This window comes from Tripterygium wilfordii, chromosome 5 (genome assembly GCF_013401445.1).
Source record: "Tripterygium wilfordii isolate XIE 37 chromosome 5, ASM1340144v1, whole genome shotgun sequence".
Lineage (NCBI taxonomy): Eukaryota > Viridiplantae > Streptophyta > Magnoliopsida > Celastrales > Celastraceae > Tripterygium > Tripterygium wilfordii.
In genome coordinates, this window is record NC_052236.1 from 11,420,975 (window position 1) to 11,696,529 (window position 275,555).

General features: G+C 37.8%; 40 protein-coding genes, 1 long non-coding RNA gene, 2 other non-coding genes and 4 pseudogenes across 56 annotated transcripts; 23 read left to right on the top strand and 24 right to left on the bottom strand.

Annotated features, from left to right (window-relative positions):
• The first annotated feature begins 5,727 nt into the window (after positions 1-5,727).
• LOC119998388 lies at positions 5,728-6,345 on the top strand. The gene is made up of 2 exons (XR_005468230.1): positions 5,728-5,791; positions 5,984-6,345. It is a non-coding gene; the product is annotated as an uncharacterized LOC119998388 (long non-coding RNA).
• A 509-nt stretch (positions 6,346-6,854) lies between these two features.
• On the top strand, positions 6,855-9,346 carry LOC119998387 (annotated as a pseudogene).
• Positions 9,347-9,831: 485 nt separating this feature from the next.
• LOC119999123 lies at positions 9,832-13,883 on the bottom strand. The gene is made up of 7 exons (XM_038846642.1): positions 12,723-13,883; positions 12,308-12,452; positions 12,142-12,195; positions 11,954-12,045; positions 10,978-11,213; positions 10,563-10,733; positions 9,832-10,164 (listed from the first exon to the last, which is right to left on the bottom strand). The coding sequence occupies exons 1-7, from the start codon at positions 13,535-13,537 to the stop codon at positions 10,067-10,069; spliced, it is 1,611 nt and encodes a 536-aa protein (XP_038702570.1). The 5' UTR covers positions 13,538-13,883; the 3' UTR covers positions 9,832-10,066.
• Positions 13,884-15,039: 1,156 nt separating this feature from the next.
• LOC119999009 (pyruvate kinase 1, cytosolic-like) lies at positions 15,040-23,207 on the top strand. Of its 3 annotated transcripts, none has more exons than XM_038846498.1 (16): positions 15,040-15,321; positions 15,458-15,554; positions 15,757-15,854; positions 16,220-16,375; positions 16,805-16,882; positions 17,600-17,731; positions 17,837-17,917; positions 18,038-18,109; positions 18,251-18,340; positions 19,113-19,257; positions 19,454-19,542; positions 20,614-20,709; positions 20,850-20,917; positions 21,069-21,168; positions 21,940-22,029; positions 22,841-23,207. In XM_038846498.1, the coding sequence occupies exons 1-16, from the start codon at positions 15,253-15,255 to the stop codon at positions 22,991-22,993; spliced, it is 1,614 nt and encodes a 537-aa protein (XP_038702426.1). In that variant the 5' UTR covers positions 15,040-15,252; the 3' UTR covers positions 22,994-23,207. The 3 variants fall into 3 exon arrangements, with proteins under 3 accessions (XP_038702426.1, XP_038702427.1, XP_038702428.1); XM_038846499.1 differs by having other exon boundaries at positions 21,943-22,029; XM_038846500.1 differs by having other exon boundaries at positions 15,042-15,321; positions 21,970-22,029.
• A 170-nt stretch (positions 23,208-23,377) lies between these two features.
• TRNAR-UCU lies at positions 23,378-23,450 on the top strand. The gene has a single exon. It is a non-coding gene; the product is annotated as a tRNA-Arg (tRNA).
• An 864-nt stretch (positions 23,451-24,314) lies between these two features.
• LOC119999191 lies at positions 24,315-24,443 on the top strand. Its single transcript, XR_005468365.1, has one exon. It is a non-coding gene; the product is annotated as a U6atac minor spliceosomal RNA (small nuclear RNA).
• A 372-nt stretch (positions 24,444-24,815) lies between these two features.
• On the bottom strand, positions 24,816-27,159 carry LOC119999010 (60S ribosomal protein L24-like). The gene is made up of 5 exons (XM_038846502.1): positions 27,064-27,159; positions 26,087-26,162; positions 25,828-25,929; positions 25,447-25,595; positions 24,816-25,184 (listed from the first exon to the last, which is right to left on the bottom strand). The coding sequence occupies exons 1-5, from the start codon at positions 27,072-27,074 to the stop codon at positions 25,031-25,033; spliced, it is 492 nt and encodes a 163-aa protein (XP_038702430.1). The 5' UTR covers positions 27,075-27,159; the 3' UTR covers positions 24,816-25,030.
• Positions 27,160-28,073: 914 nt separating this feature from the next.
• On the top strand, positions 28,074-32,403 carry LOC119999008 (SRSF protein kinase 3-like). The gene is made up of 4 exons (XM_038846497.1): positions 28,074-28,478; positions 29,337-30,293; positions 31,306-31,353; positions 31,471-32,403. Exons 1-4 carry the CDS (start codon positions 28,245-28,247, stop codon positions 31,876-31,878), a joined length of 1,647 nt encoding a protein of 548 aa, XP_038702425.1. The 5' UTR covers positions 28,074-28,244; the 3' UTR covers positions 31,879-32,403.
• Positions 32,404-34,329: 1,926 nt separating this feature from the next.
• LOC119998333 (sulfite exporter TauE/SafE family protein 4-like) lies at positions 34,330-37,680 on the bottom strand. The gene is made up of 12 exons (XM_038845636.1): positions 37,386-37,680; positions 37,117-37,276; positions 36,621-36,821; positions 36,458-36,519; positions 36,288-36,336; positions 36,117-36,172; positions 35,914-36,000; positions 35,766-35,816; positions 35,407-35,646; positions 35,169-35,262; positions 34,904-35,044; positions 34,330-34,726 (listed from the first exon to the last, which is right to left on the bottom strand). The coding sequence occupies exons 1-12, from the start codon at positions 37,527-37,529 to the stop codon at positions 34,644-34,646; spliced, it is 1,368 nt and encodes a 455-aa protein (XP_038701564.1). The 5' UTR covers positions 37,530-37,680; the 3' UTR covers positions 34,330-34,643.
• A 7,029-nt stretch (positions 37,681-44,709) lies between these two features.
• LOC119998406 (probable glycosyltransferase At5g03795) lies at positions 44,710-47,800 on the bottom strand. 3 transcript variants are annotated; one of them, XM_038845735.1, is made up of 4 exons: positions 47,162-47,800; positions 46,168-46,379; positions 45,730-46,078; positions 44,710-45,612 (listed from the first exon to the last, which is right to left on the bottom strand). In XM_038845735.1, the coding sequence occupies exons 1-4, from the start codon at positions 47,555-47,557 to the stop codon at positions 44,947-44,949; spliced, it is 1,623 nt and encodes a 540-aa protein (XP_038701663.1). In that variant the 5' UTR covers positions 47,558-47,800; the 3' UTR covers positions 44,710-44,946. The 3 variants fall into 3 exon arrangements, with proteins under 3 accessions (XP_038701663.1, XP_038701662.1, XP_038701660.1); XM_038845734.1 differs by having other exon boundaries at positions 46,168-46,424; XM_038845732.1 differs by having other exon boundaries at positions 46,168-46,427.
• Positions 47,801-50,952: 3,152 nt separating this feature from the next.
• On the top strand, positions 50,953-55,058 carry LOC119998627 (beta-galactosidase 15-like). Its single transcript, XM_038845964.1, has 16 exons — positions 50,953-51,117; positions 51,239-51,334; positions 51,430-51,542; positions 51,650-51,716; positions 51,809-51,901; positions 52,027-52,170; positions 52,338-52,423; positions 52,506-52,611; positions 52,706-52,793; positions 52,903-53,021; positions 53,110-53,268; positions 53,420-53,625; positions 53,730-53,833; positions 53,918-54,027; positions 54,120-54,347; positions 54,456-55,058. The coding sequence occupies exons 1-16, from the start codon at positions 50,953-50,955 to the stop codon at positions 55,056-55,058; spliced, it is 2,487 nt and encodes an 828-aa protein (XP_038701892.1).
• Positions 55,059-55,581: 523 nt separating this feature from the next.
• On the bottom strand, positions 55,582-58,509 carry LOC119999065 (pentatricopeptide repeat-containing protein At5g03800). The gene has a single exon (XM_038846573.1). The coding sequence runs from the start codon at positions 58,419-58,421 to the stop codon at positions 55,725-55,727; it is 2,697 nt and encodes an 898-aa protein (XP_038702501.1). The 5' UTR covers positions 58,422-58,509; the 3' UTR covers positions 55,582-55,724.
• A 6,243-nt stretch (positions 58,510-64,752) lies between these two features.
• On the bottom strand, positions 64,753-71,037 carry LOC119998381 (threonine dehydratase biosynthetic, chloroplastic-like). The gene is made up of 9 exons (XM_038845700.1): positions 70,483-71,037; positions 69,780-69,959; positions 69,390-69,659; positions 68,307-68,513; positions 67,006-67,254; positions 66,844-66,914; positions 65,994-66,111; positions 65,391-65,525; positions 64,753-65,272 (listed from the first exon to the last, which is right to left on the bottom strand). The coding sequence occupies exons 1-9, from the start codon at positions 70,945-70,947 to the stop codon at positions 65,114-65,116; spliced, it is 1,854 nt and encodes a 617-aa protein (XP_038701628.1). The 5' UTR covers positions 70,948-71,037; the 3' UTR covers positions 64,753-65,113.
• A 4,565-nt stretch (positions 71,038-75,602) lies between these two features.
• Positions 75,603-80,497, top strand: LOC119998862 (peptidyl-prolyl cis-trans isomerase FKBP16-4, chloroplastic-like). The gene is made up of 10 exons (XM_038846329.1): positions 75,603-75,799; positions 75,910-76,050; positions 76,157-76,212; positions 76,322-76,377; positions 77,167-77,224; positions 78,041-78,115; positions 78,649-78,738; positions 78,956-79,033; positions 80,140-80,180; positions 80,277-80,497. The coding sequence occupies exons 1-10, from the start codon at positions 75,721-75,723 to the stop codon at positions 80,302-80,304; spliced, it is 702 nt and encodes a 233-aa protein (XP_038702257.1). The 5' UTR covers positions 75,603-75,720; the 3' UTR covers positions 80,305-80,497.
• A 329-nt stretch (positions 80,498-80,826) lies between these two features.
• On the bottom strand, positions 80,827-87,324 carry LOC119998861 (cactin-like). 6 transcript variants are annotated; one of them, XR_005468302.1, is made up of 15 exons: positions 86,943-87,324; positions 86,751-86,842; positions 85,917-86,016; positions 85,534-85,605; positions 85,329-85,391; positions 85,059-85,199; positions 84,180-84,275; positions 83,422-83,706; positions 83,182-83,320; positions 82,941-83,083; positions 82,599-82,775; positions 82,203-82,469; positions 81,988-82,110; positions 81,748-81,822; positions 80,827-81,631 (listed from the first exon to the last, which is right to left on the bottom strand). XR_005468302.1 is itself a non-coding variant. In XM_038846326.1 (13 exons), the coding sequence occupies exons 1-13, from the start codon at positions 87,282-87,284 to the stop codon at positions 81,991-81,993; spliced, it is 2,037 nt and encodes a 678-aa protein (XP_038702254.1). In that variant the 5' UTR covers positions 87,285-87,323; the 3' UTR covers positions 81,864-81,990. The 6 variants fall into 6 exon arrangements, 3 of the variants coding, with proteins under 3 accessions (XP_038702254.1, XP_038702255.1, XP_038702256.1); XR_005468301.1 differs by having other exon boundaries at positions 81,748-81,825; XR_005468300.1 differs by having other exon boundaries at positions 81,748-81,857.
• Positions 87,325-88,897: 1,573 nt separating this feature from the next.
• LOC119998490 lies at positions 88,898-94,427 on the bottom strand (annotated as a pseudogene).
• A 2,413-nt stretch (positions 94,428-96,840) lies between these two features.
• LOC119998853 (aspartic proteinase 39-like) lies at positions 96,841-102,427 on the bottom strand. 2 transcript variants are annotated; one of them, XM_038846318.1, is made up of 10 exons: positions 101,749-102,427; positions 100,974-101,103; positions 100,623-100,873; positions 99,820-100,047; positions 98,870-99,032; positions 98,180-98,253; positions 97,785-97,881; positions 97,616-97,679; positions 97,328-97,399; positions 96,841-97,245 (listed from the first exon to the last, which is right to left on the bottom strand). In XM_038846318.1, the coding sequence occupies exons 1-10, from the start codon at positions 101,979-101,981 to the stop codon at positions 97,004-97,006; spliced, it is 1,554 nt and encodes a 517-aa protein (XP_038702246.1). In that variant the 5' UTR covers positions 101,982-102,427; the 3' UTR covers positions 96,841-97,003. The 2 variants fall into 2 exon arrangements, with proteins under 2 accessions (XP_038702246.1, XP_038702247.1); XM_038846319.1 differs by having other exon boundaries at positions 100,974-101,147; positions 101,749-101,884.
• Positions 102,428-103,220: 793 nt separating this feature from the next.
• Positions 103,221-104,539, top strand: LOC119998855 (pistil-specific extensin-like protein). Its single transcript, XM_038846321.1, has 2 exons — positions 103,221-103,412; positions 103,886-104,539. The coding sequence occupies exons 1-2, from the start codon at positions 103,244-103,246 to the stop codon at positions 104,227-104,229; spliced, it is 513 nt and encodes a 170-aa protein (XP_038702249.1). The 5' UTR covers positions 103,221-103,243; the 3' UTR covers positions 104,230-104,539.
• Positions 104,540-104,729: 190 nt separating this feature from the next.
• On the bottom strand, positions 104,730-108,795 carry LOC119998854 (vacuolar protein-sorting-associated protein 37 homolog 1-like). Its single transcript, XM_038846320.1, has 7 exons — positions 108,529-108,795; positions 107,678-107,893; positions 107,310-107,397; positions 105,525-105,564; positions 105,357-105,403; positions 105,142-105,262; positions 104,730-105,054 (listed from the first exon to the last, which is right to left on the bottom strand). The coding sequence occupies exons 1-7, from the start codon at positions 108,540-108,542 to the stop codon at positions 104,891-104,893; spliced, it is 690 nt and encodes a 229-aa protein (XP_038702248.1). The 5' UTR covers positions 108,543-108,795; the 3' UTR covers positions 104,730-104,890.
• A 3,434-nt stretch (positions 108,796-112,229) lies between these two features.
• LOC119998628 (polyubiquitin 12-like) lies at positions 112,230-112,709 on the bottom strand. The gene has a single exon (XM_038845966.1). The coding sequence runs from the start codon at positions 112,707-112,709 to the stop codon at positions 112,230-112,232; it is 480 nt and encodes a 159-aa protein (XP_038701894.1).
• Positions 112,710-114,268: 1,559 nt separating this feature from the next.
• LOC119998629 lies at positions 114,269-114,784 on the bottom strand. The gene has a single exon (XM_038845967.1). It carries the CDS (start codon positions 114,782-114,784, stop codon positions 114,269-114,271), a length of 516 nt encoding a protein of 171 aa, XP_038701895.1.
• Positions 114,785-115,644: 860 nt separating this feature from the next.
• Positions 115,645-124,428, bottom strand: LOC119998709. Its single transcript, XM_038846084.1, has 22 exons — positions 124,097-124,428; positions 122,808-123,960; positions 122,626-122,697; positions 122,297-122,501; positions 122,057-122,168; positions 121,196-121,291; positions 121,014-121,106; positions 120,675-120,767; positions 120,346-120,438; positions 120,130-120,214; positions 119,993-120,052; positions 119,862-119,914; positions 119,602-119,768; positions 119,270-119,480; positions 119,043-119,100; positions 118,820-118,876; positions 118,452-118,697; positions 117,366-117,430; positions 117,171-117,227; positions 116,992-117,085; positions 116,127-116,267; positions 115,645-116,044 (listed from the first exon to the last, which is right to left on the bottom strand). The coding sequence occupies exons 2-22, from the start codon at positions 123,939-123,941 to the stop codon at positions 115,907-115,909; spliced, it is 3,330 nt and encodes a 1,109-aa protein (XP_038702012.1). The 5' UTR covers positions 123,942-123,960; positions 124,097-124,428; the 3' UTR covers positions 115,645-115,906.
• A 588-nt stretch (positions 124,429-125,016) lies between these two features.
• LOC119998850 (WD repeat-containing protein 3) lies at positions 125,017-132,930 on the bottom strand. The gene is made up of 12 exons (XM_038846311.1): positions 132,603-132,930; positions 131,749-131,964; positions 130,532-131,620; positions 129,923-130,045; positions 129,252-129,433; positions 128,926-129,157; positions 128,556-128,765; positions 128,238-128,366; positions 127,382-127,450; positions 126,663-126,785; positions 125,633-125,683; positions 125,017-125,544 (listed from the first exon to the last, which is right to left on the bottom strand). Exons 1-12 carry the CDS (start codon positions 132,834-132,836, stop codon positions 125,377-125,379), a joined length of 2,826 nt encoding a protein of 941 aa, XP_038702239.1. The 5' UTR covers positions 132,837-132,930; the 3' UTR covers positions 125,017-125,376.
• A 4,669-nt stretch (positions 132,931-137,599) lies between these two features.
• LOC119998751 (phosphatidylinositol 4-phosphate 5-kinase 9-like) lies at positions 137,600-144,354 on the top strand. Of its 2 annotated transcripts, XM_038846153.1 has the most exons (9): positions 137,600-137,756; positions 138,366-139,729; positions 140,255-140,422; positions 141,108-141,273; positions 141,744-141,854; positions 142,099-142,286; positions 142,665-142,822; positions 143,380-143,545; positions 143,850-144,354. In XM_038846153.1, the coding sequence occupies exons 2-9, from the start codon at positions 138,462-138,464 to the stop codon at positions 144,118-144,120; spliced, it is 2,496 nt and encodes an 831-aa protein (XP_038702081.1). In that variant the 5' UTR covers positions 137,600-137,756; positions 138,366-138,461; the 3' UTR covers positions 144,121-144,354. The 2 variants fall into 2 exon arrangements, with proteins under 2 accessions (XP_038702081.1, XP_038702082.1); XM_038846154.1 differs by lacking the exon at positions 143,850-144,354 and having other exon boundaries at positions 142,665-142,857; positions 143,380-143,522.
• Positions 144,355-146,158: 1,804 nt separating this feature from the next.
• On the bottom strand, positions 146,159-147,179 carry LOC119998752 (zinc finger protein ZAT5-like). The gene has a single exon (XM_038846155.1). It carries the CDS (start codon positions 147,054-147,056, stop codon positions 146,265-146,267), a length of 792 nt encoding a protein of 263 aa, XP_038702083.1. The 5' UTR covers positions 147,057-147,179; the 3' UTR covers positions 146,159-146,264.
• A 15,251-nt stretch (positions 147,180-162,430) lies between these two features.
• LOC119999040 (probable aquaporin TIP1-1) lies at positions 162,431-164,053 on the top strand. Its single transcript, XM_038846534.1, has 2 exons — positions 162,431-162,898; positions 163,421-164,053. Exons 1-2 carry the CDS (start codon positions 162,515-162,517, stop codon positions 163,790-163,792), a joined length of 756 nt encoding a protein of 251 aa, XP_038702462.1. The 5' UTR covers positions 162,431-162,514; the 3' UTR covers positions 163,793-164,053.
• A 4,913-nt stretch (positions 164,054-168,966) lies between these two features.
• On the bottom strand, positions 168,967-171,427 carry LOC119998943 (alpha carbonic anhydrase 7-like). Its single transcript, XM_038846424.1, has 7 exons — positions 171,119-171,427; positions 170,802-171,019; positions 170,602-170,711; positions 170,330-170,432; positions 169,553-169,717; positions 169,405-169,458; positions 168,967-169,160 (listed from the first exon to the last, which is right to left on the bottom strand). The coding sequence occupies exons 1-7, from the start codon at positions 171,195-171,197 to the stop codon at positions 169,086-169,088; spliced, it is 804 nt and encodes a 267-aa protein (XP_038702352.1). The 5' UTR covers positions 171,198-171,427; the 3' UTR covers positions 168,967-169,085.
• Positions 171,428-172,399: 972 nt separating this feature from the next.
• Positions 172,400-176,590, bottom strand: LOC119998911 (serine/threonine protein phosphatase 2A 57 kDa regulatory subunit B' beta isoform-like). Its single transcript, XM_038846385.1, has 2 exons — positions 175,006-176,590; positions 172,400-173,071 (listed from the first exon to the last, which is right to left on the bottom strand). The coding sequence occupies exons 1-2, from the start codon at positions 176,152-176,154 to the stop codon at positions 172,748-172,750; spliced, it is 1,473 nt and encodes a 490-aa protein (XP_038702313.1). The 5' UTR covers positions 176,155-176,590; the 3' UTR covers positions 172,400-172,747.
• A 3,329-nt stretch (positions 176,591-179,919) lies between these two features.
• Positions 179,920-180,014, top strand: LOC119999165 (annotated as a pseudogene).
• An 896-nt stretch (positions 180,015-180,910) lies between these two features.
• LOC119999162 (ACT domain-containing protein ACR10-like) lies at positions 180,911-185,213 on the bottom strand. 2 transcript variants are annotated; one of them, XR_005468344.1, is made up of 7 exons: positions 184,778-185,213; positions 184,249-184,467; positions 183,659-183,764; positions 182,766-183,099; positions 182,059-182,343; positions 181,350-181,739; positions 180,911-181,226 (listed from the first exon to the last, which is right to left on the bottom strand). XR_005468344.1 is itself a non-coding variant. In XM_038846681.1 (6 exons), the coding sequence occupies exons 1-6, from the start codon at positions 184,929-184,931 to the stop codon at positions 181,599-181,601; spliced, it is 1,239 nt and encodes a 412-aa protein (XP_038702609.1). In that variant the 5' UTR covers positions 184,932-185,213; the 3' UTR covers positions 180,911-181,598. The 2 variants fall into 2 exon arrangements, 1 of the variants encoding a protein (XP_038702609.1); XM_038846681.1 differs by having other exon boundaries at positions 180,911-181,739.
• An 8,577-nt stretch (positions 185,214-193,790) lies between these two features.
• Positions 193,791-196,145, top strand: LOC119998379 (pentatricopeptide repeat-containing protein At2g22410, mitochondrial-like). The gene has a single exon (XM_038845699.1). The coding sequence runs from the start codon at positions 193,935-193,937 to the stop codon at positions 195,828-195,830; it is 1,896 nt and encodes a 631-aa protein (XP_038701627.1). The 5' UTR covers positions 193,791-193,934; the 3' UTR covers positions 195,831-196,145.
• A 622-nt stretch (positions 196,146-196,767) lies between these two features.
• LOC119998373 lies at positions 196,768-203,787 on the top strand. Of its 2 annotated transcripts, none has more exons than XM_038845693.1 (17): positions 196,768-196,958; positions 197,204-197,327; positions 199,248-199,293; positions 199,376-199,533; positions 199,693-199,810; positions 199,947-200,029; positions 200,328-200,387; positions 200,523-200,774; positions 201,187-201,283; positions 201,463-201,513; positions 201,632-201,712; positions 201,918-201,989; positions 202,338-202,400; positions 202,573-202,725; positions 203,067-203,124; positions 203,217-203,269; positions 203,370-203,787. In XM_038845693.1, exons 2-17 carry the CDS (start codon positions 197,227-197,229, stop codon positions 203,445-203,447), a joined length of 1,524 nt encoding a protein of 507 aa, XP_038701621.1. In that variant the 5' UTR covers positions 196,768-196,958; positions 197,204-197,226; the 3' UTR covers positions 203,448-203,787. The 2 variants fall into 2 exon arrangements, with proteins under 2 accessions (XP_038701621.1, XP_038701622.1); XM_038845694.1 differs by having other exon boundaries at positions 203,373-203,787.
• Positions 203,788-207,783: 3,996 nt separating this feature from the next.
• On the top strand, positions 207,784-209,256 carry LOC119999125 (transcription factor RAX2-like). The gene is made up of 3 exons (XM_038846644.1): positions 207,784-207,993; positions 208,073-208,202; positions 208,388-209,256. Exons 1-3 carry the CDS (start codon positions 207,858-207,860, stop codon positions 209,052-209,054), a joined length of 933 nt encoding a protein of 310 aa, XP_038702572.1. The 5' UTR covers positions 207,784-207,857; the 3' UTR covers positions 209,055-209,256.
• Positions 209,257-210,548: 1,292 nt separating this feature from the next.
• LOC119999126 lies at positions 210,549-213,214 on the bottom strand. Its single transcript, XM_038846645.1, has 5 exons — positions 212,738-213,214; positions 212,337-212,434; positions 211,931-212,047; positions 211,739-211,840; positions 210,549-210,858 (listed from the first exon to the last, which is right to left on the bottom strand). Exons 1-5 carry the CDS (start codon positions 212,958-212,960, stop codon positions 210,688-210,690), a joined length of 711 nt encoding a protein of 236 aa, XP_038702573.1. The 5' UTR covers positions 212,961-213,214; the 3' UTR covers positions 210,549-210,687.
• Positions 213,215-213,325: 111 nt separating this feature from the next.
• Positions 213,326-215,423, bottom strand: LOC119999127 (zinc finger protein 593-like). Its single transcript, XM_038846646.1, has 4 exons — positions 215,232-215,423; positions 215,004-215,112; positions 214,741-214,803; positions 213,326-213,727 (listed from the first exon to the last, which is right to left on the bottom strand). Exons 1-4 carry the CDS (start codon positions 215,311-215,313, stop codon positions 213,625-213,627), a joined length of 357 nt encoding a protein of 118 aa, XP_038702574.1. The 5' UTR covers positions 215,314-215,423; the 3' UTR covers positions 213,326-213,624.
• Positions 215,424-219,336: 3,913 nt separating this feature from the next.
• Positions 219,337-221,369, top strand: LOC119999130 (heavy metal-associated isoprenylated plant protein 5-like). The gene is made up of 5 exons (XM_038846648.1): positions 219,337-219,459; positions 219,607-219,754; positions 219,881-220,107; positions 220,191-220,269; positions 220,594-221,369. Exons 1-5 carry the CDS (start codon positions 219,451-219,453, stop codon positions 221,094-221,096), a joined length of 966 nt encoding a protein of 321 aa, XP_038702576.1. The 5' UTR covers positions 219,337-219,450; the 3' UTR covers positions 221,097-221,369.
• Positions 221,370-225,903: 4,534 nt separating this feature from the next.
• Positions 225,904-226,977, top strand: LOC119998153. Its single transcript, XM_038845388.1, has 2 exons — positions 225,904-226,370; positions 226,485-226,977. The coding sequence occupies exons 1-2, from the start codon at positions 226,035-226,037 to the stop codon at positions 226,749-226,751; spliced, it is 603 nt and encodes a 200-aa protein (XP_038701316.1). The 5' UTR covers positions 225,904-226,034; the 3' UTR covers positions 226,752-226,977.
• Positions 226,978-228,966: 1,989 nt separating this feature from the next.
• Positions 228,967-230,736, top strand: LOC119998152 (transcription initiation factor TFIID subunit 8-like). Its single transcript, XM_038845387.1, has one exon. It carries the CDS (start codon positions 229,575-229,577, stop codon positions 230,667-230,669), a length of 1,095 nt encoding a protein of 364 aa, XP_038701315.1. The 5' UTR covers positions 228,967-229,574; the 3' UTR covers positions 230,670-230,736.
• A 506-nt stretch (positions 230,737-231,242) lies between these two features.
• LOC119998155 (membrane magnesium transporter-like) lies at positions 231,243-233,541 on the bottom strand. Its single transcript, XM_038845389.1, has 4 exons — positions 233,227-233,541; positions 233,026-233,078; positions 232,827-232,927; positions 231,243-231,485 (listed from the first exon to the last, which is right to left on the bottom strand). The coding sequence occupies exons 1-4, from the start codon at positions 233,528-233,530 to the stop codon at positions 231,395-231,397; spliced, it is 549 nt and encodes a 182-aa protein (XP_038701317.1). The 5' UTR covers positions 233,531-233,541; the 3' UTR covers positions 231,243-231,394.
• A 437-nt stretch (positions 233,542-233,978) lies between these two features.
• Positions 233,979-238,787, top strand: LOC119998151 (cell division cycle protein 48 homolog). The gene is made up of 9 exons (XM_038845386.1): positions 233,979-234,133; positions 234,275-234,440; positions 235,069-235,297; positions 235,786-236,552; positions 236,663-236,884; positions 236,977-237,048; positions 237,154-237,435; positions 237,892-238,251; positions 238,353-238,787. The coding sequence occupies exons 1-9, from the start codon at positions 234,105-234,107 to the stop codon at positions 238,644-238,646; spliced, it is 2,421 nt and encodes an 806-aa protein (XP_038701314.1). The 5' UTR covers positions 233,979-234,104; the 3' UTR covers positions 238,647-238,787.
• A 1,272-nt stretch (positions 238,788-240,059) lies between these two features.
• On the top strand, positions 240,060-240,569 carry LOC119998630 (polyubiquitin 12-like). The gene has a single exon (XM_038845968.1). It carries the CDS (start codon positions 240,060-240,062, stop codon positions 240,567-240,569), a length of 510 nt encoding a protein of 169 aa, XP_038701896.1.
• A 1,599-nt stretch (positions 240,570-242,168) lies between these two features.
• On the bottom strand, positions 242,169-245,357 carry LOC119998706 (phenylalanine ammonia-lyase-like). Its single transcript, XM_038846080.1, has 2 exons — positions 244,838-245,357; positions 242,169-244,081 (listed from the first exon to the last, which is right to left on the bottom strand). The coding sequence occupies exons 1-2, from the start codon at positions 245,239-245,241 to the stop codon at positions 242,332-242,334; spliced, it is 2,154 nt and encodes a 717-aa protein (XP_038702008.1). The 5' UTR covers positions 245,242-245,357; the 3' UTR covers positions 242,169-242,331.
• Positions 245,358-253,117: 7,760 nt separating this feature from the next.
• On the top strand, positions 253,118-257,518 carry LOC119999015 (adenosine kinase 1). The gene is made up of 12 exons (XM_038846505.1): positions 253,118-253,362; positions 253,980-254,033; positions 254,467-254,513; positions 254,611-254,642; positions 254,721-254,822; positions 255,706-255,773; positions 255,902-255,978; positions 256,068-256,165; positions 256,250-256,320; positions 256,406-256,472; positions 256,558-256,741; positions 257,092-257,518. The coding sequence occupies exons 1-12, from the start codon at positions 253,280-253,282 to the stop codon at positions 257,232-257,234; spliced, it is 1,026 nt and encodes a 341-aa protein (XP_038702433.1). The 5' UTR covers positions 253,118-253,279; the 3' UTR covers positions 257,235-257,518.
• A 522-nt stretch (positions 257,519-258,040) lies between these two features.
• Positions 258,041-260,042, top strand: LOC119998786. The gene has a single exon (XM_038846216.1). The coding sequence runs from the start codon at positions 258,181-258,183 to the stop codon at positions 259,612-259,614; it is 1,434 nt and encodes a 477-aa protein (XP_038702144.1). The 5' UTR covers positions 258,041-258,180; the 3' UTR covers positions 259,615-260,042.
• Positions 260,043-261,577: 1,535 nt separating this feature from the next.
• On the bottom strand, positions 261,578-263,132 carry LOC119998631 (auxin-responsive protein SAUR36). The gene has a single exon (XM_038845969.1). It carries the CDS (start codon positions 262,001-262,003, stop codon positions 261,578-261,580), a length of 426 nt encoding a protein of 141 aa, XP_038701897.1. The 5' UTR covers positions 262,004-263,132.
• A 3,820-nt stretch (positions 263,133-266,952) lies between these two features.
• Positions 266,953-270,044, bottom strand: LOC119998111 (annotated as a pseudogene).
• Positions 270,045-271,046: 1,002 nt separating this feature from the next.
• LOC119998405 (RNA-binding protein CP29B, chloroplastic-like) lies at positions 271,047-273,517 on the top strand. The gene is made up of 5 exons (XM_038845731.1): positions 271,047-271,487; positions 271,594-271,695; positions 272,176-272,502; positions 272,709-272,812; positions 273,149-273,517. Exons 1-4 carry the CDS (start codon positions 271,122-271,124, stop codon positions 272,769-272,771), a joined length of 858 nt encoding a protein of 285 aa, XP_038701659.1. The 5' UTR covers positions 271,047-271,121; the 3' UTR covers positions 272,772-272,812; positions 273,149-273,517.
• The last annotated feature ends 2,038 nt before the right edge of the window (positions 273,518-275,555 follow it).

Genomic DNA, 275,555 nt, shown 5'->3' on the forward strand with positions numbered 1-275,555 from the left:
GAGTACCTTCACTACGTCAGGCAAATTGCTGACGAACTTGCACTAGTCAAAAATGCGGTCGATGATGATGATCTTGTACTCTACATCCTTGATGGTTTGGGTGGCGAGTACAAAGGTATTGTAGAAGCGATTCGAGGTCGTGAAAATCCCATATCTTTTGAGGATCTCCATGATCGTCTTGTCAGTCAAGAGGCTTATCTAAAGAAATTGGAGGAGAACCAGTCCATTAATGTGGCCACTGCTCACTACTCTCAAAAACAACATACACATAGATCTCAGAATTCTGGGCACTCCTTTAACAACTCACAACCGAGGTCCTTCCCTCCTCGTCAACACAATGGAGGGGGAAATGGTAGCCTAAAATCACATCAGCAAACCCATGGTGGATCTGGTTCTCATCACTTCAATAACAATGGTTTTCGACAACGGCCTCGTGTCATGTGCCAGATCTGTGAAAAACCTGGGCATTCAGCCAGAGTTTGTAGGAAACTCAAATCGTTTGTCACTGAGTATGCACCTAGTGCTAATTATGCTTCCAGTTCAGTTGAATCTGCTCCCTCTACTGTGCAACCGTGGCTGGTGGATTCAGGTGCAAGCCACCACATGACACATGATCTTGGAAATCTTTCAATTCACTCTGAATACGATGGGACAGATGAAGTAAAAATCGGTGATGGATCAGGTTTGCATGTCACTCATGAAGGGTCTTGTAATATTCACACACGACTTCACAAATTTACACTTGCACACACTCTATGTGTTCCTGCCATTAAGAAGAATTTGATTTCAGTACACCAGTTTACTAAATCCAATAATGTGTTTATTGAGTTTCACCCTAACTATTTTGTTGTGAAGTCTCAGAATTCAGGGCTCCCTCTGGCTCGGGGCAGATGCATTGATGGCATATACCAATTCACTCCTTCTCTACCTATCTCAGCTCATTTTGCTCAAAAGACAAGTCTCAATATCTGGCATCAACGCCTTGGTCATCCCAATCACACTGCCTTACAATCTCTGTTGAATTCAATTCCAATTTCCTATTCTAAGCATGAAAGATTTTCTGATTGTAACTCTTGCAGTATCAATAAAAGTCATCAGTTGCCTTTTAAGTCTTCAACTCTGTCTTCATCTGCTCCTCTTGAAATTGTGTTCTCTGACGTTTGGGGACCAGCTGCTACACCTTCAATCTTTGGTCACAAATACTATTTGCTTTTTGTGGACCAGTTTACTCGTTATACTTGGATTTTTCCCCTGGTTCAAAAATCTGATACAATGTCTGTTTTTTTGCAATTCAAGAACATTGTTGAAAATCGCTTTACTACCAAAATCAAAACCCTCTATACCGATAATGGAGGTGAATTTCTCAAGCTAAAATCTACACTCTCCCAACTTGGAATCTCATGGATGCAATCCCCTCCTTACACTCCTCAACACGTAGGACTAGTGGAGCGAAAACATCGCCACATTGTAGAGACCGGAAAAACTCTCATATCTCAGGCCAACCTTCCATTCTCCTTTTGGTCTCTTGCTTTTGAAACAGCTACTTATCTGATTAATCGTCAACCTTTAACCCCTCTCAAACACCATTCTTCTTACCAGCTACTTTTTCAACAACTACCGAATTACCATAAGTTAAAAATTTTTGGGTGTTTATGCTACCCCTGGCTTCGGCGTTATACCAAAAGCAAGCTTGACCCTCGCTCCACTCCTTGCATTTTTGTTGGCTACTGTACTTCACAAAGCTCATTCAAGTGTTATGATCCTCAGACCAAGCGTCTTTATCTTTCTCGTCACGTTGTGTTCAAAGAACACCTTTTTCCTGGCATCTCAACCTCTTGTCCTCCTCCATGTGATTCCTCCGATGTTATCTATCAAGGACAATTGCCCAACCCCAACCATCTTACCTCCCTCCCTGCCTCTTCCTCCTTAGATTTATCCTCTCCACCTTCCCCATTATCAGCCTCTCATGATCCTCTTCGTCCTACTGGTTCCCCATCTAACTCATCTTCTTCTAGTCCCCTTATTGTTGCTGAACCCATCTCCTCTACACCTCTTCCTGCATCTCTTCCTCCCACTCCTCCTCGTACTCACTCCATGGTCACACGATCTATGAATAATATTCATAAACCCAAAGTTTTGCACCACTCCACCGTTCATCCTTCTCCTGAATCTCCTGAACCACATTCAGTCCGTGAAGCACTTAAAAGCCCCCATTGGACAGCAGCAATGACAGAGGAAATCCAAGCCTTACAAAACCACCACACATGGACCTTAATTCCTCCTGATTCCACTCATCGCCCTATTGGATCCAAATGGGTATTTCGCCTCAAACGAAATCCCGATGGCACTATAAATCGCTACAAAGCTCGGTTAGTTGCTCAGGGTTTTCTTCAACGCCCTGGGTTTGATTACTCTCAAACCTTTAGTCCGGTGGTTAAGCCAACCACTATTCGTCTTATTTTCTCTATTGCTATTATGAAAAACTGGCCTCTTAAACAACTCGATGTCAATAATGCCTTCCTAAATGGCATATTGACTGAAACTGTTCTCATGAAACAACCCCCCGGATTTGTCGATCAGCAATTTCCTCATCACTTATGCCTTTTACGCAAGTCTTTATACGGTCTCAAACAAGCTCCCAGAGCTTGGTTCACCGCTCTCCGCACCACGCTGCTTCACTTGGGTTTTGTTAACTCTAGAGCTGACTGCTCACTCTTTATTTACACATCTACTTCCGCTGTTCTTTATTTATTGGTTTATGTTGATGATATTATTCTAACTGGCTCTAGTTTATCTTTAATTCACAGAATTACTGCAGCTCTCGCCGATAAATTCTCTCTCAAAGAGCTTGGTGATCTCTCTTATTTTCTTGGTATTGAAGTTGTTCGCACTACTGCTGGTCTCTTTCTCTGTCAGCAGAAGTATATTCATGATATTCTCCACCGTTCTACTATGCTGGATTCTAAACCTGTTGCGACACCCTTACCCTCAAACTTCAGTCTCTCACAATTCTCTGGCTCTGCCATATCTGATGCATCCCTCTATCGTCAGCTCGTTGGCGCTCTTCAGTACCTGTCTCTCACACGCCCCGATATAAGCTTCGCCATTAACAGACTCGCTCAATATCTCTCTCGTCCTACCACTTCTCATTGGCTCACTCTCAAACGCTTGCTGCGATATCTCAAAGGCACTTGTCATCATGGAATTTTTCTCCCATCGGATTGCTCTCTGAAACTCAGAGCATTCTCTGACTCTGATTGGGCCGGTAACCCTGACGATCGCTCATCTGTCTCCTCTTATATAATTTTTCTCGGTCACAGTCCCATCTCTTGGCGCTCTCGCAAACAACGTGCAATTGCTCGCTCATCTACTGAAGCGGAATACCGCTCCCTTGCTTCTACAGCTTCTGAAGTTCTTTGGATTTCCAGTCTTCTCCATGAATTGCACCTTCCTATCCTTGCTCGGCCTGCTCTTTACTGTGACAACCTTGGTGCCACGCATCTCAGTCTCAATCCTGTCATGCACTCCCGAATGAAACATATAGCCATTGATCTACATTTCCTACGTGATCTCGTCAACAAGAAAGCTATTTCTGTGCAGCACATTGACACTCACAATCAACTCGCAGATATTCTCACGAAATCCCTTCCGCGATCACGCTTCTCTGCTATCAGGTTCAAGATCAGCATCCGTGATGGATCCTTGATCTTGCGGGGGCGTAAAGAGAATACTCATTCTCAGTCCAAGTCAAACACAATGGAGCCCATTCACAACAGCTAGCTATCATTTGTAATCATTTATCAATGGAGCCGCTAGCTATCATTTGTAATCATTTGTTATTTGTAATCATTTGTTTATTTGTTACCGTTGTAGTTCTTTTCTGTACATATACTCAAACCTTGCTCTATTGTAAAGTAGCAAAAGCAATCAATTCTAAACTCTTTTAGTTTCAAAGTAATTGTAGCTGATGCTGTTTGCTTAAGACACCAGCGCCATGCATTACTGTTTTCCGAGCCCCCTCCATTTAATGGTTGCTCTCCTGTTCAAATATGTTTGATCTCAAAATCACTTTTGCCTGCAGAAATTAGTGGGGCACAATTGGAAGAGTATGGATGTTGCAGGAGGTAATTGGATAGGTGGTCTTGAAACTCTAGCCCATTTTGGATTGTATCTTTTACTTTTTTACTTTGAGTTAACGGAATTGTTTTAACTTTTTTGGCAGATTCTTCCTTATATGTTGGTTTGGGTTCTTGGATTACTCTCTATCTGAGTTTTTTTTGGTTCTCCTACCCACCCATTGATGGAAAATCATGGATAATGCAAGAATGTCAGCTGGTTGTTCTGTTTGTACAGAGTTTGCCAGTTATTAGTTTGTACATTTTATTGTTAAGAAGGGTATCAGGAGACAGTTTCTTCTCACCTCCATATAGCTAGTGCCATATATTGACTATTTTCTGCTTCAAACTCTTGGCCTATGTTGCATGTGTAATGCTCTATCCAGTAACCATGAAGTGGAATTTCAGGTACTAATAATGTCAAGCGTTTGGGTATGAAGACTTGGAGTGGATTCGGTCGGAATTATAATCAAGGTAATCCTCTCTTGTCACTTCCCATTGAGACTTGTGAATTTAATATCCCTATGACCTACTAATGGTTTGGAATTTTAATTCAGTTACTTACAAATTAGAATGAACATCACTAGTTTTTACAAGTTATGTCGACTCTTTCAAAATGTAACCATGTGGATAATGTTCTGCCAATTTACTCGGGTCTTAAGCGGATAGTTGTTATTTTTTATAAGCTAAACGGACAGTTTGTCAGCTTGGCAGTGTTTTATGTGCTTAGATACGGTTAGTTCCTAGTGCTTGGCAGTTACTCTTGGTTTTTCATGGTGAAAAAATAACAGTCATATTATTTTGTTGGGATGCATTGTCTTCTCTTCATGTGGCTAACATGTTATTGCTCTGTCTTCCAGGATTTAACACATGTTGGAAATTCGTGACGATCAGCCTTTATCTGGCATATTTTGAATGGTAATTTCTCTGGTATTATTTAGTTTATACCATAAACTGGTTGGTTCTCAGAAATAACTGGAACTGCTGTTGACTCTGTTGGGTAGGCATATTGATTGAATTTCTGTGTATTACTTGCTATGGAAATAATATGCTAAATACTAATCCTCGGGATGATTCCACGAATCCTTTGGTATTCTTCAGCAGCAATGCTGTAATTAAACTTTTTTTTTAAAAAAAAAAACACAGTAGACTCATATTTCGGATTACCACCTTGATGACGGAATTTGTTTACTAAAGGGGTGTGTAAGTGAGGTTATGCACATGTTTGTCTTCATTCCTTATGAAAAGCAATAAGAACGTTGAAAGTAAAATTACCTGAACTATGCATGATAAGTTAATCCCTTGTAGCAAGTGCCTTGGTTGATGCTTTTTGTAGGAGATTCCATTTACTAAAATGAAAGGGATTCAGTTTAATTTGGACATTTAGAGAAGGGTGTATTATTAAAGGATGAAGACATTGCCATCGTGAGTTTTTAGCTGGGGAGTTATGAACAAGGATTAGCTCTCTCTGGCTAATGAAGGCCACAGTTGGGCAAACTTTCTTTAGAGAAGAGAAAACTTGAAAATTACAGGATTAGACGTTTGCCTAGAAATGCAGTGGGACAATTATGAATGCATGACCTAAATGTAAGATTTTGCAGATTGTTTGCACAGATTATAGCGATGATAGAAGTCAGAACCATTGTAAGAGGAAGAGCAGTCCACCGAGATGAAAGGTTTGACCTAATTACCTCTACTAAAATCACATGCTAATGCTAATGCTGTTGTTAGTCACTGCTCATATATATATAGACTAGCATGCTCGCTGCACCGATGGTGCAGCTTAATGCTCTTAGCCTCTCAGAACATGAATTTCACCTCAAACTTTAGCTGATTCTCTCACCCCCAACTCTTGAGTCGTGAAACAGATGAGAAAGCAAAGGGGAGGCTTCCGGAGAAGAGAGGCGTGAATATATATCAGACCCTCCTCTTATCCTTTCCAATATTCTTTATTATTTCCTTTTTACCCCTGAAAGAAGCTTCCTTTCCAATAACATGGCCACGTGTTGACAAGCTGGGAAGCCACGTATCAGCAAGCCAATGCGCCTCACGCAGTTTATATATAGTATAGAGTATATAGATAGATGGATAGATATAGATGGTACACCAACTTTGTTCTCTTGTTACTTAAAGATGTGAACTTTTTCCCATCCACGATAATGGAGATGATCATGAGAAGGGACCAGCAGAAAAATGAAATGATGATCTCTCTCTTTTATGGAAAAAAAAAGCCTTTTAAAGTTGCAAAATAAGAATGATCATGTGTTCGTGAAAGTTCATGCATTTATACTGGCAAAGATTTTGCGTTCTACATACACATGAGATTCTAGTTCTAGGCATGAAAAACACCACTGTACATGCAAAATCGAAAGGCTACCAAAATACCAAAAACCTAGAGAAAAGCAAAAAGAATAATGCACAACTTTTTCTTACATTCCATCTGCACTCATTCAATTCCCATACTAATCATAATAAGACCTTTAATCATATTCGATTCCCTCTCATATGCACCCAATATAATAATTAACAAACCACCCCCACCCCACCACCACCTCCTCTCCTTAAATCATATCTCTCTTACTGTGGTAATTGGTAAGTGCCTCTGGAATAAAAGTCGCTATAATTTTCCTGCAGTTTTAATCATAAACATTCAGGAATAAAAGTTGTTGCAATTTTTTTATAATTTTAAATTTTAATCATAAACGTCTAGTTTGTTTATCAATATGGAGTCTTAACAATTTTTTGAATTTGGTAATAAATTGAATGTCTGTGATAAAAAATATAATAACTTCTACTGCAGTATCCTCGTCGGCTTCACCTTCTTGCTTCCATCAAATATTTAAATTAAAACCAAAAAAAGGTCAAGAGTGAAAAGACTCTTATGTCCTCCAATTATTTACCCATTTTTAAAACCAGTTGCTTCACTCTTCCCGCTCAAGCCAAACCGCACGAGAAATGAACGGAACTCACTTCGTGTTGTCGCTTCTCCTTCTACTTTTCTCACCGACTCTGGCTGTCTCTCCAAATGATACAAATGCCCTTACTCTCTTCCGTCTCCAGACTGACGCACATGGAAACCTCCTCGCCAACTGGACCGGTCGCGACGCTTGCTCCGCCTCCTGGAGCGGAATCAAGTGCTCTGACACTGGACGCATTGAAGCAGTTTTTCTTCCTTCTCTCGACCTCCGAGGCCCGATTGACTCCCTTGCTCTTCTCGACCAACTGCGGGTACTTGACCTCCACAACAACCGCCTCAACAGCACGATTTCGCCAATCACTAACTGTACTAATATCAAGCTCCTCTATCTCTCCGGAAATGACTTCTCCGGCGCAATCCCGTTGGAAATTTCATCCCTCAAGCGCCTCCGTCGGCTCGATTTGTCGAATAACAACATAAAAGGCGAGATTCCCCAGGGTTTGTTAAACCTAAGCAGACTACTCACTCTCAGGTTACAGAACAACGAAATCTCTGGTCGGATTCCGGATCTTTCTGCAGCACTCCCTAATCTTAAAGAGCTTAATGTATCAAACAACGAAATGTACGGGCGTTTACCTGAAGGAATGTTGAAGAAATTCGGCGATCGAACTTTTTCAGGGAACGGAGGGCTTTGTGGATCAGGCCTTGCCTCTGTGTTCCTTCACGGAGACGCCACATGTAAACGGTTCTTCTGAAACCGTGCCGTCTAACCCTAGCTCGATGCCTCAATCATCATTTCTCGGAGAAGAAAAGAATCGAACAAGAAAAGGACTAAGACCTGGTGCTATTGCGGCAATTGTGGTTACGAATTGTGTGGTAATTTTGGTGGTGATATCCTTTGTCGTCGCCTATTTCTGCGGCAGACATGGAAGGAGTGAATCGAAAGTAACAAGTGAAAAGAAGAGTAGTAGCTATGGGATTGAAAAGAAGGTGTATGCCAACGGTGGTGGAGATAGTGACGGTACAAATGCCACGGATCGGAGCAAGCTTGTGTTCTACGACAAGAGAGAGCCATTTGAGCTGGAGGATTTGTTGCGGGCATCTGCGGAGATGCTCGGAAAAGGAAGCCTAGGTACTGTGTATAAAGCAGTCCTCGAGGACGGGTCTGCGGTGGCCGTGAAGAGGCTCAAGGACGCTAACCCCTGTGCGAGGAAGGAATTTGAGCAATACATGGATGTAATTGGGAAAATTAAGCATCCAAACATCGTGAGGCTGAGGGCTTATTGTTATGCCAAGGAAGAAAAGCTTCTTGTCTATGATTATCTTCCCAATGGAAGCTCGCATTCACTTCTTCATGGTTGGTACTGGTTATGTTGATTGAACTGGTGTGATTATGTGTTCATTGTTTTCTTTATTTTGAATAGGGAACAGAGGTCCAGGGAGAATCCCATTGGATTGGACGACGAGGATAAGCTTGGTGTTAGGTGCAGCACGGGGACTTGCTCGAATCCATGAAGAGTATGGTGGAAGAATTCCCCATGGAAATGTGAAATCCTTAAATGTGTTGCTTGACAAGAATGGCGTGGCTTGCATTTCTGATTTCGGGTTGTCGCTCTTGTTAAATCCAGCCCATGCCATAGCAAGATTGGGAGGGTACAAGGCTCCTGAGCAGGAAGAAACCAACAGGCTCTCGCACAAGGCTGATGTGTATAGCTTTGGGGTCTTATTGCTGGAAGTGCTTACAGGAAGGGCACCGGAACAGCACCCTTTCCCGACATGTCGACATGTGGATGAAGAGGAACAGGGTGTTGATCTCCCAAAATGGGTGCGATCGGTGGTGAAGGAAGAGTGGACTGCAGAGGTGTTTGATCAGGAACTTCTGAGGTATAAGAACATTGAGGAGGAGCTTGTGTCCATGCTTCATGTGGGATTGGCTTGTGTAGTGCCGCTACCTGAAAAGAGGCCAACAATGAGTGAAGTGGTAAAGCTGATTGAGGACACCAGGGTGGATCAGTCTCCTTTAGGAGAAGATTATGACGAATCGGGCAATTCGCTCTCCCCTTCCCTGGCCACCACCGATGATGGACTGGCTGGATATTGATTAATCTTAGCCTGCCAATAACTTATGGGTTGTTTTATTCTTGATTTTGCATTATTATCTCGCTACCAGTTACCAGCATTGCAGGCTTCTCCAAGCCCTTTTGTGTTCTGTACTGCTCTTGTAGTTATACAAGCATCTCTCATGCCTCTTTGTGTTTCATTTATGGACAAGTTATTTCTTGTTTCAGAATCACACCTACCTTTTTGACACCAACGACGGTGTGAATACGTTTGCCCTAACCGTTTGAGTGATAGTGTAGTGATAAATCACTCTGAGCCAAATTGTACATACTCAGAAGGTCGTGAGTTTGATTTTCACTGTGAATAATATCTTGTATAGAGTGGCATTCTCAATTACCAAAGAAAAAGGATTTTCCCTACTGGATATTATAGGTTGCTTTAAAACATATCCTATAGACCCTCAGTTTCTGTTTTCAGTGTTTCACCAAAGTAGTTATTGCCATGGGCTATTTGATGAAACAAACATAGTGGATGGTAGCTAAAGTCCCAGACAGAAAATAATCCTGGCTCAGTATAAGCCCTGTCAAGTTAACTCTACACCTTACAGCACTCAATTGTATATATAAAGAACATTTTGCTAAAATAATTGCCAAAAATTGACTCAGTTGTATCTACAACAAATATTTAGTTGACAGAATTGCCAGGACTTGTAAAGCAGTAAGTGAAAACAACACAATGTCCATACATACTTCTACGATCAGTTACCAGAATTGGAAAGGAAAAGGAAATGTTAGGGTGGGACTCTTGCCTTCTCATATACATCAATGAACCCATACGAATGTCATCAGTGTCAGCAAACAGCGTAAGCTTGAGCGACTATAATTAATCATTCATGGTGAGTGTACACAAGTTAATACAAATGACATCTTAAATTACAACACCTGTTAATGCACATAAACACGTACTCTGTAACTCAGCTAATCCTCCCATTTTGATCAATCAGTGTACCAACTTGTTCTCCACATAAAGCTTTTGAGATGTTCCCAGGCTGAAGAAGGTTAAACACCACAACTGCACAACACAAGAATCAAAGGATCCAACAAGTGAAAAAAAAAAAGAGAATTGTAGTCCCCACCCGTCTTCCTTCGGTAATTTTTTTTTTACAATTTACTTAAGACATCAAGACACAGGGACCTGTCCCGGCACAAATGTCGAAATTTCAATTTTTTTTACATAGATACAGCCCACAATAAAATCAAATGCAAAACCTCAACCTCCACACCATTTTATGTGAAAGGAAATATGACTTCATGCCAAAAGGCCATTCGGTCAGACCAAGTCAATATTCAAACAAATAGTAAAAGCATAACACTCGTGCAATACAAATATAAATGACTCAATGAACAATGTGCATTATTTATATTGGCATACACTGCTGACTAGGAGGAAATGATAGGAAAAATACGAACCAGGTATTCCATTCTCTTCACAGAAGGTCAGTGCCATCATGTCCATAGTTGTAGCACCTCTAGACACTAAGTCCCTGAAAGATATGTGCTCAAAGGTAACATTGTTGTCCCGAGAGTGGCAGTCATAGACACCATCAACATTTGTACCCTTGAGGACTGCCTCAGCGTGAACTGACAGAAAAAGAATGTCAAGTTGCATTCGAAATCAAAGATGTTTCTTTGAGTATTCAAGCAAGAGTGAGTGTGAGTGGATGAGTGGGTGTGTGGGAGAGAGAGAGAAAGAGAGATCCCAAAAGTGTGAGCGGATGAGCAAGAGGAAGAAATAATGTAGCAATGGGAAAAAGTGGGAGGAAGAAAAGAAGACACAAATATAAGATATCGTCATGCAAAAAGTGTTAAGGGAGAAGAAATATACTCTCTGAAGCTCGAAGAGCAGCGGCAGTGTCCGTGGAAAAGAGTGGATTTCCAGTGCCAGCGCCAACACCACCGAATATTACTACTCTGCCTTTTTCGAGATGCCTAATTGCACGCTGCCTACTGTATAGCTCCGCCACCTCCTGGATTGCAAAAGCAGTTTGCACACGTGCCTGAATACCAGTCTTTTCTATTGCCGACTGTAGCAATACAGAATTCATCACACTTGCCATCATCCTAGATAAAATGATAGTTTGTTTAGCTCATGGAGAATCAAGAATAAACAACATATCACGCTGAAACAGAAGTTACACAGCATAATTTACTTAATAATCAATCAACAATAGCAATAGAAAAGGCAGATATTGGTTTCAGGTTACATGAAAAACTACCATGGCACGCTATGGCCTTAAAATCCAAGTGCAATGAAATCAATTTCAACCCTGGGATGTAGGAATCTCCCTAAGCATTGACCACTCAAAGGCCCACCTCCAAAAAAAAGGGAAGAAAAAAGGAAAGAAAAACAAAAAGGGGACACCTAGATTAACATAATCTAATCAAGGTCTTCCGCACTTAACACTTCACACCACACTTTTTGATTACTTTCGCTCACTAGAAATGCTTAGCATTGGACTATTGACTACTGCAGCACATTCTGACTAACAAGTGAACCAAAGATGGTGTACAAGACAGAGATCATGTTATTCATCGCAGAATCTAGCATTGGTCTAGATCCATAAAATGAAAGGCAACAGCAAATGGACATCAAATCCCACAAAGCCAAGTGCATAAACTTCAAATAAGCTCAACTGAGAATAGAAAATGTGATACAGACAAAACGTTGCATCAGTAAAAAAATGAATAGGCCTAAGCTTAATTTACATTCTCAACTATTGGCATGCCCAAACTAAAAGTTAAAGACAATGTCTCCCGAGGAAAATAAGTACAAATATCCTAAGCCTAAGTTAAAAATTTACCCAATTTGGTATGCGGTGCTTCTTTCTAAACCTGTTGCAGTCACCCAAGAGTCTCCACAGAAGAAATTACGACCTCCAACAACGATCGCAACCTGTACATCTCATTAGAACAGGGGAGTCATCACATATCAAATCAAAAGCCACAGCAGAAAACCCAAATCATGCAACTAGCAAGAGCAAATTAATACCTGTACACCAAGCCGGCAAACAACTGAAACTTCTCTAGCAATCAGCATTGCCACCTGACAATGAAAAGAACTAATTCAAGTAATGCCAAACCCTAGTATGGTTTAATATTTGACTCAATCTTTCACTTGCAGAGCTAATGAGACATATAAATGCATCATGGTATACCTTTGGATCGATGCTGTTTCGACCTGAACCAGCAAGAGCAACACCACTGATTTTAAAGACAACTCTCCTCCATCTAACATTTGATGTTGGCTTGGACTTCAAGTTACTTATCTGACCCACTGGACTTGACGTTGCCGTTGCATACCTGCCAACATTCAGTACCATTAGCATCGAAGTTTTGGCAATAACAAAATACAAGAGCACATCGACTCGGTACAAAATTCTAATAATCAACAAACTGAACGGGTATGGTAGACGACTTGTTCTCTCTTCATCATCGAGTCAATGGCTAAATAAGGAAATGTCTACGCAGGGACCTTCAAACACTATCAAAGTCACATACTTTTATAGAACAGTAAAAGTATAGAATATTGCTTCTATCCCCAAATATTCTACCAATATTTAGACAGTATACCTCTTCGATTGCCTTGCTGCACTCACAGAAGAAGAACCGACACTCTTGTCATCATCGGCAGCCGTCTTCGTGGGAAGGGAATTCCCGACGATCTCCTCCATCTTCTTGAACCAAGGCCAGTGGCTCACCGAAATGCCGCTATTTTGCATTCTGTGGCGTTCCAGCTTGTACCGCTTTTTGAGATTATCGACCTTATTCTTGCACTGCTCCACACTCTTGCTCTGATTCTCGCACTGCTCGCTCACCGTCGCTGCCACCTCCTCCCAGTCCCTACCTCTCAAATTTCCCCTGTTCAGCTGCGTAAACTTGTCACTGTACGCATCCAGCAAGCAAGCAATCGCCTCGTCGCTCCACTCCTCCCGATCCTTCCGATACTCCGCGCTGCCCGCCGCGCAGGGACTGGGAGACAGCCTCGGCTTCTTGTATGGAGTATAGATGGCACCTGTGGTGGCGCCAGCTCCATCGCTGCGTTCATCTCTGTCTCTTCGATTATCATTTCTTACATCAACAACTCTATTCGATTCGTTGTTGTTATTGAATGTATTACCATCCGGAACGAAAGGATTCACGTCATGGAATGCCGGATCGGCCCCGTCTTCGTCATCATCTTCCTCTTCGTCGCCGGCTCCGATGTTCTTGGGGCTATGAGCTGATGAATAAGGAGGTTGAGGTGGCGGCGCATGAATCGGAGTCGATTTGGGGGCAAATCGATGGGGAGGCGCGTACGATGGAGGGAGGAGATGTGAGTGATGGTGGTTGTTAGGGCTTGTTTGGTCTTCCCCGAGGAGAGAGAAATCGTCGTCACAGGAGGCCATGGACGGGAAGGGGCGTTACTGTTAAGGGATTGCAGTTGGGGGAAAGACGACGGCGTTAGAGGAGGAGGATGGGACGTTGTCGGAAGAAGGAGACGGATATATTAACGGGAGATGAAATGCGTGACTTATGGTGGATCATACCGTGACGGACCGTGACGGTCCCGTTATGGGATTTAACTGAACGAGACATTTAATTTCTGGGCCTTCTATTTTTCTTTTGGGCTTCGAGGATATAGTGGGCGTCGAAGTTCTAGCCCACCTGGACTGCAAATCTTAAAGAAAACTTTAAGGCCCATGGCAAGTCTTATTGCTGCTAGTGAAGCACTACGATTTGTTTCCTCATGTATGTTGGATTATTTGGACAATATTTCCTTGTACAATTGAAAGTTTGTCTTATTATTTCCTTCGGTATGAATCTATAAATAAATAAATATATATATATATATATATATATATATATATATATAAATATTGATAAATGGGTTACTCTTTTTTTTTTTTTTTTTTGTATGTTGGATGATTTGGACAATATTTCCTTGATCCAATTGAAAGTTTGTGTTATAAATCGAATACTAGTGAGAATGCTATATATATCCAATCCAAACTACTTGAAGTTACATTGTTCACTTTAGGCCTAGGCCCATGCAATTTTGTTCTTAAAAGGGTCCTTTTGAATAAGAGAGATTGAATATTTACTTATAAATCACATCGTTGACTTACCTTTTATTGATGTGTGATATAAGTCTTAACATTCCCGACACTTGTGAGTTCGGTTATGCGAGACCAAATAAGCGGACACAAATAGAGTTCTTTTAGGATCGAGTCTTGGCTATGATACCATGTTATAAATCGGATACTAGTATCGAATAAATTCAACCAAACAATTCGAAGAGATATTATCTACTATAGGATTAAGGCCCGCATAAATTCAACCTAAATATGAGTGGGTTTACACGTGGGCCGAGTGCCGATGCTCAAACCCCAAATTCTACACTAGCCCAGTATCTAACTAATTGCATGTCCAGCAGCCAACAGTCCAACACTGTGTTGATCGCCGAAGGGCAGTTACTTTTAAAAAAGCTATGGGCCCACTTCAAAAGACAGCCCATAGGATCTGACCTTTAAAACGTGCTGCGGAAGGGCCGTTTTACTTTTAAAGAAGCCTATGGGCCCACATCAAAACGACAGCCCATAGGATCTGATCTTTAAACCATGCTCAGCTCACAGTCTCGCTACCTGACATGTCACATCTCTCGCCTTAGCACGTGTACAGGTGTACTTCGATCCCCATCCTCATACCCCACCGCAAACATTTGACGCTCGTATCGACTGCTTGACTTCCACGAGCACTTGAGTGGCCAATCACAACCATTCCCGCCTTCCACGTGTCCAACGCCTCGTGAGCTTGACAATACGTCGGCGGTACATGAAACTCCGTAAGGATCCTTCTATCGCTGCCAATAAAAGGTCAATCGGACAATCCTGAGTTGACACGTGTGATGTTTCACTGAACTGTCGATTCTGCCTCTTGGTGGAACCAGGTTTCTAAGGTCTAAGGTCAAAAGCTTCAACAGAGCTTTCTAAAACACTGTCCTTCCGTCGCTTCACGCTAAGAAAATTCTATTATATTTCTCTTTGCGTTCTTGTTGTCTGCAATCTTTGTTCTGTTCCAGATTTTTATTTTGGGCCGTTTAGAATTTTATTTATCAGCGAAGATGCATTCGAATCACTTGCTTCTCGAGGAGCCGATCAGGATGGCTTCGATCCTGGAACCGTCAAAGCCTGTGAGTATTAGCCTTTTTTATTTGTCGAGCGTTTCGGTGTAGAATTTCATGGAATTGTTACAGTTTTAGAGAGTCTTTTGAAGTGAACTGGCATGCTGTAGTTTTTTTGATTCGCTGTTATGTGATTGATGCGCAGAATTTTTTTCCTGCAATGACGAAGATTGTTGGTACTTTGGGTCCAAAATCTCGATCTGTTGAGGTTATTTCCGGCTGCCTCAACGCCGGAATGTCAGGTGCAACGCTTAGCTCCAATGTATTTGTTTTTTAGAAAATTTATGTAATTTATTGTTTCATGTGTTTGAACTTTAAATTGAATGTGGGTTTGTAGGGTTTGAAAGTTGGTGCGTTGAAATAGTATACTGAATAGGGTTTGTTGTGCAGATAGCTAGGGGCCTGGATGAATCTGATGAATTTGAATGTGTTTCTTTTTGGCAGTGGCTCGGTTTGATTTTTCCTTGGGTGACCCAGAGCACCACCAGGAGACCTTAGAGAACTTGAAGGCCGCTGTGAAGAGCACCAAGAAGCTTTGTGCTGTAAGTTACTTTGGGTTCTCTAGATGATTGTTTATACCGGAGAATTTCTATTTATAGGTTTTGTTTGTTTGGTTGATAAGGGAACAGAGCAGAGGGAAATAATACTTGATTTTTTTTTATCACGTTTGTATGCATTGATCTTCACTTTTCAGCCGTAATTAAGTTGTTACTTACAAGTATCCCTAAGTTGGTGATAATATTAATTTTGGGATGAAAGAGACTATATAGTGCTTCTTTTGTCATTGAGTATACAAGCTTCTTTTTTGTTGGCACTTGGCAACTTATTCTTTGCTCCATGCCATCCCTGTTGCTCTGGATAAATGTAGTATAAGGGTTACAAAGTGCTTTACTACTTGGTTTTTCAGATTATGCTGGACACGGTGGGTCCCGAGTTGCGGGTTGTCAACAAGAGTGAAAGCTCCATTTCACTTGTGGCTGACGGGTTTGTTGTTCTGACACCAAACCAAGAACGGGAAGCTTCTTCAGAAGTTTTACCCATCAACTTTGATGGAATATCGAAGGTTCTCCACTCTACTTTGAAGCTTACGGTCAATCAATTTTCTCATGTTTGATTCTATTAGACATTAGGGGATTTTAAATATCATTATACGACCAATTGAAACTCCTAGCGATATTCGAGAATGGTGCCATTATGAATCGGATTCTGTATGTGTATAATTGAAATTCTCATCTTTTTGGTCTTTCTAGGGAAGGAATGTCTAACAACTAGATTAAGACATTCCTACTTATTGTACTCCCCGTGTCATGTTGGTATAGTTATATACGTCTAGTTTGTAAGGTTTCTGTAACTTGTAGAGTAAAACTGATGTATGAACAGCTGGCGTTGACAATTTTATATTTGTGTTCCCTCTTACTGATTGTTGCATGCGTCCATTTTACTTTTTCTTGGTGCATGTCATGAAATTGAAACTTTTCACATGGTTTTGCAGGCGGTCAAGACAGGAGATACCATTTTTATAGGTCAATATCTGTTCACTGGTAGTGAGACGACTTCTGTGTGGCTGGAGGTAGGATGAAGATAAGCCAGAGGCTATAGTCATATAAATAATTCATTTTTTAACTGTAGCATTTTTGAAGTGGTTCTTGTCAAATCATGGATGAACATTAAATTTAATCCGGATAGATAAAATCATGTAAAAGAAGCCTGAACAAGAACATTGAAAGTAACTCGGTGGGGAGAAATAAGGTTGAAATGTATGAAGATGACAAGGCAATGGCAACAACCAGCTAAATGAAAGTAAACAAGGCAACTAGACAAGAAATTTCGGAAATTGGTAGATACTTCCCGGGAAGGTAAAACAACACTTTCCACCTGGGAAGACTTGAAGATGGTTAATACCATCAAGGTTGAGCATGAGACTAGCATCCATTAGAAGATCTATATCTTTTCTTTTTTGGGATCGATATTTTTTTTTCCTTTCATAGAAAAAGAAAGGTTGACAGCGTTTGGTTACGCCTATTAGCTTGGTAAAATTAAACAGCGGAGGTGTTTGATGGTCAAGGGGTTGTTTAATTGTGGGTTATGTTACATCCTATGTATCTAAAAAGTCTTTAAAAGAAAGGAGGTGGGGGGATGGATTGCCAAGTTGAGTTTTGTTACTTTTATAACAGCATTTTATTATTATTATTTTTTGATAGGCAGCATTTTATGTTGTGAGCATGCTATGAAAGTACATTGTTTACATACATGACCTGGAATCTCTTTTTTCCTTGGAGTTGATCAGGTTTCTGAGGTGAAAGGAGATGATGTGGTTTGTGTGATAAAGAACTCTGCAACACTTGCGGGGTCATTATTCACCTTGCATGTCTCTCAAGTTCATATTAATCTGCCTACCTTCAATGATAAAGATAAGGAGGTAGTCCTGCTGTTAACTTGTACACCTTCATGTTTGACTGATTGCCTCTACTTCTTCTTCTTTTTTTTAAAGTTTGCTTTTGTGATGTTTTTATGCTCCTTGCAGGTCATAAGTACTTGGGGAGTTCAAAACAAAATTGACTTCCTCTCGTTGTCATGTACACGGCATGCTGAAGATGTTCGCCAGGTAATGTTCCCGAAACACTTCCTTATACTGATGCATCTTTCTTGAGCTGATAATCTTTCTGCTGTATGCATTTATTTTATAATAAATGCCAGTAATAATCATCCGCAAAATTTAATGCAGACTCGTGCATTGCTTTCTAAGCTTGGTGACCTCAGCCAGACACAAATTTTTGCGAAGATTGAGAATATAGAAGTACGTTAAGTATATTAATCCATTTTCAAAGTCACTTGGTTTGTTAATCATTTTTTTGAATGGGTTTGTTAATTTTTTTTTTAATATTTTGTTTGTGGCCCTGCCTGCTGAAATATTTGTAACTTGTTTCTATCTTTTAAGGGATTAACCCATTTTGATGAGATATTACAAGAGGCAGATGGCATTATCCTTTCTCGAGGGAATTTGGGCATAGATCTTCCACCTGAAAAGGTAAGGTTTCTTTGTTTGACCGTAGCAGTCATGTGGCTTTAATTTATTTTAGTTTGAAATTGGTTGGTTGAAGAAGATATATAGATCAACTTCCACTTACTTGTGTCCCACCTCCATAGCCCTTGTGGCCACCCACTCCATTTTCCATCTCCTTCCCAACTCACCTTTTGGAAAAGGAAGAAAAGAAGATGGTAAAACAACGTGATATGCTCACCAACTTAGTATATGCATATAATTCCCCATTCATGGAGATAGGAAATACATGTATGCTTTCCTGTATTTTCCTCATCTATGAGCTTCTCTAGAGATATAGTTCACTGAAGAAGTTATGTGGAGCTTGCAGTAGTTTCCAATTATAGATTCAAGCTGAAAGGCTGTAAACTTGTGCTCAATATCGTGTCATAAAATGTTATTGCATATTGAATAAACGAATCCTAATTAATTTCCATTTGTCTAGAGAATAATTGAATTGATTGGTGGATGTAATCCTTGGAGAAGAAGTTATGTATTTCTTTATAGTATAAAAGCAGAAGAAATTTGAGAATTGTAATATTAAATTATAGTAAGATTACTTCATTATTTTCTCGAGACTTTAGACTGTTCAAAATTTAATTCCTTTCATTGCAAAACTTAAAACATGTTTGTATATTGATAGAAAATATTTTCTGCATATATCTTTGAATCTCATTTTGTCACTGCAAAGTTGTATTGCCATGGAAGGCTATGGATAGAGCCGGCTAGTAGTGAGTAGTCCATCTTGTGTATTATGCAGGTGTTCTTATTCCAAAAAGCTGCCCTTTACAAATGTAATATGGCTGGAAAGCCTGCTGTGGTTACTCGTGTTGTGGACAGCATGACTGACAACTTAAGGCCAACTCGTGCAGAAGCCACTGATGTTGCTAATGCTGTTTTGGATGGTTTGTCTCTATTTATATCATAAATATTGTTGCTTGCGGCTCAGGGATTTTTCTTTTTTTTTGGGCCCACACATGTGCTTGGTTTAGTTCCTTTTAACATTTTTTATTGCAGATTTATCTTTTTTTGTTTGTATTTATGAGATCATGCATGCGTAGCCAAGATCTTGTATGGTATGTCATTATTTTCTGTGGGCAGGAAGCGATGCAATTCTTCTTGGCGCTGAGACTCTACGTGGATTGTACCCTGTTGAAACAATTTCTACGGTTGGAAAAATTTGTGCCGAGGTCAGCCTTTATTTTGAGATCCATGCACCTGATCACTAAGCAACTGCATATTTGACTTAAGCTTTTTTTTTTTTTTTTTGATAAAATATTTGACTTAAGCTTGCTACATAAATTTTTTTTAATTTGTTGTGCGTCGTGATAAGTAGATAGCTCAACCTAGGCACTGCAAGACTTCCCTGACCTTGTGATTTTGAAAGTGAAAATGTACTCAGCGGTGCCTAGATTTTCAATGATTACGCAACTTTTCTGTTTGACACAAGCTCTGACTTGACTAATTGTTGACCTTGTGATTGAACTTGGTTCAAGAAAGCCCAATGATTGAACTAGTAGGACCCTAATGGGTTTAGATGTTATGTTGGATATAAGCAAGTGGTAATACTGATGTATATCTTGTCAGCTGAGTCTCCTTTTCATGTATCCAAGGATTAGAGTCATTATTAGGGGTTTTTGATCTCTTGTGTCATAATTCTTTTTGTTGGAGTTTGTTTATGTGTTTAACTTTCTTCCTCCATTTTTAACCTTGTTTGGTTCCTTATCATTTTCCAATTAATCACGGCACTTGAAGTTCCAAAGAGTCGCATTTTCTAACATCTGGCATATTTTTCTCTTGTATTGTACTTTTGCATTTTTGTGTTTATGCTTCCAGCTCACTTACCAAAAAAAAAGTTTATGCTTCCAGCTTCTTGCTTTAGGATGGGACTAGGACTGCAACTGTGCTCGACTCTTTATTGGCCTCAGTCTTTATTGATATTTATCATTACAAATTTATTTAAATTGGAAATATTGTATAAATTTGATCATGCTTTTATTGGAATTTGTTCAAGGTACTTGATTGGGATTATTTTATTCTGCCAGAATCTTAGGCTAGGTGAAAATTATTTTCCCCATTATTTTGTTTTGCGAGAAGCAAGTAGTTGTTGAGGATGTGCATGCAAGATTATTTCCATTCATCTAGTAAATATATGGATTTAAACTATTCATTCTCAATTTCTCATGCATGATTATTTTGGTAAAGTTCTGTATGTTACATGCAAGATTTGTCTCATTTTATTTTCCTCACGAACCATGTAGGCAGAGAAGGTTTTCAATCAGGACTCATATTTCAAGAAGACTGTCAAATATGTTGGAGAGCCAATGACCCACTTGGAATCTATTGCTTCATCTGCGGTACCTAGTTTGGTGTTTTAATTTTTATATTGCCACAACATTATTTTTCACTCTAGCTTTGCTTGGTACTGGTCTAATTTTAAAGAGATGCCTTTTTTTTTTTAAGGAAATGCCATATAGGCTGATGTTTTTCTTTCTAGGTACGAGCGGCGATTAAGGTGAAGGCATCTGTCATTATATGCTTCACTTCGTCTGGAAGGGCTGCAAGGTATGTGTATTTTTTGTGTTCCCTTTGCCGGGTGTGCTTAAGGGATTCGTGGGCCTTATTCTTTAAATGACCTTTTATTTTTAGTCTCTCGGGTATCTTTTTCATTTTGTCATGTTTCTCCAATGCTTTTCTAATATCCATATACACTCAGGTTGATTGCAAAGTACAGGCCAACAATGCCAGTTCTATCCGTTGTCATTCCGCGCCTCAAGACGAATCAACTAAAATGGAGCTTTAGTGGCGCGTTTGAGGTACATTTTGTTAATTTGGACGGTGTACATTCACACATTGGATAACGTTTTATTGATTTGATACTCCATTCTCTACGTCAAATGAATGCTCTTTAACTGGACATTGAACTTATTATCATCCCATTCATGCAAGAGTAACACTTTCCAAAATGATCTGTAAGAAAATACTATGTGTTACCTTATTCGGGGAGAAAAAATGACCAGAGTTTGGTATCTGGAATTGCAAAAATATCCATTGTGAGGAGAGGAATTCAAATTTTAGAGCCGCCAGCCTCTATTTATATGAAAAACCCTCATATTTTTTTGTACTAGGTTATCTCGTTTCCTGTTCTATATTGAAATTTTCCCTTCTCTCGTGATAAAGGGACATTAGAGCAAAAACCTTGTAATTGTTAATAAATCGCACATCATTAAATTTCCCTTATCTTATCCTCTAGCAAAGAATTTTTGAACAAAGATTGGGGCTGTATATACTTAGTCGTAGAGATTCTATAAAACCCTAGAACTGGTTATGATCTTATTTCCGAATATCTATGTTATTGAATTTGAAAAGAAGGCTATTTGTTTGTTCTCTTCTGAAGGAGAAGCCTCTCTCTTCTTACATAAACTGCATTAAAGTCTGGATTTCTTGGCACGTAATTCATAAGTAGTTTCATTATTACCAACTCTTATTTTTGTCGATTTTAATTTTACCATTTAAAAGGTTTTTTTTTCTTCTGAAACTAAATTGGATTTGTTTCTTCTGCTTTGTGCAATTCGTTGATATTAAAGCAGATGGAATTAATTTTGTTCAATGTTCAGGCAAGGCAATCCCTCATAGTCAGAGGCCTTTTCCCCATGCTTGCTGATCCACGGCATCCTGTAAGTTTCATCATTCATTCTCCATGCATTGTAATTCTTTATTTGGAGGATGAAAACATACACTTCTGGTTGGCTTCCTCGATGAGGCATTGATTGCACCTCTTCCTGTCAACTGTGGTTAGTTCCTTAGGGTTTATTTGTCAAACAACTGGCTTGGGGCCTGGCTACTCATGATCACTTGGCCACTTAATTACTGTTAAAGGAGAAACAAGCCATGAATTAAGCCAGATGATTGTTTGCATATTTTGGTCACTTAATAGCAGGTTAGAATAATTGTGATAAATTGGCTTGATTGTCAACCACCAAAATTGTTTTAGGTTTGACTTGTGCGAAGCAATGCCAGGCCTTTGTAGGATCAGCCACCTCTCTAGTATTGTAAATATTATCTTTTAGGTCTTGGTGTGTAGATGCTATTTGAATTCTGTTTTCTTACCAACCTCTCGTATCACCGTGATCAGTTCCTACTTAAATGCCATATCTGGTGCTGGGCTTGGTTCTTAATATTGAAAAGACATGTAGTCATACTAGTCTCGAATTTGATGTAACCCTGGTGGCTGGGGCTATTCCTAGGCGCACTATATTGCTTGTCATGGGTTTAATGGATATTGTCGTTCATATCCTTTCTTGACTGTTCAACGGCGATGAGGAGCCTACCACCTAACTAGTGGTGCTCCTAACGTCTTAAGTAATCGTAGCCTGATGGTCGAGCATCAGGCAGTATGACATTGATTAGGTAGATTGGTTTCCTATCTATCTTGCGGCTTGTTAATTTGCTTATGTCTGGAATTTTGCATCTTACTCTACTTTGCAGGCGGATTCCACAAGTGCAACAAATGAGTCAGTTCTAAAGCTTGCCCTTGATCATGGAAAGGCCTCTGGAGTTATAAAGTCGCATGACCGAGTAGTTGTTTGCCAGAAAGTTGGAGATGCATCTGTGGTTAAGATTATTGAGCTTGAAGATTGAGACATCTTAGCCACCCTACTTGTTTGCGGTCTTTTCTCCCGGGTATTGTTAGGAGTGTAGATTCTATTACGGGTGCTGGTGAGGTTATCACACGTTTTGATACCTGGCATTTGGTTTGAAATGTACTAAGACCATACACTTACAACCACTAAAGTATTTTATCAAAAATGAATATCATGGGTTAAGGTCCATGACTTCCATTTCTAGCCTCAAATTTGAAGCTTATATTGAACAGGGGATAAAACAAAATCTGTTGTGAATACAAGCTAGGAATCTATAGAAACAACAGATTAGGAGGAATAATTCCGTTGCTATCTTGATTTCCTAGGATGGAAGTGCCGTTTGCATTGCCGTTTACATATATTTAGATTATTAAACCAACAAGCACCTGTGGCCTAATGGATAAGGCGTCTGACTTCTAATCAGACGATTGTGGGTTCGAGTCCCACCAGGTGTGCCATTTTTTTGTTTTAAAAAAAAAATTTGTTTCCTTTTTAGCCCACTCCTTTTGTCTTTTTCTTTCACAATACAAACACACATGCACTACATGTATCCCTCCAACTCATACACACATGCAATCCACACACTCACATAATTTACACAAATGCTACTCATAAGGATTGAACCCTTAATCACCGGGTAGAAATACAAGAATGAAAACCAATTAGACTGACACCAGGTTCGTAACAATGGAGAATGCCACAAGAAGCATCATTCTCTCATTCTTGCAGCTAAACTTCAACCACTTCAGTCTTTGCTTCTCGATCTCAAAGGCTTGAAATTGATGGTTCACTTGTTGCTCTTCCAAATGCAGAAGCCTTAACTTGAGCCATTGTGATTTCTCCCATGGTGTCTTCGATGCATCTTGCATCATACTCATAACTTCACCATTCAATTGTTGAATGGAAGCAGAGGTCCCTTCCCTTCTTAGCCTCTCAAGCGGCCTCCTCACACTATCTTCTTCATCTCCATGCCCATTTAGGGCCCTTGCATTGTCCTCTTCATTATCCTCATCATCTTCTTCATCCTCATTGCTATACGCCTAGCAATTTCGTATTTTGGAGTAATCTGATTGAGTAGAGAGATGCCCGTCATCGTTCCCAACATCCAGTTTAGAGGCATTGAGGAATTAAAAGTGATTTTTCATTGGCATATTGACAACGGTCTGCCTCACTCTGCACACAAAAGATTATGTTTGGGGGAGCTATCCATCCAAGGCATTGTATGGTGGTGTAATGGGTCATTGAATGCTTCTGTACCACATCGAAATGTTACGAGTATATGTATGGGTTTATAACACATATTTCCCTCCTAGGCTCTTGTGTTCGTATGAAGGAGAGATGGTTGGCATCTCCCCTGACAGGGACGGGAATGAGCTTCGGCTCTTCTTGTTAGTACACACGTGTACCTTTAAGGCCTTCTGCTTCGGCAGATCTCCTCCAATTTTTTTATTTTTTTTTTGTTTTTCACTCCAAAAAAATCAAAACCTATGTTCTAATCAGCACTCCAGAATTGATATCCATATGGGCCAATAAACCCAGCCAAGGGCCCATAACAAGAAGAAAACGGTGTAATAATACCACACGAATAAGCAATGCTCAAAAGGCGTTTGTTGCCACGTGTGAGCTCTTCATCACACGTGGCAACAGTTCATGGGGCCATGTTGGAGGAGTAGCTTAGGTGTAACATACGTTGACACTTTGACCAGTCTATCATTCGCCACGGGTTGATCGACATGAACAGTGAATAACAGTGAACTAAAACAAGAGGCTATAAGTAGAAGGCAAAAAGTTAAGAGATAGAGAGATGCCATCCATGGCCATTTGCAGAAACCCTGGTCAGATAACGTAGATCGTTCGGTTCCATCAATACGATAACTAACAAGACATAAAATAAACAAAAAATTCAGAAAACAAATTGGCCAACAAGGCCAATCAATCCATACACAACAAAGCCAATAAATCCTCGGAAAATCATCAATTGAACAACCGTTTCTATCTATTACCCAACTTGGGAAGGAAATAATAAAATTTAAGCTCAGCGCTTTCCACCTCCACCACCAAGCTTAGGACCCTTTGGGGCGGCACCTCTGGGAGCATTACCCTTGCCCTGCGTTTTCTGTGACTTGGTAACCTCTGCCTTCTTAGCCTTCTTCTCATCTTTAGTTTTCTTGATCCTCTCCTTGATTTCACTGCAAAACACAGGCACTAATGAGCGGAACTTCCAAAGATCCCGTAAATGGCAAGCAGATCTAATTTATACAGACGCAATAAAAAGTTTTAGAAAGTGACAACCAACGAATGCATGTGTCTAGATCAATGTTGCAAGAAACATTGGATAATAATTCCATAACATGCTACACATCTGCAAATACTCTATGACGATGCATAACAGCTGCAAAGTTTTTAACAAAAGCAAGGCAAACAGTAACTTGCTACAGAAGAAAAACACACCGGAGAGCAGCTTCCCTCGCAGCATCACGAACTTCAGGCTTTTCTGCTCTTTTCTTTTGGATAACTTCCAAGGTAGCTCCTACAATGGACCTAGAGTAAGGCTTCTTGGTGGCACGTCTCCTCTTCTTTACAGCTTCTTGAGCAATATCCTGTGCTTGTCAAGATAAAAGGCTCAATTAGTCACAAACAACATAAATAAAGATACATCAAATCAATAGTAAGTGAAAAGTATATTCTAACTGCAATTTAAGCGAAAATGTATTCAAAAGGTAGAGTTAACAAATGATATCAAACAAATCCCAGGCAGTCTTGAACACAGAATCTTAACATATGTTTCAATCTGCAATCCATTAAAAACATACAAAATCAAAGCAAACTCACCTTCTTATGTTGTTTCCTGTACATGGCTGTCCATGTAAGCTTCGAAGGCTTCAACCGATTGTGAAAGTACCTCTTGCACTTTGAGTTGGCAAACAGGAACACCTATATAAATCAAGAAACATCACATCCTAAGAATCAGCACAACACTAGATAGAAACTTAAAATTGAGGTGCAACAGGGAAACAAAAAGGGTAATTAAAAAATTGTGCGCAAGCAAGTGCTTGTAAGGCTATTTAAATTAGATCCCTAAGAAGTTTACCTGTGAATCAGAACGAATAAATCTGATGCCTCTCCCCGGGTATATCTTGGCTCCACTGAAGCGACAGAGTTCAGTCCTAAGTTCAAAAATTAAATATAAATTTCATATTGAAAATTTTACTTCATGCAGGTTCTCTATGTTTCAATTACGAACTAAAAATACAGATTTCTTGTAGCAAGCTGAAAGACCAAGGAAAATTTGAGTGTCAGGGCTTCACAGGAGCAAAATGGAAAACATTCTTTCCCATTATTGCTCAAAAAACTTCTAGACTAGCATCTAAGCCATAAATTCAAGAGCTAGTTTGGCAGTTTAATTCTCCTCGACCAATTTAATAATTGTCAACAAGGTTGTACCAACACAATCAATCATCCTCATTTCCCCCAAATGATAGAATAAAATCGAAGAGTCAATTCAACGCATCATTTCATAATTCGATGATCTAACAGTGCCCAGTTTCAATCATAATCTTTTGACACTCGTTATTTGAAGCCCCATTTAAATTGCTGAATATCAGTTCCTACAAACGTACTCTAAACTGTTGCTAAGGAATTATAAATAATCCAAGCTGTATTGCCATTATTCCTTTCAACCGAAAGTTCTAAGGTAAAATGGAAGTCCATTTAACAACTCAAAACCCTAATCCTTACCACAAACACACCCTTCAACTTCGAACTCGTTGTTTATCCTCTCACAATCATTCATAAGACAAAACCAAAATTTCTTTAATCATAACATAACATCGATGACCAGCTTCAGTAATCATCATAGAACCATTCAAAAAGTGCGTAAAATCAACAAATAACATATATCAGACATCTATAGATACAAATAACATATATCAGATCTATATGCGGACAAAAATCTCCTGAATCCACTCGATATAAAGGGAAGTCACGTACGCAAATCAGAAGCAAATAGATATATTCCTGTGATTAGTTAGCAAATATGAGCATAAATGGAGAGAAGAGGAGCCATACTTGAGAACCATGGCTGCTCCTGTTGTGCCGCTGTCTAGCTCTTACCTCGCAACAAACCCTAGAAGTCAAATATCCTTTTAATATGGCTGTGTGTGTTATAGTTTAGGCAAATGCCCTTCTAATGGGCTATAAATACGAAAACGCCACTCCCAAAGACATTGGGCTTTCCAATCTGCCCAATTAAAACCCGCAGCAGCCCAAAATGTTTGGTCTCTGGACTGGCAAATGAACACATTAAAGGTACCCAAATTGAATAAAAACTGACCCATTTGGGGCGGTCTTAGATGTAACCGTTTAATTCTCCTATGCTGATCATATCTAACGGTTGAGATTTGAGATTATATAAACTTAAAAACAGAGACGAAGTTTGATTCATTCAGGGTTGTACACGAAACGTCGGATTCCGATGACTATTTTGTCAGAAACTGGTTGAGAAATGTGTGTCTCATCGAATGGTATCGTCGATGGTCGAAGGAGACGTTAGAGTCCGGATCGACGATGAAAAGAGTCTTTGGTGTTGCGATTTCAAGCTCAATTTGTGGTGTGATTAAGGCTGTCAAGGTTCAATAAAAGTTTGTAAAGGTCGAGAGCCGTTTAGCCTTTAAGGAGGTTGGTCCAACGACAATTTGTGGTGTAAGGATGCCGACAATGATTCAGGCTATGATTCAATTTTTTTAATCATTTTTAATCTGTTGGTAAATTTACATGTTCCTATATCGAATAAGCCCCGATCGTTTATGTACCCTATCAAACTAATTACTTAATTTTTTAAAACAGAAAAGGAAAATTCGAACCTTGATCATCGAGGTGATACAGATAATCTTTACTACTCTAACTAATAGTTTGGGTGGAATTAAGACAATAGTGGAAAATAATCGGTTTCATCGTGTCCCACTTATTACATTTATTGCATTGATGATGACGGCTGCACTTACCGAACCATTTCAAACGGGTAACTGGGTAAGCTCCGAATCCGTTTTACATGGAGAGAAGAACACAGTTCAAACTTCAAAGTGGAAGAATTTCTCCGACGCAAACACAAAAAAGTAAAAATGAAAATGAAAATTTCTTGACACATTTAAGCAAAGCGAGATCCATACTCCACCGGAACCCTAATTTCGAACAAAGAGGAGTATATATATAGATGAGCCTGAGCTGGATCGAGAATCTCGATTGCTCCAATGAATCAATCAGTGGATGAGGAGAGGAAGAAGGGGGAGGATGAGGAAAATGAGAGCAGCGACGGTGGCGGGGACTACACGTCGGAGGACGAGGGGACCGAGGATTACAGGCGTGGAGGTTACCACGCCGTCCGAATCGGCGATTTCTTTAAGAATGGACGCTACGTTGTTCAAAGCAAGCTCGGTTGGGGCCACTTCTCCACTGTCTGGCTCGCCTGGGATACAGTTCATTCGGTACGAATTTTTCTTGTTCTCTCACTTCCCATACATGCTCTCATTTGGTTGATCTAATGGTTCGTTGTAGCTTTAGTTGAGGAAATCTTTTGTTTTATAGTTCTCTTTGGCATTTGGTTGCTGAGATAATGGAGGAAGGGGGAAGAAACGTATGTATTTCCTTCTGTCGTAGACATTTTTTTCTGAACCTTTTTACTCAATGAAGTCGTTGTCTTTTGATCCAGGTTGTTGAGTTGGTCATTTATTGTTGAACCTTTGTTTCTACTTTCTACCTTGATTACTCAGCCTAAGGGGCTGAACTACCTCATGTTTGGTATCGGATATTTGATTTATTTGCTTTTCTATGTTGATCCGGCTCTTAACAATAACCTGTTCCATAGTGTGTGATTTTGGCGATATGCAGTGTATATGTCTTTGTTGTATTTAGATTCTGCTAAATCTTGCTGCTGAGAGAGTATAGGGAAAGCCAGAAACTAAAGCATTCATTTTAACTTTTCTATAATTGGGGCTTGGGATCATCATATAAGAACCTCCATAGTTAAGCCTCATACACCTACTTGGCTTGCTTGGTTTTAAATCTTTTTAAGAACCTTTAAACCCGTGACCTTCTAAAGCTCCAGATGAGGGTTGGAGAAAACTCTTCATTTGAGAGTTTCCATGAACTGTCATCTTTCCTTCCATCCGTCTCCCCACAAAACCTCACCTCATCCCCAACACCTCCTCTAAACTTTCTTTACTAGCAAGGCCTAAGAGCAGAAATTCTCAGTGTACGTCTACTTTTTGATTCTTATATTTTCTTCCTAATTTGCTCATTCCCCCACCCTATTTTTTCTTCCTTATAATTTGTGGATTTTGCAGCGATATGTAGCTCTAAAAGTGCAAAAGAGCGCTCAGCACTATACCGAGGCGGCCATGGATGAGATAACGATCTTGCAACAGATTGCGGAGGGAGACCCAGATGATAAGAAATGTGTAGTGAAGCTTCTAGATCATTTTAAGCATTCAGGCCCTAATGGACAGCATGTTTGTATGGTTTTTGAGTACTTGGGTGATAATCTTTTGACACTTATCAAGTATACTGATTATCATGGAATGCCTCTCCATTTGGTTAAGGAGATTTGCATCCGCATTTTGCTGGGTTTGGATTATTTACACAGACAACTTTCTATCATACACACAGATTTGAAGCCAGAGAATATATTGTTATTGTCTACGATAGACCCGTCTAAGGATCCCAGAAAGTCAGGCGTTCCTCTCATTCTTCCAGATAGCAAGAATAAGACCGTGTTGGAGTCAAAGGCACTGAATGGGGATTTGACTCGGAATCACAAGAAAAAAATCCGAAGAAAGGCAAAACAGGCAGCTCAGGGACGTGTGGAGAAAGATGTTTCTGGGGACGCTGAGGAAGGCCCTGAATCATCTGGTGCTGCTGGGTCAGCTCCGAATGTGAAACCAAATTTAGCCTCTGTTGAAGATGAGCCCACTGGTTCTGTGAACAGAAATAGAAAATCCCATGCTGATGAGACTAAGGATAGTGGGCCAGATCGCAGCAAGGGTAGCCGCTCAAGAAGGAAGAAGCTTTTAGCATCAGTTGATCTTAAGTGCAAATTGGTTGACTTTGGGAATGCTTGCTGGACGTACAAGCAGTTCACAAATGATATTCAGACGAGACAATACAGATGTCCGGAGGTGATACTTGGATCAAAATACTCGACATCAGCTGACATGTGGTCCTTCGCTTCTATTTGTTTTGAGCTTGCGACTGGTGATGTTCTCTTTGATCCACATAGTGGTGACAACTTTGATAGGGATGAGGTAAGTGTGTTATCTAGGATTTGCTATTTTTGTGCTTCTTCTATATTCCATGTTCTCTCTATTTGTCAACACGCCCATGCTCAAATAATGAAGAACTTATATGATTTTGAAGGCCAATATAGCATAGTACTCAATCATTTGGTTTTGTACTTTTACCCATAAAAGAAAAAGTTTGATGCTCCCACCTATAAAGAAAATGTCACTTTTATGCTTCTACATTTGTATCAAGTCATTTGCCTTCTCTTCTTCTTTTTTTTAAAGCCTTCCACTCAGAGATAGTGTTTATATCACGTGGCACATAATTGTGCTTAGTCATAAGTTGATGCAAATGTTGTACTAATTATATGATGATGATGTTCTCATCAAGGATCAAATCTGTTTAACTGCAACAGTTCCTCTTGCTTTTAATTTTTATACTTTACGTGCTGAAAGAGAGCCTGTGGCCAAGTATCAAAGTTGCTTTCCCTCAGTCTAGGGGTTACAGGTTTTGTCTTTGCCATGAAAATGGAAACGGAAACGGAAAACAGCCATACAAACCCTTCAAAGCATTTTTAATTTCCTGGTTCCTAGAATAGCTTTGAGTTGTATCTTTCAAAGCCCCTATTCTAGAATAAAAATATTGTGTTTGGCTTTGTTTTCTAAAATTAGTGTTTGGAAATAGTTTTCAAGAGTTGTCTACCTGATGGTTGGGCTGCTAATTTGAATCCTATGTCTATTTAATCTTATCAGAGCTATACTGTGTATACTTTCTGCATCAGAAAATTTCAAAGTGTTGAGCTACTGGTTTGCTTTTGTTGAGTGTTTTTATAAGGTGTGGATGTTTTGAGGGAATGTTGATTGTACTTATTTAACTGCTAAACATTTTGTTGTTACCCAGTAAGATGAATTTTCTTTGTTATTTTTGCTTGAGCTTTACACTTTTGGCACTGGAATGGTTGATTTGGCTCTAAAACTGTTGTGCTTACTCTTGTGGGCAATAAACAAGCTTGACGTTCTTGTCAATTTGTTTCAGGATCACTTAGCGTTGATGATGGAGCTTCTTGGAATCATGCCACGTAAGGTGAGAAAAATAGCTCTCGGCCTTAAAAGAAATTCACCTCATAAGAAAAGTTTGCTAAGACATTCACCTCATAAGAAACTTGCATCTAACGTACAAATTGGCTGAACTCATTCTCAGATTGCTTTAGGTGGTCGCTACTCCCGGGAACTTTTTGATAGATATGGTGATTTGAGACATATCCGTCGGTTGCGTTTCTGGCCCTTGAATAAGGTTCTTGTAGAGAAGTATGAATTCAGTGAGAAGGATGCAAATGACATGACAGACTTCCTTCTTCCCATTCTTGATTTTGTCCCAGAGAAGCGGCCAACAGCAGCTCAATGCCTTCTTCATCCGTGGATCAATGCAGGCCCTCGTCTTTTAGAGCCATCTACAACTCCTAAAGAGAACCAAACTTTGGACTCTGTGAAAAAGAAAAGAGAGAAGGATGAGAGGGAGGCAATGGAGGTTGGAATGGGAAATATTGCTATCAATGCAGATTCTGAGACAATCAAAGATCACCCTTCCAGTAGTAAATTCTCCAAGTAGTTCATTGAGGTTGGACATCAGCCTACATGACTTTAACCCGCTCTCTATTCTTCACAGCGATGTTTTCCTCCAGCAGCTGAGATTCTTTCAAAGCATGACATGATTTTGATTCAATGCTCATTTTGTGGATGTGAATGGGATTGGATGTCTAAGATTTGGTGATGGTGCTGGTTTAGTTTGGGTGGAACATTGGCTCAAACTGTATATTGGTTAAATTCCCAGTGTGGCTGACCTCTCACACCAGCTACTGGTCATCGCTTGGTAAGCTATTGCCTCGCCAACTAGCTAATCAGACGTGAGCCTCTCCTCGGGCAGATTCCTCCTTTTTCTGTGACAGAATAACAACTGCACACAATATTGGTTCTATACACATCATCCCATCAATATCTTATATCTGCTAACTTTTTCTTGTGGATTTTGTTCCTTTTATGTAAGTTCTATACTTTATTGCTCTTGGATCTATGATCCATGATAGAAATGAATGGAAGAAATAAATACATGTGATGGATTCTCGATGATGTTTCATAGACTCGTGTGGCCGGCCTTAAACTTTTGAGATGAAGGCTCGACTGATGATGATGATGATTGCTCTTGGATTAAAAAACTATTACTGATACAATACCGGAATCACATAATTGAGTCTTTAGGTTTATGTTCGTATCAAATGCAACATCAGTTAGAAGCCCATGGTTGGGCTTTTGGGCTAAAGAATGAGTTAATTGAGTCTTGAGACAATGATGACTGCCATTAGTTGGACCAGACCATGGGCTCTTATGCTCAGCCATTTGAATATTTGATAAGCCAGAAGCCCAAGTAGACGTACTGTGTCTGTCAGTTCCCCTGTAAGAAAATTGTGACAGCTAATTTTTATAATAAAAAACCACAAATACTATAAGCTAATATTGTCTGTTTTGGAATTAAATTGTTGGGTTGTCGCCTATGTTAATTAGGGTCAAAAAAGATGTGTAGAGGGCTCCAATTTTTTACTCCAATTCTTCTCAAAAATCATGTTAAATCATTATTTTTGTTTTTGAAAATGCAATATTAGAGTTTAGGAGTTAGGAATTAGTGTATAAGATTTAGAGTTTAGGTTTTAGTGTTTATTGTTTGGGTTTAGCGTTTAGAATTTAGGATTTAGGAAAAAAATTCAAAATAAACTATATTCTAACATTATAAATACTAAAAATCCCTAATAACACATTTTAATTCATATTAACATACATTTGGGGAAGAATTGGAGCCAAAATTAGAGCCGGGAATTGAAGCCCCCCATCCCAAAAAAGCCCTTGGTTGTGTGATGTTTGTTGGCTCTGTTTGTTAGAGTTTATTTGCTGTTAAAATAAGTTAGCTTATAAACTGTGAAATAAATTATTAGATGTTTGGTGAAACTGATGAATACCCACTACATAGGATGAGGGACCAAGTCTAGTATCATAAGTTTGGACCTAACTCTCTATTGAAAATGCAGGTTGACAATAAGAGGTTTGTCATCCCTTATAAGTTAGACTTCAAATCCACACTCTCATGCATGACCCGGGTTGGACCATTTCGATCATCGAGTTACTTTTCGTTTCAGACCTGTGCACACTCTCAGGGGAGGATTGATGAGAATCCCACATCAAAAAATGATGGGTTTAAAGTCTAACTTGTAAAGGAGTGCAAACCTCTTATTGGCCCCCATTATTTGTGACGGGTATTCATCATAAACCTATAGCTCTCGTTAGTTTATAACAACAAAAAAAATCTATAAAATCCATCATCCAGTCTCAGGATAACAACAAAAACGTTTTCTATAAAATCCAGACAATAATTAATAACTGTAGTCGCTAGAAACATTCTTGTCCATTCATCCAGATCATGATCTAGTCAAGTGTGGATCCCACATGATCCCCATCCATGTGAGGTACCAAAGAATCTTTCATGCAAAACTACCAGCTTTTCCAGTTCATCATGTTGTACAACTCTTCTTTCACAGACATGAACAGTTTTTTTAAAAAATAAACCATGAACAGCTGTTGTAACAACATGATTCTCCCTTGGCCTAATAAGATATTGTCCGTTTTGGATGTGGGGTAGTAGTATTCACGCATACAACCCCGTACTGATTTGCTTCTCAAGACCGATCTTTTAGCCCTGAAAATCAATCCTACTAGGTTGAAAATTTATCCTATTATATTTTGCACTACACTTCTACAATAAGTCTTTTCGCCACTAGATAGCTCATTCAATACCTAACAAACTTGAGTGCAAAATATAATAGATCAAACTTCTCAACCTAGTAAGACCAGCTTTCAGGCTCAAATATAGGTCTTGAAAAGCAAATCCGTGCATGATAGTATGGACTAACCGAAAACGGACAATATCTTTCTAGGCAAAGGAAGGGCGGGCTATTACGGCTGTTTTGGTGAAACAAGTTTACAGGATGCATTCAATCCAAAACACATTATATCAAAACAAAGTGCCTCCACAAGACATGTTACTTTTCAATATTTCTGACTATTTTCTTCAGATATGTTCGTTCTTTCTTTCTTTCAGCAAACATAAAAGAAATGCAGAAAGAAAACAATCAACTACAGGTGATGGTGTTAGCCAGGAACTAACACTCATGATTATTCCACATTAACTAAAACAAACATCTTTTTTTTTTTTTTTTTTTTTGGGTTGGATTGGTCAATTGTTCATGGACCAACAAACCCATTTCAATCCCAATCTCAACTAAGAATTTCCCTCTTCAATCTCCTTTTTTGGGTTTTGCTTGCCAACGATCATTGGCTACTGCAAAACCCTAAGAATCCCATAAACTCATGTTTATGTATCATGTCAATGCTCTTCTCAACGCCAATGACTCCTGTGAAATAAGGTTTTTAGTTAAGAACTCATGAATTAACAACTAACAAGTTAACAAGCAATGCATAAGAGCGAACAACCCTCAACCGAGGTGGTTAAGGCACATATTCGACTTGGTGGTACCCAAGTTCGAAACTCCCACCCCGCCAAAAAAAAAGCAATGTATAAGCATATTTACCCATAGTGATAGCACCGACAAAGATGACACCGGAGAGGATGAATACAATGAGTGAAGCTCTTCTTAGGATTGTGATGAGCTTTCTTACAAAAAACTGTCCCCAGAAGCCAGCCACAACAGACACTGTCATTAGGTACAAAGCTGAAAATTCAGGGAAACAAAAACATGGTTTTGGTTAGAATACACTGCATTGCCTTACATCTTGTATATACTTATTATTCAAGGAGATTATAAATCACAAAAACAACAACGCAGGGAATTGTACCAAAAGGCACAGGGAACCTCTTGAGGAGGTAAAACTCGACCACGGACAAGGATGATGAGTACAACATCACAAATGTTGCTGTGGCACTCGCAACCTGTCCACAAAAGCACAAAATTTTAAAGGAAAGTTTGAATTCTCATGGCAGATATTCCTTAAAATCTCATCATTATGTGCTGAGATTACAAAAGAGGGAATGACAGTCATTGAGGAAATAATGGGATCCTGATCAATTTCTTACCTGGGGAATGACACCAATCTCAAGGAGTAATGGTCCCAAGATAAATCCCCCACCGGAACCAAGTAGGCCTCCGACAGTGCCACCTAAGAGTCCACATAGTGCGCAGAAGGCGAGGTGCAGTGGAGTCCAGGCAATGGAAGCCTCACAAATGGATTCTGTATTGCCAGTGCTAATCCTCTTGTTGTGGTCTTTATACAATTTGATTGCCTCATATCCAAATACTCCAAGGGTTATAGGGAACTGACATACAAGTAACAACACAAAAACATAACGTTGAGACATACACCAAAACTAATATTCAGAGAGTATAAATACGTCCTATAGATCACGTTCAGGTTATTATACATAAATGACGTTACCTGCAAGCAAAAGAGTACCCAATACCATGTACTGCAAACTGCCACATAATTCTGCAGTAAAAAATGGTATAATCATGAGCATAAACATAGACATATGTAGGTCCAGATAAATTCTGAAAGCATGTGACTTGGGTTCAAATCTTCCTACCTTAATGATCTGGAGAAGCAAAAAAGAGAGCCATACAACAAGAAGAACCAAAAGTCTTTTCCACCTGAGATTGAAACATAATATTTGCTGGCAGAAAAAAAAAAAGTATCTTCAGTTTTCTTGTCAGGGTTTCTTTCTCTTATGAATGCTCTTAATCTCCCAAAAAATGTTCTATACAATATCGAAAAGGGAGATTTACTTACCAATTTTGATCTCTCTTCTCTAGGTACCAATGGTTCATATTCAGTGTCTATCAAAACTGGAAGTCATAAGAGAAACACTATGAACAAGTCTGTTCACAAATTTATACATATAGATATGTAAATATTGAGGACTATTTGTGTTTATAATTAACTATATTCAGTAATTCTTACGCTCGCCACGGGAGTTAACTGTAGTTACTTGTTGATTGGCCAGTTCCTTCTGCAATATTTGAACAACAATTTGGAATACAAAACTGGTTAATTAGCATTAAATTATTATATATAAGCACGTTGCTAATCAACTTGCCATTAAACTAGTGAATTGATACAGTAATACAGACCTTCATTATTGTCTCATCTTTCCACATTTCAACAGCCTTAAAGAACGATCTTGATGAGGTACCTAGTCACAATCAAATCAAACCAAGAATTAGTTTCATATTTTATCTTAATAATTGAGCAATGAGTAAAAAAATAACAGTTTGACCAATTCTTTTAACCAACCTAAAAAGAGTATGATAATAAGAACGGTAATAAGCCAGTAAGGAAAGACAACACTCAAGGAAACACCAACACTGATGCCGAGCATTAGCACGGGCTGGAACAGAAGAGCCAGGTCATAGTCTAAGATGGGAACATTCCTTGATGGATGAGGCACTCTCAGATTATACCACACTGATGATGCTGATGCTCCCATAATCATACCTGCAACCACATGTTATCAGTTACAACCTTGTACCAATTTTCAGGAAAAAAAAAACACAAACCCAAATGAAAAAGAAACAGAGGAAACGACCAAAAAACACACAACTAGTCAGTTAAAAAGATTAAAAGAAAAAGGAAGATAGAGGAAACAAAATTTTGGTTTTTAACACTTTTATCATCCATTTGGAGTACTTTTCTGTTTAAAAAGCAAATCATTGAAAATTTATCATCTATTTTATCACAGAATCAATGAAGAGCACAAAATACAACAAAAGGGGTGAATTTGATTGATTACATTTAGAAAGAGCAGCAGCAGATTTGGTATCAAACCCAACAATCAAAGTTAGCATGGGAACAAAAATGGCTCCACCACCAACACCACCAACCGTCCCACATGCCGATCCAAGAAATCCAATCACCGTCGCCGCCACGAGTCTCCCATTGAACTCCAATTTCTGCAAAGAAAGAAGGAAAAAAAACCCAGTTCGGAAAAAAAAAATCAAAATCTTCTCATACACCCACAGACATACTGACATACATATAACATGTCACATAGAGACATACGGGCCAATCTTTGCCGCTGCGAGATCCATTTGAGGAAAGAAAAACCTTCTGGTTTGAATACGATTTATCAGTGACGAATAGCACGGAAAGAACAGCCACGGAGAACCCAGAGAGCAAATAAAGCACGAATCCTCTTGTCGACATATCTACTCTGCTTACAAAAAAAAAAACACGGCAGCAGAGAAACAAAAGAGAAGTGGAGAGCAATGAAATGGTGAATCCTCTCTGTGCTCTCTCAAACACAGAGAACAAATGACAGGCTTGTGAGAGGAGGAGGGAGAGATTGCTTTGTTTAAGGCGGAAGAGAATACGAAAACAAAATGTTTTACCTTATAAGACAAATAGTGTACACGTGGCGACACCACGACATTAGACTGGTTACTAGATTGTGACAATGAATGGACTCCATTTTGACGAGTAATGTACATCCACCCAAAATACAATCTCAAAAGTCGAAAATCTGTTCAGATGACACTCATGTGTGTCTCATATTCACTTTTCCTGTAATAAAAAAAATATAGGGTGCACTTAACGCTTCACATTAATTGAGGGTTTGGGGTCATATTTTGGGACTCTCAAACATTATCTAATTTCAAAATTCTTACACATCCCAGCACTTATCATCCAAAAGTATCTTAGTGTGTGACACTCATTAATTCGGTGTGGTGACAATGTCAAAGTAAGGATCCCATTGAAAATCACATGCGATAAATGAGTGTCACACGATACATTAGATGATATTTTTAGAATATTTATCACTTTTATCCAATTTTGACCCTAATTTTTTTAATTAGGATTCTCCTAATTTAAACCCTAAAAATGTTTCAATTAAATTGTCAAATGTGCAATAAACACGATATTAAAGGTAATTTCCAATCATTTTTTTTGGGGGGCATGGTTCCTTACTTTTTTGACAGGAATGTGAGTATGACTCGACTCAATTTGACCCCAATTTTTCTATTCGGATTCTCCCAATTTAAACCCTAAAAATGTGCCAATTAATTTGTCAAATGTGCAATATAGCCGATATTAACATTTTACTATTTTCATTTTTTGTCCCTTTTTTTTTGTCACTTTCCTTTTGTCGTCCCTCCATTCTCTGATTTTTTTTAACATTTCTAACTCTAATGCTTTCATTGTTGAGTTAAAGCTCGGGCTTTTCTTGGGCCTCTTTTTATATCGAAAATGACATATAGTCCATCAGTTTGATAGCCCATGAGAGCTCAAAATATTTATTCAATTAATTTAATCAATGAAATAGTTTTATTTCCACTCTTTTATCTCATAATTCATTATCCAAAATTTATTGTTTTAATATAGATTCTATTGTTTTTTAAAGTACAGGGTAGAATCTATTGTTTTAGTTATGAATTAATTTGTTATTGAATTCCATTGAAAAAAACAATGAAATTAAAAAATTTCATTAAAAAAATAATGGAATTAAGATTTACAAGATAAAACTCATTGATAATGAATCTTGTTATAAAGAGTTTTATGTGTTGTTTCTGAATATGTAATTTTTTAAAAAATTTAACATGTATTTTGAGAATTAAAACGTTTTAAAATTGCGTTTAAGAGACTTGGGCTCTCATGGACTACCACTATATGAGCTACCTAACATTACTGTTTTTATATACGCACGTGGATAATGAGGAAGTGGGAAACACAAGACATACACGGTTGAAATTTTGTGTCCACATACATTGAAAATATTGTCCATTATGGGTCATCGTCATTGTTACTTAGACTCACAAAACGCATGTTCAATGTGAGAAGAGTCGAGTTTTGCTTATAAATTTGAAAAACAGATTGGACGGTGAGATAACAAACTGCTGCAGTCTACACTACAGCTTCCCGTTTGTATTATATATTCATTCATTGGGGTTTGGGGAGCACATGACTTGTGAATAGTGAATACAATTCAAAAGTGTACGTAAGACTAATTCAATAATCTTTACTTTAGTGTTACTTATATGTATTTGCATGTGATATATGATAAGTTCGTGACAATATGTAATTCTTAATTCCTAATATTGACAAAAATACGCATGATGTAACAACTGACAATGTCGGATTTTAAATTATTTGCTATAAAATAAAATAAAAGATCACATGTCCAATTCACGACAATAAATTGTATCCGGTAAAGGCGAAGGCCTCTTGTTAGTGAGGGAGTCACCTAACCTTCCTCAAAAAATTTTAGATAAATCATAAATATATAGTAAATTACAAAAAAAAAAGACCCCTTGAATTTGTCCTACCACACTCTATCGCCTTTGGATTTGTCTTCCAAACGTCAGGTTAATTCACCAAAAATCATCTGTCTTGTTACACAGTCTCACATTCACATATGAATATCTCGAGTTTCGAATCATATACAATTTATTGTTGGAGTTTGATTTTCACTTCTTGAAATTTGATTTCTCTAAGAGTCTGAGCTGACCCTCCGTTGAATCTGAGTCAAGCTCAAAGATATTGTTGACATAAAATTTTGTGTTCACTCCTGACGACTCCATCATATTATGAGTCCGTTTGGTGCACCATATATTGTATTTTGACAATAGATTGTGTTTGTCAACCAAACAGCAACATTCAGACCCAAAAACTGAGACCATTTATTAACAACATATTGTCATTTTCTCAATTGTCCCATTTTGAACAATTTTGAGGCAATTTTGACTTTTCTCCCCAAAATACCCTCCCATTATTAATGAAGTTCCATACCTACCTTTCACCTCTCTCTTCCCGACCCACTCTCCAGCAACAACATTCAGCAATCCTCTCCACCTTGGCCCTCAACGTCACCAGATCTTGTATGTATAAGACAGTGCAATCTTACCAACGAAGGGGATAATAGAGCTCTCAAAATGGAAAAATCTCCATGTAGAAGTCACGCATCCTTCGTAGCACCGCAATCACACGAGGAAGGCGGCGGCGCCACTTGGCCCAGGCGGAGAGGTGATTGAGCCGGAGGAGATCTACAAGTCAAAAACGATTTTTTGTTAATCGAATTGTTAGAATTATTGATATCATTATTAATATTAATTATAAAGTTAACTTATATAAAAAAAAATAAATTATATTCACTATTTTTATAATAAATAAATTTATTATATTCAATATACTCACTAAATGCATAATATCCCACACGTAATTTACATAATAATTTTAACATATTATATGCTACTAACAAAAATACAACTAAACAACTACTAAAATTTCAATCACCATATCTACTATCATTTATTATAACCATTTATTATTTATAATATATGCTACGGCCAAAATTATGAGCTAAACGAACCCTATGTCGTGACTTCGCCCTTGATATCCGGAGTGTGGTTGAGTTGGTCATGCACATCAAAAATTAAAGAGATTAAGAGAATTGTCAACAAAAAGATAAATATACGTTTTAGTTAATATTATTTAAATAAGCTACTATATATTGATATGTCTTATGTAATTTCATCAATAAATAATAATAATAATAAAAATAACCAACTAAAGGTGACTCGTTTGACAATCGATTGGATTAGATATATGTGTGTCGAAAGTTCGATTCGAACGAGAATCATATTTCTTAACGATATTTAAAAAAATAATAATAAAAGAATACATGGCTGATATTATATAATATATCTCAAATCATAGTGTCCACACAAACCTCATCTTAATTAATTTGCATATATAAATGCAATAAAATGAAATATACCTATCAGTCGGGCTATACGGATCAGCATTGAATGAATTGACAACACACGAGACATTTAATAGTTAATACCCAATCTCGGAATCATTGGTGGTTCTTAGTTAGTCATTCAAAGAGGAGCATTCAACCTACCCCATGATTTTGAGAGGTAGTTGAATAAATTTGCATTTGGTCCACTTGATGATCATTTATATATTTCCACAAAAAATAGTACATGTCTCAAATGATGATAAAAAAAAAAGGGACTTTTGGATGCCGGTACACCAGATTATACTTAATTGTAAAAAAGTGCAGTCACTAAAACATCCTTTTAAAAAAGTACACTGGGATCATCTTTTACCAAAATAACCTCAAATTTGATTTTCTCTCTCCACGAATTGTGATACAATAGTGATACTTTTAAATAGAAGATCCAATTTAGTGTTCAATTTATATCTTTTGCTTATAAAATGATGATATAAATGTTAGAATGTAAATTTGATTGCATTACATGTCTTTCTAGTTCAATTATGTCATTTTAGTGGATTTTTGGTGTTGGTGATACTATAGTGATACATCTCTGCAGCTGTAAATGTTTATCCAAAACGAGCAAGATATGTACAAACCAAGAAAAGAAAACCAAGAAAGGAAAAGTGATTAGGAAGAAGAAGTATGCATATTGGTTCAATTACATCATTTTAATGAATTTTTGGTGTTGGTGATACTATAGTGATACATCTCTGCACTTGTAAATGTTTTTCCAAAACAAATAAAAGAGGTAACCAAGAAAAGAAAATCAAGAAAGGAAAAGTAATTAGGAAGATGAAGTATGCATACTAGTTTCATTGTATCATTTTAGTGATTTTTTGGTGTTGGTGATACTATGGTGATACTATAGTGATACTATAGTGATACATCTCTGCAAAAAACGAACCAGAGTTCAGATCTGCAAAAAAACAAAGCACAGCCCAGATTGAACAACGAAACATCGTCCAGATCTGTCAAAAACAAGGCAGAGCAACTCGACGCAGTCCAGATTGAGCAACGACGAAGAAGGCAATGAAGAGAGGAGAAACTCGACCAAAAACGGAGAAGAAGGCAATGAAGAACAAATTCAGATCGAGAACAAGAAGAAGAAGAAGAAGAAGAAGAAGAAGAAGAAGAAGAGAAAGAAGGAGACAACTTTTAGTAGAGAAGAAGGAGAGAAAGAGAGGAAGTTGGATAGTTGGAGGGAGGAGAAGAAGAAGAAGGAGAAAGAGGAGGAGGGTATTGTAGGTATAAACTAAAAAATATCTTAAGTCAGATGACCAAATTACCCTTAAATTGTACTTTTTTACAATTTTAAAAATGTCCATGACCTTTTTACAATTAAGTTGTCTAAAGTGTTCTTATTGCCAATTGTCCGAAAAAAAAAAGGCTCAAGATGGACTAATTTTATCCTCTTTCACTATCAAATTGGGCTCAAGAGACACGGTCCAACAATCAATCTCCTACAGGCCCAACCTCCAGAAAACCGGTTACTATTAGGTAACCGGTTACTATTAGGTAATGAGCTTGGCATCGATCATTTATATTATGCGCGCACTTTCTTTCTATCTAAGAGACGTGGGATCGTAACATTTTTCTCATAATCATCAATCACAAGGAAGAGATAAGTGTTGGAATTAATCATCTTCGCAATCATTAACCGATTAAAACGCATGGTAGGTGAGTACGTAAGTCAGTCCAAAAAAATTGAACTTTTTAAAGAAAGTTCCTTGAAGCCTGCAATGAAGGTGTAGAATTGTAGATGCACATAACAGTAGCCCTAAACCTAAGGATTTTTGTGGGGGTTTTTTTTTCCTGTACTTGTGGGGTCCACACCACACTCCAAAGAATTGTTTGTTACGGCGGCTTATGCATCGGTTAATCAAATTACTTATGGGGTTGGCCGGCCAACAAACACATCAATTTTACGGATTTATTTTAAGATATCTCGTCTGCTTCACAGTTAGTACCGTTGCGAGAACCATTGCACGGGCCATGAGTTTACCCAATACACAACCCGAAAATATTTGGAGATTTGACTCAAGCTTATAAAGCACCACCAAATCTGAGACATTTTATGATCTAAAAAGAGGATGGTGAGAGGGATTTGAACCTATCATCATCATGAATAATTGAATGGTTTCGTCATGAATTTGAAAAAATAAAAAGAAAATTATTCCCAAGATTTTTTAAAATTAAGGCATTATTAATATAAATTAATAAACATGTTTTATGCTTAAATATCACGTGGGGCAGTACTGTTTACAATCATTCTATAAATAATACAATTGACGTCACATTAGACAGAAATGTTGGATCTAATCATGTAATGGATTGTTAATTGAATGCTTAGTTAAATAATTGTTAGTAGTGGCAATCATTAATTTAAGTTTAATTTCTCAATACATATCTTCGTGCATGATGGAGATAGTCGAATCATTATCATTGGTAAATCAGTAATTATGTGGATCCCTACAGTTATCTCACAGAATTGTATGTGTATCACGGGGGACATGTGAAGCTCATGAATTCATTTGAATTATGTGCGTCCCATATGTCACGAATTCAGTTGAATATTGTGCGTCCAACTCTGTTAATATATATAGATAATTTCAGTTCCTAACCATTAACAATGCTTTTCCTAGAAGAGAACATTCCGTAGTAACTTTGTAGTTAAGCGTGTTTCTACGAAAGCACTATTAGGATGAGTGGCCTTCCGAGAAGGCAAAGCCGTGCGGGTCCGATATATTCATGGGAATTGAACAACCAAAAGCGAACAATATTGTTAATGCGTATTAGGCTGGAAATTCTAATAAACTCAACTGTTGAGATAACTGAGATACCTAACTGTTGAGATCTCTATCATTTTCGTTAATAGTTTATCATTGAATTGTTGGGAACCTCCTGAAAAGGCACAGTCGTGCAAGCCCGATATATCTACGGAAAACGGACAACCCAAAACGGATAATATTGTTGATGTGTATTGGGTAGAAAATTCTAATAAACTCAACTGTTAAGATAACTAGGATACCTAACTCAATAGTTAAGGCCGGTATGTAATTACATGGGCTTTGCATTTACAAACTCGGACCCCCAATGATCTTTGGACTGGAGGCTATCAATGTTCCGTGACACAAGTCATTGGGCCTTCCATAAACTTCACTTACATTAATAAACACAACCCAAAATCAAATATTATGGGGTGTACTGCGTTTGGTACAACTTCTCGTCCATTTGGTAGAACTTATTTTTTTCAATTTTACGCAGTTACGCTACACTTACAAACTAATTTATAAGTTTTTTTTTTTAACTAATTTATAAGTTGGTAGAACTTATTTTTTTCAATTTAACACAGTTACGCTACGCTTATAAACTAATTTATAAGTTAACTAATCTGGAGTGTTTGGCACAGCTTCTAAACTATCTTATAAGCTATTACGCTACGCTTATAAACTGTAAAAAATTAACTAATTTATAAGTTAACTTCTAAACTATCTTATAAGCTATTAAATTGTAAAAAATAAATTAATTTATAAATTAACTGTTCTTACAGCTTCTGACGAGCTTAAAAACTATCTTATAAGCTTCAAAATAAACTGCGTCAAACATATACAACAGTCTTAACTTACGGAGATGATATTTTATTAGCCAGCTGCTTAATAAACAACACATCAGACAGACTACAATTAGCTAGAAAATTGGGCTAAAACTAACAACTTTAGGAGGCCATATACAACCACAGACTCTACAGACTTCACACCTACACAAACACCACATAAATGCAAATTATATTCAATGGAGGACATTTATTTTCAGACAACAAGCAGCTATCTATCCACTTTGTATTCACATATCCTGAATTCTTACATTCAATCTTCTGAGCCAAACTGAATGAAGAATCATGTGAAACACATCTAATCGCTTCGGCGGATAATTCAGCTCGAAATGTTTTCTCACCTGCACAACTCGCCGCTGCATTCTTATGTACTGCCTCGAAGAAATCCTCATTAGTATTCTCTTCAAGTTAGGTATATCGCTTACCGATACCTCGACAGAGAATGACTTCCAGTTCAGAACATCACTGAATGGAGGCGTGTAGTGGTCCGAGATCAGCACCGGCACACAACCGGTATAAATTGCCTCCACGATTCTCGGGCTTGCAACCTCGTAACCGCTCGGACAAAGGCAGAACTTGGTCTTCCTCATCATGGCATAGTAAGATATGCCCTTTGGAAGGTACTTGAACACCTGGATGTCTTCATCTTTGCCTTCCCAATGCTCCAAGAGTACTGGTCTAATAGGGCCATGTACCCCACCTGCAAAGAATGCCAAAATCGATCGCTGCGATGGCGATGGACCGCCTATCATGTCCTTTATTGTACCAGTTTGGAGATTGATTTCTGGGAAGGAGACATCTTTTATGGGATTGAATCTTTCAGAGGTGTTGGCGTTGCATAGCGCACGGATTGAGTTTTTCTGTAGATTAGGTACTGACAATGAAGCTTCCGGCCCCTACAATAAGACATCACACAATCAAAATTTTGCACATTTTGTTTGTAGTTTGATTTCCAGAACATACATTAAGAAACCTCAACATTATATGTTGCCTATCAATCAAGAAGTACTTACCCAATCATGGCAAGAAAGCATGAAATGATCGGCACCGAGGCTTCGGTTCCAATATGGGTATCTACCAGCAACAAGATTGACATAGTCTATGACAGTTCTTCTAATGGGACCGAAATCGTGAGTATCGCGTATGTAGACAAAGCGGACCATCATTGTGACACTAAATGGAAGGAAAAAAACGTGTGCTTTCTCAGGATCTTCGGTCCTGAATTGCTTATCAACTTCCATTCTATTTATAAAGAACCCCTCCGTGGAGTAAATGCTCTTGCAAGGACCGTTGTGGAACACCGGAGGCTCTCCTTCCTTGTAGACATAAACCTTGAACTGCTTTTCCATCTCCGAGTAGCTCCTGCAATGGAAAATAGGTATTAATAGCAATCAAGAGTTTGATATCGTATAAGCAGCAGAGTAGTTTTTCGGAGAAATTAACGAAGATACCTGTGAAACACATTTGCATTCCGATACATTGGACCTTGTGGGACATAATCATGGTCTGGTGTTGTCTGGTTTCCATTTCTAGCATCTCGTATTGCAGCACGAGCCTTCTGGAGACCGGATTCAAGCCTCTCTAAATTCGTATACACTTTTGGCTCTCTAGCTTTCATGGGAGGATCAACAGATTCATTCATGGAATGTGAACTCTGGGGTTCCTTCAATAGTGAAATGTTGAGGCCAAATTCCACATCATTTTCATTCTGCTGAATTAAAGCATCTGATTAAAATAATTACTTGCTTTACCTAAATGCATATAACTTCAATGCAATGCTTATAGAACTACTTGGCTATGGCCTAGCAGGTTAGGGAATAAAGAATCTCGCCCGAGGTGATGGTTCGATTCTAAGCTAGCGGTGCTATTTTCAAGTGATTTGCATTGAGCCTTTGCCCAACTAACCCGTCGGGTGGGTTTGTAAGTGCCTAGACCTGCCCAAGTTTAGACTTAATGGGTTGTCCAAAATGCACGTCTGCTAACCCAAAAAAAACAGCTTATAGAATTTGGAACTCATGAGTTTTAGCCAGGAAAGTCTCCGTCAACTAGCTAAGTAGATAAGATTTGCTAGATAAGGTAGCCTAAGAAAATAAAATGTTACATTTACTCAAATAAATATAGATGTGACCCATTGATTCTCTGTTTTATGTGCATTTCCTTCTACATTAAAATCCAGTTAGACCAGGATTAGATAAGTGGATTAACTTATAATCAATGCATTTGTGCTTGAAAAGGCAGCGCTTTCGGTTCCTCCTAAACCTTAATCCTTAATTAAACAAAAAGAACGTCACATTACCGTTCAGTACAGAACACATGCAACCATGAACGACTGAACAATCTTCGACTAAAATCAATGACCAGCAAGAACAAAAACAAATTACATCAATTAAAAAAAAAAAGAAGCTTAAAAAGAATATATCTTGCCTGATATAAATGATTACTTACAGGTTCTTGAGCATGAACAGCTTCTACAGGAAGAGATGGAGAAACAGAGCTGTTAAGGACAGAGTCATTAGAGAGAGATTCTTCCTTATCTTGAACACCCATTACGACATTTGAATCCGCCATAGTTTTCCTCTCATCGGCATGCTTAGTACTCAATAATTTCACATCAAGATGATCATTAGAAGATGAAGAAGAAGAAGAAGAATTAGAAGAAACAGAGTATCCCCATAGCCATGGACGAGTACTCTGCAAACCAGACAAAGAAACCCAGTTGGAGTTTCTTGGACCAAAAAACCCAGAAATTACAATCAGTGGAACTATGAACAACAAAAGTTTCTTAGACGATGATGAACAAAACCGCCATGCAAAACAATTTCCGTACACAAAATCTGCCATTAATTAATAAATGATTACAGAGTACTATGATACACTCTCAATCTTCTTTTTTTGTCTCTGAAGAGGTGTGATTTATTTGTGTATAACCGACTCTTCTTTTATCCTTTTTTTGGCTTTTACTGGGTCTTTTTGTAGAAAGCAGGAGAAACTATGGGTGGTTTCCTCTTTTGACGACTAGTGCAGGGAAGAAGGGTTAAGAGTGAGGGAGGGGGGAGTTGGGTCTGTGGAAGGGCTACAGTTGGTCGTAAATGGTTGAGACTTCACGCCAAGCGTCCTCTTACTAACTCCTCAATATCTGCGTTTTTCATGCAGGGTTGTTGAATTTCCTTTCCTACCCTCCACCCCTTCGCCAGCGGTATATGGATTAAAGGGTGTGCGTTTCATGGTGTGTTTGTAGCTATCAAATGGGCTGTTTTCGGACAAAAGAAGTGTTTGGTCGAAGTTAAATCTACAGATGGGGGTGTTCAAGTTGATTTTTTTGACATAATTTAACCGATTAAATGGTCGATTTTGTCCCTTTTTTTGGTTTTCGATTCGATTTTTAGTGAAAAAATGTGTAACTTTTTTTTAAAAAAATCAACCAACAGATTCGATTTTAGTTTTGACGATTTTTTTGAACAACCCTAACTATAGAGATGCTTTCACTCCAGATACAACGTTGTTAAACGTATTTTCGATGTCAAAACACAAGAAGTTTTTCTCAATTTGCCCTCAATCAATTTTATTATTGCCAATTAAAAATATTTAATTTTACCCTCACATCGTCACAGTATTTTTAGTAACGTGTCAACCACTTTTTGTCACTGAAACTCACCTCAACTCGCTATAGTTTCGTACTTGCCCCACATCACCGCAGGATGTGATCAAAACACATCACACTCTCAAATGGACCATATAACGAAACTAATGTCTATGGGTTTAATAGTAATTTCAATCCGTATTTATTTATCTATTTATATTACTAGGCTTCAAATTTGTATTTATCTTGGAAATTGATCCATATGGGTCTATTTATTGACACACATGAATTAGGATTTGTTTCAACTTGTGTTGTGTGTGATGGGTGGGGATCTGTCTTGCATGCCACCTCTCATTTATTTCGTCATTGCATGGGTGATTGAATCAGTCAAAGACTCTTTGTTTTTTTTAAAATATCTTTTTTTAATATGAGTCTCTTTCTTAAGAGTAGAGATTGATGGATAAATTCAAGTGTAGCCGCTAGTGTTCAATGTTTCAAACTAAATGATGTGGATGTCATTTGACACACACATATATAAATACATACATATATGTGTGTGTGTGATGTATTGAACCTTATATTTAGAAGTTACGTGTATGTATTTGTTCATATCACATCACATGCAAATAAGAGTCCACTTTTCCTACCTCTAATGTTGGGCTAGTTGCATGTTTATTAGGATATCCGAAGTTGTCATGTGACATTTCTTTATCATATTTGGAATAATAGTAATGTTTATTAGAACTTAGAAGGGTAGTGTTAACGGATTCCCTTAACATGTTTATTAGGATATCCCAAATTCTGATTACCTTATTTATTACAACTTAGAATAATAGTATGTAATGCGTGATGAACGTTTTCTCACCTATTTTTTAAAATTTAAATTACATGTGTTTTTTTTAAGTTCTAATACATTTTTTTTATCCTTATCTAGTGGCCTAATTAGCGCACTTATGAACATTTCTCTTACTGAAATTGTGTGTTTTGATTACCACCTTTCTAGCTATAAGGCTAATGTTACCAACACTCTTGTGATTTATGTTATTTTAGGTTTATTCTTTGTAGTTGTTGAAGTTTGAGAAACACCCAGATAGGGCCTTCAATTCCTCTCAAAAATCATGTTAAATCATGATTTTTTTTGAAAATTCTATATTATATTCGAGATTAGGAGTTAGGAATTAGTGTTTATGGTTTAGAGTTTAAGTTTTAGGGTTTTGAAGTTAAAACTTAAAAAAAATTCAAAATCGACTATGTTCTAACATTATGAATACCAAAATACTCAATAATACATTTTAATTCATGATTTAACATATTTTTTGGGGAAGAATTGGAGCTAAAATTGATGCAAGGAATTTGAGCCCCATCCCCATTGTACCTACCTTTATCTCTCTCCAACCACCTTCCTCAAACAATGCAAAAACATTACATTAATTAGCTTAACAAGAAATAGACAAAATAATCTCACAAGAACTAAGTTTAAGTATAAGGGGAGGATGTCTGTCAAAAATTTTAAACTACAAAAAATATACATCTAAAAATTGCCTAAACCATAAGGGGGTGTCTGTAAGATTTAGTTTTCTTTTTTAAAAAAAAAAAATACCTGAATCATGATGTGGCCCAAGTAATGGCCCAATTATAGTCTTTTGTATTCGGCCCATTAGATGGATTCTGGATGCGAACTGGATATGTTGATTGTTGACAGGGCGTTTTACCTGAATCATAGATTGGCCCAAGTAATTGCCCAATTCTTCTTAACAAATGACTAGGCCCAGTTTCATAGTTTGGTGACTTTAGTCTGTTGTTTTTCATTCTCATTTTTTAACCGTATATTATGCATCTCTTTGTGATTTAATTTTTTTGAAACGGGGAATGAGGATTCAAACAATGATCACTAAAGTGATACACATCATCCTTACTAGAGGTGTAAATGGTCATTGTTTTTTTGGGTTTTTAACAAAAATTTAACTGACCAATCAGTCGGTTAATTGTAGTTATTTCAGTTATTCGATCGGTTAATCGTTCGGTGCTTACTAAATAGAGCTTGAAAATAATTGACCATTCGGTTGGTTAACCGAACATTTCATTTTTGTCAGTAAATTTTTACAGCTCTAATTCTTACCACTTTAGTTAGTGGTTTGAGTGTTACATCTCTTTGTGATAATTAAACATAGTCAAGGATTTAGAGAGATTAAAAAAAAAACATAGTCCAACTAATGCTAAGAAGCAGAATTCCTTTTCTCCTCTAATTCTCTCTCTCTAGAAGAATGTTGTACACTTGGAATAAAGCTCTACTACCCCCGATCGATCCACTAATCCATTTGCCTATTCCTATCCTGTCAGAAAGAATAATAGTATTATCACTAATTAGATTAACTAATTATTAAGTATGATTATCATTTTGATTTCATTGATTATGAGATCAAAGAAAACACTTATCACTCACTTCCTCGATCGATAATCATCACCATAACTTAGATTAATCAGTAATCAAAATAGATTTATAAATGTTAATATATTGACGAATATATCTCTGTAAAACGTTGAGCATTATCATTTCAACATTTCATTCACTATAAATACCCACCAATACTTTGCTTCACAAATCACATTTTCTCTTCTCTTCTCTCCGCTCCGTCTCTCCATTTGCAAGTGAAAAATGGCAAGAATTGGAGTTACTCTGTGTAGTCTCTTTGCGTTGGTTTTCTTGGTGGCGGCTTCATATGCGACTCATGTATCGTACGATGAACGAGCATTGACGATCGATGGACAAAGGAGGCTTATCGTCTCCGGCTCTATTCACTACCCTCGTAGTACTGCTGAAGTAATTGAGTCCATTTTAATTTATTTTTTTAAATTTTTTTTTGTGTTTAATAAATATGTTTATATGTTATTAACTAATTAAATTATTATGTTTGCTTGCTTGATTTTGAAAATAAAAATAGATGTGGCCGGACTTGATTAAGAAAGCCAAAGATGGTGGTCTCAACACCATTGAGACTTACGTGTTTTGGAATGCACACGAGCCCCTACGTCGTCAGGTTAATTATTTATTATCTATTACTCCTTTTTTCTTTTAATTAATAGTGGCTAAAAATGTGATATTAATTTTTATTTTTATTTTTGCGGTGTTTAGTATGATTTCTCAGGAAATCTGGATTTGGTTAGATTCATTAAGACTGTCCACGATGCTGGCATGTATGCTATTGTTCGAATTGGACCATATGTTTGTGCTGAATGGAATTTCGGGTAATTCAAAATACACATTATTTTTAAAAAAAATTCCTATTTTATTAATAATAAGTTTGTATGGAAATATTTATATTGATGTGAAAATTTTATTTTTTGTTTTGCAGAGGACTGCCTGTTTGGTTAACTAACATTCCAAATATGCATCTAAGGACAAACAATGATGCCTTTAAGGTCTAATTATTGAGATTTTACATACATATACATATACATATACATATATATGTGTGTGTGTGTGACTCTTTATTTTTAATTTCAAAAATTAGAACGAAATGCAAAATTTCACAACACTTATTGTGGACAAGTTGAAACACGAGAAGCTCTTTGCCTCACAAGGAGGACCTATTATCGTAGCTCAGGTATTTTTTTTTTGAATTTTTTTAAAAATTACAATAATTTAATTGTTTTAAGCATTGTTTTTTATTAATTATTTTCTGGCTCTAACAATGCAATTATTTTTTTTTCTTTTTGGAATTTAAAAAAGATTGAAAATGAATATGGAAATGTCCAAGGTTCTTATGGAGATGATGGAAAGAAATATATAGAATGGTGTGCTAATTTGGCTCAAAGCTACAATGCGGATGTGCCATGGATCATGTGCCAACAGGGTGATGCTCCAGAGTCAATGGTATTGGTTATGTTTAATTATATCATAATTTTATAAAATGTATATTTATAGCTTACTACCCGAGTAGCACGGGGCACGTGGAATCCTTGTGGCCAAATAAAATACTTCTGGGTGATCAATAGTGAAGTAGTACTGTTAACTCATTTGATTTAATTTTTGACTTGCAGATTAACACATGTAATGGTTATTACTGTGATCAATTTCAACCCAACAGAAATGTTCCCAAGATGTGGACAGAGAACTGGACCGGCTGGTTTGTCTACTATTATTGTTTTCTTCTTTTATTTTATCTTATCATATATAATTAATAATTTTATGGAAAAACAAATTTACAGGTTTAAGAGTTGGGGCATGAAAGACCCACACAGGACCGCAGAAGATGTTGCCTTTGCAGTTGCTAGATTCTACCAACTCGGTGGCACCCTTCAAAACTACTACATGGTTAGTGTACTAATTAGTAAATTATACTTCAAATTAATCAAAGTAGCAATTAATTAGAATTCTAACATTAATTTTATGTCTCGTTCTTTTTTAGTACCATGGTGGGACTAATTTTGGAAGGGATGCTGGTGGTCCATACATTTCCACAACATATGACTATGATGCCCCACTTGATGAATATGGTAATCATAATAATATCAATGTCTTTTCTTTTCTTTTCTTTTCTTTTCTTTTTTTTGAAAATTTAATTTTGCATAATATTTGGAAATTTATTTGATTTGTGAATTTTAGGTAATTTGAATCAACCTAAATGGGGGCATCTTAAGAAGCTTCATGAAGTCCTTTATGCTATGGAGAAGACCATTACTTATGGGGAAAGAGAAGATACTGATTATGGAAATCTGTTGTCTGTAAGTCTTAAAAAAGAACTTATAAATGATTATATGTATATATATAAGATATGTGACTGACTATATACATATATGGTTTCACTTGCAGGCAACTGTTTACAGTTATGAAGGAAAATCAAGTTGTTTCTTTTCAAATGTTGCTACTGAAGAACAAAAACTCACCTATGACAACACTGAATACACTGTTCCTGGTTGGTCTGTTAGCATTCTCCCTGATTGCTTCAAAGAAATTTATAATACGGCCAAGGTAATATATCATTAGTTTCAGGACTTTATGTGTGTGTATGGCTTGGGGGGCTTCGGCCCACTTACTCGCACAGGTTTCAACCTGGTCTAAAGAGTCTGTCATCGTGGTGCGGGCTGTGTTATGAGCATGTTTTTTCTCTGGGTATTGGCAGGTTAACACCCAAACATCAGTAATGGTGAAGAAAGGCAATGAAGCTGATGATGAAGAGGAACCTTATTCATTGAAATGGACATGGAGACCTGAGAGCTTTATGAATCTTGACACTGCTCTTGCTCTTGGAAATCCATTGACTACAACAGAACTATTGGACCAGAAATTCTTCAATGACACTTCTGACTACTTGTGGTACTTGACCAGGTAAAATATTCCTTTCCTTCCATTCCTAATCAGTCCAATATCCATGCTTTAAAGGAGATTTTTGTTTTTGTTTTACTGATTTGTACTCTGTTGGCTTCTTTTAGTGTTGAAATGCAAGAAACTGATCCTCTTTGGGGTCTTGACACAATGCTTCATGTACACACTGATGGACATATAGTTCATGCTTTTCTAAATGGAAAACACATTGGTAAGAAAATGCAGTTTTGTTGTTTATCTGTGTCCGAAAATCTTCTGTCGCGGCTTAACTGACAGGATCTGAATGCAATGTCAGGATCAAAATATAGTCAAGATGGTAAAAATCATTTCATCTTTGATACAAAGGCAAACTTGAAGCGTGGAACCAATGAAATAGTCTTGCTCAGTGTCACTGCTGGCTTGGCTGTAAGTGAAATTACATTCTCTTCTGAGTATGATCTTCTGTTTGAACATATATAACCCTAAACAGCTCATGTGTTTTTGACATGGTTTTCTAGAACTATGGTGCGAAATTCGAAGAGACGAGGACTGGAATTCATGGACCAGTTAGATTGTTTGCTATTAAGAATGATGAGGAGATAACCAAGGTGTTAGATAACAGTAAATGGGTTTATCACGTTGGCTTGCATGGTGAAGATGAGGGATTATACCTACCTGGTGCTAATCCAAAACGCCATTGGGAATCTGAAAATTTGCCATCAAACAAGATGTTTGTTTGGTACAAGGTAATGCACTTGCTGTCTTATATAGATATATACATATATGCTTGTCTTATAATGTTTCAGAAACATTTGCTGAATTGCTGATATAAAAATTTGAATGTCTGGTTTCAGACAACCTTCAAGGCTCCCTTGGGTACTGATCCAGTTGTGGTGGATTTGCTGGGTTTGGGCAAAGGACTTGCTTGGGTGAATGGCAAGAGTATTGGGAGATACTGGCCTAGCTACCTTGCTAGTGAAAATGGCTGTGATGATGTTCACAAGTGCGATTATCGCGGATCTTACTATGCTGATAAATGTGTTACCAACTGTGGAAAATCTTCTCAGCAATGGTACCATATTCCGCGAGAGTTTCTGAACGAAGACGATAATGAATTCGTTCTGTTCGAAGAATTGGGAGGAACTCCTCTCCTTGTGAACTTCAAAACTGTTACTGTGGGAAGCATTTGTGCAAATGCTAATGAAGGCGTGAATCTGGAATTATCTTGCCAAGGTGATAGAGTTATATCAGACATCAAGTTTGCAAGCTTTGGTGAACCAACAGGCATTTGTGGTGAATTTTTGAAAGGTTCTTGTGAGTCTCCTAACACCTTGTCTGTTCTCAGAAATCTGTGCCTTGGCAAGGGTAGCTGTGCTGTTAATGTCACTGAAGACACTTTTGGCCCAACTGGCTGCAAATGTGGTCCGTATAAGCTCGCTGTCGAAGCCGTTTGCTAGAGAAATCTTCCATGATAGTAGCTTAGAGTAGATGTGGTGGTTCTATATTAGTTCAGGAATTACTTTTTGTCTTCAGAGTTTAGGAATTATGCTAGTAGGCTTGTTTTCAGTACTTAAATATATTCAATAAAAGTCTCATGTCAATCACTCTCTCTACTGCCAGCCTCATGGTTTTTCCAATCTCTCTCTCTTGCATTTCCCAGAATGGTCTGCAAAATTCTATCTCAGACCAGCACTTGGCTTGTATATATATATGTACTGACAGATGAGGAAAAATAGGCCAAAACATTAGAGATTTCTTCACTGCCTTAGATTATAGGGCTGTTTCTATTTCTCTTCTCCCCCTTCCTTTCAGTCTAAGTTTGGCTGACTTGTTCCAGAATACATTCATCTGGTGTGGAGTCTTATTTGGGTTCAAGTTGTCCATCAAGCTTCACCTCCACTTATCAAAAGATTAGATCCAGATTCAAAACTAAAGGCAGCCATTTCATGCTCAAGTTATACAATGAATTATGTAATAATTAATAGCAAAGGTGCAGATATTGAATCCACTATATGTATATCTATTCTCTGAAATATTATACATTCAAAATTCTCTAACTACAATTGTGCTAAAGAAATGAAAAAAACTGCTTGAGGTCAATGGAAGTTCCAAACTAACCTCTATCAACACCAGTAATCTTTACATGAGCACTGACCATTTGAAAAACAATGAAATCCTGAAGTATCCCTTAGCACTATCTCTCTATTGGTGACAAGAGAAACATGTTTCAAAAATGTATGGCAGTCCCCACATAGAAGGATGTTCTTGAAGATCCGGATGGGTCCGGTCTTGGTCATCAAAAGGCCATAGGTTGTGGCCAGTTTTGCACTATGATAAAATAGAAAATCTTTCTTCTGGTATTCCTCCACTTCATGCAGAACAAAGCTCGAATCGGGCTTGTATCCAGATTTCATACATTCTAAAATCAGAATGTCTAATCCACTGTAGATGTCTTTCATTTGGGGGTGGGATTTATCTCTTGCGTAGAATGAATGCACCTTATTCTCTTGAATAATCCAACTTCGACTTGGTTGTTTCCTAAGTCCCTTTTCCCTCATATCCTCCCTCACCATTTCAGAGCAATGCCACCTCCCAGATGCAGAATACAAATTTGATACCAGTATATATGTAGATGGATCATGTGGCTCCATGGCTAGTATACGCTTTACAACCTGTTTTCCCATCGTTGCATTCAGTTGGAGTCGACAACTATCAAGCAAAGCTCGCCAAACAGAAGAATCTGGCTCAAAAGGCATTTTATTAATTGTTTCCTCCGCTTCTTCAAGAAGACCCCAGTGTCCCAGAACCCTAACAAAGGCAGAATAATGCTCTGACATGGGCTCAATGCCATAGACGGTTTTCATTGAACGAACTAAGCTGCGACATCTATCAACTAAATTTGAGCTAGTGTGTCGGTAAGCTGAAATTATGAGAACCAAAGTGAGTGCATTCGGCTTAATGGCTGCTTTCTCCATCTTTGACCAGATAGCCAACGCTTCATCGCCCTGCCTTTGAAGAAGATGGCCAGCTATCAAGCCATTCCATGATACTATGTCATGGACAAGCATAGTATCGAAAGCCTTAATTGCCTCATCAATGTCACAGCATTTAGAATACATGCTAACAATTGAATTTGCCACCCCCAAATCAGACACAAAACCACTTTTAAAAGCCTGACAATGGACTTGCTCCCCAATCTCACGAAACCCTAAAGTTCCAGAGACACCAAGTACTGAAGTCAATGAAACCTCATCCACATCCATTTTTCCTTCTGATTGACTCTGAAGGAAAAGAGATACGGCCTGATCAGGTAGCCCATTTCGAGCATATCCACACAGCATAGATGTCTCAATTACTGAGCTGTTCTCATCTGCTGGCCAGCGGCAAAACATTTTCTCAGCATCTGGCATCCTCCCACATCGTGTGCACATATCAAGCAATGCTGCTTCAATACAGGCATTTTCCCCAGAACCAAACTTGATAGTGAAACCATGAATTTGTTCACTAATTTTCTTATTCATCAGCAACCCACATGCATTAACAATGCTAGTCAAAGTAGAATCTGTTAACTCCACTCCTTTCTCCACCATTTTGATAAATAACCTCAATGCAGTCGATCCTTCTCCATTATGAAATAATCCTGCCAAAACAGCATTGAAAGAAATAGAATTCCTCTCTGGCATTCTTTCAAGTGTTTCCAGAGCCAAATTAGCCAACCCAAATTCCATGTAAGAAGTAATCATTGATGTCCAAGTTATTATATCTACCACAGGCATCCTTTCAAACAAAGTCACTACATCATTTATACTGCCACACTTGGTGTAGAACACAATAAGTGCATTATTCACACTCAAATTGCCGTCTAACCCAATTCTTGTGGCATGGGCATGAATCTCTCTGCCTTCCATTGAAGAATTGCTGCCAGTACAAGCTGTCAACATGGTAGAAACCATAAAATGATCGACCCTGAACCCATTAATCCTTTGCATATCACGAAACAATTCAAAGGCTTTGTCATACAACAGCTCTTTTACCACACTAGAAATCACAGTATTCCATGATGCTATATCTCTTTGACGCATTTCGCCAAACAACTTAAGCACATAATCCAAACAACCACACTTTCCATACATACCCATAAGTGCATTAGCAACAAAAACAGCATCCAAATATCCAGTTTTTATTATTAAACCATGAAGTTGCCAGCCCAATTCCAAGTCTAAAACCCTAATACAAGCTGTTAAAATAGCAACAAAGCCATACTCATCAGGCTCAATACCTGCACTTCTCATTCCAAAGAAAAGTTCAATTGCTTCCGCTTCACAATTTGACTTAGCAAAGCCCGACATCATCGCTGCATAAGACACTCCATTGGGGCAAGTAAGGCCCTTGAAGACCCTATAAGCATCAAAAACAAAACCAAGCTTGCAGTAAGCTCCAATAAGAGCATTCCGCAGATGGATATCTTCCTCAATTTTGAGAACAGAACCATGTACCGCTCTGCAAAGCTCAATGTCATTGTATTTAACCGATTGGCGAAGTGAATAGAAAAGCCCATCGATAAGAGAATCGATGTCCTCTAGTGAAGAAGAGACGCAGAGAGGCTCCAAAGAGAGAAGGGTTTGGGGTAAGGAGAGACAGAGAGTTTGAGAGGCTAAGCCAGTGGAGCAGAGGATATGGTGATGACGCGTTCTCGATGTAGATAAAGAGGGAGGCTTAGAGGGAGAGGGAGATTGCGATAGTAGGGGTATTCTGGGAAAGCAAGGAGCAAGAGAGCTTAAGCCGGAGGAAGCTATGGCGATTTGGATAGTAGCAGCCATAGAAACATCTTCTCAAGCCTCAACTAATCTTTCTTCTCTCATCTTCTCGCGGACGCTCTTCAGTCTTCACCACTCCACGCGCTTTTTACAACTGAAATTGTTAAAAAAACTTTTTATTTTTATGAAAAATAGAATGAGAGATGACCGTTGGCAAGTGAAGGTAAAGAGATGAGTGTTTTGTTTTGCACTCCGTGGTGAAGGTGAGATGAGTAATGAGTTCTAAAACTGCGGTGAGGTAAAGATGAATTATGGTTACAAAAACAATGAGCGTGTGGAGTTGGTGAAGGAAACAATGGATCTCTTTGGTGTGTGTTTTGTTTTGAATTCCTTAGCGGTGAAGGTAAGATGAGTTTCAAAACTGAAGTGAGATGAGATAAATTACGGTGATAAAAAAGTGTTAGGCGAGTCACGAAAAATACTGTGGCGATATGAGGGTAAAATTTGATATCAATTAATTTTTGAAAAATTGAGAGCAAAATTGTAAAAAAAAAAAAACTCATGTTTTGATGCCCAAAATGCACTCAACCGCGTTGCGTTAAGAGTGGAAGCAAACTTCTTACAACTTTAGTTTTGAACTCACTGTGGTATTGTAAACCGCAATGCATCGCTTGGCTAAACACTTTTTCTCCAAACGCAATGATTTAAGCCAAAAATGATATGTCTGGCAACTCCATAGTACAAACACATTGCCAAATGCACCGATATGATGCTTGTTTACGTCACACTCCTGTCGAAGCCCCACGAGCGAGAGTCTGAGCTTTCTGATGAACACCCAAGTAGAGCAATGAAAAGGGCTTACAACCGGGCTCGAAGACTCAAACTCAAAGGGGCACAAACAGCTGGACCAAGCCATGCCAGCAGTGTAGATCAACCAGATCAAATTAATGACGCAAATAATGGAGTTGATGAAGCTGATGGATTCACCTTGGTAGGAGATCGCGCTATGATGGATCAGTTGACGAAAGGAGCAAATTGAGGAGTATTGCATGGAGTAATTAATAGCCTATCATTATATTGGAGACTTTTTGATGATAGAGTCTATTACGTTGATTAAGTGCTTGATGTTAGGAAACCAATAAATGGCCATTCATGGCTATCATTTAGGAGAGTATTATTAGGAGTTGCCTTTTATTGATGAATCAAGAGGGCTATTTAAGTCCCTCATTGTACGAGTCTATCGGGAGGAATGAAAAATACAAAACGAGATTTCTATCTCAAACACTTTAGTCTTCAAGTTAGCTTTTGCAGTCATATTGGGTCAGGAATTCATCATTGGTGCTCTCGTTGAGAGGTGTAAATCGACGGTTGAATTTCCTGTTCTTTAAATGGCAGCACAAAGGGAAAGGCTTGAAGCACTAGAAACAAGCATACAGTCCATTAATATGGACATCCAGTCCATCAACCAAGACATCCAACAGAGGTTCGCCCACTTGGAATCCTTGTTGCTGGAAAAGAAGAAGAAAACTAAGAAAGGCAAGGGCAGAGTTCTCTCCAGCAGCAGCTCACCTTCATCCTCAACAGAAAAAGACTCAAGCTCGAACGATGATTCATCCGACGAAGCTGCTTCTGAGGAAGAGGTTACAAACCAGCGAGAGGGACGAGGAAAGGAGATGCATAAACAGAGAATGAATTTCCCAACCTTTAATGGGGATGACCCAATTTCATGGCTTAGCAGGGCTAAGCAGTTCTTCGAATTTCAAAATATGAAGCAGTCGGAAAGAGTGAGTTATGCGGCTTTTTTCTTAGAAGGGGAAGCAAATCTTTGGTGGCAGTGGATTGTTCGCACTTACAAGAAGAAAAGGCGCTCAATAGGGTGGAGAGACTTTGAAAAAGAGCTGGTAGCCAGGTTTGGTTCCACTGGATTCGTGGACCATAATGAAGCTCTGTCGAGAGTTAAACAAACTGGGGATCTCAGAGATTACCTCAAGGAGTTTGAGAGGCGTTCCACTATGGTGCATGGGTGGCCAGAAAAAGCATTAATAGGGACGTTCATTGGTGGTCTTAAATCGGAACTCGCTCGTGAAGTAAAAGTCTACAGACCGCATAGTGTCCGCAAGGCTATCGAATACGCGCGTTTGGAGAATGAACACTTAATGGAAGTGAAGCGTGGGTGGAGAGAAGAACCACGTAAATCAACCCCCATCAACTCCAACTGGAAAACTGGACCAACATCATCAACAACCCCCAAACCTCTACCCGCTGGTGTTAGGAGACTAACATGGGATGAAATGCAAAAGAAGAGGGAGAAAGGCATGTGCTTCAATTGTGATGAAAAGTTTGGACCAGGCCATCGTTGCAAAATGGCTCAAGCTTTCGTCATTGAACCCGTGGAAGAAGAAGACTGTGATTCTGATCGTGATGAGGAGACAACCAACGGTGGGCAAGAGAGCGGTTCAGAAAACCCACAAATATCTGTGCATGCCTTGGCTGGAGTTACGGGACCAAGGACTATGAGAATCCAAGCATGGATACTCGACAAGCCTGTGACTGTATTGATTGACAATGGATCTTCCCATAACTTTATCAATTGCCGGATTGTGAAATCCCTGAAGTTTGGGGTTGAACCAATTGATCCATTCGAAGTTCGTGTGGCCAATGGTGAAAGGCTAGAATGCAAAGAAATCTGTAAGCAAGCTGGGTTACGAATGCAAGGTGTCCACATGAAGACAGATTTGTTCGTATTACCGTTGGTGGGATTGGACGTGGTACTAGGCATACAATGGTTAGAGAAGCTCGGGAGAGTGGTGTCTGATTACAAGAATATGACAATGGAATTCTTGTGGGGAGATGCTTGGGTAAAGCTATCTAGAAACCCAAATAATTCTATGAAGGTAATAGAAGCTTCATCTTTGGAACGTCTTTGGCGCACGGGAGGTCAATGCTTTTCTATCCAGGAAACTCCACTTCAGGTCCACCAATCTCCAGATGCACTTATCCCCGAAGAGATACAAGAACTTTTATCCAAATACTCAATCGTAATGGAGGAGCCAAAATCAATTCCACCACAACGAGATTATGATCACCGGATACCTTTGAAAGATGAGTCCAAAGCAATCAATGTGGCACCTTATCGCTATGCTCATTTCCAAAAAGACGAGATCGAGAAGCAAGTAGGCGAGATGTTGAAAGATGGGTTGATCCGTCCGAGCAATAGTCCCTTCTCATCCCCAGTTCTATTGGTCAAAAAGAAAGACGGATCATGGCGATTTTGCAATGATTACCGTGCGCTTAATGAAGCAACTGTGAAGGATAGATTTCCTATACCCACAATTGACGACATGCTAGATGAATTGGGGGGAGCTCAATACTTCACCAAATTGGACCTAAGGGCCGGATATCACCAGATCCGAGTACACCAAGATGACATTCACAAAACTGCTTTTCGCACTCACAATGGCCATTTTGAATATTTGGTGATGCCCTTTGGACTGTGCAATGCTCCCTCAACTTTTCAGTATGCGATGAACACTATTTTTCATGAATTTCTACGGAAATTTGTACTCGTTTTTTTTGACGATATCCTTATATATTCTGATAGTTGGGCTAACCATGTATCACACCTACGGGTAGTGTTGAAAATATTGGTCTGCCACAGGTTTTTCATCAAACCTTCCAAATGTTCCTTCGCACAAGCCGAGTTGGAGTATTTGGGGCACATTGTTTCTCGGGAAGGTGTCAAGGTGGACCAACGCAAGATAGAAGCTATGAAATCTTGGCCATTACCAAAAAATATTGCAGGCCTTCGTGGGTTCCTCGGTTTGACAGGCTATTACCGGAAGTTTGTGAAGCACTATGGTTTGATTGCAAAACCACTCACCGACATGCTGAAAAAGGGAGGATTTCATTGGTCTACATCGGCATTGGAGGCTTTTGACCAATTGAAGGATGCCATGACTCACACTCCCGTGCTTGCCATGCCAAACTTTGATGAAGAATTTGAAGTGCACACGGATGCGTGTGACGTTGGAATTGGAGCAGTGCTAGCTCAAAGTGGACGACCCATAGCCTTTCTAAGCAAGGCAATTGGCCCAAAAAAAAAAGGGTGGTCCGTCTACGCAAAGGAGATGTTAGCCATTGTTGAAGCTGTGCGGCTTTGGAGGCCTTATTTGTTGGGGAAACGTTTCAAAATATTTACAGACCAACAACCTCTTAAGCACCTGTTGGAACAACGAGTCATTACCCCGGATCAACAAAAATTCGTGGCAAAGTTGTTGGGTTTCGATTTTGAAATTCATTATCAACCAGGGAGAACAAATGTTGTAGCCGATGCATTGTCAAGAAAGGACAACAATTCCTCATTATTAGCCATCACAGGTCCTATTTGGAAGGTCTGGGACGAGTTGAAGCAAAAGGGACGTGATTGTTCATATTATAAGGAGCTTAGGCAAAGGATGCATGATCAACCTAACTCTATGACAAATTTCTCCATCAAAGGGTCACTTATATTATACAAGGGTCGGACCGTGGTGCCCAACGATCCAACTCTCCGTGGTGATATCTTGCATTACTTTCATGACTCACCAATCGGCGGTCACTCCGGATTCTTTCGAACATTGGTCAGGGTGTCTCAAATTTTCTTTTGGCCGGCGCTTAAAAAAGCAGTAAGAGATTATGTGGCCTCATGTGATACTTGTCAAAGGGTCAAGAGTGATTCTAGGAGGCCGGGAGGATTGTTACAACCGTTGCCGATTCCAAAACACGTATGGGAAGACATCACCATGGATTTCATAGAGGGGCTGCCTCAATCCAATGGACATGATGGAATTTTAGTGGTGGTGGATCGTCTCACCAAGTATGCTCACTTTATTGCAATGGTGCATCCTTATACGGCTAAGTCTATTGCTCATCTTTTTATTGACAATATTGTCAAATTACATGGTATCCCTCGCTCTATAGTTACCGATAGAGATCGGATATTTACTAGCAACTTTTGGAATGAATTTTTCAAGCTCCAAGGGTCAAAGTTGTCAATGAGTTCGGCCTACCATCCGCAAACTGATGGACAAACGGAAGTTACCAACCGATCGCTTGAACAATATTTACGGGCATTTGTTCATCAAAATCCCAAGCGATGGGAGGACTTTCTTAGTTGGGCGGAGTATTGGTACAATACCACCTTTCACGCTTCAACTAAGAGGACACCGTTTGAGTATTTATATGGAAGACCCCCACCAACCCTCATTAGTTATCAATCAGGAGGTTCTCTAAATGATGAAGTGGACAAGGAGTTAGTTGACCGAGATGAGCTACTCAGGGAACTCAAAGCCAATTTGGAAAGGGCCAATAATCGCATGAAGATGTATTATGATAGAGGCCACCGTGAAGTGGAATTTGAACCTGGCGAATTTGTTTACTTACGGATACAACCACACCGCCAGAAATCGTTGTCTCTCAACGAGAGCACCAATGATGAGAACCACACCGGCCCACAGCCACAGACCAGCCCCCCTTGCCAACCAAAGCCCAACCGACGCCCTTACGGGCCGGCTGTAACCAAGGCCCATGGGCTGAATCCCATGAAAACCTTGGCTGGTAGGTTGAGAGGACCCTGCGCTTATAAGCTAGGTTTGGTCCTCCTATTTTAACGATGTGGGATCTCAACATTCCTTCCCCCTTGGGGGCCGACGTCCACGGCGGCTACGCTCGCCTGGCGGCTGCACTCGCCTGGCGGCTGCACTCGCCTGGCGGCTACGCTCGCCCTTCAGACGGCAGCCCTCTCCCGGACGGTAGCCCTTTCCCGGACGGTAGCCCTTTCCCGGGCGGCAGCCCTCTCCGCCAACGGACACTCTCAACGAGAGCACCAATGATGAGAACCACACCGGCCCACAGCCACAGACCAGCCCCCCTTGCCAACCAAAGCCCAACCGACGCCCTTACGGGCCGGCTGTAGCCAAGGTTTTCATGGGATTCAGCCCATGGGCCTTGGTTACAGCCGGCCCGTAAGGGCGTCGGTTGGGCTTTGGTTGGCAAGGGGGGCTGGTCTGTGGCTGTGGGCCGGTGTGGTTCTCATCACTTTCCCTGAACGGGAACCTGAGCTTCGCAAACATAAGAAATTACAGGTACTACTAGTATTAGTAGACGAACACATACTCTAGTAAATTACATGCAAATCTCAATTATGACATCTGCTTCAACTTCAATGTTGCACAAAAAATTTTAAAGCACAAGGGGTTGGGGACACTACTGTTGCAGTATCATTCATCTTTACCAGACAATCCCACAAACTGAGGTTCCATGATAAACATTTGTTCCGCGGCTTTGTATACCTAGCTTTCATTCCAAGGAAAAGATCGACTCCATGCGCGAATCATTCCAGTGTCTACTTCAGGGAAAAAGAAGCATCCACAATGCTTATAACTTGCACTAATCAAATCACAAAGATCCTTCTAAGCAACCGTTTTCCTTACAGTACTATATACACGAGGTAACACTCCGCGTAGTGAACCAGAGTCAGGTTATACATAGTAACAAGGATAACTACTAGAAAATTAACAGTTGATCCACTGCTACATAAATAAATGATCCGCTAATTATAAATATAAAAAATGACAAGTTACAACAAGATAGCTAACATTAGCCGAGAAGGCACCATCTCTCTCTGCTGATTAGAGTCCAGAGATCTTGGTTTTCCCTCTATAGCACTCGATACTATAAATGTACCGTCTAGCCTCCTTGATTCAGCCATGTCTAAATCACGGGGGTGGTTCCGGCCAATGCATCAAAAGCTGGAAATCAACATTGTCAGTGACTACAGCGTAGTCATATCCAAGACTGTTGGCACGACTGTGGAACTCATCCATTTCAGACCTGGCAACCTGAATTCCAACTAATACGTTTGCACCAGTTTCACCCTGATGGAGAGAGAAAGCAGCAATCATGATTTCAGGAAGTGTTAAGGGTGAAATTTCTCAATCTATTGCAACCACAAAACCATAAGCTTCTATAGAAGAGAAGGCTACAAGAGCTAACCTTTCCACGATAGTGGAATAAACTGATGTTCCAGCGAGGGCTGAAAGTGTGCAAGAACTTCATCAGAGTACCAGGCCTCTCTGGAAATATAAAGCGGCAAAGAACCTCATTCGGAACATTTAATTTGCCTCCCATCTGAGAGAAATTCACAACAAAGTTACACACAATGCAATCCAAGACAGTATTATGAATGCACTACGTGGATATCCTAGAAAATAAAGTAATTTCGATGTGAACAAGATACAATTGCCCACTTTGTGCAAGTGAATCTGTCATTTCAAGAACCTGAGGATACTTTTTAAGGTTTTTGAAATCTAAAACAAGATTCCCCATGGGAACACCAATAATGTTGTAAGATTCAGTTTTTTTTTTAAGAAAGCGTATCTTTGACAACACCCATCAGACATCTACATGACTAAAACAACAATGCAGAAGTATGAACTTTGAGAAATATCCATTACAAGTACCCAATGTTTGCCATGATAAATATATATTCCTCTCAACCTAAGAGTCATCTAGCACCCCGTACACACTAAATGTTCAGTTTGGTGTAAGAAGCAAAAAGAAGTAAAACATGGTATTTCATTAAAAGAATGTCATTACCAAATACCGCAAGTGATCTTTCACCAAGTCACTTGATGTGAGATTGTAAGTTTGCAGAGAAGAATATTCCATCCGCTCAAGCATAGCTTCAAGATCTGAATCAGTATGAACACCAACGCTGCATATAACATTAAAAAAGTAAGAAGTGTTCCTAATTAATGTAGTAAATCAGCAAATAAGTTTATAAAAACTACAAAATAATATTGCACATTAAAACCCTACGCGGGAGATTACCCCGTTTATAGAATATTTAAATCCTATAGAAGTATATCCCACTAAATAGATGTTAATCATGAGGGATATGTGATTGACAAGGATTTCCTACTTCCAATGTTAAGATCAAGGGGCAGTCAATGTAACATGCAAGATATAGGAAACTTTCTACCAAAAGTTCTGTATGTGTTGGCCTGTTGGAATTGCAAAGCCCATTCAAAGGGTTCTTTTATGTCAATTCGTAACCTGCGGTCTTAGAAACACAATCAGAGTAGTTTAACAGTTTCTTTTTTTATATTATTTTTAAGGGCTTGCTATTCTGAATGGCTTGGTAGGAGCATTGATGAATAAGGGGTGAACCCCCAACTTTCTATGGATATTTTCCTGAGATTTTAATGCTCCAGTTGTTTGTTAAAGTTTATCCATCTTTAAAGAAGTGTTTTGCTTTCTTTGATTCTTTGACTTTGGAACAGTAAATGCTTAGAATTCCTTGGCCACTAATTCACAAGAGTTTTCCGGACCAAAGTCACTCGAATTCATAGAACTATTATAGTAAACTAATCCTTAATTCTTAGGCTAAGATCATCCTTAATGATCAATTTGTGCTATCATTATTAAAGGCAGAAAAAACACAAACCTATAGAGAACAACAGCATCCTCATCAGAATTATATCTATATTTGAACTCGGAGATATTCATAGGGCCGACCTGCCAAATCAAAGGATTTCCAGTTACACCAATAGATGAAGGACAAAAAAAAGTTCAACAGCAAAATTTGACTAATGCAATAACAACACACCAGCTCACAAAAATGTTTGAAGCTCCCAGGCTCCTCAGGCAACATAGTTGCAAGCACAGCCTCTTGCTTCCTACCAACATTGGCCAGTTCTGTAACAACCCTTAGTTTATCAAAATTCATGTTTGCCCCACTTGTTAAAGCAACAACATTTTCTCCCTCAAGACCATAATACTTGCAGTATGCTTCGGCTCCAGCAAGGGCCAGAGCACCAGCTGGTTCCAAAATGCTTCTCTTTTCTTCAAACATGTCCTGCAACACAGAAATTGCAATGGTAAGTTAAAAGCATTTGAACAGCCATAGCATGGTAATTTTCTTAACTATAGCTTCAAATAAATAGAACTAGATTGAAGGCCATATAAACATGTTATTGGAGTGACACAGCGGTCTGGAAAGAAAAAGAAAAAGAGGGAGTACTGCAGTTGAATCAGAGCAAGAACCAGTACACATGATACAGGGTTTAGAGCATGAGCCAGCCCTTTATACTGTTTGGAGGGTGAATATGAATACAAACTGTCATTGGAAAGAGGCTCTGACAGACAAAGTTGAAAAGGTGCAAAAGGCTACAATTGTAAAAAATACTTGCATAAACAGGCCCGCATAACCACCACCTAAAGTGGGAAAATACTGCGTGGTGGACTACATCTAATTCATTGCCCTCTCTAAATGATGATCAAAAGTAGCCATAACAGGTGCTTTAGCAGAATCAACCAACCAGAAGACAGCCTACTTTAAACTTGACATTAAAAAAAATAATAAGTAACACTAGTCCGACATAACAACTATTTACAGCATGCATAGGAGGAGACTTGGGTCATTTAAAGTTACAAATACACATATTTGGGGTAAAGGCTTTGATGATGACGATAGCTTGTCTCTCTCATTCTTGGTCTCTCTTTCTCCCTCTTTTTTAAAATATAGATGTGAGTAGTGAAGATTGCAGTGTATGTTGGTCCATCAAATTGAACATCTTTATCCCCAAATTAACGGAAATGAAAAATACTCCTTCCGATGTTCAATTAACTACCAGTATCCAGGACACTGATACAAACATTCAAACTTGGAACCACTTTGATTCACTTTTAATCCTTCACTGAGGTCAACATCGTGTCATAGGAGAAAAGAGAAAACATCAGGGATGATGAAAATCAGATCGGTTCAAATTATATGATTGTTTTGTGTTTATTTAGAAGCATTGTAGCGCTAATTAACCTACTGCAATTATATTGGAAGCAATTATCATCCTTAACATTGATCTGGCTATAAATGTACTTGAAAACTTGTTAGCAAAAATGAAGCTTCACCTTTATTGAGGCACAGATCGCATCACGGCTGACAAGAACGACGCCATCTATCAAATCCTTGCACAAGCGGAATGTTTCTTCACCAACTTCTTTCACAGCCACACCATCAGCAAAACCTCCAACCTGGTCCAACATCACTCTCTCACCATGATGCAGTGACAAAGCCATGGCATTTGCATCAGAGGGTTCCACCCCAATAATCTTTACCTGTATTAGACAAACAAAATTGTTGCTCTCAATAGATCAAGAGATATTGAGACAAAAAAAAAGGAGACTAGAGACAGGGTGAAAGAAGGGATAGAATCACAAAGAAAATAAGAAGTTTTTTACTACAGGAAAAGAGAGAACGCATCTTTATCACAAAAAATCAGTTTTGAATAAAAACTGTGAGACAGAGCGTATTTTTTACTTGATGAGTTTGCAAGTCCACCAAGGCCATAAATGTTTGCTTGTCATTGAATTTTGTAATCTTAACCCATTCACACCTTACGAGGTAAACTGTAAGTAGTGAGTAGTAAGAAACTCTAAAGAAGCACTAGCTAATAACTCAGAACAAGCCTGGACTACTAATTTTACTATTGGAGGCTGTAAAGGTAAATAAAACAGGCGACAAGGGATTAAAAGAAGCTCTTAAAGTAGCGAGTACCAATATGGATACCAAGAGACCTGGATCAATGTCACGGAAAATCACAAACAATAAATTTTGTAACCTGCATATGTAACTTTCCCCAGAAACATAATTTTTTGCCAGATCACAGAAAAAGAAACCCAAAATGATATATCCATCATCATAAAATCCTTGTTCCAAACAATTGAGGTTTCCTACCTGAATCCACAATTGGAATTCACTAGATGAATTATCCTTCTTCATTTTAACTGAAGATGATATATTGGGATACTAATTTTGTCCATTAATGGGAAGATTTCAAATTTCTCCGCTTTCAAAATACCCCTCCCCCTCCAACAAAAAAAAAGTATACACTTTAGATTCACCCAGTAATTGCAAGACAACTTGAATATATACCAGTATAGTCTAAGAACAGTCTAGCAACATCACTGCAAATTTCACAACAAGGGGCATACCTCTGGATTAACCCTCTTCACATAAGCAGCAATACCAGCTATTAGTCCACCACCTCCAACAGGGACGAATATTGTATGCAGTGGCTCTTGCATTTGACGCACAATTTCCATTCCAATTGTCCCCTGCCCCATGATGACATCTGGATGATCAAAGGGAGGTATAAAAGTGCGACCCTCCTCTTTGGCCCGTTTTTTAGCATATGCTTGTGCCTCATCATAAGAATCCCCCACAAGAACAACTGTTGCACCTAATCTCTCAACAGATTGCCACTGCAGGATAAGAAATTGCTGAAGACATTAGAATATTTTTTTTGTTGTTTGTAATATATTAAATTTGAAAATCGCATTGTTATGGCATAATTATAAAGGGCAACGTTGAACAAAATATACTTTGATTTCTGGTGTAGTAACAGGCATAGCAATCACAGCATCGCAACCCAGTCTCTTGGCAGATAACGCAACCCCTTGGGCATGATTTCCGGCTGAAGAACATATAACCCCTCTTTCCAACTGTTCCTTTGGAATCTTTGCCATCATATTATAAGCTCCACGGAGCTTGAAAGAGAAAACCTGCCACCCAATTCAACATATTCATAACACTGACTTAACCATGTATCCCGTCCAAACATGGAAAGTATGAATACTCAACAAGAAAGTGATTTGTTTCACCCTTCGACAAGAAAAGTCGAAATAACTAATTCCGACAGCTGAACAGGACAGTTTTCGTACAAACAGCAAATAAGAACACCAAATTATGTTCTAGAACTGGTAAGGACCAAAAGGCATTCATATATAGGCCAATCAGATAGATTTCATTTCACCAAGGATTCGACTAATCATTCAAGTTTTGGTGCTACATAGGCAAATTATGGCCAAAAACAACAAAAATTCCAAAGAAGAATTTCTTCGTCCTAGCTTTTCTTCTCTGTCCAACTTCAAAGAAAAAACAGGAAAGTGAAAATACCGTCTATTACGACGCAAAATAAAAAGCTACAGTGGTGAAAAACAACAATGCTAGATGAGATCACAATGCACATATAATCAATCAAAATCATGCTGACGAGAAAATGTAAACGCATAAATTATAACTCACAGGTTGCAAATCCTCTCTCTTGAGCCAAATCTTAACTCCCAATCTCTCAGACAGCTTTGGCGCCAACTGTAATGGCGTTTCGATGGCCACATCATATACCTTCGAAGACAGTATATTCGTCAAATAACCCATAGCATCAATGATATCGTCACTCCCATCCAGCTTTCTCTCCGGCACAGCACCAAGGTAGCCGGCGGGGTACTGCAGGGAATTGGGAGAGACTCTCTTGAGAGTGGTCACCGGCGGAGAATGCATGGCCGGTACCTGATTCTCCCTGGGAGCAACCGCTGATGACGGCTTCGCAGGAACCTCAGCAGCCGGTTTTGACAGCGTGGCCTTGATGAACGGTTTGACGGAATGGCGGCGGCCATTATTGACAGACCCAAATAACAAAGGCGGCTCCAATTTGGAGTGTGTTGGGCTCACAAGAGGCAACAATGTCATTGCGGAACGGAGTGCCTCCATACTTCTGTGTAGATTGCGAAGCAGGAATTGCAAACGGTACAGGTGGGAAGGCTTTGATTGCCGCTACGAAGAAGAGATGGGGCGGGGACCGTTTGAACTTAGGGATGACAACGGGTTGGTACAGTTCCAATTAAGAAATAGCAAAACGGTTTTCATTTAAAATACTCTATACCAAAATCGTTCTAAAACCATTTAAAAAATCATTTAAATTTCCAAACTCGGAACCGTTCCATAACCATTTACCATCTGGTACTCATTTATCATTTAAATTTTAATATTTTATATTTTTTTCTTTGATGATTATATTAATATAAATTATTATTGAGTATGATTTATATTAATTATGATTTTATAATTCAAATTAGTCTAATTTATAGTTTTATTAGTATGCTTCTATAAATATATACGTTTTAATATGTTTTATCATGTTATAATTTAGTATCCTAGTAATATATATTTATAGATGATTTATAATATTATTACTATAATGAATCTTTTTATTAAACGGTTTGAGTACCCTAAACCCGGCATCAAAAACCAAACTCGACCTTAAACCATAACGGGTTGAAAACCAAAACCAAAACCGTTTCCAAAACCTATATGATCGGTTTTCAGATTTTAAATGGATTGGGTACCCTGCGGATAGTGCTAGGATTGGTTTTTTTTGCTATCCCTAGTTTGAAGGAGGCTCGTTGTGTATAATTTGCACGTGGGTTTTGTTGTTTTTCAGCTCCAATAAGAAAATCGAAAATGACATGTAATAATATATTTTATGCAATCACTCTTTGTTTTTTAAAGCAACAAGAGAAGAACCACTCCAACCGAAGTCAAATTAAAACAATCGCTTCAACAGTTGCACGAGGTTTTTTCTTTTTTAATGTTCGAATATCTAAGCTCGCTCCTTTGGACTTATAGCTAGTGCTTATTCTTCTCAAAATGCGTTGAGGCACAGTAGTTGATTGGACATCTAGGAGTACAGCACTGTTTCGGTGCAAACCGTGAAAGCGTTAGAAAAATCGAGGAAAATTTTGAATACTAGATATGACCTCAAAATAACCAGGATCAAGATCGGCCAATGATGTGCCGATTATATACATATATTTATGCACCATTTTACATGTGTTTTATGTCTCGTTTTGAGTTGATTGACGGTTGATGTTGTCTAAGTAGTTCATGTTTGCATTTCAAGTGTGAAGGCATGAACTGAAGAAAAGGGAACCAAAATCCAAAGAAATTGAAGACATATACTTTATCCGATGATCGGGGTTCGAGCCCGATCGATCGGACCTTGTTGCACTCTATGGGGAACTTATCTTCTAACGAGGGTCCTAATGGAGCCCCACCTTGAATGTTGAATGAAATTGGTTTGTGATTCTTGATTTCCTCTTCTTTGTTGATTATCTATGGTTGTGTTTTAATGCTTTTGAGTACTTGATCACCATCCAAATGATGTTTTGCCTAGGTTGAGATCGGAAAAAAATACCCAGGGTTGCTTCTTACCATAGAAGACATAGGTTGCATGATCGATAAGAATATAGGTAAATGATCTATGCAATCTCTACATGATTATCCAGAGTGCTTAATGGGTTTTTGATATTTGAATCCGATTGTTAAGAATAATAGAGATTAGTATTGAAAACACTTTCAGTGTAATCAGGAATGGAACATTAAATAGGAAGGGAGATCGGTTGTCAACAATTGAATTGGAAATCAAGGATTAACGAATCAAGGGAGTTTAATTGGATTGGTGGTTGTGACATTAGGTGCCTTAGTGTTTGCATTCTTGAATTACTTCGGTGGTTTGATTGTTTGCTTGTTTAAGTTCATGTGTTAATTGCTTAATTTCTTGTTTCATATTAGTTGATAAACAAACAACCAACTCGATTCCCCATTTAGCTTAGGATTAGCTTCAATTGATATTCGTTTGAATTATCAAGACATCCTTGCGGGACAACAACTTGCTCGCTCTTTATTGCTTGAATTAATTTGTGAGTTTGCAATCATTTCGCAACAATCAATAAGACGATGGGGATAAGAAGCTTTATCGTCGAGAGGAAAACGATTTGGATCATTAGCTAAGGCCCCTAAATGACCACTCAGTGATAAAAGAGGTAGGGGTGCACAGATAACCAGGAGATTTGCCTAGAAGCAGCCACCCTTGAAGTGATGAACGGGCTAAGCAAATCTGCATTCTGCCGGAGCTGTAGTCAATGTAGTGAATAATTCATGGTTGGGCTGCTTTAATACTATTGGGCCTTTTGTAAAACTTATGGGCCCCACAATTTGTTATGACAAATCCAAAAATTATTATATTGTCAGGTTGTGAAGGTCTTAAAAACTAGTAAATTATTAAATTGACCCAATTACTGTGGCACTGAGAAAATGTGAGATCATCTGTGTTTGTCCGGATTCCCTAGTCCTTTTCATGTACAATTTACAAAGGAACCAATTTTTCATGTCACCAGACTCACGTGGGCGGTTGGCCTGTGCTTAATCTAAAAAGATAAAAAGAAAATTTAGGGTTGTTAAAAAAAAAACTATGCAAATCAAATCGACAGTTAAACTGATCTATTGGTCGATTATTATAAAATATATGATGGTGAGGATCAACCAAAAAATCGATCGAAAATTTGAAAAAACTGACCAAACGGTAAGTTAAATTTATGTCAAAAAACCGAAAAAAAACCCAACCATGTGACACCCCTAAAAGTATAACACAATGTTATCGAATCCAGTGTCTGCCAGATTACTTTAGACCAAACCGTATGAATTCGAAAGAGTTTAATTTTTATTGGGAGCGATATTTTTTGTAACTAAGCATTGAGTTTTGGCCTAATATACTTTGTCTTCAAGTTAAAAATTTATGTGCATGTGGGTCTGACAGTTCGAGTCTATAACCATAGCAGATGTTCAAAGAGTAAACTTGTATGGTGTTGTTATTGGTTATAAAAAAAATCAATTGAAAATTATAGGTGCTTTCAAACTTTGGGCTCAGTCCTGGGCCTCCTGGCTCTCTTGGCTCTAGCACTGGGCTTGGTATGTACAACCATGTTGGATCCGTACGCCTCAGCACACAACGTCTTAGCTAGGGGTTCCCATCGGGTCGGGTTCCTGATTATCGGATCAGGTTTGACCAGACCCGATTATTTTTAAAAGAGGAGTGACCCGTTCGATAGCCCTGTTAAGGGGTACCGGGTTACTGGGTCCCGGGTTACCCGGTACTCTTAACAAGATCTCCTTGTTAGTAAACTAATTCATGGTCCCGTTCTGTCAATTGAGAGAGATATTCACCGTGTCGTTCAATCGCTTAATCACTGGCTCCAATGGACAGAAGGGGGGACGACAGAATCTCTAATCAATGTGTACTGCACAAAACACATTTAAGTTGTTCGACAAAATGTCCCACCTAACTATCATATATGCAGTTCACTAAAAGATCAAAAATGAATAAGGACGACTCCTCAGACAGAAGATTTGATAGCCCTCCACGTGCAAAGTAAATCTTTTGCTTTACCATCATTGATGCGTGTTTATTGTTTAGCACTACTGTCTAGTTTTTTTTTTATATATCCATTGAATTGTTTTCTTGATTTGGGAAACACCATCACCAAGGACCATGATGATGACAAGGAAACAAGCTTTGTTAGTTTGTTTGAGACAGTATATCCCATTATCGGCAAAAGAGAGATAAGGACAAGGAAACAAGCTTTAAAAGGCACACAATGAAGCCCACTAATTACAAATTCTTTTATATTAAAATTTGGACTGACCCGATAACCCGATAATAATGAAAACAAGGATCCGGAATCCGACCTTGTTAAAAAATTATTAGGCTGGGTCTGACCCGGACTGGTAGAAAAGCTTTCAGACTTGCCCGAAACCTGATGGACACCCCTAGTCTTAGCAGGCCCAGGTTTAAGTAATACTGGTAGTACACAATGCTATGGACCTAGCCTGTACAACATAAGCCCGCAGCAGACACAAGCCCAGCTCAGCTAAAGTGATGGACACCGTCGTTTTGGGGCCTATGGGCCTCATGGTACTGAGGCCTGCCTCTCCATGAAGCCTATATATTCTTCCTCGTGAATTAGATTCGAAAATGAAGGAGGAAAGTCCGAAAGTGTAAATGGAAATTTATTTTGGCTACTTGCCTATAATTTAAACTTTTTTTTAAAATTTAAAAATTGGTCTTTTTGGACCTTGTGGGTCCAAGCCTCACACGATGAAATGTGCACAAAATCAACATAACAGGTCGTTAGTTGAGATGATAAACTTGATTGCGAACACTCTTAGTGTAAGTGGGAGGTTGTGACTTCAAGTCCTATGAATATTTCAATTATTGAAATTTGTGAGATGGCCTCCTTGCTTAGCCGCCCAATGTATGCAAATACTATCCTGTGTTGCATTGCACCTCACCCCAGGTCTTTCATGTTATCTATAGTTTTGTGTCGCATTGCACCTCGACCCAAGTCTTTTATGTTATCTAAAATTTCGGCATAGATCTTTCATCTTTCAAGCCAGGTCTTTCATGTTATCTAAAATTTATCAGTTAGTTGTCCGGTGAGCACTTGGATAACTTACACGTATGAAAAAGGATGAAATGGGCCCCAAAGCAAAACGGTTTAAAATTTTGAGATCCGCCATGTGTGTGGATGTCATAGACCGCGCTATCCCTTCTGTTCTCTCCAAAGCAAATTAGGAGAACTAAACTGAACTGAAATTCCCTCACCAGTCACCTCGCGGGTGCCTGCAACTCTAAACGAAGACCAAATCATGGAACTCTCCCTGTTCCCCTTCAATCAACACAGCCCGACTCTCCTTGACAGGCGTTTGTCATCCATTCTCATCACAAGTACTCCCTCTCTTTCCCTTTATACGTATGTATACATTGATTGCTTACTGAAAACAAAAATGTATGCAAATGTTAGATTCTGAAACTGAAATTTTTTTATGGATTCGCAGATAGAAGACACTCTAACAGGAATTCATGTGCGAGGCCATGCCGCTGCTCTCTGTCTTCCTCAGGCGATGTCACAAAGACACCAACTCTTACCGTACAACGTGAGGGAAGGAGAGCATTGATTGGTTGTCTCCTTACAGCAGGTTTGTTCATAATTAGGGCTTGAAATTTACTCTCTCTTTCGGTATTGTATCCCTTAGTTCTCTTATGAGTATTGCTTTATTCTACGATCTATTCAATGTGAGTCAGTTGCTGGCATGTATGTATGTGATGTTGCTGAGGCTGTTAGCAGCAGTAGAAGAGCTGTGAGTTCCTCTTCTTTTGTTATTCTAAAAAAAGAAAGATTAAGTGGTTATGCGGGTTTTGGAGTCAAACTAGTTTTCTGACTAAGTTTTACGGTACTCTTTGCTGCAGCTTAGAGGGGCAAAAATTCCGGAGAGTGATTATACTACCCTTCCCAATGGTCTCAAGTAAGTATATTATTCTTCTCTATAAATCTTTCATGTTTGCATCTCAAAGGAAGAACAGAACTGCAACTAGGCGATAGGAGCTAGAGGCAAAATTCTATCAAGTAGTGATGGTTTTAGGGTATCCCTTGTATAAGGCACACATCACAGTAGTTGTTTTCCCCTACCTAGAGAGAGTCGAGTTCATTATAGAATTTATAATTTGAATTCCCAAAGGTAATCATTTTTATATTATTGTTATATGTTGAATTATTGTTGGGCTTTCTTATTGGTATGTCAATCTCTTTTCTTCCCATGGTCTCAACAAAAAATCAAGCTTTAAACAGTAGGATTCTTTTTGTTAAAAGTGGTGTACTCCTTTAAGATGCCCTTTTTTCTGCCTAATCCATAGAAAACTTTGCTAGCACAATGCCTACTAATTTAGCAATTGCCCAATGGAACTGATTTTATTTTGAGTTTCAGCCTATTATGAGTCATCCACATTGCTAATTTTGAACTTTCAATATATTATTTACGTATATAGATCTTTTAATTTTTTTTTTTCAGATGTGTTATGGTTATATCATTGTTTTATCTTCTGTTATTATTGTTTGATATATGAAGTTACTTTGTACCTTGATGCAGTAACAAAACTATGGAAAAAACACTTGTGCGTTGTATCTTTCTTTTAAAAAAATTCGTAGTATTAGAATTTCAGATATTGATGGATTAGCATTATGAGATGTTTACTGATCTAAATTATACCTTCCCAATATACTAAAATATAACTGTATTCTTTGGGCTTTACTTCAGGTACTATGATTTGAAGGTCGGGGGTGGAACTAAGGCCGTGAAGGGATCCCGGGTTGCAGTACGGTTGTGAGCCAGTTAAATTTCATATTTCTAAATTCTAATCACATGGTTTGAAATCATGTGAAGGTTTGTGTACATCTTGCATGTCCTCCACCTCACCCACTGCGGGAGCACTGTGCACGAGTGTTGTTTGCCTAAAGGGGAACTTGTGGCCCAGTAGTAGAGTTGTGGGCTCCAACCTAGAGGTCACAAGTTCAATTCTTGAGATCAGTCTCTCCACATTCGTAGGTCATTTATGGCACGCGGGGAGGGCTGAGCAGCTGCCGCGGGATTTGAATAAGGAATTGTATGTGGGGGCGAAGTCTACATACGTTCTGCTTGTCCCAGACCCCGCCCGTTTGTAACCTAGTGGTAGAGTTACAGTGGTGTAATCTAGAGGTCCTAGGTTCATTTCCTGAAAACAGTCTCTCCACATATTCACGGAGTTGTTTATCCGTTTTTTACGAGCTTCATTTCTCATCGATTTTACTTTTGTCAAAGAAGGATGAAACATTTCAAAGAAGTAAAAGTTTCGGCCTGAGATCAAAGGTGTGGTTTCATTATAGTAAGTTTGATAGTACTGGAGTAATACCTACTTATAAAAGCTGAAAGATGGGTGGGGAAGAAAAGATCATACTCTCTTTGCAGTTTTTGCACAGTTCATCATGTGGATTACATTGATATGATGTAAATGGGTGGTTTGGGACTGTGTTTCATGTAGTTGAGGTTTTGTTAGATAGAATTCTGATAAGCTGTGGTTTTTCTCGAGAGTCTAATATTTTCCACTGCTAGAATTCTAGAAAATTGATGTCAGTATACTTGTTTCATTTTGTAGGTTCACTATGTTGCCAAATGGAAGGGCATAACATTTATGACCAGTAGACAAGGCCTTGGTGTTGGTGGTGGAACGGTAAGACTGCAGTAGTCCAATTTTCAACACAAATCTAGCCCCTTTTTGGTAAAGTAAAGGGTAACATATTCTTAAAGTTTGAAAAGCAATTATTGAAGAAAAGAGCATCCTACACACAGATGAAAGGCATTCTATTATGTGGCAGAGATCTTATATCACAATTCTTTAATGGACCAACATGTCATGTTTTTTTGGTTTAAGCTTATTCTTGAAAACAATGTACAAGAATTCTCAAGTAATGGATCTGACACATTTTTCCCAGCTCACACAAATTTGTTGTTTCATAATCGTTTAATTTTTCAATCATTTGCTACTTTGTGTTGCCTTCGAAATTTTAAGGTACATGAATTATAAACTCTCATCTGGTGGGCTCATATCAAATAGATACTTGAACCATAGTTTTTTCCCTTTCCATTTATGAAAATGACTTATGTAGGTCGTATAAAATAAAGACGTGGTTAATCAATGTTATGTAATATTCCTGCTGAAATATTCATTTCCTCCACATTAATAAAATACTTGAACTGCTGCAGCCCTATGGATTTGACGTAGGCCAATCAGAACGGGGAAATGTCCTTAAAGGATTAGATTTAGGCGTCGAAGGAATGCGTGTTGGAGGCCAGGTGAGACTTTGTCACTAATTTCCTTGTCTTGAGTGAATTCTGGGCGGCAAACTAAGATGATTATTTTCTCTCTACTTGTATTTCAAGCCGATCATTCCTCCAAGATAATTATTCATAGAAATGGAAATATGTGCTAGTATTCTAGTGTGCTTAGCAGAAGTAATTGGATTTTGATTTATTAATTTTTCCAAGTTCTCAACTATTGGTTCTTTTGTAGCGATTGCTAATAGTTCCTCCTGAGCTAGCTTATGGAAAAAAAGGAGTGCAGGAAATCCCTCCAAATGCAACTATTGAGGTAGCATATTTATCATGTCCTTAAACTTGTGAAGGCTACAAGGGCATCTATGTGTTGTATGAGATTATTTTGGATGATTGATTCTCGTTGACTTGAATTCGTATTCTTCATATGAATGGGGAATTTTAAGGAAATAAGGGAGCTGTTGTCTTCATGATCAATGTGTGATAAGCTCTATGATTTATGGATATTGTTACACGGTGATGGCTTTCTTGTTACAGCATTAATGCACTGACTAGCAGCAGCTACGCATTTTCAATAGAAGTTATTTACCAATAAAAAAACCTGTTTCATTATATAGCACCTGACTAGTTGTGGGTTTGTACCCCTTTGTGTATGACTGAGTAGATAAAGTTCATCGAAGATTTTGGTTCGTGAAGTTGGATGTGGTGGTTTATGCCCTGGGCAAGGGATCTAACTTTTTAACCAAGATATCTGCTGAAAGGACCGCACTTGTGTGGTTGGAGTCTTTTACCTCTCAACTTCCAGTGCAATTATTTAGCCATACAAACTCCAACTTATTCCACCACATCTTGGAACTCGGTCTGTTTGGTGGCATAAACTTTATCTGCCGTCAAGTACTTGTTGGATCTCAGCCCATCTGTGCATTTGGTGTGGATAAAATCTATCGAGGGAGCTGGTCTCACAATGATCTGTGGCATAAACTTTCTTTCTTAATTTTCAAATAATGGGGGGTGCTTCATTGGTGACTTCTAAAGTGAAAGAGATATGTGGGGTCCATCTTCTTGCATAGACTGACAGAAACCAGATTACAATAAGATATGTATCAATTCAAAATATCCCTCAATGAAGAAAGAGAACCTAGTCAACTTTAAAAACTTGATTTTGTGAATAGAAACTTGAGAATGCTCTCGAAATTCCTGATGCTGTCTTGAATGGAGATTCTTGGCCATTTTCCCTTCAGATTATTTACATATGCTAATCCTACTTTGATGATACATGATGTGATCTAAAGATATTTTGTCAGCAGTTATTTGTAATTTACTACCATAATCCTTCTAAATTTTTCTCATTTCAATTCAACTCCATCTCATCACCCTTCTTTTGCTTTCTGTATCTTTACGCTTTATCCTCATGGAATGCAGTTGGATGTTGAACTACTATCTATCAAGCAGAGCCCATTTGGGTAAGTGATAAGTAGCACAGTTTTCTTTTACTCCATAAAATTAAAATTTTAGTAACTTTTTGGTCGCAATTATATTCTTTCATTTATCTTTTGCAGGTCTCCTGTAAAAATTGTTGAAGGCTAATTCGTTCATATGGTTCATAGATGTGGATGAACCACGGGGTAAAACCGATGAGTTGTTACTATTTGCATTCTGCCATGGACCAGATTGTTGTACTATTCATCTGAAGGAAATAAAGGACAAATTTGATAAAAAAAAAAAAAGTTGATATCATTGTAGTTCGTTGCCTTCAGAAATAAATTTACTCAAGATGTAAGTTCTCTTCCGTTCTTAACTGATTGCTTCATGTTCTTGGTACATCAATTTTACATGTCTACACTGAAAACATCTTTTGACCATGATGATGCATACTGCTTGATAATTTTTTTCTTCCTTTCATATGTTCCAACCCCAATGCTCTCTGTTTTTTTTTCCTTGTTCTTTGTTTAGCACGATCAGTAATTTGAAAAATGTAGTGATCGTGTTTATCGATATATTATGTGTTCCCTTGCGGTACTTAGTTTTTCTCTGTCTGAATAGAATGTTTATTTATGTATCCTTTGTAATATATTTTCTTATTATCAGTCTGAAATTTTAGTTTACGACAAATTGTAGTATACTGCTGGATTTGGATGTTTAAGCTTGCCTATTGATGCTTATAATAATTTTTGTACATAACCCCTTTCTCCTATAGAGGACCAGTTTTCCTTCAAGTAGATTCTTATACCGACTTTTCAAGTTATCATTTCTTCTCCTTTATTCTCTGTCGACAGCTTTTTACTTCCCCATCTTCCTTCCTGCCTGTTCTTCCTTAATCCTTAAGCTTTTCCTGTATTCATGTGCAACATGATCTTAGGTAAGAGATATCTACTTCTTCCTTTTGTTTGTACTTGGCATCTTGTCCTTCGCTGTTACAGTTCTTCCCTGAAGACTTGTCCAAATTGTGGCTCAGTTGAAGCTCCATAGCCTCTAAGCACAATTTAGAATCAAGTGTACGTACTAAGTCCGGAGAAATAACTGATTAGGCTATAACCAAGTCCTTTGTCCGCCCCTGTACCGAGTCGTGTCAACTCGTGTTCAAGGGACTAGGCTACTTGGATCCTGAATATATATTATCGCGACTACCGATTAACTAATAAAAGTGATTTCTACCGTTATGGGGTTGTACTGCTTGAGCTGCTGACTTCCAAAAGGCTATTGACTTCTCACGAAAATGATGTCAACCTAGCCATTTTTGCCAGTGGGCAGGCCAACGGCAGTGCACTCATGGATGTGGTGGATCACCGGCTGCTGGGAAGGGAACCTTCAGGTAATCTTGAAATAAGTTCTAAGATTTTTCTCAGAACTTGCTCTTGCCTTCCCACGGGAGAAGGCAGCGGATAGGCCTTGCATGAAAGATGCTGTTCAAGAGCTGCAGCGCATAATTCAAACTGTAAATGAATAATTCACACATTTTACTGTAAAGTGAGGCTTGCTTCTCGTGTTTGGAAGGAAAAAAAAAAAAGAAGGTAAATCCAAACTCCAAACCTAACGCCTGGTGCATGAAGTAGTCGGAAAGAGATTTTTCCATTATTCTTGATCTGCTTCTCCCAAATGATTCAACAACTGGGATTTATGCCAAAAGCAAGTCATCAATCCTTAGGATACAACAAAAGGCAAGGAAATTTGCGTAAAATCAGTGCAGTGGATGCAAATATTCTCCACCACTACTACAACGTAAGATTATTCACAGCCAAACAGACAGAGCCAAGAAACATAAAACCACACCTCTCAACGGCGGTAGCGATAGCGTTTGAAATTGAAGTAAACGTGTAGAATACCACGTTCAAATGTGCACTTGAACCCCTTCTTATGGGAGTATTCCCATTCTTTGTTTACAATCCGAAATGCCTGCAATACAATTCCGAGTGATTAGACTGTTAAAACACTCAAAACAATATCATATCAGTCGGAAGACTTTCAGTTGGATAAGATTAACTTACTATGTCCTCATAAGGAGGTCCAGCATGAAACCTTATAATACAAGTCTCAGCACTGTTCCCATCCTTCTCAATAGTATAAGTTGGAGCTTTTGACTTATCAACAAGGTCAGGATAGAATATATTAAATTTATATCCTTGCACAATTTTCGGAGGCGGATTGTCGTGGTCATAATGTGTCTGATTGTATTTATTCCATTCGTATCCAGTGTGAACACGGTTGAAGTACTTTGGCTTCCTTGGTCGGTACTTGTCATGCCACCAATATACCTTCATACAAATCAGTTGATAAAAAAAGATTACAATGACTTCAAAGGAGTTTTCATTGAACGCGGATACCTATAATTCCTTCCATTATTTGAACACTAATAGATAATGCACAAAGGCGAAGACTGCTACCTGTGAGTCCAGGTTCACCTCGGCACTAGATCCAAACATTGCATCGCCTTCTTCCACGGCTCCCATGGCTTTCATTGCCTTCAGTTCAAAATTATCTTCTGGTGGAGTTGGCTTCGAAGCCATGGCTTCTTTAATCCGTCTTTGTTGTTCTTCTAACACAGCCATACGTTTCCGCTCCTGTAAATACAAACACTCAGTTAAGCCAACAAATTATGTCTTTCAAATTTCAACTAACAGCGACCAGAATCTAGCATCTCCAGTGAGTTACTGATGCACACAAAACTCAACTAAGCCTTCCTAACAATTGAAGGAATCCTAACTAATTTGTCCTGCATTGTTTACCAGTATAGCTCTGTCCTCTTCGGGATCGATTGCTTCTTCATTTTCATCGCCATGCAAAAGTTCTGGTGAAAAGGACCCAGCCTCTCTTTCTGCCTCCTCAGTCTCTTCCCTCAACATAGGTTCTGGAGAGTATGTTTCAGTGTCTACAAATCAAAGAATATTAGTCAACAACTTATGGAGCAATGCTCTGAGAAGTGAGAAGGAAACCATCAGCACACGAAAAATGGAAAAGGAATTATACCTTCCACATCATGGTCACTCTCCTCGGCTATTGGGCTTAAAACATTATCAGTTGTTAACTTCTCTTCAGCTGCCAAAGGATGCTCAAGACGTTGCAAATATTTGCGCAACATTTTAGCATGAATCTCCTTCAAACATGCCTGTAATTTGTGCACCCGTTACCTTGAGCAAATAAGTGCTCCACAACAAATAAGTTTCTAAAATGACGGTAAATTAGCTAACAACTTTGACTAACAAATACCTTTGCCTTGTATATGTGGAGGCGTTTAAGAACAGCCTCCCAGTACTCAACTACTTTTGCAGTTCCAGAACGCATCTGGGACTCAATTTGCACTTGTAAGGCCTCCAATTCACTATGACTCTTCCCTTGCAAGAGATTCCTGACATCTGCTTCAATGCTAGAGTGAAGACCCCTTTCTTCTGCCAGCAATTCGGCAGGAGGGGCCTCTCCACGTACCCTTGCTCGATCCAGTGCATCCTTTTTACGTGCTTCAGCTAGTTCCCAATCGCAAACCACCATCAATGCCTGTCAATTACACATAACAACGCATTGTTCAGTAGGCATAATACGCTATATATACAAGAAAGATCAACCATGTCCAGACAACTCAGCAGTTACTTACTTTCATGAAACAAATTTTAACAGAGTTCTACATTTATCTGGAGACATCAGGCCTTTTCTTTACGGGAAATAAACATATGATTGGACAGAAATATCGAGACAGATAGAGAGAAAAGGTGGAAGATAATCACAGCCATTAAAGAAAGTAAGAAATTCTGAGGGAGACAGCAACTCAGCACATCTTATCATTACTAAACCAGAAGCCAACTCCCATTCAAAGTACGTTCAAAACTTTAACGGTGAATGCAAAATAAAATTGCCCATGAAACCATATAAGTGTAGAAATTTCCTAAAGAGCATCTTTCTCTTCACACAGTACATACCATCCTGAAGAATGGTAAGAAAGCCACGAAAAGCATGAACAGAAAGGATCCTACCTCCCAATATTCTATATGTGTTGGTGTTTCCCTGCCTAAATCTAGATGCATTTTGATGTCATCCCGAAGCTCTTCCATCTCTTTTACAGTCAAGCCCTGCACCAACTCCAACATCAACATCATTAATTGCAGGAAATATCCAATGGCCTTCATTGTCAAGCACTAGATATGTAGATCAATTAAAGCACAATTTATAAGCAGAAATGAGCAAATACAAAGATATCTCAGAAAATTATCCCTTAGTAACAAAAGGAAATCCCAGAACTGTTAGTCAGAGAATACATTAAAACAATTGTATACTTTTGATATTGGCATCAACGGGCAACCGTCCCCCAATCCCAATGTATACTGTATGTCTATTTATTTAAGATGAATGGCTGTCTAAATAAGGGTGCCCATTTTGACGATTTTGTTAAGCTTTTCCATTTCTTTTACCATCAAGCACTCCAGTGATGCCCACATGAATGACTATAGAGAAAATCACACGCCCATGATTGTAAATATTATATGCATATGAATCAGATTCCAAACTCATAAGTGAACTAAACAAATACAATGAGATTTCAGACCCTCATTTTCTTATGGGGGAGAGGGAGAGGGAGAGAATTGATCTTCACAAAATTGTAATCTTACCAAAGATAATTAGAAAACACTAGTAAACTTAAATTACCAGGCGAAAGAAAACGAAGAAAAAAAAAGCAAGTGTTAATACATAACTACATCCAACCACCAAAATTTCATCAGAAAAATTGAAATCAGCGCCCCCATTAAATGATAGTACATTAAGAGCTAAGAAATGTTACTCAAAATGAAAAAGAAAAAGAAATTGATATAATTACAATACCAATATCAGATTCTAGAACATAAATGGATGTTTACCTTGAAAACCATGTATGGTTCATTAATTTCTATATCCAAATCATCTGAGCCATTAAGTTGCTTGGACAGAACATCAATAGGCTTAGTACGGCCTTCACGCAATCTAATCTCTGACCTGACTTTGCTTTGATCAAAATGGAACTGAAAATAAGATCAAAATGAGTCGTTTAAATGTACTGGAGTGGCAATAAGAGAAAGCACATCAGTATGATAATCATGAATAAAAGTTCAATAATGTAACTGAATTCAGTTGAAATTTAAATACAGTACCTCCTCTTCTTTCTTCTCCCAATCCTGAAATTCTGCCCGAGCACGTTCTCTAGCTAGCATGGCCTGCATAAGATGTACAGTCATAAACCAAAGCGTAGCTGGATGTCAACCATTAAAATCATAGGATAACTTCCCAATAGTTGCCATCCTCGCCAAAATTTTTCAACAACAAAATCTTAAGTTGATATTAGAGAAAGTAATATACCATTTCTTCCTCATGCCTAGCTTTTTCAAGAGCCCTTTCTTCTCTTCTCTTTTTGACCTTTTCTACCTCAGCCTGAAACATCAATTATATATCAAATTCAAATGAAATCAAAATCTGTGATGGATAAATGAATGCCAATTCTTGTTCTACACGGCCAAAGAAGCATCCATTTCTTATCTCATTACAAAAAGTGAGCCACAAATATGTAAACTGACCACATTGATGACTTTCAATTAACAAATTATACTGGACAACGCTAATAAACAAAACAAACATGGAAACGAAGAAAGGAAAAAAAAAAAGAAAAGAAAAAAAAAAGACATGAAGTTGAACAATAAAAATATTTGCAGTATTGCAGAATGGTCATAATCCACATAACATACCATCCTCTCCCTTTGTCTCTTCTTCTCAGCTTTAACAGAGAAATCATCAAGTGGCACACCTTGGACAACATCGCGCTCAATCTTCTTCCGCCACACAAATCTGCAACTCATGCAACATAAAGCAGCAATTAGTACAGTGCACGAGTAATAACAGAGGCAAAGTAATTAATGGCTTTTATTTAGGTGCCCCTCAAAAAGAAGCTTAGCTCTTGCCACCCATTAGAAACTTGTTCTAACAGATCTCATCTCCAATCATGACTATTCCCCTAGTTATCATTACACCCCTTTATTGCAATTGATGCTAGTAGACAGTTCTCTTACTCTGTATATCCATCTCAACTGGCTTTCCCAGACTTTAGAAAGTAAACAAGAATCCAGTGAAAAATAGAAGACATTTCATCAATAGTTGAGAGTTAATATGAGGTTAGGTCATGATAATGCCAATCAACTGAAAAATGAACACTTTCTATTAGCCGAAGAGAATTTTCAATTTTCATAATACAAAATTATATCGAGGCTACTTTGCGGTTCCCAAGCATAACAATTACCAACGTGCATAATTAGTTTCGTAAATCATAACAAGCAGACCTTGTGCACTGACTTCCTCGAACCTGCAGTGACTGGAGCCACCCTAAACTTTCAGCAATCCCAACTTTCCTCCAAATTCACCTCACAGTATCAATTTGTACACAAAATTACGAATACTTCACAGCTTAACCTAACAGATTGTAATTATAATTCGTCCAATAATCGAACAAAAAGGAGAATTTTTTTTTGATAAAGGAACAAAAAGGAGATACACAGTGAAATTATACAACCCAGCCAAAAACTTACGTCTCGTTGAGATTGGAATCGCCAAACGGGTTTGAATCATTGGAATAACCAGAAACGCTCTGTGTTTTTAACTTCTTGGCCACTTTCATCGCCTGAACAATCATAATCCCAACGGGGAATCGTTATTGCCTCCCAGAAAAACTAAAAAATAGATACAACAAGATTAACTATATAAACATATATATACCAAACCTTTCGCTGAGCTTTCTTGGCCAAATACTCAGTAATTTCTTCTTCAGTGACGTTCCTCGAGGACCTAGTTCTCTTCTTGCGCCCGTCATTGCTGTCACTGGAATCATCAGAGTCCCGATCCCGTGAGGAACTTCGCCGCCGGATTCGGCGACCACTTCTGCTACTACCTTCCCTGCGCTTGCTGGAGGTTCTAGGAGGGGAGGAATCGCGGCTGTCTGAATCATCAGACTCCGTATATGACTCGGATTCGGAATCATCTCTTTCTCGACGATTTCGACCAGTTCTCTTCGACGCCGACGAGGCTTCGCGCCTGCTCTTGCTACTCTTACCGTGACTACCCATGGTGCTAATCGAGAGGAGAGGAGGCCGTGAACGGAGAGATACTGATGGCGTGAACGATGATTTCAAATCGGCCTCTCGGGTGGGCTTGGGGTTTGGATATGCTATTGGAAACTGGTTTTTGGACTAGACTATGAAATTGGGCTGCCATTTGAGGCCTACTTTTAAAAGCCCAACGTACTCAGTTAGAATGCGATACAGAACTCCATCACCAGAAGTCCATAACTCCTTAACCGGCCCAACGTCGCCTTCGTCTCTTCTATGGCCCCGTTTGGCACTCCGGTCGCCACTCACTCACCACACCTCGGCGAGATCCACCGGTCGTTTGACAGTAGTTTGGTGTTTGGCTTCCCGGTCCGTTGAGCCTGCACTGCTCCAAATGCCGGTAGCACCAAAAGCAACTGAGAGATGCTTTTTTTCCTGCCGCAATAGAGTCACCGCAAGTTACTGTTACAACACGCGATGTTCCGTCTTTCGTAAATGACGGAAGTTTTTTTTTTTTTTTTAAATCTCATTAGTCATACACGTGGTGACATTACAATAATTTTAAATTTTTAACTTTTTAATTGTAATCGTGGCATCATATTATTACAACAAAGCATGTCAATTTTTGTTTAAGTTTAACAATATTTAATTAAATAATAGTTCAATCTTATTTTTTGGATTAGTTTTTTTAATTAAAAATTATTTTAAATTTAGTTATTTATAAAGTACAAAACAAATAATTAAGTATTATGATATATTAATTTAAAACATATATTAGTGTTATAAACTAAATTACTAATTTAATTTTTAGAAAATAAATCATCATATAACAAATATTAATTAACTAAATTAAGTTCACAAAATCATTTATTACAATTAATAATTAAAATTAGACAAATTTTATAATTTATTATCTCACTTCACCTCACCGCAGTTTTGTTCATCCAAACGCTCAACTGCACATCAACGCACCTCACCATAGTTTTTTTTGTGACATGCCAAACGTTTTTTGTCAGCATAACTCACCTCACAGCTGAGTAATTTTTTACCTCACAGCACCTCACCTCACAGTACTAAAATACAAAGCACTCCCAAACGGACCCTATGAGACAATTCTATGTTCTATGGGCCAGGACATGTCCCTCGCTTCTATTATTGCATTTCTTTTGTACTATGACTATAACCAACACGTTTTTTTTAATCGAGAACATGTTCACAACACAGCTATGTCAGCTCTAATCTCAGGCCGTTAACAAAGCTCGCTCCATGCTGGCGACAGTTAAACCGGACCGAAGTCAGTGCAGTGCAGGGAGAACCTCTCATACAAGGAAATAATGCCGAAACTGTTAGGGGTGAGAGTTGAACTGAAACCACCCGCTTTTGTAATGAATCATAACAGCCGACTTCACCATCCCAATCCAACACACTCCCATCTCAACACCGGCAAAGCTGTGCCCAATTTTAAAACACCGTTGGGCGCAATTTAACAGTGACCAGTCAGGAAGGTGAACACAGAGATGTACTTTTACCTGCGACGATGTGTGCACATGTATTGGCTGGCTAGCAGTCCATAATAGCATCCAGGCCATTAGATGCATGCTCCACCATCATGGCACAATCCCAAATCCTAATAACGCAATCAATCTACTAGAAGAAAGTTTTCAACCTCTCAACAGGTTCAGATTTTGTAGTTTGATCAAAGCATAGAATTTCTGATATTAAGTACAAAAATTTTGCGATCCTAGCCTCAAGCTGCAACCACATTTCCTAGCCTCCAAATGGTTTTACCTCAAAACAATGGTGAGATTTAGTTAACAGCAACCTCAGCAGACAGGTAAGTCGGGTGAAGGGAGTCTTGGCCTGAGGCTTTTGTCTTTGAGAGCTTGAGCACCTGCACTGCTTCCTCCACTTTGGCTGCCAAAGACTCGCGGGACTCCAATAACAAAAATAATTCTGAATTGTCCATCTCCAGAATCATTCCTGTAATTTTTGCAACTAGATCAGACTGCAGGTATAAAGAGACCATTGTTAATTCTGGATAACATAATAATTCTTTTGATGGCATATTTTAAGGGTTTTCCTCAACCAATTCAAATAATGTAGTACCAACACAAAAGCTATGTTTCTGCAGGCCTTCTTATTTCATTCCTAGAGACAATCTAGTTTCAATCATAAATTAACAAATTAAAACTTGGACTCGTATTTCAAGTTTCAACCTCCTCGGTGACTCTTCTAATTCTTCAGAAAAATGCATGATCAATAACAATTATAATAAAGTTCACAAAATACATTCACATATAGTCATAAAAAAAGAATTGACATCATAAAATAATTACCTTCTGTTTCTGGACAAGTGGGTAAAGACGTTCGCCAAGAATCTGTTTCTGCTGATTACGAGAAGCAGATGCAAGCATGCTGCTCAGAGTATCTAATTCTTTAGATGCAGTTTCAACTGAATGGGGAGCAGCAGGCAGGACACCAGATACAGTATTCACTTCACGAGCACGACCATTTGGTACATACTTAACCTATCCACACAGCAGTTTGTGACTTAAATGGATCACATACTTAAAATAAGAAATGTCCTGATTATATAAAAATACCTGCTAATAATCAAAAGAAAAGGAGAAGCAGCAAAAATGTGCTACCTACATAGATGCAGATACCTTTTAGAATAGTTCTAAAATACACATGAACTGGCATAAATCGCTAAACCCAATAATGTCAACAATATTTCTTGACTGACACTTTCCACAGGGTAGAAGATGATCCATTACATTGTCCTTGAAAAGATTTATTTAGAAAATTTCTGTCCATTTTTCTTGTTCATTATGCAAGCATACCTCGAAGAAAAAAGTAACTGGAATGTTTTTCATCTAAATAACACCTAGAAAGCTTTCCCCGTTATCCAGAATTGCACACAACCAAAAACATTTTATACAAAATCATATTTAGCTTGGTGGTTAAAATTGCAGATCTAACGGAATACAGAGATTTTTGGTTAAAAGGAAACAAAGAAAGAACCTACATTTGATAAGATCAAGTACAGCAAAAAAAACAACCATAAACTTCTGCATTTGATATATAACAGATAAGTATTATTTCTCCTTTGAAAGGAGGAAACGAACCTGCTGATTGTTCAAGTCTTTTGAAGAAGTCACTGATTGAGTGGGCTGTCGCAGATGCGGCATATATGCAACAGAGTGAGCACCAACTTGTAGATGTGATTGCCCATTAACCCTACCCCGGTTTTGCCTCTGATGTCTGAGACCATGAAGAACCTACATGAATTTCCAACAAGTCCAACTAAGCTAAGCCATTTTCAATCCACAAATGCAAATTATAATCGAATGACACATTTAGATTGTTTAATGTGAAAATGAAGAGTTTAACGTACTTGGGGCTTCAATAGTCAACAAAATTAGAATCCTCAGTCAAAGAAAATACTTACAGCTGGAAATGACGATGGCTGAAATCCTGGTCTTGTTGGAGGTGGAAAGCCGTTACTCCTCCACACAGGTCTCATACCCAAAGGCTGGTACATCAACCCAGGGACGCGGAGGCACTTGTGAAACAACACCAGGAGCCGTGTAATAAAGAGAAGGATATGTACCAGGGATAACATTAGCTGAAGGACCAGCTAGACCAGCCATACGCTGTGCAAACCGAAGCTGCAGTTGAGCTTGTCTGTCCTCTTTCCTTTGTGCAATAGCCACATATAAGGGTTTCCTATGGAACATATATCCTAAAAAAATGTTGAATGATAAGAGGAGTAGGAGGTCAAAAAAGCACAAATAATGAGCATAGAGACAAATAACAAATACCAATAAGCAATCAAGCATAAAAAGCAAAAAATAAAGTGTAATCAAGCCCTTGATGCTTCTTATACCATTCAAAAAAATATTTCTAAGATGCACTAACTAACATTCTAATGCCTAAGAGCCTTCCTTGAATGGTGGACTTCCCAGTGTCTGGTACATACACCAAGGGCGTATTTGTGATTCAGTTAAGCAACCAACAGGAGAAAAAAAAATCTCATTTGTTTGGTGCAAACAATGGCTCCAATGACTTGGTTGCTAAAAGCCAAGGAGGACAAAACTAAGAAGTTTCCATTTGCCAAATCAAGGCTAAAAAGTTAATTGATCATGTCACATGTTTATAGAAAAAATTGGAATCTATAGACAAATGTGGTAATCAAAATAAAGCAATAAGATTTTCAGCATCATCAAACTGGAGCTAATAATTAATATTGTGGAAAAAAGCAAAATTATGATTTTTTCGAGTAACTTATTTGCAAGCATACAAACACAGATGTTGCCACAATGAAATACAAAGGCTTTCATCCATGTTAAATAAATTACCATGAAGAGTATTCACAGCTTTAGCTGCCTCCTCTGGGCTGGAGAAACACACAAAACCAAACCCCCTACTTATTCCTTTGTCGTCTCGCATAAGTCTTGCTGAAGTAATTCCACCACATTGACTGAAGTGTTCTCTCAGCTCTTCTTCAGCGACATCATCATCAACGTTCTTCACATACACGTTTGAACCCTACAATTTAAACAAATATACATAATGATATGAAGCATAAATAGGCGAACATGGGGTCCAGTGGTAGAGTTGCAAGGTGCAACCTAGAGGTTATAGGTTCAATTCTTGAAAATAGCCTCTCCACATATAATGTGGGGTACTGTCTACATAAGTGTGTGTATGTTATCTGTCCCCAATTCCACCCATTGGGGGAGCCTATGCACAGGTGTTGTTTACTATTTTATATGAAGTATAAAATAGTATATTTAGATTAAGAGACAATGTGTGTCAAACTACCTAGTATTTTAAGATTTCCTCTTTGCGTTTCTCCTCATATTGATGATGTAAAATTTGCTCACGTTCTGCTTTCTTCTGCGCCCTTGCCACGTACAAAATCCTTGAGCCTACCCAACACAAGGTAAAACAGAACTGTTTAAAATTGGGTGATTGATTTGTATTATCAATTGAGGTAATGGGGAAACACAAAGTGTACCAAGCTCCAATCCGTTCATTGCTTCCAATGCTCGTCTGGCATCGTCTGGGTTTTCACAGTTAACAAAGCCAAAACCTTTGGAGGCACCATTGTCATCCTTTGCAATCACCAGGCTCACAATTTTCCCGAACTTTGAAAATTTGTTTTCCAGATGCTCTTCAGTCAAATCTGAATCCAAGTTCTTCACATACAAATTCGAATATTTGGAATCAGGACCAGTCAAAATCCGATCACTCTTTCTTATAAACTTCCCAACAAATCTGCACCATAATTTGTTTATAATAAAACCCGGGAGAAGAACTTAGGCAGAATTCCAGCACTAGAACATCTAAATATAATCGAAAGTCCTACCAGATTGAAAAATAATAAAGAACTCCACTTATTTCACCAAAAAGAAAAAACAAGAAGCAACTTACATCTGCTTCCCACCAACAGTGGAGCCATTCAGCTTCTCAATAGCAGTTTTTGCAGATTCTTCGGTCTCAAATTGAACATAACCATACCCTTTACTCTTTCCCTCCTCAGAAATGGCAACTTTGCATGAGAGTATATTCCCAAATTTCTGAAACAGATCTTGTAACCCCACATTATCAATCGAGTTGACCAAGTTCTGCATGAATATCCAAAAATCCATAATAGAATTAGAAGCTATGATAATTTGATCCTGAAAGCCATTGTTTGGTTGCTGTTTTCTTTTTTTAAAAGAACAGGAAATACCTTAACATAGACATTCCCGACTCCCATTTTCCTTGTGTCAGGATCACGCTGAGACCACATAACTCTTATTGCTTTCCCATTCAGCACCATATGGTTTTTTGTCTCAATTGCATAAGCAGCTGCGCCAATCATAAAACAGGAAGATCAAATAAAGTGACATCATATGAAGCCTCAAACAACAAATGGATCAAAAAAACAGAGAGAAAAACATTACATAAGATCCAAAAACTTTTCCATCGTGACCATCAAAGTCCAATAAAGATTTTATCATTGTAACACATTTTACATATAAATAATATACTACTTTTATATTTTATTTTGTAACCAAATATAACAATAGAGAAATTATTCTTGAAATGAATAATTCTTACATCTTTGGTGTTCTAAACATTGTAAACTCAAAAGTCAAAACACGTAACAGCATAGCATAAAGACCAATGATTTATCAGGATACATAACATTTTTTCTTTGAAAAAGCCCTCATAACTCAAACAGAGGCCTGGAGTCTGGAGAATATATGTGGATTTCGCACTCTACATTCTCCTTTATTCCCATTTTCCAACAACAAACTTTCAACCAAGAAAGAAAACTAAGTCAAAACCACAATCACCTCAATTTCTTGCCCTTTTCTATTATCTCACGACTGCCAAAACATGATCAAGCAATCAATCAAGTTAGCAAACACAAAGTACTCCCTATCATGCAAATTCTCTAAGAAAAAAATTCCTATCACGAAATATTATTTTACAATTCTCAAACGAACAGAAAATCGCAGTAATTCCCAAAATAATCAAATCAAAATCAAAATATACAATATTCAACAATTCCAATCAAGAAAAGAAATCAAAATCCAAAACTCTAATCGTTTTTGATCCCCCTACATTTTTTCGCAGCAGCCAAACAGAGAAAAAAAAATCAAAAGACTCAAAAAGCTTCACTCCAATATATAAATACTCAAACATTAAGAAATCAATAAGCGTCGAACGAGGAGAGGCATTGCGTTATATTATATTATACCGTCCTGCGGAGACACGAAGTTGACGTAACCGTAACAGAGGGAGCGACCGGTGGTGGAGTCTCGACAGAGGCGTACGGAACCAATGCTCTTAAACTCGGCAAAAATATCGGCAAGCTGGCCATCGGTGACGTCAGGATGAAGGTCCCCGACGTAAAGAGACGTCGTCGATTGCGTCACAACCGCCGATGGAAGCTCCATTGGAATCGTTTCTAATGAAAACTCAAGAACGAACACAGAAGAAAAGGATAGGCAATGACAGCGGCTGCGTTTACCGTTTAGCAGTTTTGAGGAACACTAGAGAGTGAGATTTCTGTTTCGGTTAGTAAAGAGTGATTTATGAGAGAAGAAAGAAGGGAAGAAGACGAAGGAAGGATATCCATTCCGGAGAGGCAGAGAGAGGAGGGGCGTGTGGATTCTGCAGGGACGCTAGGAGGTTAGGCCGTAAACGGGCAACCCCTAATAACACTTACAATGGTATTATTTTGTCTAGGCCAATAAATATGTATCGGGTTTTGTGTTTTGTTGATGTGGTTGTATTGGGTTTTATGTTTTGCTAATGTGACTGTATTGCGATATGTGTTTTGCTGATGTGGCTGTATTGGAGGATTGTGTTTTGGTGAACCTTTATTGTGGACAATATGAAGGGAATGAGAATTTATTGGCTTGGGTGGGAAGAAAAAATGTATAGGAATTTATGTTTTGTTGATGTAGCTATATTGGAAGACGTGTTTTGTTGATGTGAGTGTATTGAGAGACGTGTTTGGCTTTATTTTTTATGTAATAGAGATGAGACCCAATAGTGATTTTTGTTGGGCCAACAAAATGGGACCATTGCAATTGCTCTAAGAGATTCGGAGGGAATAGCCATGCCAAAGCGCGCTTTGGGCGCGTTATGAACACCTTCCGGTGGATTATACAAAATTGAGTTATAAGATAACTAGAAATAGGATTTGCCTATTTTAACTTATATTTAGGAATAAAAGATAGAAATAGGAAAATGGAAAAGGAATTACTAAAAATTTTCACATCATAATGTTAATATCTACATAAAGGGTATTGATAACGTGTACCTTAATGACAATTGTTAAGAATTCATTACAACATATCACAGTATGTCATGTGTGATGAATATTTTTCTTAACTGCTTTTTAAAATTTAAAATACATATTTTTCTCAAATTCCAACACATTTTTCAGCCTTACCGTCTATGACGAGATAACTTTGAGATAGATACATATTTTTTAAAGATGTATTAATTATTTTGAAGATTTCAATATGCATTTAATATGGATGTTTTACATAAACAAATGACAACTAATAGTAAGTCATGCGAACTCACTATTTGAGTCTCTCTATTTAAATATTTTCAATCATTAGATGCGGATATTCATATACCTAAGATTTTTTTTTTTTGAAAACCTAAGAATCTTTCTTAATATTTGTATATGTATATGTGTTTATATATATATAAATAGTATGAAGTAACAACATTTATGTTGTTTCTAATTATTAAAGGAAGGAAAATCGAAAATATGTCAAAGTTACCTAATTAGCCTAAAATTCTTATGGCGAAAATAAATAGATCGTGACTTCCTGAATAATCGCATCATAAAGAATGAACGCACGTGTGCAATACACAGGAGAGAGAGACTGAGACTGCGAAGGAGGTGAAAGGCCCAAGCGGTGGGCCCGGTGGTGGCCTAAATGAGTGCTTCAAAAATTTTATTTTAAACACAACCAACATGCTGCTTCTTCTTCAACAGTAATAAATCCTTTCTAGCCAGACCTTAACCCAAGTGTACGCCCTGTGTTATGGACACGTGTCGTTCTGTTTCACCTGGATTCTCTTTTTAACAGTGTGTAAAAAACCCACGGTTAAAAGAGTTTGGGCCTCATAGGCTCTTTATTGAATAATAGGGATAAGTATCACAGAAGTCTTTGTATTTTACAAAATGGATTGATTAAGTCCTCTTATTTTTTTTTTGGTCATTCAAGTCCCTCTACTTGAAAGAATGGTTTAATGAAGACCTGGTTTTGTGGGCAAGGAAGACATGGGTTTGTACTGTTGCATTAATTTGTCTTTGGCTTTGCTACTCACTCGCTGGAGATGAAGTTTTAGCATAGAAGATAAGATGATTCTCTTTTTTTAGATTTTTTGATATTTTAATTAATAATTTAAAAATGGCATATGTCATCATTTTAATTTCAAGTCAATAATCATTAAAAAAAAATACATGCTATAAATTTTACAACTTATAGCGGAATGAATAAGAAAGACTTGTTTAACCCATTATTCAAAGTAGGAGGGCTTGATTGACTCGAAAAAAAGTAAAAAGACTCAATTGACCCGTTTTACAAAGTAGAAGGGCTTCTGTGATACTTTTCCCTTCAATAATTAAGAGTGACAAAATTTTATTAGTTTAAATTATTGAATTCGTCTTACTCTGATTAAACAAAATTTAGACATAAGTTTAATGTTTGAAGTCTGGGTCTAAATATAAAAGTTTGGACATAAGTGTAATCTCTAAAATATGGGTCTAAATATAATACTTTTGTCCAATTTAAAACCGGATCGGGGATCAAACACTTTTTTTTTTGGTCTAATTTATTTGTCCAGACCCTAACCCAAATTAAGTTATTGTCTGGTTTACTTGTCCAGATTTAAATCAAATCCGAATTTGATCAATTAAGTACGTCCTGAAATCCAATCCAGATTAAGGTTCGGATATATAAATATTTTATAAACACGTGATGTTGACCGACCGAAACCGATTCTTTTTTGCTATCCCTACCAATAATCATGATGAAGATTCAGAGACTAGAAACCGTGCTATTAAGATACATTCCTCAAAGGTCCACAAATACTCGAAGAAAGTTCACAAAATTGACCTGCAGGTTGGGCATCAGTATCATTTCTAGCTCGGAAGCAGTAGGAGATGCTCCAGATGGTCATGCAAAGATGCCTTCTGCGCAGTAACTTTACAATCTGAATGAAGATATATGCCTCTCCAATAGCCAAAAATGGAAAATGGGCCATAGCGATGCGCATTCAGGAAAGAATTCGGAGAACGTAAGCACAAATATGTGCACTAGGAGAGTCATAATACCCAGAGGTAGCAGCCGAAAGACCATCTCTCTCGATGAACTGCTCGCGCTCAGCTGTCCTGCATTGACAAACTGATCTTTACCAGAAGTCATGGAGACATTTACAGCTAATGAACCTGATACATGGAAGTGAAAACAAAAAATCAGAGGGAAATGGTACCAACTAAGAACACATGTTTTGTTAATCATTTAACTTACAGTCGTAATTAGCCCAGCCAAGACGTTGACGAGCCAGATCGTATACAAAAATTTTGTCTTTTAGAACAAGATCTACAAGTTTGAAGGAAACAACAAGAACATTAATGCCAAATATGAAGAGAATAAATAAAATGCGTGTTCATAATTGGCCTGCATGCCGCGGAATTGGTCTTCATGAGCCACATTCACTTGCCGCAGGAAATTGAAGTATAAAGAACTTCTTTGTTTGGACAGTGGAACCCTTTAGCAGATTTTTTGAACATGAAAGAAGCTAATCCAGGGTCTAACCTCCTAATATTGTTATTCCTTCCTGAGATTTCCCAAACCCCATGCACCACATTGCAGCGCCATCCTGTAACAATAAAAAATCCGTCACAGTTCATTCAATTGTAATATTTTTCACAAGAACATCTACACACATCGGTAAAATATATACGTAACTGGTAGAACAACTTACATAGGATCCACGATGTGTAAGGTACTCTTCTGGTTTTAACACCATGGATGCACCACCCGCAAAATTTAAAATGACCGGAGGAAATATGTCGGATATGCTAGATTCAGAAAAGACAGTATTTTTCAGAAAACAAGAAAAGGGAAAACGCATGATCATAAAAGCATTATTTTTCTAGAACAGCAGAAAAAGATATATATTGAGATTTGAGGGGGATGCCTCCCATGTACAGAGCAGGGAAAGGACCATATAACCACATACACGTTATGGGTGGAAAAGAGAGAGCCCTAAATCCATATCCGAGCTTCACAAGGCTTTCCATGTCTTGCGTTTCTCAGAAAGAGATATTAACCATGAGTAGTGAATCAATATTTATATGATGAAGAGGCAAAATAAACCTGGTAGGGACTAGGTAACACTGGTCTCCATTGGAAATGGTGGGAGTCGCTGACTGTGAAACAGTGCTTGTTACCTACAAATTGAATAACAAAACAGTTTTAGAAACAGATAATACCATCATCTTTGTGAAAGACAGCATTCTTATACCCCCAAATTGGGAGAACTTGCAATCCATTTATGCCACTCTTTTGTTCATCTAATTTTTGTTTTAAATAACTCCCATGCATAAAGCTCCCGCAGTGGGTGGGGCGAGGGACAGACAAGATGTATGCAGACCTTACCACCACATAATGTGTGGAGAGACTGTTTACCAGAATTGAAACTATGACCTCTAGATTGCACCCTGAAACTCTACTATTGCGCCACATGTTCCTCTAATTTACTTTTTTTTTTCTTCCTTGTTTTTTTTTTTGTCCATGAAGAAAATAATTATATTTCTCTACAGAAACCCCCATAGCTCCAATTGGGAGGGGTTAGGGAATAAAACAGCAATGATGACTAAGAACCATATCAATTGCATGGCCTAATAAGCAGTTTTTCCATGAACTTGTAATTGTTTTTTTTATAGTTAGCTCAAACTTTGAGTCTTCCAAACAGGAATTACATGGATTATTGTCCAGTTAATTAGTCCAAGCAACCATTATGCCTATCAAAGTCGCATGCAAATTGGGAAGGAAATCCAAACTTACAGCACTGACAAAAGGATCATAAGCTTCTTCCACAAGGTATGCCAATGTTGTACCAGAGTCAACAATAGTTCCCCGGTTATTTTCTGTCGCAAAAACTGCTGGGTCAATGGGAAGCAGCTGTCCATTGACAGCAATGCTCTGCAGATTTAAGTTATAATGCGGCCTGAAAGTTTTGAATTAGGAAGCTGTCAAACATAATGTACAATCACCATTCTCATTTTCCAAATGAAACCGAAGGATATCAAATGAGAAAAATTAAAAAAAAACATGTTAGTAACATAAATTCATTGAAACAAAAATTGAGATGGTGCACTAGTTTTTCATAAGAGGTAAACCCCTCCCACCCAACCCATAAAAAAATTCAAGACAATGATTGAGGCGTGATTTGAAGTAGACAAAGCCGAAATTTTAGACGTTCCCTTCATTCATGCTCTATACAATCAACAACCCCCAAGCCCCCAAACAAAAAGCTATTGGAAAGGCCACGTGGAGAATAGACTCCATAGGCCATCAACACAACTGGTCTCCCGAAAGAAAAAGATTCAATGTCAACGTTAGAACTTTTTACTCACTTCAAGCAAGCTCGTTTGCTATCCACAATCAGAAGATCTGTCTTTAATAAGATAGGGATGTTCAAGACTTCAAGTAAAGAAACTTACAATCTAAGTCACTTTATGGCTTACCTAAATATAAGTAGGTGTTTTATGTCTTGCCTAAATTATTTAGATGTAAATGGCTGAGGTGCTTCTTGGATACCCCCAAACGACCACCCAAGAGAAGGGAGAAAATAGAAAGGAAAACACTACTACCACAGATGTACAAAACTAAGATAAGTGAACTTGTGAATTTCCAAAATAAAGCATACATAATATTGATCCAGGAAAAGAAAACAGCAACCAAACAATTAGTAAATACAATAGAAAGGAATCTTTCTGCAGAGGAAGACGTACTGTGAAGGGACAAGTGGGCTATAAACAATCCCAGGCTCCAAAATCTCTCCAAGAACCAGTATACCCCCTCCATTGCCCTCTCCTTTCAAGCAATGGGAGAACACTCTTGGTGTTATTCCTCGAGATGACAATTGGGATATAACTGACAGATCCCCTGGGCCAAAACCAAAAATCCCATCAACTGCTTTATCCGTCTTAGTCAACTCTCCAGATTGATAAGTGCTACAACTGTTTCCAACACCATCACCAAAGCAATAAGCTCCAACAGAATAAAAATGAATATTAATGTGGGACTAACAAGTAACAACAACTAATGCAAAATCTGAGAAAGGGACAGTAATGGGTTAAAAGAATCACGCCCCACGTCCTGTCACATAGTTGTAGCCAAAGATAGTCCCTCAAATTTCTCGTTCAAACTTAACTTAAAGAACCAACCAAGCAAAAGTTCATCATCAATCAACCACAGAAAAAGTTGTTTGGGTTGCGAATTTACTGACAAATCTGAAAGTTTTTGGTTGGTTACAGTGAATAAGCAACGCAATCAGTACTAGTATGCTTATATTTTTCCATCAAGTTTAATTCTTAATTAAAACTAAAGTCCACTATTGCAACTATTGATGCCACCATCATCCTAATCTATAGCACCTAATTTCTTCTCTGTCCAGAGAAGAATTTGAGCAAATTACTTGATCAGGCTTCCTCCTTCCCCTTTTACCTATTTCCTCCTTTTCCAGTGAATAACCTTTTGAATCCCATATCTGTATCACAGCCATAATCCTTCAGAGTTAAAAAATAAAACTTACCCAAAAACAATGATTGAAGAAGCATTAGAAATTAAAGACTCCCCCAAAATCGCATCAAAACGAAACATATCAGAGACATAAAAACCCAATGTCCCACTTCCATCTCCATATTTAAAAGCATAACTGCACTGATTATTCTGCGAAGAGCACTCAGTTGCTGTCGTTTGAACTCCTGAAGTGCAAATTGGGTCTGAACAAGAAACCAGTCCAGCAGTTGATGAGCTGGCAGCATCAAAGACATTAAGCTGAAACTGCGAAAGACAATATAGTATAAACAATAAGAGAATTTCAGAATTTCATTTAGTTCCACGAATTCATTCAAATTTAAAATCAAATAAAGCGAGGACTAACCCCAAGTGCAGTTGATTGTGGACAATCATTGCAGGAATTGCAGTTAACCCACAATACATCACTTCCGGTATCAATCTGCACATTGAACTCTCTTGGAGGAGAGCCCAGTTTCACTTTTGTAAAGTAAAGCCTACGGAAGACCAGGAAATTGATATTTGAGATCATAGTTAATGCCTACACATAGAATACCAAGTTACAATATATACATCCATCTCAACCTAAAATAGACTGAAAGAGCACAAGAACTCTAGTTAACCAAGCCAATTTTACATGCACAAACAATCGAACTATGAAAAACTTGAGAGGGAAGGAAAAGGGCACCCAGACAGCACAAGTGCACAACACTAGTCCACAAGCAGTAAACAAAGAAAATATACAGTATGGTAAAGCCAATGATCTCACTTTCTTTCTATCCATTTTCTCTTCCTCCACTTTTTAGGCTATCAAACATAGCATAAGCAGGAAATGTGCATCAAATAATAAAAACCAGACTAGAAAAAGGAAAGAATCAGTACTATCGATCAGTAAATTCCCAACATTTTGTAAGAATATACCAATTTAAAAACAAACCCATCAATGAAAATTCATTTAGTCGCTTAAAATTAGACCAGACAAATACAATAAACGAAGAAACTTCAAATGTTAAACATTACGTGAAAACAAACCCGACACTGATTAACAAAAAAACCCACAAAAATTTCCTTAATTTCCAATTTGGAAACAAACCACCATTCAAGAACCTTAGAAAATCACAGCAAAATGTGACAAAGGTTACCCAGCTTGGAAGGGATCGGAGGAACCTTCGACGGGGAAGTCGACAATACCGCCAACAGACACTCCCTGCAAGAGTCGAGCGTGTCTAACTAAGTCTCGAGCTTTAAGTCTGTCAATGTCGACTGGGCGGTTCAAGGGGAAAGCTCTCTCCAGAGGGAGAAAGCTCGCGCAGTACACCACAGACACAGTGGCAAAACCCACAACCAGGAGAAGAAAAGTATGCAAGAATCGCATTTGGTTGGGTATTCAATTGAGTTCTTGGAGAAGGAACTAATGAGGGAGATCAAGTTGGAGATGCTTCTCACTTCTGTACATGAAGAGACCTGATAGAGAGAAGAGGCAAAGACTGACGGGGTGCTTTGAAAAGATTGAATTGAACACTCCAGGCTATGTTTCTTGATTATCAAATACTTGGCCTGAAAAGTGAAAAGTCTGGATTATACTTCAATTAACCATTACGAAAAAGACACTCCCTGAGAAAGGACCCGCTGCGCAACGGTGAAAGTGTGTGTGACTCGCGCATTTCTTGACCGGGGACAATGAAATGACGACGGAAAGTCGAAAACTGCTTTTATTTAGTACTACCACAGCGGGTAGAAGACGGTGGTGACGCACGCGGCGGTCTATGCGACTGGTCAGAAAAATACATATGTACGATCACTGTTTTTCTGTATTTTTCATCTCAGGGCCACTACTACGAAGACGCTGCATAAAATTACCGAGAAAATCTAATAACCTAGTCGTTATTTTCAAAAAAATTACAGAACTAATTGATAGCCAACCGATTAATCGGTTAAATTCATGTCAAAAAATCGAAAGGTAAAAAAAATTGATCGTAACTGACCATTTACACTTGAATTTAAATTTAACCGGTCGATCGATCAGTTATCGATGGTTATTTCGATTATCAGTTAGTTATTTCAGTCGATTCTTAAACAAATATGTAATTCAACTTTTTCAATAATCAAAACGACTTTTAACTGAATTGTTATTTTCAAAAAAAATTTATATATTTCTTTAAGAGCCAATCAATCGATTAAATTTATGTCAAAAACCAAAAAAAAATCAATGATAATCGATAGTTTACACCTGAATTTAATTGGTCGATTGGTTGGTTCTCAAAGAAATATGTATTTTTTTAAAAATAATCGATCGATTTGTTCGATTATCGGTCAATTCATAAAACATTTAAAATATAAGCCATTATAATTGTGGGATATTTTCAAAAATATGTGTTTTTCAAAAGATAATTGTAAGTATTTAATTAAAAAAATAAGTGAAGATTCTCAATCTTATATATAGTCATATTTTATTTGCAATCAGTACAATTATAACACAAAATGGATTGCACGTCATAAGTAGTGCCTATCCACGACCAGGACTCCTATCTCAAAAGTCTGCTTCCTATATATATATATATATATACATATGCATATATTCTCCTATATATACACATTTCATCTCCACCTGATTCTGGATATACAAAGAAAACAAAAATGGCAGCGAGAGTGTTAATGCTAATAGTAGCAGCAGCCTGGTTGACAAGCACCAATTTGGCTATTGCTGGTGGGGAACCGGAGTTCTTCCATGTAGGAGGCAAAGTATTGTGCCAGGACTGCAACCAGGGCTACAATGAATGGATCCATGGTTCCAAACCCATTAAAGGTATACATCATGCACCCTCTATTTATTTATTTATTTTTTGTTATCGAGGAACCACCCATAGCTGGCTGGGTGTAAAACTCGAGTCATCCAAAATAGCCTACATTAAACTAACGACGGGTAAAAATGGGTCGAATCCCATGCGGCAGATATGAAGCTCCTAATGCCCTCATAGCTGGGTGGGTGCAAATCTTGGACCACCAAAACAACCCGTACCAAACTAACAATGGGTAAGACTGAATCGAAATTCATGCGAGAGAAATGAAGATTCTAATTACCCCTCCCCGGAAGTGGGTAGGCTCACGGAACCAAGAAAACCTCATGAAAATACTCTTAGATGGTTCGAACTTCCGCCTATAACATCATCCACCTTAAACCCACATATATGACCGCATGAGCTATTGCTCTGTGGTTTACACCATGCACCCATTTGTGCATATAGACTAAATTTGTGATCTTTTTCCATTATATTGCAGGTTCTAAGGTGTCCATCACATGTATGGACAAAAGACACCGAGTAATACATTATGGAAGTGATGAGACAGACGAACAAGGCGAATATGACATTACCATAAGCAAGTACAAGAACGGCAAGGAAGTCAAGCCAGAGTTGTGTACAGTGAGGCTGGTGTCATCCCCAGATCCAGTTTGCAACATTTTCACCAACTTTGGTAGTGGAAAATCAGGGGTTAAGCTCCAGCGGCCAAGCTCGGTGTTCCGCGATTTGGTTAAATATACACTTGGTCCTTTTTATTGCACTCTTCCAATGTGTGAGAAACCTGACACTAGTGAAAACCAGGAGGGAGAAGGAAGCAACTAGTAGCAATTTGTTGAAACTCTCTTTCTTAGTTCCATTGTATTTTCTTTCCTAATTCCATTGTATTTTCTTTTCACCAGGAATTCGTAATTGGATCATTATATTATAGACACGTTTGATAGTGTGTTGTATTTTGACCTACCAAAAAAAGATGAGTTAAGTTTCAAAATTGTAGAAATATGAATTGTGTTGACAAAAGATGTTTGAACCTTAAACAAAACTACGTTGAGGTTAGATTAATAAAACTGGTAGCAGCTTCTTTTGCTACCGCAAAATGGTGAGGTGGGTTGCCAACGCGGCTACTTCTGCCTCAACTCGGTGCATTTGGCAGTTGTCTATCCCGCCTCAACTCGGGTACTTATCCCGGAGGCGTCTCGAGTTCATGCAAGGCGGCATAATTACTTCAGTGAAGCAAATAGTGGTTTGCATAAGAGAACTCCAACCATAAGGTCAGATCAGCCAAGCAGATATAGATGTGAAAGTGTTGAATCAGAAAGTAGACATTAAAACCAAAAAAAGAAATCAAAATTTACAACCAAAACAAAGGACCAGGTAATTCACACATTTAAAATTGCATCAAAACTATACGAAATTTCAGATGATGAAATAGTAATACAATCCCTTCTATATTCAGGTATACATGGACAGGACAATCAAGTGTGAATCACCCGGTCGAAGAGGTTTTAGCTGCAAGATGGACGATTGCTCGCTTGTGATAAGTGGTCCGCAGCCTCTTGAACTTCTGCACAAAACTTCCAAGATCGGTCTCTCTATCAAGGAGTTGCTGGTGCAGGGTCTCAGACTCTACTTCTGTCTGGTTCATTCCCTCTGAAAATAAGAAATGCATTGCTCACATCAGATATCAACATGAACTAAGTCCGAAACCTGGTGACTCAAATTATCATTGCCATCTACCTTGAAGCCTTTGTAGAAGGGATGCAGGGGAGTAGGCCCTCAAAATCTCTTCTTTCTGTCTTTCTAGCTCATTCAGTTTTTCCTGAGCAGTAGCCAACTCAGATGTCCGGATTATCCTACACTGTAAATGCATGAATGGAGGAAAATAAGTAGAAGGGTCATTGAGATGATATAAATGAACAACTATGTGAGCTTATATAATCCAAGAACCTCACTTGGTTCTGAAGCTCTGTAATCTGCGGTTCCTTCTCCAAGTTTTCCCCTATTGAATGTGAATTAAGAATTTAGAATTTAGAATTGGCCTGCCAGAATTAGTTCTACTAAAAAATTATCAAAACATATGACATTAAGGGAAACGTAGTAAAAGGAAGTTGAAAACTCACTGGCAAGTTGCAGAGTTTCCTTGCGAAGTTCATCTCTTATCTGAAGTCAGTTTGACAACAGTAAAACAAAAATGAGCTCCAAAACAGCATAATGGCGGTGTAATTTCATAAACAAGGAATTCCATTACAACATTAAATTGACTGATTTTTTAACTTGGTAACATGAAGCCAGCCTTGTAATGCATATATGACCCCAGAACAAAATTCAGCAGTGCTTTTATATTTGGTAGCAATCATATGGTTTCATCAAAAAACAAAAGTAGTATTGTGAATAATGTAGGCATGTGTGAATCTGTCCTGTCATTTTAACGCGCTCATATGTGGATAATGGGGCATGCCTCTATTCACACAGAGCTGGGTAACTCAATGTATGCACATATAAGGAGCTCTTCTGGCCTAGACTCCTAGTAGTGACCAGCTCCTTAGTGCATAGTTTAATTCTCCCCAGCCTCAACAAATTAAAACTAGAACCCACTATTTATCCCAAAATGTACTTTTTGAATGCATATAAAAACATCCAAGATGACGAAGACATTAGTGAAGATGTAGCTAATAGGATTAAAACGGATGGATGATGTAGAGGCGTGCATCCGAGGTTTGATGCGACCGAAAGATTCCTTTAAGGTTAAAGAAAATTTTCTATAGGTCAGTTAGACCCGCTAGGATGTATGGTTCTAAGTGTTGAGCATAGGAGATAACGTATCCAAAAAAATATATTTAACAAAAATGCGAACAATTCCATGGATGTCTGGCCACACGAGGGAATATAGGATAAGAAACGATCTTATTAGATCTAAGGTAAGAAAACTGTTTAAGATGATACGAGTGTGTACAATGTAGAGATAGAGGTACGGCAGTGAAGAGAATCGAGAGAACATGTATCAAAGAGAGTAGAACGCGAAAATGAAGACCTAAAAAGACATGGCTCGAACTAGTAAGAACGGACATGGATTTAATAGGAGTTTATGAAAGTATGATCATATGTAGAAATGAATTGCGTAAACGATTTGTTTGGGATAAATGCTCGGATGATGATGATATAAAAACCTAAGTTGATCTGAGCTACAATTTGTTAGTATGTATATATCTATGTCATAGACAAGCATGTGACATAGTGGTAGGGTTGCAAGGATGCAATCTAGAGGTAATAGCTTCAATTCTTAGAAACAATCTTTCCACATGTGACACAGTGGTAAGGTTGCAAGGGTGCAACCTATAGGTAATAGCTTCAATTCTTAGAAACAATATTTCCACATATTATTTGGAGGCAAGGTATGCATACATCATGCAGTCCAAGACACTGCTTACTACGGGAGTCTTGTGCACAGGAGTTGTATACCTTTATGGGTGTTCTAGTTCTTTCTTCCATTTATTTTAATTTGGAATGTGCTCATGCAAACAGTCATAGATAGACCATGGAAAATTATAACTATGGATTAAGAGCAGGGTCATGGGGTTAACTCCTTAGCCCAGAAAACCAAATCCCACGACATATCCAACTCCAATGGCTTGCAAAAACAGTGATAAAGGTTAGACATGTGAACAGCTCCTGCATCTTTGCAATAGAAAAAAGTGCCACAATATTGCAACAAACTGCAGAAATTGCCTAATCCTACAACAGATTTGAGCGCTTTCCTTCCAAGAAGACACCCAAAAAAAAAGTAAACACAGACACATCCAAAAGAATGCCAACCGTTGAAAATAAGTTTCTTACAGAGACTATAAAATAAAAAAGGACAAGCAATAAATGTATAGTAAAATAAATTAGAAAGTTAGGCAACTTACATTATTTTGAATTTTGACCTGGTCGAGTGACAGCAAAAAATGATGGTATGCATCTTTGTCGGACAAAAGCTTCCGTAGTTCATCAATACTGAGGAAATATTAGGAGAAAACAACAGATTGATAAAGAAGCACATATATGGTAACATGGATTTTGCAGTCAATAATCAATATAGAGGCTTTCAAGCGCTTTCTTCAAATCATAAATTTTTTTGGATAATACACCACTAAACATTGGAAATGAGTTAGGAAGCAATTTTCTTTCTAGAACCCCCTGGGTGAGTTATATTCCTAACAATGTGAAGGGTAGAGAGTAATATGTGAAATTTCAACAGAGCCTCTGTTACTTAAATTGTTCGCGAAGCTCTCACCTTTTGTCCTTCAGATGAGCAATAATTCCTGCAGCTTCGGCGGGTGAAACAGGTGATGGAGATTCAGTAGGCCTTTGCAAAGCATAACTGCTAGAAGAGCTGCTACCTGGTGTCGAAGGGCGGGAAGAATTTGGAGAGGTACCTAATGATGGAGGGTACCAAGACTGTGAAGAGACTTCTTGTGGGCGTGGTTGAGCTTGTTGCTCCTGAGAACCCCTGCAGATGAACTCAATTTAGAGGAGAGACGATGACAGAAATAAAAATATTTGAATGAATATATATGTGAATAATTCACGCTTGTATTCTGCAACAAATCATAAAATATCACTGGCATCATCAAATGCAGGAATTGGAAATTGGAGTACAATTCAAATTGCAGAGAACAAAGATTAATCAAATATGAAACATTTGCCGGTCAATGATGACTAATTTAAAGGTTTGTACCAGAAAAACGCATAAGATTCGCCCGAGACTTCAACAAACATTGCAAGGAAAAATTTAACATGGCAAAATTCAAATACCTTCAAATTTGCAAAAGAAGCACAGGCACAGCCTAGATGTTATGAACAAACAAATTAACGAAATTATAATCAGTTAAACAAGATGTAATGTTGTACTCAACATCATCGACGGAACAACAATCAATTAGTGAATTGGATATCAAAGGTCACTTCTTTCAATTCAATAACAAACAGGAAGATGGAAAAAAATCCTCGAAATATGGAACAGCTGAAAAAAGAAAGCCAAGAATCGTTTGATAACAATCGACCACAAGAAACCCCAATTACTGTTTAATAACGAAATATATTCAAAGACTGAGCGCGTGATAGCCAGAGAGAGAGAGCAATTACCAGAACTTGAACATAGCTCGGAGAAATCCTCGATCGCGAAAGTTCAACAAAATTGTCGCAAAGCGAAGCAGTCTACGATAATAAGAGGGACGAAGGAACAAAAAAACACGATCTTTCTCCCTCTAGCCGTAGCTCTCTGTTTAATTTCTCAGAAGAAATCGCGATTACGTTTCTGCCTATTTTACACTTTCTTTGCAGAGAAGGAAAATGTCCTGTAGTATACGCGGCCAGATCTGGTTCGTGGAAGGAAACACACGGTGCGAATCGTGCAGACTCAGAGACGCCGTGTCTAATACTTTACTATTGAAACGTGTCGGATAAGGCCTTTTTAGGAATTTCAGATTAGGTTTGATATGGATTTAAACTCAAGATCGTCTGACCCACCAAAGTTTACCTCAATGATTCATAAATTAGGAATTTTTTTAAATACACGGAAATGAGAGGAATGCTCGAAGTTAAGACATTTATATGATACTACACATGAGTGGCATCTAATATATCCGCTTTAATTAATGAACATAATATATTTATTTGATCGAAACATAACATGACATGAAAGCCAACATAAGTAGTTACCATCATAAGGCAATTATTACATAGATAAGTACTATTTAACCTGCCTAGTAATTAATTATAAAGCTACTTTATTATTATTCCATTCCATGATCCATCTGCTACTCATATTGTATATGGTGATGGTGTCTTCAACGAGCTTCAATGTTCACTTTGAGTCTCACAACAGAATAGTCAGAGATCAGATATTCAGAAAGAGCAAAACCATCTTCCATTTCTTGACCATGGTAAGTCAAAGTAATATCAGTGGCAGGAACAGCCCAGTGCCTCCCAATCTTTGCCTTCAAATCCTCAACCAACCCAGTCTCCTTCACCTCCATAAACAAAGTGTCATTCCTGGAGCCAGACTTGAGCATGATAGTGAAATTTGGATTTCCGGCAAGTGGTGTCATGGTAAGAATCACAGTGGCACCTGCAGTCAGATTGTAGAATTCGACAGTTTGAACGTCATCCAGCGCTTGGCCATTGAAGCTGAGAGTCTGCCTGCTAACTTTGACATCCATAACCAGTTCAATGAGTTGCTTCAGATGGAGAATTGGTGCATTCTTGGGCACACCCACCTTTCCAGTTAACTGTCCTGCTTGAATGTTCAAGGCAATGGTGGGTATGTCCTCCATGAAAATGCAGTTAAGAGAAATGTAAATTAAAAAGTTGTTCTTAATCAACTGTACTGTACTTCTTTGTGCATAAATGAATTAGTTGGTGAAGAAGTCAAGACTTTATGTGTACAAGATTCATGCCGATTTGAGGGATTTATTACATGCATGTTTCATTCTCTCTAATTGATTTCATCCTTGTGAAGGTGGAAAAATGTTCATGTCATGTTATTGCGGGAAAAAAAAAATGTTTGTCATGTTATTGTTTTAGTGAGAGTAATATCTTTGTGGCCACACATGAGCTTTGGTTCAACTTACCCGTCATCAGATGAGAAATTTAGAATTTTGCACGCGCAAGTCGTATGAGCTGAGTTTAGACCCACATCGAATGTCTAAAAAATAAAATTATACAATGTCGTTCTCGATTACTGAAAAATATTCATTGTTTACTTATTTACATACAAGGAATGGTTTCTATTAAATACAATTAATATAAGTACCTCAAGCATCCTTGTTATAAACAATTACTCCTATATCTATCCAGTTATGATAGATATCCCAATAACTGATATAATCACATACTGAAGCCCACAAAATTTATAGCTTGGTGGGCCAAGTTGTTCTAGTGACCCGACCTAAATGTTTTTCTTTGACCTAGCCGAAAAAAATATATTATCATCGATCGAAGTTTATGACAATCCCACAAGATCACTCGAACCGTCGACCTTGAAGCTAGGGCATCAATATGGTGTCGGCCGGGGAAGCTCCAATGGTCAAGTCAATCAATAGGAAGGGAAATATTTAGTAAGAGAAGTAAATGGTTTTTAGAGAGATATGTACCAAATAGTTGAGAGAGTAAATGAGAGGTTCTCCTCTATTTATAGTGCTTTTGATCACATATCGACCGTACGGAAGGACCTTGGGCTTTGATTGGGCCCGAGGGCCCAGATAAGAGCTTCCTTAGCATCATGGGCTCTAAGCCTTCTATGAATGAATAGGCTTCCACGACACTACTTGTATTGACCTTACCGTAGGCCTTCCCGTGGTTCAGGCTCGTCTTAGCCTCTGACGGGCCTAATCTTGAGAGGCCGTCAGGCCCAAGTCCTTTGAGAAAAAGGATCTTCACGGCCCAAGGTCCATTTATAGGCAACGGTTTTTGACCCATACACTTGGCTTGGCCAAGAAAGAAGCCGAGATCACCATTTCACCATGCAAGAGCGCAAGTATAGCTCCGAAACAAGTGTTGAAAACATTTCAGGTTTTGGGATTTGGAATGGCAGAGGAAGAAGAAGGATCAGATCACATTACTAATGCAGCCTTATGGTTGACAGTATTTGTATTGTCGTGTACACCGACAAGCCCTAGGAGAAAAGGGCCAGACCGCCTGACGACTATCGCATCCGAACGAGTCTCCCCTCCGTCCTCGACAGGTGCTTCTCTCACTGTGATTGATTAATTTTGTGTGATTAATTATGTATTGAGAAGATTGTACGTATCTTTACACCGAAGAGGCTGCGTAGGAGGCTCCGATTTGCTGTTTCAAGAAATGCTCCCATCAAAGTAAGTTTCTGTGTTTTATTTGTCTGCTGAAATTGGAAAGATTTGGGGGGTTTTCAACTGTGGGAAATTGTGTTTGGAAACTGAAAAGAAAATCAATTTCGGATCCATGATTAGATGCTGCAAATTCAATCGACTAGATACATTTTGGGTATTTTAATGCTGGGCGAGATCGCCTGCCACTGATGTTTTAATATTTATGTTTTCTGATTGTTCAGGTTGTGGAAAACTTTCAAAGGCAGCACAACCTAGTGTTGTTCGAAATCAGGACTCTACTGCTGCTTTCTGGGCATGAGAAGCTAGCTACCCTGGAAGAAGCCACTCTATTACAAGTAAAACTGATAAGTTCTTGTATCATACAGTTTACTGTACTTTTGTATAGGATAATCTGTTATGCTATTCGATCAAATGAAAAGTGGATACAAGTAATGAACAACTGTTATGCCATATGAAAACTCAAAAGCTACTATGAAAATAGTTTTTCTTATGTTTTAGTTAACCATTAATTTAGCCATTGAAGATGATTAGAACGAAGAATCATACCCATCTAAGGTATTTTATTATATACCCATTATTCCACCAAACACTAACCCTACTTTCCTATGTAGGTTTCGAGGGAGTCAAGCATTCACTTCCACATTCACAGCAGAGTTCTTACAAATAAGGTATGCAGACAGCATAAAGTAAATTTTAGACAATAATAAGGGATTTTCATAAGCCAATGCTAATGTGAACTTAATTTTTTTCAAAAAGGATGTTGTCTAATTTAGTTGAAAAACAGATTTAATCAACTAAATATTTGCTTTAATTAGTGCGCGTAATATCTTTATTTGATCGAACCATAGCGTATAACATGAAAGCCAACATATAAGGCAATTATTACATAGATAAGTACTCTTAAACCTAGTAATTATAAAGCTACTTTATTATTCCATGATTCATCTGCTAGTCATATTTTATATGGTGGTGATGTCTTCAACGAGCTTCAATGTTCAATTTGAATCCCACAACAGAATCCTCACAAATCATATATGCAGACAGAGCAAAACCATCTTCCATTTCTTGACCATGGTAAGTCAAACTAATATCAGTGGCAGGAACAGCCCAGTGCCTCCCAATCTTGGCCTTTAAATCCTCCACCAAGCGAGTCTCCTTCACCTTCACAGTGTAATTCTTGGAGCCTGATTTCAGCTTTATAGTGAACTTGGGATCTCCAGCAAGTGGTGTCATGGCAAAAATCACTGTGGCACCTCCAATCAGATTGTAGAATTCAACGGTTTGATTGTCGTCCAAGACTTGGCCATTGAAGTTGAGAATCTGCCTGCTAGCTTTGACACCCAATACCAATTCAATCAATTCCTTTAGATGGAGAATTGGTGCATTTTTGGCCACACCTACCTTTCCAGTCAACTGTCCTGCTTGAATGTTCAAGGCAATGGTGGGTATGTCCTCCATGAAATTGTAGTTGGAGAAATGTAATTAAGTTGTTCTTAATCAACTGTACTGTACTTTCTTTATGCAGAAATGAATTAATTATTGAAGAAATCAAGACTTTATATGTACAAGATTCATGCGAATTACAGGGATTGATTTCATGCATGTTTCATTCTCTCTAATTGAATTCATTCTTGTGAATGTGGAAAAAATGTTCATGTCATGTTATTGTGGAAAAAAAAAAAATGTTCCATGTCATGTTATTGTTTCGGCAGGAGCAATATCCTTACGGTCACACTTGGATTTTGCTCTAATTTATCATATCGTCAAGTGAAAAACTTTTTGCATGCGGATTCGACGGTCCCAGTTTATATGTTGGAAATTCGGGTCCAAGTTCAAATACAGAAATCAAGTTATTGTCCGAATTTAAACCAATATGGGTTTAGTCAATTAAGTACATCCGAAATCCAATCAGGGTTAGGATTCAGACACGTGAATACTTCCATAAGTATGTAATATTGTCTGACCTAGAATCGGTTTTTTTTACCAACCCCAATTATATGTGAGAATTTTTGTGTCTTGATATAAATTTTATGATCCATAAAATATCAAGATTGTCAACAAATTAATATCTTATAATTATTAATTATTAAATATTCATTATGTTTAAAACTAATATAATGATCTAGAGTTGCCAGCAGTCAGTGTGTTTGGTGGGTTCCAGCTGACTACTGAGAATTCCTTCTGCATATCAATTCCCTTCCTCTATAGATCGATTCTTCTGGTATCAAATAATGCACAAAGGCTTACATCTACAAACTTCTCATTGTAAGTTCCCAGAAATTGACAGGATTGCTTTAATTAGTGCTTGTAATATATTTATATTTGATCAAACCACAACATCATATGAAAGTCGAGTACTTCGCACATTGCACACCAACTATGCGCAGCAATTTTACGCATTTATTTTTCAATCATAAACGCAGCGGTTCCATAACAAATGTGTGGTCTCCGCTTTTGTTATGCTTTATTATAGTCATTGGATTTTCAAATGCGTAAAGTTGATGCACATAATTGATGCACATGCGAGAATTCTTATATGAAAGTCAACATAAGTAGTTGCCGATCATAAGGCAATTATTACATACACAAGTACTCTTAAACCTAGTAATTAACTAATTATAAAGAAGCTAGTTTCTTATTATTCCATTCCATGATCCATTTGCTAGTCATTTTTTATATGGTGATGGTGTCTTCATCGAGCTTCAATGTGCCTGTTTGATAAAGGTTATTTTGGAGCTTATGAGCTTCGAAATAAACTATGTCAAACAACCCACATAAGCTAGTTTATAAGCTTTAATAAACTCCAAAAAAAAAAAGTTTCAAATTGAAGTTTATTTTGGAGATTATATTTGTTTTTTTCCTTTTTTTATTAAGATAATATTATGAAAAAAATTTAATTTATCTTTTAAATTAAATTTAAATAGAAATTTTTAGAGTTTATAAATTAACTTATACTATAAAATTTCGTCAAACACCTAACAACTTATAAGTTAATTTATTTTTTTATAACTTATAAGCTAGCTTATTTTGATAGCAGATAAGCTCTGCGAAACGGAGCCAAAGTTCAATTTGAATCCCACAGTAGAATCCTCAGAAACCAGATATGCAGACAGTGGAAAACCATCTTCCATTTCTTCACCATTGCGAGTCATGAGAGTAACGTCAGTGGCAGGAACAGCCCAGAGCCTTCCAATCTTGGCCTTCAAATCCTCAACCAACCAAGTCTCCTTCACACTCACAAGGTGATACCTGGAGCCAGACTCTAGCATGATAAGGAAATTGGGATCTCCGGCAAGTGGTGTCATGGCAAGCATCACTGTGGCTTCTGCAGTCAGATTGTAGAATTCGACAGTTTGATTGTCGTCCAAGACTTGGCCATTGAAGCTGAGAGTCTGCCTGCTAGCTTTGACATGCATAACCAATTCAATCAGTCCCTTCAGATGGAGAATTGTTGCATTCTTCGACACATGAGTCACCTTTCTGGTCAACTGTCCTGCCTGAATGTTCAAGGTAATGGCGAGTATGTCGGCCATGAATATGCAGTTAGAGAAATGTAATTGAGTTGTTTGTTCTTAATCAACTGTAGTGTGCACAAATGAATTAGTTATTGAAGGAGTCAGGACTTTATGTGTACAAGATTCATGCAGATTAGAGGGAGGGGTTGATTAAATGCGTGTTTGGTTCTCTGTAATTCATTCATTCCTGTGAAGGTGGAAGATATGTTCATGTCATGTTATTGTTATTTACATACAAGGAATGGTTTCTGTTAGGGTTATATGAAAATAATCGAATAACCATAACTGATCGACAACCGAATCGATCCTCGATTATTTTCAATAAAATGTATATATATTTTAATAAAATCAACCGATAATCATAAGAACCAAAATAACCGTCAGTAACCGACCGTCAATGTAGTTAAATTTATATAAAAAAAAACCGATTGTATACCCTTCTAGTTTCTGAATTGGCAATAGCCCATACTCCCCTTAGCCAACCTGGCCTGCCAAAAGTTTGAGCATGGGCCAAAAAAATGACACCATCTGAATTCCGAGCCTGGTTCGTCTTTATTTGATTAAGTCGACCCAAACACAACATTCAGGGATCATTTTTAAAACAAAACAATAATGATAGGAATCCCAACAACTGACATTCCAATCATCCCTACTACTATATCGTACTCATAGGATTTCATGTATATGAACATGTGGATTCAGAAACTCCATATGTCCCACATGATTCACTTACAGTTAGGATAACTGGAATCCCTCCCCATTGATCATTTTCCTTTTTTAAAAAGAATTCTGACGCAAAAAGTTGTAGCCCAAACAGGATACTTGCCTTCAGATCATTCCACAAACTGAAAGAATCGCAACTGTATTCTTGTTCATCATATGAGGAATGACTCCAATATATTTTCTTAAACCATGAAAGCCACTAGTCTTGCAACAATGCCCTAAAAACTACAAGATATTTGGCTACAATGCTTGATCGATCGATAACTATTCGCTCTCTCTAGATCAATTCTTCAGAGATCAAATAATGCACAGAGGCTTACATCTACAATAAATCCCAGAAATTGACAGGATTGGCAGAGGATAAATGAATGAAGAACTATACTTTTTTTTTGTCCCAGATAGCAACAAAATTTCTCTTTATTCAACTGCACAACAAGATTCTATGAACCCACCTGTACTTTTATTCACAACACTACAAGCAGGAATAGATTTCTGCAACATAGATGTTCCTTGGAAGGTTACCATCTGGCAGCAGCTTCTTCTGTATCTGCTAAGCTGTGGAAGGATGAAGAAATCACATTTCAATATCAGGGCAGTTTTGAGAAACTAGCAGAAATACAAGTGTCAAGAGGAATACCTGGTCTGGTTTTATCTTCTGGAAACCAAATCTATCGGTCCATATAGATTCTGCTTCTGCAGCAGCTGGGAGCACAAGGGTTTTCACATTCAAAACCCCAAGCAGCTTCTCTATGCAGGAGAATAGTAATTGGAAGTATCCCTGTGAAAAAGATTGGGTTTCATAGAATCAACATTCACATGCCGCTCCAAAGAAAAAAGTCTATCTTAAATAATTTCGATACATGGGGAAATCAGGACAAGTCTCGACTCAGAAGAAAAGGAACAAGTTTAGTAAGTACAACTATTACATATCCTGCAAATATAGTCGCTTTGCTCTCCCTTCCTTTGCTTGATGGATGAATCTTCATAAATTTCATTGTTCCTTTCACAACTAGAACCCAATATATTACCACATAAAAAGCCGTTATCATATATAACCTAAGTATCTGGCCTCTGTACTTACCTCCCACTCTTCTTTAATTTACCGTTTAACGGAAAACACCCTCAAAGCAGCCAAGTAAAAAATAGGGCCACAACCTGACCTCACGCAACTGAAGTGAGGAAAAGCCATTAGGCTATGATTACACTGGACTCTTAGCCAACAAATTAGTGGCTAACAAATTGGATGTTTACATGCTTAGACATTAATAATCTAATTATAGAGTTTCCAAAACATACAATTACAACCATGCCACTGTCTCATACGGTCATACCATTTTGGTCATGGATTATAATATCGAAAGGGAAAAGGAAAAGGAAAGCCTATTCTTGAAGGACCCTAGAATCAAAACAATCGAGCATATGTAACATGAGGAGAAAAAGGTCCAAGAGAAAAATAAGTAATTATAAGGCAATTGATAGGAAAAGAACCCCATTAGTATCACCTTGCCATGGTTATCTTTACTTGTCGCAACCAATGGCAGTTCTGCAACTTCCAGTCCAAAAACTCTAAGAATTCCAGCAGAGACGACAGTGGAGCTGCAAAATTATCAGAAGGCACCATTGTCAGCAATCATATGGAGGATTAGGGTCTTGTTTCAATTAAAAAAAAATAAAATCTTACTTGACTGTTAATATTGCACAGTACATTCCCCCATATTCTTGACCCTTTAAGTTCCTTCTGTGAAATAGAATAATGGACGGGCAACTAAATTAGAATACGGACAGGACAATGCATGCAAAAGTCATCGGAAAACCACTTCTCACATAAACAAAGTATATCTTCTATTCAAAAAAACAAAGTATATCTTACACTTACCCATAAACCATATACGGGATAAGATCTCTTCCTGTCGCTGAATCAACAATAGGATCAAAGCACTCCTGAAATGTTAAAAAAATGGATAATATTGATTAAGAAATGCTATCTATGCTTCCTTTTATGTGTAGACATATGCATATACTAAAAACAATCAGAAGCAAGGGTTGAATTTCGATAATGTTATCTTGTCAAGATCACAGCAGAAATAATTAACTCCAAACTTATAGACTTGCAGTATCGTAAACATTTGAAATTTTGAGTTCGAAAATAGTAGTCTTCCCTAAGCATGTCAAGGCAATCTGATGAATTGAATACAAACATTTGATCTTTATCCTCTATCATTTCCTACTTTACAGGAAATCTTTCCCGTGTAAGAAAATGATAATAGTAATCACACTCTGGTCGAACAACATCTTAGTCTGCTATAACCGGTTGCCGTATTTTGTGTATTACACATCTCACTTAGGTTTTCAGAAGAAGCTAGCTCTAATCTGAACCTTTCATTGGATTGTCTACTTCAGGTATTGAACAGCGGTATATGTGTGTAGCATCAAGAAGTTGAACAAGTTTTTCATGAAGCCATGATGCTGTTATGCAACCTAGCCTCTCTCTGTATGCATAAATAAAGCTGTGTATCTCGGGTCCTCTGCCCTTCCCAGACCACACACTACCAATACAAGAGCCTTGTGCACTAGGTATTGTTTCCAGTCTCCTACCCTTTTAATTTTTCTGAAATCATATGTCGTAGAAAAGGTCACACAACTCGCAGAAAAAAAAAAGAAAGGTCACTGGAACAAATTAATAAAATGGACAACCAATAAAACATTAGACATTTCCAAGGTCACTCAACACAAAAGGAGCATCCTAGTGCATGAGGCTCCTGCAACTGCATGATGGTAACTGATAATATTGTTTGATAGAACATCTTGCAATAAGTTTATCATAAGATTGAACAACTATTAATAATTGAGATCCTTCTTGTAGTGATGACTTAACAAAATGCAGGACCACCATTCATTAGCGTTCACAAACAAAAACGGAAAAATAAATGCATTGACCTGTTAAAGCATCAGTTGCACTTACATGGAAAATACCAACTGCTTGAGACAGCAACGACCTAGTTTCCGAAGAAGAAATTTTACTGCTCAGAAGCCTCCATCTAACATCAATATCTGTAATGGTTCCAAGTTCTTTTTCTTCATGCTTCTTCTTTAAAACATTCAAAAAACTATCAGGGAGTCTCTCAGCTCCACAAATTAGCAACTTCTGCAAGGTAGAATGGATCTTACTGCAATCCACGCAACAAAACCACTTCCCTTTCGGCAATTCCTGTCATGGAGATGGCATTAGCATTTACATCAAGAAATAGAAAAGTATGATCTCTGGACAGAAATAAAGAGACTGATGCACAAGCTGATCCATGCAAAAGGTAAATAATCATAATCACAAACCTTTAAATTAGCAATTTTTTGGGTCTTCAAACAACCAACATGATGTTCCTTCTCACACTAATGCAAAATAGAAAGAAAAAAAGAAGAAGAAAGAAACAGGTGATCCAATTAGTCATATAAATGAAAGCAACAGTAAAAAAAACATAAATAACCTGATTACAAAAGTGAGATTGTACTGAGCCCCAGATGCAAAAACAAGAGTCACAAAAAACAGAGGCGATACCTGATCACAAAGTATTACAGTTCGAGGACCAAAACCTGACTTGCTAAAATCATGAAGTCTGCAGCAATTGAATTAAGCTGAGTCAAAAGACTAATTGACAAAATAGACAGTTCTGAATGCAGCTAAATAGAGTGATGCGTCCAACAACTTCTCATTACAAAATTGCACTGTAAATTATAGGGTCCATATGCTCCATTAGTATATGATCTAGCACAAACTGTTCTCACCTGCATATAGCACAGCCACTAAGCTCTTGTTCAATGCTTTTAACTATACGGATGCATCTCTTGGTCAACTGTTCAATAGGATCAATTCCTGAAACCCTACCAGCTGCAATAGCATTGGCATTATGCTCAACAAACTTTTCCCTTTGGAACATATTCTCGCAATATCTGCAATACCAATCACCACGAGGAACACTTGATAAAGAAGCACAGTCTGCAAAAAAGACCAGCAAACCATTCATCGCCCATAACCAAGCCAGTAGGGGAAAGAACCTAAGCAAAGTAATTTCTGACCGTCATCCCAGAAACAATATAGCAGAACTTATCCTTTTTACCTTTGTGAAAAGCCCTTGGACACCCATCACAGAGCAATAAATTTCCACCATCAGCACAGATGACACATACGTCATCATTATCCTTTGCCGAATATTTGCGACCTTTAGAGAGAGATATCGCCAGTTCATGGAGTGACACCCCATTAGACAAGTATATGTATGAATAGCTGCCAAAAACCACTCCAACCATTAAACTTTGGCCAACACAATAATAAGTCTAGATATTCGCCAAAAAAAAACTAATAATCCAGAAGACTTACGGTTTCTTGCGAGAAGCCCAGCCTGCATGAACTTCAAATTGTGAGGGACTGACCTGCAAATTACATGTAAATAATGTCAATCTTTAGCAGGAAATCCAGAAAACATCAAGTCCAAGCAATTAAAAAGTTACCTCACAGTTGCAGCAACAACAAAATATTCCAAATCCCTTTTTGTAACCCTCAAGCATTTTCTGTCACAAGGACAAATTATTCTACATATGGATAAGGTAAATAACATAAAAGCAAACATAATCTTTACTCCAACTACCTGCCCACGACCATAATAGGCCACTTCCGTTCCATCAGGCAATCCACCTTCCTCAAAAACCAACTTATGCAAGCGCTGATCTCTTCTTGAGAAAGGGAAGGGGGAAGAAAAGCAAAAAGAGTGAGATCCACATATTGACAAGTATCAAAAACAATAATTTAATCAATAAATATTCTAAACAATGGGGCAAGCACATAGCTCGAATAAGATACTGACTTTGTTGTTAGCTTCCATTGACATTTATTTTGCAGAGAGACATATGCTGATGCATTCTTGAATGATTTTGAGATCGCAGCTGGTTTTGATGACCTGGAAAAAAAAAGAATGCATATTCAACCACATTAAAGAGATCAATCATGCTTACGGTCAGTGCGGTGTTGGGGTTGACTGCAATACAGACAGGAAGACTAAGATATGGGGCTTGAGTTATTGTTGCTTCTTGGGGATCACAACCAAAACGATCCTTTTACCTTTTAGAAAGGGATAGCAAAAACCAAAACAAAAAAGGATGCTACAAAAAACACTCAACCAACAAGAATACAAACTTTGGTGCAGACTTTCGTTGACTTTTTCTTTTGGAAGAGATGGGCACTGAAGCACTTTTGGAAGCCTTTGTGATTAAATCTGTTTTTATTGACCTGAAATAATGCCCAAGAAACCATTAGAGAGATGGGGCGATTAATTAGACAAGGATAAAGTATGCCAACAAAAGCAGAAAAGGAAATATCCCTGATTTATTTCCTCTTTTTCCTTTTTGTTGTCAGAAGAAAAAAAGAAAAGTGTTGCGAAAGATACTTGTCTGAAGTATATGGTAGAAACTCAAACCAAGAAGAATATAAGATACTGACCAAACAACAAAAGAAGGAAATAAATAAGATACCAACTTTGAAGTTGTCTTCCATTGGCTCCTTAATCGTGAAGATTTATGCACAAAAGCGCTTTTATAGGTCACTGCAAGTAAATCAGTTTTTGATGACCTGAAATAATGTAGATGATTCACACTTAGATATTAAGGAGGAGAAAAGGTGCAGGCAGCTTAAAATGAAAGGGAAAAACAAACACCAACTTCCTGGTTATCTTCAATTTACTACACTGTGGTGAGTCAAATGTGGAATCACTTTTGGGAAGCTTTGGAATCAAATATGGTTCTGGCTCTGGCAATCTAAAACAGAAACGAGAACTAATTATAGAACCAGAATTCATTAGTGGACACTTAATAAACACAAAGATAGTCACTTCAATTACATCATTGCATCGTCCATACAGTTCATCTATTTAAACACCCAGTTCTGGCAGCATGTATGAGTGGTGACGTCGTGTACTCATGTTGCTCAAAAGTCAAAACACAAAGCTAATCACTTCAATTACAGTATTGCATCCTCCGTACACCCATTCTGGCATCATGTGGTTATTATTTTGACGTCATGTTGCTTAAACAAGTAAAAAGTCCAGCATAGCTTACAAAATAGCTTCACTTTCCTATCCTCCCTACCTTAGCATCCTGATACTTTTACGTCTTCACAAAAGCAAATGAAAATGGCATATAAAAGGAGTTTTTGAAGCTTCTATTGTCCATCTTGTTTCATCATTGTACCAACAAAAATTATCAATCCATTCAAAAAAAAACATTATCAATTAGGAAAAAAATAAAATAAAAAAGGAATTCTCTTAAAGTATAATGCCTAAGATTAAAACCTGCCTTCTCTGGCAACAACCATTTTGGATACTAGCGTTTGGGGTCAACAGTATAAGAAATAAGACATCAGAGGCTGAGATGCAGAAAACTCTATAACAAGACAAAACACAAGGTGGGAAGGAGCCCACAGAGAAACAGAAAACATTACACAATTCCAAAAAGAGAATGATATAGAATTCCAACTCAGAACGACATCAAACCTGTAAGAGGTAATTTTTGGAGAGAGCATACCTAGTTCTTATATCAACAATTGCACAACTTGGGCCATCTCCTGATTCCTTTGAATCTGAGCAAGAAATGCACAGTGGTCCAAGTTTGCCAACACAACTTGGAGGAAAGGAGCCTAGAAAACATTTATAAAATAAAAAAACAAAAACAAGGTGATTAATGCCCAATGATCCTAATATGGGCAGCATGCTTCTAAATCACTTCCACAAGGCATCTTTCAGAGAGTACGAGAGAAAAGATCACCTTTGCACTTAATGCAAATGAAAGATCTATCTTCAGCAGAAGAACTAATAGCACTTTGAATTGTTGCTTCCAACTCATGCAGAGGAGCAGCTCTGCATGCTTTCAGAACATCGAGTAGGCTCTTTCCATTCTCAAAACAAACATACTGGGCAGCACGTCTGTACTGATTACATGCATGAATCTCAAATTGGGAAGGTGGAATAACCTACATTAAAAACATACAAACACAAAAGAAAAAATGCATCAAATGAACAATCGTCTGCTTACAAAATTTTCCAAAAGAAAAGAATAAATTTTCATATAAACTACAAATAACGCAATACACTCACTCTGAAACCCTTGCACAAAGAACATGAACATAAAATTCCAACATCTTTAACAGTTCCCCGGAGACCAAATGCCTAAATTAAGAAATGCAAAGGTTAAAAGACTAATAAATAAATCACACAATAACACAAACTTTAGGAACCAAATAAAAAATTGGTTAGAAAACTGTGAAAAAAAAAACAACCTTCTTCCCACCCATGTAAATCACCGGCACCCCCTCAAGCAAACCAGTCTCAAAGAGTTCCTTGACCGTCATAGGCTTCTTGTCTACCGAAATCTTTTTCGACATCTTCAACTCCAAATTCTTCTTTGAAGCTGCCAAAGCACTTCCTTCAGCAATCATCTCAACATCTATTCTGGAAGTTGTTTCATGGTCAATTGCTTCCACGCCTTGGACGGTTACTTCTACTGGTTCTTCCTTCGCCTTCAAGGTTGAACGCGTGAATCGTCTTGGTTTTCTACTCTCAGTAAAGTTTAATGGTGCCTCACCCAAGCCTTCTTTGTCGGAAGGAGATTGCTCTGACCTGCTGATCGACCCTACTGCAGAAATCGCCCTACAGTTACTTCTATTGTCAATTACTTCCATGCCATGGACAGTTACTTCTACTTGCTCTTCCATCAGCTTCAAAGCTGACCGCGTGGATCGTTTTGGTGGTTTGCTACTCTCCATAAAATTTAATGGGGCCTCAGCCACACCTTCTTTGTCGGCAGTAGATTGCTCTGACTGGCTGATCTGCTCTACTACAGAACTTGCCCTACCATCAGCAGCTTCCATGGTTACCTTCATCTTCAATGTAGCTCGTGAGTACTGCCTCAGTAGTGCCACATTTTCTTTACAATCTGCATTCCCTAACCCCACCTCTTCTTCCTCCACCGCACTACCATTTGGTTCCTTCCTATTTACAGCTTCAGCTACTATACCTGCTTCAATTCCACTATCTACCAGATGATTCGCTTGAACTTGTTTGTCCAATGCTTCATTTTTCTCAAGTACATTATCAGTAGCTAGACCTTCCTCCTCAATGGAAGAGCTCGTTGAATCAAGTTCTGGTTCTTCTTCTAAGCTTTTAATTCTCCCATTTACCGGATTCTCCCTCAATTTAGAGCATCCATTGATTCGAGACTTCTTAAGCCGAGTATAAACAATGAAACCATTCACGTCAGTGACTCTAAATCTCTTAGGGCAAACACTCTCGGCTTCTGTACAACAAGTCGCCCGAGTTTCAGGCGGAGACTGAGTTATGCACGAACGATTCTCGCCGAGTGAACCAACGAGCTGAGACTGAACCTCCAACACATAAGCTACCTCTCGCTTCATGCCTCTCTCGCAAATCCAACTAAAAAACCAGCAGAATAACCTCCAAAAATTAACAAATTGAAATCAAAACAGAAACCTGCAAAGACGAAAAGAAAAGAAGAAGGCAAAATTGCGCAATCTACGGCTTCAAACTAGAATTAGCTAAGAAAGACTACCAAAAAGTATCAGATAAGAGCCATGCGGCGGTGCCTTTGTTGCGGGCTTTGAATATTGAAAAAAATACAAAATGATGGGTCGAAATTGAGAAGAAACTAGGGTTTTTTGAGGATCGATTTATTGTAGGGCTTCGTCCGCTTGGTGAGAAACTGAGAGAAGAAGAAGGGCTTTTCCTCTTATTGGGAACTGAACTAACTACTACTGTAGTACTGTGTGCGCCGATGTGATGGACGGCTTCGGTGTGAAGCAGAAAGAGGCCGAACCTTTGTATGCAAACGAGGGAAGCAATCAAGGGAATGCAGTGGACAATGACGATAATAACCTCGACTGCTTTTCATACAGTCCAAACGAGCCTTAGCCATGTGATGAAGGGCTATCTATATACCTTCCAAGGTTGGACTGATTCTGCCTAGCCCAATAATACTATGATATTGTTCGCTCTGGCCAAAACTTTCACGAATTTACTCTTCTAAGCCCAACATTATCACTTAAGTTCAGAAAATCAGTCATACTATGTTAAATTGTGAAAACTCCTTATCTATTAATCGCTCAATCTTTTATTGACGTGTAATCTCACCACTATGTTATCACTTTTTGTCAATAATAATAATAATTAGGGTTTGTCATATGTAGATGGCTGTTGAGTCATCACTTTCTCTATGGAAAGCAAAACTCAAGGCTATGGCTTGAGCCTTGAGCACAGCCTGTTCAACAATGGGCTAGCTTGTGGTGCTTGTTATGAAATCAAATCTGTAGATGATCCCTAATGGTGCAAGCCAAGCAGTCCATCTCTCATTGTTACAGGGACTAACCTTTGCCCACCAAATTACAGTCTACCAAATGCCAATGGAGGCTGGTGCAACCCTCCATCAAGTCATGCTTGTCTCTCTAACGTTTGCCAGCAATGTAAACGGTAGCATAGAGGAAATTTTTTAATGACCATAACTGGTTAAATAAATACCAAGGATAACAACTTGAAGCTCTAGCTCAAATAAAGATGCTATCTATTTTACAGTCACAGTAAAGAGGATATATAAACAGAACTGTAGGTTTCAACCACAAAACAAGAAAGAAACCATATGGTTGATTTTCTATATCAGAAGGATATATTTGGGGCCGTTCTTCAAGTGCAAACCAAATCTCACTTGAGGCCTCTCGAGTCTCGAGGCTCGATTGACCACTAATTTGCAATACTGAAGTTGCCTGGGCCGTCTTGACATGTCATTAGTAGTGATGAATAAATACCGAGTGTAATCCATTTCTAACAAAATTCTCTTAATCAACTCCAAGGGTGTATATCATCTGATTTCTTCTGTTTTTTCTTTTTCCGCCTTTCTTCTTTTGGCAATGCTCTTGAATCTACACTTTTTGCATGCTGCAAACGGATTTCTAGTAACTTCGCTTTTGCATCGCGAAAGAGTGCATCTGACCTTGAAGCCATCAATTGCTGAAGTATGAAAGGATCGAGAAAGATAAAGGTTAGCGAAGTTTTCAACTGAAAATTCTTTTTTTAAAAATCGTCTGCTCATTTGCACCTTAAGATGATCCATCGCAGCAAGATTGAAACCAAGAGTATCTTTGCATTCCTGATACATTCAAAAGGCATATAGTCAGTGCAAAATTTTATGCTTCTAAAGCTATATTCTTCTCACAGAAACTAAACCCATATTGATCTCTGCACTAAAACTGGAACACCAAGGAGGCAAAATTTGCAGTGACCATCCAGGCATTCACTACCATGCTGTCTAAAGTAAAAAATCATCGATTCAAACTCGATAATGATTGGACAAAGTTCAGCATGGCAACCACATATACATCAAGACTTCATCAAAACATCAGAATGAGCTAATGATAAAGTAAGATCCTTTTACGAACAATACAAAAGGTTCTAGTACCCAAAGAGTTGACCATAGTTGCTAAACTGAGACTCGTGGAATACAAAATGTCTTCAAAAACAATCAATTATGAGGTAAAACCAGTCAAAGATTCATAGGCTACATTATGAGACAATTGGAGCAGATAAAACAGCAATCTCTCTCACCCTGCCTAGAGAAGGCAAGTAAACGGGATGGAGGTAGGTGTAGGTTATGTTGGGTCTGGCGTGATCCAAAGAAACTCAACCCAGATTGGTGTCAGGGGTGGTGGATATAGAGGCAATCCCACCTTTCTTTTTATAACATATACGTAAGGACCTATCCTATATTTACCAAAGCACCTATTCTTGATTTCACAAGCACCTATTCCTGTTAGCAAATTTATATCTAGCTATTCTTTTCATCTGTCATAACATGATGGTAACTTCCATGGAGCAGCCGATACATTAATCCGCCCTTGACCAGAACAGAACTGCCTTGTTGTCAATATTATAACCAAAAAGATCATTGGAATGAGATGCTATAATTATCCAAAATTGGGGACCTCCGGTGATATGCATGGGTTTGTTACACCAATATTCGATGAGAAATGGTTTGCAAGACAATCTCAACAGAAATGCATATAACTATATCAAAATGGAACAGACAAAGCGACCAAGCAACCATGCAGGAAATTTCCTTTCGGTATTACCTTGACCCTTGCATAGAGAACGTCTTTGAGATAAGTTAACACGGGTCTAGCAGCAGGAGTGGAAACTAACTGATTATGATGTGTCTGCGACAGTACTGTAGAAATCCTGCAAATGAGCTCCACCTGCACTTCCATAGAAAGTAAATTGCATTGAAACCTTCATTGAAATAACTTCAATACAACTCCATTCCCATCTGATAATCAACCCCAGCTCTTTTATAAGTATGCTCTCTAATACAGTTAATAGCTGGACAGATATCACCTATACTAAATGTATATTAATATCTCCAGATGAGTTAAGTAAATGGAAAAAAACTAGTCAGAGAGTTTTTTTGAGTTTAAAAAGAAAAAAAACAACCTTCAAGAGAGTTAAAATAGGAAAACCAACAAAGTCCAGCATATTTGCTGCAAAAATAATAATATTATAGTTTATAATACCAGCGGGGCTCCCACTTCTAAGATAGGTGGGCACTCATTTCTTGCCAAGATTTTTTCCCCTTTTTTAAAATCATGCCCACAGAAACTGGGAAGCAAGTGAAACTTCCAATGATGCAAAATTGTTGCAAAACCAAATTGGCAGAAATACCAATGAGAGACTCATGGGAATGCAGTCAAAGACTGAGATAGAAAATACCAGACCACTGATTTAACATACTAAATGCATGCAGTTTCAGGAATGCCAATGACTTTGCATATCTTAAGAGTGCAAACATGCCAACCTTATCAGGATTCGAGATCCAATCTTTTAAGTAAGATAGAAGTTTCAAAGCATCTGAGAATGGCAAAGCCTGCAAAGAAAAGCTAAATTTCAGTCAGAGCATTACCATATAGCAGTATCGGGTGGCACCAGAAAAAGAAGACCTCAACACTTCATGATCTAGATGACAAAGTCATTTTAGCTCGAAAAGAAACTTAGAAAGAAACATACAACACTTTACTTTGAGGTGAAAGTACTTTCATTTTTCTTTTCTTCTTTTAAAGTTGTTCAGAGTTTATTAGTCTGTAGATAAACCAATATAAATTTTGATATCCGATCATGTGTAACAAAATATATGTAACATACATAATTGAACAATTTTGCTCCAAGCTAACAGAGTAATTATTGGAATAACTATGATGTCTTGATTGCATTCCGCTGGATGTATATATAATAGAACACAGAGAAGACCAAATATTATTTAATACAGCAATCATTAGAATTCATCCAACAAGGACCAACATGTTCTACACCTTTCATAATCGATAATGAAAGAGAAGAAGATCTTATGTGGTAATAACTGAAAACAAAAAAATTACTTGTGGCAGGAACTTAATAATTAGTAAGGAATAAGTTTGCAGAGAGTATCTTTCTTTCAATTTTTATAAACAGGAAAAAAAATTTATTAAGGGACAGAAGAAGGCGGAACCCCAAAAGCAGTTACCTAACTTACAGGTCAGCAAGCAGGATACAATAAAAAAAGTCAGCTAGACAGAATTTCCCGTGGTGATCAGAGGGGTGCCGATCCAGAAAATTTTCCTCAACAAGTTAAAAATATAAATTTATTTCTAAAATACTCAAATAGGGGGCTTTCTCACCAGTAAAGTCTGCTCTAGGTCGTTGGTGTGAACATTTGAAAGCGCATGGAGGACATAATCCGATGGAGAGAGTCCAAGCATGACAACATTTGGTGGGAAGTCAGCAACTTTTCCCCTCTTTTTCTCCTCCTGAAAGATAAAATATAGATATATCAATTTCAATAGATGTGCATATTCAAGGTCAACCACAAGAAGTTGTCTACAAGAGAGAGAATCCACAAAATCAATGAAAGCATGGATTATCTTAGAGCAGTATGAGCCTTTAATTAGCAGGCACATTGAAGAAGCCCAAAAGGGAGGGGAGAATCACCACTATACCTCATGTTCAGCCATACGCTTCAACTCTACTTCCGCTATGTCTAGGGCGTCAATTATTAAGTCAGTACCCGTAAGAGTTTCTTGCGTTTTCTTTCCTGCAACAGCCACAGCTCCTTCCTCAGGTATTTCTTCTGTGGGTGCATATCTGTTTTCAAATGCACTGTTAAGGTCAGACTCAAACATTTCTTCCAACCTTTTCTCTTTCTCTTCCTGTAAATTCAAATAGCACGAGTTGATCAGATAAAAACTTTAAACAAGCTCCATGGCTTAACTACATCAGGTGTAAGATTAGGAAACTAAGAGAGCGGTAATATATTTTTTTCTTAAGTGTATCATTCAAATGCACAGAAGTCAGAAAATAAGAAGATACCTCAAGGAAAAATGGCTCTTCAGTACGATCCCAACGGCGTATTGATCGATCATGAGACCCCGTAACCAAAAAATTGCCATGGTTACTGATTGCTAGACACCATACATCTGCATGATGTCCTTCAAGAGTTAAAAGCAACTCAAATTTATCAGCATCCCAATATTTTACCAGACGATCTTTCCCAACACTAAACAAGTAATGTGTACTGCGAACAAACTGCACTGCCATAACACTGCCAAAAAAACAGGTTATCAGACTTCCTTCACAATTGAAAAAACAGCACAAACACTAACCAAACTCAAGAATCATGTACATGTGTGCCACACCTATCAGAATGAGCAAAAATAGACTTATGGCAATCACCAAAGTCCAAACCCCAAATTTTCAAGTTTTTGTCAGCTGAGCCGGTAACAAGCAAATCTCCATCAGATGAAACGTCCATACATAGCACAGGCAGCTTGTGACCATATAATGAAAGGAAAAACTTAAGAGAATCCATAAAGAACACCTGAAACAATTGAAATAAATACGTCAGAATAATAATGACCAAATGCAGCAAAAAATATGCGATTGACAGAAATAAAATTTTCAGATGAGTCATTAAAAACACCAAAACAAGATCGGTATGATGAGTAAAAAGCAAACCCCATGATGTCCCAGACTCACAAAACTAACTTTACATATATATGGGTACGCCTTGATTATGGTTGCATGTCTATGTGTCTTGTGCCTAACAAACAGATTCCGAAATTCTTGAACATTGCTGATCTAAATTTTGGAAATCCGTTTAAATTGCATTTCAAATCACAAAATTGAAAGAGTAAAGATGAAGACTGGAACAAAATTACATTAAACAAGGAAATAAATCACTTAATGAACCTTATGTTAGGAAGTTGAAGGTGATACCAACTTGGATCAGATGCAAAAGAATATGAATCTAAAATGAAAGAAGACATAACACAGGTAAAATTGCAAAAGGTAAGGAATTCAATCAGACCTTGACCGTGCAATCCAATAGTGCAACGGCAACATATTTAGCATCTGGGCTAACAACAACCACAAGAACATCATCATTCATCTTCATAGTCCTTGTGTGTGACACAATTAGGCGCTTTGAATCCTGCAGAGCAAGATTGATGGTATAAAAATACACCAACCAAAAAAAAGAAGTGATACTAATCATTTAAAAAGAAGTTGCTGACTAAAGAAAAACTGAAACTAATGCACAAAGATACGGCCTAAATAATTTTGAATTTTTTAGTGGATACTCTGATGTCAAAAAAGAGAGTTTATTCCTTGCAATTTGGAAATGATACTACCACCCAACAGCATCAATTCAATAGAAGAGCTACATATGAGATCACAAACTGGTGCTATCTAAATCCTCATAGCAAGACTAGAAAGGTTTAATTTCAACAAAAACTAGGCCCTTGCATGCCAAAAGCTTTCGAATCACTAGTATTAGATAGTCCAATTGTGCTCCCGAAGATAGTATGGCATCAATATGCAGATTTTAAACTCAGAAAGAGTGAAAAAAAAAATAATGGATTTATAATAAGTGATAATGAGCAAATATGTACACTAAAAGAGGGTATGAAGAACATACTTGACTAGGTTTCTGTCTGATTTGGTACTCCCAGAACTTGACTTCATGATCTGCACTTCCCGTGATAAAACCATTTTCATTTGGAATTGCAGCAATCGACCGAAGAGAACCGCCATGTGCTTCCATTTTTTCAGTGCAAGTGCCACTTCCAATGTCAATAATTTCTATTGCTCCAGCTTTAGTTCCAACAAGTGCATATTTATTATGAGGAAGAATTAAACCACACAGCCCATAACCAGAATCAACAGTTCGAAGGCAAGAACCGGTGCTAGGGTTCCAAAATTTTACAGCATTGTGACTAGTTGACATCAAAAGAGTGTTGTCTGTGCTAAGAGTAACACTTCTGACATCAGATCGGTGTCCTTGGAGTTCAATAGCAACTGTTTTTGTTGTTGCATTGTTTTCGATAGAATAAATCTCTAATGAATTATTATTCAATGACAATGCTAAAATGGCCATTGAGCTCTTTGGAGTAATTGGACAAAAGGATATGGAACATATCTTTTTGCCAGCCCGGACTGTTTGAAGCAGTTTAAAAACATCAGGAGTTGTCACTATTGGGTTGTTTCCATCTGTAGTTTCAGGGATTATGTCATTAGCTTCAGTAGAGTCAACAAGTTCTTTTTTAGATTTCTTCTCTTTCTTCCTGTGAAGCCTACGTTTTGCTTTTCGCTTTGCTTCAGCATCATCCAGTACACGGAAAATCTCCACTGTTTTCCCTGCGACTTGACAAGCCAACAAGTTTCCAGAGTTGTTGAATTTGACGGTCGCAACTCTATCCTTGCTTTGTCTCTGAATTTCGCCAAATTGCTTCAAAACCTCCCATTTATTTTGACTAACAGAAGCTCCATCATTTACATCAGATATAGGCAGGTCACGCTTAATTGTGTAAAAGCGAAGTTCTGGGTCAGCTGAACCGGTGACCAGGTGTCTTTCATCTGGATCAACATCTATGGACCAAATTTCACTATGATGGCCACTGATTATTTGCATGCAATGCTGAGTTTCAAGGTCCCATACTCTTAAAAATTTGTCTTTTGAGGAACTGACAAGTTTCTTACCCGAGTCCAGGAACACAAGGTCTGTCACCTACAGCACACAAAGCAGATGGAAAAGGATCACCAAATTTAAGAAAAGAACCGAAAAATCATTTTAAAAACAAAAGGAGCCATTTATTCATGTCATAAAAGGCATGACCCAAAGGCTAATCAACAAACCTGGTCGCGATGCCCCCGAAGACGAAAAAGGCCAGTATCGCCAACCACATCCCATATTATTATATCATTATCTTTGCTTCCAGATGCAAGAAAAGATCCAAGTTTGTTGTACCGCAGTACACATACAGCACCTTTATGTCCATTCAATGTGGTCTCACAGGTTCCTTTGTCATGGTCCCAAATCCTTATACTTCCATCTGCATAGCCACTTGCTACCTGCATCCAGAGCTACCATCACTTCCATACAAACTAAAGAACTCGCAAGCACCACGTGTTCACATACTAGATATAACGTTCCCTTCTCTTTTTACCAGAAATAGGAAATGTGATGATGCGACCATTAATCAGGTCGCACAAATTTCTTTGCTAGACATTTAAATTCCCTTTTGCCAGCATTTCATTACATGATCATTAATTTCAGGAGACCAAACGATTTACATTCGCGTAAAAAGAAAGTAGAGTTTCCTAAACCCTAAAATCTGTTCACAGAAAACTATGAAAATAAATATATATTCTCAACCAAAGCTAAAGCACCACAAGGATGCGTTCAAAACAAATTTTCTAAAAACTTGTTCAAAATTAATGAAGAATTCAAAATTTCTAAAATTTTCTCATTAAACTTGTTCTTATTTTTCAAAATAAATTTTCTTCAAATTCAAATTTACAATACAGAACCAACATTAGCTTTTCAAAAAACCTCAAACCACCAAAACTCAAATTTTGTACTTTCTTGATCGAAATTAAGCTATTCTACGAAAAAAATTCACAGTCGAACTTATCCCGTTCACTTTCCCGTTCTTTCAGTAATCAAGCTATGGACAAACAAATCAAGGTACGAGAAGGCCATTAATTACCAGAGAGGAAGTAGATGAGGCGACGGAGGTGACAGCAAGGGAAGGACCACGAGACCAAGGTGTAGGAGTCAGGGTTTTAGTACAGACACCCTGCCGCACGTGCCATACACCGATCTTCTCTAGAGCCGGAGCAAGCAGATGCTTCCCCGAGCAATCGTAACTGATGTTCGCATCAACCGAAGTTATTACTCCAAATGCCGCAGCCGGCTCGTACCTCAGGTACGATTTCACCATTGCCGCCTCGCTTTGCTGCTCTCAGGTCTCAGCTTCGGTTTCGTAGGGGTTTTACACTTTCCTAAAGGGTTTAAAGATTTTGCGTTCCGCAACGGCGCAACCGTTATTTCTCAAAAACAAATATTCAGGGCCCCGTTCGAAGAGGCCCATATACGATAAATATGAAGGTGGGTCACACGGGCCTCAACTAAACCCAATAGGTATATAAGAAGGCCCAGACTAATGTAGTCTTGAGCAGGCCAGTAAGCGATGGTTAGGCGGGCTCGAATTGAGCCCAATAGATAATTGAGCAGGCCCAAAGTTGATTTGCTTCCTCTTCGTGCTTGAATACCGAAGTAATGTTTTGTCTTTATGAATTTCTAATATATAACTCGGTCAAGACTTGTAATCCTACATCAATCTGATGAAATTGACATATAAGTAAAGTTTAAGCACCTCTCACAGAATAAACACGGTTTTCGAGTCAAAGTATTTCGGAGACGACTCATGAGAATAAATTTGTGCAAACCCATGACCCAAAGCAAACAATATTTGTTGATGTGCTTGGATTTGAATTTCTAACATGATATTGAAGTGAATACTCGGTCCATTTAGACGTGAGCTCCATTCATACTCGAATGGACCAATGCGGAAGAGTGTCAAGGCTTGTAATTTCATATCGGATTGGTATAATCCAACCGAGTGACATATAAGTAGAGTCCAAACATTTCTTACACAACAAATGCATTTTCTATGCTTAAGTATTTCGGAGACGGCTTAAGAGAACCAGTATTCAATACTTGGAAACTAATTAAGCACGAAAGCGAAATGACAAGTGGAGTTCATTGTTTTAGAAACTACATGTTCCCAAATCACCGGTGAGAGAGTGGGCCACATTTTACACTCTTATGTGTATATTTATAATGAATCTCACATGCGTACATTCGTATACGGACTTCGCATGCGTACTTCATTGTTTCACACAAATAATGGCAACACAGAAATGAAGAATCAAACCTCACTGTTAGAATGATACGATTGGCCGGTTGCGGCACTAGACCTCCAAGAAAACTGGAAAGTGACAACCCAACTCAAATTAATTAATTTAGCGACCTCTTTAATTTCTTTATATGATAATAATTAATCATTATTATAGTCCACAACGTAAACAAAAAATAATAATAGTGATAACTATGGTTTTGGTCCCAATCGCACCTGTCACCTCATCATACATATATACATACACACCCGACCTATAGCACCGACTCAAGTAGACGAAGCCATAAATTTTTACAATGTCAAGTTTGACGGTGTTGGGAGAACTACTAAGTAACAAATGAGCTAAATCTCTTGTCCCACCTCGAGCAATATAATATAATAGGTCAAACTTTCAAATTATACTCAAACTAATATGAGCTGAAAAGATAAAGCCGTACGGGCCAGTATGAGCGGACCGAAAGCAGAGACTAAAAGGGGACAAAATGATATCATTAAGTGGCACCTACAAAACTGACAATCACAATTGTTAGGTACTGAAATGTCATCGACCAAGCACTTACATATTTATGCCTTTTTCTTTTCTTTTCTTTTTTCCTTATGGTGGATCACCTATCAGTGCACTTTCTGGCTGGAAAGTAGAGAGTTTGAAGGTGGCGTTTCTCTCAGCAGAGGCAAGAACTGTTGGACTGGGTTAGCTATAACTTGTTACACCAAACTATGCCAATATTTTCCTCGACATCCCGCACAAATGATCAATAGAACTGAAAATGATAGCATGGACGGAACAATTGCCAGATTAGCATGAGGTCGGTAGAAGATAAATACAGTCATTTTGTCGTTTTTATTGGAGTTTATATAAATACCTCTATTTTTAATCTCAAACCAAACCGTATTTGAAATTGAAGTTGATCAAACAGTCTTAATTCTTAAACCCTAAATCTCAAACACTAAAAATTAACTGGAAACAATATTCTTGTGGCCACGCGTTGGACTTTCGTGCATCTTACTCTATTGTCATGTGAGAACTTCTTGGTTTAGGTCCGAATTTAGAATCATATCGAATGTTCAAAGAGTAAACTTGTATATTGTCGTTCTTCGTTGAACACTAAGTTAATATCATCCAACAAAGTATTTGCATATATGTTACATCGCATTTTTTCAATATGTTACAACTGCTCTATAGCTTATCATTGCCCAATCATATCCATTAATATAGACCTTATTTAATGTCATATAACTAGATCACCAAATTACATACACAAAATTCATATGTAACATTGTCTTTTTCATGTTTAGACAGAATATTATTTTGGGGAAAACGGAAAAGAATACATATATTTAATCTAAAAAGTGTATTACAACTCAACGGCTTTAGGTCTCCTATAGAGAATCATGTACACTTTTGAGTTTATAAGAAGTTTCATCATTAACTAATCTACAAAAGACGATAAAGGTTAAAAAAGAGTAAAAAAAAACTATAGAACGGTGTGGTTCAGCATATATATATATATATATATATATATATATATTTGTTTATGATGATCTCAAAACACCCTCCATTGAGATATTGACATGTGGCACGCAATATCGAACTAACTTGCAACTGAAAAGCCACCTCGATCGCCAACCAAGGCAGAGCTTATATGTCCGACAGAGAAAAAGGTATCGAGGAGCTCTCATGAAGCACGATAACCGAGAAGAGAACGTCTCGGCAAAGACCGAGATGACCTTCGGTATAATACCGAGCATTTTACCTCATAAGCCTCGGGTGACTAAACATTCTAAGGGACAAAATCGTGAAAGAATCAAGGGAAGATTCATCGTCCGAAAAATCCTGTTGAAAATTTTCTAAGAAGATCTCATTCGACTCATATGAAAGGGGACCTCCAGCTATAAGTAAATGATTCTAAACCCTTACACTTTTACTTGCTACTTGAGAGAGAACGCTCTAAGCACCGAGCACTCTCCAGTTGATAACATATTGACTTGAGTGTCGGAGAGGATCCCCCAAGCATACCATCAGGGCTCCTTTTAACTCACTTGTTCTATTGTGCAGATATCCTCAATAGAATCGAGAACAATATCTGACGTCAATCCAACCACCTAAAACGTCACCGAAAGCAAAACCAGTATGCATCATGAGTTTATATTTGCAAAATTTTGGCGTTGATATCATGTTGGAAATGCAAATATGTTTCTATACCGTACCAAATGTACAAAAAAAAAAAGCACACCAAATATACAAATAAATAAATATATACAGTCATCATCGTACGTCGGCACGAGGAGTAACTGCTATGGATACTCGATTTTAAATGGTGGAGCCGAGGGTCACCCTCAATGCCCACAAAGACACATCAAGTCAAACGGCTCACGGCCCTAAAACGGTGCGTTGCAAACGTGGGAAACAGACACCCCGACAAGTGACGTCCTATCATCGTTTTCTTCATAATTTATGAGGATAAGTAACAAAATAGTCCCTGTACTTTCACAAAAGGACCAAACAAGCCTCTCTATTTTTTTTTGACCAAATAAGTCCATGTACTTCAAACAATAGTACTCGTTAACCCTTTTGCCTCTCTGTCGTTAAAACTGCTGATTTGAATGTTATTATGTAACGTGGCTTTGTTTTGCATAAAAATGTAAAAAAAAAACTGTAGAATGACATGGCTTAAAAAGAGAATAAAACACAAAGTGGCCTTCTCCAGTTATCCGGCGAACTCCCCAAAAGTATTTTTAGTAACCTAACCAGCTGTGAACTCTCACTGTCTGGATCAATGCTCTCATCCGATATTACTTCGTGTAATAGGCTTCGGAATTTGTACCTCCATGGAAACCTCTTTTCCAATGAAATCCTAGAGTTTTTTGTTTGGAATGAAGGATCCTGTGCGCGTCAATCTTGCTGGTAACAATTTTACGGGTGAGATCTCAATAGGATTTGATAAGTTGTCGAGATTGAAGTTCTATACGACGAGCAAAACCCACAAATCTGAAGATCCAAAAGCGGTAGATCTCTTTACAGAGGATGAGAAACAAGATTCTCAGGCTCTTAATTTCATTCTTCAAAGCCCACCGTTCCTGGGCCTCCCACGCCATCGATTCTCCAAAATCTAAGAAGTGCTATGCGATTTATCTTCAATTGATCCTTATACATTGCTACTTCTCATGTTTCCCTCTTGTCTGGTGATCCTGGGCGGTTTCACAGAATGGATGTGCACTCGCCGAGCTTGATGGTGTCGCCATGGCTGATAGGGTAGGAAGTCTGTGGGGTGAGCTTGGAGGAGTTGAGAAAGGTGTCGTTTGAGGTGTCTAGACACGTGTCATCATTTCATTGACCTATACCAAATGTCTATCACGTGGAATATCAATTAAAAGATAAAAATTATACATCATCAATTAACGGTCACGTCATCTCTGTTATAACAGAAAAATGGTCGAAGTGTTACTTTTGGATGATTGTTTGAAAGATCAGGATTTGTTTGACCCAAAAAAAATAGAGGGGCTCAGTTGATCATTTTTTGAAAGTAGAAAGACGATATCTTTTTCGTTACTTATCCCCAATTTATACTTAGCTCACCTCGTCACAGTTTCACAACTCGCCTTACCTCATGTCACCTCCCAAGCAGTCGAAACACAACACACTCCAAAGTAGACCCGATATTAATATTATATTAGAATGGGGGTTGATAGTATCATGTGTTTGGTGAATCTAAGGTAGCTTTAAGCCTCGAGCGTGGGGTTCGATCCTTAATTGTCAACATTGAAAAGATAGAATAGAAAAAAGGCAAAAAAAAACAGAGCAAGCAGAGGAATTTTTTATCGACTCACTCTTAACCACCAGATTCTGTATATATAGTCAATGGAATCCAGCTTGTCAAAGCCACAACCTAACCTTACCAGCTCCGGCTTCTGAAACTTCTCGATTCTCCCTCTCCTTTGAAGGTACTCTTCTTCTTCTCTGCTTCATTACTCTGCATCCGCGTGTGCTTGTTTGTGTTTGCGTGTATGTTTTGTTTTCGTAGCTGTTTTAGAGCTGAATTGCGTTGAAGATTGCGGAGGAAGTAAGCGAAGAGAGGGAATGGCATTAGATGCTTTAGTGTTGCGGGATTTGAAGATCCAAATGCGTATTCGTGTTGAGAGATTCCTGTATTTTGTTGTCAATGCTTAAACGGCATTCCTAGTTGACTTTTTTCATGAGTTATTGCTGTCTTAATACTCCTCTGATTTTCTTTTATTGCTGTGATTTTTTGAGGTTGGAGTGAAATTTTGTTCTTGCTTAGCTTGTTTTGTATTGATGGTAAATGATTTATGATGTGTTCTTCATTGTATCTTTTCAGCATGCCTGTGTCTAATATATGCAATTAGCTAGTCTGTTTCTTCTGTTTTCTATCATGTTTCTTCTGTGTATATACAAATTCTTGATTGATGAAGTGGCCGCTTCTGGTGTAAGGCTTTGCGGTTAATACAGACGATGCTTTAGAATGTGACCATATTTACTCAAAATTCGTTTTTTCTGCTAATACTAACTAATTTTTGTTCTTATGTTCGTAGATCAAAGGAGAAGGTTTTCACATCTTGAGGGACATCAGCATTTTAATAGTAAGAATTTTCAAGTGATCCCATTTTGTAACCTTTTGGGCATTATGCATGTCTGGTCCCGTGGCCACTGCCAATGATGTGGAACAAGAACTTTCATGCGCCGAAAGAACGAAGTCCCTTGGTGCCATCTCTTTTGAGGACCACAAATCTATATTAACCAATGGTGAATCTATCCATGGTTCTTCTGAAATTTCTGGCTTCAGTGTGGGGGAGCTTTTACTTCCTAATGGGGAATCATATTCTGGGTCATTGCTTGACAACAAGCCTGAGGGTTCAGGGAAGTATGTGTGGTCAGATGGTTGCATATATGAGGGGGAGTGGAGACGGGGGATGAGGCATGGGAATGGAAAACTTCAATGGCATTCTGGATCTTTCTATAAGGGCGAATTTTCAGGTGGTTATATGCATGGTACTGGGACATATATTGGATCCAATAAGTTGACCTATAAAGGAAGATGGAAGTTGAATCTCAAACATGGATTGGGTACTCAAGTATATTCTAATGGAGATATCTTTGAGGGCTCTTGGATGCAGGGAACATCAGAAGGGCCAGGTAAGTATACCTGGGCAAATGGAAATGTATATTTGGGAAACATGAAAGGAGGGAAAATGTCAGGGAAAGGGACTCTTACTTGGACAAATGGGGACTTATTTGAAGGGAACTGGTTAAATGGCATGATGCATGGGTTTGGAGTATACACATGGAGCGATGGTGGTTGCTATGTTGGGACTTGGACACGAGGTCTGAAAGATGGAAAAGGATCATTCTACCCAATAGGTAAGCGGTTTCCGGCTGTACAAAAAGTTTACCTCAATGCATTGAGAAAAAGAGGGATACTTCCAGATTTGATAAAGCAGAATCATACACATATCCATCACGCTTCTTCGGTGGATATGGGAAATGTCAAGGTTGGGAACCAGGGATCTCGTCAGAATTCATCTGATAAACTATCCAAGGGAAACTTGTTAACCTTGGAGCAGTCTCGCTACCAAAATGTGTCCCTAGAAAGGCGCTGGAGTCTTGAGGTAGCTATTGAAAAAGTAATTGGAAATGACTCCTCATTAGGCTTATCTGACTCTACCTTAGATGGTGGAGGCAATGACATTGAAACAAACACCCCACCAATACTTGAACGAGAATATATGCAAGGTGTTTTGATTAGTGAAATTGTACTAGATAATAAATTCTCCTCATCTTCAAGAAGAGCGAGACGCCGACAAAAGAGACTTGCAAAAGAGGTTAAGAGACCTGGTGAAGCAATTATTAAGGGGCATAGGAGTTATGATCTCATGCTCAGTTTGCAGCTCGGAATCAGGTATACTCACATTTTTAATTCGTATTATACATTTATACTCTGTCATTGGGACTTCAAAAAGTTACACCCTTCATACATTTTACGCCTTTTCTGTTTTTTTTTTTTTTTTTATTAATGTTCCATTTTTTTCCTTCGCAAGTTTTTCTTTTCGATGTTCTTCCTTCTAGAGTTTGTCCATTTTGTTTTGAAATGATGAAATCACTGAGAGGTTCATGAGGTACAGCACTCTGTAGCTTTCATACATCAAATATTTTAGCCAGGGGTCTGGGTTGATACTTCAAATTCTTAGTTTCATGAACATGGTTTAGATTGATTTATTCTGTAGGGAAATGACATATATTGTTCATGTCTCATGTCTGCTTTGGAAATGACATATCATGTAAATGTTTTGTTCGTTGATTTGATTAGTATGACATCCTTTGTCAAATGCATGAAAGGGGATGAACTGCTCACTGTACTGGTTGTCATCGTGTTTTCCTTTCTGTCTCTTCGGCAATTGTTGGACGTGCATTATCATTGTTTCAGATATACAGTGGGAAAAATTACACCTGTGCATAGACGAGAAGTTCGACAATCAGACTTTGGTCCTCGTGCAAGCTTTTGGATGAATTTTCCAAAAGAGGGATCTCAATTGACACCACCTCATCAATCGGAGGATTTCAAGTGGAAAGATTATTGCCCAATGGTCTTCAGGTTTGGTTGCCTTTCACTTTGTCATAATGTTTAGATTTTTCATTGAGCACCACTCATAAGATGCACTAACTGTGATTGCCATAAACTTCAAGTTACCCTCTGTGATTCCAATAGTAAGTTTAATCTGTAGACATGGCAGTCAATTTCTCAGAGGATTTTAGTTTTCAAGACCTATATTCCTTCATCATTTATAAACATAAAAACAGCCACGCTTAACAGACCTTGAGTTCAATGCAGTGTTTTGAGTTAATTTTCTACCAAATTGTCTGTTCTCTTTCATTTTTGAAAGATGAATGCTCTTTGATTTTTTGAAAGATAAGTGGTGTTCATACCTGAATAAGTATCCAAGTCAAATAAACAGTAAATAAAAAGTACTACAGTCCTAGTAATTTTTGGATTTGTCCCACTCATAATCTGCAACTATATGAATGCAACATAAATATCTTCTATGTCTCTATGTTTCTTGAGCTGGAATGTTTTGTTCTAGTTATATTGCCATCCCCGGCATGCTTAGATCCCTGATGCTATGTAGGTTATCATACCTCCTTCTTGATGGTCTAAAACTTGAAATTAATCAGTTCTTTGAGTTCTAAGTTCTGATTTCTAATCTGCATATGCATTCAGAGGCTTCAGCTACCATTTACTTAACCTTTTGGTTTATGTTCCTTCTTAATAATCATTATAGGAATTTGAGGGAGATGTTTAAGATTGATGCTGCAGACTACATGATGTCCATTTGTGGAAATGATGCTCTTAGGGAACTTTCTTCCCCTGGGAAAAGTGGTAGTATCTTTTTCCTGTCTCAAGATGATCGTTTCATGATTAAGACACTCCGAAAATCTGAAGTAAAGGTTCGTCATCTCTATGTGCACCTTAGAGTTGCTAGGTGATTGATATGATATACAACTTCCTTTAAACCGAAGCCTTGTGTTTTCTTCTTTGAAATTTAATTAACCATCTCAATTTTGCAATAAATAATTGCTCCCTCAACCCTGTCCCTAAAGCTTCAGAACATTATTCAATTTTCTTCAATTTTCTTAATTTCCTGCTGATTAACTGGCTTGGCGTACGACTAATACTGTTTGGGTATTTGTGTGTACATGATATACGAATTAATCGTGATTCAAATTAAAGGATTTCATTCTCACCCGAAAGCTTATTGTTACATTATTTTTCTGGAGGTGTATCTTTTATGATGGGTCCTTAATCATTGCACGTTCAATTAAATTCATTTCTAATGTTCAACTCTTTTTTAATCTCTTTTTCTGTTTTTAAGGATTATTTTAAAATAAGTTCTCCTGAACCAAGTTCCTCTCTGCAGGTTCTTCAGAAAATGCTTCCGGACTATCATCATCATGTGAGGATGTATGAGAACACACTGATCACAAAGTTCTTCGGTCTTCACAGGATCAAACCTTCAAGTGGTCAAAAGGTAATAAACACTGTGGATTCCCGCTTTGGATTGGGGTACGTCATCCCCTTCTTTCCACATTTTTGATGTATAAAATAATTTTAAAAAATCTCAAAAAATAATGCATAGAAAGTATGTAACATTTTGACCGTTGGATCATGTATGAAACTATTGGATCTTTAAAAAAAAAAGAAGAAGATAACATATTATGCACTTTTGCAATTTCAAAGAAGCTGATATTTGAAAACAAATGGCTTCTTTGCAGTTTCGATTTGTAGTTATGGGAAATATGTTCTGCACAGAATTAAGGATACATCGAAGGTTTGATTTAAAGGGTTCATCACTAGGGCGTTCTACGGAGAAGATTGAAATTGATGAGAGCACCACACTTAAAGATTTGGATCTCAACTATTCCTTCTATTTGGAACCTTCCTGGCGGAATGCTTTGTTAAAGTAAGCGATAAATCTGAATCTTTATACACTTCTGTTTCTGACTTTTAGAATTTATTGAATAAATGGTTGAATACTTTACTGTTGTGAACTTAGTGGTTGTACATGCAATGAAAATTATGAGTGAAGTTTAAGTGCGTATTTGTAAGTAAGTATGGAAATCTAGTTTTTGTCCACAAAAGATCATTGATTTTATAATATTTTTGAATGCCTAAGTTCTCATGAAGTTAATTTTTCAAGGACATATGTGACTAGCTGTCCAAGTCTTAAAGATGCTAATTTTCGTTACAAATCTTAGTTCTTCTTACACCTGCCTTGGATAAATATTTGGTGTGTATATCTTCACTCTGTGTCATGCTTTTTCTCCTCCCTTGTATACAGGCAGATTGAGATTGACAGTAAATTTTTGGAAGCACAGCACATTATGGATTACAGCCTTCTGTTAGGTGTACATTATCGAGCACCCCAACCCCTCCAGTCTCTCACGTCCTACAATCGGAGTAGAGTTGGAGATGGACTGGGAGTTTTAGCCGAGGAAGGTGGTGCTTCTCATATGTTATTCACTTATCTGCTGGTGTGGGCTTGCTTTATGATCTGTTTTCAAAACTATTCTTCTGTATCCCTTTCCCCCCTCCTTAATGATAAAAGAAAAAAAGGAAACTAAAATATTAACATGATTGTACAATACAAAGAAAAGGAAGCAAGTAATGTACCTACTTAGGTCTCTCTTCAGTCTTCATCAAGTTAACAGGTTGAGACTTAACAGCTCTGATTATACAGGTCCGGCTGGATTCACTGACAAGTTTGTAAAGGATTCATTTGAAAAACTGGCTTGCTTCAAATGAGTGTTGACATCGACACCGGATATGACCTTTGTCCCTTTGTTTTATTTGTTCTTATTTAAATTGCATTCCTTGCGGGGATGAGTGACATATTTGCTTATTCATTTTAACACAACCCAGAATGTAAGATTTGGTCTCTAGTCCTATACCGATCTTGCTCGAATGTTCTCACCTCCCTAAAATTTGCATAGTTGAATAGTGATTTAGGATGGTTGGCTGACTTCTGGAATATGCTGGTAATGTTTGAATTACAGATACAATAGAGGATGAAATCTTTAACTACCCTCAAGGCCTTGTCTTGGTCCCTCGTGGAACAGATGACGATAGTGTTGTTGTGGGCTCTCACATCAGGGGTAGCCGTTTGCGAGCATCATCTGCTGGTGATGAGGAGGTGGATCTCCTTCTTCCAGGCACGGCAAGGTACAATATGTTTTATGATACATGAGAATTCCCTATTAGATATCATAGTAACTGTATTAAAATAATGCAAGCCTAGTGCCTTCACTGAAAGCCACCCTAGAAAAGCCGACTCCACACGTACTGGAACTTCATATATAATACATATCAAGTGGGAAAACAACATCTAAGCGGATTTAGGGGTAGGCATCTGATTATAACCATATGTAGACACAGCTAATGGTAGCGACATTGCATATTTTGAAGTTCTCTATGGTACTTCCAGCATTTTAAGCCCCTTTTTTGGCTGGTACATTTTTGTAAGCAGATTTCAAATCCAGCTTGGTGTGAACATGCCAGCAAGAGCAGAGCAGATCCCAGGGAACGAGGCGAAGCAGACATTTCATGAAGTATATGATGTCGTTTTATACCTCGGTATCATTGACATATTGCAAGAGTATAACATGAGTAAGAAGATTGAGCATGCATACAAATCTATGCAGTTTGATTCCCTGTCCATCTCGGCCGTCGATCCGACATTTTACTCCCAACGGTTCTTGGAATTCATTCAGAAGGTGTTCCCTCCAAATGCTGTTTGAACTTAAAAAAATAAGTCGCTATGAATCTACATCTGGTGAGATTTCCCTTTTGACACAGATATGTGATTGCTGTATGCTTCAGAACTCTCCAATGGCTCGAAGTCATAAATGCTTATTGTAGAAAGAACATTTCAGGAGTTCATATGGTGTTGTAAAGGCTGTAGCAGAATTTTGCCCATTGATCCATTAGGGTCAATGAATCAAATCGTATGGACTTGGATGATTTTAGTTTGATTCCACTAAGAGCAATACTCTTGTGGTCACGTACTGGATTTTGATCCAATTTACCATTTTAGATTTTTGTCAAGCGGGAAACTTATGTGTACGCGGCGCGCGCCTAAAACTTGAGTTTAGACCTATATGAGATGTCCAAAAGGTAAACTTGTACAATATCGTTTTTAGTTTTTTTTTTTTTTTAAAAAAAACTTATAGATAGCTGTGCGGGCCTCAGATATGAGTTTAGACTCATATCAGATGTCAAAAGGATAAATTTGTACAATATCGTTCTCTATCAAACAGAATTTATCGATGGTTAGGCCTACTTGAGTGATTAATTATGTTTGAATATTATTAATTAATATCCACATGGTCGTGTATTTTATTTTCCCAACTAGCTCCCATCATGATTCATGCATTATTGTTTAGGCCATAGCCAAATTCCAAACCACTAAGAGCATCTAAGAGTCCCTTTGTTAGAGGCATAAGACAATAGAGAAATTTGAGTGGGTTTAAGATAACAAAGCCAGCTCCCAAATGTCAACTGCCCCATCTATGGCTTACATAATTATCGCAACTAATTAATTATTGCGACTTTGTTTCAAGTCTTCTCCCTAGAGGGATTGTCGTTGCTTAATAAACAAGCTGATAGAGTGAGAGAATTAGAGAGGAACAAGAGTACAAGACAAATCAAGGAAAAAAAAGAGTGGTGGGTAGCGGTACCATGAACCTCAACCAAGATGACATTACATATATATGACCTTATGACAACACATTAATATTGATTCATTACTTCATTAATCTAATTAACACACTAGAAATATATATATATATATATATATAGTACTTCTCTCCTATGAACTTTGTTTATGGATCCTTACTTCAACGATAGATGCGGCATGTTAGAATTCAAAAATGCCTCCACTTTTGCTGTGATTTATTACACTCACATGATTGTGGACGTCCGTATACGAACGTTTGCATGTGAGAATGTTACTATATATAGAGAGTCTCACAAGCAGATTTCACCGTTTCGCACAAATCAATGGCAATATAGAAATCAAGAACTAGATCCCACTGTGAGACTCCTTGTGTTTCAGGAGTTGGAAGCGGACGTCTGCATGTGAGAACTGTGGTGTGTATATATATAGTTACTGTAATGAGCTAGCTATAGCTTTTAGGGTTGCAAACCTCAAATCACACTTTTTTTAATATGGTATTACATGAATTGTAAGGAAGTTTGGTTGTGATAGTTAGCTGTCTTTGATTAGACGAACCCTTCCTAGCTAATTATTAAATTTGTGATAAATTAAGATTAAATAAACTGCCCATTTTTATGGAAGTATGCAAGATTGTTTGTAATTCTTAAGTAAATGTAAACAACACTCTTACGGACTCCAATATTTTTTATCCCAGTTATCCCAAATGGTGAGATGTCACAAGATTACATATGAATCATATGGCGTATGTGGAACCCGTGATTTCACATAGATAAATGGTGGATCCATAAATGAAGGGGCAGTTAGCAATGGCTTTGCTTGCTTGCCATCCGTTTATGTGTGTGTTGTCAAAGTAGTGAAACGGATTGTGTGCACTATATATAGCTAGCTTCCTTGCAAATGAAACAAAGAAAGAACCCTAATCCACCCAACTTTAATTTGGCTTGCGGTATTGGTGGTGGTGACAGCCTCACGCCAAGTAATTAGCTCTTGCCTTAGCTTTGCTCTTTCAATTTCCTCTCATGCTTCTCTCCCTCAATAATGTATAATAAACCCAATTTTAAATTTTTTTTTTAAAATACCGTTGAGAAATATGTTTCTTATTGGAGTCGATCATTGATATTAAACAAATAAATAATATGAAAACTTCACAATTAGTTTTAAAGAAAGAATAAAAATTCACAATTAGTGTAAATTGTATGATCAGTTTCAGTAATGACAATCAACCAAAGGAGATGCAGAGAACACAATAACTTGTTCTTTCGATCCGAACCGGAAATCGACCTCTCTGCGATCACGATCACGATCACGATCAACGTCTTCCGCCGTGGCAGGAAGATTAAGATCCAAATGAAGATTAGTATTATTATATCTTGGTTTCTTTGGTTCTTGATGAGACTCCTCGTGACTTCCTGAATCCAAACTCAATGTGGTAGACGGCCCAGAACCACCACCACCACCACCACCACTAACAATCGTCCTGTGCCGCCTCATGTGACCACCTAACGCCTGTCCAGACGAAAACTCTGCACCACACACTGAACATTCATGAACCTTATAATTACCAGACTTGGATTTTTGAATCGAAAGATTCGTGCTCGTCCCGTTAAATGAATTTTCCCTGCACACTTTCTTGTCTTCAATGTTAACCACCGCCTTAGGTTTCTTGTGACTAGCTCTGTGTCCTCCGAGCGCTTGAAACGAAGAAAAGTACCGATCACAAGTCTTGCACTGATAAGCGTCGGAACCGAAACCGAGTTGGGCAGTTTCGGGTGATGATTTAGGGTTATGATGATGAGCATGAGATCCTTGTGCCAGAAGAATCAAGCAATTGGCCATATCTTCTTCTTCCTCTGTGTTAATATTGTCCGTGAATCCGGAACTTGATGAGCTAGAGGTGATTGCCAATGGGAGCGGACACAGTAATCGTTGACGCTTAGTACGCTTGCCTCTAATGATCTGATTGAATTCCTGATCTTGAGCTGCCATCGGCATTTCCATCGAAAAATCAAAGCTCTAGTTGAAGATCGATGATTGTGAAGGATGGTGAGGAGGAGTAGGTTTGGTTAATATATAGAAGTGTGTGGGGAGAGTCAAGAAACAACAGTAACCGTGAATTTGCTATGCCAGACTTGCTTTTCCTATATTGGTAGTTACATATATACATACATATATATACACACACATATGTATATGTTAGAACAGTGAGATTCGGTTGGCTTTGAAGCAAACCCATTACTTTTTCTCTACGATTCCTTTATTATGGTATGATTGGTTTGCAAGCCTGGAACCACAGAGTTTGCGCCCTCTCAATTCTTTCTTTTCAATAAACGGGGAATCACCCAGTCCAATATACTGGAACCTCGTCGGAAAAGCCTGCGTCACATTGGTGACAAATAAGACTGGGCCAAAATTCATGGGAGTATGGGTCAGAAAGTGAGATAAATCTAAGGAATCATGATTTCACAAAGAAATATCACAACTAGTTGGTTCGAACTCCCAACCTTAGGTACCGTACGCCCTAAGTCCGAAGAGATAACTAATTAAGCTATTTGTTATCCAATATGTTTTTTAAGTGTGAGACCCACACTGTTTTTAATTCTGAAAAACAAATTAGACGATCTCTCACTCTGGTGACTGTAGTTTCCACTACAAGCACCCCATCTGCAACTCAACCCATCTCTTTTTTTCCCCTTTTTTTTCCTTAAATAATTAAGCATGGTTTTTATTTATTTAGGCAAGGTTTTTTTGTTATGTTTAATATTGACGTGGATGTTGATTGTTCTAGGAAGGGAGATTAGAATATGGATTGGGATTAAGGTGTGGCAAGTAATTATAGACTTAATTTGATTAATACTTGCAGAGAGTTGACCCACCCACTACATTACACACACACTAATCACTCCTTCATGGAAACCAAGTGACCGACACCAAAGTGTGTGTGTGTACTTACCCCAAGTGTAGGGTATCGTCAAGTAATAAACCGGTGAGTCCGGTATCGATCCACGAGGAAGCAATGCAAATTGGAAGTGAATGATATGCAAATGACTAGCTAACACTAATAAACACAATGAATATCAAATAAAAGCAAGTAAAAGAAATGGGTCGAATGACTCGGTAGCATGAGCGATTTTGTAATCAAAGTAAGCACAAAGTGGATTTAAAACAATTAATTAAAAACCTAGTCTCTAGTCCGTCCCGGTGGCTACTCGGTTCTCATACTCAAGGTATCATTGCAAACACACACAACCATACACAATGCATTGTGTGATACTATCAATCATGTATATGCAAAGAGAATTGGGATATAAGACTTCAATTCATACATGTAGGCCATCGGGTCTCTTAATCTACGATGAACGCAAATGGATAATCACCTAATATTATGGATTAATGTTCCCCCTTGGGGCTCGGCTTGGCTAACACCCTAGTTTCACACTCAAAGATCAATTAACCATAACTCTCCCATGCACATTCCTAAATTAACCCAAAACCCCATCATCAATACACATAATTAATAGCTATGCAATGAAAAACTCAATTAATTAAGGAAATCATGCAATGGGTTTAACAATTCTCAATCGAACACATTAGATGCAATCCCTAGACTAGACAATCCAAGAATACAATCAAATATGTCATTCCCATAGATCCAATCACACAACTATCACGAAATTAAAAGAGAGAAATCGAAGCTACGATTCTTTGAGCATACCTTGAGTAATCGAAACCTTGCACCCACCGTTCGGGATTAGAAACTAGAGAAGAGAACTACCCACTCATGATTATTGCAATAAACATCCAATCTATTGTCATCTAAATCAGAGTTTATACAAAATCAAGAGAAAGCACCAAAAACAACAAAGAAAACTTAGAGAGAGAAACTAGATCTACACTACTCCTATGGTGGCTTCCCCTTGGAGAAGTCAATGAATAAATAGGAAGCCAACCAAATCTTAGGGTTTTCTTCTCTTTTTACAATAGAAAATACCTAACTACCCTTATAAAATCGTTTCCCATTGGTTACATACATGATTTACCCCAAATGCCCTTGAAATTTCGGTGCAGAAAATTGCAGATTCGCCGTAGGTGTCCGGACGGGTGTCCGGACACTTCATGCGTCCATCAACTTTGAAGCCTCTGCCTCAATTTGTGAAGAAAGCGTCCGGACGGGTGTCCGGACAGGTGTCCGGACAGGCGTCCGGACACCTTGGGAAGTGTCCCGACACCTCACAGCAAAAAGTGCCCAAAAAGTGCTCCAACTTGCCCGAACAAGGTCCGATTCCTACAAAACCAAGGGGAAACATTTGTAAGTGTAAAATTAAGCTAAAATGCAATCAAATACATTAACTAAGTGCTAGAACATCCTAATTAAAGGACATTAGAACCTCAAAATAGAGGTCCAATCACACCCCCCAACTTAGACGTTGCTAGTCCCTAGCAATGAAACCACTACCTAAAACTAAAATCTACTAAATAAAATCCTAACTCACTGACGTAGGCATCACGGTTGCATTTAGCGCATGCAACAAGCCTTTAAACCCCTAGGTCACCCCAGTGGACGAGTTGTAGTCTCGTGAGGGCTTATCAGAGCGATACCCACAAACACTTGCCAAGGGATCCACTATTACTTTGAAAGTACCATAATGATTCTTAAATTCTCGCATGCAAGAAATAGAGCTAATCCCCTAATTCCCCTGCTTGGTCAAAAACATGCAAAATCTTTGGACAACCAATCTCAATCTCCTCAAAGATGACTAAGAACATTTTATATTATGTAAAATATATGTGCAATCACGCAAGGCAACTCAACACATTTGCACAAGTAAAACCTTGTTATGGAACCTTTTGGTGTTCATAAATCCCCAATCCCGAATGTACACAAAGACATAAAAGCATTGTGCTAAGTGAATGACTTACACAATTGAATTAAATGTATGTGCTTATAAAAGATAATTTGGATGGGCATAGCTTTGAGAAAGAAATCACCTACAAGAGCAATTAATGCATTCACCAACTCACTTGCTTACCTCGGATCAAATTCATCAAAAGGTTAAATGAGTTGTAATGTGGTCATGGGACAAGGTAGGAAGAATTTGGATCTAGGTAACAAGTTGCAAGGTTAAGTTCAAACATGTGAGCTAAACTCTCATTTTTGTCACCCCTTCCATTGTACCACAATTTCAAACACTTCTCATCTTTTACACACAAAGGATTAACTTTATTGCATACACCTTCTTTTTCTTTTTTTTCTTTTTTTTCTTTTCTTTTTTTTTTTTGAATATAACATCATTTATACAACAACCCTCATAATTTTTTTTCTCATAATAAGGAGGGATAATATCACTACTGATTTATTTTTCAAGCTCCTACTCAACCTTGCAACCAAATGTGGGAAATATTTAAGGAAGTGGTTCACACAAGGCTTGTAAGTGAACTAAAAAGGCTTAAAGAAATTTAGGCTTATAATCACTCACAAATGAATAGGCTAGGCTCAAATCTCTCAACCTAATGAATCATTCAATCCTAAGTTCACAGGCAAGCGGCAAAATACAAAAATCACACTTCTCAGCAATCAAATGTAATGGATGCAAAGCTACTGAAGAACACGCTCATAAGATGTCAAATGAATATCAATGAAAAACATCACCCGAAACCCAATGTGTATCAACGAAGAATGGCTCAAAGGAATGAGAAGGGTAAAAAGGTAATTTTTCAGACAAAAGGATCCAAAAACGCAGTCCTACAAATGCTTCAATGCCAAGATGTCTGCTTAACTACACAAGTTTATATCCAACTAGGTCCCAATCATCCCAAGAAAGATTGATTACAATTATTCCACTCAATTGCATGTATCAACTTTACAAAAGAAATCAAGAAACCTACTCTACACTTGCACGTTTGAACAAGAATAAGAAATTAACATTCAAATTGGTAGTGAATTCCAAAGGCCTCTACCCTTCCCCTCCTAAAGTCCATCTAGCATGTATGAACAACAAAGCGCAACACAATAAGATAAAGGGTAGGAAGTCATACCATACTCTTCAAAAGTGGTTGGAATCATGAGAAACGAAGCATGTCCTGAAAAAGTTAATACCAACCACACTATCCAAGCATGACACAACAAGACTTTTTTTTTTTTTTTTTTTTTTTCAAATTTTTGATATTCACCAAAGCACACCAAAATAAAGCAAGTTTCACAATGGATTCACAATTCCCTCACCCCCCAACTTAAATGAGACATTGTCCCCAATGTCAAGAATGGAAAACAAGGCAAGAACAAATTGTGAAATGCATTGTGAACATACAAAAACACACCAAAATTAAAGGGTAAGAAAATCAAAACATAACACACAACCATGTCACAATTCTCACCCCCCAACTTGAATAAGTGCACAAGGAGCAAAAATTGTGAAATGGATTTTGAGTATACGAGACACACAAAAAATAAAAGTGATCTCTAAACCAATCCTAAACATATATGTACAAAAGTGGATCGACCATAACACAAGAGAGGGATGGGATCCTTGAGATCCCAAGAACATCCTCAAAATCACTACTCCCACTTTGAGGAACATGACGAACCACACATGATTCGGTCCCCTTTTCCCCAAACTCACCTAAAAAGAATTGTAATCGTGGTTTGGGATGCCACACTTTTCTAATTTTGGTAAATATTTTATGTGTGACATGATGTTTAGAGGATTCTTTAAATCCACTTGCAAAAGGTAACGTTGTCAATTCTTGAGGATGCACTTGGTATGCACCGACTTTGATTGGGAAAGCCTCTAATGCTCCTAAATGAAGGGGCAAATGTTCTACACTATAAATAGTCAAGAACTTCAAAACTTTTTTCATAATATCTCCCTCAATCAAAAGTCGACTACCTTTCTTAATCAAAACTAGCACACCCTCAAATGAATTCTTTGCAAGTGTCATCTCTAATTTATCCTCAACATGAGAGTGAATATAAAGCTTAGGGATGTACTCAATTGCCCTCCCAAGGTGTAACTCATTCCCTTTTGGTCTCACTTTGTTCTCCTCTTTCTCTTCATTTCTCTTCTCTTCGCTCTTTTCCTCAACCTTTTCAACTTGATAATTGTCCTTGTCTCGACATGATCTATCGCCAACTACAACATTTTTCACCTCACCACCCACTTCTTCCACTAATTTCTCATCCTCACTTACCTTAGGAGTCATGGTATTGTCAATTACTATCCCACTCCTTGAGGTAATGATGGGTTGTTCTTGTTCTTGCACATTCAACCCCGCACTTGAAGTTTCGAATTGAGATTCTAATGTTTGAGTGATCTTTGTCAATTGGCTTCTTAAATCTTCCAATGCTCTATTGGTTTGCTCACGAAATTCAAATCTCCTTTGATTAACCTCCAATTGAGCTTCCATGAATATTTGAAGCGTATCCTCAAGTGATCTCTCTTGGGGTGGGGTGCATGGTTGGTAAGATGGTGGAGCTATACTTTGGTGTGGAGATTGTGCTTGCCTAAAAGGTTGGTACTCATGTGCATGAATGTAGTCAAAAGGAAGAGGTGCATGTAAATTTTGTCCGAAGGGAGCATATTGTGGCACTTGTGGCATTTGATAATACATAGGTGGGTAGACATTTTGTGGGGCAAATTGCGCCGCATTGTCTTGTTGAAGTGGTTGAGGTGCATTTTGCAAAGTATGCTCAACTTGAACATTTTGCAAATTTTGGGCATTACCAATTTGGACATCTTGCCCTTGCACCGGATTCATCAACTCATCAATATTCACATGTTGCAAAAGTCGACGCAATGCATCAAGATTCATCTCACCCCCACGTACACTCCCTGCATCACTCACATTTATATCACCACCTGTCCCATCTCTATTAGACCCATGCCCACTAACATTATCTCTAGGTTGAGACATGATGGCAAGGAACAATAGCAAGTAACACACAAAAATAGCAATCAACCACGTCAAGTAACACAAGATTTTTTTTTTTTTTTTATTTTTTATTATTTATTTTTTTTTTTTTTTGCAGCAACTACACTAAATCAACTACACTAGAAAGCAAGTAAAAGGGAGGAACGAAGTTACCCTTGAAGCGTGACCGTGCTCCTTCCTTATTTGATGGTGTTTAATAGCATAAAGCTAGCGTCTACAAGCCACCCAGCTCCTTCTTTGACACTCGCTTCCCCGGCAACGGCGCCAAAAACTTGACCGACACCAAAGTGTCTGTGTGTACTTACCCCAAGTGTAGGGTATCGTCAAGTAATAAACCGGTGAGTCCGGTATCGATCCACGAGGAAGCAATGCAAATTGGAAGTGAATGATATGCAAATGACTAGCTAACACTAATAAACACAATGAATATCAAATAAAAGCAAGTAAAAGAAATGGGTCGAATGACTCGGTAGCATGAGCGATTTTGTAATCAAAGTAAGCACAAAGTGGATTTAAAACAATTAATTAAAAACCTAGTCTCTAGTCCGTCCCGGTGGCTACTCGGTTCTCATACTCAAGGTATCATTGCAAACACACACAACCATACACAATGCATTGTGTGATACTATCAATCATGTATATGCAAAGAGAATTGGGATATAAGACTTCAATTCATACATGTAGGCCATCGGGTCTCTTAATCTACGATGAACGCAAATGGATAATCACCTAATATTATGGATTAATGTTCCCCCTTGGGGCTCGGCTTGGCTAACACCCTAGTTTCACACTCAAAGATCAATTAACCATAACTCTCCCATGCACATTCCTAAATTAACCCAAAACCCCATCATCAATACACATAATTAATAGCTATGCAATGAAAAACTCAATTAATTAAGGAAATCATGCAATGGGTTTAACAATTCTCAATCGAACACATTAGATGCAATCCCTAGACTAGACAATCCAAGAATACAATCAAATATGTCATTCCCATAGATCCAATCACACAACTATCACGAAATTAAAAGAGAGAAATCGAAGCTACGATTCTTTGAGCATACCTTGAGTAATCGAAACCTTGCACCCACCGTTCGGGATTAGAAACTAGAGAAGAGAACTACCCACTCATGATTATTGCAATAAACATCCAATCTATTGTCATCTAAATCAGAGTTTATACAAAATCAAGAGAAAGCACCAAAAACAACAAAGAAAACTTAGAGAGAGAAACTAGATCTACACTACTCCTATGGTGGCTTCCCCTTGGAGAAGTCAATGAATAAATAGGAAGCCAACCAAATCTTAGGGTTTTCTTCTCTTTTTACAATAGAAAATACCTAACTACCCTTATAAAATCGTTTCCCATTGGTTACATACATGATTTACCCCAAATGCCCTTGAAATTTCGGTGCAGAAAATTGCAGATTCGCCGTAGGTGTCCGGACGGGTGTCCGGACACTTCATGCGTCCATCAACTTTGAAGCCTCTGCCTCAATTTGTGAAGAAAGCGTCCGGACGGGTGTCCGGACAGGTGTCCGGACAGGCGTCCGGACACCTTGGGAAGTGTCCCGACACCTCACAGCAAAAAGTGCCCAAAAAGTGCTCCAACTTGCCCGAACAAGGTCCGATTCCTACAAAACCAAGGGGAAACATTTGTAAGTGTAAAATTAAGCTAAAATGCAATCAAATACATTAACTAAGTGCTAGAACATCCTAATTAAAGGACATTAGAACCTCAAAATAGAGGTCCAATCACCAAGCAAACCCAAGAATCACGCACTCAATTATTAATTTTGCTAATTCATCTCTTAGTCTTCTATCCAATCATTAGAGTGGGTATGAAGGCATCAAATTGTCGACAGCTTGGATCCCCATTTTGTAATACCATATGTACATTGCATAGAATGTTCTAATTAACCCTAGTCTAATGCTCGTTCATCGTTTTTTGATAATCAAGGACGACATCATGCAAGTTTGCCTTTTTAACATTTGATATGAGTCTAAACTTAAGCAGTTAGGCCCGAGCACATAGAAATTTATCATCTGACTATATGGTAAGTTAGGTCAAAGTTCAGGACGTGGCTACAAAAATATTATTCCCAATAAGAATTGTTATGACTACTTGTAATCCCACATCGATTGGCGATGCAAGAGATGTGGGTTTATAAGAGTGAGCCCCCTCTCACATGTATGAGGCATTTTTCCTAAGACTTAGTGAGTTGGGCTTAACACATTTGTTGGGCCTAGCAGAAACAAAGTCGTGCGGGCCTAATGTATCCGAAGTGAATCGGGAAACACAAATTGGACAATATAATATATGTGAATATGGTTGAGATTTTCAACAAGAGTTGATACCCAGAAACTTAATTTCGAGTCTTTACTTTCTTATTAAAAGAAAGAAAAAAAAAAAAAAACCTTTATAAAATCTTACACACATCTACCATGGATGTTTTTGTGACGGAACTTTACGCGGTGATGTTCGGCGACATCATTTTGTCGCCGCTAATATCTTTTTTAGCGCAACAACAAAGTTCTTAGCAGCAACAAATGTCCCCGTAAAAAACATTATCTAACGTAGTGTCTGCCTGTTTTGTGTAATAAAATAAGAGAGTAGTGCAGCAGAGGGTACAGCAAAGGCTAGTCGTGAAAACGTGAAATAGAGATCATCAACCGAACCAAGACATGCAAACAAATAAAATATGAGTTGTTTTGGGCACAAGACTTCTTCACCTATACTAATATTATACTATTGAGAATAAGGAGAAGAGTGTATTGTGGCAGTGGAGATTCTTAGCGTAGAGAATTACTGCCATTCTTGTATATGTGTCTGTGTGTGTGTATATATATATATATATACACGTATGGTTTGAAAGAGGCAGGCACGAAATAGGCCAAAACCATTACAAGCTAGCAATATATAGTTAGTGACTCAAAGTAAAGCATCAAATCGAATATTAGTTTGCATGATTTATGTGGATTTGGTTGGTGACTTAACTTGACTGCGTAGCTTCTTGTTCTTTGCTTCTTTGAATCTAATTACTTTCCTTAACTCGTCCACCACTCCTCCACCTGCTTAAGTCTCTCTCTCTATATGAATTAAAATTAAGTCTATGAGCCATATAGGTCTACAAAATATGGGGGGCAAGTATATGTATTGATAATATCAAAAATATCCTTATGAGATGCTAACACATGTAACCACAGAGACTGAGGAAGAGAAGATCAATTGGGTTGGGGGATTATCTCAGCCAACCCCGATGTCATCTCGGCTTGAACTCCTCGATATGGCCTAACAGACATAACCCCGGGAATACGAGGTGACTAAAACACCTCAAGGTGTTGAGGAGCACTCATAACCAAACAATAAAGAAAATCTACAAGAAATCTATAAGGGGATACACCCCATAAATCTCGCCCGCTAATGCAATCAAAGACAATCAATAATTCAAAATTCATATAAAAGGGGACTTCCACTTAAGTAAATCTCTCTCACTTACTAACTATCATCACTAGCTAAAAAAAGCTTACTTGAGGGATGAAGCGTCTTCCTAAGATACAATACCTCAACGACCCCAAAACTCACGTTTTTTTAATTGTGCAGAAACATAACAGTCACCTCATGATCCTTAGTCTGATCAATTGATAAGCCTATAAAATATATGTGTGTGTGTGTGCAACATTAATTGCACAATCACAATGACATCTTAACTAGGTTTAGGGTTTAGCAAATAATGAACAAAAATCCAAGTAAGCCACGAATATCTATCTTAGATTAGTTCTTCAACACTACCCATTGGAATGAACGCATCCATCACTCGTGGGTTTTAAATGTTAAGCCCAATGATATGAAATAAGTGGGTCAAGATTTTCTGAAATTGCGAAGAGGCCCAGCCTAACCCAAGATTTAGAAATCGGTCCATAATATTTCAGTTTGGTGAGCCCATTGTTGTTCGGAGAATTAGGACCTGATGGCTCGTGCGAGCCAAAATATTTAATAAAGCAACCATTTCTTCGGGAAATGAAGCCCAACAACAACGGGCTCACCTTTCGCTAATTCTTAATTTGATATTCTGGCGGCCCATCTCCAAATGGGTTCGGTTGACTGTCATTGATACATGTCCACATCGTTACACTTGTTTTGGTAACTGAGAACGACATCATACAAGTTTACACTTTACATATCTGATATGCGTCAAATTCAAACCATCTGGCTATTCACACAGAAGTTTCCTACTTAACGACATGGTAAATTGAGTCAAATTCTAACACGTGGCCATAAGAGTATTGCTCTCAGTGAGAATCGAACTCACAGGACCTCCCAAGTCCATATTGTTTGGCTCCAAAGAAATTTACCAACTAAGTTATCACCTATTAAATTGCTTGCATTTGCTATTTTGGACTAGAAGGTATACGTCAACCTCGGACACAAGCCCTAATTTTGTGTTGGATTTGTGAAGAGCTTTTCTGCTCTAAATTATTTTTATTTTTGTTGAGATTGTTAGAAATTTAGCCCAAACACTACAAACTAATATTGTTCGTTTTGAACCAAAAGCCCGCACAATTTTATTCTTCTTGACTTGTCATCATTGGTTCTTTGCCTCGAAAAAAAACATATCGGTTGTGTGAGAGGGCGTGAAACTTTTTTATATGCTATTTTATTGAGTTATACCAATCAGATATAGGATAAAGGCTTAACAGAGACTCTCGTCTTCTTCGGAAATGTGTGAAACATTTCCAATCACGTGAAGCAGTGCTCCACGGAACTTGATTCTTTTTTTTTTTGCAAATATTTGCTTTCAGGCAAGATATCCGCCGCTAAATCTGGGGCCTTCGATGGAGCCTTGTGTGGCTGCAGACTAAATAGAAGTTGTGACCACATATGATTAATTAATTTTCTATTAGTGGTCACTAATCACAATTGTTAATTAGTGATAAGAACGTTGGTCGGTGGGTGATAAATGGAGCTGTGTTTGGATTGATACTCATCAAGATATTTTGGATGTTGTATTCATAACTTACTGTCATATATATGCTTTCAATGGACCCCCTCACTGAAATCTGACAGCTGGTCTTAGAATCTCATGATGAACTGTTCTAGTTTTCTGTAGGCACTTTTATTGTTGGAGTAGCTAATCTCGGTAACTCTTTTTAGGACAAGCGAGAGGTTGTAAGTTGAAGTTTTATGGTGTTTCATTATCGTAATTTGTGAGATGAGTCATTGCTCAATCCAACGTGTGAGAATGTCATCTTGCGTTATCTTTCAACACTGGGCCTCAATTGGTTCATGAGGGTTGTGAGATCTTTCATGTAACATGTGATTTATCAATTAATTGTCCAATGAGGACAGGTGGGTTCTAGGTTGAAAAAAAAAATTGATAATGATCTTGTTGGCTCATCACGGTCTCTTGATTACTACCATTTTTGTTGTTTTCATTAATCAAAGCGACCGAAAATAACATCTTTGAATGAACACTTCCAATTGAACCCAAAGAAAAATTGGGTTTTTACATAATACGAGTGAAAATCTAATCTAAATCTACGATGCAAAATGCGAGATAAATAGAGAGGTTGAGACAGACGAGGAATATACATAGAAACGCCCAATAACTCGCTATTCACATGAATGATTGGACCCCTCAAAGATATCATTGTGGGCCGTCTCGTTTTCTCTGGTGAACGAAAACGAGAAATTATTCAACAGTCCCAGTACATCATGTCATACGCTCATTTTTATATAATGTGTCAATTATTCACCCTCACGAATTTTATTTGTCTTTTAAAAGAGAACGAACATTTACCAAATATGATGATTAATTAACGAACTTAAATCTCATTTTCAAGAACCAGCAGAACTCATGCATGCAAATGCAATATGCAATGGATAGATACACCCGAATCACTAATTGGAACGATAAGGATGATATGTATCACCCTGATCCTCAGGGTTCAAATCTCACATTTCCCGTTTCAAAAAAATATATGCAATGGATAGGGTATCCGGTGGCATATATTATCCGTTCGAACGGAGCATACATGAGACAGGTGGTGGATTTTGACTTATTGGGACTGTATTTATGCTCAAATACGTCCAAATCCTGATGGTCCCCCACCACTAAAGGAGAGCTTTATTGGTGACAGGCAGACAGCTGTCCAACAATGGTTTGTCACATGTTTTTGACACACCAAACACATTCAGCCAGGCCGGTTTTTTTTTCTTTTTGTCTTCAAGGTAAATGACACTACTATCACCGAAGGACAAAATCTTTTGCACTCCTTGCTATCAAGGGATCCTAAAATGATAAAATACTCTTATGATCACGCGTTGTGTTTTGATTTAATTTATCATATCTTACTCCTCTCAACCAAAGGGGATTCGAACCGCGACAATATTTTTGTGGCCACACGTTAGGTTTTAGCTCAATTTACCATGACGTCAAGTGAAAATTTTATGTGCGCACGGGAGGCAGATCTAGAAAATGATTTGAAGGGGGTTTGATTAGTGGTGGAGTTAGTAATTTATATGAGGGGGACTAAAGATTGATGGGGATTGGAGGAAACGCCGCTGAAATTTGTTTCGAGTTATTTACTTGTACACCAACAAAAGGTAATCAAAATAAATTCATATCTTAATATGAAGCTGAAGTCTTACAATCTAATTTTCAACTCCAAGAGATCAAGTCTCTAAGACTCCAACTACACCTACAAAAACACTACTAAATAAAGTCTTTACAGTATACTTGGTAAAAATAAATGGACTTATTTTGATATTTGGATGTTTTATAGGTATACTTTATAATTTTTTATCAAAATTTGAGGGTATGCTCAGGCCAATATTGTAGCTGTCCCTGCATACGGACCTGAAAGTTTGGATTTAGACCCATATCAAATGTTAAAAAAACAAAATCATATGATATCGTTATCGATTAAAATAAAATTGGAATCGAGAACCGAGTGGGTGGGATAGCCCACTCTAGGATGGTTTGGTACGAGTGTTTATCATTATCATGTAGCCTCCTTTTCCAGTAAAATAGAGCATGTGCAATCTCCACATCACCGTCCAACCAATAATTATCCACTCTCCTTATGCTAGCCATTCCTTTTGTACACTATCTCCATTATAATGAGAGAAAATATTAATGCAAAATGTAGCAAAAAGTGCCCAAATTTTCCGAAAAAAATCATCAAACTAACGATCAAAGTGAATACTTTTGTTTGTAATCATATATGGTAGATGGGTCTCTACCGCAACACTTCGGAAACAAAAAAAAAAAAGAAAAAAGAAGGCCATCACTAAAATCAAATCTTAAAAACACTGTTACCTAATCATTCATGATAACACATATATTTATATATTCGGTAACTGAGAGTGACACAATCGGATTTGTCTATTTTGAATAGTCAATTTGGGTCTAAACTCGAGTTAAATAAGCCGCGTGCACAATTTGGTGACAAATAAGTTGGATCGAGACCTAACATGAAACCTAACTTAAATAAATCTCATTGGAAATCGAATCATGAAAATTCCGCAAACATACGTCTTTGGCAGAAGCCGATAACCAGTTGTGCTATCCCTGTTTGGTTCATGATAAAACATATGATTGCATGTCTTACGCATAATATGTATATAATCAAGGCTTTACTTACACTATTATAAATAGGTCTTGTTTTGTTTTTGTCTTTGGTTTATTTCAATTGAGCACTTATCATGTTCAATAAAATATCCGAGGCCAAGAGGACTCTAATTACATAATAATTAGCATTATTAAAAGATAATACCAACTACGATTGCAGCAGAGAATATGCCAAGGATATATAACCTTCTTTAGCTGCTTGTTTGTCTTTATATAATAATAAAAAAAAAATCATTTAAATAATTGTCTAAAATTCTTCCTTTTTTACTTAAAGTTTCGTTTTATGATCACTTTTGATAAGATCCCCTTATTAGTTTTGGACTAGAGTATTTGTCATGTTGAGCTGTTTGATGGGACCAGTTGTTTATGCTGATTAATTGAATATATATATATATATATACACTGTTCTAATAGATATCCTAAGCAGGGAGGATGACAATGCAAATGGACTTATCTTTTGTTTGAATTAATTTTTTGATAGAAACCTCATTTCTTGTTGATGATGATTGACATGGCCCAGTCTATCAAGAGAGCGGAGCAACGAGAAACATGTTCCCGTCGCCTAACGCTATTACTTTGAAATACTTGTAAATTCTGTTAAAAAGGTGTTAAAGGATAAAAATCCCACATCGATTGTTGAGGGGCTTGGTGTCTAGTTTATAAGCTTGCCCAAGTCTTCAACCAATTGTCCAGCCTTTTCCAGGAAGGTGGGCTGGGAACTGCCACGGCCCAATTGGTTGAAGACTTGGGCAAGCTTATAAACTAGACACCAAGCCCCTCAACAATCGATGTGGGATTTTTATCCCTTTAACACCTTTTCAACACTCCCCCGCACTCGTGGACTGGGTATCAAAGCCCAAGACCCAACGAGTGGACTTTTTCATCGGGGACGAGCACACCTGCTTCGATACCATGTAGAAAATCCCACGATGGCACAACCCAGAGCCAGCCTCCCCACCATCTCAGCCCATTGGGCCGTGGCAGTTCCCAGCCCACCTTCCTGGAAAAGGCTGGACAATTGGTTGAAGACTTGGGCAAGCTTATAAACTAGACACCAAGCCCCTCAACAATCGATGTGGGATTTTTATCCTTTAACACCTTTTTAACAAATTCATCCTATATTCTTTTTAAAATAGTAAAAATGACTGCGACTCTCGTGGATTTAGCCAATAAATCCGATATAATGTGAACCATGTTAAAATCTTGTGTTTTCTCTCTTTTTTTTTTCTTTAATTTTTTTTGCTATTCTCTGTCAGTTGGGAAGCTCGAATCATTTTCGACATACTTTAGACAGAAAAATGTTAAATATATTGAAGTTTTTTTGCAGGAAATATATTAGACGTCGAAAAAATACAAAACAAATTAGGGTTATACAAAAAAACTTGTCAAATCGAACCGACCGTTAAACAGATCGTTTGATTAATTATTGTCAAATATTTATTAGTGAGTAACGACTGAAAAACATATCAAATAGTTAATAACTGATCGAATTGTCATTTAAATTTATATCAAAAACCGACCATAAACATGACGTGTACCCTATCCAATAATTCCACGTGTCAATCATCCAGCAACGTACCACCATTTTGCTCAGCTGTATTTAAACAGGTAGCTGGTAGGTAGTCGTATATAAAACGTATTAAAAATTTTCCAAAAAAAGAAAATAAAAGATTAACAACTTATCCACCAATAGGAAATAGGCATTCAACAATATTCCTTTTATATCCCGCAATTTCCACCGGGAACCGGTTATAGCAGGTTTCAAACACCCACGTTGTCTTGATATAAGACAGAGGCAGACCAGTCCGGTAGCTTCCAAGCCTTCCATAGCTCTCGCTCAGTGCTAATCCACTAAACAGTGTCATCTAAGCCGTCCGATCTTAATCATCAGCCATGCCGATCAGAAACATCGCCGTAGGTGATCGACAAGAGGCGACTCACCCAGACGCCTTGAAGGCAGCGTTGGCTGAGTTCATCTCTACTCTAATTTTCGTCTTTGCTGGGGAGGGGTCCGGCATGGCCTTCGCCAAGCTCACAGACGGTGCCGCAAACACCCCTGCCGGCCTTATCTCTGCGTCAATCGCTCACGCTTTTGCTCTCTTTGTCGCCGTCTCCATTTCCGCCAACATTTCTGGTGGACACGTCAACCCCGCTGTCACTTTCGGCGCCTTTGTTGGCGGTAACATCACTCTCCTCCGTGGCATCCTATATTGGATCGCTCAGCTCCTCGGCTCTACCGTCGCTTGCTTGCTCCTCAAGTTCTCCACCGGTGGCATGGTAACTAAACTTCACTCCATTTATAAGTTTATCATCGCAGTACTTGTTGCTGTGGGTGTAACTAGGGGTTGTAGAGTTTTCTGCTCCCGCTTTGCCTCGGCCCTCTTCGTCCGGTCTAGATAATCAAATTTGTCCGATCTAAATTAAATTAAGTGTAGACATAAGTTATATATTCGAAATTCGGGTTCAAACATAAATTTTTTATTCATTTTAAAATCGAGTCTTAAGTCTAAACACATAAATTTGACTGGTTTATTTATGCGGATTTAAATTAATCCGAGTTTGGTCAATTAAATATTTTTGAAACCTAATTCGGGATAGAGTCCGGACATATAAATATTTCGTAAACAAGTGATGTTATCTAATTCGGAACAGATTTTTTGTCACCCCTAGGTCTGTAAGTAATCAGCAAGCTTTGGTTGGGATTGTGATGTTGAATATTGTAACTCATTATAACTGCAGCAGATCGCAAGTTCAACTTTCCCATCGCTAACTGATCACTTTTGATTGTGTGTATCACAGACCACCTCAGCGTTTGCGCTCTCAAGCGGCGAGGGAGTGTGGAACGCGTTCGTTTTCGAGATCGTGTTGACTTTTGGACTCGTCTACACAGTGTACGCTACAGCCATCGATCCAAAGAGGGGCAGTTTGGGAACTATTGCTCCGCTCGCGATTGGTTTCATCGTCGGTGCTAACATTTTGGCGGCCGGGGCTTTCGACGGAGCCTCAATGAACCCAGCCGTGTCATTTGGTCCAGCCTTGGTGAGCTGGAGCTGGGAAAACCACTGGGTCTACTGGGCCGGGCCTCTTATTGGTGGTGGGATCGCTGGGCTTGTTTACGAACTCATCTTCATCAGCCACACCCATGAACAGCTCCCTACCACAGACTACTGAGCGCAGTGATGTGGATCTGTAGTGATGAGTAGTTGCTCGGCTTTTATCTGGTGTATTTGCTCTGTTTATCGAGGATTTATTTTCTATCTTTGTGTTTCAATTGTGACCGCTGATCCTTGCGTCTTTATGATTATATGATATGATTCATATCATCAATGTTGTTTTGCCATTGCGGGAGAAGTGTGATTATGGGACTTTAGGTGCTGTGTTATTCTGCTTCCTGTTGTATGATGTCATTGTTAGTCCTCCTGCCTTTCTTTATCCTAATTGATCGTCTAATTCCTTTATATATATATATATATATATATATATATATATATATAAACTCTCTTATGCGGATGTCAGTAACTTAATAATTTGTGTACTCCATTTTTTTAAATATTTTCAAAAGTGAAATGATAAGTGGGGTTCATTATTTTGAGTCTGATATGTTTCAAATTAATGATAAGATTAAGATGCGTAAGTTAATATAATTTATGGGTATTCGCATAAGAGAATTTCGGAAATATATATGTATATGTATATCAGGAATTTTCCAATAAAGACACAAAATAATGAGATAAAATAAGACACATGTTTTTCATCATAAATTTGAAACATGTGTAACTCACTTGTCGTTTCAAATTCATTACCTTTGTGTTAATTAAAACATATGTCTAGTATTTTCTACTTTTGTTCCAAAAGTTAGTTATAAGTTTTAATTAACACATAGGTAATGAAGTGTGTAACCATTAAATTTCTCGATTTACGTATGAAGCAGAGGTGAAAACGATCATTTTTTGACATGAAATTAACTGATTGGGTTGTTATTTGTCGATTTATTGGTCTATTATTTTAAAAAAATATAAATTTCTTTTTAAAAAATAATTGACCTTTCGATTTGGTTATCGGTATTTGTTTCCAGCCCTATATGAAAGCAACTTTTTATGAAGTACGTGCTTAGATTTGATAAAAACACCTAGTAATCATTTTGTAAGTACGTGAGAGTAGAAGCAAATATTGTATTTTTTTGATAATTGATAACGAGATTATCAGATTTGTTTATTTTGCACAATCAAATTGGGCATAAATTTAGATCGAACAGGCTACACGCACAATCTGTAGACAAAATAAGTTAGACCGAGACTTAGTATGAAATCAAACTACAAAGACTCCATAGACATACGCTTTGGCGAAATCGATAACCAACTTTGTTATCGCAGTTTGGTTAGTACTTCGTAGGAGCAAATATGTCACATAGTTTTGTCTTAAGTAGGTAGAAACTCATTCACGCCATTCTAATAACGATCGATCGAGTCCAATTAATTTGTCTTGTTTTTTCTTTTGTATCGATTACAATGAACACATAAAAAAGCTGCAAGATTCTTACAGCAAGAACATGTTTTTCTTTTTCTTTTTTTTTTCTCTCTTATTTTAGGATATGAATTGGGCATTTATTTTCTCATATAATTTGCCAGTCTACATAGAGGATAAGATCAGTGGAGCCACACCTATATGGGGTGCACATGCATTATTCATGTACGTTGATCTCCAAAAAGTAAAACGTTATTGAATGCAATCATATTGCCTTTCCATGATTTACTTGAAGACCTTTTGGCCCTAAAAATTAAAGGAGGAGACAAACTTTGTTGAACTTGGCTGCTTTACTTCTCTAGACCATCCTGGTATGCTAATATGGTAATACGTAGTAACTTGTAGAGAACAAGACTTTTTATTCATAATGAAATCCACGTGTGCGGTAATTGTGTTAGAAAATTCATCTCAAATATTACAAATCAATATTTTCCGCTCTAAACTTCAATTCGCACAATTTTATTCTTCTGAATATCATCTATGACACTTAACACTCATAAAATGTGAGATTTTTATTCTTAACATTCCCTCACTTGTGGGTTGAGTTATACCAAACTCAACAAATGGACAGATAAAGACTCGTCAAACTAGATTGAGACTTTGTTTCGATATCATACTAAAATTCTAAACTCAAAACACATTCAATATATTGTCTGTTATGGGTCCTAGTGGGCCATGGGCAATGTCGGATTTTTTTTTTTTATCATTTGTTCTTTATAAATTATCGCTATTGACAATGTGTGAGTATATGAGTATAGTTGAGTTTTGCTTATAACTTATTGTACTGGTTATGTCAAATCAACCTGAGATTTTAAATATTTGACAAATTGTGCGTATCATTCTAGACCTTCCTTGATTAAAAGGGTCCCTCCAATAAGTTTCACTGAAGATAAAATTATAGTTCATACATACATACATACACACTGTGCATTGACATGAACCTCCATATCAATGGTGCCATCATGCCACTGCTTCAGTACTGAAGATGTGACTGAAAGCAAGCCTCCACTGCAAAAAAATCCTAGAGAGCTCAGAGATTCTCTTGCCTCTCAATAATGAAGCAACAAGGCACGTGAATTTTTTTTGGACCATATATTATCACATAACTCTTTTTGTGAAAATTGGACCCACATTTTATTGTCATTTCTTAATTTGTTTTACTTTTTCTAGTATGATCGTTGTCAACAAATAAAAAAGCACTAAAATTATTTTCCCACTTTGGCACTTTCACATTTATGTGGAAACGGTTTCGCCTGCCGAGATATATATGATCCTCTCAAAGTAATAGTATGGGGGTGTAAAAAAAAATCGGTTCTGGATTGATTTCAGGTCGAAAAAATATCACATATTTATAAAATATTTATATGTCCAGATCTTAATTCGGATTGAATTTTAAATGTACTTAATATCAAACCCAATTTGGTTTAATTATGGACAAGTAAATCGAACAATAAACTAATTTGGAGTAGGGTCCGGACAAGTAAAGTGGTGTGTTTGGACCCAGATCCGGTTTTAAATCGAACAAATTTTTTTTGTTTAGTTCTAGATCTTGGACATATAATTTATGTGCAAACTTGATTTAATCTGGTTCAGACAAATTCGATCATCCAGATTAACATAGTTTTGTGGCTCAGCTCCCGTGAAACATGAGTACAGTGCTATATTTCATTTTACTGGTAAAAGAATAATGCTATTAACGTGCACCGTCCAAAGTTTTTCTTTTTTTTTTTTAAACGTGCACCATTTAAACCTACCGAGTACCGACACGTCCCCTAAGAATTAGGAAAATTTACAGAAATAAAGGAAGTTTTACACTTAATACTATATAATAACCCATCAAAAACCATTCAATACCTAAAAAAACTAGTAATTGAACAGTTTATACACTTGGGGGTCTCTCCTTTGATTGTATTGTTGTAATTATACCTATTTCCTACTGTTAGAAACTACCACACCAGTAGTGTATGGGTTAATAGTCTAATATATAAGGGTGGCCCACTCTCTTAACTCACAACAATTGATTTTCCAAATGAATATTGGTTGTCGATTGGGCCAGGCCTCCCTGACCTAATATAGGGATCACAAATCCGTGAGGCTCAATTCCAACGAACTTAGAGTGGACAAATTGTTATATGTAGGTATGGCCCCCCAAATTATAATACCTAACTATTATTTACTCTTAGAATAACAACTCTACTTAGGGCTAACTATTAACTATTATTTACTCTTAGAATAACAGCTCTACTTAGGGCAGAAAACGTATTGGTTGTGTAAATTCTCCGAAAAAAAGTGTTGGGACTTGTTATTTTTCCAAAACACACACGCACGGTTTGGGTCTTCTTGATATGTTGCTATTGGTTCTTAAGCCTAAAAAATGTGTTGGTTATGTGATAGAGATTGGGCATTTGCTTATATGCCACTTGGTTGTGTTATAACAATCCGATGTGAGATAGTCTTTAACACTTTCTCGCACTTGTAGGTTGGATAATGTCAGACCCAAGAAGTAGACTGGTAGAGGTCATATCTGATTCGATCAAGTCTTAACTTCGATACTATGTTAGAAAATTCAATCTAAACACTACAAATCAATATTGTCCGCCATGTTCAAAAGGCCCGCACGTCTTTGTTTTTTTGAACCCTAGTTATTGCTTTTTAGGCTTAGAAAGCGTTGATTGTGTGATAGAGATTAAATCTTTACTTAGTAAGTCATTTGATTGGGTTATCTCAATAAAAACATATATATATATATATATATACTTATTTAACATTCTTTAATCATGAGAATTGAAATCATGAACCAAGTAGCTAAAAAGAATTTCATTGTCTCAAAAGAAGTGTTCGCCACCGACTCTTGATCTTTTTGTTGGTATACCAACTCGGGACATCACATATAGCCAATCCAAGCATAATATTCTCTTGTCGTTTCTTGATCGCATAATTCGAAACCGACTCTTGATCATATTTGGGCCTTTTCTGATGAGTTAAGGCCCTTTTTTGCATTATGTTTGGGCTTTTCAGCCCACAATATCGATGGTCCTATATGTCTATGATCAAGAGATTGCCGTAGCAGCAGTTACGTTTGATCAATAAATTTGGATCGATTCCGATTGTGTGTGAAGACAGGTTCTATTGCAGGTATGACGTTTTTGGAGTTGTCGTCCAGACAGGAGTATAGCCATCCAGACAGTTCGGGTAAGTGAAGTGAGAGGGGGTCTTATTGGACGTCTAAATTGAGAAAGGTTGAAAAACTGTCCAGATAGGTGATAGGGGTGTCCGGACAATTGTATTGGAAAACACGTCTGGAAGTTCTTGTCATCCAGACGAGTTAAGTGGGTGTTCGGAAGGTTGACGGAATTTTTTTTTCCCCTTATAAATAGGAGACTTGTTTTCTAAGATTGTAACATAATTCCTATTGTTTTGTTTCTCTAGGGGCTAGAGAGGCGGTTAGACTTAATGAGAGAGATCAAGGTAGAAAAAACTTTGTAGGAAATCCCTTTGTGTTATTGGGTTCTTGGTGTGAAACTGTGAGATATTCCAAGATGTAGAGTCTTAGTGAGTATGAACTGGAGTGTGGGCTTATGATAATATTTTGGGTTCTTGCATATTCGTAGGTAGAAATGTCACTAAGAATATGATTGTACAAATTTATCATACAGTGGAAGGTTCTCTGGTTGCTGACAACAATCGTGATTTTTTCTTTGGTTTTGGAGTTTTCCACATAAATTCTTGTATTGTAATTGTGTTACTATTCTCGATTTAAATTTTTCTACTATCGTGTGATATTTATGTTAAGCAAAATCTGGGTCAAATTTCCCAACAGCAACAGCAACAGCAACATCAAACATTTAAGAAAAATATTTAATATACTAATAATGAGATTTAAACTAATTTGATAGAATACAAGGAATTTGTATGCAATGGAAGTCGGCTAATTAGGGTCCTAAGCGCTTGGGCCATAGAGATGGATGTCTCGACGGTTGAGCGGCTGCACTGGTCTTGCATTCACCTCTGCATACTGCCATATATCATCTCAAACTTATCAAAACTTACATATATATAGAGATAGAGTAGTGCTCAGATGCGGACGTCCGTAATAAAATTACGAACTCCGTTATTTTTGAACAAATATGAATAAGACCCAAATCAATGGGTCCCACCTATTAATTCACTTCTAAGAACTCTCAAAAGTGGAGTCCCGACATCCGCAGCTGAGAAGTTCTATATATATAAACAATTCATGTGTGTGGTTATTTACTTACATCGTGGACGGCCTCTCTGAGTAATTCTACTTGGCCTCTTGATACAGTCCTAATCTGAATGCAAATAATAAAATCACAGGGTAAGAAATCAAAAGAAGAAGAAGAAGAAGAGGAAATTAATTCAATGAAGTGGTAATTAATTAGTAACCTTCTTGTTAATGGTCCAAATGACTCCTTCAGTACAAGGAGGGACGGTGAGTGAACCCAAGTATCTGTAATACTTCTTGCCACCCATCTTGATCTCGCTTGGATCAATCACACCCATCCCTCTCTCTGCCTTTTGATTGCTCATTGACATTACATCTCCAATCAACTGAACCAAACAATGAAAAGCAAAACCCAGTTTAGGTCATTATATAAATGGTAGATCATTTACTAGAGACAGTCAAATCCCAAATATTATACGTGGCATGGACGTATCCGTTTAGGGATGACAAAAAAAAATAAAAATCGGGCATGACACTATCCGTAGAGTGCCCGATCGGTTTAAAACTCGAAAATCGATTCTATAGGGTTTGAAAACGACCCGTCACGATTTTGAGTCGGTTTTGATTTTTGATGTCAGATTAGGGTACGCAAACCATTTAATAGTTGGTTAGGGTACCCAAAATGAAACCAACCTATAACCAACCCAACCTGACCATATATTATAAGTTTGTTTTGAAAAATATCAGTGACTGTGTTGGTGAAGGAAATGGTTGTAGAAAAATAAAAAATGTTAAAAGTTAGATGATAAATGGATATCCGGTGATAAAAGGTTATGAAACAGTTTCGGTTTTGGAAATTTAAATAATTTTTGAAACAGTTTAGGTATAAGATACTATAAATGGAAACGGTTTGGATATTCCCTAATTGAAAGAATATCCGACCCGTTATCATGCGTACATCAGTCAAATAGTCAAACTAGATCTCCATTTTTTTATACCTTAGAGAGGAAATGATCTGGGTGACCAAGTTTATAAAGGAGTCCAATCACAGCAACCTTTTGGTCTGGACTTGCATGAACCATGTGCAGCTCCAAGTCATACCTAACAACACAAAGACAAAACACATTTCTAATCAAAGTTGGTCAACCAAATCTTCCCAATAAATGCCAGCTTCTAGCGCGCGCGCGCACACACACACACACACACACATATATATATATATATATATAAATTGTCTATATTATAATAGCATTAAAGACAAATGAGGAACCTTCTGCCATTGATGGTATGCTCTGAAGGTGAATGCCAATGAGCCTGTTGAAGAAAGTAATTAGTCCCATTGATCTGGATCGATCCGGCTTTGAATTCCTCCCATTGAAGCTGAACCCATTACACATAACATTTGTATCAAAACATATAATGGTTAGAAATTTAAAAAATATTTTCATAGAAAGATCAAAATATTCTTACAGAAATGTCATGGCCTCTGTTCTTGACAGTTGCATTGCAGGGTTTATAGATCTTCTTCATCTGAACTAATTTACGAATCAATTTCACTCTCCGATCTGTCAGATCGATCGGAGATTGTAGAGTTCCATTCCTGCATGCCTCCCATTCCTTCTTAATCTCACCCCAATGTCTTGGACCCTTCTCGCTGTTGTTCAAGTAATCAAACTCTCTCTCATCCTCTGTTTCATGAATGACAGGAATCAAGAAGCTGTAATTATTGATTGAAATACAAAGATTAAAGACAAGAAATCAGATGGGTTTGATTGATTTCAACTTACCAACTTCTTGTGCTGTGGCCGATGATGTTAACTGCAAAACTATACAAACAACGAATATCAGAAAATTTTGGTTCTTCATGTTGATTTTGAAGGAAAATATTGATATTCCCGGTGACCAAACAGAGCTATCGACTAGATATATTTATAATCGAGAAGAAGAAGAAGAGGAATTAATATTATATTTTGGGGAAGAACATGAGGATTTGGAGTTTGATTTTGTTGGAGTTTATAAATGCAGCTTCGGCCAAGTTTCTTGGTGAGAGACAGACGCGTTGGAGATCGGACAAAAACAGAGGAGCAGGAAAGATGGATAGTGGAATCCAACTAGGAGGGAAGGAGATTGCTCTACCGTCATGTTTCTTTATATTATGTGGTGTGGACTGTGGAGTATTCCAATTATAAAGTACATGAGTTGATGGGGGACAATCGAGGTCTCTCTTGATTCTTTTTTTGACTTTGAAGACTAGCATGACATGCTAAGATGATCTCACATTTGATTTGGGATTTGTTCACACTTTATTAGGAAGAATCTAGAAACATGCATCAATGCTTCATACGTGTCGTGCGAGGCCCCTTCAGTAGAAGTCACTGCAATGATCATTACAGTCAGTTTGTTCTGTTTATGATTGTTAAATAAATTGGATGTCTATGATTAAAATTACAGAGATTTTTACTGTAAGGACCGTTAAACCTCATATATACTCGGTCTTGCCGTTAAACCCCATATATACTCGATCTTGAAATAGAATAATGATGTTGATGTTTCAGAATTAAGGACAAAAGGTAGAAATTTGGCACACTATTCCATTAAAGAATAACGAAATATTTTATTCATAGTTGAATGCGTATGAGTATGAGATGAGCATCAGGGGAGTGGATGGGGCTCGAATTCGGGGTTCAAGATTACACACGACTCAGCTCACCAACTAAGCTACTCGGATTCTTGCCCAACACCATGATTTGGACAAATTAATCTACGTCTGTTAATTATATATCTTAATTCTCTAATCTTATCTATATTTTATTATTATTTAAATTTGATTTCAAAAATTTTCTTTATTTTATTAATTATTAAGATTAAGAATTTATAATTTTTTTTTTGCTTTCTTCATTGTATTCTGTTCAAGTGTATTCTTTTTCAACATTCACACTCATATTGACAGCAGGGTATCAAACAAATATAATTCATTGTGTGTGGGTAAATGGATCTTTCTACCTTCTATAGGTATAGGTTTTTGTACTTTATTCAATAGGTAACATACGTGACAAGAAATGACCGGGTTATCTAATGAACAGATGAAAGTACAATTTCAACCAAAGTTGAATCAGGAAATTCATTACTTTCCCACAAATGGGTACACAAGATAAAAGATAACAAAAATTACAAGGAGAAAATTCACTATCCTCCTTGCTCTGCAGCCTGTTTTTAACAGATTGCATACATTATAGATTACATTTATAGCTGCAGCTGCTTCTAAAAATCTTCAATAATTGGATCAATATAAAAAAAAAATAAAAGGGAAAAATAAAAAAAAATGAATAGTACCAAAATGGGGGAGCAGCACCTGCCTCATCTTTCCTTAATCCTTCCTATATGTCAGTTGAACGTTTGAACCTCTGAATAATCAGTTAAATTGAAACCATATCCACACCCTCTCTCTGTGCGGCTACATCCGCCAGTCTCTTCCAATTCAACTCCCGCAGCTCTTCCACCTCAGTGGCCCTGGATTCTTTCTCTGTATACTGGTTCTGACAATCTTCAAACAATTCAGTATCCATTTCCAAAAACATTTTCCGAACATTGACGGTCAGCCCATGAACTGCCTGGTTCCAGTGACTCTTGATATTCTTCTCCAATGCCTCAAAAATAATTGGCAATATGACATTCCGGTTTTGTGCAATCAAGCTCACTATATGTTCATTATTCCACAAAAAGAGGGCTCGTTCAGCAACCTGTGACACAAATTTGCTCAGCAAAATTTTTTAGAGAATATTCCGTGGATCATTATATCAAGCAACGCTGGAAAATGTATCATGAACGAGAATATCCATTAAGAAATTCAATTCAGAGTATCTTAAACCAAACGCTCAAGCTCTAGAAAACGATCCTCTTCTAACATGCAACTTTATTTAGCAATCACAACATGAAAAATACATACAAACGACAAGGAAATACCGATATACATCACAAAATATCACATTGTTTAAGCAAACAAATACGTCAAGCCATTCCTAGATGATTTCGTTATAGGCACATATCATGCATGGCATGAAAACCATTCACAATCTTATATTCTTATTGATCATTCTTCCTTCACTAAGTACAAAAAGCCCCCAGAAAGTTAATTTCGCTCCTCTCAGTAGTGTACCCCTAACAAGTAACATCCAGTTCAAAAATAAAATCCAGCCTAAACTATTAACCAACTGAATAGTACATTTAGAGCTCAGTCAAGGAGCAAAATAACTCTACCAACTTGTAATGCTAAACTAACCACCAACATTGATTGGTGCATATAAAAAAGTTTTGTTCCCAAAACAAACTTCCACCAAACAACCATCACACAGGAGCAATCAAGGTGCACAAGTAATTTAAACCTATTGTCAGAGTTCCAGGAAATCACTTTTTTTATCAGCCTGCGGAGAAAAGATGGCAATGAATGATTCAATTACCCTATCCATGTCTACTTCTCTTGATTATTCTCTCACATGATCATCACCACAAAGAAAATATCTGGATTTTCAATTTTGATGGAGAAAACCAGAAAATGGGAGAGAAGAAAGATCACTTTCTTATGATGAGGATAACATAAAAATGTTGCCTGTTCATGATGAATTAAAAGGAGCAAACAAGGAAGTATCCAAACATAAGGCGAGAAAGGGACAGAAACCATTTAAATGGAATAATAGCAGAACCATTTTGACATGCGAGCCCACGTAGACTCGAAAAAAAAAGTCCCAATTATTCACATGAAAATGGTGACAACAGATTACAAGATAGTATATCGGTGGTGCGAGGTTTTTCCAACTAATACTCCTTTAGCAAATATAGATAAAATATCCGCTCACAAGTCCCCAACTTGCCGCCTTTTGAATGACCACTAAATGTTATAAAATCGAAGCCAACACATGATTTATCGAAACCATAATAATTGCAAATTTACTTCGATTTTTCACCCATTAATTGGACCCTCTGCTACTAAGGTGTGTTGATCAATTTCTTTTGAGAAGATAAAAGAAAATGAAATAACACCTCATTCATAAGGCTCAGATAGAGGTGGTGAGGTCCAGAACGGGTAGATGCATGCACTCTCAAACCGTTATTACGCAAAATGTTACGTAGGAGGTCTACAATGGTGACACTGAGGTTGCAATGAAGCAACTAGATCACTGTATCAAAGTTTGCCCTTCCATAAAAGAGATAGTTCCAAAATAATTGTTCACCAAATGAAGAGTTTCAATAGTAGCAAAAGATATATAAGAGTAGGAGGTGGTTATGGTGCGGGGAATGGAGGAGGGTTTAGAGGGCAGAGGAAATCATGCAACACTAATCTCATATTTATGTTGTGAATGGGTTCCATATTACATAAAAAGACTTGAGATCTTGAGAAACACCTTTCAATTGCAAGCCCGTGAAGCCCAAATGAGTCAAGCATATGATAAAACCAATTGATGCAAATTAATGCTGATAAGTAATTGAGGAAGATGATAATCAAGGGAATAAAATTGAAAAATACTTTAAAATGATGCTCCAATATAGATGCCATCTTTTAGTAATGTTATAAATGGGGAAATAGCAGTGGAAAAATTTCTTAGTGCAAGCATAAACCTGAAAATAATGTAATCATGTAGTATAAAAAAGCTCAAAATTTTACAAAGTACTCACAAACCTGAAAATGGGAGCTATTAAGGCAGCGAGCAATCTGTCGGAAGAGAGGAACCATGCAGCGTTGGAATTCCGCAGACTGTGTAGCCTCGAGAACTTCTTCAAGTTCTCCCAAGAAGAGAACTTCCTTCTGACAGTTGGTCACAGGCCAGTACTTCAACAGCCCCTTTATAACCGTATCTGCCAGCTTATAATCTTTTTCAACAAACTGTGTAATGCAGTAAGACAGCTGCTGATGATACATAGAAACCGGTTTTGGTTTATGGAGTGGTATCAATGCCCGAATAAGAAACAACTTATGCTCCTCTTTCATGGGCAGGGCAAAACCATTAATAATACTCCCAAGGATCTCCAAAAGCTCCCCAATTCCACTGTGCCTCTCAGTCTCATATATAAATCGGTAGAATATATTGTTAATTGCCTTCCTAATAAAGGGGCGGTGAACCATAAACTTACCATAAATCCGATGCAAAATTGTTTTCAAATACTCCCTCTCACGAGGATCCTCAGAATCAAACAAATCAAGCAGTTTCAACACGAAGGAGTGATCAATGTACCGCTTAGCGATCTTGGTATCTGTATCAGATGACACAACATATCTTAGAAGCAATTCGTAAACAAGCTGCAAATGGGGCCATGACGGCTCCAAATAAGGTTCGTCCTCTTCGGGATCAATGTTCTCTTGCCCAGTGTTTTCATGGGACGCAGGAGGCAAGCACCGGAAAACATTCACTGAGACCATCCTTATCATCTCTTCCTGACAAGTCTCTGTAATTTTACCCGACCCAGATTGAATAAAGTCCACCAATTCCATTAGACTCTGCCTCTTAATTTCCTTCTCACGGACAGATTTCAATGTATCAGAGAAATCAAATTGGAAACAACAAACCTGCAGCTTCCGCAGGAAAAGAATTTGTCGCTCCGAGACTGGCACATCGCGAAACAGGGGAAGGGGCTCCACGGAGACCATGGGTGGTGTTGCCGTCGCAGTTGGCACTATATTTCCAGAATTTGGGCCCGTCCGGGATGCGTGGTTAACCACCACATTGGACCCCGAATTTCGTGTGCCGGGTGGCCCAAACCCGTACGAATCATTCCCGTCCGATTTGGAGGTCTTGCGATGTCCAGTTCCCTTTATGATCTTCTTAAACATTTCTCACCAATGCAAACAACAAACCCTAACCCTAGATTGCAGCCTAATACGCTAACAACAATTGAAACAGAATCCGCTCTTGATTGGGCACCGACTGTGAGCTTCAATTCATCCAAACGCATGGATTAGCACCCCTACAATGTTCTAAAAGAACAAATTTCTTCAAAAACTTCACATTAAAACGGATCTGAAACAAGGATCGGAGAGAAATTGTACTGAATTGTGAATTGAGTTCGAGAGGAATTCCAACCTCGGTGGATCAAAGATTCAAAATTGCTTGTCATCGAAATCGTATCGCCGGAACGGCAGGGAACTGATCGGACGTTAGCGATTAATTCGATAAGCAGGGGGTAGAGAGGGAACTAATAACCTATTATTGGAGATAAAGAGGGGAGAAGGATTGGGAGTGACGATAGTGGAGGATAATTAAGCTGGACCAAACCAAAATGTAATGACTGGATATTTGCCTTTTATAAAAAATAAATTTTAAAAACGATAATTTGGCGCTATTTATTTTATTTTCAATTATTATATAAATGTTAGAGGGTTGATCCGTATAATTGTAGTTACAATTCTCGCTCAAAATTATGTTAAATCGTGATTTTTTTTGAAATGACATATTAGAGTTTAACCGTTTAGGAATTGATGTTTAGGGTTTAGAGTTCGGATTAGGGGATCCACAATTTAAATCTAATGGCTTGAAAAGTGTGTCACATCATATCACATTTTTGGTTTCCATGTTTAAAAATTGTCCGACTTTTTATCCAATATTAGATGTGAATTGTAGATTCTAAAAAATTGTGAGACCTCCAAATCCTTACTATTTAGGGTTTGGGGTTTGGATTTTCGTTTTGGACAATGCTACATCCCACATTTTGTGACCCGAAAAGACCCACAAACCTATATGACATTAAAATAACTATTGATTAAAAACACACATGCAAGACACACTTCACATCTAACACTCCACATTAAATGTAGGTTTTTTGTAGGTCTCAAGTGTTATCCTTTACTTTTAGGGTTTGGGTTTAGAATTTAGCATTTTGATTTTGATTTTTTTTCTTCAAAATATAATATATTCCAATAATATGAATGCCAAAGTACTCAAAAACAAATTTGAATTCATGTTTTAATATAGTTTTGGAAAGAATTCATGACCAAACATAACATGTTGTTAGGCGATAAATTTTTGTGCACGCAAATTTAACGGCTCGAGTTTAGATTGCATATACGTTAGACACGACCCAAATCTTAATTAAATCATTGAATTAGATTAAGATAAGATCGGAAGACATTGACACATAAAAGGATCATAGTACCATGGAATTCAAGTCCCCCTAGCCTGGCAGGACATGACCCTAAGAGCAACTTCAGTAGTGTTATTTTGTTAGTCCAGTAAAAATTTATATTGGGTCCCACTTCTATTACATAAAAAGTCAAGGCAAACACGTCTCTCAATACAACCACATCAACAAAACACATCTCACAATATAACCACATCAACAAAACACAAATTTCTATACATTTTCCTTCCCACCCAACATGGTGGCCAACAAATTCCCATGCCCTCCAAGTTGTCCCCTATAAAACTACACCAAAACACAATATTTCAATATAAAACACATCTCCCAATATAGCTACGTCAGCAAAACACAAAACTCAATACAACCACATCAACAAAACACAAAACCCCATACATATTTGTTGACCCAGACAAAATAATAGCATTGCAAGTGCTTAATAAGGAGTTCAGGTCAATCATAATAATGGTCTGTCTAATGTCGCTTTTATTGTTACAACATCAGTAATTCAGTATTATCCACATATTTTGAGCCCATGTTTCTTCTATTATTATTATTTTGAATCGATGTTCTACTTATCCACATGATGCAAGCATGTAATCATGGGTAGTAAAAAATCGGTTCCGATTCGATTTCGAATCGGACAATATCACGTGTTTATGAAATATTTATATATCCGGACCTAACCATGATTTAATTTTGGATGTACTTAATTGATAAAACCCTTATTGGTTTAAATTCGAACAAATAAATCGGATAATAATATAATTCGGGTTAGGATCCTGACAAATAAACTTCTATGTTTGGACCCAACCCTGACCCGGTATCAAACTAGACAAAAATTTTGTGTTTAGATCCAGATTTTGAACATATAACTTATGTCCAAACTTGGTTTAATCCGGGTCGAACAAATTCGATCATTCAGGCCGGGTAGAGTTTTGCCACCCGTACATGTAATAAGGGGTCTGATTGGCCATGTGGTGTTTTCACCTCATGAGAGCTGAGGTGAGTTTCGAAATTGTGGTGAGGTGAAGTAAATTTCAGTGATAAAAATGTTCGATGCATCACTAAACAAGTTGTGTTTAGATCCAGATTTTGAACAAGTGTAGTGATTTTGGTAGTATTGGGTAGGTGGTTCAAAGAGAAAGAGGAAGGAAGAATGATCTTGCATGCTTGCTTTCTGGAAATGAAATGATAGTGAATCCCTTTGGACTTGATTTCTCTAATGGAGTGAGTGGTGGTCACAATTTGAGAATTTGAGATTGTACCAACCAACACTGATTGATTAGTATTTAGTACGCGTCAAACTTTTTTTTTTATAGTCGAGAACAATCCAATAAGCATGTCTTTTGGATAGTCCATTAATACTAAACTCGTGTAGGGTTACACACCCACAAACCCATCTAACATGTTAGTCGGGCCAAGGAGCAGAACCACTTGAAAATAGTGGTCTGGATAATCCACTAATACTAAACTCTGACTGAACTAGGCACCCGCAATTGAAAATAGTGGTCTACCTAATCTAATGCATGGTTAGTTATTGGCAGGTTAGATAGTGGCAGTTGTGTTGGCATTAGCTCTGGATTCAGTTTCTATGGCTTCCACAACACCATCTCCTCTTGAACCCATATTTGTCTCAACCTCCATTGCTGCTTTTCTGAATTTCTTACAAGATATTATCAGAAATCCACACTTCAAACAACTAATTATATTATCTACTTTGGAGTTTCAATTCTCATAGATGCATCGAATTATCCTCAAGGATTTGTTCTTTCCAAACCCAACAAAGAGGGCTAAGCCCAACTCACTAAACTTTGGGAAAAAACTTAGTTGAAGATTGGATATTGGACCCATCACAAAACTATATTGTCTGTTCTGAGATTCTAGTTCACTATGGATACATTCACAATCAATTATATTGTCCACTTTGGAGTTCCGGTTCTTATGGATGTATTGAATAATCCTCACGGGTTTATTCCTCCCAAACCCAACAAAGTGGACTAAGCTCAACTCACTAAGCTTTGGGAAAAGGCCTAGTAGAAGATTGAAGAATGGGCCCATCACACAACTATATTGCCGGTTTTGAAATTTTGGTTCACTGTTGATACATCAGATTGAGAAGATAAGAAAAGCAGTTTTGTAACAATTCACTCCTCTGCATGTCAAGTCCTCCCCTGCTATTCTTATAAGAGACCCAACTCCCAAAGCCTTCATCTGTTTCAAAGCCTCTTTTTATCATACAAAAAACAAATTACCAGCAACTTTCACAGTGAGAAGATAAGAACCAACTGGGCTTGCGATCAGCTTAAGCCCGTAATGCCTCAGCCCGTTGGGATATCATCAAATACTCATTAAAGCAGTAACGAGGCCCACCCAGGCCCATAGTTGTTACAGAACCAATCCCACATCGATAGGTTAGTACAAACTAGACGCTTCAAATACTGCAGCAAGGGAAGCGGGGTCTTTCCCCTCAGGGACATCCGATAAAATTGGAACGATACAGAGAAGATTAGCGCAGCCCCTACGCAAGAGTGACGTGCAAATCCAAAAATGGCCTTTGGCAGCTACAGGCAAAAACACAAAACATGAAATTACAAAAAATGTTCAAAAATCATAAAATGCCCAAATGAGATTTTAAACAGTGAAATCTACACACAAATCGAGAAATGGTCCAAATCTTTTTTTGCAAAATTTAAAAGACAATGAGCCTTAGGCAGCTACAGGCAAAAACACAAAACGTTAAATTATGAAAATGTTCAAAAATCATAAAATGCCTATATGAGATTTTAAACAGTGAAATCTGACAAAAATACGGTGGAGCTAGTTACGTAGTACTAGTCTTGACAACCACAATGAATCAAGTCTCTGTCAAATTTCACACAATTATAACAATCATAACTTTTCAATCCTACTAGTCGGTTTGCTTGTAATAAACTTGAAAGAGTCTTACGTCAGTCAGATTCTTAAATCCTGGAAATTGATTGCTTACTTGCAGACAATGAACTTCCAAACTACAAGGAGCAAAGATGGACGAATACCAGCACTTGACAACCTCAATCATTCAAGTGACAAAAAGGACAGAACATGTCATCTTCTAACATAGCTATCATCACCCTTTAGTTTGCATTTTCCTTGTGCCTGTATGTATCAGGATAGTAATACTCTTGCCAGAAACCCAGCTGACGCATAACCCACTTCTGCGTTGTGGGTGGGCGGCCTATACATGGACCACCGCACCATCCACAACTCATTTTATGAGAGTAGAAAACACCATTAACGTATCAGTTGTCAAGAGAAGATTGGCAGAGGCATAGGACTTTACAAACATACATAGTGGAGTCCCTTTTCACTTTCTTTGTCATACAGCCAGACTTCACAACAGTAGCAGCATGCGAGATATGATGAAACAGGAAGAAAAAAAGAAGGCGGCATGAAAGGTCTGTTAATCCTAGATATTCAGCACAAACACATAGGTAGTTCCATCTCTCAAATCAACTCAAATATACGTAAAATATACATTGCAATCTTGTAGTAATGATGAAGTATTATCGCTTAAAACTCGGTTTCAAGGGGAATGTGGCACACTAGAGCTGGCGGATATATACATACATGATACATGCCTTAAATCCAGCAGAGGAACAATATAGAAAATATCAATAACATGCTGGTTCTGCTAAGTTGACAGCTTTTCAAAGAGATGTTTCTGTACAGCGTCTGCGATTGACTAATATTGTTATATCACAAAGCCCTCGGCCTTCTCTACGACAGAATCTACATAAAGTAGTTTATGTACAGAGAACAGTAAGAGTAGGTTATGAGGGTGGCGTTGGTTGAAATATAAACTAATAACCAGTTCACCAAAAGCCTCCATTTACATAAACACTTCAGACGTACCTTCTTGCTGGGAAAGCAGTGTGATATGCCAAAAGATTTTCCACAAGGCTGTGCATACCTTCTACTATCAACTTCACAACTACTTTATGCATTGTCAGTGTTGGAGTCCGTATAAACTTGACGTAGAACAACTCAGCGTTTCCAAGTACATATGACCCCAAATTTACATCTAATAAAGATCAAGCCGGGAGAGCTGCACTGTAGCGTAGAGGAGCCCATTACGAAGACAAGTCCAAAATCAGCAAAGATTTACCACTCCCAACCCATTAGCATTTTCCAAACTCCTTCCTCAATTTTGCTTCTGGGAACGGGTAAGCCTTCCCCTTCATCAATTAGGATCCTGTAAACTTCCATTTCCCGGTCTCCAATAATGTATCTCCCAATCTCAGCCTGGAAAAAACAATCAGCTCACGTCACATTTTGCCATTTAAAATATGCATATAAGAAATCAAGAAATTTCTGTTCTCCTTTTCAAGAGAGATCATTGAAGGGAGGTGCCTTCTTTTTGTAAGGCATGCCATCAACATTTAATAATTTAACCAAGACTGGCAGAGGAGAATAGTAGAAACCAATTCCAATATGCTCTCACCATCTCAGTCGAGATTGCATTGCAATGCTTAAAGTTTGGTAATGCACAAAGAAAACCCCATTGTTTGAAAGTATCGCTAAAGCTTAACTTAGCCAATTCAATAAGCAGACAAGGAAATACCGAGAAAATGCAGATGTTAAGCATCTTAAGAGCAAGAGTGATGTCATGGAAAACAAGAGGCCGGCCCTTGCCAGACAACTCCACTGGGTTTGCAACTAGCAACTCCACATCAGGACCACGGCTCACTACAGTCACCCTGAGAGGACGGATTAGTTCCATCTCTAGACGAGAGGATAGTGCCTTCTGCTTATTAGGATCAACAATCTTCTTTCCATCCGCTTGCATGAGAAACAAGTCAATCTCACAGTTGCTTCTTTGATTTATAGAAAAGCGCCCATAAGAAATCTGATTATCATAACAAGATTTTGATATTAGCAATAAAGATTTCAATCACCAAGTCCCAGGCCAAATAATAAAAGGAAACCCATAGGCACATTAGCTATCCACACTACCAGGGATTCATGCAGTTTCACTAAATTATATGCCCCGCAAGAAGGAGAAGGGGAAGAAATTGAAAGGAACAAATCTTACTGAGTAAGTGAAAAGTTAACAAACCAAGAAACACAGATTATACAAGACCTATGTACGTAGGCATGCTTAAGTGCGTGTGTGTGTGTGTGCACACATGAATCATAGAGGATAATGTGGGCAATGAAACACAAAAAGGAATGAGCGTCAATCAGTGATGCATTGAGTACATGATGCAGCTGCATATTAATATCATAAGTTTCTACAATATAAAAGTACAACTGCATTAACTTAAGTACCTGATTGTTGTAATCCTTTACAGTTCTCATTATGTCATAAAGAAGACCTTTGTGATCTTGACAAATTATTTGGACAAGTGTGTGACCTGGACTCAATGAGTTGTCCATTGTGATTGAAACATTATCAGACGTAAGCAATCTGCTGGGGACTTCATCTGGCATTCTTAAGAAGACATCTTCTGTAATTGCAGAGGGAAGAAATGAAGATTCCTGTGAACACGCTGTAATTTCAGGACCAACCTTTTCTATCTCACAGCTTATCATGGCATCTTTCATAACTGCTTTTATGTGTTCACGAGTATCTTCCTGTCCCTTATTCGTATCTAGAATTTCCCTGTTAAAAACACAATGAGAAAATAGCAATTAGAACAAAAATTGTGATGCTCTATTGAAGATTATAGATTGGAACAGAACCAAAAAGAATCTAACTTCTCATCACTGCATTAATTTCCCAAACGTATCGATTATATTTTGACCGAAAAATACAACCCAAAACGTTGACTTTGGAAGGAAATGCTCTTTCTATACAAATGGACAAGCAGTACGTCAAATGTCGATCATCATCTATTCCGCATCTCCCAAACCTCAAAGTATGCTCGCAAAATACAATGAAGCATGTGTGAAAAATGTACATTGGTCATTCTTTACCATCTATACTAAGAAAATAAGACAATTAAGGGGAAAAAAAAGAAAAGGAAAATTGAAGTATGCATGCCAGACTTTGGTTTAGATGTTCATGAAATCTATATAAACTATAATTTCAAACTCAGAGCAGTCAAACAAATCCCAGTCAAAATAACACAAAAGAATACATTTAACATTGACATCACTGTAATAGTAGATGAGAAAGTCAAATATCAAGATAGAAAGAGATCATATGACAAAGGCATCACCTGGTGTCTGTCACAAAGAATAAATCCATCACTCTTCCATCAGGTGTAGTGGAAACCTTCACTTTCTTAATCGTGAGCTCAAGCTCGCATAGAACCTCAGTGACATCTGTGAAAAAGCCCCAAAGAATTACTCATAATGGGAGCAATGGATATGATCCTGGAATTTTCCCAGTATCTATATCCTCCACAAGAACAAATATAAAGGATACAGGGATTAAGGGAGACATCGATGACTTTATAGCCAGAATAAGAGGGAAAGGAAGTGAGAAAGAGAATTGGTGATTCTCTAAATGATAAAAGTCGAATCTAACAAAAGGTAAAGATTGAAGTGGCTGTAGTCATAAGATTCCAAAATCACATTCCATATCACTTTCCACGTTTCCGAGCTCAAAGAGAGTTGATAAAAAGATAAACGAGCACCAATCAAAAACACCCTAAAATAATCAATGAACCATCAAAAACTTCAATTCCGTAGAACTTAACCCACATAAACAAGCAACCATCGAGTCATAACCAAGAAGAATCACGAGAAAACTAGATTTGCAAGTATATTAAAATTTACACCACAAACTCAATCAAATTAAAAATACCGTGCAACAGGCCTCTTCGATCGTAACAACATAAAGTCAAGAGGAAGACATCAGGAGGCTTTGGTGGCTGCAATTCAGCGCGGTAATAGAAAATCCCAGACGCGGAGGAGCAAGACGGGCATACCCCTAATAACCTCTTCTCCAACAAAGACCATCTAGTCGTAGGTTTTCCCACAACCCAGAACACTATGTAGCACCATTTTCCATCCGTAGATACATCTTCAATAAAGTCAATACATGTCAGTATTTTGATATCACAAAATTACTTAAAAGAATATGTTATGATTTCCATAGCTGGTTTAAATAAATATGCATTAAAACTTCCACCCCATCAAATTTTTTGAGGAATACCATGAAAAATCCCTAATACCCACATATTGTTCGGCAAAAGTTCCCAAAGAAGTTCACCCAGTAAAGCACAAAATATCCCAAAAAAAAAAAAAAAACTGAACTTCAAAATCCAATTTCCAGACTAACTACAGCTCCAGGAAATTAAACAGGTAAAGTTTCTAATTTCATTGCAGCTTACCTCCTCTGACGATGCTAACACCAAAGAAGAGTATGATGCGGCACAAATCACAACCCAGCCCAGTTTTGTCAGGGCAGTTGACAGTAATCACAGTTGGGTCTCCTTCTTTCTTCGGTGGGCTGACGATCACTACATCTTCATACAGAATACCCATGTCGGCTTCCTGTTTCTGCAATTGTTTATGCTTTTTTTTGCTACTGAAGCAAACAAGAAATTGAGACTCTCGACAGATATGTACTATGTATTTATTATAATCTAGCTTCTCCGAGATTGAAGTGCTTGGTTTGTTGGTGTACAGAAAGAGCGATAGAGAGCAGAGCAGAGTCGGAGACAGATCAGAGTGCGTTGTTTCTTCTGCCTTTGATTCTGCTTCAGTACTTGTTTTTTTCTTTTTATTTATGAGATGAAACCTCAGCCGGCGCTATGCTGCTATCTGTGGGGTGTGTATTGGGTATTATATAATCTCTTTCATAATAATCTGTAAACTACGTAACAAATACGTACTAATTTCATATACAAACACCTGTAAAAAAGACCCACTAGGCCACTATCTTCAAAGAGGAAAATTTTCCCCCTAGACAGGAGTTGATTACTGTTATTTCTAAGCAATTGTGTGATAACTTAGCAGGTGAATCTCTCTGAAATAAAATTGTAGTCTGGAGTTTATTACTATTGTTTTTAACAATTTTTTTTTTTTGAAACCGGGATGGGAAAATTCGAACTCTAGTTATCAGGATGATACACATCATCTTTACCACTTCAATTAATGACTCGAGTGTGTTTTTTATCTACTTGGGTGATAGTTTAGTCGGTGAGTTCACTAAAGTCAAACTTATAGAGTATATAGAATCGAGAGATCATGATTTCAATTGATTCTTACTATGAATAATATCATAGCAAATGTTGGAAGAAGAAACTTATATGATATCCTTGTTAGTTTAAAAGAAATCAGCTTTTGTTGCTTTGTCTATTAATTATTTTAGTTTACTGGTTTTCATTTTCTTTTCTTAATTTCTGCAATAATCCTGCTAGGATATCTCGCACACGAGATAATGACAAATACATGGACGGGGAAACTTGTAAATATATTCGTCCGACCCATTTCATTTTGTATTTTTGCATTGGAATCAAGAGAGAGTCGGAGCCACTTAAAACATGACCAAATTATGTTCCATCATACATCTATTTCTTTCTGAACGACAAGTGATTCGATTGACAATCGATCGGTTGGGTTAAGTATACGTGTGATGAATGTTTGATTCTAATGAGAATCATATTTTTCAATGGTATTTCAAAACAAAACTAATTTGTTTAAATAGAATTTTCATGATAAACACTAAAATATATATCAAAAAATGATTAGTAAAATATAATAATAATATATTTGTATTTTTTTTTCATATATATGTATTGAAACAAATTATATTTGTTAAATGTAAACTAAAAGTGAGGGTCACACATTTGTTATGGGATCGGTCACATCTATAATTAAAAAAAATCTGTTGAAACAAATATCTCACCTTATCTCGAATCGTACACCTCATAGCACAAAACTTAAATTTGTCAGACGTGGCACTTAGTAGATCCAACATTATTGGACTCTATCAAATAAAAAAAAAATGGTCGGTCCAACATCGCATGAGTCCATTAATTAAAGTCTCATTTACGGAGAAGTTGGAACTCAAATCAACGATTTTTTTTAATATCGTGAAAGGGTAGATGACCGACTCGTGACTCTTACACTGTCACGTACCAAGCTGTGAAGTTTGAGCCGCCATCACGTGTCTTATTTGTGGATGCCGGATGGTGAACTCACGCGGAGGTTTCGAGAAAACTTCCTTTGTCACATCATTATCATTACTTTTTAAAAATAATAAATTTTACGGATCACATGCAATACCCACAAATCATATAAATGAGTTAGGTCATGAGCCGAAACTCAGTGCGAAAATAACGTCAAATCGTGTCAGTGTGAGCGTTAGAACCTACGACATCCTATGTACATGCGCTAAGAGATTCAAAGTTCAAACAGCTAAATTAATTATCTGAACCCACGATTTTTTGTTGGTCATCGTCAAAAAATATATATCCATGCTAACTAATAGAATCTATTTAGGTGAACTAGAAAGCTTGTGCACTTATTTTGAATTTGACATTTGGGATGTCCTTTGCAAGTAGTGTGTGTGTGCGCGCATTGTGTTATATCATTAGAGCGTCCATTTATTTTTGCCAATCATCGTTGCTAATTGGAACCTTTATGTAGTTGGTGGGGGTTGTTGGCATATAGTGAATTGCATCCTTTTAAAGGTGGAGAGTTTGGATTTTTTTTTTGTCTTTGTAGATTTTACATAAATTATTTAAATCCGCTGACCGAATCAAATTTCATTAATCAATTGTTAGAGCAACTTTATCAAGTTTATCATAATAGATCTCTTAGATTACAGATAAAATGTCACTGTTCTCCAGTTTACAGATTATCTATCCAATCAATATATTATATGAGATTACCTATTATATTCTTTACGACCAAATAGAGAGAGAGTTTAGAAGAGAACGAGCAACCTTTGCGATTGATTGCATGAAGTTACCATGGTAGAAAATAGAAGTATTTACTCTGAGAAACAGAGCTACAAGAGCAATAGTCACTAACAGTAAGTGACTAGCAAATAATAACCGAATTCCACATCGGTTGGAACGATTGGTTAACGAGGGCAAAGCCCACCCTTAACATACAACAAGACATTTTTCCAAGTCTAGTGAGTTGAGTTTTGATCCATTAATAGCTGAACTTTGCTTAATGAGTTTGTGGCTTCGGCCTATAGTAGTTGGGTTTGAGAGGAATAAAGCGTGCAAACCCGATGTATCCTTAGAAACCAGACAGTCCTAAGCAAACAATATTGTTGACATGTATGGGGTCCTCCCCCATATTTGTGGACTGGGTTATGCCAGACATAACAAGTAAAGTAGATGCTACATCCAATATGACTGAATACCACACTTGTGGGCTGGGTTGTTCCAACCGATTCGTTAATAAGGGCAAAGCTCACCCTTAACATGCAACAAGACATTTTCTCAAGTCTAGTGAGTTGGGTTTCGCCCCAAAAGTAGTTGGGTTTTGTTCAATGAGTTTGTGACTTCGGGCTGTAGTAGTTGAATTTGGGAGAAACAAAATCGTGCAGACCCGATATATTCTCAGGAATCAGACGTCTCAAAGCAGACAATATTATTGACGGGCATGGGATGTGGATTTATGATAACGCCGTCGTTTAATGATTGAATAAAACAACTAATTCATCAGGAAACCTAAATGGCTAAATGGACCAATTAAGGCATTATATTTCTAACAACAAGAAAGAAAATTAAAGGGGCCTGGGAACGGGGAAGGTTCAAGCCTGAAGAAGTCAGATTGTGAATCAACGATATTCCTTACACCAACGATATTCCTTACACGATTTGTCAAGACTAATCCTATATCGGACTGACATAACTCACCCAAGTGATATATAAACAAAGTTCAAGCACTTCTCACACAATAAACGTGTTTTCTGAGCCTCAATACTACAGAGACAACTCAACAAAACAAATATGTGCCGACTCATGGCCCAAAGCGAATAATATTTAGTGATGTGTTTGGACTTAAATTTCTAACATATTATCTGAACAAAGATTCGATCAATTTGAACATGACCTTTATTTCATGTCCACTTGTTGGGTCTCGCATAGGCGAGTCCACGAGTGTAAGGAAGTATCGGTACTTGTAATCTCACATCGAATTAACATAATCCAACCAAGTGGTTTAGGCCTAGTTTGCTAAATAGCAGATATGATAGCAGAAATTGTGGTAACAGAAATGTCGAAGAATTTTAGTAGCAGAAATGCTGCTCGAATATTGTGTGGTGTTTGGTAACATTTTTGCTGGTAACATTTTTACTAAGTAGCATATATTAAATGATAAATATTTTATAATATCAATAAATTTATTTATTTATTAATTAATTTATAATAACACATGAAGTGAGGGTATAAATGGAATAAAAAAATTAATGGGGATAATATTGACTTTCGATGGTGAAATGTTACTAAAATGCTTCATACAAGTAGCATGTCAAAAATAGAATGAAATGCTGAGCAAAAATCTCTCAGATTGCGAGCCAAAAAAACCCGTTTGGTAAGGCAGTAGCATTTATATTAGCAAGTAGTATAAATGCTTATCCAAACGAGGCCTTAGTAGAATATATAAACACCTGTGGGTCCGTAATGAAAGCGGAGAATATTTGTTGATTGACATAACTCAATCGAGTGGTGTAGAAAAATAAACACGTGTGTGCCCATAACTAACGGGACAATGCTAGAGACCCCCAAAATTTGATCCCCAAAAATCTCCAAATCGATGTGCCATTAAAATAACCATTGATTAAAAACACACATGTAGGGCTCATTTCACATCCAACACTCCACATTAAATTATGGTCACTTTTTGAAGGTTTCAAGCATTATTCTAATGAAAGTGGATAATATTTGTTGATGGACACAAAAAAGTATAAAACAAGAGAGTATTCAAAAGTATACATATACGTGATAAGCCTTGACGCATGATTTACCAAATCTTCAAATTCCACGAAGACCAATCTCTTCATTGATGGTGCCACCTAAACAGTCTTGTGCCTCATAGACGGACAACAAAATGAACGATCCACATGAAGCCTGGCATCATTTTCTACTGTATATATGGTGGTGGTCAATACAGTAATTATATAATTAGGGTGATAATGACCTTAACCACAGTTAAAGGATTATTAGTTGTCGTTAACGGTTAATCCGATGTGATATCCCAACAAGAGAGTCTAGGGTGGAGGGTGTAAACGGTCGGTTTTTTTTTGACATGAAAATAACTGATCAATCGGTTGGTTCTTTTGGTCGATTCTTTTAAAAAAAAAAAATTTTTGAAAATAATTGACCAATCGAATAGTTTGATGGTCGATTTGGTTTCTAAGATTTTTTAAACATCTCAAGATTTTCTCCAACTACTCACAAAAAATGTGTGTCTAGTTATTAGGTTGTGAACGTTCGCATAAGAGAATATATATATATATATAGAGGAATTCTCCTATAAGTACTCAAAGTAAGGACTTAAAATAAGTATATATGTTTTCATCATTGATTTAAAATATATGGGACCCAAAACAGTGGGTCCCATTAGTAGAGAGAGAGAGAAATTTCTAAACCTTTATATCTATATATATATAAAATTAGTGGTGGTGATTATATGTGACATAATACTAATGACGCCATGATTTTCCTTAAACAATACCTAATAATTGAAAAGTGGACTAATACAAATTCAATCATGTAGCACTACTTTTGGTTTTTGTGCACATTTTGGATAATGTTTGAGAAGTTACTTGGAAAGAGTGCAACAATTTAGATATTTATAATTTACATGGACAAGAAGTTCATCATTCTTTTTGATTATGCTTTGGGTTTTGACTCAATTTATCCTATCATTGAATTTTTGGTCCAATTTACCCTATCGTTCGGTGGAAAATTTCTGTGTGTACAAGTCTGACTCCAAATTTAGAATTATATCGAATATCTAAAGTATTAACTTGTATGATGTTGTTTTCATTTATATAAAAAAAAAATTAAGCATGTTCCCACCTTCAATTTCTTCTTTTCAAAAAATCTTTTTATGTTTTAGCACTCATGATTACATTTTATTAGCCTTTTACCCTATAAAGTATTTAAATCAACGTGTTTGCCCCTTCTAATGAATCCAAAGCTTAATAAATAGTAAATTTTTATTAGTGGGACATTAATGGACGGTTTTGTGGCGGGGGAGTCACGCGTGCCCTGTGACCTAAGTAACAAGTGGGGGATTAAATTAAACAGCATTATGTCTAATTCATTGTACCCACCCTTTCAATCCTCCAATTATATTATACTAAACCTACTTAAAAAATATAAAACTACTTGCTCTCTTCTGCACTGGACAGGAAATCAATCGCTTATGGCAATTAGGGATACAAGTGTTTGGGCTATGGACGGTGTATGTGTGTTCAGGTGTGTCAAGACTTGTTATTAGTCCAAAGATTCTTAATATGAGGATTCTTGCACCGAATCTGATTTTTTCACCAAACGAGCAGTGTACAGCCTGAGAACACAAGAGCTGTTTGTTAGAGGTTGCCTTCCAAGAAAAAAGACTTCGAATTTAATTAGTGCCAAGCGAAAAAAGTATGAGATAGAAGACTAATACTGAAATGAAAGAACTCTTATTGAAATGAAATGAAATGAAAAACAACACATTGCTTCAATGCGTCAAGAATTTCATTAATTGGGAATACATCATGGAATGTATTGAGGTCTCTGTTTGACGCGGGGTGATTGTAAATCTCTATTCTTCTTCTTCTTTTTATAGTATTCATGGTGACGATGGTGGTCTTCATCTCTCGTCCCCTTGACATGATCTGGACATGTTATGTTGTGGGAGATCGTGAGAGACTGTCTTCCTTGCTGCTAGGCTTGCTGGGTTTTGATGAGCATCCCATGTCGTGCTCCTTCTTCAGGGATTTTTTAGGAATGTGTAGGCCGCGAAACTCCGAAATCTCCTGAACTCCCTGTGCACTTATCCAACTGAAATATTGATTTCCTTTTAACAAACTATTTTAAATCAGAATAAAATAATTATGACAACAGATCCCTTGATTGTAGCCTTTCAGACATAGTTTTTCAGACAGGACAATGCTAGAGACCCCCAAAATTTGACACTCAAAAGTCCCCTAAATCTATGTGGCATTAAAGTAACCATTGATTAAAAACACACATGTAGGACTCACTTTACATCCAACACTTCACATTAAATGGGGATCTTTTGGAGGTCTCAAACATTATCCTTTCAGACATCCCTGATTTCCAACAACTACCTTTTGGATTTCAGCTTAATTAACATCATATTTACTTGTAAAATGATCAAACATTAATCCAAAATCTTCTTACCCGGTATAGTCACGTTTCAATAGATGATTGGAGGTCACTTTTAGTAAAAAAAAAAAAAAACGCAAATTCCACGAAAAACTAATATTTAAACAATATTAACCAAAAATTGATTAGTGGAGATATATGACTTTAATGGGAGGGAGAAAGCAACGTGGGAGAAGGAAGACCAAGTTCAACTTTAAAAAAAAATAAAATCTAAAGGTGCTAGTAGGCCGACAAGGATTCCAATTAAGAGATGCATTTGGATTCCTCTTTGTTTTCTTCTTCTTTGTTTTCCCCCCATTGAAATGTATTCGAACTCTTATTAGTAATTATATATTCAAAAGTCCAATTTTTCCACACAATAAAAATAATTAATGTCAAAAATAATATTATAAATGAACATACCTTTCATAGTCTCACTCCATCAAATTATTTTAACAAAGTTAGCCAAAGTTGCCTCCACAAATTAGGTGAGCATAAAAAAAATCAATTCTAAGCATCCGCTCAAAACTAAAAAATAGTATCAAACCACTAAGCGATGACCAAAAAATTGACCGGGAATCAATTATTCAGGTGGAAGATTCAAGTTAAACTCGTCATATCAACGGGGGATGAAATTTTTCAGACGAGAGATTTAAGTTCAACTCTTCATATCAACAACTGTGACTTATTAAGTACTTGAAAAGAATGGAGCGATTCCAAAAATTAGGTGAGCAAGAAAAAAATCAACTCTAGACATCCTCTCAGAAATTAAATATAGTGACAAACCACTAAGGATTGGCCAAAGTGATCGGGGATGAATCATTCAGATGGAAGATTTTTAAGTTCCAACTCTTCATATCAACAGGGGATGAACCATTCAAATGGAATATTTAAGTTCAACTATTCATATAAGAACTACGACTTATTAGATACTTGAAAAGAATGGAACGATCTAAATATTTGGGTTTACACGAGCTTTTGTCAAGAAAAGAAAAAGAAAAGGAAAAGAATACAGTGGTTATATTTACTTATTGGTGCTTGAAAATTGAAAGTAACAGCCCAACGTACACAATAATACTTATACACCATAGCTTCGCTTAACTGCCAAGCAAACCGCCACCACATGTTGAAAATCCATCAAGGCCCCTCTGAGAGACTACGCTGATCTTATGTTTTAATAATAAAATATTCGTATTAATTAATTCCACTAAATTAAAAACCAGACCATGACCTACAAATTCCCAACAGCCCAATAATATGCTGGATTTGACAACCCAGGTCCATGTTTCTTCGGATCCCCACAAAATCAATGTCACTTTGTAGAAGGGGGATTGAGGTGAGGGTAGGGATGGCAAACAAAAAATTTGGTTTTGGATTGGACAATAATATGCGTTTATGAAAGTATTTATATGTCCCGACCCTAAACATCCGGATTGGATTTCGGATGTACTTAATTGACCAAACCCGGATTTGTTTAAATCTAGACAAGTAAATATCGGAAAATAACCTAATCCGGATTAGGGTTCAGACAAGTAAATATGATAAGTTTATGTGTTTGGACTAGGACCCAATTTTAAACCGAACAAACAATTTATATTTGAACCTAAATTTCAGACATATAACTTATGTCCAAATTTGATTTAATCTGAATCGGACAAATTCGATCATCTAGACCGAATAGAGTTTTGCCGCCCCTAAATAAGAGGTTCAAACCCATGCGAGTGGGCGGTGGAGGATTTAGGATCCGAACTCATTTTGGGTACAACTAAGTAATGGAGTCTAGTGGTACCATTCCCGAAATTTTTTTTAGATTATTTATAGATGAACATTATTTGTACCTTATTTTTTTCTAAGTACACCACACTCTAATGTGTTTTTAAAAGATTAATGGAGTATACTTGGTAAAAAATGGGGTGTAAATAATGTTATCTTATTTATATGGCACGAATATAATCACTACTAATAAGTAATTAATAATCATTGGTGGGGTTAGGTCATTGCCTTGAAGAGGCCCGTTTCTTCTATGATAACATGTCGGCCCGGTCCAGACTCCAGAGAGCGGTTGCTACTTCTCGGCCAGTTCAACCATCCCTTTATCTGGCTATGTTCTCCATCAGGAAATGCTAGAATATGAACTGAATGTAGTTGGAATGGAAAGCTTTCCTCATTGTTCTGATCTTCAATTTTTACAGAAGATAAGATGTTCTCCATGAAAAGGCCAGTTCTTGAGAACTCATTTCTGGTATCCCTGCTAGATTCGTTTATACAAATCGAACAAGCGCTTCAAATCCACGCTCAATTCATTGTCAATGGCTTTCATCGCCATATTTTCCCCATAAGCAGGCTGATCTCTTTCTTTGTGCAATTGGGTTCCACAGAAGGTTTGAGTTACTCCCACCTTCTCTTCTCACAAACAGCTTCACCAAATGTGTTTATATGGAATACTTTGATAAGAGGATACTCTCGAAGCAATTCCCCACAAGAAGCAATTTTCCTCTACATGTCTATGCTTGCCAAGGGAATTGAATCGCCGAATAACTTCACGTTCCCTTTTTTACTCAATGGTTGTGCAAGGCTGTCATGTTTGAAGCCCGGATGGCAGATTCATGGTCATGTGATGAAGTTCGGATTCAAATATGATCTTTTTATTGGGAATTCTTTAATCTTTTTGTATTCTGCATTTGGGCATTTAGAAGATGCCCGCAATGTGTTTGATGAAAGTCCTGTAAGGGATCTTGTTTCGTATAATACCTTGATGAATGGGTATAATCGAGGAAACGAACCTTGGGCTGCTTTGAGGCTCCTTAGGGAGATGCAGGAGTCTAATGTCAAGCCTGATGGGTATACTTTTGTAGCTCTGTTGTCAGCTTATTCACTGTTGAACAATCCTATGATCGTGAAGCAGGTCCACTGTTTGATTTATAAGAATTTGGGGTTCTTTGATTCTGATGTGTTACTGAAGAGTGTCATGGTTGATATGTACGCAAAGTGTGGTTTAATGAATATGGCTGAGAGGGTATTTAGTACAATAAGATGTAGCAATAATACTGCATCATGGAGTTCTATGGTATCAGGATATGCTCGATGCGGGGAGATCGAGGCTGCTAGAAGGCTGTTTGATCAGTCGGTTGAAAGAGATGTGGTTTCTTGGACAGCCATGATCAGTGGTTACGTTCAAGCGGGGCAGTACAAGGAAGCACTGGAAATTTTTGTCCAAATGGAGAGTCTAGACATAAGGCCTGATGAAGTTACACTGGTTGCTGTTTTCTCGGCCTGCGCTGGGCTTGGAGCTCTTGATTTTGGCAAAAAGTTAGATCACCAGTACGTAAGAAATGATTCGTATCATGAGAATGCTATTGTCACCACATCGATCATAGATATGTATGGGAAATGTGGAAGCATAGATACTGCTCTGGACACTTTTCATCGGTCCAAGGATCGTTTGAAGACCAATGCTATCTTCAACTCCATGATCACAGGTCTTGCCAAGCATGGCCTGGGTAAAATCGCCCTCGATGTTTTCAAAGAAATGGAATTGACAGGATTGAAACCAGATGGAGTTACATTTGTGGCCATTTTAAGTGCTTGCAGCCATAGTGGTCTAGTTGAGGAGGGTAAGAAGTTGTTCAACTCCATGTTAAGCGACTACGGTATTACACCAGAAATGGAACATTATGGTTGCATGGTTGATCTTCTAGGACGAGACGGTCACTTAGAGGAAGCTTATGAGTTAATCCAAAACATGCAATTTGAGGCCAACTCTGTAATCTGGATAGCTCTATTGGGTGCTTGTAGGCTACACAAAAACGCAGAATTGGGTGACTTTGCAGCACGGAAACTCTTCGAAGTGGAGCCAGATCATGGAGCTCGATATGTTTTGTTGTCTAACATGCTTGCAAATGCAAACCAGTGGGAAGAAGCTGGGAGAGTGAGGGAAGTGATGGATGAATCCGGTATTCAGAAGCCACCCGGGTGGAGCTATGTAGAGTTGGATGGTGTTCTTAATCGATTTTTGGCCAGTGACAAGTCCCACCCACAAGCAGCAGATGTAGAGTTGATGCTCATGGACTTGACCAGAGTGGCTGAAGTGAGCTGACTATGATCCCAGTACATCATCATATGTACTGTTTAATCACAAACCAGCTTTTTGAACATCCTGTCCATTCATCTCCGGAAAGTCAGTCTAATAGAGAAATGGCTGGTGGTATCGTCATTGACTCATTGGAGTGACTTCTAGGATATACTGCGTAGTTGGGTGTGAAAAAAAAGAGGATGCCAATCGGTTTGGGTTGGACAACATCAAATATTTACGAAATATTTATATGTCTGGACCTAACTTGGATTGAATTTCGGACGTAGTTAATTGACGAAACTCGGATTTATTTAATTCTGAGTTGTTCGATTTGTCAAATTTGTTCAAATGCCTTTTCATTTTTTGTGATATAATGTTGGATGACTCGACATACATTTTTTTCCTTCTTAAAATAAAATTACAATTAAAACCTTAAATAAAATAAAATACAAAATAAATAGTGGTTCCAAATACAAAACAAGTTAATAATGACACAATATTCAAGTTGAGAAAAAAAAAACTACAATAAGTTAAATAACATCAAATCAATGAACATATGTCATCAATCAAACTCTATATGGTTTGAATCATTGAAGATACATTAGTTATATGTTCGAAATTCGGTTATGAATTTAAACTGGACAAGATTTTTATGTTTGGACCCGAATTCCGGATATATAAGGTATGTTCATGAGTCGGACAAATTCGGTTGTCCGAACATGACCTAATTTTCAGTTTTGCCAAACCTAGATCGACTTTTCTCATCAACCATTTATTTTCTTTAATTATCCATTGATTTTCATTTTTAACTATTTTCAAAAATAAGTAAAATATGTGCACAAATTCTAATATTAATTAACAAGAAAGAACAAATAAAAAGATTATAAGAATAAATAATACCAGAAATAATCTCTATTAATCATTTATGAAGCTTGCGTCATCGAATTTCCGTTTCAAACAAACTTCCTTGGTTGTGAAAGCGTCTTTTGTATTTATGCAAAAAGCTCCGTTCTTGGCTTCTTCAGATAAACCAGTCTGTGGCATCCATAGACGGCACACATCTTCTTCGTACTCGCAAAAAAATCTCTCTGTTGATTCCATTAACAACACAGGCGAAGAAGAAATGGAGCTTCATACATTTTCTAGCGCTCTGTGAGTATCAGTTCAGAAAACTATAGTCCAATTAAGTCAGTCTATGCAATGGTGTATTCGACTTTGAGAAATTCTTAGCATTCCCTGCAAACCCCTCAATCCACAAGAACCCTTTACGTTAATTTACTAAACGATTAGAAATCCGGTTATTGACAAATGATCGATATTTGCTAATAAAAAACGGTGAATTCTGTTCCATTAAAAAAACCCTCATTTTGCTCGCTATGTGTTTGATCTTTTGCTAGGAGCTTCTTGTGTTTCATGTGACATGGAGATCCATAACGCAGTCAAAGAAAGTGATGACCGGAGGCTCAAGACCAAGTACAACAATGCTGTCTATGTTATTCAAAGAGTTCTCGCTCTATACTCGTGAGTTTCTTTATCTACTTCTAGTTTTTGGTGAATTCTTGTGATTTGCGCTCTTGTATTCCTGGGTCTTTTTTTTTTGACGTGGGTTTTGAGTTCCACTGGTTAAGTTGGAAATGGCTTTCCATTTGAGATGATCCTAGGGTCATGAAATATCTAAGGATTGTTGTGTTTCTCTTTTGTTTCATTTTCTAAGCAGTCAAGTCCTTTGATTCAAAATCAATGCAGGAATATCTTCAGTATAAAGTATGAACATGTTTAGTTTTCTGAATCACATTCTTCTTCTGAGTGATGAACATGCAACTGGACCTTCACTGTACTTTTATACAGGCAGGATATGCCAATTGGCTTCAAAAATATTGAATGTGATTTACCTTAATCATGACTTTGTCTTTTAATTTGAAATTTGAAATTATTATGAATTTATATAGAATTCCTCCAGAATCCATATGTTATTCCTTATCAAGAAGCGTTCTACTGAAACATTGTTACATTATAGTTTCTTCGGAAGCAGTAGTAGATTTTTATGGATCAATTCATAGTGTGGTTTGATAAGTGAAGACTGATGGAATAATGGAATATCCATTCATGCATAAGTGTTGGTTGGTTAGTCTTATTTGAATCGCTGTCTATTTCTGATGTTTGTCGGGATCCTTGTTGTCTGCCTATCCGTTTTGAGATTCTTTGAGGAACTATAATTGTCGTTAATAGATTTTCTACTTTGTTCGGAAGAGGTAACGGCTGAAAACGACAAATTTAAGGCTTGGTGGTTTAGTTTTTGTATCAAAAAGTGTTTCATACACTGAATCAGCATCATCAGCTTTATATATTTTTTTGTCTTCAAGTGTGAAATACGATCTTCTAGTGGATGAAATGTGTGAATATTATGTAATCAAAATACGGGAATTAATGCACGAATACCGGCCAAAGGAAAGTCTTCGTTCTTAACAGTATATTTCTTAATCTCTTGTTGATGAATATCATCTAAACACAATATGGGAATTAATGTTGGACAAAGTCCCACATCGGTTAAATGATGAAAGGATAACTTGTATATAAGTTGGGTTCTCTCCTCCCTTCAATAAGGCCTTTTGGGGGGAGAACATGGGAGGCCCAAAGTATTTCAATTAATGCACGAATACCGGCCAAAAGAAATTCTTCATTCTTAACAGTATATTTCTCAATCTCTTGTCAATGAATATCATGTAAAAAACCAAATATTTTAATGATATCCAAAGTTATGAAATGTGATCTAAAATATAAAAAGTAGTTTTCTGGCGCAATACTTTTATTAATTTGTCCCTTGGATTTTTATGAAATCTAGGAGTCACGGAGAAATTTTCAATAACTAATTGTGGAAATCTTCTAATTTAAAAAATGATGATTACGGAAATCAGTTGATCTTTCAAATATGGAAACAATCTATCCCTACACTTATATAGTTATATGCATTATTGTCCCAGAAAGTCCATCTCCCTTGATGCAAGACTTACTTGGATCATGTTAATATTACATTAAATGAAGGCTAGACAATCTGGGTAGCCTTTTCCTTATGGGCTCATAACCCATGGAGACTTATTCCAAATTCTTCTCACCAAACAGGGCATAAGAGGGAAAGGTGTAGTGAACGCTGCTGGTGCAAGGGTTGGAAATGTATTTTCTTTTGTGACGTTTCTAGCTTTGGGATTTTGATCTGGAGTTAATTTATTCCTATCGAAGCAAGTTATTTCTGAATTATATTTCACCATGTAAGAATGTAATAAAGATATAAGTTGCATGAAGTCTTTTGCTAACTTCCTTATTACCAATTATTTAAATGCTTCTTTATGCTGGATACTAGTGTGTGCGTGTGCATGTGCATGTTTGCTTTTTTTTTGCCCCCTCCAATTCTACCATACATTGAAATACTTTTTTATTCAACAGTATTGAAGAGGTTGCTTTCAGCTTCAACGGAGGAAAGGATTCAACTGTGAGTCTCCATATGCATATTTCTTGAGTAATCTGTCTTTGATGTTTCTACATTGATACTGACAATGAGCTTGACTGTTTAGGTTTTGCTGCACCTACTTAGGGCTGGCTATTATTTGCATAACAAGGAAAAAAGTCTTTCAAACGGGGATCTTGAAAATTTTCCAATTAGAATAATATATTTTGAAAGTCCTTCAGCTTTTCCTGAGATCAACTCATTTACCCATGATACGGCCACCACGTAAGCAAATACTTTTTTCCGCTGTTGCCTCCCCCCTCTATACATATGTTTGTCAATAAGGAGATAATATTTTGGGGAGGATGTTGAGAAATTTTCACTTCTATGGCTATTGTGTGTTTTCAAGCATGTGGTTGTTGATTGGATTACCTTTTTGTGCAGCTATGGTTTGGAGATGGAAATCATTACCTTGGATTTCAAGTCTGGGTTAGAGGATTTACTAAAGGCAAAACCAATCAGAGCTATTTTTCTTGGTGTCCGTATTGGTGATCCTACTGCGGTATTTCAATGTCCCGTCTCCTAGAAAACAAGAATATTTTTTAGATTTCCTATCTCCTTGGTTCTCTTTCATAATTCATAGAATATTAATATGTGGACACGTGATAATATGTGCATATATTTTCTTGATCTTACAGGTAGGCCAAGAACAATTTTCCCCTAGTTCGCCTGGATGGCCACCCTTTATGAGAGTGAATCCTATTTTGGATTGGTCATACAGGTCACTATGTGTGCCACAGTTTGTTTCTATTAGTGCTTTTCCCTTTCACAAGTGACAAGAGTAGTTCAGAGCAAAATTCTCTTTGGTTGCCTTGGCAGCTGAAGAAAGGAAAAGACTCAGCTTAAAATCGCTGCTGAAAATTGAGATTAAAAACTCTTATCATCTTTGAGAGTTTTTTTTTCCATGTATGCTTGTGGTTGAGGTTATAAAGTGTGGAAAACTTTTCTTTTCTTTCTCCCAAGTTATTCCTCATAATTGGCTACATCTGATGTCTACTTAATGTGATGTACCTTGGCAGAGATATCTGGTCATTCATTTTGACTTGCAAGGTCACATACTGCGGTCTTTATGATCAAGGGTAATCCATTGCTTCCTCCACTTTGCGCTTTTCTTTGGCTTCATCTCTATTAATTTAAAAGCTGGACATTATCGCTCTGTTTTATTTTGGAATTCTGAGTCAGTTTTTTTTCTTTTTCTTTTTAAATATTTGTAGTTATACTTCAATAGGAAGCATTTACGACACAGTTCCAAATAAATTGTTGTGCATCAGCCACTCCTCTAGCTGCGGTGGAAAATATAAACCAGCGTATTTGCTTTCCAATGGTAGACTAGAAAGAGCAGGTAGAACGAAAAAGTCTGCTCCTTCTGCTGGTAGGACACCTGTTGGGGAGGTCATGGATGGTGTGGATTCACATAAAAACATCATGCTCACTGCCTCAGTAATCACCGTAGGGGATGAGATTTTGTACGTCCCTAGTTTCAATTAATTTACCTCTATATGTTCATTTTTATGCCCTTTCATCTATTTTCGGTGGTTTTGCTAGCTTCTCTTGGCCAATCTTGCCGGTTTTGTGCTGGTTTGGATGCATGATGCCTTGGTAAAAGTTGGGTTGTCTCATGATTTTGGTTGAACATTCAAATTGTTTTGAAGTTGTTCACTTGTTCCTATGGGAATTAGTGTCCTATGTAGTATGACTGTATGAGGCTCTTGACTCTTGAGACTGCAATGTTTTATTGGAGGAAAACCGTATGTGTTGAAAGTTGATCCAAGCTCGTATTCTCTGTCAATTAGGTCTGAACCTATTTGTTTTAATTATATCCCTGCTTTCTATGATTGCTGAAGTTTCTATTGCAAATTTTGCTGTTCCGTAGCTCAGGTCTGGCAGTGTTGGAGATGATTTGGGACTTGCTTTGTGTCAAAAGCTTCATTCCATTGGTTGGACAGTATCACAAGCCGCTGTTGTACAGAATGATGTAAGTTACTGTCTTATTGGTCCATATTGGTAAACCGTAGTTTGCCTTCGGTACAATTTAATTTGTGGTTTTTCTAGCACAAGGTGAAGCTTTGTGTGGTTGATGATTTATTTTGGGTTATATATTGTTCTACATTGGCTGCATCTCATAGTTTCCTCTGTAATTTCCTCTCCCACTAGATTGATTCTGTGGCTGAAGAGGTTGAACGGCAAAAATCTGCTAATGATATGGTAAACCCTTATCTGCCTGATAGCTTGTTCTTTCAATGATGAAACAGTAAAAACTTAGGGTTTGGTCTTTGCATATTATGATACTTCATATGGTTTATACTTGACCTGATCCTTGTAGGTTTTTGTATTTGGAGGGGTAGGCCAATTGCATTCTGATGTAACCTTAGCAGGGGTCGCGAAGGCTTGTGGTGTTCGTCTGGTATGTTATTTTGTTCAAAGCGAATTTTCTTTACTTCTTTCTTTAAGTGCTAGATCATGGTCAAGATGTGTCACACATTCTTGATTTCTATTAATCAGGAGAGTTGCTGCTAACTTGGTTGATTCATGAATATAATTTGAGATATGGCTGGAAGTTATAACTGTTTCAGGTTTTGTATTTTATTGATTGTATGTCTTTGATGTAGGCTCCTGATGAAGAATTTGAAGAATATCTCAGGCATCTTATTGGTGATCATTGCACTGGTGACCGGAATGAGGTAATTTGGATGTCAAAAATTATTTATATGTCAATGATTTTGCTACATCAGTTGGGAACAGACAGTTGGGTCTTTTCTTTTGATGGCTGGCAGGGAGAATATATGTACTTCTGTACAAATTCAAACTTTATGGGAATTTTTCCTCCAACTTTATGTTTTCATAACAGGGATTTTAAAAAATAACAACAGGGGACCGACTTCATTTTCTGAGACATTACTTCTTGTCTTTCTCAGTAATTTTCTCAACATGAACTAATCATGCAAACCCATCTAGTGCTGAAAATTTCACAATTCATGAATCGATCTCATTATTATTGTATCTATTTTCTTTTTTCCTAAAAAATTCAGATGGCTCAGTTGCCTGAAGGTATCACCGAATTGCTGGATCACGAAAAGCTGCCAGTGCCTCTGGTAAGTGTTTGGAAGCCAAATGTGATAACTCTCATTCTTATTATATAAATATACACATGCATTAATGAAAAAAAATAAGATTTGATTTATTTTTCTCTTTACTTGATCACGACGTTGATGGGAGATTCGACTTGTTAGTTAAATCCTAATTATCTTACTGTTTATCTTGTAGATCAAATGTCAAAATGTAATTATTCTTACCGCAACTAATGTTCCTGAGCTGGAGAAGGAATGGGACTGTTTGATTGAATTAACAAGATCTAGTGGCCTATTCGCAGTGATGGAGCCATATGCATCAAAGAGCCTAAGTACATTCCTTTCAGATGTATGTATACTTTCCATGTCATAATGCAGTACATATATTACTTGCTTTGAGTTTTCAATCCTTCAGTCGAAAGAACGAAGCATTTGCTGTTTGCTTTGAGACAACATAATTATTAAATGTCACCACTAGTTTCTGTAGATCAAATTAACTCTCACTTGAGGTTATATTATTACTTTGCTGGTTTGCCGTTATATGCTGCCTTGATCTTTCTTTGTCTCGAACCCCATACGCCTATAATAATGGTAGAGTAAGGGGTGACCCCAAAGCGGAATTGACCGGTGGTGGTTGGTCGAAGCTCCAGTAGGTAGTTAGCCACTCATGTACGGTTCCATAACATGCAGGTAGAAACTGCTCAACCTCTATCGGAACTTTGCCTCAAATTCCCAGACTTAAAAATTGGTAAGCTTCTTTACATTTATTTTTAGGGGTTTTGGAAGAGAGGCTTTGTCTTATAACTCTTCCTTATTTTGATCCTCCCATGCATTGTCAAGTATGCCGTCGCAAATCCAGAAGTGGGCCTCTCATCATTAGTCTTGAAGGAAAGGTATTATATTAGAAACTTTCATCAGCATATCAAATTTCTGTTATTAACCACATATGTAAACTGTTCTCTAAGGATAATTAATGCTTTGATAAATCGTTAGCAGGACGTTGCACGCATTGAGTCAGCTACAGAAGCATTATGCAATAAGTTTCTTCCAGGAGCATTCTCTGAAGTTTAAGTAAGCATAGATGTAGACTAATGGGGAGATCAAAGGAGTTGCTATACATCTTGGTGGAACAATGAAATTGGGTTACAGTCGGGACGGAGCAAAGCATAGGGCTAGGGAAATAGACTGCCGTGAAGACGACTGCAACATAAACAGGCAAAGCCTTTCAACATGCCAAACAAACTGATAACGAGGAACTGTAAATACTTTGTTGTCGCTGTTGTTGTTGTTGTAGTTTTCGTTGAACGGGGAACGAATGTCAGCAGGCTCAGTTCCTTGCTTTAAATGTTTCTGGTTTTGTGGTTCATCTTTACTTGGTTAAGCAAGAGCTTTGTGTTCATATCTTGGTTTTTTTCTTTGCTGGGTTTCAATTCAATGATCGGTTTCCATCATGCTCATACATTACTGAAGACGGTAGTTGATTTTCTCTGGAATCCCAGGCTGTTGCGTCTTCCCTTGCTGGGAGGCCTCTGGGGGTCATTGAAAGAAAAAACTAAATTAGGGGTGTGATTGAAAATATGGAAAACCTACAGGATTGTTTGTCCATTTTTACCAATTTTCAAAATTGAAAGTTTGAAACTGAAACCAAGAGGACAATACAACATGACGTCATCGAAACACGGAGTCTCTCCCTTACGGGATATTTGATTCATAATTGAATGAGTATGAGGTGAGCATAACCATATTTCATAAGAAATAAAGAGCGAGTATGACTATGGAAATTTTAAGAAAGTAGTACGCTAAGAATTACTTTATAAATCTTGTTGAAGTGAAGATTTGTAAGGTATTTGATCACATAAAGTGTGTATTCTTCAAGTCTCCTTCATTGTTTAGGTAAGCCAACATGCACCTTACCTATTAGATTAACTTTGGAATCTCTCATGGAAAGTCAATGCAGGCTACTAGGGCTAGCACTCTTGTCTTCTTATTACCACCTTTTAGGTGAAAATGTCAAATTATCAATACGTAAATTATTCAAGTGTATGATTTATTTCAACGAATTAATATAATTTTCACATGGGTATATATATATATATATATAAAACATATAATGCATATTGTGTCCTTGTTCACATGGTGTTTTAAACAAAGAATTCTCGACCAAGAAAAAGATGAATACATACAGAAAGTTCGAATCACATGATCAATTCGATGGAGATTTTTGATATATATATCCTAACCATCAACAACGTGTTTTCTTAAAGGAAAACATCCCGTAATAACTCTACAATTAAGCGTGCTTCGCACTATTGAGATGAGTGACCTCATGAGAAGGCAAAGCCGTGCATACCCGACATATCCATAAAAACTGAACAACTCAAAGTGGACAATATTATTGATGTGTATATGGATTGGAAATTCTAATAATTGGTCTTTCTTCTCATTTGCTAAAACAAGTTGGTTAGAGCATATGATATGATATTGTTGGTTGGACACAAAAGTCTGGCTTTTAGGTTAAAGTGGGTGGTCTTTTTATCAATTGCATGCATTCATTATAGTCAATGTCTTTGTGTGGCATATACATATACATATACATATATACATATGATTTTGAATGGTTTCATATATAGGTTGAGTTTATGAGGCATTCTCAAAGAACTCATATGTTATAATGTTGGGAAGTAGCTAGATGTTAGATTTATTCATTTTCCCATATGTTGATTCACTTGCATACACACATATTTGTATGGTCAATTGCAATAAATTTTGTAGTACAAGATCACATGCATGCATTTAAGAATCTAAGAAATGGTTTTATCTATCGAGCCATTGAGGACACATATTCCATGGACAAAGGTCAAGCAAGGAATCAAGCTAGAAAGCAAACCCCACCAAGTACATTTCCAAGTAATTTACAGTGAGATTGTTGAAGAAAAAAAACACTCAAGAGGATGACCTAATTTTTGGGCTTAATTAATATTAATATGAGAATAATTCTCTTACGCCGGACTTAAAAAATATGGATTTATGTTTTATTATTGATTTGGAACACGTGAAAAGCTAAAGCAATGGCTCGACTCGATCGTCATTTTACTTATCAACGTCCTCAAAAAGTGATCCACATTTTAAGTCATTATTTTAAATCTACATAAGAGAATTCCTGATGAATATAATCTAATAACAACTATAGGTTATGATTGATCTCCCTATAGTCTAAATTTTGGTACTTAATTGGACCGCACATATGTGAATGAATCCCTAGGGTAGCAGAGCAAACGTCATCCATGACATTATGTAGCTTGACGAGTAGTATTTAATAAGAATGGGTCCATTATGTGTTAATGATTAATCTTGTGATTAATAATTAATAGACTCTACATGTACAATGCAAAGTCTAGTGAGAAGTCAATAATGGAGTGCACTGTGTACATAATCACCTGTGTTTGTGTAAGTGTCAAAATCTAGATAGAAACTGCATGACCATGGAAAAAAATGTATATGTCTATGATGTCTTAGTGGTAGATTTCTTCAGGTCAAATCGTATGGACTGAGAAGATACTGAGTTTAATTTTCACTTGGAGCAATATCCTTATAACCATGCACTAGACTTTTACCCAATTTATCATGCATGTTAATTATCAAGTGGGAAACTTGTGTGCATATGAGTTTAACGGGTGGAGTTTATACCTATATAAGATGTTCAGAGACAAATTTTTATGTTCTCGTTCTTGGTTAACAACGAAAAGTTTAGGATTTAGTTTTAAATATATATATAAAATAAAGTTTGACCATACTACCAATGTCTTGTATTTGAATTGAATGCACCAAAAATGTTGGCTAGTCGACTTAATTCAAAGCATATTTAATATTGATAAGATGGAAACAATGGGAGAATCTTGATACAAGATTTTCAAATTTCAGTCATTGTGATATTTTTATTGGTTTACACAAAACAATTAACAATCACATCGTATTTGTAAATTATAAGAATGTGGGATCCAACTAGGGTTTAATATTTGGTCACCTTAGTTAGTTTCAAACTTCTCCACAACAATATAATTATATATATGATTGAATTATATGTCAAATCATTTTTTTTGATTAAGAGGCAAAGACATGAAAGATGCATACTTTTTTTTTTGAAATACCGTTGAGAGATATGTTTATAATTGGATTCGAATCTTGGGCACACATATGTCTAACTCAATCGATTGTCAACCGAGCTATCTCTTGTTGGTAGGAAGATACATACTTTAAATTATTTCTTGTTTGATTATATATATAATTGTTTACATGTGGTTGATATTATATAGAATTGAAACTGTGATTTTTTTTTTAAAAAAAAATTGTCTGATAAATATTATTATTACTGATGGCTAATTCTTTCTATGGTGTGGTAGATGTTCAAATATTTTGACCGCCTAGCCAATCCGTTACTTTAAAAGTTTGAATTATAGTTAGGATTCCACCTTTTTTTCAGAGAAGTCAAAGATTAGCCGAAAAAATCAATACAGTATCACATCATGTGGTGATTTTTCCTATCCAATCGGTAGACGAAACTCAACAAACTAAATCTCCCTGTACAAATGAGCACGGGAAGTACCGCACGGTGATATACACCCGACATTGGAGAAAAAAGAAGAACAAAAATAAAAAAGTAAACATAGAGCTCCGGTCTCCACATTGATCGAGAATTGAAACAACAAGCTTGCATCTTCATATCCAGATCAATTTAAGTCAGCATCCAATCAGATCTAGAAGCGGATGCAGATCGGGATGTAGATCGAAAGAATATCTACCATCATCTTCATTATCATCAATTATTTGGTCCAATGTTGTCAATTGACAACCTTCGAATGAGTAACTATTTTCATGAACCACTCAGGGTGACTGAATTGACTAAGGATGAATTCTTTTGATTTGAAATCCCAAATTCATGAATAGGTTTTTCATCTGTATGTTTTAATGCAATAATGTTTGAAAAATCAAACTGAACATCATACAAATAGAAAACAATACTCTCTCATATTTTCAAGGGGTAAATAGTTTTTCTACAATAATTTCATAAATACGGCCTCCATAACAATAGTTAGTCTCTAAGAAGACTTGTCCTATACCTTGAAGAGGACACACTAACATTATACATAGGCCATCACTTTCACTTGCACAATATTATATCTCAGTATTAATTTTGAGCAGCAGACTTTGGATTCTTTGAGAGAGAGAGACAGTCACATAGACCAAGTAATAAGGGTAGCCATTGGAAGGTCCCTCTACTTGGTTTATTCATATATAGAAACCAATTCTGTACTATATAGCTCAATCAAACAAAAAAGAGGGTTATCATCATTGACAATTAGAGATCCCTCTACTTTGACTTGGGTTTATCCCCCCCCCCCCCCCCCCCCTAAACATTATAACTACCCAAAAAACTTGCAGGTCCTTCTCAGCAAACAAATTGAGCATAGAAGAGAGAGAGAGATGGGAAAATCTCCTTGTTGTGACAAGGCTAATGTCAAGAAAGGACCTTGGTCTCCTGAAGAAGATACAAAGCTCAAGGAGTATATTGAAAAGCTTGGAACTGGAGGGAACTGGATTTCTCTGCCACAAAAGGCTGGTAAGAGATTCAATTTGTTCAGTTTTCTCCAATTTTATATTTTTTTTGCATGATCTTAATTGGGCTTTTCTTGTATCAGGTCTTAGAAGATGTGGGAAAAGTTGCAGATTAAGATGGCTCAACTATCTTAGACCCAACATTAAACATGGAGAATTCACTACTGATGAAGATAGGATTATTTGCACCCTCTTTGCTAGTATTGGAAGCAGGTATCCCTTAAATTTACCAAATTTGATCTGGGTTTTCACTAAAGATCCAAACTTTATTCTTTAATTTCTCTTGTTCTTGTTCTAAACTATGGTATTTTTAGGCTAGACTTTTTGTCCACTTATGCTACATTTAGCATAAAGTGACAAGTAAGTATGGCTAAAACTTGTGTCTTTGTGGAACTCAGATGGTCAATTATAGCAGCTCAATTGCCAGGAAGGACTGATAATGATATCAAGAACCACTGGAACACTAAACTCAAGAAGAAACTTATTGGCATGGTTCATGATCCTCTTCAATCCAAGAGATTAAAGCCTCATGAAACTACCTTCTCATCTCTTCTTCAAACTTCTTCTTCTTCTTCTTCATCTTTCTCACCATACTATAATCCCCAAGTGAGGTCTTTCAATGGTCTTGATCATCAACAACAACCCAATTTGAATTCATATTCACCAAGTTTGCTGAGCAGCAGTTCTGCTAATTCTGCTATTCCATTCCAAGAGAGCTTATTAAGCCCTATGCAGCATTATCAAGCCACAGATAGTCTTATCATGTTTGGAGGTGAAGCTAGTACTTGCAGTTCCTCTGATGGGAGTTGCAAATTGGAGTATGAAAACAGTACTGATTGTGCTGATTTGAAGAATTACTACTACCCAACTGATCCAGAAAACCAAAAGTTCATGCTTTCAAATGGGTGGAGTAGTACTGAGAAGCAAAGTCCAATTATAGATCAGTACTATGGTAGTCTTGAAGAAATTAAGCAGCTTATTAGTAGTAGTACTAATAATAGTTGTCATAGCAACTTTTTGTTTGATGAAAGCAAGACAGAAGAGGAGAGGAGCTTGTACTACTGATGATATTGACTGTGTGTACAATCACAAAAGATATGATCAGGATGGGATTAAAGATTCAGATTTGGAGTGGGATCGGATTGGGTGTTCTTTGATTTTTTTAAAGTCTTCTCTTTGTGCATTTCTTTTTGGGAAATGATGTATGTTACAATTCCATGTAAACTAGAGAAATCCAGTGGGAATCGAACTCAGAACCTTTCGAGTTCATATAGTTTGACCTAAGAGAAATTTACCAACTAAACTATCACCCACCATCAATTATTATTGATAACCCTTTTGATGTAGACAAGATAAAGAAATGAACCAAAGATAATTAAAGAAAAGAAAACCACTTGGGGAACATCAATCAAACAAAAATTTTCAAGTGTTTGTTTGATAGTGCAAGTGCTAGAGAATCCTTATAGGGAAGCAGTCCAAGAGCACCAAAAAATGTGTGATGCTGCCTTTGGATACATCATTGGTTGATGGGTTTTGCTGTCAAAGATGAATAAAATAATGTAAATGCCAAGAAACAAACAGAAAAGGCAATATTGAAAGATGAATATGCAAATCACATTGACCTCTTCACCATTGTTGTTTGTTTGCTTGTGAGATTAGATTAATTGCATAATGGGATTTGCCAGCTATAGGCACTATATGAGATTGAAAAAGATGATTTGTCTTAAAAGGCTGTGGGGGGGAAGAGTTTTTTTTCCTAGGAATGTCTTTTCTAGTGGAGTGCAAAAAGGGGCAAAGAGGGTTTGGGCTCCTACTGCCCCCATATGAAGCATTTTTTATAATGTGGGATATCAATGTCATTGTTTGACTTTTCAGACAGTTTTGTCTCAAAGAGGCAACAATGTTATAATGGTGTATTAGGCGCATATGGGGGTTGTTTATGTTGATCCTATCTCATTGGTTTATAGACATAAATCAATCATCCAAATAGTGCTCATCTGGTGCACCAGTGAGACTAATCCTTCAATTATTTTAGAGTAAACAAAAGTTTCTTCTTGGATATAATTGAAGAGCTTAAAGTTGAAAAGAGAGTCTAAATACTAGCATCACACGTATGCACGCCATTAAATTCAAGCGTTCGAACCAATTGAAAATATTTTCTTGGGATTTTTATGATCTTGTGGGTTTTCAGTCCACTTTCAGGGAGGGATTATGAGCCCCATTTTCACTTGCATAAATTTCAATTCAATCTTACATGTCGCCAATATGGTGCGGGTCGTCTGAGGTTTATGTCTACTAAAACCAAACAAGCAAAATTTGGCTGCTTTTAAGGGCAGATGGAGAACAACACCAAGACTACTACATGACTTGCTGGTTCTAACAACCCTTTTTGATCTGTCTGAGGAGATGACCAGGTCAGTAGACAAAAACAGACCAGACAAAGGTTTCAGAATTTCCTCTTGGATATCATTACCATATTGGCTACAGTCTTGCAAATTACTGCTTGTTTAAGGAGTCCATGTTCATTTACAGTCACCAAATTACGAACGGATCAAAAGATGACTGAAAACAATCGATTGATATTGACATCAAATTTCACTGGACATGTACACAGTATTTCACTTTAATTTTGTACAGAGGAATGCAACACATTTATGTACAACATGTGTTGACAATGTTAGAAGGATTAATGACCAATCTACAAAAAATCCCATTGCCAATACACCTTCTCCACAATCCCTCCGCCACTGCGAACAGCAAGGTGAAGTGTTTCAGAAACAGGAGGAACCCCCCAAAGGTACGGCACAGCTACGGTCATGGTTAGCCTTTCATGCAAACCACCTTTGCTTGCCTTCTCAGCAACAACCACCTAAACAATAAAAGTTACATATAATTTAAGCTTATGGCTAATCTACACAAACCGAAATTTGAGGGAGGTAATACACTTAAATCTCGTGAAGGAAAACTTTGTGGTGTAGCTACAGCCACTTCAAGCATTAAAAGCGAGCAAGCATAAGATAATACCTGCTGTGGAAACATGCATGTCATGTCTAGGAAGGTGTTTTGAGGAAACCCAAAACTAGTTTAACTGCGTATAATATCACTGGTTTCAAGCTAACATGGTTGAATTTTTTCACACCGATTATTTTAGTTTTCATTTCAGAAATTCTTTAAACAAGTTCAGATAATACCTACTATAAAGTGGTTTATTGTTCCTTTCAAAATTTCAGATCTTCAACCTTATGCCCCTCATAGAACTCTTATTTCCCAAAATTAGTATACTGAAATTATCTTCTCCGGGTAGATTGAGTCCAAGGTCAGACAATTAACCAATAAAACTTCACCTGCAACCCGGTTTTCTACTAACAAACAACATTCTATAAATGAATTTGGGATAGAAACTAAGGGAAAAAGACAACCTAATTGCACCATCAAAGTTAAAAACCAAGGGAAATTGGAAAATACTCATCGACCATTTCCCCCGGCAAAAGCAGAAAACATCAAAGTTAAAACCAAGGGAAAACACTCATCCAAAACGTCGCTTAGCATCTCAAATCAGAAAACATCAAACGAAAAACGACAAAAAAAAAGCATTAGATTCTAAGACAATTCACTTTTTGTTCCCTCTAATTAGATACCAAGCCTACCAAAACAGATCATTAATAGGGCTGAACCAGTATTTTAATTATAGTCCCTTCTCAGCGAACAAAACAGTGCATGGAAATGACTGAGAAAAATATAAGAATTACCTCTCCACCATTGTCCAAGACTGTGTCTTCCACAACGTCGCTTAGCATCTCAATTGAACGGCAAAATCCAAAGATGCAAAGCTTTCTGCCCAAATCTAATCCCTATAATAACTAGATTGTCACTAATGAAACAAGGAACTAGAAATCTCAGGAACTGGCACACAAAAGAAAAACATCATATGAGTTGCTTACATTGGTTGCCGCAATATCAAAAAGTGCACCCAGGCACAGTTCCTGCTTTGGATCCATGTAATCACTCTCTTGAAAACGTTGAGTTTTTTTAGAGTTTTTAGTAATCCCTTGCTTCTTCTGACAAAAAGAAACAATATATAATGAGATGACCAAAGTAGAACAAGTAAGACAAATGGAAGAGGGGTAATACAATGTAATTCTAGAATACTATAACTGCCTCATCTACAAAATAAGACAGTACTACTGCTACATTCCTTCTTCCTTCTTCATTCAAGATAGAAAAATGAAGTGGAGGTTTAGTTTGGTTCTAACTCATGCAAAAAATTCAAATGAGTGACACTATCATGGGTCAATCAGCTCAAAGCAATTTGTATTCTGATGCTCAACAATAGCTGAGAAGGCATACGGCTGAAATGAAACGTCGAGGAACCATGGAGCCTCCAATCTGGATGAGCCCATCAGCGGTGAACAATGTAACTCTTTCCTCTTGAACCCATTGAATATCTGTCAAATACACCCAACAGAAACCATCAATCTCATGAATGAGAATCATCAAACAAAATGGCCATGGTATCCGTGCAGGATATGAAGAGCAGCTTAGATCAGACAATACACATTCAATTAGTACAGAACAAGGTAAAAATCATTAGGATAAATGAACAGAGAAGATGGGAGAAGAGAAATTCAATTCAAGGATTCAGCAGAAGTTCCATCATCAACGAGGGATTTTTCCCAAACATAAGAAATTCAATAATAATCAAAGATAATGGAAAGGCAGTTGAAAACTCAGGAAATTGAGAGAGATACCGTCGTCGCCATCGGACCAGGGAAAGAAACCGGGTGAATCTTCGCCGAAGAAGCTACCAGAATCGGAGGATTTGACGGTGAATCGAAGCAAACGAGGGTGAGGAGAACGCGAGATGGGGAATCTCGAAAAAGAAGTCGACGGAGAGAAATAGGATTCTCCGGATCGAAAAACAGAAGGAATGGTAGAAAATGTAGAGAAAGAGAGAACAGAGGTCTCTGCCATTACAACAAATCCAGAGACGGACGGAATCCGGAAGGGAAAGAAACGAGGGAGCGAAAGGGAAAGGAAAGAACTTTGACGCCACAACCGAAACTCAAGCCCAGTTCGAAACGGTTGGTCCCCTGGCCTTTCCGTACAAACTATAAACCGACTCTTTTTTTAATAAACTTGTCCCTGTCCCCGAGCTTTTTGACAAAGTGAAACAGAAACTCCCTTCGGTTTACTTGTCCAGACCCCAAGCCGAATTATGTTATCATCCGATTTACTTGTTCAAATTCGATCAATTAAGTACTTCCAAAATCCAATCTAAATTAAGATTCATTCATGTAAATATTTCATGAACACATGTGATTGTCCAACCAAGAACCGATCCGAAATTTATTTTTTTCGACCCCTAAACCATAATATAAATGAATTTGAAGACATATAGAGACATAGTGGTATGCTCTATAGTTGTACATAAAGTACAAGAGATTAAAAAAAAGTACATATAAGAAGCAAAGGACCTGCACTGCAAAATTGGGCTAATTTAGTTCCTCATGGACAGTGCAGTCCTCTGTATCTGAAATATCAAAAACCTCTATATTTAGAGAACGAGTTGGATTCCAAAGAAACAAAACAAAATTTTAATGGAATCCCAAGATTTTCCCCAGGATTTTATGGAATGTCACAATGACATGAGTTTTGGACCATTGTCTGGCATGCCCATTCCAGCAGCCAGTTCGGCATCAAGTTGAGTATGTGGTGCAGGACCCATCATCTCCTTCACTCTGTAAAGTAAGAATGTAAACATCAGATTGTATATCTTTAAATATCTCGAGGCAAAACATTAGATCTCACTAAATTAGCAGATTTAGAGGAAAATAAAGCATTAGGCATTATCAGGGAATACACTTTTAGTGCGAGTAAAATTCTTAGAAATTTAAAAACCGAAAATAGCACAAGTTCGAATCCCCTTCCCCAGCGTTTCGATGCTTATCGAAAAAAAAGGAGGTTAAAAATGAAGAAATGAACATAGCAAGAAGTACCAGCCTTTACATTCCACTGTTCCTTATAAGCATATTTCAGTTGGATGATCACACCTACTATAATTCAAAGCTAACAAAGCCAATCCAAAATAAATGGTTATACATTGTCAACCCTTGCATGACACCTAAAGTAGTTACCAGCATTGATATATACTGTGCTCTGCTGTCAAATGGCTTGCACACACCATCTCCAGAAGTACTATTTTCAAAACTCTTAAAAGGACTAACCATGTTTGAGTTTATTGGATACTGAAAGTTAAGAAGTCAAAGTTAGGGTTCTAAGAATATTAAGTATGCTTCAAGATTTGAACATTGTCCTGGTCCAAGAAGAAGTGCAAACCATCTGCTGCTTAAACTATACCAAGCAAATGTTCATAGCAACCACTCACACCAACCTTTCATCCACATGCGACTTCCATCAAACGTGTAAAACTTGAGAGCCATATTAGATACTTGTGATTTCATTTTGAATTCCCCATTCTAAAAGGCCCAAGACTCCAAGGGATTACGGAGTGAGCCACAAGGACACTACTGAAAAATCAAACTACAAGGCTACAAGCTACCAATGATGAAAGTAATTTGGACTAGAACAATGAGGTTCCAAAATTTTATTCATGTCAAATAACCATACATAATATGTGGAGATGTTTAAACCCAATCCCACTACACCCTCCTTCCAAGCATAGCATTAAGGCAGATTATTCAATATCGCCGCGTAATGAATAATAGAAGTGCCAAAGAAACAAGTTACATACCGCTTCTTGTGACGTTTGGTCTTGAAGTGTTCATCCCTTACTGTCACATTTGCAAAATACCGGCTGAAAAGGAAGAACAAAAATAATCAATACCCAAAACAAGAGAATCCTCGCAAAAGCTTGAAAATTTCATGACCTGAAAAGCCAATAAATAGTCCAGAACCTCCTTTTGTATAACCAAAGAGCATAATTTATCGAGATTCAGACTTCCACTAAAAAAAACATAAATAAAGGAATTAAAAAAAAAAAAACATAATACTTACTCGCAGTGGAAGCAGTAATACTGGCCCATCCCGGGCAAATCCTCATCGAGGGGCAAGGAATTCTTGTCCACTTCTGGCTTCTGCAACTGATCATAGACCATATCGTCACGTGACGAAATTTCTCAGTCAAGGTAACATATATGCAATTGAATAGATAAAACTTCAAGAAAAAGGAGAAGAATTATGTTATATTTATAATCGAAAGCAAAAGAACGAAAAAAAGGATATCTTTGACAAGGAATTTGGTGCGGCGAGCCGTCTTGTGAGAGAGTCTTCGCTTCTTTACCTTCCTGTTTGGACACTTTCCCATTTTAATCGAAGTTTAGGGTTTCCCACTGGTTTTCTCCAAAAACCCTAGAAGGGCAAAAGCTCGCGAAAGAGGGAGAGAACACGAAAGGGTGTTTTCAGCTGGAAAAGATTAAACGACGTCGTTTCACCGTACTTTCTAGGTTCTAAACCGGCTCGAACTTGGAAGTGACGTCGCTCTTGCCATTTTCAAAGTTTTGGGCCTCGGAGAACTGGACTCTGGGCCAATAGGCAGCGTTTAAATAACTCGAGTTGGACTTCTCGTATATATGGGCCCCGATCCAAACGTTCATCGCGGTTTCATTTACAGGCCCAACGGGACAGAGAGAAACAAATAAAAATAGCCCACGACCCAGGCTACATTTTTCTCAGCAAGGCCCGGGACCTATACAGTAAAACCCAACAGGCCCACGACTTGGGCAGCAGTCTTCTCAACAAGGCCCACGAACCATACAGTAGAACCCAATAGGCCCACAACTTGGGCATCAGCCTTCTCAACAAGGCCCACAACCCGTACAATCAACTTATAGCTCAACAGACACACGATCTAGGTTGTAACCAACTCAACAAAGGCTCGTAGTCTTCACAGTCGGTCTATGGGTCCCTGGCCCAGGAAGCTCTCCTTCACAGAACCCACGGTTTTACCAAACCAAGACCCAATGCCCACCAACCCAACACCCACGTGATAGTGGTAGGTCATGTGAGCCAAAAGCTTATAAATACAAGAGGCCCCACCACATTAAAGAGATCCAATTTTGAAAGTATCCGACTCTCTCTCTCTCTAAAGTCTAAATATTATCCATTCTCTCACTAAAATACGCCAACCATATTCCTAACTTAATCATTGAAGCTTCCGCAACCAGCGTCAAACTTCATGATTCACTCTGTGTCATCTTTACAGATTTGTTGGTGGTCTCATACAACATCATAGTAATTGTAGATTCTCACATTGATATTGTCTTGTTGGGGTTGTGGTGACGGACCCACCCTTTGAATGATAAATCAATAATTATGGTTGAAATCGAACATTTCACAAAAGATAAGTATTACTATGATCACGATCAAGAATCTATGTTCTCATCATCATCCATATATACTCATATTTTGCCATAAAAAGAATAGTACTTTTGGTGAAAGACAAAAAAATCAAAGGGAAAGACAATTGAGAAAAATGTACCATAATTTTCTTGACTTCTTGGCACACGGAGGAGGAGGAAAAAAAAAAGGTTGGATTGAAATGGCATCATTAGACATTTAGACCATAATTGTTGCCTTTCCATTCAAAATTCATGACTTTTTGGTGGGTACGTACGATGGAGGAGGAGAAGAAAGTAAAATATATACACCCACCAACTACATTTTTATGGAATTTATTATAATTAGGTCCACTTAATCATCCTCCTTCTCTCAACCTTCTTATGAATTTCACGTGTGGGTGGATCATATTAATCAAACACTTTCCAACATTTTAAAATTTTGGTCAATCGAAATGTGAGAGTCAGTGGGTGGATGGATGATTGAGATTACTAATTAATTAATTATTTTAGATGGGAGGAATCTTTTTATTCATCATAGAATAAAAATTAATTGAAGAAATGCAGTTGAAGGACCAAATTGCATGTATAGTAAGATTTAAGTTTTGTCTCACATGGAGACGGGTTTGGTGTGGGTGTGTTTGGATCAATAATGATAGGAATCCCACAGCGACAGCTAGTTGGTATTCCTATTATTCTAGATGTTAAATTGTACATTTGTACACATAAGATTTCATGTGCATCACGTGAGACATATGAAACCCATTAATTCACTTGGATCATATATGTCCAACTTAGCAGCTGTGATAACTCGGATACCGATTATTGGGATCTTTGTCATTTTCGTGCTTGGATTATGTGAGATGCGTAGTACTCTTGAAATCAACAAAAATCTTGTAAAAAGATGTAAATCATTTTTGTTCTCTTCTTCCATGTTGGCAATCAAAGTCATTGGAAGAGTCTGGCAATTCAAACACTCGAGTTCACATGAAGTAAGAAACACGCAGTCAATTCGGATAAATTCTCTGTTGATTAGAAGCTGATGGAAGTCCAAAATTGGACCGATCTTTGATAACGTGCACAGTAGAAAACATGAGTTATAAGGGGTTTCGAGAGTGTTCTTAGGATGACCCCTTTGATGCTCAAGTCAATGTGCAATTAGTGGGGGATTGCTTGGAGCTCTCTCACTCTATTAAGTAGCTATTAAAAGTGTGGGGTTCAATATGTTTTACTTGGTGCTAGAGGTCACATTTTATATGAGCTAGAGCACTATAACTTTGATAGGAGTATATGTCTTCTTCCTAGATTCTTAGACGGATAACTCATTTCCTAAGTAGAGTTGGTCTCACTTTGGGTTCTCTTGTGTGTTCGATCACTTGGACTTTCGAGGTGATTTTTTTGGCTTTCGAGATGGTCTCTTATCGGTTGTTGTGCCTCATGTAGGCTCCTCGGGGGCCTTCTTCTCAACTAGACTCCTTGATTCTGCCATGGTCGATGGCCAAGGAGGACATGTGCGGCTCCTCAGTTGAGGTGCTAGCTCGATATCTTGTGTCACGTGTCAAGATTCAACTGAAAATTATGTATGTCCAGACCAAAATGCCGTAACTACTAATTCATTATTTCTTGCCGGATAGGCAACTTCAGAGTGTGGAAATGGAGGCCCACCCCCCACTACCACGAAGGTTCTTCTAGCTAGGCATGAATTTTCAGTCCCTCACAAAGGGTCCCCAAAAAGGCCCTGTGGGGAGTCACAATCCAAATGAATGGTCCAACAACCCACCCACACTCCTAGTTATCTTACTCTTCATTCAAAGGCCTATTATTGACTTGAAGCCCTTATGTGGGTGCATTGAGTTTTGAAGTGTAAGGGACCATTCCAAGTCTACTCCTATCCCTTCTCAACCCGTCCCACCCTTTTCATAATCTTTGATTTTAACACAGATCATTTGAGTGTTAATACAATAATACTCCTTGTAGACCATAAGAGAGTTTGGGATCTGTTAAAGATTTCACATTGGAAAAATGTGAGGATTGCTCCTTGTTTATAAGGACAAACCTACCTTTAAACAATCAATTAGGCATTTTTCCAAACTTGGTGAGTTGGACTTAGCCCATTTACTGAGTTTGAGAAAAACAAACTCGGGCACACCTGATTAGCATGAGAGATTAATTTCAAAACCATATTTGGACACTACTGAATGCATTTTACTGAGTTTGGAATTTGAAAATTAAATTCAAATCACCCAAATTAAAAAAACACAAGTATGCAAAGCCAAATTAACAAAACCTGATAATATATAACTGGTCAAGGTCAAGAATGGAATTCTATGATAGCTGACTTGGGAATTCCAAACCCACAAAAAATAAACAAGAAAAAGAACTAATCAAACCTAGGTAGAAAAATAAATTAATGGGTCATGACTGTTAGTGGAAGATTATTTAATTATCACACCAACACTATAATATTCTGTTCTTCCACATTAATAACACTTTTTCTACTTTAAACTAGTTCATATTGATCTGTACTACATCAACTCATACTAGTTTGAACTCAAAAAAAGTGTTTTTATTAGCTTAAAAATTTTTACATATTAGATTTTATATTTCATATCTTCCCTCGACGATATCAAACAAGAGACTTAATTCGCTTAGTACTACCAAACTCGAGTCAGGTTATACAAACAGAGTTTGCTATACGTGTAAAGAATCAAAAGGAGTGAGTTAAGAAATATGAGTCAGGGTCGAGTAAAAATCGGATGATTTGTCATGGTTTGGGGTCCCTGCAATGGAAATTGCAGACAATCCTTACAGTTTCATGCAACGCGTTCGACATCTGTTTAACAATGTGGGACTCACGCGTTATAGTCAAACCCGGCGGCAACGTTCTAGCACACCCCCTGCTGACTTCATTATCCACCATCCATCCATCGACATCATCATCCACCATCTCTTCAAACATACACATACATACATGATACATCCGTTTTCCTATATATATATATTCCCATCTCTACCTCCAATTCTTCCCTTCAAACAAAACCAGCATTCACAGAGAAATCACATTCTACTAGTGGAAAACCTAGCTTAACCACCACAAACAAACACTAATGGGCGAGGTTAGTTACTCATACAGCCATCAAATTTCATCTCAGCAATTGGGATCTCGATTATCCCAGTTGCTTGATTCCAGCAATTGCGATCCCAGTTAAGTTGTTTGCAATCGCTTGATTTCGTCTAACGCGCTTGTTTGGTTACTTTTGTAGCAAAAGGAAGTAGCGAAGAATGAAGGCGAGAAGAAGCACGCCGCCGCCGATCCCGCTAAGAAGGACGACGGCAAGGTCGTTTTGAAGATCGATATGCATTGCGAAGGCTGTGCTAAGAAAATCAAAAGAACAGTCAAACACATGGATGGTAATTATCACTATAATTCCATAGATAATCAACGAAATTCCCTGTGTTTGGCCATCTGTGAATTTTCCGTTCGAGAAAATTACAATTGGTTGATTTTTTTTTCTTCTTCCTTCATCATTGTTGTAGGTGTGGAAGATGTGAAGGCAGACTGTGCCGCCAACAAACTCACTGTGACAGGCAAGGCGGACCCTGCCAAAATCAAAGAGAGGCTTGAAGAAAAGACAAAGAAGAAGGTTGAGATCATCTCTCCTCAGCCGAAGAAAGACGGCGGCGGAGGCGACAAAAAGCCGGCCGAGAAATCGGAAACTAAACCAGTGGAGAAAAAGGCCGAAGAGAAAAAACCGCCTAAAGAGGTATGTTAGACAGTACGATAGCAGTCTTTCCTTCTTTATGCTAAAGTGCGCCGTTATGCTAAAACTGCTTTTCGATCGTACAGAGCACCGTCGTCCTGAAGATCAGGTTGCATTGCGAAGGTTGCATCAAGAAGATCATGAAAAGCATCTTGAAGAGCAAAGGTTAGCAATTAATAAAACAAAAGAAACTTGGTCGGAATGATGAAATTTACTATAATAAAGTCTATTATGCAGTTTCCACGTTATTTTCCGCACGGTTTCGTCCCGATCAATCTTGTCCGATGGATAGGTTGGGGTTAGGGAATTGTCAGTTACCAAAAAAATAATCGTTAACAAACTATTGTTTAAACTTAATACTAAATTAATGTCATGATTAATGATTCAATACAACTTCTCCGAATAAATTAATTAATCCCCTTTTAATTTAATATTTAACACAAAATTGTCGGTGGCAAATGATTAACTACTGTTTTGAATCGTCAATAGGAGTTGATAGCGTATCCGTTGATGCTTCGAAGGACCTGGTGACGGTTAAGGGCACAATGGATGTGAAGGATCTGGTGGCGCATCTCAAGGAGAAGCTCAAGCAGCCCGTCGAGGTGGTTCCTGCCAAAAAGGATGGCGGCGCTGCAGAGAAGAAAGACAAAGAAGCAGCCGGCGGCGAGAAGAAAGAGAAAGAAGGTGAGAAGAAAGAGAAGGAGAAAAGCGGAGATGACGGGAAGAAGGAAGGTGGTGCGGCTAAAGTGGATGTCAACAAGATGGAGTATTTTGGGTACCCGCAACCAGATCCGTCGTCCTGGTTTGATGGAGGCGTGTACGGCCAGAACTTCGTGACGGATAGTTATCACCATGGGTACGCAGCACAGGGTTATGTCCCTCCTCACCCAGGCCATAATATGCAGCAAGGATATGTGCCGGTGATCGACTACCACTCCCAGCCTCCACAGATGTTCAGCGACGAGAACCCAAATGCTTGTTCCGTCATGTGAGATAGAGAAAGATCAATGGCAGAGAATGGATTTTTACCGATAGAACTGAAGATGTAAATAATGAAGTATAGGGAGAGGAACGGTAAATGCGCAATCCAAAACGTGTACAATTCATGTAAGTCATATAAGAGTTGATAGATGAAAATCGTTACGGATCCAGTGTTTTCTATCCGAGATATCTCAAATGTTGAGATGAACGCTAATGATCCATGTAAAATATTGGGCCCCACATGCTCTATATGATCCAAATAAAATTATTTGCATCAATCTTAATATTTTGAGATAGTTAGGATAAAAAATATCGAGATTCGTAACACTGTTGATAGAATTATAGTTTAGGGTAAATTTGTGGGCTTGGCTAGCCCAGTGGTTGACTAGAGAGCCGGTTCGGTGGTTGTATTTGTTCTTTTGTGGTGTTTGTTGTTCGTTTAATCAGTTTATTAATTACCAAGATAATCATTGGATTTAGTTAAATATGAAATTATCAATATCATTATCTGATACGGTTGGTTAGAAATGGAGGATGATGTGGGGAGTTGGACGTGTGGACTTGTGCACGTGGTTCACTTGCTAATTTTTTTTTAAGCGAAGAGAGGGATTCAAATCCTGATTATCAGGGTTATCTACACTATCTTTATCATTTCAACTAGTGACTCGATAACAGTGACATACATGAGTCCTTCGGGGCCCCAGGTGAAATTTTAAAAATGGGCCCTATGAGAAAAAATTTAATGTCGCATATTACTTAAAAATATGAATCTTGTAACGTTTTAAAATGTAAAATCACTAATTATATTGGTGTAATCAACTTTTTCCAAGCAATCACTTTCAATAGACAATATAATTAATTCATTTAGCATTTCTTGTGACTACTATAATATTACTAGTCTAGTATTTTTTCTAAAATATGGGACCTGGGCTACCGCCTGTCTCACCCGCCGCCAAGGACGCCCCTCTTGAATAATTTAAAAATGGGTGCTTGTCGTATTTGCTATAGTCTTGATGATTAATTAATTATGTTGGTGGGGATGATTTTGATTAGTTGGTTTGTCCAAGGCAATAACAATAATACAGCTTAGGCAATGTATATAGTACGTTGAATTACACGTATTGCCAGTACAAATAAAATTTGGCCCTATGTGTAAATTGTATTAGAAAATTTTAATTAAGATAGGCATTTGATTACATGTATTTTCTGTTTGATATACTAGGGATGAAAGTAGGTTGAGCCACCCGAGGGTAGCCCCTATAGGCCCGAGCTCGGCTCATATGACAAAAGGAGTCGAACTTGAGCCTATTTTGAAGTCCGTTTAACCTAATGAGTTGAGCTTGAAGTTTAAGAAGTCTGACTCGTCGGCCCTAGGACCTACAAAATGGGCAGAAATATCTTGTTTATAATTAGTGTTCTTGCTATATAAATAAATAAAGTTGTTGAAAAAAGACAATGAATATATAAGTAGCCAATCATTTAGAGGATAAGAAATCCATATAGATATATATACGTCTTTGCATGCATCATCGGGCACTAATTAATTTTTGTCAATATATGTATATATACTTACACGTTACACCAATTGAAAGAGTACCATGATCACGATGCGGGACAATGATATATATATATATCATTATCATGGCGATTAATTACTCAATAATTACTATCCTATTTAATTTAGAGATGATTAATTCAGACTTGAATTGTATATTACATCTGTTATTCTGTCAATTCTTGGTGACTCATTATTTTTCTTTCTACGTTTGTCATGTATAGAAGGTTTTGAATTTTAGTAATGCTCACGTTGCAGTGTATATATATATATACACTCCACTAACAGCAATAAAATATATAATAAATGTAAATTAACAACGTAAGATGTTAGTTGCAATGGTCATCAAGTAATGACAAAATATTGTTCCAGAGCTTCAAGAATGAAAGACTAGTTAGCTAGAATCCGAATGACGAGATTACAAATCTTGATTTGTCAATAACAGTAATTACAAAATAAAAGATAATGATGTTTAATATAGAGACTGAATTGAGGCTCTCAATTAAGAGTAGTGGCAAACTCAGGAATTGGCATCATTGGGGGCACAAAAGTGATGGGGTATGGGGGCAGCGCCCCTAGATTTTTTTTTTGAGCTCTTTGTATGGGACCATGATTAACAAATATAGACTGCAAACACATTAATAATACATCAAAATAATAAGAACATATATATTAATCTATTTTTGGGGTTCTTTATGTTATGGTTCACGATTCACAAATACAGACCTCAAATACAAAACACATTAATAATAATTCAAAATGATCACATTAATTAAAAAATTCCATAAACACTCTCTTGTTTACTACCACTTTCTAGGGTCTCTAGAGGTATGCACACTCCCGATATATAGAGACATAAGACATACTGATTGTTTGATAAGAAACGAGATGTATTGATGGTGGGTTGGGTTTGGGTGGGCTTTTGGGTTAGGAAAATATGAGGGTTGGGTGAACATGTAAGTTAAGATAATAGTTTAATGAACTGGGCTAATGCCACTGGGGGCCTCTCCTTTTTCTGACTGGGGGCCTCCACATCAACCCTTACTAGAGCTAGTGGAATTTTTTTCGGGTCAATGGGGGCCGTGCCCCCAATGAACGTACTATACGTCGGCCACTTATTAAGAGGGTGCTTGTTTGTCCTCTATAGGGTACGCTTGATGGAATCAACCAGGCTTCTTGCTCATTTAATGGAGATGATTTGATGGAAAACCTAGCCACCAGTATGATATTGTAGGTCTTGAGCCATCACAACCCAATAACCACTCTAAAATACGTCATGTTAGTTGAGAAATGACTTGCCCATATAAAGCACTTCACAAACCCTCACACAAGTGATGTGGGATGCAGACACATGAATTCACATGATCATGTCACATGACAATGCAATTCTGTAGTTCATACACTTGCAAAGAAGACGTATGAGTTTGACGTTCCTAGAGATTGGCTTGCACAAGTTCCTTTTTGTATTATGAGCATAGTTGCGAAGGAAGGTGGTGTTGTGTCGGTTTGATTTATGTTTTCTTCTATAACCAAATATAAAACTACATTTTTTGAAGGAGAAACTCACCCAACACATGATCAACACATAGTGTCATCATTAGAAAATAGAATTACATAAAGAAAAACATTATGTATATAAAAAGAAGGTATAAGAGGGAAGAAGTTGACTAGTTGAGTCATCTATGAGGACCCCACCGTCTGAGTCAGCTCCGACTATGACTCTCACATGATGCTAACATAGACATGTCATGTATGGCCATGACTATGCATCCATACATGTCATGTATGACAATAGTCATGAGTCATGCATGATGATGATTGGAGGGCATATTTTTTTTGCTTTTGAGTTTGAAAAGGGTTTGGTTTTAGAGGAGCAATGGTGGACATGAAGATGACTTCATGGGTCCTAGTCCACGTCATGTATAATGATTTTGTGTTGGGAATTTGAATTTGTAGGCCATGATTGGTGGATCATCATTATGGGGTTTCCGATTCTGATCACCTGGTCCAAGACCTAATCTTCCATTTTTAACATGATGGCTTTCTTTCAATTCCACAATTTGGCTATCAAGTAACATTATTTTCATTTTCCAAGAAATTACTATTTTGGATTTTGTGTTCCGAACTTGGACGAGTGTTCTTGCAATAGAAGTCATTACATTGTCCATCACCAATGTACAGTCTATTTATCAAATTTTAAAATATTGTTTGGATCTACACTGATAAACATGATTAAGGTGTGATTTGATTTGCGGATCCAATTTTTCAGGAATAATAATTTTCTTTCTACCAAGGATTCCTATGTTTGGTAGATGAAATCCTTGAGATCTAGGATTCCAAAAAAAAGTTGGATTTCTCATAGTTCCAAGTCCATACAGTGGAAAATCCTGCAATTTCCTGCACCACCGTTAGATATGTTCAACGGCATGGGACCCATTTTATTTTTTAAATTTAAAAAACAGATTGGACTGTGAGATGGGAAACTGCCTGTAGTCTCCATTGTAGAGACCTCGAACTCAATTTCTCACAAAGGAGGAATTACCCTTTCCTCGTAAAAAGGGAGGAATCTTTGAAGTTCTCACTTATTTTTAATTAAATATTTATAATGAAATTTTGAAAAAAAAAACACATAAATTTGACAATATCCCACAATTATGTATTTTAAATATGTCATTTTTAATGTTATTTTATGTGAAATAATTGCAATTTTTTACTCTAACCAAACATGACCAATGATGCTAGGAAAGTAGTATAAGAGAGTGATCAAAACATTGACAAGGAATGAGGATACCAGGAAAATAGATTTTCTAGAACCCTCTTTCCATTCTCATCTCTAAATCCGTCAACCAAACGAGCCATAAACGTCTATAATTAAAACTACATGGAAACTGAGGGCTTGTCCATTTGAGGTGTTTAGGGTTGTTGGGTTGGGAGGTGTTTGTTCCGAACACCTCCCAACCCTTGACTGTTTCAGGCTTTCGGAACTGTTCGGACAAAACCTCTCTATAAGGTTATATATAAAAATCCCAACACCTCCCAATCAACACTCCCCAACCCTCCAAACGAGCAAGCCCTGAGGGATCCTTAACCTTTAACCCTTTTCTTGACTATTACACTACTATGGAACTACCGGGCCAAAGCCTGGATTCCAAGTCCTAGTTTTATTGGGCTGTAATAAGTAGCCCATAACTAAATCTAAGGAAACTGTAAAAGCCTTCTCTTTCTAAAATGGGCTTTTTATAAAAGCCTGCTCTTTATGGTTTGGTCCAGAACTGGAAAGAGGACGGTCTCCATCTCCATCTCCATCTCCAATATGCGCATCAAAGCTCGCTAGAACAATCAGGAAAAAGATCAGAGATTCAGAATCTGTAAAAGGTTCAAATTGACAAATTGAATGGCATCGGCGATCCCACAACCACTAATCCGTCAACAAGCGTCGAGAACCAGGTTCCTCAAATTCCGGAACCCAAAGAACCTTATAGTCCTGGAGAAATGCAGCAGCAACAGCAGCAAGAATGAGTGTATTATTACTTGTAGACTCGCCATTCTCGATCATCATCTGTCTTCTCCTCTGCGTCATACTCTTTCGCTTCGCTCTAGTGTTCTTCTACCTCATATTCCTCTTCGCTCTCTGCTCCAACCTCGTTTACATCCTCTTCGATCTCCTCTCTTCCACCCCATGACTACCCAATCTGCCACCGATGCCTCTCCATCGTCCTCCACCAAAACGGTGCGTATTTACCAATCACGAATTGATTATGGGTTTGCTGAAGTAGTAATTTTGACGCAGATTGAATGTTGATTACTGATAATATGTATGCAATGGGGTTTTGGGTGTGTGCAGGTGAGGGTTTCGATTAAGGGGAGAGTTCAGGGTGTGTTTTATCGGAACTGGACAATAGAGAATGCCACGCAATTGGGTTTGAAGGGTTGGGTTCGCAACAGGAGGGATGGCTCCGTGGAAGCTCTCTTCTCAGGGGACCCTGATAAGGTTCAGGAGATGGAGCGGCGGTGCAGGCGTGGCCCACCTGATGCCCTGGTTACTGGGTTCGAGGTTTCTCCTTGCAGTGAAGATCCTGGCACTGGATTTGAGCGCAGACCAACTGTTTGATCATTCTATATCAAGAGGTTTATCTTAACCATCTTACTATGTTGCTATGTATAGTTTTATTGTTCCGGATATGAATTACTTGCGACCTTTCAATCCTCTATACAGATTACTATTGCGCCATATGACTTGGAGATTTTCAAATCTTTAGACATATTATCTATCTTGTATTCCATGATTGTATAGTGAAATGATATAGTCCTATGCAGTTTCTATGTGCTTTTGTTCCCTTTATTGTGATTTTCGTTTACTTTGCATTAGTTGGAGTCTGGCACAGCCGCACATACCTGGGTTTCCTTTTCATCCCATCCGTAAGTGTTTATCTCTCAAAGATTAATAGGCAAGCACCCAAATAATATTTAGGCTTCAAGAATTATCATTGCTTGAAAATGCTGAGTTTCTGGCATTTAAGCATGATAATTCTTGAAGCCTAATTTTCTATCCAGATAAGACGTCATTTAAGCAGTACAACATCTGAGCCTCTGAGGTGGGTGAATTTTGAAGAGGCTATCATCCATCATTTAGATAGGGAGCAATGGTTTCTGTATGTTTCAAACAACTAGTTAAGATACGAGTGAAGGACAGTACTCCTATAAGTAGTACATGTGTTCCGAAAATATATGAAACATTCTCAGCCTGTATTCTGTAGTATAACCGGGATTGAGATTTGAACGAATCGATGCAAAACACCAGCCTGCTGTATATAGTTAGTTACTGCCTTACTGGGATTTTTTTCCTTCTTCTGGTTGTCTCTATTGATGCTAGTATTACAGGATGAGACCTGCTAGAGCAAAACTAAACCACTGTTCTAGATTATATATAATACTACGGATAGGTCCGGTAGGACGAGCTGAGCTTCCACGACTCCCACGAAGGTCGGTCCAGGTCTCTTACATTCAGACTATATTTACAGTGTTAGTATCTCCATAAGAATATTATGGTAATTATGATCTTGGTATGTGAATTCTTGTGAAGCAAAACCTGCAGGCAATTTACAGGATGAGCTTCCTTTTAATGGCAAAGTAGTGTTAGTAAGACTGTCATTCAATCATGCAGTACCATCTTTTTATATATACAGTTGCTGCCTAGGTATCTTGTTGTGGAAAGAGAAACATAAAAACCATATAAACTCTTCTCTAATATATTTTTTGTTGGCAAATCTTCTCTTTTACATTATCTAGGCTTCCCTACTGACAGAGAAAAAGATCCTTTACAATGGTTGCCATTTCTTATGGGTGCATCAATATCAGAGATTCAGATGGCCCCATGTTGTCTCTTAGAAATTTCATTTATGTTTCTGGTTCCCCGCATCATCCTCTGTAGATTTTTGCTTGTTCTTTTCGAATTCAACAGGGAAAGAGAGTGACAAAGATTGTTAAAAGTTTCATAATGGGAAAATGAAAAACAGGGAGGAAAGCATTAGAAGCTTAATGATGCTTAAGCTTTTCATAAGAAAGCTGCAGCGGGGTCTCGCCCATTTGGCATCAAGAGAACATGATCTTGGTGTTCTTGGGCTTGAAGAAGAAATGGAAGTTAGAAAAATGGTCCCTGAAGATGTTGAGGAGAGACATTTTGCAGTGGTTGCTGTCAAAGGTGGAAAGCCTTAAAGGATTTTGGTTGAGTTTGGGAACTTGAGGTTATTTTCACATAGTTTAGAGACGAAATTTAGAGAAAAAAATAGTTTAAGGATGAAAATGAAATTTTTTATAATTAAGGGACTAAGAGTTAATATTTAGTTTTTATATTGAGGAAGTGAAGCCCATTATAGGATCCAGTCCAAATTCTAGAAAGCCCATTATTATCTGAAGCCCAGTTCCTTAGATAATCTGGAGAGTAATAGATCACGCTGTACTTGAGGCGTTAGAGCATGTCCAATGAGACACTTGAAACCTATTTTTCAAGTGTTGAAAGTGAATTTTATGGAAAATTTAGAGTGTTATAGCTCTACAATGGATGAAAATGAACACTTGAAAACGCATTTTCTTGATAATGATACTTGTTTTATAGGTTGTTGTGGAAAATGACACTTGAAATATGGACTATGTATATAGTTGATGAATAGTGAAGAGAGAGATGATAAAGGTAAGAAAGAGGTGATGAAAAGTAAGACAGAGAAAATAAGAAAATGAGTATGAAGTATTAGAAAGTATGAAGTGTTGATGAATAGTGTATATTATGGGACCCATTCATTCAATTAAATTATGTCCTATAGGAGAGATGAGATGAGAGAGAATGATTTTGAAGTACTTGATATATTTTTTAGCATTGGAGTTGCTTATTGGTACAGAGTTTTCCAGTCTCGTCGCGTCGCGTATGGAAGCTCGTAATTCTACTTCAGCGATTCACATCCTTCCCTCCGCCCTCTCTCGATCCCAATCTCCACCAAGGGTTTTTCAATTTCCAAATTTTCCCTGCACAACATCAGTAACCCACACGCGCCCACTGAGCCCTTACACATTTATCTCTTTGATCTTCTCTTTTAATTCTGTGATTGATTTTGTCTGATCAACGGCCAATTTGATTTGTAAGAGCTTTTTTAGTGTTTCAGTCGAGGAGCTATCCATTGTTTTACCCGATTCAAACATTTGATTTCATTCTTTGGAAAGTTTTGATTCCATTTCCTAATACAGCTCTAGGGTTTTGGCTGTTTGTGTGCCGGGAAAGGTTGTAACGAACTGGGTAAGAGTGCAGAAGAAAAATTTCTGCTTGTTGATCTGCGGGGACATTGCATCTTTGGAGAAATTTTGCGGCTTGGGAGGATTTGTGTGGTGAACAATGAGGGGGTGTGCAAAACCCTAAGTTTATTCCGAGTTCTGAATATGAGCAATGGGGATTTGGAGATTTCCACGAGGAGAGCCTGATGAGTTTCAAAGACGTGGAGCCGATGAGTTTGGGCGTGCAGTATCGATGGTTGCAGTGGCGCAGATATGTCAGAGCGTTGGGTTTCAGGGGTTCAAGGGGTCTGCACTGGACTCGCTTGCGGACATTACAATCCGGTGCCTCCGTGACCTAGGTAAAGCCGCAAGTTTCAATGCGAATTTAGCTGGTAGAACGGAATGCAATCTTTTTGATGTTATTCAGGGTTTGGAGGATTTGAAACTTACTCAAAGTTTTCCTGGTGGGTCGTCTTGGTGCAGTTGTCTTATGAGTTCGGGAATCATGAAGGAAATATCTGAGTTTGTGTGGTCAAATGATGAAATTCCTTATGCGCATCCCCTGCCTCGGTTTCCAGTGATTAGGAGTATGAGATTGATACCTAGTTTTGTACAAATGAGTGAAACACCGCCTGTTAAGCGTATCCCGGCATGGTTGCCAGCATTTCCCGATCCTCACACTTATGTACACACACCCATGTGGAATGAGAGGGCGACGGATCTTCGTGCTGATAAGATTGAGCAAGCAAGGCAACGGAGAAAGACAGAGAGGGTCTTGCTGAGTTTGCAGCAGAGACTGGTCAGCAGTAATGGTGTTGTGGGAACTTCGGCTTCAGAGGATAATGAAAATGATGGGAATGAATCAGGTATAGTCTGTACAGTGGAGAGTGGTTCATACCTTCTTGTTCACTTTTTGGAGAAAGATGATTCTGCTCTAGCTAACGATACAAATGGAGCAGTGGGGCAAAGTCATTTTTCTGTGCTACAGGCATTTGCAACTGCCATTGAGATTGCGAAAGGTGGGATTAATGATGAGGGAGATGGTGAGAAAACGTTATTTTCTGGAAGGCCGCCCTGTGTGAATTTTAAGGTCAAAACCAGCAAGAAAGTTTTTGGTGAGCCCTTCAGTTTGTATCATCAAAAGAAGGGTGGAGGTAGAATGATGACAAGGTTATGGCCGGATGAGGAGAGAGATGACAAAAAGAGAAGAGCTGAGTATATACTTAGACTATCCATGGAAAACCCACAGGAACTCACTCAGTTGTGAATCAGTTTATCGACTGGCTGGCTTTGTGGACATGTTTTTTTGTTTAGCTTGAAGCCAGTAGTCACTGAGGATGTTTTTTTTGTGGAATAGACCCCTTTTGGATTGTATAGCAGATGATAACATATTAGTGTCTTTCTTTTTGCATTTGTTGTTCCAAAAACAAAAATGGAGAAGAGAGGAAAGGATTAGCTTATATGTTCTACTTAATTATTTTTTCAGTAATCTAGCTTATACACTTGTGTAATGTGTAAGGAGTAAGCACCATGTTGAGATGTGAGATGGTTATCAAAATTTATCGGTGCCAGCCTGCAAACTTTTGTGAATTTATTGAAGTTTAGATGATGGCACTTAGTTGCGTTTTGTTACTTTAGCACCTCTGTTATTTCTGAGTCTCAGAGTCAAATAGTAGAGACGCAGGACCTAGTAAGCAGAGACATAAGACACAATAAGGACACTCCCGATACGGGAATTTCCCAAAATTTGCAGGACTCTGCATTCACTTTGATTGGATTTAACTTTCAAAAGGGTTAAACAATTAAATGTAGAATTTTGCAAATCGTAAGTTCTACGAAATAGAGAGAAACATTAACAACATTTCCAAAATAACTTGATAGTGGCGTAACTCATCTCCTGGACACCATCAGTGATTTCTCTACTAGGCTTTTAGATGACCAGAAAAACACACTATCCTGTCAGCTAAATCCCTTTCTTTTATGAAGATAACCTCAATGCTTCAATTTTATGTTGGCTGACGAAACTGCTTTACCACGATGGTTAAAAATAATGAAATCAAGGTTGGCCGGCAACGAAACAATCCTGCATTTCACAAAAGTTCAGGTCATCGATTGATATGCTTTAGGAGAAACAACACCCAAGCATGAATCTATGATTCTACAAATCTAACTTGCAAGCAGCAAGAAACAAAGCAACAAAGAATATCATCACAGAGACTAAAACATGTAAAATGAAACAACATTGAAAACAGTGAAAGTCGGCGATTGCCCATGGCCTCTAAATATACGGGGAAAAGCCGCTTCAAACAAACGGCATTTGTTCCTCTTATAGTTTGTATTGCATTTAAATTATGCACACAAACATATAAACTAAAGTGGGATTCACAATAAAATGACTTGGAAAGTGATGGTGGGGATGTTGAGATTTAGTTAACAGCTAAATCTAAGCTTCTCCATATTTTTTACACGCAAATTTGCGATCTTTCTTTATGATCACAAAGTTGCAATATCTCTTGTGGAAGGAATATACAATAGCCATTTTCCAAGCACTAAGAAACAGTACCATTGTTTGGATTCGAAATCATATAGCATGAACTGTAAATAACCTTATGAACAAAGTCAATTGAGAGGGAATCATTGTACCAAAATTTCCTCAGCGCTAATGTAAAGCGGTAGTCATATGTTCAAAGAAGAAAAGAATGCAGCTATTCTTTTAGCACTAGATCCTATATTAATCTATATCATTCTTTATCACTATTATTCCTGTCTTTTTCACTCTCTTCTTCTCTACCGAATCTCCCACTTGAAGTTCTTCAAATCAAACATTTCAAAATCAAATATATACTAGACAATCAATGCTCATGAGTTCACAATCAAGACAACAATCTCTTACGTAAAGAAAACAAAGGTAACAGCATTATAAGCAACTATCGATCTCACTGAATATTCATTAAGAAGCATTAAGTGAGCAAGTCATGAATATGAAATCAAATAGAGTACTTTCACTTCATGTGTGTAAAGGCAATGCTGCATGACTACAGTGACAGGAACTCCAAATATCTCCTACCCATGTTTCTAAGAAGGAGAAGAAAGAAGACACAACACCTGGGTGCAACTATATGATAATGGAAGTGTGTAAACTTTGATTTTGGCGAAGAATCAATTCAATGGCATAACATTCATTCCACAGTAAAGCAAGCTGGTAATGATCTCCAAATGACTCAATAAGGTGCATCTGTTATAGCAACTACTGTACTGATACTCCATAGTCAGGCCACCTTATACATAAGAACTAAATAAGGGTGTACGTACTCAATCCATTCTCACTCGTAATTTCCACTAAGGCGCAATATTTTTAATCCAAATCCTGGTGAAGGAAAACTAGAACAGAGTAAGTAACAAAATAGAACAAAAGAATAAATACCTATTCTCCTCCGAATCCGGGTATATGGAGAGGAAATTTCCTGGCACAGTTAGGGCTGCCCACATAGAGAAAACTAACCCTAATAGCAACTCAACCACCACCTGTATTCACCAAAAACCCTATAATCCATGACCACCATACACCCCACAATACAATAAACCAAATCCTTTCACAAATATGCAAAAAATGAAATCCTTACATTAATGGGCGGCCCTGAGAATTCTTCCTCTGTGATCTTAAGCAATCCCCTATCTGCAGCCAAATCATAAATCAAACACAACACCAAATCAAAAAGTTCAAATTTTTCTGCAAAATTTTCAAACTAACATAAGCATATTTTATACATATGAGTAGGCAAAACTAATTGCAATTTAGGTTAAACTGCAGAGAAGGAGAATACATTGAATTGTTGAATAAGCGGCATGAGCGAGAATCAGAACCCCCAACACGCCAACCACAAACCCTATACCCATTTTTGAACAGGCACAGTTTCCCAGAATCGGATCCGGGTTTACCGACGACGATGGAGGTGCTTCGACTCTGACGGAGAAACCAAAGCAACGACTCTGAACGAAGAATTCCCGCAGAGCTCCCTCTCTCAGTCGATATCGACTTGCTTTCAAACGATGTCGTTTTAAGATTTCTAAATAGGTGTTAGGAAATAGTAACCAACACTTTTTGGGCCAATTCTTCGTCCAGCCCATTAGAAGTGTTGCCTGGGCCTGGGCTATTTGCAAATAATTCTAGTCTCACATGAATTAGTTGAGGCCTTGGCTGAAACCTAATGTTGGAAGATAACGTAGGATAGAGTGATATTCGTAAACACTGAAATGAGCATAGGTCTATATCACAAATTATAATAATGAAAATATTCATAAAACTTGAATTTATGATCTTCCACTTATACTAAGAATTATCGCGATCAAGTTATCATCTCAGCCAACGACTCTTGGTTTAGGAGACATTCTATGTACTTAATTTTGGTTGACACCATTTTAGTTTTAATTCAATTAATAATAACTATTATAATTGGAATATTAAAATAATGGCAAAATACAAAATTTGAATTAATTGGAAAATATTTGTGTCTAGAACCAACGGAAGCAAATTTAAAAAAGGAAATAAAATTAAAAATAAAAAAAAAGTTTTCTTTCCAAACAAGAAAGGAAGCAAGGCCTCTCCTATATATACTCGACAAGTATTCGGATCTCCAACCCCACGTTTTGTATCTGCTTCGGATACTTTCTCCCTCTGTTGCTGCAACTCTTGCGATCAACCATGTCGAACCAAGCTGAATCCTCTGACTCGTAAGTTCCCAGATCTCTGCTCACGAGCACTTCTTCTCTCTGTTAGCTGTTCTTCGATGTGGAATTTGTCTTTTGTTTTGTCAATGAATGTGGATTTTTGTTTTGGATTGTGATTTTATGTGTTGTGCGTTCGATTGACAGTAAGGGAACGAAGAGGGACTTTAGTACTGCAATTCTCGAGCGGAAGAAGGCGGCGAATCGCCTGGTTGTTGATGAGGCTATCAACGATGACAATTCCGTCGTGGCGCTCCACCCGGATACCATGGAAAAGCTCCAACTCTTTCGTGGAGACACGATCTTGATTAAGGTTTGGTTTTTAGCAGAATTATTATTGATTGAGGGACTTGATTTGCACCTGTTATTACTGTACTTTATCGTTCGTTGAGATTTGAAGTTGTGTGTTTACCGCTGATGTTGGGGAATTAGGGTTTTCCGGAGAGAGATTTCTTGTTTTTATCTTGGAGTTTTGGGCTTTAGATTGTGGCCTACGAATTGGCGTGTCCTCTAGTTTTTTAATCTCAACGATGGATTTGAGGATGTGTTTTACTGCATTGGACTGGGGCTTTTAGTTTCTCATAGGTAAAGCCTGACTTCTACCCTGTCTTTGTTAATAGAGACACTTTAATGGGACTTTGAGAAATCTGGCTTATTTTGATTGGTGTGTGGGTAGAAAATCCATTGAAGAAGAGAAGATAGCTTTTTTATCGGGGGCTTTCTTTGTGATTGTTGTGAGGGGGAAAAAAGAGGGGGGTCTGACTTTGTTTGATTAGATAGAATTGAGGGCTTATGCTGATAATCTCCATAGAAACTTTCGAATCTATAATATGGCCAACACATATTCATGTAAATATGTCTGAATTTTTGTGTTTAGCTGTTTTCTGGTTTTTGTATTGACGGGATTTATATTTTTGTGTTCTTTTGCTTTGGATATTCAGGGTAAGAAAAGGAAGGATACAATCTGCATTGCCCTTGCTGATGATACATGTGATGAACCAAAGATCAGGATGAACAAGGTTGTGAGGTCTAACCTTAGGGTTAGGCTTGGGGATGTTGTCTCTGTGCACCAGTGTCCTGATGTGAAGTATGGAAAGCGTGTGCATATTCTGCCAGTGGATGACACAATAGAAGGGGTTACTGGAAATCTTTTTGATGCATATTTGAAACGTGAGTTCATTTTATCCTTTTATTCTCTCTAATACTTATGTGAGGCCATGAGACCCATGACAGGAACAATGCCCCTCCCTTCCCCTTATACTAAGGCTTTCGAGGGTGGTAAAAAATTGATTTTAAAGGTTTATGTTGAATATTACATGCCATTGTTTGTTTCTTTTTATGCTTGCGATCATCTAATCTTTGTTTAGATATTGGTTTGAGCACCAAATTATGATACACAGCAATTTCATGAACTTGGTCGCTAGTATACTCTCACTGAGATTGTTGTACTTTATGGTACCAGAGTCTGGAGATTTCTTTGAGACTCATAGGAGGCACTACCTCTATCATTATAGCTTTTTGGTGTTCTTCCTCAGATGAAGAAACATTTTCTGCCACTGCAGTTCAAAACTTGGTTGCCTATCTCACATGAGTCAGATGTGTGGGTTAATTACTGTCTTTGTTAATATACCTTTTGCTTTGCATGCTTTTACATGCAGCTTATTTCCTTGAGGCATACCGTCCAGTGAGGAAGGGTGATCTTTTTCTCGTTAGAGGTGGAATGAGAAGTGTGGAGTTCAAGGTTATTGAGACTGACCCTCCAGAATACTGTGTGGTTGCCCCCGATACGGAGATTTTCTGCGAGGGAGAACCTGTGAAAAGGGAGGATGAGAATAGATTGGATGAGGTTGGCTATGATGATGTTGGTGGTGTTAGAAAACAGATGGCTCAGATTCGAGAGTTAGTGGAACTTCCATTGAGGCATCCACAGCTGTTTAAGTCAATTGGTGTAAAACCACCTAAAGGAATCCTTCTGTATGGGCCTCCTGGCTCTGGAAAGACTCTAATTGCCCGTGCTGTTGCTAATGAGACTGGCGCTTTCTTTTTCTGTATAAATGGACCAGAGATAATGTCAAAGTTGGCAGGGGAGAGTGAAAGCAATCTCAGGAAGGCATTTGAGGAAGCAGAAAAGAATGCCCCATCCATTATATTCATTGATGAGATTGACTCAATTGCACCCAAGCGAGAGAAGACACATGGAGAAGTGGAGAGGAGGATTGTGTCCCAGCTCTTGACGCTCATGGACGGGCTTAAATCGCGTGCTCATGTCATTGTTATTGGGGCTACAAATCGTCCCAATAGCATCGACCCAGCTCTGAGAAGATTTGGAAGATTTGACAGGGAAATTGATATTGGTGTACCAGATGAGGTTGGGAGACTTGAGGTTCTTCGTATTCATACAAAGAACATGAAGCTTGCTGAGGATGTAAGATCAAATAGCATTTTGTTCTCATGGATTATACACTTCCTTTCCATGTTGACGATGCTGAAGGAATCTGTCAAATTTGTCCTATTTTGATGCTTTGTATTGTACAGGTTGACTTGGAAAGAATTGCGAAGGATACCCATGGTTATGTGGGTGCTGATCTGGCGGCTCTGTGTACCGAGGCTGCACTTCAATGCATCAGGGAAAAGATGGATGTAATTGATTTGGAAGATGAAACAATAGATGCTGAAATACTGAACTCCATGGCAGTAACCCAAGAACACTTCCAGACTGCTCTTGGAACAAGCAATCCTTCTGCTTTGCGTGAAACAGTAAGAGTAGTCCTTTTTATGGTGACTTTGAGTTACTCTGATTCTTGAAATCTCATTTATATGGCTGTCTCTAATCAATAATTTTGGATCAGGTTGTTGAGGTGCCCAATGTCAGTTGGCAGGACATTGGTGGTCTTGAGAATGTTAAAAGGGAGCTTCAAGAGGTAATTTGCCATACGGGTTTCACATATTCTTTACCAGTTATTTTTATTTATTATCTACTTGTTAACAACTCAAAAATTTTATTCCTGTTTTACTTTGTGAAACAGACTGTTCAATATCCCGTGGAGCATCCCGAGAAATTTGAGAAGTTTGGAATGTCTCCCTCTAAGGGAGTTCTTTTCTATGGTCCTCCTGGATGCGGTAAAACTCTCCTGGCAAAAGCTATTGCAAATGAATGTCAGGCAAACTTCATTAGTATCAAGGGTCCTGAATTGCTTACCATGTGGTTTGGAGAGAGTGAGGCAAATGTACGAGAAATTTTTGACAAGGCTCGCCAGTCTGCCCCTTGTGTCCTATTTTTTGATGAACTTGACTCGATTGCTACTCAGGTTTGTTTTATTAGTTTATTCGTACCAGTCTACCGGAAGTACCTTAAGCCACATGTTCACCTGTAATGTTGTGACTGATCACTGATGTGAATTTTGAAAATAGGGAGCCATCATTGCATTTCCTGTTGTATTGTTTCTTAGTTTTGTATGGTGAGAAGATAGAAAAGTAGCAATACAAATAGTTGTTACTTGAGAAAAGCATGCATCTTTGATTTCTTAGGTAGTTGCTTGATTTAATGCTATTATATTATCGAATAATTTAACTTCAGTAATTTGGGTAGACAATTAATAAGTCTGTTGCGCAGCAATTGCCTACGAACTTGTGATGTTGGGATGACCAAGTAAATCAGTTTGGTGCTCAGTTGTTTGTACTTGGTACAGATGTATTACTGTGGCAATACAGTTGATGTCTTACTCTTGGCTTACATATGTTCCTTTTGACATGTTAACTTTCAGAGAGGTAGCAGTACAGGAGATGCTGGCGGTGCTGCTGACAGGGTTTTGAACCAGCTTCTCACAGAGATGGACGGCATGTCTGCAAAGAAAACTGTTTTCATCATCGGCGCGACCAATAGGCCAGACATTATTGATCCTGCACTACTCCGTCCTGGTCGTCTTGATCAGTTGATCTACATCCCCCTACCTGATGAGGAATCTCGTCTTCAAATCTTCAAAGCTTGCTTGAGGAAATCCCCAGTATCCAAAGATGTTGACCTTAGAGCACTTGCGAAGTACACTAATGGATTCAGTGGTGCTGATATAACCGAGATATGTCAGCGTTCTTGTAAATATGCTATTCGAGAGAACATTGAGAAGGTATGGTTATTTGAATCATATCCCTTCTGCTAAGAGTGCAGGAATGGACTTGCCCACCTAGTATCTAATAATTTAATTGAACAAACAACTTGTATTTGCAGGATATTGAGAGGGAGAGGAGAAGAAGGGATAACCCAGAGGCTATGGAGGAGGATGTTGATGATGAAGTTGCAGAAATCAAGGCAGCACATTTTGAGGAATCAATGAAGTATGCTCGCAGGAGTGTGAGCGATGCTGATATTCGTAAATACCAGGCATTTGCGCAGACACTGCAGCAGTCCAGAGGATTCGGAACTGAATTCAGGTTTGCTGAAGCAGGCACTGGTGGAGCTGCAGCATCTGACCCTTTCGCTGCGTCTGCTGGGGGTGCTGAAGAAGATGACCTTTATAGTTAGAAATTTATCTTTGAATTTGCATATGCTGTTTATGCCTATACATTTATATGATAGAATTGTTTATTATGCAGATGATGTTGTAAAAGCCTTCCTTGGGGAATTATTTAATCCAAAAATACCTCGTCTTTGGCTTGCAGAACATTACTGGATGCCCTTTTATTTTAAGGCTGAATTTAAACATTGTTGGACCAGGGTTAATTGGTAGGAATGGGAGGGAGGGGTGCCGGGGCTCTGCTGTAAAAAAATTACAGCAGGCCTCGCTGTAATAACAATTTGAGACGAAAAAATTTTTTATTTTATTTTGAAAAAATTATAGATGTGTAGTTTATGATCTAACGAATCCAACGATATATTTTTTGTTCAAAACAAAAATCATATGCCATATGCAAAATGCTTAACAATTTTAGACCGTCGGATATAAACTCAAAACATTCGGTGTTTGGATGAAGATGAATTTGATTTTTGTTTCGAACAAAAAATATATGGTTGGATTCGTTAGATCATAAACTACACATTTATAATTTTTTCAAAATAAAATAAAAAATTTTTGAGACCCAAATTACCTACAGTGAGATCTGCTATAGTTTTTACTACAGCGGACCCCTGCCACCTTAGGAGGGAGAGTGCAATGCAATTGGACATGTTTTTAGTATGGCATGTTGATTGATGAGGGGCACTATGCCACTATTTGACTAGTCAAGTCACTTTATGGGAGACAAAACATGCAAAACTAGAGATTGATTGAATTGTTTTATCGGTATTTCCTCTCAATTATCGATATAACCGAATTGATCGGTTGATTAATTTTAAAAAAGAAAACAAATATTTTTATAAAGAATCGACTAAAAACCCGGTCTATAAGATAAATAATTTATCAATCAATGGGTTAAATTCATGTAAAAAATCACTTTTGGCAAGTTGGGCTGGATAAGGGTTATTGGTATTTCAAGTAATAGAAACTAGGGTGTAAATGGTCGGATTTTTATTATATGAATTTAATTGCACCAATGGCCGATTATCGACAATTATTTTGGTTATTTCGATCGTTGGCCGATTTTATTAAAAAAGAAAATTTTTTTATTAAAACTTTTTATTTTATTTAAAAACAACCAATGGATCGATTCGGTTGTCGGTCAGCTACGATTATTCGGTTATTTTCTAGTAACCCTAACAGAAATCATTCCTTGTATGTAAATAAGGATAACATGACATGAACATATCTTCCACCTTCACAAGAATAAATGAATTACAGAGAACGAAACACGCATGTAATCAATCCTTCTGATCCGCATGAATCTAGTACACATAATAAAGTCTTGACTTCTTCAACAACTAATTCGTCTGTGCACAAAGAAGAACACTACAGTTGATTAAGAACAAACAACTTAATTACATTTCTCTAACTGCATATTCATGGCCGACACACCCACCATCGCCTTGAACATTCAAGGAGGACAGTTGACTGGAAAGGTGACTGTGGCGAAGGAAGCACCAATTCTCCATCTGAAGGGACAGATTGAATTGGTTATGGGTGTCAACCCTAGCAGGCAGACTCTCAGCTTCAATGGCCAAGTCTTGGACGACACTCAAACTGTCAAATTCTACAATCTGATTTCTGGTGCCACAGTGATTCTTGCCATGACACCACTTGCTGGAGATCCCAAGTTCCTTATCATGCTATCGTCCGGTTCCTGGAATTACGCTGTGAATGTGAAGGAGACTGGGTTGGTTGAGGATTTGAAGGCCAAGATTGGAAAGAAGTGGGCTGTTCCTGCCACTGATGTTACTCTGACTCGCCATGGTGAAGAAATGGAAGATGGTTTTCCACTGTCTGCATATCTGGTTTGCGAGGATTGTGTTGTGGGATTCAAAGTGAACAATGAAATGTTGACGACACCACCACCATATATAAAAAATGACTAGCAGATGGATCATGGAATGGAATAATAATAAAGTAGCTTCTTCATAATTAGTTAATTACTAGGTTTAAGAGTACTTATCTATGTAATAATTGCCTTATGATGGTAACTACTTATGTTGGCTTTCATGTTTATGCTATGGTTTGATCAAATAAATATATTACGAGCATTAATTAAAGCAAATATTTAGCTGATTAAATCTGTTTTTCAACTAAATTAGACATCATAATCTTAAAAAATTAATTTTACATTAGCATTGGCTTATGAAGATTCCTTATTGTCTAAAATTACTGCTGTCTGCATTTGCATACCTCAATGAAAGTTTTGCTAACACAAGCAGAAGGCAGCACCCTGTAATCTATAAAGAAAACCCAATTCCTTAAAAAAAATTGCTGAAGTCCAACCAGACAATACTCATAGGAAGCCAAGAATTCAGAGAAAACTGCAATAATTTATTCATTCAGAAGCTCAAAAACATCAGTAGTAGGCGATCTCGCCCAGCATTAAAATACCCAAAATGTATCTAGTCGATTGAATTTGCAGAATCTAATCATGTATCCGAAAAAGGTTTCCTTTTTCCGTTTCCAAACACAATTTCTCATAGTTGAAAACCCCCCCAAAATTTTCCAATTTCAGCAAACAAATAAAACCCAACCCAGAAGCTTTTGAGAAAAAGAAGCGTACTTTGATGGGAGCATTCTTGAAACAGCAAATCAGAGCCTCCTACACAGCCTCTTCGCTGTAAAGATACGTACAATCTACTCAATGAATAATTAATCACACAAAATTAATCAAAGTGAGAGAAGCACCTGCCGAGGACGAAGGCGAGACTCGTTCGGATGCGACAGTCGTCAGGCGGTCTGGCCCTTTTCTCCTAGGGCTTGTCGGTGTACACGACAATACCAATACTGTCAACCATAACGCTGTATTAGTAATGTGATCTGATCCTTCTTCTTGCTCTGCCACTCCAAATCCCAAATTGTTTCGGAGCTATACGTGCGCTCTTGCATGGTGAAATGGTGATCTCGGCTTCTTCCTCTTGGTCAAGCCATGCCAGGCCAGACGATATTTCTTTCGGCTGGGTCAAAGAAAACATTTGGGTCGGGTCACTAGACTAGCTCGGCCCACCAATTTTTGTGGGCTTCAGCATGTTCCCAAATTTGGGAATAAAATAGGCCCAATGAATTACAGAAAAAATATCTCAGCCTGGCCCAAGCCCAAGCCCAGTATGATCCTCAAAAATTCGTCAGATGCTTACTTTGAATTATTGGAGAGTATAGCTAGGAGAGAATAGAAGTCTTCCAATGGTACCAACTGCAGTAGTTATCTTATCTGTGAGTGTCATTGATGGACCTTCATTTCTTCAAATGGTGGTTGCCATTTATATTTGTGTCAGCTTCCATAAGATGTAAAGACTAATGTAAAATTGATAAAATGTCACTAGTGCGGTGGGGTAGCTACTACATATCGCTTTTGTACCATCTCCACAAAACCCAAAGAAGGCTATGCAAGTGATTTGTGACCACACTAGGAGAAGGTATTGGGCTCCAGCTTCAGCAGAATATGAGAAGGTCAGGTAAAAGAAGGTCATAGTCAGTAAAAATTCAATTAACTAAACACTTTTATTTGACAAAAATTTTTTATTCATAAACTTGATGATGATTTAACAAACAAGCATAGAAATGAATACATGTTATTGACATATCAACCCCTTAAGGCTTAACCAAGATAAGAAAATCTTGTTACAAACAGAGTCTGAATCACAATTAACAGATGGGAAGAGGAGCACCATTCCAGCTCTCAAGGCAATCCAGCATTGGATCAACAATCTTACCCAAGCAAATGGCTGTGAACACCTTATCAAACTCCTCGCCCGGCGAGGTAACTTTCTCGCCGGTCAGAAATGCAGCTCCTAACTCCTCCCTCACAAACTTGTACAACGGGTACGACCGGCATTCCTTGATCCTATTAGGGATTGTGGGATTTCCACTCTCAATCATACCCCTAGCATTCTCAACTTCTCTAGGCAGAACAGCCTTTAGTTCCTCCTCAAATGCTGCGATTTTCTGGAAGACTGAAGTGCTCACATTCTTCTCATTGTCACCATTGGCCAACGCGTGCTCGACGAGGACTTGCCTGAGTCGCTGCATCAATGGATAGGTAGCGCTGCAAGGGTCGTCAATGTAGGCGAAAACATACTCGCGATCGACCACTGTGAGCAAGTCTTTCTCGCAGAACCTTGATGGGTGAAGTTCCCCATTAGCGCCAGTGGTGAGAACTCTCTTAGCAACTTGGTTTACAGTGTTCTTCACTGTGTTCTTCAAATTCTCCTCCAAATGCCTCAAATCAATAGCTTGGCAAAGCGCAACCAAGTAGGTTGCAGACATGAGCTTCAAGATATCGACAGCTTCGGATGTCTTCCTTGATGAAATTAGTCCCAATGAGTTCACATCTTGGTTATGCTGCTCAGCACTCTGAACATGGGTAGTGACAGGATTTGCAAGGTATTGAAGCTCAGAGCAATAAGAAGCCATAGCAATCTCAGCACCCTTAAATCCATAATCCAAGCTTGGATTCCTCCCACCGGTGAGATTGGATGGCAAACCATTGTTGTAGAAATCGTTGACAAGCTCAGAAAATTGCGCAAACATGAGTTTCCCGATCGAAGCAATCGCCAACCGAGTATTGTCCATCGACACACCAATCGGAGTCCCCTGGAAGTTGCCTCCATGTAAGGCCTTGTTCCTCGAAACATCGATCAACGGATTGTCATTCACTGAATTAATCTCTCTCTCAATCGACTTGGTGGCGTACCGAATCACTTCAATCTGAGGACCAAGCCATTGCGGCGAAGTCCTCAAAGCATAGCGATCCTGTTTCGGCTTCTGCAAGGGATCCATCTCATGTAACTTCTTAGCTGCCTTAACATAAGAACTACCATCCAAAATATGTTCCATTATAGCAGCAGCCTCAATCTGTCCCGGATGGTGCTTCAATTTATGTGTCAAATGGTCAGTGAATTCCGGCTTCCCCTGCATAACTTCAGCGAAAATCGCTGACAAAATCTCGGACAAAACAGCAAGAACATTTGCATCAAACAGAACCATAGAAGCCAAGCCAGAACCAACAGCAGTACCATTCACAAGAGCAAGTCCTTCTTTAGGTTGTAACTCAAAGAACCCGGAACTGATTCCGGCTTTGCGAAAAGCTTCCTGGGCATTAAGGGATTCACCATTAGGACCAACAGCTTTGGCATTAGGTCTGCCGGTTAGTAATCCAGCAATGTACGACAGTGGGACAAGGTCGCCGGAAGCAGTGATCGTGCCGCGCAGAGGCAAGCATGGAGTGATGTTGTGATTGATGAGCTTAGTGATTGCTTCTAGGATTTCAAATCTGATGCCAGAGTACCCTTGGAGGAGTGTGTTGATTCTGACCAGCATAGCTGCTCTTGCGGCTGAGTTAGGCAGTGTGTGACATGACTCTGTTCCATTGCCAAAGACTCCAGCATTCAAGAATCTACGGAAAAAACAAAAATATGTTCAAAATTAGTGAATAACAAATACAAAAATATGTCCACCGACATTTCCAAGAATATGGAGGACTAGCAACACACCATGACAGATTGACAATTCGGCAGGATAAACTCACTACCATGTCTGGCCTGGTCATAATTCAAGTAACTCAGACGAGTCAACTCGGTGTTCACCACTAACCTTACTGAGTCAACTCGACCAAGTCACGAGCCGATTATAGATAGGGGTGTTAAAAAATTGTAGAAATTGAACCAATCGCGAAAAAAGACTGATTGGTCGGTTACTTTTAAAATAATTATTTAGAACCGATGGAAATAACCGTTGATAACAGATTGATTGGTTGGTTAAATTCATGACAAAAATTCGGGAAAAAAAAAACAAACGTAATGATCATTTACACCCCTAATTATAGAACACTAACAATTTTATTTTTTAAACCGAGAAATCACTTGGCCCAACCTTTCAAATAGCTGAGTGGACGTAAATTTCGAACTGTCAAAACAATCCACATTATATTGACAATAGATAATACTAACTTGAAATTCATGCGAATGAAACATGGCTCCTAAGTAGGCCGAAAGCCCACGAGAGAATGAAAGTACACCCAAATGATTCGAACTCACCATCTTAGCGGCATGCATCCTCTTGAAGCTCAGATATATAACCAATTGAAGCATTGCTACGTGGTTCTTACAACTCGCTAATCATTAAAACAATTTAAGAATTTTTTTGAGCTTACCTAATGAGCTCACTCTGAAGAGCCGCGCCTTGTTTGGTCCGTCTATGAGAGGTGGCGCCGAAGCCAGTAGTGACGCCATAACTGTCTGTTCCTTTATTCATGCTGTCCATAACCCAGTCACTGCTGGCTTTAACTCCGGCTCGAGCCGACTCAGCCAGCTGAACTTCAACAGTACCGGACTCATGTGCCGCAATCGCCGCCACTTGCGATATAGTCAAAGTCTCCCCACCGAGCCTCACCACCGGCTTCCTGAACTCAGCCACCATGCGCTTCACTTCATCGACGTGGCTCCCTTTCATCGACTCAGCCGCCAAGCCCCAGTTCAGTGGATCATCAGTTTTCACGCACAAACTATCAAACGCACCGTTTTGATGCCCCTTCACAATAACTGCCTCCGTACCCATTAGTCTGAATGCAATGTAAGAACCCAAAAAAAAAAAAACCCACAAAGAAAAAAACAAAACACAAATGGCTTTGCTGGATTGGATTTAGAGAGAGAAAGAGAGAAAATCTGGGCGGATGTATGGATTTCTTGAGAAAATATTGCTGTGGATGTGGGAGTTTAAATAGAGAGAGAGAGTTGTAGGCAGATATAGTCTTGCCGTCTTGGTAGGTAAGCATAAGGGGTGGTAGAGAGAGAAAGGAAAACTGGGTTGGTTGAAGTAGATCTCAGCCGTTGATTAGATTGATCTAAGGGTCCAGATTAGGTGAGCGTGGACTTAGTATACATCATTGGTGGAGAAATGGTAAATTTCCTGTAAGGTGGTGGTGGTGGTGGTAAGTGGTGCATGGGGAGGGGTGTGCGTGGTTGGTGAGAATAAGAAAATATGTATTAATATGTAAATATATAATAATGATATTCTTTATAGAGATTGGGTTCATTTATAATAATCTTTATAGAGTGTTCGTTAAAGAAAGAATCATGAATCTAGATTTGATTAGGTACCATGTTGTTGATTAAAGAAATGTTATGTAAATGGTAAAAAATATGACCATAAATGTACTTCCTTTAGCTACTTGTTTTTGCCTAAATTTGAGGTTTTTTTTCCTGATGCAGGCAGATCAATAAAAGAAAACAGTAATGAATCAAATCAACGTTTGATGAAAAGAATAATACTAGAATCCATTAGAAATTTGAGAGAAAACTTTTTAGGTTTTTAATATGTTTTATAAAATAATAGATAATGACCACTAAGGTCGACTACAACCCTAATATGAGCTAAAACATAAAATCATAAAAATACCCTTGAAAACAGAAAATGACCCGTTTGAGACCCGAAACGATGGAATCTGACGAAACGAGGTTGGGGCCAAGGGTCAATGCACCTAGTTCAGTTCAGAAATCAAAATGTCATTTCGCTTCCAACAAAGCTAGGGATCTCAGTAGTAACTATTCCAGAATCATCTCAGTAGTGTGTGGCATGCATCCATTGGGTGTGGTGACATCATAGCAAGGGGCTCATTGAAAACCACATCCAACGAATGCTTGCCACACACTGTTGGGATGGTTATTATTGAGATCTTTATCATTTTTGTTTCGTTTCAGCCAGTCAAATTTCATTGAATTCGGACATTTGCTCCAAATCAACCCAACCAATTCAAGCCCACCAAAATGATTTCTACTAGCTGATAAAACTTGTAAATAACTGCAACTTCAGTGGCAGCAACATATTAGCCTTATTTAGTCCTATATCATTTTCGATAGTAACCTTATTTTAAAAATTAATTACATAAATAACATATTTCACTTTTTATTACGAAAATGACATAATGTGCTACTGGAACCCATTCGTCTTTAGTTTGGGAGAGTGATTACCCAAGTGAGTACTCGATTTCTGAATCAATATTGTTCGTTGTGGAATACCTCGGTGTTCATACCTTCCCCTCACTGTTTGCAACACTTAAATTCTGTGTTGCAAACACTCATAGATTTATTTCAAGAAAAATATTCCACCTCGCCACTCATATATATTCATATAATCTCTTTAATATGGGAAAGTGAGTACTCAATTTAACGATATATAAAGGTAAAATTCTCGTTCATCAAAGTAGGCAAGTATACCCTATTTGTTGAATGACAAGTTTATCCTCTTTGTTCTTATCATTGCATTCATTTTGTCTATAACAAAAGAGAATCAATGATGAAACCTCATTCAGTCGATCCCCCTAGACTTTGTGGAAATTGTATGTGTGCATGTACGCATATACAAGTGTGGTTTGGTCAAATGAGACCCACTATCGTTTTTTTGTTCTTGATTTCTTTTTTAAAAATTTGTTAATGACTTAGGTCAGCTGGTCAATGGAAATCCCTTTACCTTGTTGAATAAACAAAAGGCTCAAATGTCAGTGGAACACCAACCCAACCAATGTCCCATGGAATATTTTGGTATTGGTAGTAGCCATAGTTGTTGAAACAGGATCAAATTTTAAAAAGAAAAATGCTTTGTCCCAAGATCAACCCTAGCCACTTTGGTGTTCATAACGGCAACATAAAATGTTACTGATCTATCGCAATAAAAAAATTCCTGTAAAATGAGACGATATTCATGTGTCTTGTACGTGAGTATTGAGGCCTGAGAGAGAGGAGAGGGAGGAGGGATTTTGGGATGAGATGCCAGACTAATTGGTTAGGTGTAAACAAATTTCAAAAATTGTAGTACCTTGGGTAAACCTAGTGCGCAAAGCCCTAGCTCTGACTGCTTTGGGTAAGGGCTAACTATATGTTTACGTCCATTTTAAATCTCATTCAACAGGCTTGTTGAATGTTTAGGGAACCTTACACATGTGTTTACAATTAACGAATATCTCACGTGTCGTATGGATTGAGGGTTAATGGTGAACAATATTTGGGCGTTGTAGTATATATGTACTCTTTTAAAATTACATTTTGTTTTCCACGGACATTAATTTTACTTTTTTTTAATATGAGATAGATCATGCACTTGTTAGATTTATGGGTCTGTATGATAGCCTCTAAACCAAACATGTCAGGCAAATAAATAGTAATTTCATGTACAAACTCAAGGTAAAAAAAAAATAAATCTACAACTTCCAAAAAAGACTTTTACTTTCTTTTAATTGCTAGGTTATGAGTTAATTTCTTGTTTACATCATTTGAGGTTTCATCTCAAAAAAAATTTAAGATCGTTACATGAATTTATCATAAAATCAACGAGAATCCATGATTGATGTGAATAATATATCTAACAAACACATCAACATCAGTACTGTTCTATATATACAAATCCAAACATATATATATCTTCACTATATATAGAACTAGGAGTGATACTTATAGCAAATTTTATTTCATACCAATTAGAGTGATCCACACAACACATTTACCTTTTTAGTGTGCATGGAAACCTGCAGGAAATTAGGTTTTGATAGAAATTTTTTACCTAAAAAACTAGTGGTGATCTCTTGAGGGGGTTAGGTAAGGTAAGTGGAAGGTTTGAGAGGCAATGAAATATCCCATTAATTGTTGAATGTCTTAGTCCCAATATAAATATATATATATATATATGTATGTATATATGTATGTGCATTGATTGATTTTTCTAACTAAACGTGACAACCAATCATATGAACTGAAGCTTGTAATTAATTTTTCCAAGAATTTAAAAATAAAAAGAATAATTAATATATATAGAGAGATTGTGAGGTCCAAGGGAAACCAGAAAATTGGTTAAACACCATACATCCCACCTAACCAACCCATAACTCCATGTTGAAGCGTGATCCATGCAATGTTGCCCCACACACACCTTGACTTGTTCCAAGTATTGAAAATGGACTTATACGTAACAGCTCATTTCTCAGCACTAGTGACATTTTATCCGCTTTGGGTCAGCTCATACTAGCAGCACGACTTTGTATTCCTAGGAGCAGACCCAAGTGTGTTGTTGTGGTGTCAGTTGACACCAATAATTTTTTTTTCATATACTTATTTATAAAATTGATTTTTGACACTACTCAATTTTTTATTTTGACACCAGTAAAATTTCTTATTACCCATAAGAAATTTAAAAGGCCCAATAAGATGGATTTAGTTTTATAAATTATTGTATTAATTTTAAAGGCCCATCAAATGGATTTAATCTAGTCTTATAAATTACTAGTATTGTATTTTAAATGCCCGTAACTTATCATTTGATAGAGTCCTTGGTATTAGTTACTTCTATCCTATAGTATTTTGACTTTTAGTGTTATTTTTCATATTTTTGAATAAATAATTAATAAATAATCCAAAATCATGTTGCAACAAAAATTTTCGTCACAAAAATCACGTTTTCTGATAGTATCGTCCAACACCACTAAACTTGACACTACATAGACTTGTAGTCATGCCAACTTGAACCGGATACTATATAACAGCTATTCTTATGGGGATGGTTAGGTTGGAGGAGCCAGGGAGCATGTGACTTTTTTTGAGCTACTAGTTCTACAGGAAACAAACAAATCACATGGTAATGAATTAGTGATGGTGAAATATTTATTTTGCGCCTACTTGTATTGATATCAGGACCAGTGCAGTCTCTAGCAAATAGATTTTGTCTGTTTCTTTACTTATTAAATTGTTTTTGGGTATAGGATTGTTGGAATCTTTTAGGATTGTTGGAATCTCATATCGATAGATGTATGAATTATAATTTCCTTAATAAGGGTAAGTCCACCCCTAACTTTTCAACTAGGCATTTTCCCTAGTTGAGAGAGTTGGGTCTTGACCCACTTGTTAGCTTGGGAGAAACAAAGTCGTGTGGACCCGATGTATCTACGGGTACGGGACAACCTAAAACGAACATTATAATTGAAATGTATGGGGTGTAGATTTACGACAAGCATTCATCTCTCTATCTCTGTTTCTAGTCTCTCTTAGTTTTGACACAAGTTTGGGATCTGAGCCAAGTTTAGAAAAGACCAAAGAGAATAATTCTCAAAACAGGAAAAGATGAGTAGAGAAGTACAGAGATTAAGCAGAAGCACAGACTTGTACAGAGAGAGAATTGAATTGAGAGTGATGGAGAGTGGAAACTGGAAAGTATTCAAGCTCCCTAATAACAGAACAAGAAGATGTAAACATCAATGCAAAGCACCTTCGCCCGATCTAGGGTTTGTAAATTGAGAGAGAACAAAAAATCGTTGGTTGGCTCAGATGTTTAAATTAGTTGTTTGAACTTCTTAACGTTTGTTCTCAAAGTCACTTGTTCATCGATCTCTCATCAAAGTCGCAGGTTCTAACCCTCAAGGACTTAACCAGCCCATGTGATTTGTAGGTATTACATGTCGCCCTAGAATTTACCATTGGAATGTAGTCCGATAGTCTGTGCTTTCGGTGGGTTCAAAAAAAGAGAGAGAGGGGGCAGGCTTTTTTATGTTCAATATGTCTTAATGGGCCCCCTTTTGTGTTATGGAGTCCACTACTTGTGCTAAAGTATTCTTCTTATGTGAGTACTGGGATCTTCAGCCCGAGCAAGGGTCGGCAAGTAGAGGACAGACATCAGCCCAAGGTGTGTAGCCTTACCCAAAGAAGGCGACCCTTGCTTAAAATTACAATAATGTCATCTTCTTCTCTTATAATTATCTAGCTCTCTTAGACAAATGAAGTCTAAATGCACAATAAACATCTCTATATATATATATATGACCACAAAATCAGCAATCCAAGTGGAGTACAATAGGATTGTGGAGCATAATCTGATAACAGTAAAATTATAACTTGAAAACCCTATGACTCATCCTTCCTTTGTAATGAAAATGCTTCACTGGGTCAAGAGCTTCTCTGAGTCTCATTTGATACGTCTGTGTGCTGAGTGACTGGTTCAATGCAAGAGATGGATGGCTCTACCTTCATTAACAAACAAAAGGATAGTACAGTAGATGTGAAACTGTTGGAACTTGGATGGCAAATTTTAGGAAAAAATTAAGGTGCATATTATAATGGAATGCAACCTAATTGTTAGCAAATGGACCTTGGGGGAGCACATGTTAATGGGCCTAAATTTGGCTCACGACACTAATGGGTAGGGTCGCATTTATTCTCAAAAGTCATGATTTGTGAATTGGGTTCTGTCCGCTTGTTTATAAATATAAACCACTACACATTGGCATTCCTTTTTATAGTTCAGAAATGATTTAACTAGTAATACCAGCCATGAGAAGGCATTTATTTCTTTACTACATTTGCAAACTTAAAAACATCTTACAATAGTCAATAATCCTCCTTGGCTTCGGTGTTCTTCTCACCTTGCTTCTTCTGAATATCAGTTTCATCATCCTTAGCATCATCAATGTTCTTCTTCTCGCCTTCTTCCTTCATCTGAATGTTAGATTTTTCAACAGAAGCAGGAGCAGGAGCGGGTTGTTTAGCAACCAAGAGGAGTACGTTGACATGATTGTTGCGATCAAAATGATAGGATTCGATGGTGCGATCGTCCTGCAAATCCTCTGCTTCAATGCATTGGAGAATTTGCCTCTCAACCGGTACACGGTAGAAGGATGCAATCTTCTTTTTCAAATCAAGAACTGTTGCAGACAGTGGCAAATAGGTATAATAACTTACTTCAACAGCTTCATAATATCCAGCCCCAAGGATCTTGAATGTCACCCCGGCAGCAGCCATCAATGAACCAAAACAGTCTTCTCACTTGCTCTTTTTTGTCCAGAAATTAAGAGTTTTTCATCATGTTATTATATGTTAAGAATTCATGCAGAAAGGAAGCAAATTAAGAATGAATTGCATGTTCTAAGGTCATTCAATGTATTAGTAGCTAGCATGACATTATCATGCTTTCTTTTTATGATTTGGATGGTATTTTTTGACATGAAGTTTGTATTGGTTTGTTGTGCTATGTAATACAATCATTTTAAAACAGAGAGAGATTCGAACCCTGATCATCAGGATGAGACACGTCATCTTTATGGGCGTCTATGTAATACACCCCATTACTCATCAGCAGTAGAAAAAAAATTTGAATAAAAAAATAAATTTTTTTTTAAAGTATTGTAAGTCACTTTAATTCAATTTAATTGAGATGGGTTTTGGGATTTAGGCAGCAAATTGAAAATTTCAAAATCTAATTGGATCCGATGATGAACTAAAGCCCACTCACTAAGATGGGCCTTATTAAGAATAGTTGTATGGGCTTCGTAATAGCTAGGGTTTAATGTCAATTGTACTTCAAAGTGAGTAGCACGATTTAGTTTATGGTGCTTTTGGCGGTGTGTTTACATGTTACACTTGCCGAACACACTTTTGACTTGAACACATCGTGTTTAGACAAAAAAGTGTTTGGCCGAGCGGTGTGTTATAATATCACTGCACCGTGATGAGTTTGAAACTGAACTACCTACAATAAGTTGCTTCAACTCTCGACACAACGCGATTGATTGCATTTTCAATGTTAAAACAAGATATTTTTTCCAATTTTTCTCTCAACCAATTTTATTATTCCATTTTTAAAAAAAAAAAATTTATCATAATTGAATTGATATCAATGAAAAATATTCAATTTTACCCTTACGTTGACACATCATTTTTTGTGTCACACCAAATATTCTTTGGCATGGGAAAGACAACTTTTGATCATTGAAATATTTGATCAGGTTCAAGTCAGTTACTCATTTTATAAACATTTCAATTTGGGTATCCAAATTTCTAAACTGTTCCAAACTAGTCACACAAGCAATTTTCGCCCAATTCGGACAGTCAACCATACCACATGGCACAATATAGTCAAAATCAACTAATTTAGGCTGATGTGAGCGGTCTGTGTTATTATTGTAGTTGGTGGTATTGATTTGAGGAGAGATTTGAGTTTGTGGTTCTTGCAGCGGTTCGTTCTAGAATAAGTATTTGGTATTTTTATTTTTTTTTGGGTTCATTTTTTGCTTGTGTAATTAGTTTTTTTTTGAAAAATATGACAAATATCCAAGTCATCATGCCACATCAATTAAAATTTCAATTATTTTTTGATGTCACCACAGTTAATTACTGTCCGAACTCTCTAAAATCTGTTCGTGTCCGTGTGACTAATTTAAAACATTTTAAAAATTTAAATACCTAAATTGAAACATTTATAAAATAAGTGACTAAATTAAATTTATCAAATATTTTAATAATCAAAAGTTGTCTTTCCCCTTTGCCACCACAACTCATTTTACTTCACCACACGAGTAGACAACACACACAATAAATAAAAACTAATTTATGTAAAAAAAAAAAAAAAAAGGTCAAAACACCTACCGCAAAGTGGGTTCCTCGTGGACCATCGCTAGGGTTGGGTTGGTGAGAGATTGAGACTCCACGGATTACTCTCCTACTGCCCTTTTAAGCGCCTTACACACACCCAGATCTACCACTACAATCTGCATCTGCAAATTTTTTTTTTCCTCCCTGTGTGTTAATCTCCGTAAATTTTCACACTTCCATTTCGGCTTGTAATGGCGTCCGAGGGAATTCTGTTGGGGATGGGCAATCCCCTCTTGGATATCTCGGCTGTTGTCGACGAGGAGTTCTTGAACAAGTATGTCCACATCGGTTCAGATCTCAATTTTGTTTACAATTGAGTCACTGTGTAGATTTTTGCTTCTCAATATGATATCTGTTTTGGATGTGTTGCTTCGTAATTTAGTTGCGTAGATCATGATTCATAGGTTTTGACTTTTTCTTCGTCTTTGGATCTCATTTGGCTGATTACTGTTATTCAATGTTGCAACCAATCGCGTGATGGATTTGCATTTCGATCTTACTGGGTCGGTGCAAAACTACAGTTATGGGATCTTAATACCATCCCACAATATTATCTAGCCATCTTTTTTTGTTTCATTATACGGAATAGGAGGATTGTTAGGCTTTTGACTGAATGGTGTTTCTCGTTACGGGGTGTTGGAAGGTTTGATTAGGCCTTCGGGATGGAGTCAACTTAACACCTCCCATTTATTCAAGTAGAGAAACTAACTGTTTCAGGGAAGCCTTAACTGTGGGATGAAATGTTAGTGTTCCACATTGCTTAATGTGGGTTTATATTGAATTTTACCCAACATAATTTATTGAAGTTGAACGAAGAATTACATGCTTTTACAGATATTCTCACCCTCATTGCTGCGAGATCTAATTTGGTTTTATGTTTTTTGGTCAAAGGTATGACATCAAGTTGAATAATGCAATTCTTGCAGAGGAGAAGCACGTACCAATGTAAGCAATTTCTTTGGATTTATCCCAATAATTAAGATTGTGATCACTTTGTTGCCTAATTTTTCCTCATACTGTTAACTTGAAAAGGTTATATGGTAACAGGTTTCTTATCATGCTCGGTGTTTTATCTTGCTATGCTAGTTCTTTACCAGTCTTTGCTGTGATGCGGTTGGATGTCAGTACCTTGATTAAATTGAACTTTTTGGTTGCATATGTTTCTGTTGTTTTAGCTTCCAGGTCTTTGCTTGTCAAGTATACTAACACTTTAAATATGGGTACTGTTATTATGTAGTAGATTATGAACCACTTAGGAGGGTAGTTTGCAATTTTTCATGTTCAAATGATTATATACTAGTGCCGTGCTAGTGCCTTAGCTCAACCACAGAATGATCACCAAGGTGGTAAGCCTGATATGACCTGAATGTTTATCCAGGTATGAGGAAATGTCTAGCAAGTACAACGTGGAGTACATCGCGGGAGGTGATGCTTAAACATATAATTATTTTCTCAAAATAACATTAGATGCTATTATTTTATAGGCTTATATAATTGCTTTTGTGAATCGTATTGTATGCAGGTGCTACTCAAAATTCAATTAAAGTTGCTCAGGTATACTACGAATCCTTTATGGAGTTTCGTGATTAAACTTCAACCTAGGTAAGATGACTTTCATTTTGCATTTTGCAGTGGATGCTTCAAACTCCTGGTGCAACAAGCTATATGGGCTGCATTGGGAAGGACAAGTTTGGAGAAGAAATGAAGAAGAACGCAGCCCTTGCAGGTGTTAATGTAAGTTTTTCAACAGATATAATTTCCTTTTCCTATGTGGTTTACTTATTTCCAATTAGACTGCGAAATGAAGTGATTCTGTGCGCGTGTGCGTCTTTGCTTGGGTGTACATGCTATGTAATTGTAATCACGATCGCATCAGCACAGTCAGATTCCTTCATCCCAAAAATCCTTTCTTATATGGTATACTTATTTCATATTTAGACTACGTTGTGAGTTAATTTGTGTGTACGCGCGCTGGGTGTTTATGCTATGAAATAATCATATATTGTCATCGTAATTGAAAGCCTTAATCCCAAAGCATTTTGGTGTCAGCTATATCAATCAATCAGGAAGGTTAGTTGAAATCCACAACATTGAATCCTATCTGAAGTTACACCCTCTGCTGACCCTATAGCATTTACATATATATATTTATTTATTTATTTCTGTCCCTGTCTTTTTGGGCCTTCATCTTCTCTTTTCAGTGTCTCATGCTTAATTTTCTCCACTTTTTGCCCAAGAGTAGCAAGATGTCTAAACAAGGGTGCTCATCATCTTGTCTTCAATTTTAGCTACCTCTACCCTGGATCAAGTGGCTTTATTCCTTGTATGTCTTTCGACTATCCTCACATCCAGAACAACATTCCTATGTTTTCTACGTTTGTCTTTTGGGCATGTTTTCTCTTAACTGCCCAACATTCTGCAGCATGCATCACTGCGGGACTTATAACAGACCCATAAACTCACTCTTTAGCTTCAAGGGTGCCTTTGTTGCACAAAACACCAATAGCATTCTTTAATCCTGTGAGAAACATTCAAGATGATTATTGATCCAAGACGGTATTTTTCTATGAAAGAAAATTATATAATGGGCAATGTTGCTAATGTGTGTCAATTTCAGGCACACTATTATGAGGATGAGTCTACAGGTACGGGTACTTGTGCTGTCTGTGTTGTGGGTGGAGAAAGGTGAGTTTAAAATCAAGCTAGTTTCTAAATTTCTTTCCACTGCCTGCCAAAAAGATTGTTATTTATGCTGGATGGTTGTGTCAAGAAATGTCAAGGTTCTATGTTTTTCATAGTTAATCTTATGATAGGTCACTCATTGCCAATCTTTCTGCTGCAAATTGCTACAAATCTGAGCATTTGAAGAGACCAGAGAATTGGGCATTGGGTACTGTTCTATCTGTGCGCATGCTATATGTTTTTATCCCCTTATCTGATTCGATACGCAGTAACTGACTGTAAATCTTTTTTGAACAGTTGAGAAAGCCAAGTACTTTTATATAGCTGGGTTTTTTCTCACTGTATCGCCAGACTCCATCCAGCTTGTTGCCGAGCATGCGGCTGCAAATAATAAGGTATATCTTGAGATATATCTCTTATACTGTTATGTATTGCTTTTCAAGAGGGTTTGAATAAAGGACTGCTCACATTATTTTTAGGTATTCACAATGAACCTTTCTGCTCCATTTATCTGCGAGTTTTTCAAGGATGCACAGGAGAAAGTTTTGCCGTAAGCAACTCTTCTTCTTCTTCTTCTATTTTAGTTGGATTACTTCAAAAAAGACATTTCAAACAGGACTTTTTTTGGGCTTCAGGTATATGGACTATGTCTTTGGCAATGAGACGGAAGCAAGAACCTTCTCAAAAGTTCATGGCTGGAATGTAATGTCTTGCTCAGTGCCTCATTTGACCAGATATAATTTCTATTTTAAAATGCTGACCTGCTTAAGTTGTTTTCGATGAACAGACAGATAATGTTGAAGAAATAGCCATAAAGATTTCTCAGTGGCCCAAAGCTTCTGGAACGTACAAAAGAATTACTGTTATTACTCAGGGTGCAGATCCCGTCGTGGTGGCGGAGGATGGGAAAGTTAAGAAGTTCCCGGTCATACTATTACCTAAAGAAAAACTTGTTGATACAAATGCGGCAGGTATGTGTTCGCAAATAGACTAGCATATCTTTCCATTGCATCTCTTGTTCTTAGAAGTTCAAAACGACTAGCCCACCATAGCGGCATGCTAGTGTCAAATGGCTTAAAGTCTTTAACCAATGAAACTTTTTCCGTTTCTTCTTGACCTTAGAATATTTTCCCATTTATAAACGATCCTGTTAGATGGCCGTGGCATAGACAGAGTCATTTCCAATTGGAATTACTTTTTAAAGTACCAAATGCATACATTTAGGATAGGCACGGTTTCATGGATAATCACGGTTTCGTGGATAATCATGGTGAACTGTTTCATCTAGCCAAAACTGAGTTAATCTATTTGTCTTGTCCAGGTGATGCATTTGTGGGAGGATTCCTCTCACAGTTGGTTCAAGGGAAACCAATTGAAGAATGTGTGAGAGCTGGCAATTATGCTGCCAATGTTATCATCCAAAGGTCTGGCTGCACATACCCAGAAAAGCCAGATTTTAACTAAGCTCCTCCACTTTCCCCCCTGGTTTCTAGCATTATTATTTAAAAAGTTTTGCTTGTTGAGCTCCAAATTGTTAGTTTCTCAATCACTTGTGTTTTACTTATTCAAGTATGGCAACATATGTCCCTCCTGGAGAGTGGAGAATTTTACTCTTCTGCTGATGTGGGAATTGCTTTTGGATTGTGTACCAATACCATGGCCCCCCCTTTTGAGGGCAAGTATTTTGTGGCAACGTTAATTATTTCTTTTCTAGTTTCATAAATCATTGGTCTTTTTCTTGAGCCCAACTACTCCATTGTGCCATGTCCCTTTTTTTTTTGTTTTTTGGTGCCATGTACTTATAAGTGACGAGGGTCCTTGTAGTTGAAGTTAATGTAGTTTTAATCACATACTTCTACAACAGGCTAGGCTAGTCAGAGTGGTTTTAATCACAGACCCCAGACAAGTGAACAGACTATATTTTTGTGACTTCTATTGCACATGTCTTTTAAGACTAAACGTTTGTAACTTCACAGGTCATTAATACTAGACGTTTGACCTAAACATATAAGACATTTGTGACTTTTACTGCACGGGTCTTTAAACATATTAGACGTTTGTGACTTTATATCTTGAATAAAAAAATTAAATATATTGGACAAAAATGTTTCAAATTCTACAGTTGTTGCACTATCCAAATGCTACATAGACTAGAATAAAAATCATTATCTAAAAAACAAAATTATTACAATATCTATACATAGTCATAGTCTAAGGTTCTTCAATAATTAAATTTGACAAAACATGGTGGCTATCCAAATATCCCATATCTTCCCCACTCTCACTTCCTCACGCGCTCATTTCTCCCACAAACCACCAAAAAGTTGTAAAAAGGAGCAGAAATCAACCCAGAAAAAGCAGTCTCCTTTGATTCTTCCATCCCCCAAAATCTCGACCGCACCACCACGCCATGACCGATCACCTCCGTCTCAGCCACCTACGAACGACGACCCAACTCTTCAAGCAAACCACCTCCACCTTCACCTCCAATCTTTTCACATTCCTCTTCCTCTCTTTCCTTCTCTTCTCCTTCCGTACACTCGTCGAGAATGGGACTCACCTCCTCACCTCCTTCATCGACCGAGACGCTTCCCTTAAGTCCCTCCTCTCGCGTCTTGATCTTGCTGGCCACCACCAGGAGCTGCAGCAGCAGGACCTCCACCATCGCTTGCGTCATCACCGTCGTCCCTTTCTTCACCTTACGCGCGTGGGGACATTGGATGACGATTTCTTCTCTGGAGACGACGATACGGATCGCGCGCTCTTTGGGCACCAACGCAAGAGCTCCGTCAATGCCAGTTATGTGATTCTCTCGAATTTTGATACCAGATTGGGATTCTCTGATCTTGTCGTCGATAATGGGATCAGATTCCCCGAGATTGTCCGCACCGGTATTACTTTCAAAGCCCCAATTTCTCATTTTGATAAAGAAAGTGATGATTTCAGTAACTTTAACAATGAAGATGGCATTAATACTGACGAGCAACATAACAAAGAAAAAGAGAATGGATCAGTTAACCTAGAAAAAGGTGGTCAAGATTTCGAGAGGATCGTGGATTTGCAGTTCTTTATAAAGGGATTGGAGCTTGGTCGCCGGGATGCAGCAGCTTTGTTTTTCCTTGTTTCTTTATTATCTGCTGCTTATGGCTGGGTGATTATAGGGTTTATTGCTATATATTCATGGGTTTTAGGCGTTGTTTTTATCACCGTTGTTAATGATCTGTTAGGGAGGTTTAGTTCATTTGTTGGGCTCTTATGGGATGGTTCTAAGCTGGGTCTCAAAAGGCTGACTGGGTTCATCCTCATGAGATGGGCTGTTAGGGATGCATTGACTCAGCTTCTTGGACTGTGGTATTTTGGTGAAATTGAGGATCAGTACTCTTTCTTTAAGCTCTTTGTCAGATTGAAATTGATGCCCTTCTCGGTTATGTCTCCATGGATTAGGGGTTTTGAGAAGGAGATTTCAGGTTTTTTGTTTACCTGGTTTTTGTTGGATACCTTTGTGTCTTTTATATTTGCATTAGATGGATGGATTGCCATAGTGGATCACAGGAGAAGCGGAAGAGAGATAGTGAAGGAAGGTTGTTATTTGATATTAACTATGATGAACAAAGCCATAAAAATAAAGTGTTTTGAAGCTATTCTTTGTGGTTCTTTTGCAAGATGGGTCTTGACTATGCTTTTTGGGAAATTTCTTGCTGCAATTTTCCAGTCAGCTGTGGAGGTTTACTTTATGGTGGCTTGGCTGATATTCTATTTTGTGGCAAGGAGTAGGGATGCTAATTCGGAAGGTAGGCGGTTTGGGCGTAGAGAATTGGAGGGCTTAATTGAGGGCCTTAGATGATACTCGGTGGTGATAAGGTCACAGCAATTTATATTGCGGGCTTCAACAGTAATGCTAAAAAAGCAATGCAATGAAACTTTCAGTGTTTTTTGTCTCCTGCATTGCAGCCCCAGTGATTCAGACTGCCATCATTTGATGTAATGCCAAACACCAGCAATGTGTTGTATGTACTTCTACCAAGAAGCAATATACCACATATGTATATTTTCCACCGAATGCTTCATGTGTACATTTGCTTGCCACTATTTTTCAAATATTTATCTTTCAATGATTTATAATGAGAGGAATCTTTTGTTCTGCATTTAGAACAGACTCTCATGATTGTGTTTTTTTTTTTTTCAGAAGTTGATCTTCGTGGTCTTTATTATGGCATATAACTCATATAAGTATAAATAGCATGGAACAGAAACTTTGCATTGGTTCTTCTATGATGTGAGATTTCATATAGCCTTTTGGTTTCTGTTATTTGTAATTTTTACTGGGTACATTGGCCTCACTGAATGCATATTTTTCATTTGGAGATTACATCTACATCTTGGATTTATGAGGTCCAGGAATATAAGGAGAGATAAGTCTCTCTGCATATAAGCATGAGAAATTGACCTGTCGTTTATATGTGGAGTTGATTGGGTGAAAATGGATATTATATATCTTTAGCCAAATGCAGCAGTTTTATCCAGCAAATCTATGTGATCCTCTCTCTCTCTCTCTCTCATTGTTATGCAGTGGTGGTGGTTTGAACTTTGAACCAAGGGTAATGGAGGGAGTAGAAGATGTGACATTAAATTTGCAAGTTTGTCTTTGAACAGTGTTTATGGCTTGCTATACTGTTTTTCCCAGTTTCAGGCATGTGCCTCTTAGAAAGTAGTAGTCAGCTAGTATCAAATTTAAGCTTTTAATAAGGAAAGAAAACGTCTACAGACAGTGGCTGCTGGCTGCAATATTTGCTGAGGTTCTTTTAGAATGTTGACGTGTTAAGTCAGAGACAATGGAATATTGAAGTCTTTGGCAACTGAGATTGCTGGAATTTTAGCTTGAAATTAGAGCACTTTGATGAAAATGGTTGGGAGTCGACGTGAGTGTAAAAGATCCTGTGGAGTTTGATTGAATACAGCTCCTACATTTTGTTCTTAATAGAGTGGCTTGAATCATACCAATTAATGTAATTGTCTGCATTGAAATGTAGCTCCTACGGTTTCCTTTTGCTGATCTTTTGCAGAGGCAGCATATGAGGAACTTTTCGAGAATCTTGTTCCTCCCAGCTTTATTCCTTGGATTTGCAAAGTCATAAAGTGTTAGCCGCTTTATTGGCGTCTTTCTTGAAATGGCAGAATGTGTAGGATTGTTGGCGTCTCTGCTGCAAGGAGATGGAAACAATACCATCTGTAGGTAGTACATTTTGCAGCTTCTTCATTAATCTTTTCTTAGCCTGACAAGCCGTGGTCACTGGACCAATTGCATGTCCTTTGAAATTGACCCGTCATTACTTAATACGGTGGGAGATGTGTTTGGTTAGTTTTAGATTAGGTTACTCCCAAGGACTTTAGATTGGGATGATGGACCGTTTTAAATGATCTCATTTGATTATGTGCTTCATGTACTACACTATTTTCTTCCCCAATTTACTTTTTAGTACTCCTGTGCAATGGCCATGGCCTTTTTTTAGTGTCTCGATATAGACAGTGGAGTCTTCATCTATCATGACGGTGGCAGTGAAGCGTACATGACATGCTTGTTTTTGCAGAGGTTTGGCTTCTACTGGGTGCTGAAATTGGTTTCTGTCAGGTTAGGTTGCATTTTAAACCTTTTGTTTTCCATAAGAAGGCAGAGTTCAGATCAGATCAAACTTTTACAGTTCTTGAAATGAATTGCACTCATAGCTACAGAATCTTTACGTTAGAATCATACATAGTATATAACACGTTATAACTACTATATTACTAATATTAGCATTGGATTAGACTCATGAATCAATCGAATTTTCGCAGAGAGTCCGTGGATGAATTCCCTGAAGGCACAGGAACATTCGTATGTCCTGCGGTGAGCAAGCACATCGAACGACATCAAGGAAGAGATTCTCATTGCAGGGAATACAGAGCTTCGAATCGGTACTGAAATCATATTCATCTCGAGCTTGATCAAGCAATGCCCTGAAGAGTGGGTGCTTGAGCAAGCTGACTTTGATCACAAAACGCTTATGGTTCTCCCCTACATAAACTACCAAATGACCCTTTGGCACATCTTTGGGAATTGAGTTGCCTTCTTGAATGGAAGACCAGAAACCCCATTGACAGCAGCACTCACAGGCTGCACACGGTATGACTTCACTCCTTGTCTTTCTCCATCTGTTTAGGCATCTCCTTAGAATCCTCCCCATCGTTATCTTCATGTGTTTCTGTAGAAAGACAACGATAGAGAGGGAGTTACTGATTTGAAGGTAGAGAATGAGAGCTTTGGCAGTGGTGGTTCACACAAGTAAGAGAAGCTTATATAAATGTAGGATTGGAAGTATTCGGTGTCCTTGAAGCATTAAATGGTAGACATGATAGGTAGCTACCATAGCTGGAAGAGTAAGTTAAAGAGTATGAGTAATATATATATATATATAGTTGAAAATATGATTCTTCCCTGGAAGTATACGAAACCGTACGAGCATGCGTAGAATGATGTATAGTTAGCATGCAAAATATTAGGAAATAATAACACATAGGAAAGCAAGGCACTCTCTTTCTCTGTCTCTCTGCTTTTAGTGGGGATGGTGCTTGATCGGTGATCTTTCGAAGTTCACAAAGTTAAGACCCCACAAGTTGAGAGTGGAAGAAAGAAAAGATAAGAGAAGGGATGGGATGGGGATAAGCCTCGTCTCGGGCAAAGTGCGATCCCACTTATTCGTTTGATCAACTTTGAGGATATTGTAAAATATAGAAGAAGCTTTTCCAAGCACAAATGAAATCAGTTTTGTGTGTAAATGTGAAATCTTTGATGCAGATCTCTGCAGCTGTTAAAGTATTGAAGTGGGTTTGTTTTGTATGCAAGAAAATAGTGTCTCAAGTTTTCACTTTTGTTCAGCTTGCACCACTTGCAAGTGTATCTGTAGATACAAACAAACAGGGGCTTGAACAGAAATGTCAAGGATCTCAGTGTTTTTTGTCCGAGCTATCCCAAAAGTTGAGATGGACGCATATGATCCATATGAAATCGTATATGATCATCTCAGCATTTGAGATAACTAGTAAAAAAGCCATTGGGATTCGTAAAACTGTTGAAGTTTGTACAATTTGTACGACACTAGTCTTGATCAGGCCAACTAGTCCATTAACTATCTGGGTTTTGGCAACTAGTTTGAACCCACAAATAGAATAAGGACTACAATACTTTGTTGTTTGATTGTTTAATTGGATTGGATGGTCACTCAAAATATTCTTAGGCTTAAAAAGTGTGTACCATCCGTACAATACTTAGTCTTTTTTTTTTCTTTTTGTTTTTTTTTGTTTGTCTGGAATACGTAGTCTTATTAATTCATTCATATAGGGGGGCATTGCATTGGATTCAGAGGATAAAGTTTCAGTATTTATGGATCTCTGCATGGTCTGACCATGCAGGAGGAGATGGTGAGGTATGGTGACTGCAAAATGAATCCCCAAATTAAGAGAAAATCTTGATTGGATGAAGAGAAACAGGGGAAGGAAAAAAGTATGGAGATCACATTTTTCTTTTGAATCTCTTAATGGTCTTAGGATTCTCATATCTTTGACTCTCGTCAATCTTACCAAACCAAATAAAATTATATAGTTTTGTTCTGCACTTTTTCTTGCAGTGATCGCAGGTTGTTGTGTACATTGTACCTGAAAATATACTGTTTATACAATACGTATTTTGGCATCATTTGTTTTTTAGTCTTGTTCCAATACCATCTAAGAAATACAAGCCTAAACACGGTTTCGCACGGATTTGTTCTTCATGCGTTGTCGCCATTGATTCTTAAGCTCAAAAAACGTGTCCTTATGTGAGCGGCACAAGACTCTTACTTATATATCACTCGGTTGGATTGTGGCAATTTAATGTGCGACTTGTATCTTAACAATTTGTCCTGTTGTACTAGGTGGGTCAAAGTGAAATAGAGATTCTCAGCCTACATATTTTACAACTTAAAACTGTAAACTGCTGCTTATGAAATACGAGGAAAGTGAGTGAAAGGGAGAAGTGATATTCTAAGCACAACTCAGTGGGGTCGGGTTTATGGGATTTTAGGAATTGAATTTATAACCTTTAAATTGGGTTGTGACAATTTTGTCACCGGGTCTAAGGGTTTGCCCTTATTTTTCTAGAAGAACATGAATTTGTTTATTATTCTGCCTTTATAGTTTTGTTTTGACAATCTTGCATGGGATGTCGGTGCATGGAAAACAAACTATAAATGTAATTTTTGGAATATTAGTGATGATACCAAAAAATCACCCTCCAATAATATGTCGATATGTGACATCAGAACACGGCGTGTGGCACCACACTGCTGTGGTGACAAATCAAGATGACGAGGAGATTGAGATGTCGAGGTGACGAGCAAGGCTACTGAGGTGTTGGACAACTTCCCACCGAGATGTCGAACAACTTTCCACTGAAAATGTCAAACAAGGTTGCACCTCGGTAACCCTAGGTGACCGAACACCTAGGGGTACCGAGGAGTACTCGTCGCCGAACATGAAAGAAATCAAGAGGGGATTCACCCCTTGAAATCTCGCCCACAATCACGAGTAATTAGTTGCTATTGAACCATATAGAAGGGGATATCCACCCAGATAAATCTCTCACGTGTTCACTTTTTGACTACTAGCTAAAGAGAGAGCTCTGAGTACCGAGCAACCTCCTTAGCACTATTCTCCATTGGGCTTACTTGAGTATCGAAACGTCACATGTGGTACACCTCGGAGAACTCAATCTCACGTTTTTTACTGTATAGATCACCTCAACATACTCAAGAAGACACTTTTTAACTTCAGTCCAACCACTTGATACGTTTTAAAACCGAGCAACGGGATTATCGAATAGCCGAGGAACCAGTCCAATTTTGGACTTCATCAACTAGCTATACATCTAAAATTAAATTTGCATTCACGTGTAGTTCTAAAATCATGGAGATATATTGTCGCTTGTGGAGTTTTTAGACAAAGAAGTGATATGGGGGAGGGGTGGTGTGGGGAGTTATTGTGTAGTAGCTGCTGAATGGATCACATGAGGCCTGCCCACATTTGAGGGCCAACTCGAATAAATTCGTGCGCAGGGTTATAAAAAAATCATGTCAAATCGAATCGACTATTTAATCGGTTATTATCAAATGTATGTTAGTGAGAACGGACCGAAAAATCGATCAAACCTCCAATAACCGATTAGATGGTTATTGAATGATTTGATAGGAGTTTGGTTGGGCTCAGCCTCTGCACGTGCAATCTTCAGTTTAGTTATAACAGAAGTATTAGCTGTCTGCAAGAAAAAAATGTTTAATAGGATAAGTGGCCTCACCAACCTGCCCATGCCTCCTCTTCGGAAGCACTGCCTTCCCAATATTACAAAACATTTTGTTTTGTTCTTGGCTGGTTCCAAAAGAATTTACTACTGAGCAGGTTATGCCAAACTGCCAATATTTATCCCAACCACTAACATGGTTTTGGGTTTTTTTTTTTTTTTAATCTGGGTAAGTGTTAAAACTTGTATCCAACATTGGTTAGGTGTAAGCCACCCATATAATCTTTCTCAACCAAAAGAATTTTTTTTAAGGACAAAAAACTGTGCTAGCGGATAATACCTATTCGAGTTGTTTGGGTTTAATTTATGTGGTACTCTCATTAATATCTTATTTATAAGAGTAACTTTATAGTTTTTGTAGATGTCCGAATTTATAATCGTTGAATAATCAGCTTACCTACAGTCGATTTTGAGAAAACTAAGAAGGGTTGAGGGCGAAAGGGGACTTGGTCACCGATGGGGTGGCTGCCAAATAAACTCTAACGGTCAGGTTAATAATCGAAAGAAACTCAAGGCAAGATGAAAAGGCAAGTAAGATGCAAGGTATGAGATGGGATGAAATGCAGAGAATATGGTTGAAGGTTCGGTCAAGGAGAGCTTCAGGTGTTTAGGCTATTTGTGTGAGTGAACAAGTCATGCCTTCCTTTGGGGAAAGGAGGGAGTATTTATAGCGGAGCTTTGGACGACCAAAAGGCGACGAAGGCCACATTGCTGCAGACTATAGGTTAGTCGTGGGAAGGTGGTTTTGGGCTTCGGACATGTGTTAGGAAACGTGGCCTAACATGGTTGGCTGAAAGGAATACCATACCCAGGCAGGCGACGGCATGTCAAGTAGTGGTTGTAGGTTCTGTCTATTTTAGCGTGCAAGTTATCATGTATGGTTGGTCGGGATTAGAGACAACGGCCTACGATGCTTGGCGCCATAGGTGGGACGAGTCAGAACAGAGAGATTTATCAGTAGAGTATCACCCAAGTGAATTGAAAAAATCTTACATCTCTATCACAATATAATAATATTGACACGTGTTCATCATAAAACATTGCCAACATGAATGTGTTTGGTCATAGATGGGTTGGTACTTGCTACCTTGAAACTGAATGCCTACCCACTAAAGTGATTTTGGGATATCTAAGGAGCTAGACCACGTGTTAGCAAGAGATTAGCCATCCAAAATCACCATTGATGCCCAATTTGAATAACTTGTCGCCACTCTCTTTGTCCAGAAACTTCTCTGCACTTGCAAGCCAGAATCAATATGCCCAACTCTAATGTGTAGATGCATGAATTTTGGATCCCTAAGATATTTATGTGGTTTGTGGGTAAACCGTATGGATTCGAGAGCTTCTTAGTTTGATTCCTATTGAGAGTAGCATCTTGTAGCCACTCGTTGAATTTTGACCAACTTATTACATCGTAGGATTGAAAACTTTTGTACATGAGAGTTTGACTGTTCGAGTTTAAACTCATATCGAATATCCAAAGGACACACTTGTAACCTTTGTGCTTGAGAGTTTGACGACCCGAGTTTAAACTCATTTCGAATATACAAATAACAAACTTGTAACCTTTGTACGTGAAAGTATGACGATCTGAATTTACACTCATGTCGAATATCCAAATGATACATTTTTATAGTGTTATTCTCAATTAAAAGAATAGAGACATCATATTGCAATTACTAACATATAATACTTTTGTTTTAAAATGTCCATTGTAAGTTATTGCTAATAACGCTTGATTGACTTTGTATCCACGTATACTTTACTAGTATGGTGGAACTTCCCCATTATGGCTGCTAGTATGGGACAAAAAAATCCAACTCAATCATCATTAGACTTGCATTAAAAATGAAGCCACAAACAGCAATGAAATCAAATGATAACTCCCACACAACCTTTCCCCTTTGTTAACCCTCACACACATTCCTCTATATATATTGTGCAAATACAATACAACTCCTCAGTTTCTCATCACCTCTACCTACTACTACTGTTGTATAGAGAAGCAAGAAGTGATGATGAATATGAAGCTTGTCGCCCTGTTTCTGGTTCTGATGATGGTGAGTTCTTGTCAGGCCGCCATGCCGAGGAGGGCCTTAATCGGCGGAGTATATGGACAAGTGCAACGACAACATGTTAGTAAAGGCAAAGCTATTGAAGGTTATAAAAATAGTCATGTTGATGAGTACCAGGAAAGAAGCATCAATAACCATCACAACATACCCAGACAGCAATATGGTGACCGGAGTTCCAACACTCAAGAAGGTACCGATGAGAACGGTGATGATGGAAATGGCTAAACAGAGAGCGGTTAGCTGTGGTTGAGGGCTAATACATATGTAGGTGGTATATGTTTGTGGATTTTGGCTAGTTTGGTTTGGGATATAACTCTTGTGCTATGAATATTCTGTATGTATATGTAAAGCATCAGGCTTAAGTTCATGTGTATGTGCAGATATAGGGTATAGCTCCAGCTATTACTAAAACTAAAAGAAACCAAAAAGAAAATCAACCATAACAACAGCAACTAACCGAAGGCCCGCTTCCATGGTAACCAAATCTCTTCCTTCTCAGAATGTAATATCCTGGCTCTATAATACCCACCAGGAACAGCTTCGTAATAATGATGATATCTATTAGTAACATCCAACTCTGCATTCTATGATTAAATCTGAACTCCTTGATCTCCAGTTGAATACCCCATTCGCAGCCAAGCCTCTTTATCTTAACATCATAGTAAACTTCCTCCACTCTTCTGAGGTCATACTTCATACCTGTAAAATGCAAAATGAAGGTTTCAAGCCCTTCTAACAAAAGACTAGCAAAATCCCATTCCGAAAAGACCTTATAAAGATAATGATACGACACGTAGAAATAACACAAACATCAATATGGAACCCAACCATCAAATTTCTAGCGAAGAAAATCATTCCGAAGATTAAGCATTTGGAAGGAAGCATGAAGATCTGTTAAGAACTTCAACACCTTTCCTGGGCAGTCATAGTCCCCAGCGGTCACTTGGTTAACCACGTATCTAGGCTGCAACATTTGAAAGTATACAATAAGAATGTTTCTAGACTAGATTCTCCAGCTCATTTTTAAAGCCTTCAAGTTTTTTTACATCATAAAATTATTGTTCATCAGAATTATACCCTTCGCTAGGAAATTTATCGATTTGGTGAGTACCATACCAGAAAACGTACCCAGATGAGAAGCAACTCACCCCTAAAAATCTCTTCATTTATAGCATACAATCGTCTTTCAAAACCCTCCATTTTACAATTATCATGACATCCCAGATGTTTTATGACCAAAAAATAAAATAAAAACAGTAGGATTCACATTTGCCTAACCTAGCTGGATCATGCTTTTGGGGTTCCATAGAGTAGCTCTTACCATTTCGTTGGACGTGAAACATATACCTGCAAATCATTTCTAGTAATCAATCATCCAAAGAATCAGTCTCTCAACAGTTAGGACTTGGGACATTACCAACTAGATAATCCTCAATGTCCAAACCAAAATCCGAGTTGTTCACTAAAAAAAAACTGAATGGAGTGGAACTGGAGCATAAAATTTACTGTGGCATTCTAAACTAAATGAAGTTCAATAACCTCACTGAAAAGTATATCATGTAAGAATCCACAAAGATTCATACACACTTTAATAACTGTATATGATAATCATCAACAGAGGATAGGAACAGACATACATCCCAGTTTCTCCTCAGCTTTAGAATGCAGAAGAAGATTTCCTGTTTCCAGCTAGTGCATAAAAGCAAGCAGCGATGCTACAGACTGCGTTTCACTCCTCCAGTCACCATAATACCTATATAAAATCATAACAAAGCTAACCAAACACAACAAATTTGACAAATCATATGGCAACAGAAGTGTCTAAGATACGCTGTTCACCTATCGTACTGTCCCGGGAACTCATGCAGAACTTCAGCAAGTCAACTGTACTGGTCCTTCAGCACATCAATCTGAGCCTTAGCCTTCTCAAGAACCTTTACTCCAAATCACCAAAGCAAGAAGTTAGTTTCTTACACAACTTTCTTGTCAATATCCCATTAGTAGAAAGGATTGTCACACGCACAGGCATGCACGTGTCTAAAATTTTCTAATGCATGTAGCTATTCATGTATTCAAAACCATGGCCACCTATTTAGCTTATCTAAACAACTAACTTAAGCATGGATAATCTTGTGATACATTGCATTCTTCAACATATAATTTTCCTTTGCCAGCCTTTGATCGAATAACTCATTGCTATCTTCTTCCATCCAAGCCATTACTCTCTGGAAAAAGTCAAAATAGCCAACAAGAACAAAACAATCCATTTAAAAAAACAACCAAATGACAGATTCTCAATTCGCCTGGAGTTTTTGAGGCCCCAAAATATCTGTTTGTCTCGGTTTAGGGAAAAGAAACACCAGTAGAAGATCATACTCCAATAGCTAAGTTGCTTATTTTCAGACATTTAAAACCCTTTTACCTCTCATCTCTTTCATTCTTCACCAAAAAAAAAAAATCAAAACACAAAAACCAATCCATCAAATTAAGCTCAAGAAAAATAACGAAAGAAATCAAATTTCGTTACCAGGTACAGGCCGTGACTGGTGAACGAGTCGGAGACTGGCTTGCATGAGCCTCGTCGTGGATTCATCTCCATCGCAACAGCACGAATACGCTAACGCAAACATCCAGAATCTTCCAGCTGAGTGCGGAACTCCTCGAATAGCTTGTCCATCTAAGTAGGGGACGACGACGGAGGCGCGTGGCCGTCACCTTCGGCCATTGAGCCGGAAATGACGGATAACGAAAGAAATTGCGCACTTCGGGGACAATAGAGCCGAATGCGGCGCGTGTAAGACGTGTCACAACAAAGGGAAGTGCCTGTAGAAAGAATGGTTGCGTTTCAACTCACCTCACAGCACCACAGTTTTTTACCTCACAGCACCTCACAACACCTCACAGCACTCCCAAACGCTTACAATATATGTTGAATTGTCCTACGTAATCAAATTAGGTAAATTATTTTATTTTTGATTAATGTACAATATAAACATTAAGTTATTTTATATTAATATTATTAGTCATCTAATATAACCGTAATTTAGATACGCCAAACGCACCTCACAACACCACACCGCAGTTTTAAAAGTGATGCACCAATCAACTTTTTACGTTTCAACTCACCTCACAGCACCACAGTGTGGTGTGGTGTGGTGCTGTGAGTTATAAAACTGTGGTGCTGTGAGGTGAGTTGAAACGTAAAAAGTTGATTGGTGCATCACTTTTAAAACTGCGGTGTGGTGTTGTGAGGTGCGTTTGGCGTATCTAAATTACGGTTACTAATATAAAATAACTTAATGTTTATATTGTACATTAATCAAAAATAAAATAATTTACCTAATTTGATTACGTAGGACAATTCAACATATATTGTAAGCGTTTGGGAGTGCTGTGAGGTGTTGTGAGGTGCTGTGAGGTAAAAAACTGTGGTGCTGTGAGGTGAGTTGAAACGCAAAAGCTGTTTGGCGTCTCACAAAAAACTGTGGTGCTGTGAGGTGTGTTGCAACTGAACGCAGTGCAAACGCACTGCCAAACACCCACAGAATTCATCGTTTCTTTGCGGTATGGTGACGCTTTGGGTATGGGCTTTGCCTCGGTGGTTTATTAGGGTAGCTTTAGTCACACCCCGATGTTTTCTAAAGACATCCCGTCAATTGATTTTTATAAGGGATTGTCAATTTAGAATGGGGTGTCTTTAAAAAAAATTGGAATGTGACTAAAGCTACCCGGTTTATTATCAAATGGTGATGGGCTTTTTTAGGTATGGGCTTTGCCTCGGTGATTTGCTAAACATCAAGAAAATATCTTCTACTTCACCACCACTTGAAATATCTCTCCCTCCTCTTTGCCTTCGCAACCTTATCTTCAATTCAGTTGAAGCGAAGGGAAAAGCACAACTAAGCGGCTATGGCTTCAACTGTTGCTACTTCTTCTCTGGTCCTTCCATCTCTAAACCCCAATAAGATATCTCCTGGGAATTCTAAACCCACTTCTATTTCCTTATTCTGTCATTCCTCCTTTAAGCCAATCTCGGCTTCAGCTTCATTTTCTCGCTCCTTGACTTCGTTTGCCTTTCAACCTCTGTCATCTCGTTTTCTGGCAAAGGTTTCCATTTCTTCGGAGCTTGGGGAGGAAGAGACCTTCAGTGAGGAAGAAGATGGGCCTAGCTTCGCTCCTGACGTTAAACTCTTTGTGGGTAACCTTCCTTTCAGTGTTGACAGTTCCGACCTGGCTGATCTCTTCGGGAGCTCTGGAACTGTTGAGATGGTCGAGGTATTATTACAAGATTATTAGGTCTCCTCTTGCTTGTTTAATTTTGTTGGGGCAGTTTTGCTATCAAAGCAGAAATTTTTATGTGCTGAAGTTATTACTTTGGCAGGTGATTTATGACAAGAATTCTGGGAGAAGCAGAGGATTTGGTTTTGTCACCATGTCAAGTCCTCAAGAAGCTGAGGCAGCCGCTCAGCAGTTCAATGGCTATGTAAACACATTTCTCTTCTTTTTTGCTTCTGTTAGTAATTTCTTGAGGGTTTTAGTTCTGCTTACTGAGCAAGCTGAGTATATCTTTGCATGCCTTCGCGAATTGAAATACAAAATAAAAAACAGCTTTTCCTTGATATGGCAACTTGGGTACTCATTTTCCCGAACTCAATAGGTTATGGGTTCGAGTGGGGAGGGTATGAATGCCGTAGAGTGCCCTAGAGTGGACAATACCTGGATGCAAAAACAGCATCCACACTACACATCTTTCCCAACTTTAAAACTTGGATGAACTAACACTTGATTATATGCATATGTTTGCTTAAAATTATTTCTAGATCCTGCTTGGTATTCTGCGTTTGAGTGCTTTAACATTCAGTTAATCAATAGATTTTATCCCCAATAACATGTGAGTTTATCGACAACTCTATGTTTCACCTGCATTTATGGGGCTAATGCATGTTTACATCTAATATTGCAGGAATTGGATGGGAGGGCATTGAGAGTGAATGCCGGACCTCCCCCACCAAAGGACTCTTCTTTCAGAGGGTCCAGATTTGGTGGAGGTGGCACATCTTTTGGTGGAGGTGGTGGTGCATCTTATGGCACATCCAATCGTCTCTATGTCAGTAACCTCCCCTGGAACGTTGATGATTTAGCTCTTCAGAACCTATTCAGTGAGCAGGGAAAGGTTGTGGAAGCCAAGGTTGTCTATGATAGGGATAATGGTAGATCTCGGGGCTTTGGATTTGTTACCTACTCTCATTCTGAGGAGGTTGACAATGCCATCGAGAACTTGAATGGCGCTGTAAGTTTTCTTGACCTTACCTACCTCAGTACGTCTTAAAATTTGAAAAGTCATGGAAATTTATTTAACCTGTCATGTTTTAATCCATACAGTTATGTTTATGCAATTGTATACATATGTCATAACATTATGTTCAAAACCCATTTTGAGTTTTGTTGATGGTGCATCATCTGTCATTGCTGATTAAATTGTTCCATCGGGTGCAGGAGTTGGCAGGCAGATCAATTAGAGTCTCTGTGGCAGAATCTAAACCTAGACGTCAATTTTGAGCGCTGGTTTTCTGATAACATCCCACTAATAGAACTCTATGGTACTATTCTCAACCCACTCAGTTGCACTTAGGCATCAGCTAATGCTTTTACATACTTTGTAAGGATGCGTCTGTTTGCTTGCATTGTAGTCAAAACCTTATGGAAACACCCATCCTTCTTTATAGTTCATGGGATTTGGGTTTGATGAGGTTGTAGAAGCAGATGTGGAAATAGATATCATATATGTACATTCATTGATTGATATTATGAGCCTAATTGCTTGTGATCTGCTCCCTATCCTCGATTTTATTACCATGTTTAAATTACTGTCAGTCCTAGCAGCCAATAGGTTCTGTCGTTCTTTCTCCTCAAAATAACGCCAATTTCTGCAACAGGGATCTGGGAGATGCAGCTGCTTTTAGTTTTGCCGCTCGAAGAAGATTTGTAGAACATGCCCTTTTGTTTTTGTGGTAGCTGCATCTGGTCTCTCTGAACACACGTTTGCCTTTGGACCTACGAGAACTGATAATTTGTGTTATACTTATTTTGATGTTGGTTCTGAATACCAGATTCCAGATAACAGTGATATGTTTCAATGTTCTTTTGAATCTTCATTGATAAATTTGTTAAAAGGAGGGGGCAGCATTATCATCTGCATTGTTTGTGGTAACTCCTCGGAGTTTTCATGGCAAAGGAAGTTCCATTTTGTGCTCTCTCTTTCTTCGGCACTGTGTTGCTTGTATACAGTGATGAACTTTATGACATTTGTGTATTTCTAGTCACCGTGAGGGGTTCGAATTTTGCAGGGCAATAGATTTGTGAGTTTGTGTTGTTGCATGTTTGTAAATATATGTTGCATGTGTGTGAGTTCTATGTGTCTTAACATGGATTAGGTCCGTTGTAAGCTTCGGCTCACAATGAATGACCTCTGCTCCACGCTCTTCATTTCGGCCTATTTTTGGGCTCACTCTAAGTCGAATCCCTGATTTGTAAGAATAAAACCATAATCTTTGGCGAGCATGCTTCATTGCTTTGTATCTCATTACCTTGAACCAAGCCCATGTTAAGGATTTTCTTACAATTTTCTACTCGAAGGAAACATAATTGATACCTTTTTGGTAATTTAAAACATCATATAAGTTTATTTTTAGGGTCTAAACTTGGACTTGACAAAAAAATTTCACTTGACGACAGGTTAAATTGAGTCAAAATCTAACGTATGACCACAAAGTTATTTGCTCCCATTGGACCTCAAAGCCTTTCAAGATTTTGTCTGGTATTTCGATCATCTATATATGTATATGTGAAATTTGGCTCTTGAGTTGAAGATTGTAGAAGTCCATCAATCGACCTCGTTTTGCTGGAGCGCCTCAAGTCATGAAGTAGATCGAGGGACTAGATAAGTCGATGGATCGACATTATGACCTATCATTTTTAAAGTTGTAAAATCAATAGAATTCTTATTAAGTTTTGGGTTGGAAACCCCAAAACGAACTAGAGTTTCGTCCTCTTATGTTTCGTGTAACCTATAAGAGTTAATATTTGTGCAACTTTATGGGGTGTGTGAGATAGAGTTGGAAGAGAGGAATTTGGGGTGTGAGAGTTCGAGAGAGAAATGATAATTTGGGATTTAGTTCTTTAGTTCAATAACTCATCTTTTTTCCTGTAAATCTTCATCATATTAGTGGAATTTTTCGTTGTTCTTCGCTTGAGGACGTAAACAAGATGTGTAGAATCTTGTTAAATCTAACGTCTTGTTCTATCTTTTGTTTTCGCATATTTTTTATATTTAAATTTTGTCGTTAAATTCACAAGAGTATATATATGTATGTATAAAGAAGTGGGGCAAGTCATAGAATTAATTGATGATGTATACGTGTGTTGTAATGATCTCATGGTAGGGGAGGGGTGGTGGGCTAAGCAAGTCATGTGTTTGGTATTTGTTGTTTGTACTCCAACCACACTATCTATACATTGGATCATCTCTTATTTGGTCCCTTGGCAGCTCATTTTTAGGGTTCTATGTCGTCATTGGCAACAATAGCATTTTCCTTAACTCTTAAATGGTCCCATTTTTCTATAGCAGAACTCGAACACCCTACTTAATCACAATACCTCATCCTTTTCAGCTGGTTTTTGCTATACGTGACTTCAAAGATTATGTTCGTACAAAACCGCAACAATAATGCTAGGTAATTCATATAGTGGTAGCCCAAGAGAGTTCAAATCTCTTAAACGAAATTTTAAAATGTTTTTAACTCTTAAAACACATGTTGGATTTTAAAAAAAAATATATATTTGGTATAACGCATAAAACTCATTCTAAAAAGATTCATTGTCAATGAATTTTATCGAGTGGATCTTATTTCCGTTGTTTTTTTCAATGGAATTTCAAAACAATGAATTCTAAATTGTGCTAAAAAAATAATGGAATCTATATTAAAACAATAAATTTTGGAATAAAAGAGTAGAATAAAAATATTTCATTAATTAAATCAATGGAATAAACATGTTGGGCTATCAAATTGTTGAGCTACATGTCATTTTCGAAACCGCAAATCCCTTTCGTGGGTTAACTTGTCTGGCTTGGTCAGTGACTCATTAATCAAAGAACACTCAAAATTTTTGATAGTATGAAGAGACTCAAACTCAAGACCTCTATAAAATACTACACACATGAATGTCATTTGAGTTATTCGTGGTTCTCGAAGAACACTAAATTAAAAAACAAGAAAAAGAAATCCAAGATTATCTAATTAAATAATCATCAAAGAATTAATGAATACATATTTTAATAAAGAT

What these genes read in the sequence shown, in the direction of transcription:
- LOC119999009 (XM_038846498.1), top strand. Translation starts at nt 15,253, where the DNA reads ATGCATTCGAATCACTTGCTTCTCGAGGAGCCGATCAGGATGGCTTCG. An exon ending in CCTCAACGCCGGAATGTCAG is followed by an intron (nt 15,555 to 15,756) that starts GTGCAACGCTTA and finishes TCTTTTTGGCAG; the next exon opens with TGGCTCGGTTTGATTTTTCC. An exon ending in TCGTCTGGAAGGGCTGCAAG is followed by an intron (nt 20,918 to 21,068) that starts GTATGTGTATTT and finishes ATATACACTCAG; the next exon opens with GTTGATTGCAAAGTACAGGC.
- LOC119998155 (XM_038845389.1), bottom strand. Translation starts at nt 233,530, where the DNA reads ATGGGCTGGACGAAGAATTGGCCCAAAAAGTGTTGGTTACTATTTCCT. An exon ending in CGCTTATTCAACAATTCAAT is followed by an intron (nt 233,079 to 233,226) that starts GTATTCTCCTTC and finishes ATTTGGCTGCAG; the next exon opens with ATAGGGGATTGCTTAAGATC. An exon ending in TCTCAGGGCCGCCCATTAAT is followed by an intron (nt 232,928 to 233,025) that starts GTAAGGATTTCA and finishes TGGTGAATACAG; the next exon opens with GTGGTGGTTGAGTTGCTATT.
- LOC119999162 (XM_038846681.1), bottom strand. Translation starts at nt 184,931, where the DNA reads ATGGGTATTCTGTATGAAGATGTAGTGATCGTCAGCCCACCGAAGAAA. An exon ending in TTCTTTGTGACAGACACCAG is followed by an intron (nt 183,100 to 183,658) that starts GTGATGCCTTTG and finishes TGTTTTTAACAG; the next exon opens with GGAAATTCTAGATACGAATA. An exon ending in TTAACATCTGCATTTTCTCG is followed by an intron (nt 181,740 to 182,058) that starts GTATTTCCTTGT and finishes TGTTTTTTCCAG; the next exon opens with GCTGAGATTGGGAGATACAT.
- LOC119998630 (XM_038845968.1), top strand. Translation starts at nt 240,060, where the DNA reads ATGGCCGACACACCCACCATCGCCTTGAACATTCAAGGAGGACAGTTG.
- LOC119998631 (XM_038845969.1), bottom strand. Translation starts at nt 262,003, where the DNA reads ATGAAGATAACGATGGGGAGGATTCTAAGGAGATGCCTAAACAGATGG.
- LOC119998854 (XM_038846320.1), bottom strand. An exon ending in GCTCATCTGAAGGACAAAAG is followed by an intron (nt 107,398 to 107,677) that starts GTGAGAGCTTCG and finishes ATATTTCCTCAG; the next exon opens with TATTGATGAACTACGGAAGC. An exon ending in CCTTCTACAAAGGCTTCAAG is followed by an intron (nt 105,055 to 105,141) that starts GTAGATGGCAAT and finishes TCTTATTTTCAG; the next exon opens with AGGGAATGAACCAGACAGAA.
- LOC119999123 (XM_038846642.1), bottom strand. Translation starts at nt 13,537, where the DNA reads ATGGCCTCCTGTGACGACGATTTCTCTCTCCTCGGGGAAGACCAAACA. An exon ending in AGCACCGCATACCAAATTGG is followed by an intron (nt 11,214 to 11,953) that starts GTAAATTTTTAA and finishes CATTTTATCTAG; the next exon opens with GATGATGGCAAGTGTGATGA. An exon ending in TGAAGAGAATGGAATACCTG is followed by an intron (nt 10,165 to 10,562) that starts GTTCGTATTTTT and finishes TGTGTTGTGCAG; the next exon opens with TTGTGGTGTTTAACCTTCTT.
- LOC119998153 (XM_038845388.1), top strand. Translation starts at nt 226,035, where the DNA reads ATGGCATCGGCGATCCCACAACCACTAATCCGTCAACAAGCGTCGAGA. An exon ending in CATCGTCCTCCACCAAAACG is followed by an intron (nt 226,371 to 226,484) that starts GTGCGTATTTAC and finishes GGGTGTGTGCAG; the next exon opens with GTGAGGGTTTCGATTAAGGG.
- LOC119998855 (XM_038846321.1), top strand. Translation starts at nt 103,244, where the DNA reads ATGGCAGCGAGAGTGTTAATGCTAATAGTAGCAGCAGCCTGGTTGACA. An exon ending in TGGTTCCAAACCCATTAAAG is followed by an intron (nt 103,413 to 103,885) that starts GTATACATCATG and finishes ATTATATTGCAG; the next exon opens with GTTCTAAGGTGTCCATCACA.
- LOC119999010 (XM_038846502.1), bottom strand. An exon ending in ACAGGAAACAACATAAGAAG is followed by an intron (nt 25,596 to 25,827) that starts GTGAGTTTGCTT and finishes TGACAAGCACAG; the next exon opens with GATATTGCTCAAGAAGCTGT. An exon ending in GCGAGGGAAGCTGCTCTCCG is followed by an intron (nt 25,185 to 25,446) that starts GTGTGTTTTTCT and finishes TGTGTTTTGCAG; the next exon opens with TGAAATCAAGGAGAGGATCA.
- LOC119998709 (XM_038846084.1), bottom strand. Translation starts at nt 123,941, where the DNA reads ATGAAGCGAGAGGTAGCTTATGTGTTGGAGGTTCAGTCTCAGCTCGTT. An exon ending in TCCAAGGGCTTTTCACAAAG is followed by an intron (nt 119,481 to 119,601) that starts GTAAAAAGGATA and finishes TCTTTTTTGCAG; the next exon opens with ACTGTGCTTCTTTATCAAGT. An exon ending in AAGCAGTTGGTATTTTCCAT is followed by an intron (nt 117,431 to 118,451) that starts GTAAGTGCAACT and finishes TTAACATTTCAG; the next exon opens with GAGTGCTTTGATCCTATTGT.
- LOC119998406 (XM_038845732.1), bottom strand. Translation starts at nt 47,557, where the DNA reads ATGGCAGATTTTGTGTACGGAAATTGTTTTGCATGGCGGTTTTGTTCA. An exon ending in AATGCAAATGTGTTTCACAG is followed by an intron (nt 46,079 to 46,167) that starts GTATCTTCGTTA and finishes TTTCCATTGCAG; the next exon opens with GAGCTACTCGGAGATGGAAA. An exon ending in TGCTTTCTTGCCATGATTGG is followed by an intron (nt 45,613 to 45,729) that starts GTAAGTACTTCT and finishes GTCTTATTGTAG; the next exon opens with GGGCCGGAAGCTTCATTGTC.
- LOC119999125 (XM_038846644.1), top strand. Translation starts at nt 207,858, where the DNA reads ATGGGAAAATCTCCTTGTTGTGACAAGGCTAATGTCAAGAAAGGACCT. An exon ending in TTCTCTGCCACAAAAGGCTG is followed by an intron (nt 207,994 to 208,072) that starts GTAAGAGATTCA and finishes TTCTTGTATCAG; the next exon opens with GTCTTAGAAGATGTGGGAAA. An exon ending in TTTGCTAGTATTGGAAGCAG is followed by an intron (nt 208,203 to 208,387) that starts GTATCCCTTAAA and finishes TGTGGAACTCAG; the next exon opens with ATGGTCAATTATAGCAGCTC.
- LOC119998627 (XM_038845964.1), top strand. Translation starts at nt 50,953, where the DNA reads ATGGCAAGAATTGGAGTTACTCTGTGTAGTCTCTTTGCGTTGGTTTTC. An exon ending in GACCTATTATCGTAGCTCAG is followed by an intron (nt 51,902 to 52,026) that starts GTATTTTTTTTT and finishes AATTTAAAAAAG; the next exon opens with ATTGAAAATGAATATGGAAA. An exon ending in TGCCCCACTTGATGAATATG is followed by an intron (nt 52,794 to 52,902) that starts GTAATCATAATA and finishes TGTGAATTTTAG; the next exon opens with GTAATTTGAATCAACCTAAA.
- LOC119999065 (XM_038846573.1), bottom strand. Translation starts at nt 58,421, where the DNA reads ATGGCTGCTACTATCCAAATCGCCATAGCTTCCTCCGGCTTAAGCTCT.
- LOC119998706 (XM_038846080.1), bottom strand. Translation starts at nt 245,241, where the DNA reads ATGGGTACGGAGGCAGTTATTGTGAAGGGGCATCAAAACGGTGCGTTT. An exon ending in CTTCAGAGTGAGCTCATTAG is followed by an intron (nt 244,082 to 244,837) that starts GTAAGCTCAAAA and finishes TTTTTTCCGTAG; the next exon opens with ATTCTTGAATGCTGGAGTCT.
- LOC119998850 (XM_038846311.1), bottom strand. Translation starts at nt 132,836, where the DNA reads ATGGTGAAATCGTACCTGAGGTACGAGCCGGCTGCGGCATTTGGAGTA. An exon ending in CCTCATCTACTTCCTCTCTG is followed by an intron (nt 131,965 to 132,602) that starts GTAATTAATGGC and finishes CTCTGGATGCAG; the next exon opens with GTAGCAAGTGGCTATGCAGA. An exon ending in TATTGGATTGCACGGTCAAG is followed by an intron (nt 129,434 to 129,922) that starts GTCTGATTGAAT and finishes CAATTGTTTCAG; the next exon opens with GTGTTCTTTATGGATTCTCT.
- LOC119999008 (XM_038846497.1), top strand. Translation starts at nt 28,245, where the DNA reads ATGAATCAATCAGTGGATGAGGAGAGGAAGAAGGGGGAGGATGAGGAA. An exon ending in ACAACTTTGATAGGGATGAG is followed by an intron (nt 30,294 to 31,305) that starts GTAAGTGTGTTA and finishes AATTTGTTTCAG; the next exon opens with GATCACTTAGCGTTGATGAT. An exon ending in TTGGAATCATGCCACGTAAG is followed by an intron (nt 31,354 to 31,470) that starts GTGAGAAAAATA and finishes ACTCATTCTCAG; the next exon opens with ATTGCTTTAGGTGGTCGCTA.
- LOC119998943 (XM_038846424.1), bottom strand. Translation starts at nt 171,197, where the DNA reads ATGAAGAACCAAAATTTTCTGATATTCGTTGTTTGTATAGTTTTGCAG. An exon ending in CATACCATCAATGGCAGAAG is followed by an intron (nt 170,433 to 170,601) that starts GTTCCTCATTTG and finishes TTGTGTTGTTAG; the next exon opens with GTATGACTTGGAGCTGCACA. An exon ending in TCAGAGAGGCCGTCCACGAT is followed by an intron (nt 169,161 to 169,404) that starts GTAAGTAAATAA and finishes GATATATGGCAG; the next exon opens with TATGCAGAGGTGAATGCAAG.
- LOC119998628 (XM_038845966.1), bottom strand. Translation starts at nt 112,709, where the DNA reads ATGGAGGACATACCCACCATTGCCTTGAACATTCAAGCAGGACAGTTG.
- LOC119999040 (XM_038846534.1), top strand. Translation starts at nt 162,515, where the DNA reads ATGCCGATCAGAAACATCGCCGTAGGTGATCGACAAGAGGCGACTCAC. An exon ending in AGTTCTCCACCGGTGGCATG is followed by an intron (nt 162,899 to 163,420) that starts GTAACTAAACTT and finishes TGTGTATCACAG; the next exon opens with ACCACCTCAGCGTTTGCGCT.
- LOC119998379 (XM_038845699.1), top strand. Translation starts at nt 193,935, where the DNA reads ATGTTCTCCATGAAAAGGCCAGTTCTTGAGAACTCATTTCTGGTATCC.
- LOC119998629 (XM_038845967.1), bottom strand. Translation starts at nt 114,784, where the DNA reads ATGGCCGACATACTCGCCATTACCTTGAACATTCAGGCAGGACAGTTG.
- LOC119998752 (XM_038846155.1), bottom strand. Translation starts at nt 147,056, where the DNA reads ATGGAAATGCCGATGGCAGCTCAAGATCAGGAATTCAATCAGATCATT.
- LOC119998381 (XM_038845700.1), bottom strand. Translation starts at nt 70,947, where the DNA reads ATGGAGGCACTCCGTTCCGCAATGACATTGTTGCCTCTTGTGAGCCCA. An exon ending in TTACTACACCAGAAATCAAA is followed by an intron (nt 69,660 to 69,779) that starts GTATATTTTGTT and finishes CTTATCCTGCAG; the next exon opens with TGGCAATCTGTTGAGAGATT. An exon ending in GATGCTGTTGTTCTCTATAG is followed by an intron (nt 66,112 to 66,843) that starts GTTTGTGTTTTT and finishes TGTTATATGCAG; the next exon opens with CGTTGGTGTTCATACTGATT.
- LOC119999130 (XM_038846648.1), top strand. An exon ending in AGAAAAAACCGCCTAAAGAG is followed by an intron (nt 220,108 to 220,190) that starts GTATGTTAGACA and finishes TCGATCGTACAG; the next exon opens with AGCACCGTCGTCCTGAAGAT. An exon ending in AAGCATCTTGAAGAGCAAAG is followed by an intron (nt 220,270 to 220,593) that starts GTTAGCAATTAA and finishes AATCGTCAATAG; the next exon opens with GAGTTGATAGCGTATCCGTT.
- LOC119998911 (XM_038846385.1), bottom strand. Translation starts at nt 176,154, where the DNA reads ATGTTTAAGAAGATCATAAAGGGAACTGGACATCGCAAGACCTCCAAA. An exon ending in TTAATAGCTCCCATTTTCAG is followed by an intron (nt 173,072 to 175,005) that starts GTTTGTGAGTAC and finishes TTTGTGTCACAG; the next exon opens with GTTGCTGAACGAGCCCTCTT.
- LOC119998751 (XM_038846153.1), top strand. Translation starts at nt 138,462, where the DNA reads ATGTCTGGTCCCGTGGCCACTGCCAATGATGTGGAACAAGAACTTTCA. An exon ending in TATTGCCCAATGGTCTTCAG is followed by an intron (nt 140,423 to 141,107) that starts GTTTGGTTGCCT and finishes TAATCATTATAG; the next exon opens with GAATTTGAGGGAGATGTTTA. An exon ending in GGGAGTTTTAGCCGAGGAAG is followed by an intron (nt 142,823 to 143,379) that starts GTGGTGCTTCTC and finishes TTTGAATTACAG; the next exon opens with ATACAATAGAGGATGAAATC.
- LOC119998333 (XM_038845636.1), bottom strand. Translation starts at nt 37,529, where the DNA reads ATGTCGACAAGAGGATTCGTGCTTTATTTGCTCTCTGGGTTCTCCGTG. An exon ending in GGGTACTCTTTTGCTTGCAG is followed by an intron (nt 35,647 to 35,765) that starts GTAACGTCATTT and finishes CTTGTATGTCAG; the next exon opens with TTCCCTATAACCCTTGGAGT. An exon ending in AGATTGGTGTCATTCCCCAG is followed by an intron (nt 35,263 to 35,406) that starts GTAAGAAATTGA and finishes TTTTGTGGACAG; the next exon opens with GTTGCGAGTGCCACAGCAAC.
- LOC119999015 (XM_038846505.1), top strand. Translation starts at nt 253,280, where the DNA reads ATGGCGTCCGAGGGAATTCTGTTGGGGATGGGCAATCCCCTCTTGGAT. An exon ending in GAGGAGAAGCACGTACCAAT is followed by an intron (nt 254,034 to 254,466) that starts GTAAGCAATTTC and finishes ATGTTTATCCAG; the next exon opens with GTATGAGGAAATGTCTAGCA. An exon ending in TGTTGATACAAATGCGGCAG is followed by an intron (nt 256,742 to 257,091) that starts GTATGTGTTCGC and finishes TGTCTTGTCCAG; the next exon opens with GTGATGCATTTGTGGGAGGA.
- LOC119998373 (XM_038845693.1), top strand. Translation starts at nt 197,227, where the DNA reads ATGGAGATCCATAACGCAGTCAAAGAAAGTGATGACCGGAGGCTCAAG. An exon ending in TGCGGTCTTTATGATCAAGG is followed by an intron (nt 200,388 to 200,522) that starts GTAATCCATTGC and finishes AAATATTTGTAG; the next exon opens with TTATACTTCAATAGGAAGCA. An exon ending in GCACTGGTGACCGGAATGAG is followed by an intron (nt 201,990 to 202,337) that starts GTAATTTGGATG and finishes TAAAAAATTCAG; the next exon opens with ATGGCTCAGTTGCCTGAAGG.
- LOC119998861 (XM_038846326.1), bottom strand. Translation starts at nt 87,284, where the DNA reads ATGGGTAGTCACGGTAAGAGTAGCAAGAGCAGGCGCGAAGCCTCGTCG. An exon ending in TCCACATATACAAGGCAAAG is followed by an intron (nt 83,321 to 83,421) that starts GTATTTGTTAGT and finishes CACAAATTACAG; the next exon opens with GCATGTTTGAAGGAGATTCA. An exon ending in GACCTCCTTATGAGGACATA is followed by an intron (nt 82,111 to 82,202) that starts GTAAGTTAATCT and finishes ATTGTATTGCAG; the next exon opens with GCATTTCGGATTGTAAACAA.
- LOC119998853 (XM_038846318.1), bottom strand. Translation starts at nt 101,981, where the DNA reads ATGCGATTCTTGCATACTTTTCTTCTCCTGGTTGTGGGTTTTGCCACT. An exon ending in CACAATCAACTGCACTTGGG is followed by an intron (nt 100,874 to 100,973) that starts GTTAGTCCTCGC and finishes TGTCTTTCGCAG; the next exon opens with TTTCAGCTTAATGTCTTTGA. An exon ending in AGCCCACTTGTCCCTTCACA is followed by an intron (nt 99,033 to 99,819) that starts GTACGTCTTCCT and finishes CAAAACTTTCAG; the next exon opens with GCCGCATTATAACTTAAATC.
- LOC119999126 (XM_038846645.1), bottom strand. Translation starts at nt 212,960, where the DNA reads ATGGCAGAGACCTCTGTTCTCTCTTTCTCTACATTTTCTACCATTCCT. An exon ending in CTGGTCCGATGGCGACGACG is followed by an intron (nt 212,435 to 212,737) that starts GTATCTCTCTCA and finishes TGTATTTGACAG; the next exon opens with ATATTCAATGGGTTCAAGAG. An exon ending in CTCGACGTTTCATTTCAGCC is followed by an intron (nt 212,048 to 212,336) that starts GTATGCCTTCTC and finishes TCTTTTTGTCAG; the next exon opens with AAGAAGCAAGGGATTACTAA.
- LOC119998862 (XM_038846329.1), top strand. Translation starts at nt 75,721, where the DNA reads ATGGAACTCTCCCTGTTCCCCTTCAATCAACACAGCCCGACTCTCCTT. An exon ending in ACCCTTCCCAATGGTCTCAA is followed by an intron (nt 76,378 to 77,166) that starts GTAAGTATATTA and finishes GCTTTACTTCAG; the next exon opens with GTACTATGATTTGAAGGTCG. An exon ending in CTCCAAATGCAACTATTGAG is followed by an intron (nt 79,034 to 80,139) that starts GTAGCATATTTA and finishes CATGGAATGCAG; the next exon opens with TTGGATGTTGAACTACTATC.
- LOC119998151 (XM_038845386.1), top strand. Translation starts at nt 234,105, where the DNA reads ATGTCGAACCAAGCTGAATCCTCTGACTC. An exon ending in TTTTGATGCATATTTGAAAC is followed by an intron (nt 235,298 to 235,785) that starts GTGAGTTCATTT and finishes TTTTACATGCAG; the next exon opens with CTTATTTCCTTGAGGCATAC. An exon ending in TTAAAAGGGAGCTTCAAGAG is followed by an intron (nt 237,049 to 237,153) that starts GTAATTTGCCAT and finishes TTTGTGAAACAG; the next exon opens with ACTGTTCAATATCCCGTGGA.
- LOC119998405 (XM_038845731.1), top strand. Translation starts at nt 271,122, where the DNA reads ATGGCTTCAACTGTTGCTACTTCTTCTCTGGTCCTTCCATCTCTAAAC. An exon ending in CTCAGCAGTTCAATGGCTAT is followed by an intron (nt 271,696 to 272,175) that starts GTAAACACATTT and finishes CTAATATTGCAG; the next exon opens with GAATTGGATGGGAGGGCATT. An exon ending in TCGAGAACTTGAATGGCGCT is followed by an intron (nt 272,503 to 272,708) that starts GTAAGTTTTCTT and finishes CATCGGGTGCAG; the next exon opens with GAGTTGGCAGGCAGATCAAT.
- LOC119998152 (XM_038845387.1), top strand. Translation starts at nt 229,575, where the DNA reads ATGGGGATTTGGAGATTTCCACGAGGAGAGCCTGATGAGTTTCAAAGA.
- LOC119998786 (XM_038846216.1), top strand. Translation starts at nt 258,181, where the DNA reads ATGACCGATCACCTCCGTCTCAGCCACCTACGAACGACGACCCAACTC.
- LOC119999127 (XM_038846646.1), bottom strand. Translation starts at nt 215,313, where the DNA reads ATGGGAAAGTGTCCAAACAGGAAGGTAAAGAAGCGAAGACTCTCTCAC. An exon ending in TATTACTGCTTCCACTGCGA is followed by an intron (nt 214,804 to 215,003) that starts GTAAGTATTATG and finishes CTTCCTTTTCAG; the next exon opens with CCGGTATTTTGCAAATGTGA. An exon ending in ACCAAACGTCACAAGAAGCG is followed by an intron (nt 213,728 to 214,740) that starts GTATGTAACTTG and finishes CTTACTTTACAG; the next exon opens with AGTGAAGGAGATGATGGGTC.